Source organism: Labeo rohita, chromosome 16 (genome assembly GCF_022985175.1).
Source record: "Labeo rohita strain BAU-BD-2019 chromosome 16, IGBB_LRoh.1.0, whole genome shotgun sequence".
NCBI classification, from domain to species: Eukaryota; Metazoa; Chordata; class Actinopteri; order Cypriniformes; family Cyprinidae; genus Labeo; species Labeo rohita.
In genome coordinates this window covers 27,105,848-27,320,678 of record NC_066884.1, presented here as the reverse complement: position 1 = coordinate 27,320,678, position 214,831 = coordinate 27,105,848, and the positions used below count along the sequence as shown (strand labels likewise).

General features: G+C 35.8%; 15 protein-coding genes across 28 annotated transcripts in view; 8 read left to right on the top strand and 7 right to left on the bottom strand.

The window, feature by feature from the left end:
- Nucleotides 1–2,024: 2,024 nt before the first annotated feature.
- nppcl (natriuretic peptide C-like) lies at nucleotides 2,025–5,246 on the top strand. Of its 5 annotated transcripts, none has more exons than XM_051130432.1 (3): nucleotides 2,025–2,176; nucleotides 4,301–4,427; nucleotides 4,511–5,246. In XM_051130432.1, the coding sequence occupies exons 2-3, from the start codon at nucleotides 4,329–4,331 to the stop codon at nucleotides 4,808–4,810; spliced, it is 399 nt and encodes a 132-aa protein (XP_050986389.1). In that variant the 5' UTR covers nucleotides 2,025–2,176; nucleotides 4,301–4,328; the 3' UTR covers nucleotides 4,811–5,246. The 5 variants fall into 5 exon arrangements, with proteins under 5 accessions (XP_050986389.1, XP_050986388.1, XP_050986387.1 ...); XM_051130431.1 differs by having other exon boundaries at nucleotides 2,029–2,176; nucleotides 4,298–4,427; XM_051130430.1 differs by lacking the exon at nucleotides 2,025–2,176 and adding an exon at nucleotides 2,210–2,521.
- Nucleotides 5,247–10,752: 5,506 nt separating this feature from the next.
- LOC127178870 (tryptase) lies at nucleotides 10,753–14,198 on the top strand. Its single transcript, XM_051132034.1, has 7 exons — nucleotides 10,753–10,917; nucleotides 12,074–12,236; nucleotides 12,325–12,605; nucleotides 12,694–12,893; nucleotides 13,044–13,242; nucleotides 13,345–13,366; nucleotides 13,902–14,198. Exons 1-7 carry the CDS (start codon nucleotides 10,872–10,874, stop codon nucleotides 13,939–13,941), a joined length of 951 nt encoding a protein of 316 aa, XP_050987991.1. The 5' UTR covers nucleotides 10,753–10,871; the 3' UTR covers nucleotides 13,942–14,198.
- A 12,827-nt stretch (nucleotides 14,199–27,025) lies between these two features.
- Nucleotides 27,026–33,396, top strand: gapdh (glyceraldehyde-3-phosphate dehydrogenase). The gene is made up of 12 exons (XM_051131540.1): nucleotides 27,026–27,138; nucleotides 27,560–27,605; nucleotides 29,907–30,006; nucleotides 30,113–30,219; nucleotides 30,307–30,397; nucleotides 30,478–30,593; nucleotides 31,565–31,646; nucleotides 31,877–32,028; nucleotides 32,271–32,349; nucleotides 32,462–32,545; nucleotides 32,623–32,720; nucleotides 33,094–33,396. Exons 2-12 carry the CDS (start codon nucleotides 27,583–27,585, stop codon nucleotides 33,161–33,163), a joined length of 1,002 nt encoding a protein of 333 aa, XP_050987497.1. The 5' UTR covers nucleotides 27,026–27,138; nucleotides 27,560–27,582; the 3' UTR covers nucleotides 33,164–33,396.
- A 6,175-nt stretch (nucleotides 33,397–39,571) lies between these two features.
- opn9 (opsin 9) lies at nucleotides 39,572–50,000 on the top strand. Of its 2 annotated transcripts, none has more exons than XM_051132148.1 (9): nucleotides 39,572–39,686; nucleotides 40,101–40,233; nucleotides 41,251–41,401; nucleotides 42,558–42,697; nucleotides 44,058–44,196; nucleotides 44,413–44,527; nucleotides 45,072–45,152; nucleotides 45,979–46,510; nucleotides 49,364–49,999. In XM_051132148.1, the coding sequence occupies exons 2-9, from the start codon at nucleotides 40,107–40,109 to the stop codon at nucleotides 49,672–49,674; spliced, it is 1,596 nt and encodes a 531-aa protein (XP_050988105.1). In that variant the 5' UTR covers nucleotides 39,572–39,686; nucleotides 40,101–40,106; the 3' UTR covers nucleotides 49,675–49,999. The 2 variants fall into 2 exon arrangements, with proteins under 2 accessions (XP_050988105.1, XP_050988106.1); XM_051132149.1 differs by having other exon boundaries at nucleotides 39,601–39,686; nucleotides 40,104–40,233; nucleotides 49,364–50,000.
- Nucleotides 50,001–50,373: 373 nt separating this feature from the next.
- iffo1b (intermediate filament family orphan 1b) lies at nucleotides 50,374–78,719 on the top strand. Its single transcript, XM_051132147.1, has 10 exons — nucleotides 50,374–51,764; nucleotides 59,817–59,877; nucleotides 62,844–62,939; nucleotides 64,296–64,436; nucleotides 67,283–67,470; nucleotides 67,570–67,690; nucleotides 68,126–68,170; nucleotides 71,933–72,022; nucleotides 72,357–72,487; nucleotides 76,815–78,719. The coding sequence occupies exons 1-10, from the start codon at nucleotides 50,752–50,754 to the stop codon at nucleotides 76,897–76,899; spliced, it is 1,971 nt and encodes a 656-aa protein (XP_050988104.1). The 5' UTR covers nucleotides 50,374–50,751; the 3' UTR covers nucleotides 76,900–78,719.
- A 96-nt stretch (nucleotides 78,720–78,815) lies between these two features.
- On the top strand, nucleotides 78,816–101,516 carry si:dkey-260g12.1 (uncharacterized). The gene is made up of 10 exons (XM_051132153.1): nucleotides 78,816–79,085; nucleotides 83,374–83,539; nucleotides 83,996–84,064; nucleotides 84,220–84,268; nucleotides 91,129–91,236; nucleotides 91,364–91,594; nucleotides 94,147–94,266; nucleotides 94,367–94,398; nucleotides 94,484–94,643; nucleotides 100,424–101,516. Exons 3-10 carry the CDS (start codon nucleotides 83,996–83,998, stop codon nucleotides 100,669–100,671), a joined length of 1,017 nt encoding a protein of 338 aa, XP_050988110.1. The 5' UTR covers nucleotides 78,816–79,085; nucleotides 83,374–83,539; the 3' UTR covers nucleotides 100,672–101,516.
- Nucleotides 101,517–101,600: 84 nt separating this feature from the next.
- cd27 (CD27 molecule) lies at nucleotides 101,601–112,313 on the bottom strand. 3 transcript variants are annotated; one of them, XM_051132157.1, is made up of 6 exons: nucleotides 110,485–112,313; nucleotides 109,106–109,233; nucleotides 108,433–108,567; nucleotides 103,776–103,967; nucleotides 103,479–103,601; nucleotides 101,601–102,211 (listed from the first exon to the last, which is right to left on the bottom strand). In XM_051132157.1, exons 2-6 carry the CDS (start codon nucleotides 109,227–109,229, stop codon nucleotides 102,096–102,098), a joined length of 690 nt encoding a protein of 229 aa, XP_050988114.1. In that variant the 5' UTR covers nucleotides 109,230–109,233; nucleotides 110,485–112,313; the 3' UTR covers nucleotides 101,601–102,095. The 3 variants fall into 3 exon arrangements, with proteins under 3 accessions (XP_050988114.1, XP_050988112.1, XP_050988111.1); XM_051132155.1 differs by lacking the exon at nucleotides 110,485–112,313 and having other exon boundaries at nucleotides 103,479–103,519; nucleotides 109,106–109,810; XM_051132154.1 differs by lacking the exon at nucleotides 110,485–112,313 and having other exon boundaries at nucleotides 109,106–109,809.
- A 7,575-nt stretch (nucleotides 112,314–119,888) lies between these two features.
- On the bottom strand, nucleotides 119,889–123,597 carry LOC127178950 (uncharacterized). The gene is made up of 15 exons (XM_051132150.1): nucleotides 123,456–123,597; nucleotides 123,152–123,276; nucleotides 122,877–123,038; nucleotides 122,700–122,744; nucleotides 122,520–122,612; nucleotides 122,359–122,445; nucleotides 122,126–122,214; nucleotides 121,881–121,983; nucleotides 121,636–121,731; nucleotides 121,446–121,528; nucleotides 121,208–121,366; nucleotides 121,074–121,137; nucleotides 120,748–120,876; nucleotides 120,514–120,609; nucleotides 119,889–120,420 (listed from the first exon to the last, which is right to left on the bottom strand). The coding sequence occupies exons 1-15, from the start codon at nucleotides 123,481–123,483 to the stop codon at nucleotides 120,355–120,357; spliced, it is 1,425 nt and encodes a 474-aa protein (XP_050988107.1). The 5' UTR covers nucleotides 123,484–123,597; the 3' UTR covers nucleotides 119,889–120,354.
- On the bottom strand, nucleotides 123,597–126,915 carry LOC127178630 (uncharacterized; the record flags this gene model as incomplete). Its single annotated transcript, XM_051131607.1, has 5 exons — nucleotides 123,597–123,882; nucleotides 124,100–124,216; nucleotides 124,318–124,522; nucleotides 124,633–124,772; nucleotides 126,294–126,915. Coding segments are annotated over 5 exons (1,332 nt in total), but the record flags the coding sequence as incomplete, so codon positions are not given.
- A 9,789-nt stretch (nucleotides 126,916–136,704) lies between these two features.
- tnfrsf1a (tumor necrosis factor receptor superfamily, member 1a) lies at nucleotides 136,705–146,146 on the top strand. Its single transcript, XM_051132152.1, has 10 exons — nucleotides 136,705–136,950; nucleotides 137,368–137,452; nucleotides 139,750–139,861; nucleotides 140,075–140,203; nucleotides 140,528–140,677; nucleotides 140,769–140,847; nucleotides 142,712–142,794; nucleotides 143,756–143,904; nucleotides 144,543–144,660; nucleotides 144,760–146,146. Exons 2-10 carry the CDS (start codon nucleotides 137,417–137,419, stop codon nucleotides 145,062–145,064), a joined length of 1,161 nt encoding a protein of 386 aa, XP_050988109.1. The 5' UTR covers nucleotides 136,705–136,950; nucleotides 137,368–137,416; the 3' UTR covers nucleotides 145,065–146,146.
- Nucleotides 146,147–146,833: 687 nt separating this feature from the next.
- plekhg6 (pleckstrin homology domain containing, family G (with RhoGef domain) member 6) lies at nucleotides 146,834–170,965 on the top strand. The gene is made up of 15 exons (XM_051132335.1): nucleotides 146,834–147,048; nucleotides 150,855–151,044; nucleotides 152,064–152,195; nucleotides 152,334–152,480; nucleotides 153,118–153,213; nucleotides 153,452–153,502; nucleotides 153,862–154,011; nucleotides 154,107–154,217; nucleotides 157,660–157,809; nucleotides 159,284–159,418; nucleotides 159,514–159,633; nucleotides 159,720–159,849; nucleotides 161,230–161,345; nucleotides 166,235–167,655; nucleotides 170,530–170,965. Exons 1-15 carry the CDS (start codon nucleotides 147,029–147,031, stop codon nucleotides 170,699–170,701), a joined length of 3,141 nt encoding a protein of 1,046 aa, XP_050988292.1. The 5' UTR covers nucleotides 146,834–147,028; the 3' UTR covers nucleotides 170,702–170,965.
- A 25-nt stretch (nucleotides 170,966–170,990) lies between these two features.
- On the bottom strand, nucleotides 170,991–173,604 carry LOC127179072 (hemicentin-1). The gene is made up of 8 exons (XM_051132336.1): nucleotides 173,410–173,604; nucleotides 173,194–173,317; nucleotides 172,870–173,084; nucleotides 172,556–172,786; nucleotides 172,159–172,467; nucleotides 171,676–171,933; nucleotides 171,418–171,536; nucleotides 170,991–171,304 (listed from the first exon to the last, which is right to left on the bottom strand). Exons 1-8 carry the CDS (start codon nucleotides 173,459–173,461, stop codon nucleotides 171,170–171,172), a joined length of 1,443 nt encoding a protein of 480 aa, XP_050988293.1. The 5' UTR covers nucleotides 173,462–173,604; the 3' UTR covers nucleotides 170,991–171,169.
- A 9,218-nt stretch (nucleotides 173,605–182,822) lies between these two features.
- On the bottom strand, nucleotides 182,823–188,760 carry rpl18 (ribosomal protein L18). Its single transcript, XM_051132069.1, has 7 exons — nucleotides 188,619–188,760; nucleotides 187,873–187,959; nucleotides 187,622–187,729; nucleotides 187,392–187,490; nucleotides 183,272–183,395; nucleotides 183,070–183,139; nucleotides 182,823–182,961 (listed from the first exon to the last, which is right to left on the bottom strand). Exons 1-7 carry the CDS (start codon nucleotides 188,619–188,621, stop codon nucleotides 182,886–182,888), a joined length of 567 nt encoding a protein of 188 aa, XP_050988026.1. The 5' UTR covers nucleotides 188,622–188,760; the 3' UTR covers nucleotides 182,823–182,885.
- A 2,561-nt stretch (nucleotides 188,761–191,321) lies between these two features.
- Nucleotides 191,322–200,334, bottom strand: si:ch211-120k19.1 (uncharacterized protein LOC563199 homolog). 2 transcript variants are annotated; one of them, XM_051130674.1, is made up of 7 exons: nucleotides 200,320–200,334; nucleotides 195,511–195,563; nucleotides 195,173–195,313; nucleotides 192,630–193,109; nucleotides 192,420–192,490; nucleotides 192,309–192,338; nucleotides 191,322–192,226 (listed from the first exon to the last, which is right to left on the bottom strand). In XM_051130674.1, exons 4-7 carry the CDS (start codon nucleotides 193,099–193,101, stop codon nucleotides 192,107–192,109), a joined length of 693 nt encoding a protein of 230 aa, XP_050986631.1. In that variant the 5' UTR covers nucleotides 193,102–193,109; nucleotides 195,173–195,313; nucleotides 195,511–195,563; nucleotides 200,320–200,334; the 3' UTR covers nucleotides 191,322–192,106. The 2 variants fall into 2 exon arrangements, with proteins under 2 accessions (XP_050986631.1, XP_050986630.1); XM_051130673.1 differs by lacking the exon at nucleotides 200,320–200,334 and adding an exon at nucleotides 198,526–198,542.
- Nucleotides 200,335–203,123: 2,789 nt separating this feature from the next.
- myh14 (myosin, heavy chain 14, non-muscle) overlaps nucleotides 203,124–214,831 on the bottom strand; it is a 51,598-nt gene continuing 39,890 nt past the window's right edge. For 4 of the 6 annotated variants that reach the window (XM_051130764.1, XM_051130769.1, XM_051130765.1 and 1 more), the window contains 11 exons: nucleotides 213,851–214,063; nucleotides 213,506–213,718; nucleotides 213,218–213,379; nucleotides 212,925–213,053; nucleotides 212,752–212,840; nucleotides 212,541–212,664; nucleotides 212,253–212,461; nucleotides 210,601–210,709; nucleotides 209,963–210,135; nucleotides 209,303–209,329; nucleotides 203,124–208,227 (listed from right to left, as the gene is read on the bottom strand). In XM_051130764.1, the coding sequence (XP_050986721.1) occupies nucleotides 208,038–208,227; nucleotides 209,303–209,329; nucleotides 209,963–210,135; nucleotides 210,601–210,709; nucleotides 212,253–212,461; nucleotides 212,541–212,664; nucleotides 212,752–212,840; nucleotides 212,925–213,053; nucleotides 213,218–213,379; nucleotides 213,506–213,718; nucleotides 213,851–214,063 (1,638 nt within the window). In that variant the 3' untranslated portion in view covers nucleotides 203,124–208,037. The remainder of the gene's footprint in view (nucleotides 208,228–209,302; nucleotides 209,330–209,962; nucleotides 210,136–210,600; nucleotides 210,710–212,252; nucleotides 212,462–212,540; nucleotides 212,665–212,751; nucleotides 212,841–212,924; nucleotides 213,054–213,217; nucleotides 213,380–213,505; nucleotides 213,719–213,850; nucleotides 214,064–214,831) is intronic. The other 2 variants (XM_051130767.1, XM_051130770.1) reach the window with 1 other exon arrangement.

Below are 214,831 nucleotides of genomic sequence, written 5' to 3'. Positions count from 1 at the left end.
TGCTGAAAAACAACCCCACAGCATGAGGCTGATACCACCACACTTTACTTTAGGATGCTACTGTGCAGGTGATGAGCAGTGCTTGAATTCCTTCAAACATGAGGCTTGGAACTGAGGTTCATCAGACCAGAAAATATTGTTTTTCACAGTCTGAGGGTCCTTTAGGTGCTTTTTTGCAAATTCCAAGTGGGTTTTCATGTGTCTTCACTAAGGAGAAGATTGAGTTTGGCCACAACCAATGTCTTGTACCTTGTGACTGTGTTAAACGTGTTGTTACGTGGATGAAAATATGCATGGAAGTGATATGCAGATGAGGTTATGCATAGTAAAACTAGGCGCTGTAAGCTCCATATATGGTGATTTAGTGGAGGAGACAGGGTAGACATGCACGTGCGCACAATCTTCCTCTGGCCAGGATTTATGCGCAGGTTCTGGCATGCGCATTGGTTTTATAAATCTGAAAACTTTTGCATGTACGCAAAATCTAACTTTTGTGCGTACATACACTTTTAGGATGAAATCTATGGAGAGTTTTATAAATGAGACCCCAGATCAGTGGATTGTTGCAGTGATGTTTGTCCTTCTGTAAGTTTATTGCATCTGTATATATGATCATGGAGCTCAACTAGAGTAACCATCAGCTTCTTGGTCACCAGTATAACCAAGCCCCTTCTTCATCAATTGCTCAGTTTGGCCAAGAGGCCAGCTCTAGGAAGAGTCCTAGTTGTTCCAAGCGTCTTCCATTATGGATAATGGAGGCTACATGCTTCTGTGAACCTTCAGTGCAGCAGAGTTTTTTTCTGAACTCTTCTCCAAATCTGGGCCTTGACACAAGCCTGTTTCTGAGCTCTACAGGCAGTTCTTTTGACTTCAGGGCTTGGTTTTTGCTGTGATATGCATTTTCAGCTGTTAGACCTTTTCTGAGAAATGTGTGCCTTTCCAAATCATACTCATTCAAATGAATTTGCCACAGTTTAACTTCAGTCAAAGTTTAGTAACATCTACAAGCGATCTGAGTGCTCTTGAGCTAAATTTCAAGGGTTCCAGAAAAGGGTATGAATACTTATGCAATGGAATCATTTTAGTTTATTTCTAATAAATTTGCAAAGTTGTTACAAACCTGTTTAGTGCTTTGGTGTATGGAGTGTAGACTGGTGTGGAAAAAAAGTAATTTAAAGCAGCTTAACATAAGGCTGCAACATAAAACATGAAAAAAAAGAGAAGGGCCCTGCATTGAGAACTATTGAATTATTTAATTAAATATTTCACTAACATTGTAGATTAAATACATGTATGTGTCCCTATGATGTACTGGTGTCACGCTATTGAAATTGCAAAAAAAAAAGTCCAAATTTATTCAAAAACATTTCAGTCACATACTGTATTTTGTATATTTGTATTCATTCCTGCTAATCACTGCTAAACAGTTTTTCACTGATATTCTTGTGTATTAACACATTCAAGGTTGTGTGTGTGTGTTGGCTCTCGTATCGTGTTCTTGGGGCCGGGGGGAGCAGTAAGCAGATGGCACTGGCAGTCTGTGATGGCACTCACAGAGAGAGAAAAAAGAAAAGACACATAGACATTTCTCACAGCGACCCACAGAAGTGAATTAACGGTGGAAAAAAATCAAGGCTTCATATTTAATAAGTGACTTTAAGTGCAAATGCACTTTAAAAATTAGCTTTATTCAGACAACGGATATTGACCATGAGTTTAGGACTCAAGCATTTGCATTACGTGTGCGTATGACACAGGAACAGCAAGAAATGTCTTTTTCCTATTCAAACAGACACTGAAAGCTCTATATATCTCCTTGAGTTAAGTCCACTAAAAAAGTGTTGGCCTCCTTTCAACAGACACAATATTCTGCCAGCCGACAGTGCTTTTGGCAGCCAAAGTCGCACCTTGCAAACAGAAGGATGTGAGGAGACAAGGGATAGCTGGATGAGGAATGAAAAAAGGAAGGATGAGATCATTTCAAGCAGAGGGCGGAGAGAGACAACACCTGGTTGTGGTGCCCCGCATTTGTGTCACGACTTCTTTTTTTCGCCGTGTGCGTGCATATGATGTCATATTCCAGGCAGAAGGTGGCATCCCCTGCCTGATCACCTCGACAACATCAAACACCCCCTCCGTACCTCTGACATCATCCCAGAGATATCAAGATAATAAGGTGCGTTTGCGTATATGTGAAGCGTGTGTGAAGGAGAGAGAGAAAAGGGAGGGAAAAGAGGTGTGTGTTGTGGAAGGGGGGGACGGCTAAGGCATATATAGACACCTCATCCTTACTATTAACATACTCATCCAGCTCACGCAAACACACGCTGACATACAAACACCACTCACTCGCTTTAAATCGAATTCCTGCACACGGAGGAAGGAAGAGAGAGCGGAGAGGGAAAGACAGGGATGCTCTTAGCAGGTGCCAAAAACTGAGTCGAGAGAAAGAGAGAGAGACAGAGGGATGGAGGACTAAAGCATTCAGTCAGGTTTTTAAAAGCTCCTCGAACTATTATTGGTGAGTAAAACAACTGGAAAACTTTATCTTCTTATTTTCATGTGAAAATTATGGTGCCATGTTAAACAGTGTAGTTTGAGACTTTAAAAACTTAGTTTAACTATATTTGTTAACTAAGACTGCAAATATAAAATACTTGTGCCATTTTTGCATGAACTTTACTCATTTTGAATTTTTCTGCACAGCGTAAGGGTGAATTCCATGAAACCTGACAAAAACGTGTTTGAAATAAAAAATAAGAATAGTGAATAACAAATAGAAAGAAATAGAATATTTTTTATAATCATTAATGAACATTTTCATGACATTATTTTCATGACAATTTAGAACTGCTTAGAACTCGTTACTGTAAGAAAGAAATAAAGCATACAAATAAACGTAAAAACTAAATCGTTATTATTCCTGTAATGTGCTAACAAATATTAATGCTTTACATGTTGAGGTATTTATTTTTTATAGTAGTTTTATATTTTATATAATGCTGTCTTTATAGTGATTTAAATAGAAAAACATTGTCATTTTTTGTGTAATACAGTAAAAAAAAATGCATTAAAAATCTAAATCAATCAAGGGAAAAATTTGGACAGAATTTAAGGAGAAAATATATTGTCACATGAAAATAATGTCAGATTCCAAATAAATATAATTATCCTAAAATGGATTTATTTTCTACATTCTACATTTTATTTTGGTGTGCAGTGTGACCTGGTTTTATTATTTTATTTTATTTTATTTTATTTTATTTTATTTTATTTTATTTTATTTTATTTTATTTTATTTTATTTTATTTTATTTTATTTTTGTTTGCGGTGTGACCTTTATTTTATTTTAACTTAATTTAATTTTGTCTGTGAGATTAACCTATTTAAAAATATATTTACATGAAAATAATGTCAAATTCCAAATAAATATAATGATCCTTTGTTTTCTAAATATCCTTTTTTTTAATTTATTTTTATTTATTTATTTATTTATTTATTTATTTTTGGTGTGCAATGTGACCTCATTTTATTTTATTTTATTTGATAAAAAATGCATTAAACTAATTTAATGATAATCATTTTTGTAATAGAAATGACCTAAATTATAATTTTAAAAAAAGTAAAAAGTCTGGACAGAACTTAAGGGGAAAATGTATTTACATAAAATAATGTTAAATTCCAAATAAATATAATGATCCTAATGATCTTTTATTTTCTATATATATATATATATATATATATATATATATATTTGGTGTGCAGTGTGACCTCATTTTATTTTATTTTATTTTATTCTGTGAGATTAACCTATTTAAAATGTATTTACATAAAAAACAATGTAAAATTCCAAATAAATACAATGCTCCAGATGAATGAAACAGATTTATTTTCTATATGTAAATATCTTATTTTTATTTTGGTATCCAGTATGACCTGTTTTTATTTCATTATCTATTTTATTTTATTTATTGATTTTTTTTTAATCTATTTATTTACCCATTTACTGTTACACTTTTATAGTGTAGTCCAAAACGCCTTTGTTTCTTTTCCAAAATGATTTTGTTCTAATCTGAAAAGTATCTATGTAGCTGTATTTATTTAAAGCATTTTTTTTTTACATAATTTACATAACCTAACCTCTTTTTGTGTTTTATGTGTGTCTTTGTATGTACTGTGTATTGTTTTTTGCATATTTTTTCTGTTTTTTTTTCCGTGCTTCTCTCTGCTTTATCTGTGTTTAAGTGCGTTCATCTAAATCTGTTCATCTAAATCTATCCATACCGACTCGCATTAGCAGTGTGTTTGGAGCCATTATCAGTTGCACCATGCTGTGCTCCTCTGTATTTGTGGTGCTTCTTGTCCTTCTGGCCAATCCAGTGCCAGGCCACACCCGAACCCTGCACACCCCTGACAAAGCCATGCAGGTGGGTTTTCTACAAATATATTCTTAAGTAGTAAACAGAACATGACCTGTCATTACAAAAGATTTCCCGTCTCCACCACGCAGGTCATCGAGCAGTTCCTTGAGCGCTACAATGACCTTTTGACCCTTGACGATCTTGAGAACCTCACGAGCGACCAGTCGGAAGAGCCCATGCAGACCTTCAGCTCTGGGCTAAAGGTGGCAGAATATCCTAAGTGGATTGACATACCTGTGCAGAGCGAGAACGCCTGGCTCCGCCTCTTAAAGGGGGCGTTGGCCAATCAGAAGCGAGCTCCACCGGACCGCTTGCGGAGGGGTTGGAACCGAGGCTGTTTTGGCCTAAAACTGGACCGGATCGGCTCAATGAGCGGACTGGGCTGCTAATAATGAACTGAGAGGTGGACAAAGATGAGATGAGATGACTGTTGTGCCGCTTAGCTTTAGGTAGAGGTCATTACCAAACTCTGGTTTGGTCTGGGGCCCCGTGAAAAGAGTGGACAAGGTGAACTAGGTGGACAAATTCATTATATTGTGTATTTCAATATACTTATTTTTACATTGGATTTGAAGTGACATGTTGTTTAACAGTATTTGTATATTTATTTCTTAATGAAGGTAGCAAGAATTAAAAGTGTTTACTGGTTCTTTGAGATGTAGATGAGATAGAATAATTTTGATAATCTTATAGTATCTTACTAGTAAGTATGGATCTTAAAGTAATGTCTCAGTCTCAAAAAATGCATGGTTTATAAAACATAAACATATACTGCTCACCTTTCTGTACCTTTTGCATGAATAAAATTTCTCCCACGTCTGTTTCTTTTTGTTTTCTGCATGTGTCTTAATTGCGTTTCCTGACCCGACACTGTTAAGTGTTTTTATTATGCTTTTCTAAGCCAGGTTATCCTTCATGCGTTCTCCCACACACTGCAAATCAACAAGTTCAAGGGCTGCAAATATGCAAATGGAAGAATATGACAGGATTCTTAATCAGCTCCTATTGAACAAAGACATATAGGCTGGCACACATCCACATTATGTGATGAGGAGTGGGCAGTCAAGGGTTTAGTGGTGGATAATTGAGGTGTACGTGCAACATATTTCGTTTTTAAGGAAGAACAGTATATGATGTACTGTTAACAATTATTCTAAGTGAATTTAAACAGCATCTGTTGAAATTTTCCTGTTCTAAAGCTGAGAAGGAGCTGGTAGTCTTACATCCACAACCACTGAATCATTTGGGAAATGCATGAAAATTTTTTTCTTTTTTTATTTACCACCAAATCAGCCTGTGACGATGTTCATGTAGGCGTTAGGATTATAGCTTGTATAAATAAATCCTTTCTATGTTTAGGCACAAAATGGGAACTTGAACTACATATTTTATAGAATCCATATTTTCTCTTTGAGAACTGATGAGTGTTTAATGTTAAAATAATCTGGTAAATTAGTATGTTATGATCTCTATTATGGTAGAAAAATAATGACGAATGTCTTTGAAACAAAAAAGCATGCTGAACTGCGCTAATTAAAAATATTAATGTCTCTGATGAAGCCCATAGCAACAACCCAAAACCCTCTGTCACTGACAGATATTTTCAGAGAGAAAATTACAAATTTTGGCAAATAGATGTATGATGAACAGTTGCATATGCATCACCAACATTTTATCACACATGCTTTGTGGTCTTTCATATATATACCAGTTTATCCTACTATAGTTTTCTTCTCAGCTGTTTTGCATACAATGGTGGCCAAAATTATTGGAACACTAGTATTTTCAGCAGCTAAAAATGGTTTTAAGTCAGTTATTTCTATCTTTTGCTGTAGTGTGTCAATATGAAATATCAGTTTACATTTCCAAACATTCAGCCATTAATTGTAATAATCCAGTGAGATTTTTGGGTTACACTTTATTTAAAGGTGTCCTTGTTACAGTGTAACTGAGCACTGAGTATTATTCATTAACTACATGTACTTACTATATGGTTAGAGTTAGGATTAGGGTTTGTCTTAGGGTTACTTGCATGTAATTATGCATAATTAATTGATATTATATTATAATAGTAAGTGCATGTAACGTGTAACAAGGACACTTTTAAAGAAGTGTTACAGATTTTTGTTTGCACAACTAGTCTGACAACAGCCAGTGCTCCACACAGAGATCTGATCTCATCATCATTCAGATTGGGATGACATTAAGAAACAGAACAAACTGAGACTAATCCAGAAAAACTGTGGCAACGTCTCCAAGATGCTTCAAGAGATCTACCTGCAAAGCTACCTGAAAAACTATGCGCAAGTGCACCTAGGGCAAAAGCTGCTTTGAACGCAAAGGATGGTCACAGCAAATGTTGATTTAATTTAGTTAATAGAAGTTAACTGATAAAGAAAATCTATTTTTGACAGCATCCTTGTTTTACAGCATTTTTACACAAGTGCCTAAAACTGTTAACAGTACTGTAGTTTTGCAGGTAGGTTTCTTGAAGCATCTTGGAAATGTTGCCACAGTTCTTCTGGATTTAGTCTGTATCAGTTTGTTCTGTGTCTTCATGTCATTCCAGACAGACTGGATGATGGTGAGATCAGATGTCTGTGTGGAGCACTGGCTCTGTCAAACTCTTTGTGCAAACAAAAATCTCACTAGATTATTACAATTAATGGCAAAATGAATGTTTTGAAATGTAAACCGATATTTCCTACTGACACACTACAGCAAAATATAGAAACTGTCACGCTATGGTGGATAAACACAAAAAGAAGATGCAGATTAATGTAAACAGTCTTTAATTAATCCACACAAGGGCAAACACAAGACAGACAGGCAGGAATCACACATATGGACGTAGTAGACCAGACAACAAACCGTAAACTGAACACAACTTAAATAGGGTATCTAATGAGAGACAGACAGGTGAGGATGATTAACTGATAATTGACTAATGAACTAATGAGAACAGGAACAGAACCAAATATGGGCAAACAGGAACTAAACACAACAAACAGTCCTTGGGTCTGACAGTTCACCACCCTTCCGGAATACATGACCTCGCGCCACAGGAACAACAAAGGGAGGGACGGAGGGGGACTTAGAAGCCAGGAGGGAGCAGGAAGAGCCAGGCAGCACCCAGGGCACAGCCATGATGGCGACCCACGGTGAAGCCGATGGAGGCAGGATCCATAGTGGAGGAAGGGCTGCCGACTCCAGGGGGCCGACCGACGATGATGAGCCAGGGCGATGGGGAGGATCCGGAGGACCAAGGCGGACCAGATGTTAAGTACCCTAATGCTCAGTACTAGGACCATTGCTTTTCACCATGCTACCCTTGAGAGATATCATTAGGAAGCATGGCGATTGTTTTCACTGTTACAGTGATGATACTCAGCTCTGTATTTTTCACAAAATTCACTCTCAGAAAATGGAATTCATAAATACAAAAAAACTGATACAAAAAAATTGGGTGACTAAAAATTTCATTAGTAAAATGGCTCAGCTCCACAGTACTCCACAGTAGTTCACTTCCAGAACAAAAATTTACAGATAATTTACTCACCCTCTTGTCATCAAAGATGTCCATGTCTTTCTTTCTTCAGTTTTCTTGAGGAAAACATTGTAGGAATTATCTCCATATAGTGGATTTCTATCGTGCCCCCAAACAAACTGATAGTTTATATACTTTTAAACCTCAAACGCTTGTCTTGTCTAGGTCTGCGTGAACTCTTTTTTCTGGTTCAAGACAGTTAGGGTATGTCGAAAAACTTCCATCTCGTTTTCTTCCCTAACTTTAAAATCGTCTGACATCGCTGCAGAAGTACCGACCCAGTGTTTACAAAGTGAAAGTGATCAAATGCCCTTTACAAAAAACAGATAAAACAGTGATGTTGGATGATTTTGAAGTTGAAGAAGACAACGAGACGGGAGTTTTTCGACATACCCTAACTGCACTGACCCCGGATTACACAGACTGCACATGCGCATCGCAGAGACGAGACAAGATGAGCATTTGAGGTTAAAAAGTATATAAATTGTCAATTTGTTTCGAAAATGCCTGATTGTTTTGCTAGATAAGACCCTTCTTCCTCAACTGGGATCATTTAGAGCCATTTGAAGCTGCATTTTGGAAGCTCAAACTTGGGGGCACCATTGAAGTCCACTATATGGAGAACATTTTTGAAATTTTTGCCTCAAGAAACATAATTTCTTTATGACTGAAGAAAGAGAGACTTAAACGTCTTGATGACAAAGAGATGAGTACATTATTTGTACATTTTCATTCTGGAAGTGAACTAATCCTTTAAGTGAGCTCATATTAAGTGAGCTTATATTAATTCAAAGCAATTGCAATATCAAAATTCTGCACATCAAAATGAACTGCAGGCGGTAGATCATTTTCAGCACCTAAACTTTGGAACTTCCTAGCATCGTTTGGGAAGCAGACACACTCTGTCAGTTTAAATCTAGACAAAAAAAACTATCTATTTAAATTGGCATACACATAATATATTATCATTTATTTTAAAACATTAGTTAAATGATTGTTAGGCTGCATAAATTTGGTCAGCTGGAACTTGGAACACTTCCCATAACACCCAATGTACTACATCATAAGAAGAATGGCATCTATGCAAATATACTAGTCTATTCTATACTAGAATGCTGCAGCACATCTTGTCTTCAACAAGCCCACTTCTCTGTTTATCTCTGCACTGGCTACCAGTTGCAGCTCACATCAAGTTCAAGTCATTAATGCTTGCTTACAGATCTACCACAGGCTCAGCACCCGGCTGATACAAGCACTTGCTTACACAAATCCACATGCCCTCTAAAAGCCTACGATCGGTAAGCGAGCAATAGCTTGTAGTGCCACAGAGGCACAAAATCATTTTCAAGAACTTTGTCATTCACAGATCCTTGCTGGTGGAATGATCTTCCCACCTTCATCCAGAATACAGATTCCCTGACTATATTCAAAAGACAGAACCCTTCTCCCTCCCTATTGAAGCTAATGCATTGTCTGAAATTTTTTAATTATAAGCATTTCTTCTTTATTTGCCTCGACAAAACTCTTGCTGTATTCCTCATTTATAAGTTGCTTTGGATAAAAGTGTTTGCAAAATGAATGTAAATGTTAACATAACTTGTTTGTTCACAGTTCAAATTTAATTTAGAGCCCCATGAAATCTATTTTATTTTCCCCTAAATTCTGTTTTCCATTTATTTAGTCTGTTTTATGACTCAATACAAATTTATTATCAAAATAATAATCCTATTTTAACAACTTAATCCATCTTTAAAAATCAGTTTACAACAAAACAAATGTTTAAGATGCTGCACAACAGAACTGTATGTTTGATATTAAAACATGGATGAACATTTCTTTGGTTGTATGATATTCCATACAACTAATATATTATTATTACTTTGATCAGTATCGTAGTAATATATGTCTATTAAAATATCTTCTGAATTAAAGCAAACATTTATTTTGGTGGTTTGTGAATGATTTTAGCACGCAACATGTTTTACTGTTTAAAATCATGGGTGACTTTGTTTTGCTCACAATAAAAAAAAAAAAAGATATCTATATTGTATACATCTATACAATAATTGTCAGGCATTCACCACAGTCACCTACTCCAGTCGTGTCACCTGAAGCAAGCCACACCTGCTCTCACTCACCTGAGTTCTAATCATTATCACCTGGTTCCGATTAGCTCCACCCTTTATAAGCCTCACACCACCGTTGCTTCATTGTTTGGTCTACCGTTCACACTCGCATGATAGCTCCAGACCTCTCCTCGCTCCTTTGGATCCATAGACCGGCTGCTCACCTGGATAACCCGAACTATTCACCCAACGAACTCTCTTCATCCACTTCCATTGACAAAGACATTCAGATAAGCTTGCTCATTCCTCCATTTGACTATTCTCTTCCTTTGCTCCAACTGTTCAATAAACCCTGTTTGTTTGCATTCTACTACAGTCTCTGTTCTGCCCGCTACGTTATCGTGACAATAATTGCATATATATGACTTTGTGTTTGTGGAGGAAATCACACTGAGAGCAGGTGAATGGTCACTCAAGGTTTCTTTTTACTGGACTCTGGTACATCGACGTTGCTCAGAAGTCAACAGCAAGTCAGTGACGGAAATCGATACATTTACACCAGGTGATCATGACCACATACTCAAAATAAAGCATACATTGATTAATAAAAAAATTCAAAGTTTATCTTTAGACTTTTGAAAAGAGGAAATTGCTCCTCTCTTTAATCTCTCAGTTCCTACTGAAACACAATTTTTGTCTATGTCAACTGACATGCAAAATTAAACGCCTGGGCGGCTTTTTGATAAGAGATACTTGAGATATGAGACGTTATTTAAAGGAACTGTGAGAGCTACCATAGACATCCATCCTACCAGGGAAGACAGAGTCTGCGTAAAGATGTGGAAGACATGTGTGACTTTGGCACTCCTCATATGTATCCGAGGTAAGACCTTGCTTACTTTCAGGACAGTGGCATATATTATTTCTTTGCCACTCTTTTTCTGCTCTGTTCTATGGCAGGCTCTATTTTTAAGTTGGATAAAGAACCTCTCCGTCTTAAGATTTAAACAATTTTCCAATGGAATAACATGCAAAAATTTCCTAGCTACCTGACACATCACTAAAAAGGTGTTTTGAAATATCACACCTCTTACATGATTGGCATGTCTTTGGAGGGTGGATTTTTGTAGTCAGAGGGAGGTCCAGTTGAGTGGTTCAATCTGGCAGAAGATATCAAAACATTTAACATCTTATAGCAACTTTAATAAGACGACCCATGGTTTTCTAATAGGCAAGCTTATGTCATCTGGAGCCTTTGCAATAGACCAAACTATGTGCAGCTGCACTCGTATAGTGGTTGCAGAAAAACACTGGTGACAAGTGGAGGTAAACGGGTAAAATTCATGGAATAAGAGAGGAGAAAAAAAATTGTTTTTCTGCCTTTTGAAGTCAAAATCAGAATGCAAATCATTTTTATAGAATACTGTCGTCAAAGATGCCATTTGGAGCTAAACGCACAAGTTTAAACGTACATGCTATGAATGAAAACTGCTATGATCACTCTACTTTTAAAGCATAAATTTGATTTAAACAATAGGTCTACATAATATTCACATATGCTGTTCATAGAGGACGTATTGAATTATGCATGAACTATTATTTAAACCTATTACTATTAACATTTTTACATAACATTTATTGATTTTTCTCACAATTCTGACTTTTATTTTTTTTATTTATTTTTTTATTTTTTTTCACAAATTCAAGTTTATGTCTCCTAATTTGTACTTTATAACTCAATGTAACTCAAAAATAGTGAGTTTGGGGGGGAAAAAAAGCCAGAAGTGTGGAATATAAACTCCTATTCAGAGCAGAGAGGAAAAGATCAAATGATGAGTTGTTTTTCCTTATTAGAACTGTGAGATATAATCTTTCTCGTAATTGCAAGAATAAAGTCAGAGTTTTGAAATATAAAATCAAATGTACCTTTTTTTTTTTTTTAATTCTTGTATTCAATTAATTCTTGTGCTTCCCGAATGTTTACAAACTTATAATTGGTCTACATAACTGTCTCTAAGCAGTTTCTCTCTTTTTCACAGTTCATGCACATGGCCCTATGCATCCTCGTATTGGGGGTGGTGTTAATGCCCCCAGTAACGCGTGGCCGTGGATGGTCAGTTTGCACAACCTCACCTACCATTTTTGTGGAGGTTCCCTCATCAGCCGTAAATGGGTGCTGTCAGCAGCTCATTGCTTCTTTGGGTTAGAGCCATATCAATGCATGCAGTAAATATAGACTTAAGACCTGCCTTTTGTGATTGCTCTTGCACTATTTTTGCTCCTTTAATAGGCCTACTGTTACTGCGCACAACATACGTGTGTACTTGGGAAAGTGGACACAGCGTGAACGAAATAATAATGAAGTCATGACCACTGTAGAACAAATTTACATTCACAACTTGTACAGTACAACCACTGACGATAGAGACAATGACATTGCTCTGCTGCTCTTGTCTTCTCTGGTCACATATAATGCTTATATTCGTCCAGTGTGTCTGATTGCCAGTGGCAGTGATTTCCCTCCTGGCACCAACAGTTCGATCATAGGCTGGGGAAGAACTTTACTTGGAGGTACAAAGTTTCTGTCGGTAACTAGATTTGACAGATTTATTCCTATAAAAGCATCATGATAATGTGTGTTGTGTGTGTCTGTGTCCAGAACGCCTACCTTATCCTGGGACTCTGCAGCAGGCTGTAGTTCCTGTGGTGAACCATACTCAGTGCTATAACCAGCTGACCACACTAATTATTAAATATAACTCGAGGAGAATGCGCAATAATTTGCAACAAACATACAAACGAGTCACCAATAATATGATTTGTGCTGGCATTCCTTGTGGTGGCGTAGACACAAACATGGTAAAACAACAGGACGACTGTTACTCATAACTGCATACAGACCATGTCTGCCTGAATGCCTGTCAATATTTGCTGTATCTTTATACATCTAATATTTGATTTTTGCTTTTCTGTTTGACGAAAAAATCCCAATCTCTTTGCTGTCTGCAGGGGGACTCTGGAGGTCCACTGATGAGTTGGCATAATTCATCATGGGTTCAGCATGGTATCACCAGCTGGGGTTTCGGCTGTGGTCTACCCAATATACCCAGTGTGTATACCCGTGTCTCACAATATCAGCAATGGATTACAAACATTATAAGTAACCATCCAAGCAGGGAGCTTCCACAATTCATCAGCCTGCAACCAGGTAAAATTCTCTCACACATTTATACAGTTATACACATTTGTGCATCATTAACAACACACTTCTTTGACTGATGATTGATTGAATTATGTGTAATCGATATAGGGTATACGGGGGTGTCCGGCCTGTGAGTCACCACAGTAATACACACACAACACATGCAGCAATTTCACATGAACAAGAGTGTGTTGTGACTGTAAATCAGTATGTAATCATATACAACTATAACACACACACACACTTTTTTTTTTTTTTTTTTTTTTTTTTGTAGTAGTAGTAGTAGTAAAACCATTGTTAATTTTTGTAAGAGATGACAACTATAGTAGCTTTTCATTAGGACAATAACAAAGGACAATTTAACAAAAGAGCTTTACAATTAAATAAAAAGCTCTCTTCTATTTTACAGTTTAGTTTTAATTTTCATTTTAGTAAAATGGTCATTCAAAAACACAATTTACAACTTAAATCTGCATGTATCTGTTGCTGATAGCAGTAAAATTTACTTTACTGCATCCTCAAAATGTTTTACTCTAAAATGTGCATTTCCGTTTGACAAAGAATGCAGCATTTTATTCTAGATTGTAGAGTTTAGATTCTAGCCTTATCAAAAACCCACACTGTACATTCTCTCATTTCACTGTAGTTTGTTTTTCTCTCTGCAGTCTGAGGTGTATTGTAGCTCTGAAGATTCTTCAAAAATGACCTTACATGTCAGTCACACAATAAAGTCCCTTTAATTTCCAGTGAAGATTGCTTTTAAAGCTCATGTGATGCCAGTTTCACTGCAAACTTCTTATCACAGAGCTGCTCCAAACCGCAATGTTTAAGAGCACTTGTCTGTTTTTCTCTCATCTGTTCTGAACCTTGCCGCCTTTTTGCATATTTGCCAATATCCTCAATCATACTCTAGATCTTCCACATAAATGTTTGTCTATACTTAAAATGACTAATAGTTTGAAATGTAGTTTGTAGAGTTTTTTTTTTTTTTTTTTTTTTTTTTTTTTCTGGTAAATGAGACTATTTTAAATTTTACTTTCATTCAAATATTTTTATATTGACTAAATAAATTCTTTGAGCATCTATTATTATATTATAGCTGTTTATGTTGTTTATTTGTCTGTGGTGTTTTTAATATGCTTTTAGACAAACCATGTGCCCGTCCAATAATCAATACCATTGCTGAGCATTTTCTCTTAAAACTGTAGTTTCCCAAAGGCTGTCCCAGAAATGTGGTTTGAAACAGCCCTTTTTTTGCTACGTCGAGCCTTCAAGGCATTTTAAGGGCACAACTGTAGTTGTCCGCTAGTAAAAACATAGTTTTATCAGTCATTATCCGTGTTTCGCCATTATTTTGCGTTTACTACAGTTCAGTTAGTGAATAGTTAGTTAGTGATAACACAAAACTCATTTTGCTTTCATTGGAGTTGTAAATGTTTCCTTCCATCCCATCCCGGACCGGCGCATTATAACCAATCACACAAGACTCGAATGCAGTGGCCAATCAGAGGCGTTCAGAACAGTCATTGCTGAAACCTGGAGTTTTGCTCAGACTGAAACTCACGAATTCCCTCATCATAAATGACAAAGTTTTTTTTTTTTTTTTTTTTTTTTTTTTTTTCAAAAAATCACAAATGTGATGTTGATTTTATACAACAGTTCAATAAATTAGAAGTTAACATTAAGATACTTACATTTTAGACACCATATTGCCTATTTTTGCTCTATTTCGCCAACAAAAAATCATTCCAAACACAGCCACTGCACTGTTTTGAGTCTCTAAACAACATGACGGTATATTTCCAGTAATTTCCAATATCAGCATTCAACGTTTTAGGATTAAAATATTACAACATTATTCATGCATTTGTAACTGCAGGTTAAATGCATTTATGACACAGTGAAACAGTGGGTAAATGCATCTAAATGCCAGTTCAGTTGCAGCGTTTGTGTTTCCTCTATATTGAAAATATGAATTTTGTTGTTAATGATTTTATTTATGTGGTAACAGTCTAAAATGTCTTATATTATTCTAGGCTGACGCAAAACATAATGCACACTTTCAGAAAAAGAATGGCTTTATAAAGATTAAAAAAAATGCCCACAAAAGGAAAAAAAAAAACTTGTTTGAAAATATTAATTTCCTCAGCTAGATATGTAATTATTAAATAGATATGTATGCCTGTTGGGTCATTATATTGGGTTATTTTTTCAGTGTTGGGTAGTTTTTTGTGTAACCCAACTGCTGGATCTCACTGACCACTCAAACTATACACCCCTCCCCCTCCCACTGACGAAATAACCCAGCGTTGGCACTTTAAAGGCGAAGTCCACTTCCAGGGCAAAAATTAACAGATAATTTACTCACCCCCTTGTCATCCAAGATGTTCATGTCTTTCTTTCTTCAGTCGGTAAGAAACGGTTTCTTGAGGAAAACATTCTCTACTTTTTCTCCAATATAACTTAGTAGACTTAAATGGTGCCTCCAAGTTTGAACTTCCAAAATGCAGTTTAAATGCAGCTTCAAATGGCTGTAAACGATCCCAGCCAAGGAAAAAGGGTCTTATCTAGGGAAACGATCGGTCATTTTTGAAACACATTTACAATTTATTTACTTTTTAACCTCAAACATTCGTGTTGTCTCGTCTCTGTGATGCGCATGCGTAGTCTGTGTAATTCGGGTCAACGCAGTTAGGGTATGTCGAAAAACTCCTGTCTCGTTTTCTTCTTCAGTGTCAAAATCATCCTACATCACTGTTTCACCTTTTTTTTTTTTTTTTTTTTTTTTTTTTTTTTTTTTTTTTGTAAAGGGTGTTTGATCTTCTCTACATGTTCACTTTGTAAACACTGGGTCAGTATTTCTGCAGCGATGTAGGACGATTTTGAAGTTGGGAAAGAAAACGAGATGGTAGTTTTTCAACATACCCTAACTGTATTGACCGTATTGAACTGGGGTAAAAAAAAAAAAAAAGAGTTCACACAGACTTAGGCTGCGTTTACACTAGTGCGTTTTCATTTTAAAACGCATAACTTTTGCTAAGGTTACACCTGTCATTTACACTACTCTGGCGTTTCCGACTCTCGAAAACAGAGACTTTTGAAAACGCTGCAGACCCGGTTTTAGTTTGAAAACGATGGCATGGCTGCCCACGTTCTCTCTGCGTATCCTTGACGACCATGTAAACAATAACATCATGCTCATTGTTGTGTCTATAGATATGTATAGGTAGATGCATCATTCGACCACTCCAAGCATGTAGACGCATCTGCCATCTAAATAATAGGGAATCTACCTATACATATCTATTGTTGTACCTGCATGAATGGTCATGTGACATGTGTTTCCAGTTGTGTAATGTAGATCAAAACACAGTGACAACGCTAGTGTACAGGAAGATTGTTTTCATTTTGAAAAGAAAACGCACTAGTGTAAACATGGCCTTAGACAAGATGAGCATTTAAGATTAAAAAGTAAATAAATTGTCAATTTGTTTAAAAAATGACAGATCGTTTCACTAGATAAGACCCTTCTTCCTCGGCTGGGATCATTTAGAGCCACTTGAAGCTGCATTTAAACTGCATTTTGGAAGATCAAACTTGGGGGCACCATTGAAGTCCACTATATGGAGAAAAATTCGGGAATGTTTTCCTCAAGAAACATAATTTCTTATTGACTTAAGTAAGAAAGACATGAACATCTTGGATGACAAGGGGGTGAGTAAATATATGTACATTTTTGTTCTGGAAGTGGACTTCTCCTTTAAGCCAGCTGTTGGGTTACAGTTGGCGCACGGGCATTTTCATTCTTCTCAGCGCCGCCAATTTAGTGGACTTCTTCGTGAAATAAAGGTTTGTATACGTTTTATTCCATCTTAAAGTCTTTATTGTGCTGTAAATTATTTTTTTATAATAATTTATAAAAACATACGGACGAGATGTCAGTCAGTTAAATGTGTCAGTAACGGTCGTTTTGCATGGTGAAAACACCTTGCCTTGCATAACATAAACTGATTTTATTCGTTATGATACTGCTTCTAATTCATTCGGATGTTAAAATATGTTCTCAAACCTCTGTACTATGCTGGATAATTCACTTTGTCAAATTTTTGTCCATGGGTGTTTTCACTTGTTAATAAATATTCACGTTTTGATTATTACTGTTGCCCCTAGTAATTCTATGTCTGTGTCCAACCTATTTTTGGTTTATTTAAAGCCAGCAATAATAATTTTCATTTAATGTTTGAGTTAATTAAAACAACCCAGCACTTTTGGTCAAAGATTTAACCCAACTAGCTGGGTTAAAACAACCCAACACTGGGTTTATCCATATCTGACCCAGCATTGGGTTACAAAAAAACCCCTAATTAGGTTGTTTTAACCCAGCGTTTTTTAGTGTACTCTGGGTGTGTACGTGCTTGTTTGTTCACTATTCACTGCTTGTGTGTGTGCGCACTTGAATGGGTGAAATGCAGAGCACAAATTCCAAGAGTGGGACACTATACTTGGCCGCACGTCACGTCCTTTCAAAAAAAGCTGTTTCCCCTGACAAAAACACCATCTCAGTATGGATGGAAGGCCAAAACAGAGAGAAAATTGAAGAAAATATTACACTACCATAGAAACAGTAATTGAAACGGAAAAGTTCAAACGGAAAAATGATGCATTTAAGGGAGCTGTTCCTTATGTTGAATGTGCATATTTAACTCTCTTTAACATAGCATACACATTCATTCATAAAAACTGGTTTGCAGGAATGGGGCAAACGGTGAGTAAAAATTATGATTATCAGGGTCAGTATGTATAGAGGGTTTGCATCTACGTCACGTTTTGGTCAGTCACCTGATATGCACGGCCATATCAGCGATACTCGGATGTAAACAACAGCATGGATTGCATGGTTAACGAAGACATTGTTCTACTAATTTATGCTGTCTAAACCATGGAAAAATGTGTGGAAGATGCTAAATCATATAGAGAAGGACTTAGTAAGCAGGAAATGGCATTATATATTTTGACAAACTGAAGTTAACACAGGGCTCAACGCTAAGGATTTTCTTATACTACTTGCCCTGCCAATATATTCACTGGTCCTCCCACAAGAAAATAAAATAATGCCGTTATCATTGATTTTGACCCATCTTTTATTTTAATAAATCAGCTTATATGACACCAACATTTTAGATACCAATTAAATTGTACAGTTCTTATTTCGATACCACAGCAAAAACTTAGGGCCTAACAACTAAGTTCAAACATTATTAAAGACACTGAACAGTCAGTAAATAAGAACAAATGAACAAATTACAAGCAATAGCATAACTGAATATATAGAACAACGATACGAATAAAAAAAAAATGAAGCTGTTTTTTAAGGACAAACAGCAGATGGGCTGAATGAGATGCAAATTCATCAAGTGGCGCTTATGGAACAGTAGTGATAGTGTTTTCTTGGTTACTGCTGTAAACAAAGCTGCGCTATGCTTATTAACACTGCTTTATAATGCATTATAGAGAGGCAAGATGAAAAGAATACACTATGTAAACTTTTCTGAAAACAGACAGTTCCCTTTAGAGATCCATTAATATAAACTCCTACCCCCAATTAATTATTTAGAATTTTCTTCCAATATTTTGTGCATCATGAACAGTGAGATTGATCGGCCTGCTTCATTTTCTCCTCTTTACATCCATCTTCAGCGTTTCTGGTCTCTGTTAATGACCTGTTACAGACTAAATGTAATAATAACGTAATATTTCCAATCAGATGACATTTTGGAACAAGAATGCAGTGCATTGAATGTACCAGTAGCACCAGGCCATAGGGCAGTCCATATCGTCGAGCCCTGTGATATAGGTGGTAAATATCCATAAATATCCTTCGTCGTGAACTGACGACCCGAAAATAAAGTTGCCATATCGGCGATATTCAGATGTAAACAACAGCATGGATTGCACGGTTAATGTACTACTGAATATGTTATTCTGCTAATTTATGCTGTCTAAACCTCGGGAAAAAATGTGTGGAAGCTGCTAAATCATATAGAGAAAGGCTTATTAAGCAGGAAAGGGCACAATATTTTGACAAACTAAAGTTAATAGGTGGAAAAGATACGTACCAGCAGTTTTAATATTAGCATAATATTTCACCTACCTGACTGGAAATTATAAGAACAAACACGAATGTTGTCAAAATTCTTCCCCTGGAAATCCTGGTTCAGTTTGGCCAACCACAAACGCATTTTACTCCCCAGACAGTTTTTTGCGTTTTTCTCATTGATGTGTTATAACGTGTGGCAGTCTATACTTCAATTATAAAAGAAGGCTGCGATTTAGAGAATTTTTGTTTATGAATAAAACATTTCCCAAACAAGCAAACAAACAAACAAAAACTACGTAATTCACTGTCGTACTAGTTTTACCTTTATAGTAACAAATGATATCTTTTAACTGAAAGGAACTGGAAGAATCAAGGTGCTTACCTATATACAAATATAAACTAAATGAATTAGTGTTTCATCCTCAATCCCACAAAATGAGCTTAAACTGTCAACATCCATATATTTTGCCAAAATAGTGTTTACAGGATATATTTTATAAAGGATATTGAAATTAACTTCTTTTATTTTACTGGAAATGCAGTACTTGTGAGGTAACAACCAGGCTTCTTTCTAGTCTATTAACTCAACAAGAGATGCCCAGTAAAATTTGCCTTTAGGAACATTGTATTTTTTTTTTCTGCAGAATTTGTCAAATATGCATATTATCCTTTTTTTTTTTTTTGTCAAAAATACTAATTCCATATAAGGCCAAATCAGGTTCTTTGATGCCACTCCTATTAAAACTTGAATGGCATTTTATAAGTTGACTTAGAACGGAAGGAATTGCTTTTAGCACTGCATTATATTCTTTAAACGGTAAGGGAAAATTATAAGCAGACACAAATTGATCATAAGTCAAAAAGTTATCAGATTGATCAAAAATTGAAAGAATTCCAATTATATTCATGTTAAAGAACGAAGAGAGAAAAATAGATTTATTCCTAATCGTTATATCCGAGTTGTTCCATAAAAAGATTTTATGTGGTGAAAAATTGTGGAAAAACACAATTTCCAGGAGAGAAGAACCTGCTGATAAAACTGGTAACTGGTGCAACTGGTAGTCTATATTTTAATAAAAAAAGAAGGCCACCAATTTTTGTACAAATATGATTCTGAATAAAAAAAACATATAGAATTGGGGTTTATTAAACATCTTTTAATCCAATTTATTTTAAAGGTGTTCACTCTGTCTAGCACTTCAAGTCCATCTTCTCGACTATTTGCCATTAAGCCATTAAAATTAAGCTGTTGTCTCGCTGCTAAAGCCAAAGTCACATGATCTCAGTAAATGAGGCTTCATTACGTCATAACTGTTTCGAAACGTTTCCAAATTTCAATGGTTTGCCGTTGGGGCAATCTCTGTGAACGAGTAGGGGGCTCCCCGTATAGGGGACTGTGAACCCGTGAATCATGCCAATAGATTGCCCCCCAGCGGCGAACCACTGACCCAGCGTTTGCATTATGTCGAATCAGTTTTATCAATTTGAAGACATTTGTAACGAGACATTGTGTAATTACAAGGATGAATAGTAGTCTCTTACTGGCAATTTTAGACAAGTTTTCCATAAAACAATCAAAACAAGCCTTGCAAATTACAATATAATACAATATTTATTTATAAAGCACATTTATAAACAAATAAATTTTAATTTTTAAAACAATAATAGACCAAAGCAACAATATAACATAACAACAACAATAATAATAATAAAATAAAAAAACACACATATAGGCTACAGACACTTCACATTTAATGGTATTTTATTATTTTAATTACATTTAACATTAAAATTTCAAGAAAGCATTTGCATGGGGTTTGTAAATTTTTCTTTATTTATTTATTTTTTGCATGTTTTGGCATGAGTTTTTGTTGCATTTATACACATAGCGTGTTGTGTTTTGAGCACTTCAAAACAGTGAATCATTTTGCGAAGCAATTGGTTCAATTGATTCAAAGCTTTGAAAAGGTTATTTTCTCCCATCACTACTACTGTAAGACCTTTGTTCATCTTCAGAACACAAATTAAGATATGTTTGATGAAATCTGAGAGCAACGCAACTACCACGTTCAAAAGTTTTCTTGTAGCTTCATAAAATTACTCTTGGACCACTGGTCTCACATGGACTATTTTATCGATGTCCTTACTACCTTTCCGGGTCTTGAATGTGGTAGTTGTGTTGTTGTTTATGCAGGGTCAGAAAACTCTCAGATTTCATCAAAAGTATCTTAATTTATGTTGCCAAGATGAACGAAGGTCTTACGGGTTTGGAACGACATGAGGGTGAGTAAATAATGACAGAATTTTAATTTTTGGGTGAACTATTCCTTTAACCCTCATGTACTGTTCCGGGTCAATTTGACCCGTTTTGATTTTCAAGCTGTTGGAAATATCAGTTAACTTGTGTTTTTTTTTCTTGACGTTTTGTGACTTTTCCTCATTTAAAGTCATGAACATGCATGCAAAGTTTCAACACATGTCCAAAATTTTTTTTTTACGTTCGTACTGTTCCCGGGTCAATTTGACCCGCCTATTTTAATGTTCTGAGGCAACTCTACGGACCCAAAATAATAATATTTTTGGGTTATTTTTTGTTATTTTAGTTTTTTACTATCAAATTAAGTTATAAATATTAGTTTTCCCCCATTCATTTTAATACAGAACAATATTTTGTTAGCCAAAGATGGTAAAAACTTAGCAACCATATCTTTTTCAATCTATCTAAAATATTATTAAACCCATGTTGTTTTTCTTGAAATTTTGTCACTTTTTCTCATTTAGGGTCATGAACATGCATGCAAAGTTTCAACATGCTGATGTGTTTTGACATGAATAAAAAAAAAATAGTTACGTTCGTACTGTTCTCGGGTCAATTTGACCCGCCTATTTTAATGTTCTGAGGCAACTCTACAGACCCAAAATAATAAAATTTTTTGGTTATTTTTTTGTTATTTTAGTTTTTTACTATCAAATTAAGTTATAAATATTAGTTTTTCCCCATTCATTTTAATACAGAACAATATTTTGTCAGCCAAAGATGGTAAAAAATTAGCTACCATATCTTTTTCAATCTATCTAAAATACTATTAAACCCATGTTGTTTTTCTTGAAATTTTGTCACTTTTTCTCATTTAGGGTCATGAACATGCATGCAAAGTTTCAACATGCTGATGTGTTTTGACATGAATTAAAAAAGAATAGTTACGTTCGTACTGTTCTCGGGTCAATTTGACCCGCCTATTTTAATGTTCTGAGGCAACTCTACAGACCCAAAATAATAACATTTATTGGTTAGATTTTGTTACTTTAGTTTTTTTACTATTCTGTGAAGCTAAAAAATTCTTTCCCCCAATATATTTCAATGCAGAAAAATATTTTGTTAGCCACAGATGGTAAAAATTAGCTATCTTTTATTTTGTTCAATCTATCTGAAACACTATTTAACCCATTTTGTTTTTCTTGAAATTTTGTGACTTTTTCTCATTTAGGGTCATGAACATGCATGCAAAGTTTCAACACGCTGATGTGTTGTGAAATGTACATACAGAAATTTTTATACGTTTGTTATGTTCACGGGTCAATTTGACCCGCATAGGAAGCCATTCAAAAGCAACTGTACAGACGCAAAATAACAAATTCCTTTGCTGTATATCAGAGCTCCTTAACTCTAGTCATGAAGCGCCTTCGAGTGCCAGCATCTTGATGAGTTTAACAACTTTTTAATTTCAAAGTTTGTAAAAACAAAACTGTTTAGCCTTTTATAACTGTAAGTCCCACTTTTTGTTAATAGACATAAAAATGACTTTTCCAGCTAAAATTGTTATGAATCTTGAATACTTTGGAGCACAAACTTAAGATTGGTATCTTTTTAAAGGTGAAACATCACAGATTATTGTAGAAGCAAAAAAAGTCATAAAAGTAAATTTCTAAAAAGTTATAGAAGTTTAAATTTATAAAAATGTAAAATATAAAAATATATATTTTTTATATTTTATGTAAAATATACATTTTACAAAACATGTTTACCTCCAAATCTTCAAGTAAATCAAAGTCAGTCATCTGAACAAGTTTTGTGCCAAATTTTAGATTGATATCTCAAAAAATTAATGTTTAAGTAAGATTTTGTGGATGCAGTACCAAACTTTCCACTAGAGGGACTCTTGATTTCCATTTATTTTTTGAGTGTTCTGAACCATATATTTTCATAATTTTCTAAATATTTATGAAGTAGACATCCTATTCAGAAATAGTTTGGGCAGTAACTTTATTATCTGATTTGAATTCAATCTCCAAAAGAAGTATAAAATACATATAGAATAAGAGTATGTTTGGCACCATATCACAAACAGAGAATCTATCGCTATTTATCTATTGCGCTGTCATTTTTTTGAAAAACAGTCACCAAATATGAAAACTAGAGTCCGAAACCTTTCAAATGATGTATAGTTTGTCATAATTACTTTAGGTTTAGATCAAGATATTATCATTAAAATATGTGTAATCACAAACATCCCACAGGCGTAGGGGAGGGGCAGTCAAAAATAGTGGTTAAAAACATTTTTATGAATCGTAAATTCAGATATTCATTGTTTGTAATGTGTGAAAAGTATTGATATTGATTTTATTTGATTGTATGTTTTTTTTTCATATTGTAATTTTTGTGCCATTACATTGAATCCAATACGGGTAAATTTGACCCGGACCATACAGGAAGTCACCTGTTTTCGAACAGTACATGAGGGTTAAGATAGGTTATATCAAAATAAATTAATCTTAATCACTTTAAGTCATTCTGCGACCCACTTTGAAGTCAGCTCAAATGCATTTTTTTTTATTCTGACCACAAGATAGCACTATATCCTGAGACTCGTTTGGGCAGTCTGCACTCCAGACAGCGTAAGATCCTGGACTCTGAGCTCAACAGCTATGCCACTTTATAGTTAGTAGTTAATATATAACACCCTCACATACCAGCTAACAGAGCTAGTGAAGAATGATCCACACGGGAGAACAGAGATTAAACAAACAACTACATGTCAGCAAAGTTCAACAAATCACAAACCGATCTGCAAATCTTCCAGCTGAAGAATCTGAGCTATCTGGGGTGAACTTGGCAATGTGACGTGACAGACGTGCTGTTTGTGTCTGTCAGGGTTACGTTCAGAAGCTTGAGTCAGTCGTAACAGGGTGAAGTGGATTGTGCAGGTCACTCCACAGGAGCACAAGATAGCTGCAGTGGAAAGGGTGCGGGGTCAGCCTTCGAGTGTTTGAGTATTTTTAGCCTGACCCTGGCAGCAGTCCAACACATTCTCTCTGCTGGCTGGGGAGCGGATAGCAGGGATATACAGTACATACACTATTCTGAGGGGCAGTTGCTGAGCGGTTTCAACCTGTTTTAATGAGAAGAATGACTTAGAAGTTAATATCATATGCACATTGACAAATATGCATTACAAATTCTGCATTTCATAAGGATGTTCTGATGATTAAAGGGTGAGATGGCAGTTTTAAAACTCACGCCCTACTTCAATATCCTGTGACAAACTCACTTTGGCCTTCTCTTCATCTCGGTGACCTCGAAACTATCAAAAGAAGCCAAAAGGCCGGGATGGCAGCAGTCACGACAGTCCAAAATTGTCTGCAGTGCAAACTCAGATGATACTTAACACCACAGAAAAGATGAGACTAATTCAATGCGAAGAAAAACAGGACAAATCTGTTAAAAAGCAACTTGCAACAAAAGTGCAGAACATTGCACTATGACAGCTAATTGCTATAAAGCGCGAATGCAATTTTTTTACAATCTGTCCTTTTGCAATGATGGAGCACCTAATCTCCTGGATCATGTCAGTGTTAATTACTAGTATAGCACTGTGATTAATTGCAGACAAGAGACAAAGAGTCAACTACATTTAAGTAATTAACACCAACGCTAAATTTGATGGATAACAGAAATATTATAATGTGATTAATCAAATGTACTTTGGGATAAAATTCACGGCGGTAATTCAGGAACCAAACAATTAATCTACTCTGTCACTCTCTGAAGGATCGAGCTTGTTTTAAAGGCATGGTTCACCCAAAAGTGAAAACTTCATCATTTGTGCACCCTCAGGTTGTATCAAACCTGTATGAGTTTTTTTCTTCATTTAAACATAAAAGAAGAAAAAAGATATTTTAAAGCTTAACCCCATTTAAACATATGTGAAGAAAGACTTAACATAACATAATATGAAGAAAAATGCTAGGGGAGTCAACTGGGAACAGAACCTGGTTACCCACATTCTTCAGAATATCTTCTGCTCAAAAGAAAGTCAGTCATACAGGTTTGGAACAACTTTAAGGTGACTAAATGATTATAGAATTTTCATTTTTAAGAATTTACTATATGCTGACAAAGCCATATCTTTTGTTCAAAAATGATGTTAATATCACATACAACCCTGATATTCAGCTGTCTGATTTGGTAAAGTTGCTCATTCTACTCTGCATTTAAGCATGAAAGTAACCTCAAATATAAATTAATTTCATAGTTTTGCCTTCAATTAGATTAGGTTATCAAGACATTTTGGTATGCACTTCACAAATAATAACTGTTTAATGTGATATAACTTGTTTTATTTCTGTCCAAAAAAACATTGTCAGCTAAGTTACCCACTAGAAAACTCCCCATTAGAAAAGAAATGGTTTGTCCCATTCTTGCATAATTTGCACAGTATGATGATATTTCCTCTAGAAGCACATGGATGAAACTCTAGGAGTTATGTTCTCTCTCTTTCCCCTAATATTGGTTAAACTAGTAAACCTATGTCAAAAGTGGATTAATTGACTGTCAACAGTGTCAATGACTGTCAACAGTGGCAACATGTTGAGTAAAGGCCCAAGACACTAAAAATGTCAACTAAGTTACCTGTCAACTGTGTTACCCAGTAAAGGTAACATGATAACAGTAGCAAACATAGATGGTATGTTATGCACACATTCCTTTATTTATATAGCACTTCATACAATATAGATTGTTTAAAATCAGCTATGTAAGGTCATGTTTGGGTTTTTGGGAAAAGCAAACCTTTTTTCTTCACATTGTCAAATTCTAAATGTACCCCTAATTATAGAATGACCGACACGCAAAGATTCTGCAGATACAAAGGCATTGGATTTCCCACCGATGTGAGGGATTCTGGGATGCAGGAATGGCAGGGTGAAAGGGAAGGGTCATGGTCTTTCCTGTAAATGTCACACACTCACGATGAGGGCGATTTGATCCCCTGCTTCATCTCGCTCTCGGTCTGGGCCAGTTACTGTTAGAAGGTCAGGGTGGAGAGACATCAAGTTGTCTTTTAAGAGAATACCATTAGCAAGCATATTTTATCCAAAATGCCTTTTATGCAGAGTAAGAATACCTGCAAAAAATGTTGTCTTTCAAATGCACTATTTATTACTAAAAAGCTTACAGAACAAAGGCCTGGCCCTTTAATAAAAACATTAAACTTGATTCTGTTCACTGCTGCTTTCCAAAAGCTACAATGCAAAATTTTAAATATGTCAGTAGATATATAATATGTTTAATGCATCATCTAAAAAGTTTATTTTAGCATGGTTTCATTTGTTTTTATTTCAGTGATGCAGTTGTTTCATCCAACTTTACCCCAATACGACCTTGACATTCTAAGGGGGCGTGGCAATTGTGTCCTAAAGTCCAAAGGGGCGTGACCAACGCCGCCGCACCAGATATAAATTAACGTCGTGCTTGTGATCAGTCTACTCACACCAAGTGTCAGACGGACAGAGGCTTCTCACAAACGGTAAATTACTATTCACACATGATTTATAGTTTGTAATGATTTTTTTTTTTTAGTCATAGTTCATAATATACAGATAAAAGGCCCTTGGTGAAGTTATAAGTTAAATATTTAACTACGTATGCATGGAATGTACATTTGAAGCTGTGGGAGAGAATATTTTGACAACGTTGCATGAAAGCTGTTTGTTCAGGTCTATATCACGACTTTGCATAAAGTTTTAGGCCTATAACAGGGAAACGCTTGATAGTGAGTTGTAATACTATAAACCTAAGTTTAAAAGGACATGAAGTAACTTCACGCTCACTCTTCATCTGTAGATAACAGCGTTGCACGTTCACAACCTGTACTTTGTGCTGTGACTGACGCAATGTAACATTAGTCAAATAACTGAACAGTTTTTTTTTTCTTTTCTATTTCCCAGAGGACAAAACCAAATCAAGCATCATGGTTAAAGTTGGTATCAACGGGTAAGCACTCACAGATACAAATGCAACCTCAATAAATGTAAATAATTTATTTATAAAGACTAGTCTATTGCTGAGTAGTTTAAGTATCTAAAGAAAAAAAAAATCAAAACTATGTCAATACCCTTATTGGGCTGCTCATTGATTCTAATGAATGATTAGAGGGGGAGTGTGCTGCGTGAGCCAGTGGCGCCGCTGTGTTGGGATTGTGCCATCGCGGTGTATGCGTTGTGGCGTCATCACAACGTCAAATAGTACTACGTTTTATCTCTGTGTACTTGGCCTATTTGCCCCCTTTTTTTACTCTAGGGTCAGAGTTTGCTTTGAGTTTGACTTTCATAGCCTTTTAATACACTGGTCACAATGCAGTACCCAACAATCAGCTGGAGTCTCTGCTGGCTGGTCTGTCTCTGCAATGGGAGACCCTCAGCACCAGCTGTGACCTTTCTAAAGCTTATAGAGTTATGAAACTGGAAATGTGATCCTTTAAGAGACACGTACAAGGCACATGCATCGTTCACGCATGCACACGTAGACGTGAATATTTCACAATAACTTTAGTGCTTCATCTACTGTCCTGCAAAGTCTAGGTAAAGACAGTGTGACTGTTTCCAAAAATCAAATCCTATTAACGCATGCTAATGTGTAAAATGAGATGTTTGTACCTGAAGAACATCCAGAGTGAATAGATAATGTCAATGATGTGCTGTTTAAGTGCTCCACAGCTCCATGCTCCTTGTAGAAAAACATCCTTGATTGTGTTGATTGTGCACTTGTAGTATATTTATTTAAAAAAAAAAAAAAAGAATGCATTAGACAAAAGTGTAAAATAAAAAGCTACTTGTGTACTCCACTGTAAGGAATGATGAAAATGTTTTTTTTTTTTTTAAATATAATATTATATATATGTATATCTATATGTATATGTGTGTATATCTATATGTATGTATGTATGTATGTATGTGTGTTTTTTTTTTTTTTTTTTTTTTTTTTTTTTTATTATTATTATTATTATTATTATTATTATTATTTTTTTTTTTTTTTTTTTAACATTCACTTCATTTTATTTTTTAAATGTATAAGTCTTTAGGGCTTTTAAGTACATATAATACTGAAGCACATTCTAAAGATATGCATTTATTTATTTAATAATTATTAATATTTTTATTTATATATATGTATGTGTAAATGTGCTAAATTCACTAATTATTTGAATACATATTTTAAGAGTTGACTGAAAGACTTTCATTTACCTTAAATATTTGTCTGTATATTTCAACAGACCACTTTTACCATATTGTAAACTTGTCAAACTGTCAAATGACTTCAACAAATTTAGACTATAATACATGGCAACTTAATTGTAAATAGAACAATTTGGACTCTCCACATTCGAATCATTCCTTTATTTTACAGATGTGCAGAAATTTTTTCAAGGTCATTCCTCTCTATATACCAATTTTGCATGCCTCTCATGCTTTTTAATTATCATGAAGATTTAAAAGGTAACTCCACTGGTCAAACAGTCAACTGTATTTACTGGGCGCATTATACCTACAGGACTTTCTACCTTTGGCCTGTTTCTCAATCTTAACGGACTTCATGCGAATGTTTTGAAATTGTTGTAGCTTCACCATATCAGTACGTCTTATCAGTTTGAAGCAGTATGTACTGTGATCCCTGGCTTCCTTTGGCCTATTGATTTAAATGGGTAGCTGAAAGTGTTGCAATGGAAGAGGATTTCTTTCATGGAGTCGGTCATGCCTTTTATCTGTCTTGTGAGCAGCACTGGTGTTATAGCCACCAAAATAGCTCACAATGACAGCTGGAGGCCTCCAGAAATTCTTTATCGGAGTCTGGATGGCAGAGGGGAGGAATTATGGAGCTCTGGCAAACTGTCTCTAATGCTTTGGTACTATCATCTAACAAAACTCCACTAAACTAATCTCCAGGGTTTGGCTTTTATTGAAGGGTTCAAAGGTTAGAAAGGACACTTTCTGTATTTGGTAAGATGTAAAGCTGCTTGCTGGCAATCTTTTGACTGGTAGACACGAGTAGACCCAATCATGAGGTTCATGAGGACAGGAAGTGGTTTTGTACTTATTCAGAAATGGGACTTGTGTGCCATCTAGTGGTTGTGATGCAGGAATTACTGTAGGTATAAGTTGCTCTCCTTTGTTCTGGTTTTATTAAAAGCATTGGCCTCATTAAGAACCATTATTTCAGCCTTCCTTTAGAGATCTGCTGAACTATTGTGCTGCTTAATATTTGTGAAAACAACTCGTTTTTATTTTTTAAACTCAGATTTGGCCGCATTGGGCGTCTGGTGACCCGTGCTGCTTTCCAGTCCAAGAAAGTAGAGATTGTGGCCATCAACGACCCATTCATTGACCTTGATTACATGGTAAGTTCCTAATTCTGGTTTCTTTTCTGAGTGCTGAACTTCCTGCAACTCGCAGTTAAACTTTTTACATTATTTTCCTCTGAAATTTCCCTTTGCCTCGTCACAGGTTTACATGTTCAAGTATGACTCCACCCATGGAAAGTACAAGGGTGAGGTTAAGGCTGAAGGTGGCAAGCTGGTCATTGACGGTCACGCCATCACCGTCTTCAGCGAGTGAGTGCTGTTCCTACAAACGTTACATAATGTATTCAGTCTTGTACATTGAGATGTGCTCTGATCTCTCCATCTGTATCCATGCAGGAGGGATCCATCCAACATTAAATGGGGTGATGCTGGTGCTCAATATGTTGTGGAGTCTACTGGTGTCTTCACCACCATTGAGAAGGCTTCTGTATGTAGTCATAGTCATTATGTCAGTCATAAATGCTGATATGCATTTCCTGTGTCTGAACCGTTGTTCTCTCTTGCTAGGCTCACCTTAAAGGTGGTGCCAAGAGAGTCATCATCTCTGCACCCAGTGCTGATGCCCCCATGTTTGTCATGGGCGTCAACCATGAGAAATATGATAATTCTCTTAAAATTGTCAGGTAAGGATATACTTTTGTATGAAACAAACATTAAATTGACTTTGTTTTTGTTTATACAGTGGTCCACATTTGAAGTGGATCAAAACCTTTCATTAAAGTTGGCCTACCAAAAAAAAAAAAAAAAACACCATATATATATATATATATATATATATATATATATATATATATATATATATATATATATATATATATATATATATATATATATATATATATATATATAAAAATAAACATTCTTGTCTTTGTACAACTTTGAACTTTTTTTTTTTATCCCCTTCAAATGAATTTATTCCATCTTATTTTTATTTTTTGTTTATACACCATTTATAGTTTTTTGTACTTTTTATATTTATTTGTTTTTATGTACTTTTTTTATTTAATATATTTTTATGTTTTGTATGTATTTTTATGTACCTATTTATTTTATTTATTTATATTTATGTATTTTTCTATATTTACTTATTTATTTGGGTTATTTGTTTGTAATTTATTTATATTTATAGTTAACTATTTTATTTAATTTTATTTATTTTATTTTAGAATAATCTAAAATTTAAACCCTAAAATATAAAGTCATCATTCTTAATTCTCGTCAGGGTTCTTAATTTTAAATGTATTTGTTGCATTCAACTACTAATTTGTATTCAACTATAAATTTTACATTTTAATTATTTCTTTATATGTTTGAATGCTTTTATTGCTTTTGGCATTTTTAATAAGTTCTTTGGGATTATTTTTATTTTATTTTTTTTAAATATATAATTATGTATTTAATTCTGTTACATTATATAAAGATGCAGAGATGTGCAATCATGGAAATATCCTGTAGGGGGTGTACTAAAGCAAATAGTTGAACTCGAGCATGTTAAACCCAAACAGTTGTCTCTTCCACTTTAATAAAATCCCTGCTTTTCATTAAAATGATTCCCTTTTTTGTGACTGATTCCACCTGTTTATCTGTTTACTAGCAATGCCTCCTGCACCACCAACTGCTTGGCTCCCTTGGCCAAGGTCATCCATGATAACTTTGTCATCGTTGAAGGTCTTATGGTAAGATTAAACCGCCTTTCCAATCACGCCAAAAAGCCTTTTGACCCAAAGTGATTGAAACCTCACATGATGTGTCAAACAATTTATTCCGTTCCACTTCTCCTTATGAAGCCTAAACTTGATTCTTATTGGAAATGCATCAGCTGATATAAATAAACGAGATGCACGTTGAGCTTTGGTTTTATAATCCTTTTCAGAACATCAGCGGTCTCTCACTTCCTCTCTTTCAGAGCACTGTTCATGCTATCACAGCCACGCAGAAGACCGTGGACGGGCCCTCAGGGAAACTGTGGAGGGATGGCCGCGGTGCCAGCCAGAACATTATCCCAGCTTCCACTGGGGCTGCCAAGGCTGTGGGCAAAGTCATTCCTGAGCTCAATGGGTCAGTAACGCCCCTTTGAGATGTCTTATTCATTTCCCAAGTTTGTTTTAAACTTCACTTCCATGGAATTGCTCAGCGTGCTGTTTTAAAGGTCAGAGTTGACTGAATTACAGTCCACAGTGTGATTTGTGGTATTTGCTTAAAAGTGGAATGTTCTGCTTGGAGGAACTTAAGGACTTTCATTTTTGCTTCTCCTTTCTGCTGTCCAAATATACTCTGATGCGTGTTGCTTCTCATTTTAGCAAGCTTACTGGTATGGCCTTCCGTGTCCCAACCCCCAATGTGTCTGTGGTGGATCTGACTGTCCGTCTTGAGAAACCTGTGAGCTCATTTCCAGACCTGCAGAATTAAAGTGGTTTCAGATCTATTGTGCAATGCAACATAAGTGACTTGACTGATCGTTGGTGTTTTCATGTCCTTCTACTAACTGCAGGCCAAGTATGATGAGATCAAGAAAGTGGTCAAGGCTGCAGCTGATGGACCTATGAAAGGCATTCTGGGATACACCGAGGACCAGGTATGCACATCCAGTTATGTCAGTGTTGTGACCAGGGTTTTTCAGGATATTGTTTTATAACTTCCTGCTGTGTGCAGGTGGTATCCACTGACTTCAACGGGGATGTACGTTCATCCATCTTTGATGCCGGTGCTGGCATCGCTCTCAACGATCACTTCGTCAAGCTGGTCACATGGTAAGATGCTAACCTAAAATTGTACATCAGAGTCGGGTATAACTGCAATAACTACATCTAACACGTTTCCTCATTCGCTGCAGACCTTCCTCTCGCTGATGTCTGTGTATATTACAGGCCTATGTTATATGACTGATTGGTCAGTCACAAAATGGTTCAATGCAGCTTTGCGAATCAACATACTCCTTCCAATGTTAAAACTCCTGTTACTTCCGGATTTTAGCGTTTCCCACTTGTAAATAGTTTCACTTGGTTACTCACGTGTTTAGTGCAACACTTCAGTATTTCCAACTTGAAGGGCACAAGAAAGGTTTTGGACACTTACTTGTGTAGTTTTGAATGGCACTAATTCATTCTCTCTCTCTTTCCGTAGGTATGACAATGAGTTCGGTTACAGCAACCGTGTATGTGACCTGATGGCACACATGGCCTCCAAGGAGTAAATGTGACCGCTTTTTTTGTGGTTTTGATACACGACCCACCGTTCTCTCATCTGGTTGGATGTTTGCACCACATGCCTGGAAGGAAATTACATGCTTGAAGACCAATGTTATTTTTATATGAAAATACTCTGTTCTGTTTTTGTGAGGTATAAAATGGATGTTGACTTCAAAGGCTTTTCTGTCTGCTAACAACCTGTGACGGAATAAAGTCCTCTGTTTGTGAGAAATGAAAAGTATGTGTCCTCTGTGTTTTATCTAGATGTAGTGAGCATGCTTTCAAAAACTGGGTGTTCTTTTAAGCAGTCAGTGTTTTGATAATTTCCTTAAGACCAATTGTCTTTGAATTTGCATACTTGGGAAGTCACTATTATAGTGGTTCGTATAAGTTATTAATGGGGGAAATACAAATGGGGGAAACAACCGTTTAAAGGTTTAGTTCTCTGAAAAATAAATCTGTCATTAATCACCCTCATATTGCGCAAGTGATGTTCTCATGCTGAAAACCTGAGCACGCTAATCTGTTTTCTCGAGCATCACGATATAAACTGAAATGACACAGAGTTTATGTAAAAATTATTGCAAAACTAATGACGCACCAGTCAGAATCTCTGGATATTATAAACGGGAGCGCAGGTGATTATATGCGTCAGAAAATGAATCCAGGTGATGAGAGACAAAGAGGAAGATGAGAACGAAGGGATAGAGGGAAAGAAAAATCACAGCAACAGTCTGCGGGTTACCCACGGAATTGGGCTACACACTGTTGCCGTGGTTCTCTCATGTAAAGTACTGCTATGTACTGTAAGTAATGTAAAAACCCTGTAGATAAGCCTGTAGGCCAGCTTTCCTCATGCTCATTAAATGCACAAGAATATGGTCAACTATAGTGCTTTCTTTGTATTTTATCACGAACCAATGTCATTCGACCGTGTCCAAGGTTGTCAGGTTTTCACAACAAAACCTGTCCAGTTGCTGCTCTAGCCCAGTCGCGTTTCGAGGGGGGTCCACTGGTAAAATTAGCATTCCATGGGATAAATATCACGTTATTGGGGTCGCTTTAAGCCGCTGACAACAAAAACAACCTTTCACTGTACAGTTAAAACTGTAAACTCGTAGCCACTGAATTAATTTGCTGCCAAGTATACTTCCTTCATGTACTGTATTTTTGCAGAACCAAGAGACGACTGTCTAGGGGAGGTAGAGAAAGTCTTTTGTCAGAAGACAAAAAACTCCTCTAGTATGGCAGATAAAGTCATTATCAATACTGTAATGTGGCAGACGAAGCTGAATTCATTTATGTATGCTGTGTGTGTTCATATTCAGTCCTTATTTCTAGAGCTTTTTATCTTATGGAAAATCTCTGAAAGTAAACTTTTCTTCAAGCTTAATTGTATCTGCACCCCTCTCTTTACGTTGTACACTGGAAAAGACATTGGGCCTCATTCATGAAACTTGCGTAAATATATGAGTAAATTCTGAGTAATTTCCGCATAACACAGACCTTCCCGAAAACTCTCCACCGGATTCACAAACACTTCGTAAACGTCCGATTTGATAGTTAAACGTGTACGTCAATGAATTCCAATCTTGCGTAAATCCCAGCCTACGAATTATAGCTGCGCGCATTGCCTGTCCAGGAACGCAGTGGAATATTCTTGTCTACTTTCTCAGGTTTGACTAATAGGCCGTATGCCTAACAATAAATGAAGAGTGCAGATGCAAAACCAGCTAAATCCATCTGACATATTTCTTTAAAATGAGCATTTCTTTCTGGCTACTTTGTATAGGTTTCTATGTAAGTACTGGCACTCCTGATTGGGCTGAGGCTGGAATTTAGCGAGTTTTAAGTAAAAGTATTTGATGGATGTATAATATGTGTCAGGAGCAGTCACTCAGTAACATTATCTCATTTTTGACCGAGATGGCTTTTAGCTGGTTTTGCATCTGACCTCTTCAAATATGCAATAACGTGTGTCCACCAAAGAGTTTTTAGCCAGCTGAAAAAAATGTCAGGCGCTGTTCTGAAAATGACCAGCTGGTGACGCTTGAGAACGCATTGGTGATGGCCAGTGTTGGGAAGGTTACTTTGGAAATGCAATAGGTTACAGATTACAAGTTACTTGATTTAAAATGTAATAAGTAGTGTAACTTTTCAATTACTTTATACAAGTAATGTAACTTATTACTTTTAATTACTTTTTGATAACTTTTCTAAATGCCTAATATTTTCAACTGTTAATCATTTCGAAACATTTAAACCAGGCAGAGTTAACCTTACAGTAGCGCTCAACACTGATTACTGTCAGACTTTCAAAATCCTTTATCAAAGATTTTAATAAGTAAGGGATAACATACATCTTTATTTTGCGATAACAACTGGCTACATTATCAACAACATTATCCCACTTATTACACAGCTGCTTGATAGATTATTTAGATGTTTCGTGTCAAAATTATTAGACAGGAAACACTGATCTGAGTTGAAATATTTGAACGCAAAGCTTCCATGAAGAAATCAGTTGCTAGCAAACGGCAAGTTCAAACTAGACATTTTAGGGATACAGTGCAGTCATACCACTTTTCTTACACAACATTTCACCACATAAATAATTAAGGAAGTAGTACTAGTTTGTTAGTTATCTTATAATCCATTACAGTGTACAAAAAAAAATAAATTTCAGCAGCTGCGTTTGTATGAAACGAGCGAGTCTACGATACCAGGATGACAGAATTAAGAAATTGTCCACATAATATGGAATTAAGCTTTAATATTTTATTAGCTAACCAAACACAAAGCTTCCGCCAAGAAAAAAATTATCAAGCATATAGCACTAACTTAAGTTGCCCCGAATGAGTCTGAGTTATTAGCTTCTACCAGTTGTTATTGGGGAATAACCTACCTTGGAATGTCATGACTGACCAATCAGAATCAAGCATACCACAGAACCGTGTAGTAATTTAATTTAAAGCACAGCCACCACAAATTTAGACTTCATTTAGAGATCAGCAAAGGATCTCGAGACGGGAATCGAACTCACCGTGAGCGCAGTTGCTCTATATGTCATAAAAAGGTTTTAACATAAGTAACATCATGAGAAATAGTTTAATAGCTATGATACTGGGTTTGAAATCAAATGTTTGCATATTTATGACAGAAAATACTAGCATCTAACAATGCTTTGGAAAAAACAATCTTTAAGTTTATGCATAAACCCAAATAGGAAATAAAACAGTTATCAAATAAGCATGTGTCCTATTCTGTGTCCTAAACTCCTGAAACATTGCTGTCTCATTTTAGAGCAGTCAGTGCAATTTATGAAAAAAGTCAATTAAATCTGTAAGTGGGGGTGGGTGTGTGAATAAAAACAGATGTAATCCCCTTTGTCATCACTGGCATTTTTCAAAAGTAACTGTAATTTAATTACACATGTTTTCTCAGTAACTGTAACTAATTACAATTACATTTATTTTGTAATTAAATTACGTAATTCCGTTACATGTAACTAGTTACTCCCCAGCACTGGTGATGGCACAGCGTTTTTCCATATGAGATGCTTTAGTCGCTATGATTTGGAATATCCACGGCGGCAACGTATTACTAGTATCTTATTTTTAAGAACTGTGTTAAATATAAAAAAGCAGTAACCAGTAATATTGACTATAAGGCAGTAAGTTAGTTGTACAAGTGAGATGGTTGGGTTGGTCGTTATTTGTCCCTCCCCTCCTTACAGCTGGGTGAATAGTGACAGTGAAATTCAGTGTCATCAGTTTGCCAAAAAGAACACAGAACGTTTTACGCACCATTTACACGTGGCAGGGAGCAGGTGTACATTTCTTTCGTACCAACTAACATTTTGAAAATACGAACATATTCATAAATTATAAAGTTTATGAATATGAACGCTTTATAAACGATTTACACACAAATTTGTTTTGCTCGTGTTTCATGAATGAGGCCCATTGACTTGTAAAATGATTCCTAGTTGCTAAATAATAGTTTTTTGTAACAGTGTTTTGAATTGATCTCACTTGTGTTTATCAGGCAGAAATGTAATCTGTGTATTTTGGTTTGTGTGTCATTTAAGGCCAAAGTTTGATTCTAACAAAAGAGAACAGTTGAGGTCAAAAGTTTTCATACACCTTGCAGAATCTGCCAAATTTTAATTATGTTACCAAAATAAGAGGGATCATACAAAATGCATGTTATTTTTGATTCAGTACTGACCTGGATAAGATATTTCACATAAAAGACATTTCCATATAATGCATTAAAGGGATGGTTCACCCAAAAAAAGAAAATTCTGTGCTTAATTATTCACCCTCATGTCGTTCCAAACCTAAGACCTTCTTTATAATGGCACTAAGGTGACATGCAGGAGAAGAATTGTTGAACAAAGTTGTTATTTTTGCGTTCTTTGCACACTACGGTTGAACCACTGATGTCACATGGACCACTTTAATGATGGCCTTACTATGTTTCTGTGTCTTGACAGTGTTAGGACCCTTGCTGTCTATGGATGGTCAGAGAGCTCTCGAATTTCATCTAAAATATCTTCATTTGTGTTCCAAAGATGAACGAGGGTCTTACAGGTTTGGAATGACATGAGGGTGAGTAATTAATGACACAATTTTCATTTTTGGTTGAACTGCCCCTTTAAGAGCCGGGGGGTGAAAACTTTTGAACAGAATGAGGATGTGTACATTTTTTTTTTAATTTTGCCTAAATATCATATTTTTTTATTTAGCACTGCCCTTTAGAAGCTAAATTTACCCTGATCTTCAAAGTTTTCACCCCCTGGCTGTTAATGCATCGTTTTTCCTTCTGGAGCATCAGTGAGTGTTTAAACCTTCTGTAATAGTTGCATATGAGTCCCTCAGTTGTCCTCAGTGTGAAAAGATGAATCTCCAAATAGTACATCCATTGTTGGAAAGGGTTCAAAATACACAAAAATGCTAAAAAACCAAAGAATTTGTGGGACCTGAAGGATTTTTCTAAAGAACAACAGGCAGTTTAACTATTCAAGACAAACAAGAGACTCATGAACAATTATCACTAAATACAAAAAACACAGCTGTGGATCATTCAGGTAACAGAGTATTAAGAATTAAGTGTATGTAAACTTTTGAACGGGGTCATTTTTATAAATGTAACTATTATTTTTTTTCTTGTGGACTATATGTAAACATCTTTTATGTGAAATGTCTTATTCAGGTCAGTAGTAAATAAAATATCTGTCAAATTTTGACCTCAACTGTATGTTTTTGACTAAAAACATTTGATTTTGACCTGGAAGTTTGTACAAATTGGTGTGTAGTAGATTGTGTTTATTGCACTCTTCTATGACTCTAGTGACATTTGACATGTAGTTGCAAAGTTACTTATAGTTGGTTAAAATAAAGTGCAATTGAAAATTTTTAGGTTACCAAGAAAGTTACTGTTAGACCTTGTCTGCCAGTAATGGTTATAAAATATTCTACCCTCTCACTGTTTTCAATCAAATACAGTGTTCCTTTGAAACTGCTCTCATCTGAGCACTCTGTTGCATTCCCTTTTGCTCTCTGACACACTCTTGTAGTTCAATACTCTGTCCATTTGTGGATCGGGGGTAGTTTTCCATGAATAATGCACCCTGACATAGACATGCCATTATTTCACCTGATGGGCCTTTATGAAATATGTCTATCAATTTTATTGATGTGCGAGTCAGAGGACCAGTGGACATATTTCAGCATTAATGCACTGCATTACCAAGGCACAGATTTAGCTATGATGAACATTGTGCTTTAGGGAAAAAACTTCATAGACTTTATTATTAACCATGCATCATTCCTTCATTCATTTTCTAAAATAATGCAATCTGAAATTGTTGTTTTGCATCTGATTCATGATTTAGCCTTGGGAAATTTGGATTGTGGGATTTATAGCACGGCTTGTCCTTGTGCATTTACTGTATGTGTGTTTATGCATGCACTTTAAAGCTGTTCAATTCTGTTGATAAGAATGAGGACGGAGGATTAAGAGACTTTATTTGTTTAGTTCAGATGGCTGATATTCTTGCACATTTAGTCTTTCATATGCAACACTGACCCCCACCTCTCTCTCTCACCCACATTCACAGATGATGTCACTGTGCTTTATTAATCTTATCTGCCATAACGTTTGTTCATCTTGCTAAAACGTAATTAATGACTCTCTTTATCTATAAAATCTAACTTCCGAATGTCCTCTAATCACAGAGGTGAAGTGTTACGAGTGCAAAAAAGGGATGAGAGGAAGGTAGAGGTGTGCGGAAAGAGGGAGGTGGGTGTTCAAAAGGATGGGAGGGTTAGTGTGCATGAATCCTGATGGTCCTCTAGCAGATTGACCACAGCAGAATTGATTCGCTCCTCCTGTATAAACAGAGAGCAACAGGAACAAAAGAGGCTTAAGACTGAAAAGCAACCATTTCACTTTGAGATTAAGAGACAGTGGGCTGAAAAAGACGGAGTGATAAACACATAAGAGGTGGACTGACAAGGGAGGGTGAGTAATAAAACTTTTACTTTGTTCATATGTTCCTCTATTTGTTCCTCTATCATTTAAAGCTAAATCAGTGCTGTTAAATCGATTAATCGCGATTGATCGCATCCAAAATAAAAGTTATATACATATTTCCTAAATATATACGTATGTGTGTTTTTATAAATACGCACATATAAATATACACATTACAGACACAGAAATTATGTAAACTAACTTATTTTGGATGTGATTAATCACAATTAATTGATTTGACTAAGCAATACTCATGCAGCTGTATTTTTTATGTGTATGTTGGATTTTACTGTAAGTCCATCGTTTTAGTTCAATGGATCTCAACACCAGTTCTTTCTTTTAGGGCGTAGCAGGATCATGTTTCAGTCTTCTTCTTTTCTTTTCTGTCTGTCTTTCTGTTAGTAGTTAATGTCTAAGAGATTGAATGGCTCATGGATGGGGTCTATCTCGGTCCCGTCCTCCATCCCTCATGCCTTCCGCTCACAGCTCTCTTCATCCGCTGACCTCAGCATAGGCATCTTACTCATCATCACAGGTCAGTTATTAGTCCTTTATTAGATTATTACTGTTTAATATAGTGGAGTACAGTGGGGTCCAAAATGATAAAGATCACTCGAAATGCTTCTGATAGAGAGATGCATCAGTAAATGGTAAAACTCAGCATTTATCATGTTGTTTTTGGGGGTCTGATTGCGTGAGAGTCTACTCTACTTATCTAGTCAAGACTGATCTGCATTTAGAACCAAGGCAATCTAAAGATGTTTGTGTTCGACAATCAATAGACTTCTGTGCTGGTTTGCACAACAAATGCAACTGCCATTACAGAGTAAAGAAAGACGTTTTATTGAACATAGAGGGTAAATTGCTCCGCTAAAAAAAATGTTTCATTGGCTGACTATAAATGGCCCTACTATTACATGCATTTTCATTTTTAATGGGACTGTACATGTGATTTTACAGTTAGAGTTATAATATGTAGAGTTGTGGGGTCAAAATTTTACATACGGTTGCAGTATCTGCAAAATGTTGACTATTTTACCAGAATGACAGGGATCATACAAAATGTGGTTTTTATTTAGTACTGACCTAACAAATTTGATTTAATGACCCAATAAAAATGACCCCATTCAAAAGTTTACATGCGCTTGATTCTTAATTCTGTGTTGTTACCTGGATGATCCACAGCTATTTGTTTTGTTTAGCGATAATTGTTCACGAGTCCCTTTTTCGTCCTGAACAGATAAAATGCCCGCTGTTCTTCAGAAAAATCTTTCAGGTCCACCAGCTTCTTTAGTTTTTTCAGCATCTTTTGTGCATTTGAACCCTTTCCAACAATGACTATGATTTTGAAAGTCGCAATATTTGTAAGCTCACTGTGAAGAATGCAAAAATGCTACATTAAAAAAACTATTATTTGAATCTTAAAAAAATCCCAAATCGTAAAAATATATATACATTATATTTTTTAAAACCTTGCTGCAAAATGACATGTATTAAAATTAAAACTATACATTTCTATGTATGTATATATACATTTTGGGTTCTGTCCCAGGTGTGGTGTCGGTGGTTGGGAATGGGCTGGTGTTGTTGGTTTACGGTCAGCGGAGAAAGAAGCTCAGAGCACACGAACTGATGACCATCAATCTGGCCATTTGTGATTTCGGATACAGCCTGCTGGGGGCGCCATGTCTCATCATCTCAAGGTACCACCACCGCACTGACTGCGTTTACACATAGCGTGGTTCTTAACGTGTATTTTGAAGGGTTATACTAAGTTTGGCATGCCAGTGTACTTTACAAATTATAAAAGCTCTCTTAAAGCCAGCATTAGTCTGTGACATCGCATGCATCAGTCGCTCTTGTGATTATCCCTTCAGCAGTGTTCGAGTGCCATGCAGTGAAGATCAGAGTATTCTGCTGGATAAGAAAGAAGCCTGACAGTCTGAGAATAAGCCACTGATAATGATATTACATAATGTAGAACATAAACGCAGGGTATATTATTGATCTGATTTGACTTTAGAGAGGATTTAAAATTTAACAGGCATTTGGTCAGGGGAAAATACTTATAGATGTATATAGATGTGCAAAATCATTTTTGCTTTATTTAATTTGTGTGTTTATACTTCTCTGAATGCCAGAAACAGATTTCTGTGGAAAAGGTAAACAAAATTCTCAGAAATCTCAAGCTACTATACTTTTTGAGTGCATTCTCAAGGGGCCAAAAGGGTTTCACTTTTATGTAGTTGAAAGTGTTACTTTTTCCCACAAACCACCAAAACATGCCCTCAGGGTGAGTAAGATTTGTGAAGAAAAAGAAAATAAAATCCTGGGCCTCTAACATCTTGGGTCAGCAAATGTAAATCTATCTGAATAAAAAAAATCATCTTGCCTGGCTTTTTGGTTTGTGAACTTGTGTATACACAAGAAGAAATTGGTTCAGTCCGTAACGCTTTAGTATAGGTACCAGTTCTCACTATTAAGTAGTTGCTTATTAGCATGCTTACTGTTAATATATTGGCTGTTTTTAGTCCTTATAAAGCACATTCTGCATGACCATATTCTACATACCTAGTCCTACCTAATACCTAAACTTAACAACCACCTTACTAACTATTATTAAGCAGCTAATTAGACGTCTACTGAGGCAGAAGTCATAGTTATTGAGTTGTTAATGGTGAGAATTGGACCTTAAAATAAAGTGTGATCGCTCAGTCTTATAGAAAAAACCTTAGATCTGCAGAATCTGAGCATATTACATGTAGAGTTCTTATGGATATTTTTGGATTTGCTGTGCTCAGTATTTTGCTACTGCTTTAAACAGTTGGGCTTTTTTTCTTCCCCTTTTCTCTCTCTTAGTCTGTCACATGCATGGATTTTTGGGGAAACAGGATGTATGTGGTATGGGTTTCAGGGCTTCATTTTTGGCATTGGGTCTCTCATCACCACCTGCCTTATCTCCCTCGACCGCTGCTTCAAGATCTGTAGCTTTCAGTATGGTAATTCTCCCTTTTTATCCTCTGATTTTTTGTCTTTTTATATTATTATGTTAATGCTGAGACTTGCAAGTTAGGTCGAATATATGCCTACCCAATCATTCATGTCTACATCAGGCATCATTGATGGAAGTGCAGGATTTGGTTATTCTTGTTGGACTTTTTAATTTAATTTAATTTAATTTAATTTAATTTAAAATTCTATTCAATTTAATTAAAGCACATTTAAAAATCAGATTTATTTTTTTCAAATCTTAAAATCATTTAAAGGGGTCATCGGATGCCCATTTTCCACAAGTTGATATGATTCTTTAGGGTCTTAATGAAAAGTCTATAATATACTTTGGTTAAAAATTCTCAATGGTAGTGTAAAACAACACCCTTTTTACCTTGTCAAAATGAGCTCTGCAAAAATCAACCTATTCTGAGGGATTGTTCCTTTAATTGCAATTGAGCTCTGCTCGCCCCGCCCCTCTCTTCTCTCTGTGGAGTGACGAGCCTGTTTACTTTAGCGTGTTTAGCCACGAAACTAGCACATTATTAGGAAAGGTATTAGGAAAGGTGAATGCAGAGATTAATAAAAAAAAACCTTGTACTCACTTCTGCTGTAGATGAAGCTGGATCACGAATGATTTGCGTGAACATGTAGGAATTAATGTAGATCGGGAGGCGCATTCCCTTCACAAACAAACTTAATCCACTGCATCTTCAGCGGCTCAGATGTCGGGAATAAATGATGACCGCTATGTTCATTGTTACATTCAGCAACACAACACCTCAGTCGCTCAATCGGAGATATTCTTGTCTAACTTACATCCCTGCTCCGGCATCGAAACAATGGAGGTCGGACTGTTACAGCTGATGTAAGGCAGGTCTGAGGTAAGACGCTCATGTCAATCAACTATCGTGGGAGCGGCGTCACACCAACAGGCATCTGAGAATGGCTCGATTTGAAAAAGGGGATATTATTTTATTATTTATTTACAGATTAATTAAAAACCACTGCATGGATCTTTATCATTATAGGGTAGATGTGTACATACACTGCCAACACACATTAATGTTTAAACAACATGTAAAAGTGAACTTTGCATCCGATGACCCCTTTAATAGCACTTATTTTTTCTTAGGCAGGGAGAGAACAAGCATATACTGAGAAAATGTCATTTATGCATATCCGGTAACATAGATCCAACATAGATTTCTAATTCTAATAAACTGTGTATCTTTCTCTCATCTAACAGAATCAGGCTGTGACAATCGATAAAATAAAACCCGGCTAGTACACTTCAATGCTATCCAGCAACTATGCCATCAAGTAAGCTTTTAGATGTTTACTAATGTACTTGTTCCTTTGTCTTAGGTCAGTGGATTGAGAAAAAACACGCCTCTCTGTCTGTGGCTTTGGTGTGGATCTATACAATATTCTGGGCCTTACTTCCTGTGTTTGGCTTTGGTAGCTACGGCCCAGAACCGTTTGGAACCAGCTGCACCATAAACTGGTAACCATAACCATTATTACCACTTGTAAGTCAGTCACTAACTAACTCCACAATGATTATTTGGTGTTTTCGGAGTACGTTCTCAAGGGACAAATATATACTGTAGCTTTCACTTTCAAGCAGCTAAATGGTATTTTGCCCACAAACCACTGGAACATCTGCACATCACAGAAAATGTGTGTTAAAGTGTTCATGCACTGTTTACTGTGGTCACAGGTGGAGACTGAAGTCTTCACTTAATGATAGAGTCTACATTTTCCTGATCATGTCACTTTGTTTTGGAGTTCCCACCTTCATTATCATCACTTCATACCTCGCTATCCTCATCAAGGTGAGATAAACAGAGAGACTATTAGTAATAATAATGATTCTGAAACACTTGAAGCTAAAACACGTCATTTTGATGCTTAAGATCAATTGTTATTTGACTATTTTATCCTAATGTTGACTAATGAACTATCAAAGGGATAGTTCACCCAAAAATGAAAATTCTGTCATTAATTGCTCACCCTAATGTTGTTCTAAAACTACTTTTTGTGGGCAAGGAAAACAAACATAACAGCTTTATTTTAACAACTGCTTCTCTTTCACGTTAGACTTTAACATGTGTTCATGAGAAAACACGATGCATGAACCACTGATGTCACATGGACTATTTTAACAATGTCTGTACTATCTTTCTGGGCCTTGAACATGATTGTCTATGCAGGGTCAGAAAGCTCTCGGATTTCATCAGAAATATCTTAATTTGTGTTCCAAAGATGAAATAAGTCTTACAGATTTTGAACAACATGAGGTGATTAATTAATGATAGATTTTTTTTGGTGAACTATCTCTTTAAGTTGAATTGAAGTATTGCTACTGTGTGATTTCAGGTGTATCGGTCTGGTCGCACATTGGCTTCAATCCCTTCATCCAGTGTCACTCACAGCAGTAAAGATCTCCGGCTTACAAAGGTACCAGTTCTGACTGATCTCCCATTATTCCTTTAGAAAGCAGCCACTTTTCAGATACAATCACTTTATTACAAGTTGGCAATTTTGTATGAATTTGTATGATTTGATCCATAGGAAAATGTACCGTAGAAAAAAGTAAGCATGAAGAGCCACCCATAAACCTAAGCCTCAATGGGGTGTAAGTAGCTTGTGCAAACATTTATAAATGAAATTCTACGAATTCATATGATTTTGCCACCAATTTGACCAAATGTAAAATAGTTACAAAATGCCATAAGAGTATATTGGTTATTACTGGTCACAAATATTAAATTAAAAATTAAATTAATTCATAAATAAGTTGCACTAAAACAAATTGAACTAAAATATAAATACTAAATAATATATCATTCATTAAAATTAAAATACAATAATAAATAAAAATGAAAACAAATTTATTTTTTGATACATGTTATAACTTGACAACCTGCCTGCTTTAAAATTGCCGTGAAAAGAAGTTGCGATCATCTTTTCGAACGTGGTAGTTGCGTTGTTTTTTTACGCAGGGTCAGAAAGCTCTCAGATTTAATCAAAAATATCTTAATCTTAAATATCTTAGATATCTTAAATATCTAAAAAAGTGTTCTGAAGATGAACAAAGGTCTTACTGGTTTGAAACGACTTGAGAATGAGTAATTAATGACAAAATGGGTGAGCTATCCATTTAATTGGCACCATTTACACAGTGGTAGGACAATGGTTGCAACAGTTCTGACAAGCCCTGCTGTTACATACAATTTCTTATTTCCTTCTTGTATCACACTGTTCCTGAAATGTTTCGTTGCAGATAGCAGCAGTGGTGTGTTCCTCATTTCTGATTGCCTGGACTCCCTATGCGATTGTTTCGCTCTACTCTGCTTTGACTGCCAGAGAGGAGCACGCTGAAGAAGACGGAGGCGCTGCTCTCATGGGTGGAATGTCAACAGGAGTTGGCCATGGCGGAGGGATGTCTGATGTCTTTGGTTTTCCCTTTCTCATTAACTGGACCTCTTCAGAACACTTTGGAGATGCTTTGGTCTCCTGGAGGAATATGACTTCAGATCATTCCCATCATTCTGTAGGGCATCATGGATCCAGTTCAACTGCGGGTTCTGCACATGGAGGAATGAGTGGACATCAGTCTCATCTTGTGTCCACGTTGAAGCCAGAAGTCTCCCTCATCCCGGCTATTTTGGCCAAGTCACACTGCATGATAAACCCCTTCATCTACCAGATCATGAACCGCGACTTCAGGGAGGACGTCTGTGATCTCCTGTGCTTGAGAGGAAAAGATGGAGAGAGGAGGAGAACAAGGAGCACAGATGGCAGTGATTCTGATGGTCAGGACCTGTCTATCTATCTATCTATCTATCTATCTCTCTATCTATCTATCTATCTATCTGTCTGTCTGTCTGCCTGTCTATCTAGAACGATAGATAGATAGATACATAGATAGATAGAATGACAGAATGCTACATCTGTCTGTCATTCTACAGTGTTTCCCCGCCCCCCCTTAAAGGTCAAATAAACTTTATTTTCTATATAGCGACAGATCACAACAGAAGTCATTTCCTATAGAACAGATCTATACCTTGTTCTTTATTAAACAAACCAAATAGTATTATGTTATTCATCTTATTTACACAACGGCATTGACACAAATAGTGAAGCACACGTGACGCTCGCGGTGGTTTTCGGCCTCTGTGTCTCATTATATGACGACATAAACGTATAAACTTCATCTCCAGGGGCCGGCTGCACCAGCTAGACGTAAAAAAGCTGGGTGTAAGCCCTACGCTGGGCTTTGCAACGTCCAACTTTACGATAAATATTTACACCTGTTGCACCAGCTAAAACTACGACCAGGCGCAACTATGCCCGGCGTAGAGGATGCGCGTCCACGCAAACACATTAGTGATGGGTCGTTCTTGAACGATTCGTTCATTTTGAACGAATCTTTAATGTGACTCGGGACGAAAGAGTTGCCTCGGGGAGTGATTCGTTCAGTCGCGCAAGCGCAACATCCTATTAGGTTCTGTACTGCAATTAGTTCAACTGTTTTAGAGTCGTTCGTTCACCTTATGGGGCTGTCACGTGATGAGCGAACGACTCAAACCCGAAGACTCAAAAGATGAACTAATCAATTCTCTTTCCGGCTCAGGCTGCGTTGGTTAGCTAATTGGGCTGTCAGGTGATGAACGAACGACTCAAACCCGAAAACTTGTCAGATAAGAGGCGAGGTGAGCGAATCATAGACTAAAGACCCAGGTAAACAATATTATTTTCTGTTTCTTATAGCATTATAGTTTTGTTTTGTTTGTAGTGTGATCAACGTTTGTGTAAGCAGTAGATGTGTGAGGGAGGTAAAACGTAACATTTTAATTATATTTTGCTAAAATGAACAAAATGAACGAAATGACTCGAAAAAAGATTCGTTCATTTTGCTGAACGAGACTCAAAGGTCCGAGTCGGTAAAATGATCCGAACTTCCCATCACTAAAACACATTCTCTCGCAGTGATAGTTGAGACGACACCCACGCTGCAATGGCTACTATTAATATAAAACTGAATTGCTCAAGACATCATAACAAGTGAAGCCACCGCGAAATAATTTTATTCACTTAATATATTCTAATGTCCGCGTTTTTGTATCTGAGGTCTCCCTGCACATTCCCATGACATATTTTTTCAGACTAACACTAAAAATAAAGGCGACAGATTAAGTAAAATATAATTAATGTAATACAATGCTTCTTTCTATATCTTTTTTTCTTGCTATCGAGTTTATGTACAACGAATCTTTCCTGAGGTAAATGTGAATTTACGTGACAGTTGTGCATTTTAGCCTCTTGACATCTTTCTGTGGCTGAAAAACCACATTTATAAATTGTAGAGTTTGTGATTGAATTGACAGAATTTGAAAGCTGATGTGTTGCATGTGTTGCTTGACCCCTCCTTATAATAATTGTTTATAGGCCACATTATCCTACCCGAAAAGACCATAAACGTTACAGTTGGCATCTGCAATAGGTAATTAAAAACAAATCATGTCCGAGCAAATCGTGACTTTTCACTTTACGCCTACCGTTGACTAGGCGTAAAATTTAGTCTCAGACGTAGCACTACGCCGAGATGGTGCAACGGGTATAAATTCTACGCACGACTTAAAGCGCATTTTACGTCCAGCTTAGTCTTACAACCGGGCATACGCCCAGCTGGTGCAATCGGCCCCAGAGCTGCTGTGAGAGTCACTTCATCTGAATTTTACCGTTTCAAATTAGCTTCATATCATAGTGTATACACACAAAAACTAACCGGCAACCTGTCAAAATAAAAGTGGGGTTTAACATGTAACAAATGTATTAGTCTTGTATTAGTCAGTATAATGTAGGTGTTTATATATTCCTATTTCTGGCGAATTTTAATAAAACATTTAAATGCTAATATTACAACAAGATTAACCACCTAATTGTAGAAAACAATTCTACAATTATTATTATATTTATTTATTTATTTATTTATTTATTTTTACATTTAACAGAATGTTCGCAGAATTTTTCTTCCATGTATTTCAGCAGACAAACCTCTGTTTGTTTGGCAACAAATAAAAGGATATAATTTTAATTTCATTAAAAGTAAATAAATGTTTCATGCCTTTATTTAATTATCAGAAAAATTAAAACACAAGAATTTCTGACAAAAAGAAAAGAAAACGATTGTAGGGCTCTATTGTTCAAAATGTTGAAATTGAGATTTTTGGACTTATTTTTTCACTGAAATAAATGTACAGAGAGTAAAGAGTACAGTAACTGTTACCGAAAAAAGTAAAAAAAAAAAAAAAAAAAATACAGAATAGATAGATAGAATGACAGAACGCTACATCTATCTATCTATCTGTCTGTCTGTCTTTCTGTCTGTTTGTCTATCTATCTATCTGTCTATCTATCTAGAATGATAGATAGATGGATAGATAGAATGACAGAATGCTACATAGAATAACAGAACGTTCATAATGCAGTTAATTAGCTCAAAATATCATTCTATCTATTTATCTATCTATCTCTCTCTCTATCTATCTCTGTCTATCTGTCTGTCTAACATTTATCTATAATTACATATTTTTGTTGATTTGATTTCTTTGTCTATATTTCTCACATTCTTGTTTCTATCTCTGTATTTTCCACACACGCAGGGTTTCGAGGAAGCGTCACTCTCTCTTATATTCACAGCTGGAGAAGAAGAAGCACAGCTACCAGTCAGCTGTCTGGTGAGCATGTGAAGAAAGATTCCTCACGGAAGAGTAAAGGGAGTCGGGAGAGCCGAGGGAGTAGAGGACAGAGAAGGTCCTGCCAGGACAGTGCAGCAGTCGGGTGGGCAACACTGGATACTACAACCTTAGATACGCAGAGCAACTTAGAAAGAGAGAAAGGCAAGGAGGTGGAAAGAGAGATGAAAAAAGAATTTAAAGAATCCTCTAACACATTGCTGACGGGTGAGAAATAACACTCGAATCACCAGAACACCAGAAACACTATAGTTTATAATGCAGTTAATTAGCTCAAAATATACAGTGTTTCTTTTTTTTCCGTTAGTATCATCCCATCCAGTCTCACACTGGTGCTTTGACACATGATGCTCTAGTTCTGATTTTCATATACTGATTTTACCTTTTTATGTTTATTACTGGATCCCATGTATTTATTTATTTATTTAATCTCTTGTGTGTCTAAATATTTTATGTATTTATTTATTGTATTTATGTTTGTACATATTTAGAGAGCAATATCCATTCCAGAGTATTTCAAAGGACTATTTCCGAAATGTAAATAAAGTTTACAATAATGAAACGTCTTTGATGTTTACTTTATAGTTTCCAAATAGATTTTAAAAATCCTGAATCAGAAGTCCTGTAAGACACAATGAAGTACAATGGCCATTTGTTGCAGATGTGTGACGTCGTTGCTTTGTTATCATGATGCATGAGGTAATATCGTTTTACCGTAAGTACCATTCTTGGACACGAACACACGAAGGGAAAAGCACACGCAGAGCTGTTATTCGCTTTCGAACAGTGATAGATTACACACAACGATGGTTTGTCGCAATGTCATCAACCAAATATTATTTTCCGACTCTGGAATATTCAAGTAAACAAACACGAGCCGGGAGCTACTGCTGATATTACGGTAGTGTCCGCACTGAAGCGCTGCAGAGAGACTCGGGTGCTCAAGTGTATTCAGGTTTCCAGGCAGGGAAGCCGCAAGACGTTCATTTGGACCTACTTTAAATGTATTTCGCTGACGTTAGGTGTTACACTATTCTTTGCTTGTTTGTATTTTGCATGCTTTTATAATTAGTCCACATTTTGCGCTTTTATCGGTTGCTGCAGTGAGAGCCGCTTCATCTCCATCAACGTCTATTCATCATCCTTACTCAGCATTCACGCACAAGCCGTAAGACTCTTAACTCGTTACATAAGGCTTTAACGAGTTAAATGTGGACATCGCCGTATCGCTAAACACCACTGACCTTTGAAATCCAGCCGTTAATTATTTTAAAAGTCAGGCATATCTGGTGTTCATGCCCGATCTGCAGCGCTTCAGTTTTCCGTACCGTAGCATGAATTCTCCTCTCCATCATCATCATCATCATCATCAGCAGCAGCAGCAGCAGCAGCAGCACCATCAGTATCCAGAAGGACACAGTCATCCCGATTCTCCCTCCGGTTTACTCCCCGAGGCTGCAATCCTTGGAGCTCCCGATCCATCCTCGTTTTTCCTCGGAGAACAACCCGGCCCTGCTGGAGTCTCTCAAACCGCATTTGACCTTACTGCATCCTCTTATCTGCACTTCAGTCCGTCCCTCCACTGGTCTCAACCTCCTCCACCTACAGCTATGGCACTGAGGAACGACCTGGGATCCAATATAAGCGTCCTGAAGACCCTCAATCTGCGTTTCCGATGCTTTCTGGCTAAAGTGCATGAACTGGAAAGACGCAATAAGATATTGGAGTTACAGCTTCAGCAGGCTTTAGACAGCAATAACACGGGTGGATGCGTGGAGGACGGAAACACTAAAGAAATTGGTGTGCAGACTGGGTTCATTGGGCCTATCGCTGTCCGACCTGGGTCTTTGTCCTTTCAAAACACCAATAATTCTGCTAAACGACCCACTACGTTGTTTATGCCCTCGCTTACGACCGTCCTCAAGCTTGAGCCCAATAAAGCTGATGATGAGACCACAACTGACCCAAACACTAATAGGAACCCAATTATCACGGTTAGTCTCTCAACACCCACCGTTGAACCTGGCTCGGCCAACACCAACAACTCTAATAATGCTCCGCATATGAGCAGCGTTGGCACCGGGACGTCTCCCAACCCTCCTCCTCGCTTCCTCCCGGGCACCATCTGGTCCTACAATCACACCCGTAAACTGGGAAGCGGGTCTGAGACTCGGGTCACCAGTCCTGGAGTGTCGTGGGTCCACCCGGATGGCGTGGGAGTCCAGATAGACACCATCACCCCAGAGATCAGAGCGCTTTACAACGTCCTGGCCAAAATCAAAAGAGAGCGGGATGAGTACAAGCGAAGGTGAATATGGAGAATGTAAATGTTTTTTATGGATGAATGTTTGTTAATGAGAAAGTCGTTGCTGTTTTTGGGCCCTTATGGCAGGTCTCTGCTGCAAAGTGTTTAGAGAACGATGGGTGTTTTCTAATACTAGCTATACTGATAAGATGATAATTGTTTGATGTCATGGTAGAAAATTGATAATTGGACAATATTAAAATTCTGTTCTGTTTGGTCTAAATAAATAAAAAATATAACAATAAAAACTAAAACAGAATTGATAATTGGACAATATTAAAATTCTGTTGTGTTTGGTCTAAAATAATAATAATAATAATAATAATAATAATAATAATAATAACACTAAAAATGAAAATAAAATTGATAACTGGGCAATATTAAAATTCAGTTGTGTTTGGTCTAAAATAATAATAATAAAAAACACTAAAAACTAAAATAAAATTGATAATTGGACAATAAAAAAATTTTGTTCTGTTTGGTCTAAATGAATAAAAAAATAAAACACTAAAAACAAAAATAAAATGGATAATTGGGCAATATTAAAATTCTGTTCTGTTCAGTCTAAATAAATAAATAAATAAACACTAAAAACTAAAACAGAATTAATAATTGGACAATATTACAATTCTGTTCTCTTCGGTCTAAAATAATAATAAAAAAACACTAAAAATTACAATAAAACTGATAATTGGACGATATTTAAATTCTGTTCTGTTTGGTCTAAATAAAAAATATATATAATAATAATAAAAAAATAAAACACTAAAAACTACAATTAATTTGTTTAAACTGAATTTAGGCATCATACCATTATCAAGTACAAAATGAAAAGTGGATAATTTGCTAAAGATATCGTTTAATAGTGTTATTATTAAATTATTAGTATTTTTAAAGAGTAACATTTAGTCATTGGTAGAAAAGTTATCAAAAGGTTTTTCTTGAAAAATGATAAAACACACAAATATTTTATAATAGCAAGAATAGCATTTAATGATTATAATAAATAGCACATTAAGATTTAAGTTTTTCCCCAATATTTTTAGGTTACTAATAATTATGTAAAAATAGTAAGTAATAATATATTAATATAAGAATAATTATGAAAATTATTAAATTATGAAAAATTGTCTTTGCTTGATAAATTAATTTGTAATAAAAATGTATTAAATTAGAAAAAAAATCAAAATATTTTCACTATAGAGGACTCTTTTATATATATTTATATATATATAAATATATATATATATATATATTGCTGAAAACACATGCACACTAGGTTATTTTAGCATGTTCCAATGCTCTGTCTGCCTGTCTGCTTCTGAGGGGTCCCTGACTTGCAATGACCTCTGATAACCTGTGCATCAGTCACAAACATCCCTGCTTTGATGCAGAGCAGGCTGCAGTCACTGCCTCAGAAGTGGTTACGTTTTAAATCGATCTTTCAGTTGTTCAAGACAACAACCAAGCAATAGCTTTCGTGAGAGTGGAATCTGTTTAAAAAGAGAACGAGTTGTGGCTTGCAAGTTTTGTGGGATAAAATAGAGCATAAATCATTGACTCTGCTAGTAGTCACCTGCAGAGGCTTGAAGTATATTTCGCTCATTATTTCTAACAACTGCTTAAAGTCATAGTTCACCCAAAAATGAAAATTCTGTCATGAATTACTCATGCGTCGTGATACTCTTGTGAATGCATGTCGATTGACATGGAAGAGAAGAAATAGTCTAATAAAGTGGTTATTTTTGTTTTCTTTGCACACAGAAAGTATTCTCATAGATTCATAAAATTATAGTTGAGCCACTGATGTCAGATGGACTATTTTAACAATGTCTTTACTACCTTTCTGGGCCTTGAACATGTCAGTTGCGTTGCTGTCTATGCAGGCTCAGAAAGCTCTCAGATTGTACAGAAATATCTTAATTTGCATTCTGAAGATGAACGAAGGTCTTACAGGTTTGGAAAGACATGAGGGTGAGTAACAGTCTGAGGTTATTAAATGGAAAATTAAATGTACTCTTAGTAAAACTGTGAAGGTGATATGAGGTGTTTAGGATGGATGGAGACTCGAAGGCTTTGATTAATATCATCAAGCTAGAGTTGGACATGAGAAGCAAAGAATATCATATGTACAGTATACAGAAGATAAGAATCAGCTGGAGGGGAAATAATGGCTGTGTTTCTCATAAACGGTGCTGTTCAGTCAGTCTCACAGCTCTGTATGTCCAGACCTGCAGCAGATTCCATCTACTGTCAGTCACGTAGAGCAGCTTTATTTAGGGCTGAACGGACCATCAGTTCGCAAACTCATTACTGTCTGCTGACTCATCGGGACAGGTAAAAACACTGTTGAAAAGCAGAAAAGTCATTTGTGTTTTCTGTCTTGAATGCTTCTGCTTCATAACAGATGTTATCAAGTGTTGAGCGTCTCTCCATCTGACTTCTTCGACATTTGCTCTGGTTTCAGCTCTTCTCAGACTTTCTTTCCTATATGTATTTTCTGTTTTGGCTTTCTAATTTAGTAAGTCTTCTTTCGCTGTCTCATCCTCAAAAGAGTTGTTCTATCTATCTATGATATAGCTTAAAAAATATTATATTTACTTTCTGCTTAAGGAACCATCATTTCAACCAATCAGATTTAAAATTTAGTAAACTACCATAAAAATATTGTTAAAAATACTAAATTAACACAATAAAGAATATTTAATAATTTCTTTTTATTTCACACTACCATTCAAATGGGTGTTTTTTTTTAATAAGTCTTGCAAGGATGCATTTTATGATAAAAATACAGTAAATATTCTTACTGCAATATTGTGAAATAGTATTACAGTTTAAATAACTGTTGTCTATTTTAATATATTTTAAAATGTAAGTCGACGCTGTTCGCTTGCTAAGAACATTTTATCTTCGTGGACGATTTGCGTTTGGTTGGCTAATAAATTATTAAAACTCAAATCGATATTCTGTGTACAGTGAATTTTTTTTTGTTACCATAATATCGTGGACCTGCTTGTTTCATACAAACACAGCTGCCACTTTGCGATGATTATAATGGATTGTAAGATAAATAACAAACTGGTAAGATTTTTAAACAGTTTCATCTTAAAGGCACAATATATACGATTTTTTGATTAAAATATCCAAAAACCACTAGAACAGTATTATGTATTTTGCTAACTTATCCCAAATGTTTTCAAGAATGTTTAATCCAGAGAAATAAGCAATTTTAACTATTGTAACAGACATTGCGTCACTTGCCAGTGATGTCATACAAACTCGATTTTCCCGGTTTTATTTTGTACATATTAAAGACACTTTAATTTGTTATGCATTTTATTAGACAGGTGACAAATGCACAGAGTAGCATTATAACAGAACTTTCAACACACTCAAATGTATCTAGTGTGATAAAACAGCGCTGTTTTACCTCACATAAGCATGATCGGCAGAAGCGGAAGTGCTCGACTGTGGCATAATAACAGCTCCGCTGCTTCCGAGCTCTGTATCACACTCATCCTTCATTAGGAATCGCTCCAGCGTCCTCATTTCGCTTCCACGACATTCAGCCCCACCCTGCTTAAAGGAGAAGTTCACTTCCAGAACAAGTATTTACAGATAATGTACTCACCCCCTTGTCATCCAAGATTTTCATGTCTTTCTTTCTTCAGTTGTAAAGAAAATATGCTTTTTGAGGAAAACACTTCAGGATTTTTCTCTGTATAGTGGACTTCTATGGTGCCCCGAACTTCCAAAATGTTCATCTTGTCTTGCTCTGCCTGAACTCTGTGTATTCTGGTATGTCAGGGTATGTCGAAAAAATCAACGTTAGGGTACGTCGAAAAACTCAACTTTAAAAATCATTTTAAAATCATCCTACATCACTGCAGAAGTACCGACCCAGTCTTTGCAAAGAGAACATGCAAAGAAGATCAAACACCCTTAACAAAAAAAGGTAAAACAGAGATATAGGGCAATTTTGAAGTTGAGGGAGAACATGAGATGGGAATTTTTTTACACATCATAACTGTCATGAACTGAAGCTCAGGGAGAGAAAGACAAGATGGGTGTTTAAGATTAAAAAGTACTCCATACTCAATTATGGCGTCATCCATCTATGCCTTTGTTTCTTTCTTTGTTTTGAATATTTTTAGCCTTTATTATGACAGGACAGATCAGAATGGACAGGAAGCGAAGTGGGAGAGAGATAGGAGGCAGGATCGGGAAAGGTCCTCGAGTAGGGATTCGAACAGGAATAGCGTAACGCAACTTCCCACAAGGCTATCGCGCCAACACATATTGTGCCTTGAAATCAAGTCTTTTATCGACGTAATTTTTCATGTGGTGAATGGCCGTCTAGTTTGAACTTGCCACTTACTAGCAACTGCTTTCTTCACAGAAGCTTTGTGTTCAAATATATCAACTCAAATCAATATTTCTTGACTAATTATTTAGTTTTGTGGCAAGTAGCTGTGTAATAAGAGGGATAATGTACATCCAGCCAATTGTTATTGCAAAATAAAGCAGTTCTGTCTTCTGTCAACAGTCTTATACGACAGACAAATCTATCACGCTTTATTCTTATCCCTTGCTTAAAGCAGATGTGCTGATTTTTTGGACACTTGAACTTTTGGACACTAGTTTTTAGAACAGCACACCCCGTTCTAAGAATTGAATGCTACACTGAACTTAAGCTTTGTTGCAACGGATTTGTGAAGGTCTTTTTTGTTCTGAAACAACCTGTGCACAAAGCAGAGTTCATAATGAAATTTCTCATAGGTTTGTTTTGATTTAGTATCCTAATTGAATACCTTTGGTATTAACTGGAACCGCAAACCAGGTTTCATCACTCAACATCAGCGCCTGACCTCCCTGATGCTCTTTTGTCTTCTTAAACATTTTAATTTCAAAAGTGTGGCAAATGCATTAATCCCTCCCTTTGCTGCTATAACAGCTTCCTCTCTTCAGGGACAGATTTACAATAGGTGTTGAAACAGGGATGCAGGGATTTGCTTCTGTTCAGACCTGAGAGCATCAGGGACAGTAGGCAGTGATGTTGAGTAATGGGGCCTGGCTCACAGCCTATTCTCATTCATCCCAAACAGTTGAGAAAACATGGTTATAACTGCTAAATTTACCAGTGTTTGATGTAATGAAAATGCAAGATTTAACAGTAATAATAATAATAAATGTTTCACGAATTCAGCATATTAGATGATTTCTGAAGGATCATGTGACACTGAAGACATAGAGTAAGGATGCTGAAAATTCAGCTTTGTCATCACAGAAATAAATTATAAATAATTTAAAATAGTTATATTAAATTGTTTTAAAAAAAATAAATATTTTTATTGTATTTATAAATATTATTTTAAAATGATATGTCACAATATTACTGCATTTTTGACCAAATAAATGAGGCATTGGTGAGCAAAACATTTTAAAAATCATACTGAAAAAAAATTATAATAATAAATTGTGCTCTTTCAGAAACCTCAAATAAAAAGCACATTAAATAGAATACACTTGCTATTTGTATCATTTGTCTCATTTAGGCCGCTCCATTACAGCATCCAGCAGCAGTGATCTATGTTATATCTGCATTGCAGTGCATACACAAGGACTCTGCAGAGGAGCAATCTCTCTCTCTCTTGCTCACTTTCTATCTCTCTCTCTCTCTCTGTCTGTCTCTCCTCCGTTCGCTCCTGTTATGTTGTTATGTTATCTGTCACTCCCTTCTGTAATTGTATGTTTGCACCTTGAATTGGCTGTAATGCACGGCCTCATACCGACCTTGCATTCCAGTGAGGATGTTTAATAAATGTAGAGGCTGCTGCAATGCTCTGAATGTTAAGTAGCTTTACATAAGAACAGGGCTTGTTTGGTTCCACCCCACTGCACTATACTACTGCACTGGACAATATTACTGTTGAACAGCCACACAGTAAATTACTGTAGGGCTGACGGATCAGTTAAAAGGACTGAATGGATGCAGTCATTGCACTTAAATTGAGCTAGCATACTTAGAGAAACAAAAACACTTACACATGGAGATCACTATTTTCTTCTGTAACAGGAGCAATAGGTGTTTTGCAGTTGCTTGTTCCTGCTTCACAAGATCTCACAAAATTGATATTGATTTTATACAGCATGAATAGATTAGTTTGCGCGAAAAATAAACTTGTCATGTTTCTTATGAGTTTTTGTTTTCTTATGTGGAACATGAAAGAAGGGATTTTGAAGAATGTACTGGCTGCACTTTTCCATACAATTACAGTGAGGCAGGTTTTACAGTCAGAAATGATGTAAATTTACCCTAAAAGCATCAGAAAGGCGATCCATGTGACTTGTGAACTATATTTCAAGTCGTGTGTTGTGTGAGAAACATGCTGACTCAGATTGTAAATGAATCTTTCACTGAAATTTGATTTGATTTGATTTGATTTAGCGTCTTTTGAATGCACGAAAGACAGCTAGGATTGCAGTGTTTTCATTGAATAATGGCTTTAAATTTTAGTTGATTTCTCAGGTAACAGTAATCTGTGTCTTCTGAAAGCTTTAAATATCGCACAAGACGTTCTGACCACTTTTAAACAAATTTTTAGCTGGTTAAATTGATTACATTTGAGGCCTTGAGACGAAGAACCATACAAGTCCATATTTTCAAATTTTGAGTAATAAGATTTTTTTCATTTGGATTGTGAACATTATACTATATATTTTTATTTTACTTGAAAATAGACAACAAAAGCTTCTCAATTCTAAGGAGATAACATTTTTCAGTGTCAGTATTAAAAATCAAAAGTTATTGTGATTTATATTTCTGAAATGTGGAAGAACGGTATATGTCCAGTTAGTGTGGAATAACAGTATAACTCCAGTTCATCATATCACTTTAAACCACTAAAGATCTGATTCCTTTATCTTAGTTTTGATACAGTAACAGAAACTTCAGGTTAATATTAAGCATTTCTTTCTAGTTTATTATTATTATTATTATTATAATTATTTAAAAACAGAAAATACAGTATGAACAATGTATAATACATAGACATTCTTACAGTACAGGCAATAACAATGAATTATTAACAAAAAACAATAAATAAATAAATAAATAAATAAATAAATAAATACAATGCAGACATACATCATAGCTAAATATTATTCAACATATCATAAGGTATACAAGATATATCATAATTTTCTCAACTTTCATTTCGACCTATTCATGACTGATCTATAGTAGACGCCCAGTAGGCTAGGCTACACGCAAATATAACTGTAACAAGTTAGTCAGATAGGATATCTTTGATCACTTCTTGTGTTTAGATAGCTCCAATAGTGCACCTTGTCGTTTATTTAGAAAAGCTGGCGCAGCGCACCTGTGTATATACTACTTCAAACTGTTCTCGCGCTCCGCCATCTCACGATATAAATAAATATATAAACAAATAAACTCTGCTTGCCGTACTTTATACAGGACTGGCGGGAAATATGAAAGAATACAGCTTTATTATATATGGTATGTGGTTTATTTTGATAGGTTAACTGTTTATGCGGTGTTTAGCGCGTTCAGAGAGAGAGAGAGATCACATCACATATACGGTTCTTCCACTCAGCAGTTTGGGTGGATTTTTCCCTGGTTTTTGTTCTCCTCTTCGAGTCAAATATGGTTTTCCAGCATCCCTCAAAGCCTTCCTTACTCTGTCCTTCCATTTGGTCATGTCGGCTCTCTTTTTTTGCCGAGGTTTTGCCTTTTAATGTCCGAAGCGGACATGACAGCAAGCGGCATCTCCATTCTTCTTTGTGGACATAAACGGTTTTTTTCGCGTGACGCTATTTTAACGTTTAAAATGCGGACTCTTGGTCGCGCGAAAATGTCCCCAAACTGTTTCTGTATACAAAGTTCACACACACAATTAATGTCACATGGTTATCTCATTTTTTGTTTTTTTGGACTTATACGGTTGTTCGTCGCACACACTCATTTAAAGTTCCTGTTTTTGGGACACAAACTATACTGTTGGTTCTGATATTCTGGTTTTCTTTTCTCAGATGGGAAGAGGAATACACCATGAGGATGGACATGGAACAAAGAATGAATGATCTTCAGGAAGTAAGGAACACCTTTTTTAGAAAACCAGCTCTTTCCTTTTTACCCATGCACTGTTTATATTAATTGTGCCTACAACACAGCTTTTTAATTTAATTTCGGTTTTAATTTGACTAGAATCATGTTAAACAAAGTCATATTTGCCCATTTAAAAGTTTGGGGTTGGTAAGAATTTTATTTTTGTTTGAAATGAGTCTGTTATGCTCACAAAGACTATGTTTATTTCATGAAAACACATTAAAAAAGTAATACTGTAAAATATTTTTTACAGTTTAAAATAACTCTTTTCTATTTTAATTAAAACATATTTTATTCCTGTGACCAAGCTGAATTTTCAGCAGCCATGACTTATTTAGTATTTAGTGTCACATGATACTTCAGAAATCATACTAATATGCTGATTTGGTGATAAAAATATTTCATTCTTTTTAATTAAATTGTTAATTATTTAAATTAAAAATCAGTTTAATTTCTAAATTCCTTGCTGAATAAAAGTATACATTTCTTTTGATCAGTAGTGTAAAACACTGGGGACTGAGCCTGTGTAAACTAGGGATGGTAAGATTTACTGATTCACATTGGTGCATTGGCATAAAAGTTAACGATACAATACGATGCGATGCATCGGTTTAAAAAAGTGTGCATCGGATATTGGTGTGCATTGGATATCGGATTGGCATTTGTATTGCAATGCATCACTGTAACATATTTTTTGTAACATTGTTTATTTATATATAATTATTAGTACACTGTAAAAAAAAAAAAAAAAAACACAATTTGTTGAGTCAGCTTAAAATAATTTGTTACCCTGCTGCCTTAAAATGTTAAGTTCAGTCAACTCAAATAAGTTTGGTCAACTTGAAATGTTAAGTTGTACTAAGTAACAACTTAGATTTATTTGTTAAACTTAACAGATAGGTAAGTAACCTAGCTGCCTTAAAATTTTAAGTTGAATCAACCCAAATATCTAAGTTGTCACTTAGTATAATTTAATATTTCAAGCTGAATAAACTTTTTTTGAGTTGACTAAACTTAAAATTTTAAGGCAGCCAGGTAACAAATTATTTTAAGTTGACGCAGCAATTTGTTTTTTACAGTGTAGATGCTCTATACTTATTTAGAAAATGACCAATAATTTGTGACCAATATTTTATATTGATTTCTCCTGGTTTCTCAAGCACGTTTTCTCATCACCACTGCTGCTATGTGGATATGACGTTTCACAACACTACAGAGACCAAGGCTTGTCCTGAGAGTCACGTTCCATAGTGTCATATTAAATTGCATAGCATTATATTTTTTATTCCATTACATCATATTGCACTGAATCGAATCGAAATTGGATCGCACTACATCGTAATAAAGGTGAATGTATCACATCACATCGGCAGCTGCTTCATATGTATCTTTATTGCATCGCATCGGTGGCTGTGCATCAAGATGCATATTGCATCGGAGATACATTATGGAGATGCACATCGCTAGTGTAAACACAAGGAAATTATGTTGGCTGTTTTGGTTTAAGCTTTAGCTCATATAAGAAACTCTTTCTGAAACTGTTCAACCCTCAGGTCATTCATTTCAGCTTGAGACTTAAGGAATGTGTTTTTTCATCTGGGATCAAATGTCACTTGGATGAACTGGGATTCAGGGAAACCTTTGAGTATTCAAAGATTGAAACTGTCAGCATATAGACGTTTAATGGCAAAACTGCAGTAACAGTTTTGGTCCCACTTTATATTAGGTGGCCTTAACTACTATCTAATTACATTTAAATGAATCATATGGTACAGTGCACTTATTATATACATACATGTTTGTACATTGTACTTATATTTTTAAAAATACCTATATGTAATTACATCTGTAATCAATTAAATTAACCTATCACTTACACCTTAACCTACCCTTAAACCTACCCACACCACCAAACTTGTCCCTAACCTTACAAATATCCCACCGCAATAGAAGCAAAAGTGTTTTGCAATACATAATGACCTCAATAACTACATTGTACTTATTTTTTGATAGTAGTTAAGGCCACCTAATATAAATATATTATTGTTTAATTGAGAAGTTTTTTGTTTATCTCAGCGTTACTTTCAATATCTAAAATCTAATGTTAATCTTAGCTTCAAGTCAAAGATTAAACCAAGTCTTGGTCTCAATTAGAGCTGCATTGACAATTCTAATGCCAAGTTCTGTCATGAAACTGTAGATGGCGCATGCTGATAGGTTATTAATGGAAACTGATAACATTCATAGCATTAAACTATTTGGCACTAGCTGACTGGTTCATGTTGCATACATACATGAGTTTGCTGCTTTACATTTAAATGGCTGGATAGCATTCACCACAGCATTTTGCTGCATGCTTTCAGAGTTCCTCTGAAACCCTCCACCTCCCCAGCTCCACCTGTATAGATCTGCTACGGGTTATTATATATGCTACTTGCGCTGCACCAGTAAATACTCACAGCGGCACATCGGCATATGTATTTGCAGGAGCAAGTTCCTGTCTTTGCAGCAGCAGCAGCAATAATCCACAACAGCAATAACCAACAGTAGCAGCAATGCAGCAGCGTAGCAGATCTATTTCACCCAAGACCAAATACATTACCATTGTCATATCCATTACAATGCTAAAATCTTCAGAGAGTTGTCATGATAGAAATTCAGGTGCTTTCTCTTTGTTCAAAATGTTCTTCAAAAGTTTTTCTAAAGTAACTTCATTTTAAGTTTCAGTATGTAATTATGTATGTTTTTGCTTTATGTGCAGTAGGTTTGCTGACATACTAGTATGAAGGAAAGAGTTAGGTTGGGATTTTTAAGTATATGGGTTTTTAAGAACATGAAGTGTCATTTTCAAGAACAGTGAAGAGTGATTTTATCCATGAAAATGTGTTTGTACAGAAATATAATTGTTCATTTAATAATAATTATGACTATGCATTTGTGTATGTGTGTAGGACCTACAGGAGAGCGAAGTGTGTCAGGATGAGTTGGCCCTCAAGGTGCAACAGCTGAAAGCTGAACTTGTGCTCTTTAAAGGACTCATGAGCAATGTAAGTGTGAGAAGCAAAACATAATCTCAGTAAACACAAACACAGCCAGGGCTACAACACAGGACAATAAGTTATCATCCAAAATTAAAATATAATATATAATTTACTCACCATCATGTAATCATGAACCTCATGTTGTATTGAATATGTACTTGAAGTGCACTTCAAATCTATGTTTTTAAAAACCTGTACTTGCAGATAATTTAATATAAATTAAATAAAAGGCCACTTAAATGTACTTAAGGGTACACTTTCATCACTTTTCATATTTTTCAGTGGCTACCATCAACTGTTTGGTTACCAGCATAATTTTGGGAGGAACTATCTCTTTAATATATTATTAAGTGTATTAAATTTCAACTTTAGCATCACAAAAACGTAACTGCAAATATATTTAAATACATGACATAAAATTTTCAATAGAAGTGACATTGAAATATAGAAATGATTATGAAATTCTATTTAGAGTCCTATTTAGGTGAGTCAAAAAGCACTCGAAAGCTAATTGCATTTAACATTAATGTTAATTCATTTAAGTACATTTTCATTTAACTGCAATTAAAACTGCAATTACGTATTCATTATTTATGTAATAAATCTAGTCTGTGTACTAGGTAATGGCTGTCAAGATCACATTGGTTGACCAGCTCTAACCAGCGCAAACCAGCATGAAGTAGTTCAGGAATTCATGATGGTCTAAGCTGTTTTAATGGCAGCCATTTGATTTCATTGCATTGCTCATGTTAAAAGTTTAAATCAACAAATCACACACACTCAGGGGTTTGTTTCTGGTGAGCTCATGAACAATATGTGCTTTCATTGCAGCTGTACTCATAGCGCTCACATTTTTGAAAGCAGACACAGTTGTCACATTTTCTAGAGAAATGAATGAGTGTTCATTCTTTGTGTGTTTGTTCACATAAATGCTCACACGCAAATACATGTGCCGAGTACACTTAAACTTTCCCACCTCTATACTTTCCGCAGTTAGCACTTTATTTAAATCTTTTGAATGCGTTTCATGGAATTTATTATCTGAAAATGAGACATTACCCGTCTTTGTATCAAATACTTTTCCCAGAAGTGATTTATCACAGAGTTCAAAGAGATAAAAATAGCTTGTTTTGTGAGTTTAAAACACATGTTGTTCACTGCAAATCCAAGGAAGGGCACAGACATCACAGTTTGCCTCATTGTGTGCCACAATAGACGTGCCACTGCGGTTTCAGTTTCACATCATCTGAAACCTCAGTGCCGTGAATAGTAAACAGAATACTTAGAAATTAGTTATTAGTTATCTTATTACTCTTGCATCAAATGACACACATAAACCCACACAAATCTGCTCACGTACAGAACCTGTCAGAGCTGGACAGTAAGATCCAGGAGAAGGCCATGAAAGTGGACATGGACATCTGCAGACGCATTGACATCACGGCTCGCCTGTGTGATGTCGCCCAACAAAGAAACTGTGAAGATCCAATCAAGATCTTTAAGGTATTCATTCACATACTCACACATCTGCACTTCCTCTTTTTCTGAAATTCTAAAATTGTTATTGTTACGCTACATATTTAATCTCTGTTGCAGATCTTTGCCTGAACACTGATTTTTTTTGTTGGGTGTTTTCTTTTTTCTTTTCTATTTAAAAAAAAAAAGAAGATTAAGGAGCAAAATATCTTGATATATGAAAGACGAGGTTATGCTAGGCTTTGAGAATACAAAATGACTATTAAATTCAGAAACCACTATGAATAATACAAGGCTACATTTTTTTTTTTTTTGTAAATGGTCTCTTCTTTTTTGACAAACATTTTAATAACAATTTTATAAGAAGTACCTTTAATGCCAGATCCAATCCTCCATGTAAATCAAATTGGCTTAAACATTAAATGTTATAGCACAGCATTGGGACATTATCTTATAAATGTAATTTCTAACAAAATGACATAATTTACAAAATTATATATACTGGTTGGGATAAATTCTTTTTCATTGTGGACCAATTTTAAAATAGAAATTACATTTTTTTCAAACCCAAAATTTTGAACCTTTGATATTTTACATTCTTTTCAAAATCCAAAACGAAATACTATTTTAATTATTTTGGTACAGTTTTATATATTAACAAGAAAAGAATAACTCAGAAAAATAACCTTTTGTAATACTGAACTGTAATACTGTTTGTAATACTGAAAGATTTTCAAACTGATGATGTTTTTATTGATATTTTTACATTCAGTGTCTTGCGAAAGCATTCATACCCCATCATTTTTTTCACGTTTTGTTATGTTGCAGCCTTATGTTAAACTGCTTTAAATGACTTTGTTTCCCATCAATCTACACTCCATACACCAAAATGACAAAGCACAAAACAGGTTTATAACAACTTTGCAAATTTATTAGAAATAAAAAAAACTGAAATGATTCCATTGCATAAGTATTCATACCCTTTTTTGGGACACTTGAAATTTAGCTCAGGAGCATTCATATCATTTATAGATGTTACTACACTTTGAGTGAAGTTAAACTGTGGCAAATTCATTTGAATGAGTATGATTTGGAAATGCACACACCTCTCAGAAATGGTTTTATAGCTGATAATGCATATCCCTGAGGTCAAAAGAACTGCCTGTCGAGCTCTGGTCTTTATGGCGTTGTGGCCAAACTCAGTCCTCTCTTCAGCGAAGACACATGAAACCCACTTGGAATTTGCAAAAAAAGCACCTACAGGACCCTCAGACTGTGAGAAACAAGACTCTCTGGTCTGATGAACCTTAATTCCAAGCATCATGTTTGGAGGAAATTAGATACCGCTCATCACCTTCTGAGTAGCATCCCAAAAGTAAAGTGTGATGGTATCATCCTCATGCTGTGGGTCTGGGTCTTCATTCTGGTTCATATGTGGTTGCTATTTGTGGTTGAAATACTGCTCTTGTTATTTCTTGCTACTTTCTCTTTTAGTTAACATGTTTTTGTACACATGAAAAATTTTCCACGATTTAAAACTATTTTAAGAGTTGAAGTGTCCATATTGTAGAATTTGGGGACTGAGAATGGCAGAGACTGACATGTTCCTGGGGACCCTGGAACAACATTGTGATTAGCCAATCAGATTTGAAAAAACAGTTTAAGAAAAGCTTACAATCTCATGTACATGTCATTCAGCAAAATATTGAGATAATCTTAATGAAAACCCAACAACAGTGCCAACAACAGCCTGGGCTTGAACGCAATCAGATATGTCTGGAGAAACCTGAAAATGTCTGCAAGCTGACAGAGCTTGAGAGGTGAAAAGGTGAGGTGAAGAATGGCAGATAATTGCCAAATGCAGATGTGCAAAGCTTGTTGCATCATATCAAAAATGACTTGAGGGCTGTGATGATGCTTCAACTAAGTACTGAGTTAAGGGTATGAATACTTATGCAATGTACTTATTTCAGTGTTTTATGTTTAATACATTTGCAAAGTTTTTTGCTTTGTCATTATGGTGTATGGAGTTTAAATTGATGTGGGAAAAAAGTAATTTAAAGCAGTTTAACATAAAGCTGGAACATAATAAAACATGAAAAAAACAAATGGTATGAATACTTTCGCAAGGCACGTATTTTACATATTCTGAACTGTACAACAAAGCATTATATTCTTATATTCCTTCTCTGTGTTTGAAATAAATGCAAAAAACCTTAAGGACAGTTCATAAAATGTCTTAAATTAATTTTTTTTTACCCCATTTTCTTAGCAAATTGTTTTTTTAGCTCTGTAAATAAATTTGAATATATTAGTATGTTGAGAAATGTGAGTATATTATCACCCAACTCTAATTTGCTAAATATCTAAGACATGAAAATATCAAGATATTATAAACACTGATGTTATGTTCCATAAAGCTGCTTTAAACAATGTGTACTGTGAAAAGCACAGTAAAAACAAAAATTGACTTGTTTTCAGAACAATCTAATGAAATTTAAGGAGGTTCATACTTAATACAAGAACAATTTAATGCCTGATGCTTCTCAAGTAAATGTATAGTTTTCGGTTTCAATCCTTTTACTGGAAAGCAAACCAAAATAAATTTCTGCAGTAAATGTCATCTCTTGTGTAATCTTGCACCCTTGTAATTCATACGACACTCCAGCCCCCACTGACTCAGCTGCTGCAGTTTCTGCTGACGCCTGCTGTAGTGTCTGAGGCACAGAGAACTGATGTGTATTGCATTATGGGTGGAAGAGGGGAGCGGTCCAACCTATAAATCTTTTTGTATGTTTGTTTCAGTGCTACGTTAGGTCAAAAATGTTAAAGCTATGAAATGGCTTAACCCTCTCTTTCTCTTGCCATCTCAGGTTCCCAGCCCTCAGAATGCCATCACCTCTCGTGCCCGTAAACAAGCCTCACAACCTGCCAATGGCAGCGAGACAGATGAGCCAGTCAGCACGTCTGAGAGTGATGGAGGTGGTGCGCGAGAGGATGAAGTGTGCACCCCTTCAACCCTGCAAATCAATGAAGAGATGCAGAGAATGTTGACCCAACTGTGAGCAATTAAAAATACTTGTTCAGAGCTGTGGTTCCTAAATGTTCTTTTTGCAGCCTGTTAATAACTAATGTAATGATTTAACCGTGTCTTTGCCAGGCGTGAGTGTGAGTTTGAGGATGACTGTGACTCTCTGGCATGGGAAGAGACAGAGGAAACGCTCCTTCTGTGGGAGGATTTCCCAGGATGCACTTTAACAGCAGACACCAATCAGGGGGAGGTTAGTGCACTTCATTCTGGTTCATATGTGGTTGCTCTTTGTGGTTGAAATACTGCTCTTGTTATTTCTTAATACTTCCCCTTTTTTAGTTTACATGTTTCTGTACACATAAAACATCTCCCACGATTAAAAACCCTCTAAGAATTCAAGTGTCCATATTGTAGAATTAATTTTTTAAATAGGAACCTATTATGCAAAAATCACTAGGTGTTTGAACACAGTTGTGTGGCTGTGAGTGAGAAGCAGGAGTCCGCCATTACTGTTTTCTTAATGTAGCTGCTGGAGATATACAACGTCAGCATCAAAGAGGCATTACAACTGTTGTGTTTTGGGACACACCAACAAATATAGGAGTCTCCATAGGACACTTTGGTTAAATTTCATTATCGAAAGAAATGTCATGGACAAAATCGGTAAAGTCCCCTGTATCTTTAGGGATCAATATCAACGCTTCGTACGCAAACGTCAGCTCCAGACAAAGTAAGTATCACGTTTTTGTTTTCCAAATCGCCTTTCTGAAAGAACCTCTTGCACTCTGTAAGGCTAATCTTGCTAAAGCTACCATTGTCTCTGCTTGTTTTCACTGAATAGGTCACGTTTAATCTTTTTGTCCCACTCACAATGTTAGGCACTAAAATGTGACATAATTGAGCTTTTTTATGAACGTTTTCCAGTACTAAAAATTAAACATGCTGTTTTTGCTAAGCAACTTTAACACTTCTATGTAAAGTTGCTCTAATGAGCTCTATTATGATTGACTAATCTCGTTGAATGTGAAATAAAAGTGCTAACGGGTCCAATATTATTGGCACTGGCCCATTTTTCAATAACAGCCTTTAGTACAAAGTAGGGGTCGACTGATTATCGGCCTGGTGTACATTTCCCAAAAACAACTATGGTCACAAGTTTGTCGTTACCAATAGAGTTCAATGGAACTTATGATCATAGTTAACAATGCTTTTGGGAAACAAACCCCTGGCCGATTATTGGCACCAATATTAAAGGGGTCCTATTATCTTTTTCTAAGTCTTGATTTTGTTTTGGGGGTGTACTAGAACATGCTCTCATGTTTGGTGGTTCGAAAAACACATTATTTTTCACATAATTTACATTATTACAATACCTTTCTCCCCAGCCTGGCGGTGTTTCAGTACTGCCACGCCCCTTGTCAAAGCAGTTAGCGCAAGCTAGATTAATAGTGAATCTTACGTTTTAAATATAGATATTTTTCTTACAAAAATGCATCGATTCGCTACAGGAGACCCCCGGGAGCTGTTTGAGACACTTTTTATTATGGATGGATGCACTTTATTAGACTCCGATTGCATTCGTCTGAAAGTCATATACACCTAGGATGCACGGAGCGTGAGTAAATAACACGCTACAGTAATGTTGAGTCCCATCCTCAGCCTGTGAGATCGCAGATACTATTGATATTATTGTGCTAATTTATTTAATTATTTTACATACCTAGTTCCATCGCCCGAAACCAGCTCCAGCATAAGATATAACATAGCATAACATTATCAAAAAACATAATCACTGATCAGCCTAGCCTATTCTAGTGCAAGTTTATGCATTTTAAAAAACATTCGCGTTAAAAATGAAGCTATCTACACTGTATGATGAATAAATCTGTTACCACACACTGCACACGCCATGTTACGGCTCCGACGCAGCAACCGGAGTAGATCACGGCTTCGGCATGTGTTTCGACCCCTGTTCTGCACATGTCTGCGGCGTGTTACTGCTCTGAAGCGGCCACTGTAGTCAATGCTTGTGTTTATACCCGCCACGCTGCGGCTCACTGAAGCTGCATCACTAAAGTTTGTCTAATTCCCCACCTCGTCCCTACACTGTAGATTTGTAACTTTGTAGATCTTTTTTATGCCCAAAGATACACACCACACACTGACTAAAATTCAAAATGTGAAAAAGCATAATAGCACCCCTATAAGCACTTTTATGGTTATCGTATTGTTTTTTTTTTTTTTAAACTGATTTGCCGATGAAATAATTAAAAAGCATTTTAAAAAGTGTTTGCCAGAGCCCTTGCTATTCTTATTTTTGATATTAATTTTAATTGTTACACTAGACATATATATATATATCAGTTCAAAATATTGTTTATCGGTCTATTTAATCTGTAATAATCGGTATCAGCATATGCCCTGAAAAACACATATCAGTTGACTCCTAGTAGAATGGCATCATGACAAAAATACATAAATAAATAAATAAATAAATAAAATCATAAAATAAAAAAAAAAATAAATAAAAATACTAATGACTGAATTTTTGTATTTAAAGACAAAAGAGTTAGTGCATTGTTTTAAATATACAGTAAAAGTACAGTAGGTACAATAAAAAAATTCTGCTTTATATTTTTAAAAATGTGCAATCAAAATCATAGAAGAGCATACTTCATACAATGGATCTTCAATACTTTTGATTATAATCTGAGAATCTTATTGGTGAACCTACTAAATATTCTTGAATTTTGTTGATGTTTACTTTTTAATAATCATCTAATTAATCTAAATTCATTTATGCATGTCTTGTTTTTCAATATGAGTATCATATATATATAAATATAAATATATATATATATATATATATCACAAGTAAAATTGAGAAGCAAAATTAAATACGCCTTTTGACAGAAATCTAACCCAATTTTATGAAGTCTATAAAAACCTTTGTGAAAATAAAAAATAAACTTAATAGCTTATTAAGCTTTTTTATACAATGTTACATGTTTTTGTCACGGTTGTGTCGAGACAAACGAAGACAAAATATAATTAACAGTCTTTAATATAATCCACAACAAGGGTAAACAGGAACAGCAGGACAACACACACCAAACTTACAACAAGGTCCGACGACAAACACTGAATTGAATACATCTTATAAAGGGGTGCTAACGATACAAGGACAGGTGTGGGTGATTAACCAATAATGACTAAACAAGAAAAGGAACAGGAAAAACCATATATGGACACAAGGGAGAAACTAACATAATAGTCCAACGGGGGTGTGACAAGGGCAAAACCAACACAGAACGGTCCAAGGGGTCTGACACTTTTAAGCATTAACCTAACATTTTGTTGTATTCATATAAAAAGTTATATAGTGTAGTTTCTCTCTACTTTAAAAATAACTTGCATTTTGCTTTCCTTTTTCATCTTTCTCTCTGTTATGATTGGCTAACCCCTTTGAATGTGAAATAAAAATGGTAATGTGTCTAATATAATTGGCACTGGCCCATTGGCCCACAAAACCCATTTGCAGATAAAATTATTTAAAAGCATTTAAAGAAAGTTTTTGTCAGAGCCCTTGTTATTCTTAACATTAATTTTATTTTTACACCAGACATATATATCGGTTCAAAATATCGGTTATCGGTCTACTTGATCTGTAATAGTCAGCATCAGCCCTGAAAAACAATATATCGGTCGACCCCTAGAATAAAGCCTTCACAAAAGAAAGAAAAGAAAAGAAAATAATAAAATAAATTAATAATACTAATAATTAAATTATTGTATTTCGAAATAGCAACAAAAAAAAAAACTTTATGTAGCGTGTAGTTTCTTTCTATATTTTTTTTTCTATTCTCTGTTTAAAATTAAGCATCAGGGCTTTATACTGATGAAAATATATAAAAAATATATTTCACGGTCATGAGATGTACCCACAATTATAGAATGACCCTGTAACATTCACCACATCACATTTTTTTTTTCTCAAGCACTCTCTCCCTCTCTTCCTCTCTGTTCTTCTTTCTTTTTCATGAAAAAGCTCTAACAGAAGTCAGACAGTGGCAGCTTCATAAAATTTGACATAGGATGAAGCTCAGATTCACATGCTCGCTCAGAGTGTCCAGAGGAGAATAGGTTTCCACTGATCATCCAGTCATGGGGTTCACTCATAGGACGCATGCAAGCACACACACACACACACACTGCTCATATTTAGGTCAGGGTACTCAGTCCAGTTTGCTGGGGGGGCGGTTCAATACTAAACATTACTGACATTAGTTAATGCGATGTTGGCTGGAAATGTGTTGCGTTTCATGGAAAGCTCAAAGGATTCAAAGTGTTTAGAGTTTTCCATCAGCGGGGTCGTTAATCTAGTATTTTATTTTCCCTCTGGTAAAATCTCATCTGCTGGTGAGTGCTTATGCTTCAGCATGAGATAATGTGTTTGTGGCCTTTCTCTCTCTCTCTCTATCTGTCTGAGCAGGAGGAGTGCTTGGAAAAGGTGATTAAGGACACTGAATGTCTTTTTAAGTCCAGGGAGAAGGAATATCAGGAGACTATAGACCAGATAGAGGTGAGAGGTTTACATTTTACTTTACATTCATGCTTTATTCATCCTGTTGATTGCAATACTATATTTAAGCAAGATAATGTACAGTCAGCTGATCATTATCACAAAATAGTCCCTTCTGAGGTTTTGTAAAAACATCCTGTCAGGGATGATTTTGTGATAATGACTGACTATACAGTACTTTATCTCCTTCATACAGCCATAAGTCATATATTTTTATATGTAAAATGTTATTGTATTCCTCCTTTCTTGTAATTTATACTGGATGCAACGTGTATAAATGTACATGTAAATGTAAGCATACAAGCCCAGTCTTATGCAGTCTGTTTCCCTATAGCTTGAACTGGCCACAGCAAAGTCGGACATGAACCGTCATCTTCATGAGTACATGGAGATGTGCAGTATGAAGAGAGGACTTGATGTGCAGATGGAAACCTGCAGGAGACTCATCACTCAGAGCGGAAACAAGTATGCAAATATCCACAAACAGACATAGGGTTTTGACTCTTAAAGGGATAGTTTATCCAAAAATGAAAGTTACCACATGAATTATTCAGCGTCAAGCCATCATAGGTGTATGTGGCTTTCTTCTTTCAGACGAATACAGTCAGAATTATATTTAAACTGTTCTGGCTCTTCCAAGCTTTATAATGCCAGTGAATGGGTGTTGAGATTTTGAAGTCCAATAAAGTGCATCCATCCATCATAAAAAAGTCCACATGGCTCCAGGGGGTTAATAAAGGCCTTCTGAAGTGAATTGATGTGTTTGTATTATAAAAATTTCCACATTTAAAACTTTATTAACTTTAATCTTGTTCACGAGAGAGTGGCGTTCCAGCAGATGACGTAGGACATAGGCGTAGCATGTGAGGAGAGAGCAAAACAAAACACCAGTCTCGAATTATTAGTACAAAACAAGGATTTGTAAATAAATGTTGGAGGATTTTGATATAAGCAAAGAGGAGACTGGTTTTCCTTTGCTGTAAACAAAACTTCTCGTGAGACTAGCATCTTCTCACTCGAGCTTAGGCTGCGCCTACATCCTACGTCATCCACTGGAACACCACTCTCTCATGAACACGAGTACGACAGTTAGTGGAAGCTAGAGATTACAGTTTATAAAGTTTTTAAGCAGATAGAAATTTCATTTTTGGCTGAACTATCCCTTTAATTACTATGAAATGTATAGCACTCCAGTTAAAAATCTTTGAATGTTTCCACTTAAATGCTGAAACCAAACAACATCTGAAAGTTTGTTTGGACAAAACTCATGAATATTTATTCTAAAGGCCCATTCACACCATGGACAATAACTATAGCGATAACAATAAAAATACAGTATTATAATCAGGGCTCCAGACAAAAACATCGAGTAAGGAGCCATTGGCTCCTATAAGAAAAAAACTTAGGCGCCGAATAATTTTTGTAGGTGCCACAGAACAAACGTGTTTTTCACATTTTAACATTTCAGTCATACTGTCATGTGTTTATGTCTAACCTTTTCTTGATTTTCTTAGCATTTTAATCCATCTTGTAGGTGACCTGGGAAATAAGGTTTACTTTAAAGTGGAGATTAAATGTCTTTTCCAGCTTGAAATATACAGTTAGAAAGAATTGTTTATTACACAGAATCTGTATCAATATCACAGTAGTGTACACCTTTACACGTTTTCCACAGTTTGACAGAACGAGTGATTACATGAGACATTTCAGTAAGTTGTACTGTAGGCTTTCTTATAAAGTAGCCCAACTTTTGATGTTAATTCATTATCATTTCGTACTATGGTAGTAAAAAGAAAGATATATTGGGTTCACTTGCCACTTGAACGAAGGCACCAAAGCGATCGTGCCTGCCACATTAAAGAGCACCAAAACCGTATTTATTGTTTGATTTTGTTACGAATTTGCCATAATTTTAAAGCTGATACTTTGTTTATTAAAAAGTAACAAAGCACAAAGCTTTTTGCGATTATTATGGCAAGTGTGCAACAAATAGGCTAATATGAAGTTCACACATTAACAGAACACAGCATTTAGATTAAGATCTTGATTACAAGAAGCCATAGTATCATTTATAAACGAGAATTGTTAACATTATTGCCAGTATCCACACAGCTGACAGCTTTACCTCTTTTAGTTTGTCTAAGTTGTGCACAAGATGGACACTACTTTGCGTGCCTCTGTCATTTTCTCTCTCATGCTGCACAACTGGAGTCTTTTTCCACTAAAACTTGATGCACATCATGTCAGTTTAATACATGAACATACAAAAGATGTGACTGCAAAACAATCAGGAAAAAGGCATTACTTGAACATTTTTAAGTGTAAATATATATTGTCATCAGTGGCGACCTCAGCAAAAAAAAAACTCGCAAATTAATATTTTTGGTCGCAAATGCGACCGTTTTAGTTGCAGTCTGGAGCCCTGATAATCATTCTAAATATAAAAGAATAGCAAAGTTCACACCATAACTGTAACACTAATGCTACAAATGAACAATATTGAAATTCCTTTCAGCTGATAAACAATTAAAACACTGACAGCCAATCAGAATCCATCCTGCTTTAAAGACCTTGGACATTTAAAGCAGCAAATGACATAGACATAAACATAAACAGAATATGATCATCCGTAGGTGTGGATGGGAATATAAATATCTTTAGTTATCTTTACAGTTACTGTTCTTGGTGTGAATAGGCCTTAAAGGTATAGCTCACCCAAAAATGAAAATTCTGTCAGTAATTACTGTTGTAATATTAATGTTGTTCCAAACCCGTAAGACCTTCCTTCTTTTTCAGAACACAAATTAAGATATTTTTGATGAAATCTAAGAGTTTTCTGGACCTGCATAGACAGCAACACAACTACCACTTTCAAAGCCCAGAAAGGTAGTAAGAACATTATTAAAATAGTCTATGTGACATCAGTGGTTTAACCGTGATGTTATGACGCTACAAGAGTACAAAGAAAAAAAAAACAAATTTATTCAACAATTTCTTCTCTTCTGTGTCAGTCTTTGACGTCCATACTCCATACAGTTAGTCCACGGTTTAATACATACCTCGGTTTTTAACCACAGTTTGCGGTTTGGTTTGGTTCTGATAGCTTGCCACATCAGAGTGTTTTTTTTTTTTTTTTTTTTTTGCATTAATTACCAACTAAATACTCCTGTAAACCTCTGTACACAAAAGCGTGGATTATTATATGTCTGCTTAATATTTCTTTTGAGAGAGGTATTATTTTTCAGATTTTTATACAAAATAGGATGGGTTTCATTCATACTGGATGCCAGAGGGCGCCCTCATGCAGAAAATCCACAAAGAGATAACACTGATGATGTTCCAGCCAGGAAATCTCTAATATGGACAAAGGCATCACTATTGCTGTAACTGAATAAAAACAAGATATAACGTTAAACGTTTTGAATGATGAAATGTAAGGACAATAAACACTCGTCTGCAATAATATGTTTGTAAGTATATTTGTAGGCCATTGCTAATCGACATACAGTATAGAATATATTGTCTGCATCATTCTATGATTAGAAGCCACATTAGATCACAAAAGGAAGTTATTTCAAACATCCGACTGATGCTGTGAAGTAAAAATAAGTTTTAATGTTCTCTTTTGTTGGGAAACAGGTTTAGAAAGGCTTATCATAGCATTTCATTAGAAGGGAAGATGCTCTGGAAGTGTTGCTTTTTTTTTCACATATAAAGTGGGAGGTGTTTCCTCATCTCATCTTAAATTTCGCAATAAAATAAAACAAGGAAATTATTTAAATGCAAAACCGAAAAACCGCAATTCACAAGCACGTATTGAACCGTGGATGTCGTACCGAACGGTTCAATATTATATTGAGTATTGTGACATCCCTACTCCATACTACGTTTCAGATTCATTCTTTATTGTCCTCAGAAAGAGAAAATTTGTTTTCACAGACTGTACCCGAGCTGTAGTACACATAATACACACATTTCCCCTCAAATACAAATGATACACACATATTTCCAACAAATTCAAATATACACACATTTACACCACAAAAACAGAGTCACTGCACATGAGACACATTCTGCACCTAATGTACATCAGCAGGCCTACACGTATATTACCTATGAGGTAGTAGCACCAACGAAACAATATAACTTTTAAATTACACACTCAACGGTTTCTGTAAAATTAGCTTTCTAATGGCAGAGGGTAAAAAACTTTTTTATGGGGTAACTGTTTGTATCTACGGCCTGATGGAAGAAGAGTAAAACACAAATTGAGAAGATGGCTATGGTTTCTTATTATAGTATTTGCCCTGCGGATGTTATAATAAAAAGCCCTAGCCATCCTTCACTTTCAGTAGCATTGCTGTCTGTGCAAGGTCAGAAAGCTCTGGGATTCATCAAAAACTTTTTCATTTGTGTTCTGAAGATGAACGAAGGCCGTCCAGGTTTGAAACGACATGAGGGGGAGTAATTAATGGCAGAATTTTCTGTTTCTGTACGGCATTTTGTGATTGACGTTCTGTCACTAAATAACTCTAATTGTTTGATTCTAGCATTGTATTGTTTCGCACTCAATACCTCTGGCGCCCTGTTTGGTCTCAGCACCACTGAAACTGAGCAGGGTTTCATAACCAAGGGATAAAACCCCCCTTTTTTTCCAAAATGAAAAGTGTGAAAGGTTTGAGTCAGAGTTAAACTGCCCTGAAGTTTAAAAATACAACATTTATTCTATTTCCCACAGCATTAAAGTATACTTTGTCGATTTGTCTCTTTGTCACTTTTCACACATGTGCAGTAAGTCCACTTCTACTGTACCTGGAGGGGGTATAGATGCAAACGGAGAAACGGAGAGGGATAAAACCGAGGAAGGAGGAAGATAATGACGTCATCAGATATGAAGAAGGTGTTCGCAAGAGGAAGAAAAAGCGCCCCTCATCTCTTCATCAGCCCCTCTCATGTTTTGTCTGTCCAGTCACTGCCTCTAGTGGTGGTAAATGGAATTACATTGTGTGTGTTCATTGCCCAAAAGTGAGCATATACTGTGACATTTTTCCCCTGTGGTTGCACAGAGCAGATTAACTGTTTTCACACCTACATAATTATCTTAAAAGATGAGAGTCCTGACAACATTGTTTGCTTTTATTTCATTTCAACGAGCCCATCCACCGGCGCGGGTATCGATCATGTTTTCCGATCCGATGCGCAAATGTCTGAGTCATCATATTTTCAGCACTGAATACAATCACTTTTGTTTTCGTATGTCTGGCAGAGAATCACTGACAATGTTTTCGCAAAGTTTCCATTTCCTAGAGACTCCGAGGGGACATTTGCTCACTTAGCATTGCCGCATGTACCGTTACGTGCCACTGTAAGCCTTGGGTCAGTAGGTGTGTTGTGCTTCCTGTCTGAGCTGTTGTAAATACTGGGCTGTTATTGCTAGTGAAGGGTGGAGGTAACTTTAGCCTGCACGTCCCCCATCTTTGTGCTGAAATTCACATGAAATATATGACATTTCATTCTAACGGTATTGTGCTGATGCCAGGCTGCTTCGGAGTCTCGGTTGTATGCGCTCTTTGAATAATGAACTCTCTGACTTCCTCTTGCGGGTGGAAAACATGAGTGATGGGTGAGGTCAGATGAGTGAGATTTGAGGATGTTATGGCTCGATGTAGATGTCAGAGCGTTACGCATGTCTACTTCTGTGTAATTTCCTTCTACCTTTCCCCCTCATTTTTCGTCTTTGAGATCAGTGATATTGATTCTTCTTCTCTGCTGGTGGAGATACATTTCATGAAAATGCTGTATATGTAATGCTGCTGTCGATGTGAGACCTGCTTCAGTCCATAAAATATCTAGGATTTTAAAGGTCTTTTGGATAGTAAAATCCTGCAGTGTAGTTCACCTTTGGCATTTTTCTGTTTCGTATCCTCTTAGCTAAGACCTTGCTGGTGCCTCAGACGGCTGAGGTTGATGCAAAGATCTGTCTGTTTGTCTGAACAGTTGTTTTCATTGGGAACAGTCTTGTAGTCCAGGCTAATGTGATAAGGTGAAAGGAGAGAAGTCTATTAGAGCAGATCATTTTCATGAGTTTTTAAGAGCATCTTATATCATGAAAATAGATTTTGATAGATTAAACTCACTAATGAATGATCTTACTAAAGACCCCATGAAATAAATTTTCCTTAGTATGCACTTTTAACAAGAGATCTTAAGTCCTTTTCTGCCTCAGAGTTTCTCGTAATTACAACTTGATGTCTCAAAGTTGTGACTTTATTTTACATGATTGCGACTTTATATTTTACATTTGCAGCTTTATGTCTTACAGCTGCAACTTCTTTTTTCATAACTGCAAATTTATGTCTCACAATTGGGACTTTGTTTCTCACAATGGATACGTTTCGGAATTGTGACTTCACCAAAACTGAAAATTCTCTCATTAATTACTCAAAATAAACGTTCAAAAAGGGTGTTTTTGCAGTGATGCCATAGAAGAACCATTTTGGTTCCCCAAAGAACCTTTCAGTGAACAGTTCCTAAAAGAACCATTTTAAAGAACCTTTTCTGAATTTGAAAGGTTCCATGGATGTTCAAGGTTCTTCATGGAACCATCAATGCCAATAAAGAGCCTGTATTTTTAGGAGTGTAAGACCTTCGTTCATCTTCTGAACGCAAATCAAGATATTTTTGATGAAATTTAAGAGCTTTCTGACCCTGCATAGACAGCAACGCAACTGACACATTCAAGGCCCAGAAAGGTAGTAAGGACATTGATAAAATAGACTATGAGACATCAGTGGTTCAGCTGTCATAGAGAAGTAGTTGACCAAAGTTGTTATTTTTTGTTTTTGTTGCACGCAACAAGTGTTCTCATAGTATAACATTACGGTTGTACCACTGATGTCACCTGAACTATTTTAAACATGTTGTTACTTCCTTTTTGGATCCTGAATTTGGTAGCTGCGTTGCTGTCTATGCAGGGTCAGAAAGTTCTCGGATTTCATAAAACACATCTTAGTTTGTGTTTTGAAGATGAATGAAGGTCTTATAGGTTTGGAATGACATGAGGGTGAGTAATTAATGACAGATTTTTCATTTCTGAGTGAACTAGCCCTTTAATGTCTCACAATTACGTCACTGTTTCGATTTCAATATCTCACGGTTTTTACTTTGTTTCTTGTAATTGCGACTTTCTGTCTCTCAATTGCAAATTTGTTTCTGGTCATTTTCTGGTAACTATCTCATTTGACTTTGTTTTCTGTGACTTTGACTTAATATCTCACAATTGTGACTCAAAATCGTGATTTCATGTCTCATAATTGCAACTTCGATTGCAACCCTATATTTAATGACATTGTTTCTTGTAATTTTGACTTCATATCTCACATTTGCAACTTAATTTCAAGTAATTGTGACGTTATATGTCACAACCACAGCACTGTTTCTCAGTTTGTGACTATATCTCACAATTGTAATAACTTGAAGTCTCAGAGTTGTGACTGCAACTTTAAATCTAACTTTCTTTTTTATAAAAATGACCCTGTTCAAAAGTTTACATACACCTGATTCTTAATACTGTGTTGTTACCTGAATGATCCCCAGTGATGTTTTTTTGTTTAGTGATAGTTGTTCATGAGTCCCTTGTTTGTCCTGAACAGTTAAACTGCCCGCTGTTCTTCAGAAAAATCCTTCATGTACCACAAATTGACTGTATGATTTTGAGGGACTCATATGCAACTATTACAGAAGGTTCAAATGCTCACTGATGCTCCAGAAGAAAAAAAAAACATGCATTAAGAGCTGGGGGTGATAACTTTGAATTTGAAGATCAGGGTAAATTTAACTCATTTTGTCTTCTGGGAGACATGTAAGTATCTTCTGTAGCTTATGAAGGGTAGCACTAAATGAAAAAAACATGATATTTAGCTAAATAAGAAATTCCATTCTGTCAGAAGTTTTCACCCCTTGGCTCTTAATGCATTGTTTTTCCTTCTGGAGCATCAGTGAGCATTTGAACCTTCTGTAATAGTTGCATATGAGTCCTTCAGTTGTGCTCAGTGTGGAATGATGGATCTCAAAATCATACAGTCATTGTTGGAAAGAGTTCAAATATACAAAAATGCTGGAAAACCAAAGAATTTGTGGGACCTGAAGAATTTTTCTGAAGAACAGCAGGCAGTTTAACTATTCATGACAAACAAGGCATGCAGCTGTGAATCATTCAGGTAACAACACAGTAATAAAAATCAAACTTTTGAACTGGGTCAACTTTTATTTTCTCTTGTGGACTATATGTAAACATCTTCTATGTGAGAAGTATCTTATTCAGGTCAGTACTAAATAAACAATAAAATGCATTTTGCATGATCCCTCTTATTTTGGGAAAATAATTAACATTTTGCAGATTCTGAAAGGGGGATGTAAACTTTTGACCTCAAACTGTAATTGCGACTTTATGTCACAACTGCGGTATTGTTTCTCATAATTGTGACTTTGTTTCTCGTAGTTACAACTCTCACACTTTAATACATATAACTACAACTTTATATCTTACGTTTGCAGCTTTGTCTCAAAATTGCAACTTTCTTTTTCATAACTGTGAGTTTATATCTCACAATTATGATATTTTGTCTTTCAGTTTTAACATCTCACAGTTTTGACTTTGTTTCTTGTAATTGCGACTTCCTGTCTCACAATTGTGACTCTGTTGCTTAAAATCGCAATTTCGTGTCTTAAAATTGCAACTTTGATTGCAACTTTATATTTAATGACATTGTTTGTTGTAATTTTAACTTTAAATCTCACAAGTGCAATTTTATTTCAAATAATTGTGACTTTATGTCTTAGAACTTTACGAATTTTACAACTGCAACTTCTCATAATTGCGGATTTCTTTTTTTTTTACTCTGAGGTGGAAATGGGGAATATTTGGAGGTTGGTTTTTGGAAGAATCCCTGCAAATTAAGATTTGTTGATCTACTGGATAATGACAGCTATAAGTATGAGATCCTGATGGAAAGACTCCAACAAATGAACTTTTTTATCCACCTAACAGAGTGAGATTATAATGAATTCGATTCACTGGAGAATGATCTTCAGTGATTTTCTTGAGTAGTACGTCATGCAAATTAATGTGCGATCTGATTCAAGACTAAGGTTCTCAAGAACCTCACATGATTTGCAATAATCAGCTCTTGTTTTGGTAGAGCACTCTCTAATTCTAATCAAACGCCCACGGGGACTAATACAGTAGTTCCAGAAGAAACCGACAAACCGACTTTTGGTTGGCTTTGTTGGTCATTCATATCTGTAGTCAAATAAGTAGTCTGCGTGTAAACCACAGCTTGAATTCAAGAATAGAGACTAAAACTCTTTGACAGAGACATTTCGAGTGCCAAATGTGAAATAAAACATTCAGGAAAGATACTTCACACAGTGAAAATGAAAACCTCATGCTTTTGAAAACACGGTGCTGTAGATCCAGCATGTAAATTTCCGCTGTAGAAAAACAAAGAGTGAAAGCTTTAATAAACATATTACAGTACATATCACTTTCTATGATGAGCCAGAACAGAATTTAATCTTTTGAACAATATGTTATGCACCATCCTCAGGTTGTTTTTCTTTTTATCTCGTTCTATTTTTTGCATATCGACTGATGAACGACGCTGTGTGTCTGCCTTAGGTTTTTCCCTCTGACCACTGTAAAGTTCTGTCGGGGTTTCGCAGATTCATTGTGATTTTATTTCTGTCAACAAGTTATTCAATGGGTACCAATTAAACAGTGTGTAAAATCTCTGTTTGACTGGGAAAAAATAAAAGGGTGAGCCTGTTGATTAATTAAAATGTCACAATTTGATTTCGAGGAAAATACGTTGTTTGCTTATCATATTTTTTCTGGCATTTCTGCCACTGTAAACAACTGAGCCATTGTTCACTCACTGAATTATTGAGTGTTTTTTTTGTTTTTTTTTAATTATATTGTTTCGCAGCACTGAGCTGAACTACTGTATGTGTGTAAGACTATGTATGCATGTGTATATGTATGGAGTGACCACTCCAGGTTTCTGCAATGAGTAACTGGTTATTTTCTACAGCAATTTACTTGTTGTTTGTTGCTTTATGACCTTAAAACAAAAGTCTTTTATGAGAATTCTTAACAATTCAACAACCACAAATCCGGTGAATGACAATAGTAGAAGACAGTCAGGAAAATGACTCATTGGAACTGACTGAATTTTTCTTAAAGGGCTTTTGGATATTTGCAGTGGCTACAAACAATGAGTAAATTCCACACAATATCTTCACCGAAATAATAAAAAAGAAAAAGTGCTTAGAAAGAATGCTTTTAGCAATAACCGTATGAATGCAATGATGCTGTAACCAAGAAGAGACGAAGGGAGAGTCGTGTACGCTCAAACGCTGGCTATGCAAGCAAGTCCTGAACCTTAACAAGAGAATTACATTTGAAATGAATGATTTCAGAGTCATTCGTATCATCTCCGTGTCATTCTGTAACACCTCACAGGAATGAATCTTGTTCCTACTATGGAATTGTATGGATGTTTCTATTTTAGGGACCTCCAAGGGTTCTCTTTAAATTTTTGCACATGTGCCACTATGGTTGTGGGTATCAGATGGTGTCAAGTGAATGTCCATGGAGAGGAAAATGACCCTGACCGCAGCAACGGCACATGCGTATTTGAATTTAAAGAGAAACAGGACTATATGTATATATAAATATGTATGTATGTAACCCAAAGCAGAACATGAATTGCTCGCTTCACTGCAAGTGTACAGAAAGACTGGAGCTTTAAAAAGATTTCAGAATAAAGGTTACTGCTGAACACACACAACTGCGAGGAGTGGAGTTTTTGTGTCATAGAGTATGTTTTTTTTTTTTCTTTTTCATTCTATAGGTCATTTTTTCCTCTTAAGATTCTGTTTTTCTGTCAGACTGTTACGCACTTTGCTGCTTAATAAGGTAGTACTGGAAAAAAAATGGCAAAGAAATGGCGTAAATTGAAAAGACATTTAAGATCAAAGCCGCAGAGTTGACCTTTTGTCTTTATCTCCTTCATGACGCTGGTTTTAGGCCTACGAACGTAACACTACAGAAGTTTTAAGTGTTTTTGTACGCAGCTCCATGCAATCAAGTATGGAAGCATATGAATGTGTTCACAAGTGTATGTTTTTATGAGGCATCCTCAAACTACTCCAATTAGAAATGCAATCACATTCTGAATGTGTCTTAGCTTAAATCAAACCAGTAATAATGAAACATCAATGAAACCGTGACAGCTGCACAGTTGAAGCTATTGCTTTTTTCTCTCTCTCTCTCTCTCTCTCCACAACAGTAAGCAGGTGAAGGGCAGTGTGAGAAAGAGAGGGAGGGGAATGACAGGAAGACACAGCAGGTGAGGAAACAATGAGATGAAATGATCAGAACAGAACACAGACTGGCAGAAGACAGAAATAGAGTTTGAAAGCATTTGGTGACATTTGGATTCGACTAATTGTGAGGTACTGATTATTTTCACTTATACTGCTGCTGTCGTTAGGTTCTTTTTTTCACTTGCTTTAAAAAATGCAGGCCTTTTAAGATGTTGACTAAAAACGCAAAAGTAAAACTAAACGTAGCCATGATTTTTAGCGATCATGCATCACATCTACAAATCTACTTCCCCGTTTTTTGTGGCAAATTCAGCTGTTGCATAATGCAATATATATATATATATATATATATATATATATATATATTTTTTTAGTCATGAGCATATGAGCATCGAAGTGAAACTTTAATCTGTGATAAATCACGATTTTTTATTCGTAAAATGTGTGTGTGTGTGTGTGTGTGTGTGTGTGTGTGTGTGCGTGTGTGTGTGTGCGCGTGTGTTCTTGTCTTCCACTGACTGACGAAGGGTGTGGATGTTGTCTGTGTGGATCACTTTTTGTCTAATATGGTTGTATCGTTTACAGATGCTCGTGACAGTGTTATCTGTAGCCATGGTGATGCTGACAGGTCACCTGATTTATGGGCTGCCTATGGTAAATAATGTTATAATATGTACGGTATATATTGTTAACGTCCTACAGTCGCTAAGATGCTTTGTTGTCAAAACCGTGCATTTTAAAGACGCAGTGTCCCTGGACACATCCATTACATTGAAATGTTTTTGTTTGTTGTCGTTTGTTTTGAGCAGGACGGAAAAATGAGAAATCCCAGAGCCCTTTCACAAATGTGTGATGCAGGTGAGAAAGCATTTCTCAAAGTCTCTTGTATCTGGCATCACTTTCTCTGAATTCTGTCCTTGTTTTTGCGGAGTGCGTGAGCGTACCTTTCTGTCACAACACTTCCCAGTATTACATATGTGGTCTGAGCAAGAAATCGCTCAGGACATCAATGATTATTTATTAGGTTTTTCTTCGTCGTTCTTTCTTCTTTCTTTCTTTCCCTCTCTTTCTCTCTCTCTCGTGATGGGAAATGGTATGTTCTGACACAGAAGCGTAAACCACTTCCTTCATTAGAATGCCACTGCCTGTTTGAGCTACTTTGTAACGTCCTGTTTTTGATGCTATTTCTCATCTCTCCCCTTAAGAGACCTCAGTCAGCAAGTCTGAGTCTGTGCATAAAAGTGTGTGTGCACGTACGTGAGTGTGTCTGTGTGCTAGCACCCACATCCGCCTTTAAAAATTCATTTTGTGCCCTTTGAGATGAGCGTCTGTGCACAGTCAAATGTAAATTAGGTTTTTAACCATTTAAATATGTTATACGACGATAGTCGTTTTAGTATCAATGCTGTGCATTGAGTTAATCACCTTTTTTCGAAGATACTTCTAAAAGGTCATGATGAAGGTAAAAAAAGATTGTCTCAAAACTTTTGCACTCCACCGAGAAACCTTTTGCGTTCACTTGCAAAACTTTGGTTGTGGAAATTATTTGAGGTGGGAGGGAAAACTATTGCAGTGCTTTTGCACTGAACACACTACAGCAAATGTTCCCTGCTGAAAAAAAAAAATAAATAAAAAATAAAATCAGTAGTCACATCACAAAATTTGTAATGGTTTTACTGATTTTTACTAGGATTTTTATTGGTTTTAAATTAAACAGTACCCAGATAGCACATGTATGTCTGCAAGATGTCTGAAAGGCATTTGATGTGTACAAACATCTGACAGATGTCTGTAAGATGTCAGTTTTACATACATTCTAAATCATAAACATCTTAAAGACATCTAATAGACGTCTATTTGACATCTGATATGAAATATCCTATAGACGTATTGCAGATGAGCAAACACTAAAAATATGTCTGTGATGTACATGTGCTATAAGGGTAATGAACCCTGTGGGTGTCTACTGGTAATTGGTCACCTTTGGTGTTAAAACCACTAAATCTTAATAGAATATGTCCCGAAATACAGTGGAAACCATTTGAATTTCTGTGATGGTTTCTTTTGTTTGTTTTGTTTTTTTCGGCAGGTTTGGTAGAGGGCTATTTCAGTATGTTCAGTTAGTGCAATTTTGGTAGAGGAGTGCAATTATTGTATTTTTTATTTTTATTTTTTATTAAAAAAAGTCAATGAAACAAATTACAGCAGCAAGTAAAACAATCCACCTCACCTATCCACCTTATTTTTCAACAAAGAAGCTATTTCCTGTGAATGCACAAGACGATTCATTAGTCACCATAGGTAACTAGAAGAATAACGAAATGCCGTAAACTGTAAAACTGTTTGTTCTACAAGTGTGTGTGTTTATGATTATGATCATAAAATATGCAAGCAGGAAAAAAAGGCCAAAGCACAAAAGAGGTAAAATTAAGGAGCTAAATTTCAAGGGAGGAAGCATCAGACCAACTGCAAAAGTAAATAAAGACATTTGGAGATTATATTAAAGCTGCAACTCTTTTTTTTTTGATTAAAAATTATCCAAAATCAATTTTTGACCAAGTACATGACCAGACAGTGTTTAAAACTGTGTTCTCCTCACCTTAGCCCGACAACGGCAAGTTTATAGTAATTTAATCTAATAATTTAATTTATCATTTTGATGGCAGATTGTAATCCAGAGAGGATTCTGTGTTAATGAAACACATGTTAGTGACTGAAATTAGATTATATTCCAGTTTTAAATGTTTATCTATATTTGCTTTTTGGGTTAAAAGAACAATTTCTTCACATGAAACTCAGATGGTATGACAATTAGAGATTATACCGTACAGAAATTGAAATCTACAGGTAATGCATTACACACTTAATAACCATAGTCACACAATGCTGATGTTGTTAACATTAACAATTTTAAAAAGCAAAGTATAACAATAATTTCCACGGTTTGACTTGATCTGAGCAAACGTTGCGAACATTAGATTTAATCACGATTGGTAGCGCGATTTATTGCAATTCTTTTTTTTCTCAGTTGGTCAGAAAAAAAAGTGGTAGACATGTTACTTGTTCAGATGACAGTATCCAGTGAGAATACATATTTGGGTCATACTTCCAAGACGTACAGTCTGATTCCAAAGTACAGTATCCACGCCGGTGCGGTGACTGACAGCCACACGTACATCTCAAAAAATTAGATTAATTTGCAGCTGTACGCGCATAGTGGTGTCAGAAAATCAAAGTTAAAAAGTGGAGGGAAATGGGTAAAATCCATGGAATAAGAGAAAAAAAAAGCCTTTTTGATGCCAGAATCAGAATGCAAATCATTTTCTAGACAATACTGCCGTCAAAGATGCCATTTGAAGTTTAACACAGACGTTTAAATGGACAGACTATGGATGAAAACTGCTATGATTATTCTATTTTTAAAGCATAAATTTGATTTATACAATATGTCTACATAATATTCACATATGCTGTTCGTAGGGGATGCGTTGTATTAGCCAGTGTTGGGGAAAGTTACTTTTAAAAGTAATGCATTACAATATTGAGTTACTCCCTAAAAAAGTAACTAATTTTCTTTACTTGGTTACTTTTTATGGAAAGTAATGCGTTACTTTTTAAATCTGGGCAGGGCTTGCTTATTTGTTTTTAATATAAAAAGTTATATTTTTGGCAAATGTAAAAGCCTTTTTTACACCAAAAGCCTCAGGCTTTGAGAAAAGTAAATTCACGTCTGTACAGTAGACCGCAGAACGAAAAATGTCAACTTTTCAGCAATAAAAAAAGGAAAAAAAATTTAGATTATCTTGAGTAATTTTTGCGTATTAGTATGGTTGAATTGGATCATCGAAGGTTAGCAGCAAAGACATTGGTTAATAAAATGGGATTAAATGCATAAAGGATATTTGTATTATTTAACACATTTAATTATTGCAGGTTTGCGTCATATTCTGAGTTGAATTTCACTGTTTTTATTCATTTTGAGGAATACTGAATCTGTTTTCTGTGAGTGAGGTGAATTAATGCATGTTCACATTATTCTAGAACTAACATCTTACTCCAGATTTCTCTCAGCATGGGGACAGGAGAGCTTTTAATCAATAAATGGGAGGAAAAGTAACTGGCATTAATTATTTGAAAAAAGTAACTCAGATATTTTCTTGTCAATTAAAAAGTAATGTGTTACTTTAGTAGTTACTTGGAAAAAGTAATAATATTACGTAACTTGCGTTACTTGTAATGCATTACCCCCAACACTAGTATTAGCCCTACTGTTACAGCCTGACATAATATTTAAACCTATTACTATTAACATTTTACATAACATTTCTTTATTTTATCTCACAATTCTGACTTTTTTCTTGCAAATGCAAGTTTATATCTTCTAGTTCAGACTTTATAACTCGATTTAACTCAATAATAGTGAGTTTGTCAGTTCTCAGGGGAAAAAAGCCAGAGCTGAGGGGTTATTTCATTAGTTATTATGCAATAACTTCCATAAGGCAGTTTAAATGCAGCTTCAAACGATCCCAAATGTGGTTGTAAACAATCCCAGCTGAGGAAGAAGGGTCTTATCTAGTGAAATGATAGGTTATTTTCATTTTAAAAAATACAATGTAAATACTTTTTAATCTCAAACGCTCATCTTGTCTTGCTCTCCCTGAACTCTGTGTATTCTGACTCAAGACAGTTAGGGTATGTCGAAAAAATCTCCCTCAACTTCAAAAATCATTTCAAAATCATCCTACATCACTGCAGAAGTACCGACCCAGTCTTTGCAAAGTGAACATGCAAAGAAGATCAAACACCCTTAACAAAAAAGGTAAAACAGCGATATAGGACGATTTCAAAGTTGAGGGAGAACATGAGATGGGAGTTTTCCGACATACCCTAACCGTCAAGTCCATTATATGGAGAAAAATGCTGAAACGTTTCCCTCAAAAGACATAATTTCTTTACGACTAAAGAAAGAAAAACATGAACATCTTAGCTGACAAAGGGTGATTCAGTTATTTGTAAATTGTTGTTCTGGAAGTGGACTTCTCCTTTAACAGACATATCAACCATACGGCCACGCATGATTTTTGGATAATTATGGTAAATAGACATTTCTGCATTCCTTATACATTTATGTTCCTTACCCTCTACCCTATTCACAACAATGCTTTGGTTTCATCTGTACTTCCTTAATTGCTTGTTTGACCCTATTATCTGATGACTGATCAGCACCAATTTTGCTTCTTTGTCACTGACTGAAGTTTGTAAACTGCTGCTGTTACTTCAAAACTGAAAAATTCCCATCCCTCCATGCCAACAGCAGACAAAGAGAGAGGACAGTACGGCTACCCTTACCAAAATGAAGTATTCTTCAAGTTTATTTTTATGTAGTATACTTAAGTAAAGTTCAAGTCTATTTTTAAGTATACTTTATGTAGTAAGTATACAGATATCAGCGTACTAGTAGTATACTTTTAAGTGTACTATTTTAATACTCCTTGGGACTAAATTGGCCCACTTTCTAGTATATGATAGTATACTTTTAAGTATACTTTAAGTATAACAGTAGTAAACCTTGAGTACACAACTAGTTCACATCTATGTTTTTAGTTTGTACTGCAAGTATAATAAAAGTGAACTTATAGGTATACTAATAGTTTACTAATTAAATATTTTTTTAAATGCATTTTTAGTACACTTTGAAGTATAGTCTCAGTAAACTACTAGTTCAGTAGTTTTATACTGCAAGTATACTCAAGTTTTTTTAGTTTTTTTTTATAAGTGAACTTCAAATCATACTTCAAGTATACTACAACCCTTTTTAGATTTTAATTTGCATATGTTCTGTTATATGAATATCTGAAAATAGAAAACATTATGAATAATTTACTCTAATATGTAGACAACTTTGTCTTTGTTTGTAAAGCATTTTACAAGATTAAGATATTCAAGGAATGGAAGTAAGTAGTCAAAAGTATCTAGGCCTCAAAACTAGATACACAACCCTCAAGAACGGTGACAATCAGCAAATATTAAAAAGATGAGATCTTTACATGACAGTACAACAAATAACTAACAATAATGACAAAACAACAACAAAAAAGTTTAAATGAAGTCAGCAAACAGCAAAACAATAATCTTATAACAGTAACTGGATAATTTATTCATGCTGCAATGCATGCTGGGAACTTACAAAGCCTTGAAATTTCAACAATATGAAATTCTTTGTTCAGACAACTGTGTTTGACTAATTGGGACAACATTTGTAGTAATTTTGTTGGTCTGACAAGGGTTTTATATAGTTGCAAGAAAATAGCTTTTTTAGTATTTGAGACTCAAAATGTTTCGTAAATTGGAAAATATGTATTTGCATTTTTTAAAATGTGGAAGCAAGTTTTGATTTCTTCACTTGTGTTTTGGAAATTCTGTACGGAAGATGTGTAATAGCATCTCTCATGTATAACAATGAAAACACAGATACTCGTAGCACAAGTATAGCTCAAATATATTTAGACTTTTTCTAAGTATAAGTCAAGTATACTTAAATTTTATTTTATATAAATAAGTATATAAAGCACATTTCTGAGAAGTACATAAAAAGTAGACTGAAAGTATACTTTCATATTTTTAGTTTAAAAGAAGTATACTAATAGCACACTTGAATTATCTTCTTTTTCGTAAGGGTATGGAAAGATTGCTCTCTCATCTCTTTCTTTTGATAGATTTATTCCCTATCAAACCCAGTCACTGGGTTTGTCCATATTTCACCCAGCACTGGGTTGTTTTTAACCCAGCATTTTTTAGAGTGTAGAAGGATTGAGTTAAAGACTCCAAATTGGCTGTGATTAATGTTCAGACTGTTGTCTATCAATGTACCAAATTTAATTTCAGTGTTCCCACAAGAGCAGAAACACCAGTTTAAAATATCAAGCAGGTTAACAGACTGCTTTTTTACGACATAACTAGCAGCTGACACCCGAAGCTTTACACATACGTGTTTAAAATAGCTGCACCCACTTTAATGTTAAAAATAAAACAGGTAAGAAAAGCACATCTCACCAAACCACAATAACAAGTGGCGGAAGTTCACACAAATGGTCTAAAGTTTTCAAATGCCTGGTATACACTACATGATTTTAGGCACGATTTCTGGAGATTGTGGAGAAAACCCCAAAATCTGAGGCAATTCGGTGCTCATTCATGTAAGCGACCATCGCATAGTGTGAATTATCAAAGACGCGATCTGAGAGAAGTGCTGATGCCCAAGAACTAAAGAACCGAAAACCTGCCTGCGACTGCGAGTTTTACAGCGTGAAATGTGTTTTCATCAACACATTCATCAACAGCAACCTACAGCTAATTAGAGAACAAGATAGACGGCGAGGGAAATTGGGGGAGGAGTCATAGTCTTACATCATTCCCTGTATTCCCTGTATCCCTTGTGTTTTGTTGTCGGGATTCCTAGTGAAATATTGTGTAATGTGTGGCCCCCAGTCGCCATTCCATCGTGTAATGTGCACACCACAGCAACTTCATGATACCCAAAACACTCGTGCAGTATGAAAGAAAAAATCGAAAAGACATCCATCTGACTTACATTACACTTACATTAGACCAACAAGTGAATGGCGTTTCTCTACCTTTGACAAACATGACTGATTGTAAAATTTCAACCATCGTCTTTGTCCTCTGCATTTCCACTAACTGTTCTCATCATGTCTTAGGATATTTCAAGTCAGGCTCTGAATGTAGGCCATGCAGTCCTGGTTTCTTCACCAATCAGGAAAACAGAGAATCCAGTTGCCACCGCTGCTTCCAGAACTGCATACCTGGTATGATGCTCGTTATACCTAATTAACCCATGATAGTATAAACAAGATGAAGTGAGAATAGAAACAGGAAGTATGGCAAAACATGCTTCATTTTGAAAACAAATGTGTGTATGTGTGTGTGTGTTAGAATTCAACATGATGGTGGTGAAAAACTGCACAACCACATCAGATGTAGAGTGTCGATGTCGAGAGGGTTACTTTTGTTCCTTGATCGATCAATTCACGGGCCAATGTGACAGCTGTGTTCGCATCACCACCACAGTCTCATCCTCCACCTCTGCTGACGTCCCTTCATCCACTACTGCATCCAGCACTTCATTCATCACTTCTTCATCCATAGAGAGAATTGAGACGAAACGTAAGCATTATTGTTTAAATGTGCATTTCTAAGAAACCAAAAAAAGTAATGTTATTAATATTGCAGCCTGCACTGCAAACTGTGCTGAAGATACACGCCATCAAAGTCAGGCAACACAAACCTGTTATTAGAACATGCAGAAAGGACAAAATCATTTTTTGATCATTTTTAAATGACTGGAAAAGCATAAAGAATTCAAACATGAAGTGTTATGTTCTGACCATAAAGACTAGATTAAAACCGCATTATTGGCCTGGTTTCTACAACTTATACTTAGGAGCAAAAATCTGCCTTTAAACCTGAAATGAAGATTTGAAATTGTGATAATTATTTTCGTGTATCATCTAAGTAGTGTGTTTTCGCCATGTCTGCGTTATGCTAATAGGGCGTGACATTTCCAGAATATGCTTTAATAACATGCACTGGTCAGTCACAACCCATTGGTCCAGCTGACCAATTGGAGCACATTTCATATTTTGGAAGGAGGGATTTCTTCTAAACAGGAACTAAACAGTACATTTGAGACAGATCGGGAGAAGAGGTGCTGCAATAATGTAAAATATGTAACAAATAATGCATTTTTGGAACAACCAAGCATAAAATAGATTCTAGTACACCCTCAAAAACCAAATGAAGGCTTTATAAAAAGGTATAGAATGACCCCTTTGAAGTAGGCAGGGTAAGTGGTCTTCCACTAGGGGGAGCAGGAGGTGGGGTTGAATAATTTATTCAAAAGAGAAATCTTTTCTAAGGATACAAGTATTTATTTTGATCATTTTTTTATTAATTTAACATATACATTTGATTTTTTTTTTTTTTTTTTTCAAAGACAGAAATGAAGAAAAAATATACTGGCCACAAACTTTGAACGGTAGTGTATATTGTTACAAAAGATTTCTATTTTAAATAAATGCTCTCCTTTTTTATTCATTTTATTCATCCAAGAATCCCGAAAAAGTATTACAGGTTCCAAAAAAATATTAAGCAGCATAACTGTTTCCAACATTGATAATAAATTAGCATATTAGAATGATTTCTGAAAATTCAGCTTTGCATCACAGAAATAAATTCTATTTTAGAGTACATTAAAATAGAAAACCACTCTTTTAAATTGAAATAATATTGCACAATATTACTGTTTTTTTCTGTATTTTTAATCAAATAAAAGCAGCCTTGATGAGCAGATATGACTTTTTTTTATTTTTTTTTATTGAAAACATATGCAACCCTGCACCACAAAACCAGTCATAAAGGTCAATTTATTGATGTATGGTTTGTTATGCACAATATTTGGTCGAGATGCAACTATTTGAAAATCTGGAATCTGAGGGTGCAAAAAAAAAAAATCAAAATATTGAGAAAATTGCCTTTAAAGTTGTCCAAATTAAGTTCTTAGCAATGCATGTAACTAATCGAAAGTTTATTTTGATATATTTACGGTATAAAATTTAGTAAATCTATTCGTGGAACATGATCTTTACTTAATATCCTAAGGATATACACTGCCCTCCAGAAGTTTGGAAATGCCCCTGGTTTTAGACGATATCAGCATAAATCCTTATCATTTTTTGGTGCATATACATTAAAGTAACTTGACATTATCATTGAAGAGCAGCAATAATAATTTTCATTTTGATTACATAATGATGGCAATTTATACATGTCAAAGTCAGACATGCCCCTTTGCCAGCTGTGATGCCTGGTTACTGGTTTCAACTTGGCCCAGGTTTTTAAAAGATTTTTGGGTCAGCACACCTTAATAGCTTCAACAATTGATTACCAATTAAATTCAGAATACAATGAATTTAGGCCCAGATTATGCAGAGCTGTAATAGCTGCTAATGGTGGATATTTAAACATTTTTTCAATGTATAAACTGTTTATGTAATAAAATATGTTTTCATAGTTTGCGTTGTCCTTTATCAGTGCAAAATTACCAATTAAGTTCAGAATACAATGAATTTAGGCCCAGATTATGCAGAGCTGTAATAGCTGCTAATGGTGGATATTTAAACGTTTTTCAATGTATAAACTGTTTATGTAATAAAATATGTTTTTGTAGTTTGCGTTGTCCTTTATCAGTGCAAAATTATCACAAATAAAAAAGGTTTCATGCCAATATTGTCCACTTTTCCAGAGCGTTTCCAAACTTTTGAAGGGCAGTGTATATAACATTTTATTCAAAAAACATGACATCTAACATGACAGAAGTGTTTTGAGCTTGTGTTAACCACAAACATTATTTAAGGACCAACAACAACAATGCATTCAAACTCATTTCCGGTTTTAGGAGTCTTTCGTGCAGCATTCTGTATTAATAGAAAGTCAAAATAAGGCACTTCAGTCTTGATATTCATTAGATATTTATTTGCAGGCTTTCATGTTTGCTTGTTTTAGTTCTTAGATTACTCTTGCTATTACTTTATATAACTCTCTAGAGCACTGTTTCCTGAAGAGCTTTTTCCCACATAGGAACTTCTCCATTTCCCCTATTCAGCTATTCATCTCAACATAAATAGTTATGCTAACATACATCCCTGTTTATTTTACAGGTGACAATAGTGTTGTGGTGTGGGTTTTATGTGGATTAAGTTTTATATTGTTATCCGCCATCATCCTTATGCTGTTCTTCCGGCTCTGCAGAAAGAAAGAGAAGGAATGTTTTAAGCATTGTGAGTCACAATACACACACATGTGAACACACACATTTCCTCTCAAATGTTTTGTGGGTTAATCAATGTCTGACCTCGCATTGTCTCTTCTCTTCATTAGTTGTCAGGCAGTGCTCGTTGGGTAATATGGAGGTAAGTAATGAGCAATTGCATATTTTTGTAGTATGTGAATGTGATGAGTTATCACAACCTGCTCACAGTCCTTCATTTGCTTCAGGCGGACAGTGAAACTACAGCTCCTCCCAGTCTACCAGATGAGCAGCCTCATGCCCAGGAGATGCTGTCAAGTGGCAGCACACCCACAAGTCACAACACAGAATGCTCCTTTCATCAGCCAATCAGCTCAGAGCAGGCTGTGCCTCCAGCTGGCAATTTAGGTACTATAAAAAGTAGCTTTTTGTAATTTTCTTCTTTATTAAAAAGATTGTGATGCTCATTTATCCAGGTTTATTAATTTGTTCAAAAATATGACCTAAGTGAGTGGCGTAAGCTAAAAGAAATGTGCATGATACCATAAAATAAATAAACATTAAAATAATGAAATTCTTGAAAAGTAAACCTTATCAAGTAGCTTGGCATAATCTTTTATTGGTATTTATTAACAAAACGTGCTTCACGGCTTATTAATATTTTTTGACTGTGAAATCATGTCATGTGGCCAAACCAATATACAACATGCAGTAAAAAAAAACAGGAAATGATACCATAGAGGGAATTATTTGTGTATTCATCTATATATGAAACTAAATGTTTAACATGACTTGATGGTTACGCAGTTACACCAAATGACATATTTAATATATATATATATATATATATAACCCCTCTAGAATCTGTTTCCACAACTGACTAAAACATTAAAATAGAAGGTAATTGCAACTTTTTGTAACTGTGAGTTTATATCACACAATTCTAAGAAAAAAGTCAGAAATGCGAGTTGTGACCTAGCAGTGAATTGCGAATTTATCATGCATTTCTGAGAAAAGAAGTCTGAATTGCGAGAACTTTTAAAGAGTTTATTTCACACAAGTCTGACTTTATAACTTGACTAGGCAACTGTGAGTTTATGTGTTGCGTATGAGCTTGACAGTTCATGTCAGCTTTGCAATATCACCCATAAAGTACATTTATGCATAACCACAGAATCTAAACCAACAGAACGGCAGTAGGATACTGATGTTGATTGCATGAGGAATCGATACCAAAGGCTTTCAGGTCTTATCATGGTTGAATGACTCTCAGGAACAATGATTGAAAGTGCAATTGCGAGTTTAGATCTCACAATTCTGAGAAAAGAATTCAGAAATGTCTGAATTGTGAAATATAAACTCATTCAGACAAAAGACTGAATTGTGGGTTTATATCACACAATTCTGACTTTATAGCTTGCAACTGCGAGTGTATATCACACGATTCTGAAAAAAAGTAAAAAACGTGAGTTGTGAACACACAATTACAAGAAAAAAGTCTGAATTGCGAATTTACATCACACAGTTCTGAGAAAATAATTCAGAAATGTGAGAAAAAACGTCTGAATTGCAAAATACAAGCTTGCACACAATTCTGACTTCTTTTCTCAGAATTGTATGATATAAACTCACAACTCACAAAAAAAAGTGTGAGTTTATATTTCGCAAGAAAAATATGTCATGCAATTCTGAGAAAAAAGTCAGAAATGTGAGTTTATATCATGCAATTCTGAGAATTGTGAGGAGACAGTCAGAAATGTGATGAAAAAAACGTTTGAATTGCGCTTGCGAGAAAAAAACAACTGAATTGCGAGTTTGTGTGACGTAATTCTGATTTTATAATTATAATTTTTATATTACACAATTCTGAGAAAAAAAGTCAGAAATGAAAGTTGTAAACTCTCAATTTTGCAAAAAAAGTCTAAATTGCGAAATACAAGCTTTCACACAATTCTGACTTCTTTTCTCAGAATTGCATGAAATAAACTCGCAATTCAGAATTTTTTTCAGTTTATATTTTGCAAGAAAAATATATAATGCAATTCTGAGAAAAAAGGCAGAATGCGAGTTTACATCATGCAATTCTGAGAAGTCAGAAATGTGAGAAAAAAAATTTGAATTGCGAAATATAAACTGAATTGCGAGTTTATATCATGTAATTCTGACTTTATAATTTGCAACTGAGTTTATATTGCAATTCTGAGAAAAAAAGTCTGAATTGTGAATTTACATTATGCAGTTATGAGAAAAGAACTCAGAACTGCGAGAATTCAGAAATGTGCGAAAAAGTCTGAATTGTGAATTTAAATCACACAATTCTGACTTTATAACTTGCAACTGTAAGTTTAAGTGTTGCGTATGATCTTGACAGTTCATATCAGCTTTGCAATATCACCTATTAAGTATATTTATATTTAAAGTATATTTAAAAAAAGTCAGAAATGCGAGTTATGAACTCGCAATTGCAAGAAAAAAGTCTGAACCTCTTGAGAGGCTACCCTTACCAAAATGAAGTATTCTTCAAGTTTATTTCATTACGTATACATAAGTAAGGTTCAAGTATAGTATTAAGTATACTTTATGTAGTAAGTATACAAATGTCAGTGTACTAGTAGTATACTTGTAAGTGTACTATTTCAATACTCCTTGGGACTAAATTGTACGGTGGCCGAGAGAGCTCAACGGGCTGCAACTTTAGAAAACACATGCAAATAGAAAAAAATGACACCAATCAAGAAAACATCTTCATCAGTTTGACAACACAGGCGCTGCAAATTCTTACAACACAACCAAACACAGAAACGCGTTGCAAACACACAAACACGCTGCAAATAGCACGGACCACAACGGAAATGTTTCAGGGGGACCTCAAAAAGTGACGAACCCAGCTGGGACCTGAATTTTGAACAGTTTACAGTTTACATTAATGAAACATTGCAGAATTTTTTCATGAACTTTGAACGTTATATCTATTTGCATATATTTACTTATTTATATATTTATTTGCAATTAAGTTAATAACGTTTCACAGTTAAGTGTGTAATTCATCAGATTAGTCTAATAATATCCAAAAGAACAATGAATCGTATGATCAGGATGTTAAAATAAACAAAAAACTCCCCTTTTAGTTCACCGACAACACCTCTACTCTGACCAAAAGCCACTTTTTGAGGTCCCCCTGAAACATTTACGTTGTGGTCCGTGCTATTTGCAGCGCGTTTCTGTGTTTGGTTGTGTTGTGAGAATTTGCAGTGCGTTTCCGTATTTGTGTTTGCGTTGCGAGGATTTGCAGCGCCTGTGTTGTCAAACTGATGAAGATGTTTTCTTAATTTGTTGTCGTTTTTTCTATTTGCATGTGTTTTCTTAAGTTGCAGCGCGTTGAGCTCTCTCGGCCACCGTAAAATTGGCCCACTTTCTAGTATATAAAAGTATACATTTAAGTATAACAGTAGTAAACAACTAGTTTTTATCTATGTTTTAGTTTGTACTGTAACTATACTAAACGTGAACTTATAGATATACTGATACAGTTTACTAATTAAATACTTGTTTTAGTACACTTTGAAGTATGGTCTTAGTAAACTACTAGTTTTGTAGTTTTATCATGCAAGTATACTCGTAAGTTTTCTAAGTGAACTTTACATCATACTTTAAGTATACTACTGTGTCCCTATTAGATATTAATATGTATATATTTTGTTATGTGAGTATAAGAACATACAAAATATCAAAAGAAAGAGCAGGCTTGTAAACAAAAACAGATTATTCTAGCTTCATGCATTCTTTTTTATTATAAAAACTTGAATGTGGGTAAGTTTCATAAATAATATTAAAAAATAAATAACATTTTGAACAAAACGATGAAAAAAGACAATGAATTGGATTCAGAGTGATAACCAAAACATAGATGGAGTCAATCAACACCCCAAAGCTTGACAGTCATTATTACCTCCTCATGGGTCACATTTTATTCCATATCGTTACACTTTTATAACTGATGATCATGTTAAAATCGTGTGGAAGCATCTGTTGTTTCAGTTTCTTCTTCGCCTCCTACTGTATAACAGTGAAAACATGGATTCTCGGAGGACAATATTGCTCAAATATATTTAGACTTTTTCTAAGTACAAGTCAAGTATACTTAAAAGTCATTTTTAACAACATTTCTGAGAAGTACATAAAAAGTAGACAAAGCATACTTTCCTATTTTTTAGTTTAAAAGAAGTATACTAATAGCATATTTGAATAAACTTCTTTTTCGTAAGGGACATAATACAATTCTGAGAAAAGAAGTCCGAAATTTGAGAAAAAATTCAGAAATTTGAGAAAAAAAGTCTGAATTGTGAAATATAAACTCGCACTTGCAATAAAAACGTTTGAATTGTGAATTTATATCACACTATTCTGACTGTTCAACTGCGAGTACATATCATGCAATTCTGAGACAAAAGTCAGAAATGTGTGTTGTGAACTCGCAATTGCGAAAAAATAAAGTCTGAGTTGTGTTTGTCATGCAATTCTGAGAAAAGACGTCAGAATTGTGAGAAAAAAGCCAAATGTGAAAAAAAAAGTCTGAATTGCAAGTTTATATCACACAATTCTGACTTTATAACTTGCAGCTGCAAGTATATATCATGCAATAAAAAAATCAGAAATCAGAAACAAACTCACAATTGCAAGTGTATTACGAGTTTACATTATGCAATTCTAAGAAGTCAGAATTTCAAGAAAAAATAAATGTGAGAAAAGTCTGAATTGGAATATATAAAGTTGTACTATGCAAGAAAAAAAGTCGAGTTGTGAGTTTATAATATGCAGTTCGGAGAAAAAAAAAAGCCAGTAAGGTGAATTATGAACTCGCAATTGCAAGAAAAAAGTGAATTGCGAGTTTACATCATGCAGTTCTGAGAAAAGAAATCAGAATTGTGAGAAAAAAGCCAAATGTGAGAAAAAAGTACAAATTGTGAATTTATATCACACTATTCTGACTTTATAATTTGCAACTGCGAGTATATATCGCATTACAAGTATAACGCATTACAAGTAACGCGAGTTACATAATATTATTACTTTTTCCAAGTAACTAGTAAAGTAACGCATTACTTTTTAATTGACAAGAAAGTATCTGAGTTACTTTTCCCCCCCATATATTGATTAAAAGCTCTCCTGTCCTCATGAGAGAAATCGGGAGTAACATGTTAGTTCTAGAATAAATGTGAACATGCATTAATTCATCTCACTCACAAAAAACAGATTCAGTATTCCTAAAAATGAGTAAAAACAGTGAAATTTAACTCAGAATATATGTTAAATAATACAAATATCCTTTATGCATTTAATCCCATTTTATTAACTGATGTCTTTGCTGCCAACCTTCGATGATCCAATTCAACCATTCTAATAAGCAAAACTACTCAAAATAATCTAACATTTATCTTTTTTTTTTTAATTGCTGAAGAGTTGACATTTTTTCTTTTGCAGTCTACTGTACAGACGTGAATTTACTTTTCTCAAAGCCTGAGGCTTTTGGTGTGAAAAGGCTTTTATATTTGCCAAAAATAGAACTTTTTTATATTGAAAACAAACAAGCAAGCCCTGCCCAGATTTAAAAAGTAACGCAAAAGTAAAGTAATGTGTTACTTTTTTAGGGAGTAATTCAATATTGTAATGCTTTACTTTTAAAAGTAATTTTCCCCAACACTGTTTATATCACACAATTCTGACTATATAAAAATCAGAAATGAACTCACAATTCCAGGAAAAACTCTGAATTGCGAGTTTACATCATGCAATTCTACGAAGTCCGAATTTTGGGAGAAAATAAATGCGAGAAAAGTCTGAATTGCGATATATAAACTTGTACTTGCAAGAAAAAAAGTGGAGTTGTGAGTTTATAACATGCAGTTCGGAGAAAAAAAAGCCAGTAAAGTGAACTGTGAACTTGCAATTGCGAAAAAAAAGTGAATTGCGAGTTTACATCATGCAGTTCTGAGAAAAGAAGTCCGAATTGCAAAATATAAACTCAAGACTTGCAAGAAACGAAGTTTTAATTGTGAGTTTCATCACATAAAAAAAATCACATTACGTATTTTATTAAAAATATATCACATCACATATTATATCATATATATCACATCAAAAACCATGTGCAAATTGTATGAAAACTCAACATTCTGTCTTTCGCGTAGGCCCTCTTCACATCTACGGTCCCCAGACGGTCTTTGTTAGTTTGCTCAATCAGTTTGGATGGGATGGCGGCGAGAAAAAAACACAAGAACTCCAAGAAGAATCGCTAAACAACACCAACATGTCCTACCCTCAATCTCCCCCCGTCCATCTGTCCGAGGAGGAAAGGAGCAGAGAGAACGATTTCATCTTCTTCCCATCTCAGGAGCAAGGGAAAGAGTGCCACATATCTAAAGAAGAGGTGCTGTGAGGGATATCGGAATGATTGTGTCCGTTCTTCTTCAATACTCTTCAACTGCTGTGTGGTTTGATATAGCTGACGCTTCACGAGTACTTCACCAGTATTAAAACTCTAACCCTGGCAGGGGATTTCATCTAAAGAGCAACAGGCTGCGTTAGGGGAAGACCTGGCTGTGTGACTAACAGTACGGACAACATAAGTGTTGCATACGAGCTTCATGTCAGCTTCGCAATAGCACACATAAAGTACATTTATGGGTAACCACCGACTCTAAACCATCAGAACGGCAGTGGGATGCTGATGTTGACTGCATGAGGAATCGATACCAAAGGCTTTCAGGTCTTATGATGGTTGGGTGACTCTCAGGAAAGTGTTTGAAAGCAAAGAGCAGCTCTAAGACACTCTAAGACACATATGTTGACATATTTATTTTATGTAAAGTTTATTAAAGTCACTGGAACTTCAGTGTGTCTTATCATTTCTTTTAATACGATCTATCTATCTATCTATGTATGACTTATGGGACATTTATATCCTTGACATTCTTGAATATTTGTATTTATTTACTGTTAAAATTGTTAAAAACACAAAAACAGTTTTTTGTTCTCACGCAGTTTATCGGTGTTCAATCACGTTAAGTCCCTGGTTAATGTTGTCAGTGTTCTTCCTCTTTTCTTTGGTTTTTATGCGACAGACATGATGGATTGTGCCATCGAAAAGCCCTGACATTTTGATGGTGGTCTGGAAATGTCAACATTGTTTCTTCATTCAGAGACAATAAGCACATGCAATGGCAGTTGTTTCATCATATATTATGTTTTATATTCGCTGTAATACACATTTTTAAACTTGATAGTGCAATAAATTCAATAAAGTTTTATTTTTGGTATGATACTCTCCGAGTACTTAATTCATCTCACTGCAAGATAGCAAATACAATTCTGGTTTCTGTATTATGCAACTGGGTAGCTGACTTCTCGGAAGCGACATGCTATATTCCCAACAAAATTTGCTTTTTGAAAATATCTGAAACAATATTTTGAGACGTGTTTTTACAGTTAAAATAAAAATAGTGGAAAAACCTTATACATTCCTATACATTTTAACATAAAATCTTGAGTTTACAAAGAGTCCATGGGCGTGTTATGCAAAAACTACCCAGGTATAAATACAAACAAGCGTGCAGAGAATAAAACCTTAATTTGTTGAAAAAGATTAGCCCTATGTTGTATGTCGAGTGTGTCCTTATGTGCAGCGGCGACTCAAATCTCTCTCAATCTCAGCGTTTCTCAGGATGGACAGTCATTGTCACAGAACCTTCAGATAGGCCGCCTGAGTGCAGAGTTTCTCTTGCGTAAATGGCAGCAGCAGGTTTGCATTAGAGTAAGTACTCAATCCACAGACGCATCAGTGGTCTTCTCCCTGCTCTTTTCTCAGACATCCTCCAGTTTTTCATCCGTTCCACACATCTCCTGCACTGGCATTGGAACCTCCTCTTCTTCTGTGCACTGACTGGATCCAGAGTTGCTCTTGTCGGAGCGGCAGAAACCTGATGACCCAGTACAATGCGTGTTAGTTAAACTTAGTCCTGTTATGCAGCACATTTTTTGAATGCCGTTTTTAATATTTTGGTGGAATGTTAAACTCACAATTTAAAAATATGGAAATTGCATAAATTAGTTTTCTTCTAATCATAGTACTGTAATAAAGTGACTATAGAGGATAATTCAATTTATTTCACTAATAAATATTATATTATTGAATATACAGGCTGGGAAACACTCAAAACAGATGGTCATAGGTATTATTTTATATTATACTATATTATTTCAGTCCATCTTAGATTTTATTTTATTGTATTTTATTGGGAAAATTAATAAGGTTAAATAATCATAATTTAAAAGTGAAACATTTTATTTCATTTTATTTAAACAGATAGTCAAAACAGATGGTCAGTCCATCATAGGTTATATTATATTTTATTATATTATATTATATTATATTACATTATATTAAACATTATATTATATTACTAGATATACAAACTGGGAAACGCTAAAAACAGATGGTCAGTCCATCATATATTTATTTTATTTTATTTTTATTTTATTGGGAAAATTAATAAGGTTAAATAATTTTATTAGATTTACAAGTGAAAAATTTTATTTACAAAGATGGCCAAAACAGATGGTCAGTCCATCAAATATTATATTATATTATATTATATTATATTATATCATATCATATTATTATATTATATTATATTATATTATATTATACTGTATTATATTATATTATATTATATTATATTATATTATATTATATTATATTATATTATATTATATCATTGGGAAAAGTAATACAGTTTATAGGGTTAAATAATCATAATAAATCATCATTAAATAATCATAATTAAGTAATCATTTATTTAAACAGATGGTCCAAACAGATGGTCAGTCCATCATATATTATATTATATTATATTATATTATATTATATTATATTACATTACATTGTATTATTGTATTTATTAGATTAGATTAGATCAGATTAGATTATTTAAAATTTAGTTGAGTTAAAAACTATCTGAACTTGACCAGCGAAGATGACTTTTTTTTTTTTTTTTTTTTTGAAAAATAGTTCAAAAAGTACTGCAAAACAGGAATGACTGAAACACAGCTCACTAGTACTAACATACTAGATTGTAAAACTACTCATGCAATGGAGTGTCAGTATCAAGCACTCATGCAAGTGCATAAAGAGCAGGTTTTCTTTGTGAATTAAAGCACTGATGTGTTGTTTATAGTAGCACTGACCGGTTGATGCTGACATGATCCATCCACATGGTCGTGCATGTCTGCTGATGAGAATGAAACAGGTGAGCAGAACGCACACACACACACACGCATAACACAGACTCACCGAGATCCACACATTATCTGGAAGAGGTTGAGAGAAAAGAAGCAAATGGATGGAGAGAAAAGGAGAGAGAAAGAGTAAACAGGTCAATAGAGAATACACCTGATATACTCTGTGTGTGTGATAGTCTGTTTGCCTTGAGCAGCAACTATATTAACAAATTGAACACGGCGGCTCAGGGTTCAGACACTCACCATTGATTGGCTGTACTGTTTTAGTAAAATTGTTTTGTTTTAGTGGAGTCGAATGTGGGGGAGTAGTTGAAAGAGTAGTTGAAACAGGGATTTTTTCACACGCTTGGCATATGCTGTCGCTGCATCTGTAGCCTTTATCACAATCACACACTGTATCCCTTGTCGCTGTACAGACCTCCTTTGTCCTCATATCTGCAAAATCAAAACAGTGAAAGAGGTTATATAGAACAGTACGTATATATCAGTGTTTCCCCTTAAAGGATTAGTTCACTTCCAGAACCAAAATTTACAGATCCAAGATGTTCATGTCTTTCTTTCTTCAGTCGTAAAGAAATTATGTTTTTTGAGGAAAACATTCCAGGAATTATCTCCATATTTTAGACTTCCAAAATCTAGTTTAAATGCAGCTTCAGCGGGCTCTAAATGATCCCAGCTGAGGAAGAATGGTCTTATCTAGTGAAACGATTGGTTATCTAAAAAAAAAAAAAAAAATACAATTTATACACTTTTTAACCACAAGTTCTCATCTTGATGGCTCTGCGATGAGCATGCGTACTCTGTGCCCTCCAGTTGAATACAGTTAGGGTATGTTTTCTTCTCCGACTTCAAAATCATTCTACTTCGCTGTTTTACCTTTTTATAAAAGGCGTTTGACCGTCATTGCACATTTACTTTGTAAACGCCGGGTCGATACTTCTGCAGCGACGTAGAATAATTTTGAAGTTGGAGTTTCCTCAAAAAACATAATTTCTTTACGACTGAAGAAAGAAAGTCGTGAACTTCTAGGATGACAAAGGGGTGAGTACATTATCTGTAAATATTTGTTCTGTAAGTGAACTAATCAAACTCACTTCATTTAATTTTTAATTTAATTTAATTTTTGAATTGTTGTTTTGGAATAAAATGGCCAACTCCTTTGTTTTGCTAATGCTTTTCATAGCTTTTATGTGTACTAAATACACAGAATTTCATGCTAAAGTCTGTACAAATTTGACAGAATAAAAAAAAAACACACACAAAAAAAACAGAATTAACCAGTGTTCGAATTGTGTCAAAGTTCTTGGGGGGTCCCCCTAACCAGACCACCCCCCCCCCCCTTCAAAAAATAAATAAATTAATTAAAAACCTCATACAAATATGATTCATATTTTTGTCTTGTCCTTGTTATTATTGAGAAAACCCAATACTAAGATAAAAGCTTATTTTACGATGATCAGTGAATTGCAACGCCATCAAGTTTAAAGTGATTTTTACCTTTTGGGGGCATTTTTTAACCTTTATTCTTTTTTTCTGAAAGTGTGCATTATCTTTTATTATCTTTTGCCTTAAGTTCTTATATTTAATTAATAAAGTCACTTAGAATAATAAGACATTTTAGGCTGTTATCACACAAATAAAATCATTATCAACAAAATTCATCTTTTCAATATACACTGTAAAAAAACAACTTGTTGAGTCAACTTAAAATAATTTGTAACCTGGCTGCCTTACAATTGTAAGTTCAGTCAACTCAAAAAAAGTTTATTCAACTTTGAATGTTGAATTATACTAAGTGACAACTTAGATATTTGAGCTGAATCAACTTAAAATTTTAAGGCAGCTGGGTTACTTACCCATCTGTTAAGTTTAGCAAACACAAATATCTAAATTGTTACTTAGTACAACTTAACATTTCAAGTTGTCTAAACTTATTTTAGTTGACTGAACTTAACATTTTAAGGCAGCAGGGTAACAAATTATTTTAAGCTGACTCAACAAATTGTGTTTTATTTTTTACAGTGTAGAGGAAACACAAACACTGCATCTGAATTGGCATTTAGATGTATTTACCCACTGTTTAATGCAGGACATGAATGCATTTAACCTGCAGTTACAAATGCATGAAAACTGTTTTAATACTTTAATCCTAAAACGCTGAATGCTGATATTTCAAAATTATTTAAAAAAAAATGAAAAGGTCATTTATATGTGGAATTGCAACTGCCAGTAGGCATCAGTTAGTCATAGTTAATAAGTGAGACATTGCGATTGAACCGAATCATTTAAACGGTTGATTCATTCAGGAACAAAACACCGTTATGTTGTTTAGACATGCAAGACAGTGCAGTGGCTGTGTTTGGAATGATTTTTGTTGGCAAAATATTCTGCAAAAAGAAAAGAACTCTGCCCCCATATCCTGAATTTTGGAAAAATGCATTTTATTAGACTGAATTACGCAGTGAAAGAACGCACTCTAAATGAACACAGTCAGTCTAGCTAGTGTTTAAGCACTCATAACTCCTCTTATAATCAGTGAAGCTGTCCATACACTATATGATAAATTAATCTCTTACTTAAATAGTTCATAGTACATAGTACATCTGCACTTTGTTGCTTATAATGAAGGAATCTGAACAAAACTCCAGGTTTTAGCAATAATTATTCTGAACTGCATTCTGAACTCAATAGAGTCGTGTGTGATTGGTTAGAATGTGCAACGCTGTAAAAACGCGTAAAAACGCGTAAAAATAAAATATGATTTAACGTGAGCAGGTCTAAATTTAATACAGGAATCAAATCTTTTCATTTCGTTTTCATTTTCACTAGTTTTATGTTTGAAGTATTATCTTTTTATTGAAAAACCAGGGGACCCCTCAAGTATATATATATTTTTTTTTGGGTGTTATGGGGGGTCCCTTAATGCTTATGGGAGGACCGGGACCCCCCACCCCAGCACCCCTCAATTCAACTGGAATTAACCACAACATTACATTTCATCACATTTCAATTCAAAGATGCTTTGTTCAAATGTTTGAAAAAAGTCTAAAACTATTTTTAAATAGTATAAAACTATAAAAATGTATTTTTATAAGCACCGGTGATTATTATTGAGCACTGAATCAGCATATTAAAGTGATTTCTGAAGAATCTTATGGCACTGAAGAAAAAATGTATGCAAAAACAATTTTAACCCTTGAATGCAAAAGTCATTCACTATCCCCTTTAAAGTTTGGCATCACCTTTCTTAGTATTCCTCAATTATTATAAATAATTATAAACAATTATATTCATCATAAACAATATAAGAAGAAAAAATAATAAAATATAAAAGAATATGCATGTTCTGATTCATTTTTTGTAAACAGTGTATAGGGTCGCTAGAGACCTGAGGTGTGTAACAGTGTAAGTATATTTTTCGTGCCAAAAATATTAAAATATCTAATGACTCAATATGTGCAATTCACCTTTATTCCTCGAGGTGGCACTGTTTGATAGACTATAATGATGTGACGTTTCACAGGTGTAAAACAAAAGAATATCATCAGCAAAAATTTAACTTGTTTGAATGGCTTTTCTACAGAGCAATTATTGTGAAAAAAATAAATAAATAAATAAATAATCACTGTTATTTGATGGTGATAAGCTGCCAAGGATCAAAATTTTGACTTTGAAGTCACTAAACAATAGTTTTGGGAATATGGTTGAGATGGCAAATATGAGCCAGATGCTGAATGTACTGTGGATGTGTGCTCTGACAATAACGGCGATGGTACAATCATCTGCTCAAATTGAACCCTTCCAAGTTTCAAAAGGTAACAAAATAGGCTTTATTTTATTCTTCTTTAATTGTTCTTAAAATATCAAGAGAGTTTTTTGCTATTGCAGATCCATCCATGCTTGATATATAGGTCCGGGCCGCTACCCGAATATGTAATAATGATAGGCGAAACATTTATGCATTTAAGGATTAATATGAGCATCTTAAGAAAAGGCTGACGTCTATTCATTTCAGTACAAACCAATCCTCTAGAACATAAAAGTGCCTGCACTCATATGTAAGCACAGTCATTTCAACAAGACACAAGTGTCAAAGTAAAACAACAAGCTCAAACACAGGTTATTTTTTTCTGCTGACTCACAAATGCCACCTCAGGATATTCACTTTTCATTTCTGCTCATCTTTTTTTTTTTAATCACGAGACTCCTTAGTTTGGTTATTTGACCATAGGCATCTACAATCTGAGCTATAATTTGGCACGTTTTAGAATACATTTCTGACAAACATTCTGCGTAATTTGCAAGTTTTTTTTTCTTGTTTAACCAGCAAGTCTATCTTTGGTACATTTAAATTTATGTTGGGCTTTTCAGTGAGTCCCAGAAATGTTTGCAGCGCTAAATACTTGTTTGTTGAGTTACTTCAAAAATTAGCTTCTCTTGTATTCCTTGGTTGAGCTCCTTTTCTTCCCAAACTGACTTTTCACAAGTATTTTGTTTCTACTTGTTGTCTAATCATCAAATTCAGTCTTTAGCAGGACATCTGCATATCAAAACATCTCGGTGTGTCTCAGTAGGCAGTTATTTCCGTTTCAGAGAATAGATTCCGCCACTCAGGTGCCTTTTTTTCCAGTGCAACACATGTATTTTCAAGATTCGCTGTCCCTTGTCATGTTTGTTACCAGAGACTCAGACGTTTTTCAGACCCCCACCTACCTCCGTACTAAAAACCCACCAAGATCGGCTGAAGGGGAAGCCCCTGCTTTGTATTACTGTCATGTTTGGTATTTCTAGTTTGTGACTTTTCATACTGATTCATCTAAAGATTCAGAACATTGCAAAACAAATCATTCTAAGAACATACAACCTGTCGAGTGATCATAAAGAAATTGAGTGGACGTACGGTCTTTGGTGCACTTTGTGCAATGCTTGCAAAAGTTGTAACTGCCATTATAGTCGTCCATATAGTAGCCATCTTTACAAGTCTCACACACTGTTTTAGACTGCTTTGCTGTGCATTTCTGTGTGACATACTGCCCTGTATAAAGACACACAAAGACAGGGAAACATGCATGTAATGAGAGACGTTAGTTTGGAAGAATCATGCTGCTGTACAGACAAAATGATGACATTCATGAACATGGTATTCAACACTGACTGGTTTGAGAGTTTACCAGGTTGAGTTCGGAGAACAAGTCATTCTTATACGAGAAACTTGATGTGTCATTCTAAGACCTTAGGTAAATGTCATCAAACCAGACAATAGCTGAACCCTGAAATATTCTTATATAATGCAACTGGTTCTGACTACATCCTGACATTTTCAATCAAAATATGCCAAAGAATTTGATTTAGCCTTTGATCAATTCTATAATAATTCGTCTGTAAAGTCAGATTTCACGTTTTAGATTTTAAACGTTGAATGTAATTCAGCTTCTTTTGCTTCAGTGCACTTGTATGTTGTCTAATCTTAACTGAAGAACAGCTTAGTTCTTTTAACTCATCTTAAGTTCAGCTCTGACTCAACTCATGTCTACGATTCCTTTCACAGTGATGAGGCAGCTGATTTCATTTACCTGGTTGACATTTATCGCAGCACCGATTGTCATTAGAGTACTGTGTTCTTTCATTGCACGTTTGTGATTGGACAAGAGGAAGGACATGTGATGTGAGCAGGAGCACACTGAGCAGGGCGAGCATCTTACTGGAAGAGAAAAATGAAGCATGTGAAGATTCAGAATGACACATGACACCTGGAATGACTTTAAATGTGTTAGCAAAGAGTCATACAAATCATGAATATATGACTTGGCTGTAACTGGCCTTGCTTCCTGTTATATAACTAATGTAGTAATTATTGATAAATAACTTGTAAGATTTTTTATTTATATAGGTTCCTTTCCTAATATTTGACACAAATTATGATCATATTGCATATGTAATATATAATATAAATGCAAGATAGATAGATTATTTATAGATAGATAGATGATATAGATAAATAACGTGTTACTTTTTTCATTTATATTAGGTTCCTTTCCTAATATTATATATTTCTATATACATACCTTTTTACTTTTTTTTATTTATATTAGGTTCCTTTCCTAATATTATATATTTATATATGCATAACTTTTTACTTTTTTTCCATTTATATTAGGTTCCTTTCCTAATGTTTGACACAAATTGTGATCATATCACATATGTAATATATAATATAAATGCAAGATAGATAGATATAGATAAATAACTTTTTACTTTTTTTCCCTTTAAATAAGGTTCATCTCCTAATATGATATTTTTATATATATATATATATATATATATATATATATATATATATATATATACACACACACACACACACACACATACATAACTTTTAACTTTTTTCATTTATATTAGGTTCCTTACCTAATATTCTACACAAATTATGATCATGTGACATCACATATCACATATGTAATATATAACAGATATTTATAATATGAATATTTCTAATTTAACATAAGAAACATGCATACTTTTTATATTTGCTTATACTTGTGTCTTTGCTTTTGATAACTTATATATTTATAATCAAGACAAATACAGTTGTTCAAACAATGAGTTAATAATGTCATTTTTTTCTATTTCTATACTCTGTATGAAATATGACATAGTGTCAATGATTCTACAGTGATCTTTTGAGCAGAGTTACACAAACACCAGACAGTTCCGGCCCCTCACTCACTAAATTGAGCGTGACCTAGTTACATGCGTTTTTGAGGCTGTCTGTGCTCTTCATTTTAACTTTTAATTAACATTGATAAAAAGTTTTGCATCCTTACAATAAGATCATAATAGCTGCAGCATCACATGGTACATCTCAAGCAGTTTGCTGTTAAAACACACATGCTTTAAATACGCACTAAGATGTAGTAGAAGTCTTCAGAAGATGAGAGTGAAGTCTTACCTTGAAAGTGTGTACAAGATAGGAGACGGTGAGAAGAAGACGAGAGATGTGAGTTAGTCAGGCCCCTCTGAAACTTTGAAGATGAGGGGACAACTCTTCAGCATTAAATCTTTATCAGAAATGTCAGATGAGTCATATATAAACCAACGTTATGGATGACTGTGCCTTAGGACCCCCAATAGCAGCAGCAGCAGGATGTCTTTCTGTTGATATCTCTCCTGCGCCTCTTTTTCCTCTACCCCAAATGTTCCATTTAAGTCTTTCTGTCTTGTTTTAACTTTTAACTAGTTCCAAAACAAACTCTCTCTTTCTCTTCGTCTCTCTTTGAAACGAGTACATGCGCACACAAACACCCTAGATGAAAAGGGTCGTGTGTCTCATTCTGAGTAAAAGCATGAGTAAAAAAGACTAGCTCTTCAACAAGCAACTCATTCTGAGATGTGAGATTAGTAGCGAGGCCAGTGGTTGAATAACGTCCAATGGCACAGAATCCGTGAAGCTCATCATTTTATCCTGAGTTTAGATGAGCAAAGTTTGATTAGCAAAAAGACATTATGTTTGAGAGCTGCCATGCTGGTTTCTATTTTGGGTTTATTTTTCCAAAACATGCCTTGACTTTATCTAGTCTTAATCTGTGAACTCTTTCTCCCTAACTGTTACTCACACCTATGAGCTGTCAACTCATTGGTTTTGTTCAGTGGAACTGATACCACTATGACAGCAGAGTCATGTCCTTGTAGTTTGTAGATCAGACATGCCACCGCAACACACGTGCACACACACAAGTGCACTTAGTGTTTACAGTAAAAGGAGGGCTCACCACAACATCACTACAACCGCTAAGATATAAGAAATGTGACATCAGCATCTGCAGATAACATCATCTGCTGACAAGCAGGCAGCTTTACTGAACCTAAGGCTTCAGGTAAAAGAGTTTTCTCTTTATGAGCGAGATCTCTCTTCAAAGCGGTCGTATTAGGTCAACCTGAATTTCTATTCCGTCACGTACTTGTTGCTGGCGTGCTTTGCATTTTTGTTTTCTTCCAAATATTTTCACACTTTCCTATATAAGTGACAGCTGAAATTGTGAACTGATGGTCTTTTGAGGGTTGCAGATGAAAAGACTGACTGATAATGAAATTTCTTGTAACATTTATAGTGTCATTTTAGTCAAATTTAGTCATCTCTTGCAGAGAAACTGTGTTCAGCAATATGTTCAGTAGCCAGATTCACCAAAATATTCTTAAGAAAGGAGTTATGAAAGTACTTAAGAGAAATTACAAGAAGTGCAATTCTTGAATATTTTTGACGGCTGAAAATGACGGAGCTTGTTTGAATTTGAAGTCGCACTCTGTGCAATGTGCCTGAAATTTGAGCTGTCACTAACAATTATTTTGGTAATCAAATAATCGGTCGATTATTCTAATGATTAATCAAGTAATCAGATTAATTGGTGGAAATAAAAATTTACCTAAGCAAGCAATTATTACAATTATTTGAAATGCATATATAATTGCGACGATTAGTTAAAAAATTAAGTAATCATATAGAGCTAATGTACAATATGCATTATAACAAGGCACCAACAGCCTGATGGTTGTTTTTACACTTTACAGTGCAATCTAATCCGTGTTTAATATTGACTAAACAACATTTAATGCAAATGTCCACTTAACAGTTAATATCAGGCCATTTCTTTACGACGGAAGTGCTGCAGGCACTGTAATTTCTTGACATAAAAACATATGGAAGCCCGTTTCCGCCACTAAATAAAAAACATCTCAAAATTCAGATTTTTTTCTCAGAACTGTGATATATAAACTTGCAATTCTGACTTTTTTTTTAATCAGAATTGCAGAATATAAACTCGCAATTGCAAGTTATAAAGTCAGAACTGCAAGATAAAAATTAAATTCTCAAAAATCTCTCAATTGCGAGTTTTAAAGTCAAAATAGGAGATATAAACTTGCAATTCTGACTTTTTTATAAGAATTGCGTGATATAAACTTGCATTTCTGACTATGCTATTTTGCATCTCGCAATTCTGACTTAATAACTCGCAACTGCGACTTTATTTCTTAGAATTGCGAGTTTACATCATTGACTTTATAACTTGCATTTGCAAGTTTTTATCATGCGATTCTGCGAATTCTGAAAATTTAGAGATGTAAACTTGTAGTTATGAGGAAAAAAAGTCAGAATTCTAAGGAAAAGTTGCAATTAACTATTTAAAAAAAAAATTTGTTCAGTGGCAGAAAGGGGATTCCATAACATGTAAACTCGGAGTGAGGGTTTGAGCTTTTATTTTGAAATTGCGATGAACAGTTAGCATATTAAGAAAGATACTGATGTGTTTGTGTTGGTTTATAAATGATTTGCCTTACAAATCTGATGACATAGCGTTCCCAGATGAACGTTATAATAAATCCAAACTCAGAGCAATATGCAGAGATGGAATCCGAGATGCTCCACACATGTAAATGATAACAGTGCGTGTGGAGCAGCATTTACTGTGAACGGAGCCGCTCTGAGACGCACGTACGCAACCTACACACATGTAAATTATTAAAGTGCATATATTAAACCTGCACTGCATATATTTATTTTTTGAATCGTAGCGTTTATGAGTTCTGCTGCTTGATATTGCAAATTGTGTGTCTTACCATATTATTTTAATGCATTATCTTAGTTACGAACACACTGGTTTGTAAGGCAAACATTTTTACCATGTACAGCATGTTGTTATTCTTCTGGTTATTTCTCTAAAGCGACTAATGAACCGAACCCATATATTTCACGGATTCTTATCCGTTGAATGTAGCATGTCCAGTATTTTGCCAGTTACTCAACACGGGCAAATTGCAGCCGAGGATTTTTTTAAATCAAGTACTCATACTGAATCAAGCAATCATGACAGTATTTCAAATAGCTTTTTTCTTAAAGAGCCTGTCTCAAGATCGAGTCTGTTTTATCGAAGAGCTCCTGAAAGATATCTATTAGTATTTGAAGTCTCTTTTTGGCTCGTTTTTGTCACTGAATTTCGAATTCAGCAAAAAGTCATACATAATCATGACTTATCATTACTGATCATAATAGTCATGAGTTAGGGAAGTTACAAAAAGTAGATTATGGTCAAGCCAGTGATGCCGAAGAGAGAGCCAATGGAGCAGGAAGAAGAGGAAGACTCAGAGGAGCTTAAAGTCTAGACGGAACCAGAGAATGAATAACGCCTCAGCAGTAGGTAGTCGAGATCTTGAGCATAACCAGGAAGTCCACAACAGTGGGTGGAATCAGCAGAAGATGAACAATGGCCCTGGGCATAAGTCCATTGCACTGTATGGAACCAACAGAGGATAAGGAGAAAAAAGCTTGGGAACTGGCTCTGGGTGAACTTTCCAATGGGAGCTGGCTCTGAGATGGATGAGGCTTCCAAATGAAAGTGAAAGAAGCTTATGCGTTGACAAGCTGGTATGGATTGGCAATAGGCAATGGTAAAACAGTGTTGTCTGGGTGCTTACTCTTGGCTAAATCTGTGGCAAGCTGACGTAGTATCTGCAAAGCCATGTCCATGGCCTTATTTACTATAGCTGGGCAAACATATAATGCTCCAAGACGTTATCATTTTAAATCAAATATACCGTTAAAAAAATCAATGGGATTTTTACTTCTGGAACCTGACTGTTGAACTCTATTGTGTCAGCCAAAGTGATTTACTTTCAGCCATCTGCCCTGTGTAACAAATATCTTGCTTGAGCATGTAATTTAGATCTGACTGGTTGTGAAATCTGGAGGCATGTTGGTGCAATAGCGGCCCTGCTGGTCAAGCTAATAAAGCAGTAGCATCTTACTGGTTGAGCTAGTAAAGTGTCTGAGGTTTATCAACCTTTTAAGGCCGGCAGTTATGCTATTTATGTGGTTAAGGGCAGAGGTGAGAACTTGCCTTTCACAGCCACGCTATTCACCAGGCTTTTGGTCTAGACAATTAAATATATTTCCATTCAGTTTAAAGATGGAAGCATAAGCATGGGAAGTGGGGGTGCTGTTTTTTTCTTTGGGCCTAGCTTATCAGAATTCTCAGCCTGAGCTCGTCTTTTTTTCCCCTTCTCCCAAAACAGCTTATACTACTGTTTTATGTAATGGCAAAGTGATTATATTTTGTTTCTTTTTTTTTTTAAATTAAGTTATTTTAGAAAAACGTTTGGAGCCTTTTTTGTTTTTAAAATATACGTTTTTTTTTTTTTTTTTTTTTTTTTTTTTTAAGTAACGACCAAGCGACCAGCTGCAGACAGTGAGTTGATCATAGTCTGTTTAATCAATTCTGCCTTCTCAATTCACCACCTGCCAAAAGTAAAAACTATAGATATAAAACAGTTAAAGCATATAACAATGTTAAACGTTTAACCTATATAAATGTGTGCTATTAGGCGCATATCCAATGGTTTGTGTGAGAGTGGAGGCTAAAACGTGCTTTTTAGGACATGGAGGCACCAGTGCAATCACTTACATTTTTTTCAGTGGAAACAATTTCAAAATATGTCTGTAAAGGGTCTACTTTTATTTGTGTGCACTCACAATGTCAATAAAACATTGTGCTTTTATAAAATAAAGAAAACAAACATGATGCACTTTCTGCTGTCTCAAAAATGAACAGAAACTCGAATACTTGCATCACAGACATGATAAATATATATGTAGAAAGCTTTAAATGACTACTTAACGAAATAAGACAAATCGAAAACAAAAACGCTTTCAATATGTAGCTAATCCGTAAAGATGCATTTATCTCTAAAGGCTCGTCCAATGAAGGAGATGGCCAGTAAGGATCCTTAACTTCATTCTTAAAACACTGACTCAGAAAACACTAGTTTATTAATAAATAAGTAAAAAATCTCCTTACTATTTCCCCAACATATTCACGTTAATTACTTTTGCCAATGCTTTGTGGTAAGCTTTAGCCAATTGCATGTACTTGAACGCGAATCTCTATCAGCCGTGCTGAAGGCACTTGCAATCACTGCTTCTACTGATGGGACACTAAACACCATCCAAGCCGCTCTTGACAGTCGCAGTAACCTGGTCTCGTGTTGTTTCCACCCATTTCTTTTTTAAACACCACTGATATATGTCTAAAATATAAAAATAAAGAGAAGCCTAAAACAGACCAGATGCCCGGCGCGCGTCTGAACTATGACGAAAATTGGCCCGAAGCCAGAGAGGGAGTAAAATCTTTCCGTGCCACGGGCATAAGCCACTCTACATGTCACTGCTACGTGCGCATGGCAGCTGCCACTCCACATGTCACCGCTACATGACCATGGCACTTGATCTTTCACCGTTATATGCGCATGGCAGTCGACCCGGCACGGCCATGCGCGGATTTCACGGGACCTGGCACGGCCATGGGAACCTGTCACTCGACCTGGTGTCTTTACATATCGGCTGTCATTTGACCTGTCACCGCTACGTGTGACTGTCACCACTTAAAGCTTGGTTTATACTCGCAGAGGTGCGAGCGACGAAAATGACTGTGTGGTGGGTCATTTTGCGTGGTGGTGGGCACGGTATTTTTTTGTAACTTCAGAGGTAAGCAGAGGATTAGCAGGAATGCGCTTTTCAGAGCACTTGTAAGTTACCTAGTATTGCAAAAAAACATACATTTCTATGTATTTTTGTTGAGATGTGAATTCACACGCATGTTATCTTTGACATTTGTTTATGTCCTTGAGTATTGTTTGTTTTTGGTCACATTTCAATACATTGTTTTATGTAGTTACACCAACTATTTCCAAATCTGCATAAAGTGACAAGAAACACAATATATATAAATAATCACACCAATCACTTCCTTTAATAAGACCTCTACAATGTTCCCTATTTGCTTTTCTATGATCAAAAATAAATTACATTTACTTTAATTATGTATAAACATGCAAATAAATAAATACTTCAATAACAATTTTTACATACATTCTTGAATGTCAGTGAAATTATTTAACTTAAACCACTAGAAATGTGAAAAGAAGTTGGGGACAGGGCCTAGATTTTTTTTTTTTTTTTTTTTTTTTTTTTTTTAGCAATGGGCCTCCTCTTGCCTTGGTCCAAAATGTAGACTGTACTGAATACAGTTGTTGCGTGCCTCCATTATCACATTTACATTTTACATTTACATTTACATTTATTCATTTAGCAGACGCTTTTATCCAAAGCGACTTACAGGTGGGGAATACATCAAGCGATTTGTCCTAAAGAAGCAAAACGACCTACGAGGTGCTCAAAATACCATATAACAGGCATTGTTCAATTAAGTACAAGCTAGAAAGGGAAAAGAGTAGAAAAGGGAATTTTTTTTTTTTTTTTTTTTTTTTTTTTTTTAAGTCAAGTAGTGTCGAAAGAGATGGGTTTTCAGCAGTTGCTTGAAAGTTGTTATGGAGTTGGCATTCCGGATAGCGGTGGGAAGATCATTCCACCAGCCAGGAACGGTGTAAGAGAATGTTCTGGAAAGTGATTTTGTGCCTCTTTGTGATGGTACAATGAGGCGTCGCTCACTGGCGGATCTCAGAGTTCTGGAGGGAGTGTAGATTGGTAGCAGTGAGTGGAGGTAGGCGGGCGCCGAGCCTGTGGTTGTTCTATAAGCAAGCATCAGTGTCTTGAATTTGATGCGAGCTGCAATTGGGAGCCAGTGCAGGGTGATGAAGAGAGGTGTGACATGGGCCCTTTTGGGCTCGTTGAAGACCAGTCGTGCTGCTGCATTCTGAATCATTTGTAAAGGTTTGATTGTGCATGAGAGAAGACCGGCTAGAAGAGCATTGCAGTAGTCCAGCCTGGAGATGACCAGGGCCTGGACAAGAAGTTGTGTGGCCTGCTCTGTTAGAAAGGGCCTGATCTTTCTGATGTTGTGTAGGGCAAACCTGCATGATCGAGCAGTTTTAGCAATGTGGTCTTTGAAAGTCAGCTGGTCATCAAAGATAACACCAAGATTTCTGGCAGAACTTGATGGGGTAATTGTTAAAGTACCTAAGTTGATGGTAAAATCATGTTGTAGAGTCGGAGTGGCAGGGAAAATAAGGAGCTCAGTCTTTGCCAAGTTGAGCTGTAGATGATGTTCTTTCATCCACTCCGAGATGTCCGCCAAGCAGCCTGAGATCCGTGCAGCTACTGTTGGATCATCTGGTTGAAATGAAAGAAAGAGCTGCGTGTCATCAGCATAGCAGTGGTAAGAGAAGCCATGTGCCTGTATGATGGGCCCCAGTGATGTAGTGTAAATGGAGAAGAGGAGGGGTCCAAGAACTGATCCCTGAGGAACCCCAGTGGCCAGATGATGTGCTTTGGATACCTCCCCTCCCCAGGCCACCCTGAAAGACCTACCTGTGAGATAGGATTCAAACCAGTGAAGTGGAATCCCTGTGATACCCAGTGATGAGAGGGTGGACAGGAGGATCTGATGATTGACTGTGTCAAAAGCAGCAGAAAGATCCAGCAAAATGAGTACCGATGATCTGGAATCAGCTTTTGCAATCCGCAAGGCTTCAGTGACTGACAGTAGTGCAGTTTCAGTTGAGTGGCCGCTCCTGAACCCTGACTGGTTAGCATCCAATGAACTGTTCTGCGCGAGAAACAGCGATACCTGGTTAAAAACGACTCGTTCAAGTGTTTTTGCTATGAATGGAAGGAGAGAGATTGGTCTATAGTTATCTATAAGTGAAGTGTTTAATGTAGGTTTTTTGAGCAGTGGGGTTACCTGAGCCTGCTTGAATGCAGTGGGGAAAGTGCCTGTGAGGAGAGATGTGTTGATGATGTGTGTAAGTGCTGGTAAGAGTGTAGGAGAGATTGCTTGGAGAAGATGAGAGGGGATAGGATCTAGTGGGCATGTTGTAGGATGGCTGGAGAGGAGAAGTTTGGATACTTCTGCCTCAGAGAGGGGACAGAAGGAGAAGAGTGGGGTGTTAGCTGTGGATGTTGTCGGTATTAGTTCCTGTATGTGTGGAGCCAAGAACTGGCTGCTGATAGTTGTAGTTTTGTTAGTAAAGAATGTGGCGAAATCGTCAGCTGTTATGGAAGTGGTGGGAGGTGGTGGGGGAGGGCAGAGGAGCGAATTGAATGTTTTGAAGAGGTTACGTGTGTCTGGAGCATTGTTGATCTTGATGTGGAAGTATGAGGATTTGGCAGCATGGACTTGAGCAGAGAAGGATGAAAGCAAAGACTGATACATACTCAAGTCAGAAGGATCTTTAGATTTGCACCATTTTCTCTCTGCTGCCCTAAGTTTGGAGCGATGTTCGCGGAGAACATCGGATAGCCAGGGGTTAGGAGGGGTGGCCCGTGCTGGCCTGGAAGAGAGAGGACATATAGCGTCTAGGCAAGAGGTTAAAGTAGAGCATAAGGTGTCAGTGGCTGTATTAACTTCTAGAGATGAGAAAAGGGTTGTAGAGGGAAGAGAGGAGGACACTACAGAGGAAAGATGGGAGGGTGAAAGGGAGCGTAGGTTTCGTCTGAAAGTAACAGGTAGAGGGGTTGGAGGTGTACTGGCAGTAATATGTAAGTTACAAGTAATGAAGAAATGGTCAGAGATGTGTAGGGGTTTAACCAAAGTGTTGTCTGCAACGCAATTGCGTGTGTAAATTAGGTCTAGGTGGTTGCCCGATTTGTGAGTGCTTGTAGTAATAAGACGTTTGAAATCAAATGAAGCTAGGAGTGACTGAAAGTCAGCAGCATAAGGCTTGTCCAGATGAATGTTAAAATCACCAAACACTAGAAGTGGAGTGCCATCCTCTTGGAATGAGGATAGCAGCCCATCTAGCTCATCTAGGTATGTGCCCAGTTGACCAGGAGGGCGGTAAATGACCACAATGTGGAATTTAATTGGAGCTGTTACTGTGATCGCATGAGATTCGAAAGAGTTAAAGTTGCAAAGCAGAGAGTGGTTAAAGAATTTCCATTTATTAGAAATAAGTATTCCAGTACCCCCACCCCTTCCAGTGTGACGAGGGGTGTGAGAGAATGAGAAAGTATTGGAGAGAGCAGCGGGGGTTGCTGAGTCTTCTGGACGAATCCAGGTCTCAGTCAAGCCTAGGATACTAAGTGTCGAATGTGTGGAAAAAGCGGTAATGAAATCTGCTTTGTTAAAAGCTGACTGGCAGTTCCAGAGGCCGACAGTAAATGAGAAAGTATCAGTGGAGGAGGTGACGATAGGACGAAGGTTAGTGAGATTGCGTTGACGTCTGCGTGTGATGTTAGAGTGTTGTGTGGTGATAACCGGAATGTATTGAAAGCACATGATAGCGGTGGAAAGAGGGTGCAAGCAGCGAGTGTATGAAGGGAAAGTTAGTAGAGTACCTAAGTTGCGTTGCGTCAGCTCACAGATAAAGATTATATACACAAGCGAATGGAAGTGGAGTGATAACAGCTGGACACGCCTCCTGACTTAAGCCCAAAGTCTATATCTATGCAAATGCCTCGAATCGAAACTAAGAGCGAGATGCTTCGCACTTAAGTGCCTGCAGGATTTCAGCAATACTAATTTCAATAAGTGCAATCGAAAGTGCTAATTAAAACGAAACAGCAACACTACAAATAGGCAGAGAACGAAAAAAGACTTTCTAGCACTACTTAATAATTTAAACAATACCTATGGCAATAGTGTATTAAGCAAACGCTTACGCGCAGTCGCTGTTGCTATCTCCGTGGACAACAGTGCTTCTCCCATCACACAGGACAACATTCCTGGTGATGAACTGCTATTAAACTATTTTGGGTTTGACCATTTTACCCTTTAAAAGAGAAATAGGACACATGAATGAGCTTTTCAGATATGTTTAAAGCAGGACAACAAGAAGTCAGCAAAAGTAAGACCTACTCCAGAACAGTGTTTGACTATAAAGCCATTTCTGCCTGGAATCTGTGAAATCCCTCCGTCTTGTGCAGAATTATGAATGTAAGCTTTAAAAGAAAGAGAATACAGTTATGAGCAGTATGCACAGTGCATTTATTGATATTGTCTCATGTACTGTATCGAAGTGTCTGTATATCTACCTCCGGGGTCAAAACTTCAAGAATGTAGGTCGTGCTTTCCAGGGAAACTCTAGGCAATTGTGTAACCGTGTATATCCTTTTAATGATCCTGTCTGTCTGTAGCAGCGTATGTATATATATATATATATATATATATATATAACATTTATATTCAACAAATTAAACAAACACAAACTTATTTAAAGTATATACATTTTTAGACAAGGCAAATAGTATGAATGAATATGAATCTACCTGTTCTTCGTCAAAAAAACAAAACTTTTGACTGAGTTTCATTTTCAACTTTGGAAAAAATGTGGGATTTTTGAATAAAAACATCCTGTTGGATCTTACTGTGCCATTTTCCAAGCCTTTGTGTAAGTTCTGAAATGTTATATAGTTACAAACGTGAGAAAAACATAGGATCAACGTATGAAGTGGTGGCTTATTTCTTAAAGTTACTGTTTATATATATATATATATATATATATATATATGTATATGTATGTATGTATGTATATATGTGTGTGTGTGTTTGTGTGTGTGTAGCTTAATTTGCCTAGTGATTTTATAACATTTACCAAGATCTCTTGATCCTCTATTAAAAGTTCAACCAACCAGCCCTGCTTCAAGAGTGCCAGTGTTCTGTAAAAAAAAAGTGACATTAACACAGGTATTGCTTTTATTTTGTTAAAAATATATGTATAACACATACTTCTCGAAGGTGTGCACATGTTTAGTGTCACATCCACAGCAGAATGTTGTATCCTCTGTGACTATGTCAAGGCTGATGCCAGCACAGTCTGCATGCAGCCATTTTTTGCAAAGATCACACTGAATCCAGTCCAGTGACTTGACATCTGGGTGCATTACTCTGCAAACAGATAAAGTTAATAAAAAAAACTCAACTGCAAAATTATAGATAATGTGGAAATTCAATAGCCATTACATACTTTGAATGATATTTTTGGTAAATGCAAACTCCAGCATCTTGGGCCATACATGTGTTTTGTTTTGCACTCTGCACTGTTTTAACCTTGAGTAGAAAATCATAGGAAAAAATGTTCATGTCAAGCTTTGCATATCCTGTAAACCTACAATGTTTTTAAACCCTAGCATTCCCTGTCGTTGCAGTTTTCTCACCATGCATGAGGCATGGTAGAGCCGAAGGTGACACATCTGTTCATTGTGCAGCACTTCATGGCACATTTGAACATTTCTAGCTTCCATCTCTGCCATCTGTACAAATAAGGATTTAACAGAATCAGGTATATGCACCAAACATTTTTAATTGAATTATATAAATTCACCATGAACATGAAAATATATAAATACACCATCAACATGAAAATATATAATATATATATATATAAAAATGGTAAACTCACTGTGCATACAAAAACACCACAGTTCCTTCTGTCATCTCTCTGCCATTGACGTGGACTGGACACAGTCCAACTGTTCAAGGAGGCAATATTTCTAAAAGCATCCCTGAATAAAAACAAGTATTTTAGTATAGAACATAAATGTTTCAGTAATTTATTATTTATACATCATATGTATTGGACACCATTTGTGATTATGGGAATTGGTGTGTAACAATAAAAATTACAATAAAAATTTAAAGTCTTACTTCAGAACTTCCATGTCCAGGATTGAAATTGTCACATACTGATCAGTGTTGTCATAAACTCTGATGGTTTTTGTAGTCATATCAAAAACCTGTAAAATATAAATAGTAATGCCCTCTTTCAAATATAAAAAAGCAGTGGCTACAGCATTATGAAATTGTGGTCCAGTTTGAAGCAGCCTCAAGCACTTTTGAGAAATTTGAGAAAAAACAATTATAACATAATTTCTTGTTACCCAAAGAATGAAGTGGTTTCCCTTCTCTGGGTTATCCCCAGGTCCAACAATCCTTGGTAAAAGTATTTTCAGGAATTCTGAGGTTTTCTGAAATTAAGCAAACGGGAAACTTCTGAGACATGATAAAAGATGGACATTTTCTAGTATGCATTTTAATATACCTCAAGCTCTTTCAAATGCTCATCTGACACTTTTGCATCTCTCTGCCAATCCCTGTGCCACAAAATGAATTTGTCAGTGTTCAAGGCCACAACCTGAAACCCAAATTCACATGTTTTAGTCTTTACATAACAAACTAAAAAAGTCATAGGTCAGTTATGAATTGTGTGTGAATAACTTACATCATTAGTGCCTTCGGCAATCTGAGCAATGCGACAATTTACAGCCTTTAAACCAAAATAAGCAGATGTTTGTAAATACTCATAAATAACCATAACTGAGGTGATTCTACTTATGTATATATTAAATGTATAAATAAGACAACTTTTTTAAGACTGCTTTACAGCATTCAAACTTACATTATCAGTTAGCCAAGGCATTGCTGTACTGCTCGTGTCACTCAACAGATGTGGAGGGAGAACAGATTTCAGGTCCCGCAGATACAAAAGGGCATAGTGAGAAATTCTGGCAATGACATTATCATCGTTTCTCTTCTCAGCGTACAGTCTGGAGATTGTCTCCTAATGTTGCAAAAGTACATTTAATTAAAATTGACAGTAAATGCTGACATTACTGTTTTATTTCTTATTGTAATTGAAGGTTGTCTGTGGTGTAAAAATTCCATAATGTTTACCTTGTGTGTCTGCTCAATTGGGAACATTGACACCGAAAACTTCTTCCCTTCCTCTGGCATGCTATCCAGTTTCGCTGAGACATCTGGATCTTTGCTCTGTACTTCTCTAGGCTGTGTGTTTGTTTCTGCAATTATTTATGAATATGAGCAGATATTACAGAATAGCTATCATAAAAAACACATACTGTGCATCCCATGTGTAAGACTCCACCTGTGTTAGAACAAATATGATTGTAATGAAATTAAATCTAATTAAATTCCAATTATTGATTCAGTACTGTAAGTAATATACATGCCATCTTACCTCCAGCTTTTTGGAGTTTCACAAACATCTTAGGATAAACATTCTTATACAGGAGAAGCTCCTCAAGCCTGTTTATAATGTCAGAAATGGATCCACTGGCAGACACTCCCAGAATATTGCAGGCTTTAGTCAGGTCTTCTTTTTTAGGCTGATGAAAAGATGATTAACATTCAAAATATTTAGGAAAAAAATTTTATACTACTATGTTGCATAGTAAAATGAATGTAAGAAAGCACGTGCAAAATCTGGTCCTCGTCAATGTCCTTTCCATTTGTCCTTTCTTTACTGGTGCTGGCCCTGTCACTTTGGGATAGCCCTTTGAAAATCCCTGTTTTGGGCAGGGTTTCACTCCTCCTCGTATGTTGCCCCATCCATGGAGCAAAGCCAGAGTATGATAACGTGCTTCTAAATGGATTGCTGGATGCATCTAAAATATGAAATTTGTAAGGTTAAAATTGTTTCATTAATGTATTTAAAGTACTGTAAATGCATGGCTGACTGCAATTAATACATTTACTACATTAATACAATTAATATTAAGATTACTGAATTACTGATTACTGAATTAGAATACTAATGTTGCTAAATATCAACAAAAATTTCCCCAATATCATTTGTCAGTTTTTACAGTATATTATGCTTACCATCACAGAATCCAGTGGCTATAATTTCCTTCTCCAGATTCTCCCACCTTGCTGCCACGCTGATCTCTGTTTCCTGGGATGTGTCGTTATGTTTTTCTGGACGTTTCAAAAGATGAACTGATAGTTGTGTGGCAAAAAAGGGGAAATGACATTATAGCATGTTAATGCTGGATAAATTATGCTAGAACTCTTGAAATACATTTTATGTCAATTCTCACCTGGCAATTCAAATGCAACCTTCCAGTTTGTATCAGCAATGACAACAGATGGGTGGTGTCCACAGCGGTAACAGAAGTAGCTGTAGGAATACCTCCTGAGAGCAGAAAAGTGATAAAATGCTTTTGTGAGTTGTGAGTTGTGTGGCACTGTAGTTGCAGAATGGGACTCAATTGTGTGCAGCATCCGTCCAACAGCAATGTGATTCTGCAAAAAATAAAAAGGAGGATGTTTTCAAACATGTTTTTCAAGTTTTTGTATGTGCTTTAGTAATTTAGTACAAACAAACATCCCAGTTGTAACAATCAGCTACTCACCGAAAGGCCGGTTGTCAGAAACGAACATAAGGGTATGGAAAGAAAGATCCTGTTGTTATAATTATGAAATCCTGAATTGTAGTCCTGAAAACAAACTAGAATTCGGCACACTGGGCACTCCTTTCCATAAACTGTAATGCCTACATGAAAAAACACACATTAAACACACTTTTTTGAATGAACACATAAACACATTGCTCAGTTCAGGAGGACATGGCCCTGGACAGTAAGGACAGTTTACTTCTGTGGGCTCAAAGTTGTGTGGAACGGGCTTTTCTGTTTTAGTTAAATCCAGTGGAAGGTTCTCTGGGATACTTTTGGAAGTCCACAAGTAGTTGGTCATTGCAATCACACTACTATTCGTGTATCCTTGATGATTATGCATACCCAGATTTCCACTGAAATTCTCCTCTATGTCCTCAATGTCTTCGTTTGCTGTATCCACAGCATTTTTGGCCAAATGAGGATGCTCTTGAAATAGCCACCACATAGACATGTATCTATGTACACAACAGTGGCGGCTACTGGTCTGTCAAATAGGGGGAAGCTCATTTTCGGCCTACATCGTAAAATTGTCTGTTTATTTATTCACAAGAATGTGCCTTATTGTCATAAGTCACAATGCAAACAATCGTAAAAAAAAAAAGCTTTAGTTTTATTATGCAAAATGTGATGTATTTTTTCTTTTAGTCAGATGCTACTATATAGTATAAATATTTTGCAATTTAAATAAGGTTATTATGGAGATTTATTTATTTATTTATTTCTAAAGTATTTTAATAGAAATATAAGGTTTCATTATGTTATGTTAAAATTTTTCAAGATTACTATATATATATATATATTTATATTAATTTATAGTCATCCTCCATGTTAATATTTAATGTAGTAATCTATATATATATATTGATTACTACATTAAATATTAACATGAATGAATGAATGAATGAACGATCTAAAAAAAATATTAAACTCTGTAAAAGTGAAACAAGGAATGTGGTGTATAATTGTGTGAAATGTATGATGAAAATCAAGCAATTTCGCCAAGCAAATATAAAGAAATAGGTTGCAGCAGTTTTATTTCGACTGAACTTGAGAAATCCACGATGGGACTGAGCGCGAATAGCTTCAGCGATTCCTTATAGTACAAAATCGCTGTCAGTCAAAAGGAGATGCAATCTTTCGACAGACCCTCCAATCATCATGCAGAAGCTCGGAGTCCAGGCCAGCCCACTCCTCATTTGCTCCTCATTCACCCCCAGAGACGCTGAGCGTCCGTGGGCGGGACATAATCGCAGCGTTTATCCAATGACCGTCTAGTTTCAAAGCACTGAAAAAAAACGTTCAAAGCAGCCCCATTGAAGTCAATGGACGCTGGGCTTCAACGGGGAAATGCACTGTGACGCTACGGGAATGTATGAGAAGAAAATCAAGTCAGCCGACCTGCTATATCTAACTGATTCTGAACGAACTCGTCTTTGAGATGAACGTTTTCTAACGCATTTTTAGTCAATAAAATGTTAATACAATAGTACATAATTTGACCATTAATTTTGTGACATTATAGGGGAAGCTGAGCTTCCCTTGCAGTCTTAAAGAAATCGCCACTGGTACACAACTGATCCTGTTTCTTGAGCCTATACACTGGCAGTGCCATTTACCTGATTTTGTGTCAAATGTTGAAATGGTCCTCCCAAACTTACACCAGTTGTCCTTCTCACCAGTGTACACGGAGAAGAATATGTATCTGTCAGAGAGACTGTGTTCCCCCCAGAAAACTGGAAACACACTGTCAGCTTCATCTGCGTTAGCGCGTTGGTATAGTGCCATACATTCTTCTTGTCTAGATGTTGACATTATTCCTTTTTTTACCGTGTCATTCAAAGACTCAGTGTTCAGTGCTGGAGGTGGAATATACACATGGGCTTTTCTGGTCCTCTCTAGGTGGTAGCATTCTTTCCCAGGGTTTCCACTTTGAGCAGCTATGCTCATGAAGTCTCTACATTCATCTACTTCACAATCATACAGCCGTGCTGGCAAACACTTTTGTACATGTATAGGAAGTCTCACTCCATGAGAATGATTTGTTGTCACATAGAGTCCATTTTTGGTGTCAATGCACATCATTGGTTCTTCTCCATCATGCTGCTCCTTTTCATGCCTTCTCAAGTTTGAGGTGGTGGTGAAATTAATCCCACAAATACGACAAACACTGGTTCCTTGTTGGACTTGCTCAGTTGCAACAGTCGACAGAGAAGGTTGTTCCCCATCTGATAATAAAAAGATTCATTCAATTTTAGATATGACTATTTCATTAATAAACCATTATTGAATATTTGAAGAGTTCAATGTAATTGAAGAATATGTTATTTTCTTTGGAATTTAAATAAAATTGCTGAGCGTAAACATAGGTGTCACAGTTCTGTCTGTTTGTATTCTTTGGTTTCTCCCATTGTCTCCCCCCGTCGATCTGTCTGCTTTGGTTTACCCTCGTTAGCGTCATCCCCTTCACCTGTCTGCAATTATTAGTTTCCCTTTATAAGCCTGTTTGTATCCTGAGTTCTCTGTCGGTCTTTATTGTTGATTTGTGTTTCTACGTGTGTGGATTATCGCTCTGTGTTCCTGCCAGTTCCTCTTGGAAGTGATTAAAATAAGATTTGTGTCGTACGTTGTATCCTGTCTTCCATCCAGCACCAGCAACTACGTAACAGAAAGACCGACCACACTATGGATCGGGCTGAGGAAAGACTGTGGAGACTGCGGCAGGGCGACCGGGAGTTGGAGCGGTATGTGGAGGATTTCATTGAGCTATCCGATCAGGTGGGTTGGCCCGATGCCTCTCTCGGCGCTGTGTTTCTGATGGGGCTGAGTGACGAGACTATTCGTTGTGATGCTCCCTCCTGTAATTACTCCTTAAGTGAACTTCTCAATCTTATTCTTTATTTAAATGGCTCAGATTTTGAAATAGAGGAAGTAAAGAATATTGGTGGGTCTCGTCATTCAGTCCCCTCTGAGACACAGTATATCGAGCCAGCTCATCCTGAGCCAAGAGCCCCCACATACCGTACCAACGACTCAAGACGCCTGCCCAGTCCCAAATCTCCTATCCTCCTCCGAAGTTCCGCCGCTGTCCTCAGCCCGATGCGGCCGGCCTCATCCCCGCGCTCTAATCCGCCGGCCACCGCCCAGAGCCCTGTCCCTCGGGCCGCCACGCCAGCGTCTGCTCGCAAGATGGCCGCCACGCCAGCGTCTGCTCGCAAGATGGCCGCCACGCCAGCGTCTGCTCGCAAGATGGCCGCCACGCCAGCGTCTGCTCGCAAGATGGCCGCCACGCCAGCGTCTGCTCGCAAGATGGCCGCCACGCCAGCGCCTGCTCGCAAGATGGCCGCCACGCCAGAGTCTGCTCGCAATATGGCCGCCACGCCAGAGTTTGCACGTAAGATGGCAGCCGCCACGCCAGAGCCTGCTCGCAAGATGGCCGCCACGCCAGAGCCTGCTCGCAAGATGGCCGCCACGCCAGAGCCTGCTCGCAAGATGGCCGCCACGCCAGCGTCTGCTCGCAAGATGGCCGCCACGCCAGCGTCTGCTCGCAAGATGGCCGCCACGCCAGCGTCTGCTCGCAAGATGGCCGCCACGCCAGCGTCTGCTCGCAAGATGGCCGCCACGCCAGCGTCTGCACGCAAGATGGCCTCCGTTCCTGAGCCCCCGGCCAAGATGGCCTCCGTTCCTGAGCCCCCGGCCAAGATGGCCTCCATTCCTGAGCCCCCGGCCAAGATGGCCGCCAAGCCTGAGTCCCCAATCATGATTGCTGGAATGAACATTATGGACAGGGCAATCCCACTGGAGTTCACTGCTCCTATTATCTCCCCTAATTCTCCTGAGCCTCCGCTGGTTCCGTCCAGCCTTCCTGAGCCTCCGCTGGTTCCGTCCAGCCTTCCTGAGCCTCCGCTGGTTCCGTCCAGCCTTCCTGAGCCTCCGCTGGTTCCGTCCAGCCTTCCTGAGCCTCCGCTGGTTCCGTCCAGCCTTCCTGAGCCTCCGCTGGTTCCGTCCAGCCTTCCTGAGCCTCCGCTGGTTCTGCCCAGCCTTCTTAACCCTCCGCTGGTTCCGCCCAGCCTTCCTGAGTCAAGTCAAGTTGTAGCTGTGTTCCCCGAGTCAAGTCAAGTTGCAGCTACTGAATCAAGTCAAATTGCAGCTGCGTTTCCTGAGGCAAGTCAAGTTTCTGAGTCACGTCAAGTTGCAGCTGCAGCTACTGAGCCAAGTCAAGCCACGGCTGTGGTTCCTGAGTCAAGTCACGTCACGGCTGAGTCAAGTCACGTCACGGCTGAGAGTCACGGCTGAGTCAAGTCACGTCACGGCTGAGTCAAGTCACGTCACGGCTGAGTCAAGTCACGGCTGAGTCAAGTCACGTCACGGCTGAGTCAAGTCACGTCACGGCTGAGTCAAGTCACGTCACGGCTGAGTCAAGTCACGTCACGGCTGAGTCAAGTCACGTCACGGCTGAGTCAAGTCACGTCACGGCTGAGTCAAGTCACGTCACGGCTGAGTCAAGTCACGTCACGGCTGAGTCAAGTCACGGCTCACGGCTGAGTCAAGTCACGTCACGGCTGAGTCAAGTCACGTCACGGCTGAGTCAAGTCACGTCACGGCTGAGTCAAGTCACGTCACGGCTGAGTCAAGTCACGTCACGGCTGAGTCAAGTCACGTCACGGCTGAGTCAAGTCACGGCTGAGTCAAGTCACGTCACGGCTGAGAGTCAAGTCACGTCACGGCTGAGTCAAGTCACGTCACGGCTGAGTCAAGTCACGTCACGGCTGAGTCAAGTCACGTCACGGCTGAGTCAAGTCACGTCACGGCTGAGTCAAGTCACGTCACGGCTGAGTCAAGTCACGTCACGGCTGAGTCAAGTCACGTCACGGCTGAGTCAAGTCACGTCACGGCTGAGTCAAGTCACGTCACGGCTGAGTCAAGTCACGGCTGAGTCAGTCACGTCACGGCTGAGTCAAGTCACGTCACGGCTGAGTCAAGTCACGTCACGGCTGAGTCAAGTCACGTCACGGCTGAGTCAAGTCACGTCACGGCTGAGTCAAGTCACGTCACGGCTGAGTCAAGTCACGTCACGGCTGAGTCGGCTGAGTCAAGTCACGTCACGGCTGAGTCAAGTCACGTCACGGCTGAGTCAAGTCACGTCACGGCTACATCTCCTGAGTCAAATCAAGTTCCTGGTGCTTCTCATAAGCCAAGACAAAGTCCAGCTCGCCCTCCAGAGCCGGAGCTCTGCCCAGCTCGCCCTCCAGAGCCGGAGCTCTGCCCAGCTCGCCCTCCAGAGCCGGAGCTCTGCCCAGCTCGCCCTCCAGAGCCGGAGCTCTGCCCAGCTCGCCCTCCAGAGCCGGAGCTCTGCCCAGCTCGCCCTCCAGAGCCGGAGCTCTGCCCAGCTCGCCCTCCAGAGCCGGGCTCCCCCCAGCGCGCCCTCCTGAGCCGGCTCCCCCTTCAGCGCGCCCTCCTGAGCCGGCTCCCCCTTCAGCGCGCCCTCCTGAGCCGGCTCCCCCTTCAGCGCGCCCTCCTGAGCCAGCACCTCATCCAGCGCTCCCTACGGCTGGCAGTACTGTAAATTCCCCCAAGAAAATTTTGGGGGGGGGCTACCCGCCATGGCCACCTGAACTGTTTACCCGGCCATGGCCTCCTGAGCCCCCAGATCCGCCATGGCCACCTGAACTGTTTACCCGGCCATGGCCTCCTGAGCCCCCAGATCCGCCATGGCCACCTGAACTGTTTACCCGGCCATGGCCTCCTGAGCCCCCAGACCCGCCATGGCCACCTGAACTGTTTACCCGGCCATGGCCTCCTGAGCCCCCAGATCCGCCATGGCCACCTGAACTGTTTACCCGGCCATGGCCTCCTGAGCCCCCAGATCCACCATGGCCTCCTGAACTCCTGATCCGCCCTGGAGGTACGCCCCTAAGTACCCGGTGTCTGTCCAGCACGGACCTCCAGGGCGCCCACCCCCCCACCCCAGTGTATGTGTTACGGCGCGAGTCGCGCCTTGTGAGGGGGGGGGTAATGTCACAGTTCTGTCTGTTTGTATTCTTTGGTTTCTCCCATTGTCTCCCCCCGTCGATCTGTCTGCTTTGGTTTACCCTCGTTAGCGTCATCCCCTTCACCTGTCTGCAATTATTAGTTTCCCTTTATAAGCCTGTTTGTATCCTGAGTTCTCTGTCGGTCTTTATTGTTGCATATTGTTGATTTGTGTTTCTACGTGTGTGGATTATCGCTCTGTGTTCCTGCCAGTTCCTCTTGGAAGTGATTAAAATAAGATTTGTGTCGTACGTTGTATCCTGTCTTCCATCCAGCACCAGCAACTACGTAACAATAGGAGCTTGAGGTTTTTTTTTTTTTTTTTTTTTTTTTAATGTATATAAAAATATATAATATTTCAGATGGCAGTTTACTCCCATTTGGTTTAAATTTGTCAGTGTACTCACCAGAAGGGCTTGCTGTCACCATCAGACCTGTTGTGGCAAAAAAAAAAAGAACAATAAATTACATTAATTATACAATACTTACAAATTGGTCAAAGATACAAATTATATAACTTAAAATGTGCCTACCATGATTTAAGTGGGATTTGAAATTCTCTGATCTGTTTATTATTTTGGCACATTTAGGGCAATGCCAATGGCTCCTTCTACCACATTTCCGATCTGGACAGTAGCATGGTATGGAGAACTTGTCTACAAATACAACAGAATGTTTTGTCAACAGTTTGTTATTAATATCTTCTTTATTTACATTTAATAGATTTCTAGGATTTGCAAGACTCCGTGTTCATGATATTACTTACTTGTGACACCCTCTTTAAAGTGTATGGCAAATCTCAGATGCTTTATTGAATAATGATTTTTCGAGGCTGTAACTGAAGAAGAGCAGTAACAACAATCATGATCACCTCCTAGATCCAAAAAATCCTCTTTGCTGAGAAACTCAAAAAATCTTCCTGTAAAATAATAACAGAAGATGAATTGATTGGCACATTGCAATCAAGTAATGACATTAAGTCAGTATGCCATATATTTGAAATATCGTTTCGAAACGATTTATACCTTTTAGTACGTTTATGGCCGGCAGATGCGATCTCCGGTGGACGCTGCTAAACTACTGCATTACAACGTGTAGGCCAAAAATGTCTTCAGAAAGCACCGAGCAAAACATTTAAGTCTTTAACAAATAAGGATCTGCGGATACACTGTGAAATAAGTTTCAGAATAAAATATTCATCAAATAATAATGGTGTATATCTTACCTTCCATTGTTGAGTCAAACAAGTGTCACCTATTACAAAAAAAAAAAAAAAGATGAAACGAAAGACATCGGCATGAGCTACTTGTTATATCCATTAATCATTGCACGTATCAAACTTTATTCTACATATTAAAGTGTCAAATCCTGAAAATATACGATTACATCAGATAAAAAAGGGTAATGTACTTACACTGACAATGTACTCCTGATATGATCTCTGAAGTTCATCATCTCAGCCTCCAACGTTGTTGGTGTCAGTGTTAGACCAAAAAATTATTGTAAGGCCGACTTTTTAACACAAGACTATGTTTAAGTATTTACAGTACTTAGATAAGGGGGAATCAAAAACTGCCCCCAAGAATGTGTTTGACTGCAAGTTTGAAAAACCCACTGTCACACCACGTAAAGCACACAAAAATGCTTGGCAAACCACACCCCATGATCCCCCCCCCACACCCCTCCAGCCCGCCAAAATCTTTCCACCTCATTCACGATGACAAAGGCATTTCTGTTTGAACAGGGCTCTTGAACTTAAAGCAACTGTGTACTGTACTATGACCAAAGCAGTGGACATAGCATCTGTATCCTCCATTAACCAAAGACCACCATCACATTACGCCCTAGGGGAGTAAAAACTCTGGGCCCGTCGGCCCGGGCTGAAATGCAGGGCTCTAATACGTCTTAAAAGTGGAACATGGAAATATCATGGATGTGCTAAAAACTTTTATATACTCTGTATTGTTTCCTAATGGTTTCTTAATAAAATCACCACCCCACCCCCCAACCCTCCCGTCCGTACAGCACCCCCAACCTTTTAGGCTCTTAAAGATTAGCTTATTTCAATATGAACAAATTGTGTCATTTGAACAGCTGGGGCAGTTAACTGCAGTCCCAGCAAGGAATTTTGCATTTAAAAGACGTCTGTTAGCCGTTCAAACATAGCCCTGACGTCTAGGCTAAAACAAGGCAAAATTTGGGCTGTCAGTGAAAATTTAATAGACGTCTAAACATAACCCAAGAATAGACTAGACATCAGTTAGACCACTATTAAACGACTACATGTATACGTCTAATAGACAGTGAATGTGGGTCTAGGCCAAAACAAGACTGAATTTGGGCTGTCAGTGAAAATTTAATAGACCTCTAACCATAGCCCAATAATAGACTAGTCATCAAACAGACAGTTAATGAACACCTACAAATATACATCTAAAACACAACAAAATGGCAATCCATCCAAACAAACTACATATACAGCTTTTATTAAGAAAAATAACATTAACAACTTTAGACGATACAAAATTATAAAAATGCAAAAGAATTAATGACAAAATATAAATACATTACAAATATATTATAAATATTATTATACAAATATGGAATTTGACAACTTAAGATAATAAAAAATATAAAAATGAAAAATATATGTTTTAAATACCTAAGATATTTAAAAGAAATAAATTATACAAATCAAGAGCATGTTATCACTTAACATTAAAACACTGCGGATAAATGACGACGTAAGATTTTGTGGTTTACTTATTTTAACAAATAAAGCGACCAACAGTGAATTCAAAGGAAATGATTCATTGCCCCTTTTCTCATATAAAATGCTTTCCTGCATTCCTCAAGTGGAACTCTGTTCCTCCAGTGAATTTGGTCATCACTGCATCTGCCAAATAAGGAAAAAAAAAAAAATAAAATAGCATAAGAAAAGCTTTTTTGACACATTTGTTTACTTTAATTTCACTAATTGTGACAGAGAGTCATTCTTTTTTCCTTGGATGCACAATAAAAACAAAAACTAGGTATATATTGTGTACCACCTTTCAGTGTGTAAAAAAAGAGAGAAGCTCTCTGTTAAATGTTGTGTGTTGTATATACATACCACTAATGACTGAGAACAATGCAGTCTTTTCAAATGCCTCCTTTTGCAGCAGACCACCCCCTTAATGTTGAATTTGGACATAGGGAATTTGAAAAACCCTAAAATATAATACAGATTGAGGTGGTTAACAATTGCGGACAAAGTTTGACATTTTAAAATGACCAGTAAAGGAATTCTTTTTTGATTTGCGCTGTAACTTATTAAGTATTGACACCACAATGTTTGAGTGTTTGATGTGGCACATTTTGAAGACTTTACCTTTCCAGCATCGTTCTGGCACTGTCTTTGAGGTTTCTTCCTTCAGTTCTGCACAACTTTGACACCTGAATAACACATGCCAATGTCAGGCAGATAGTATTATATGTGTAAAAGTGTCAAAAATTGTCTGGCACAACTGATTGCATAAGAACACAGTGATAGCTGCTGTTACTAAAACGTAGCCCAGTACACACATTAACCTCAAATGTACATGTATTAATAAATTCACCCCTTGTTTGAATTACATTATGTTTTCTGATTGTACCAGTTAGGTTTTAATGCTGCTGCAAATGTTTTACAATTGAAAATTTTATACTGCCATATTAAATTATTTGTATTTTTGAGCTTTAGTATCAATTTGGAAGTTTTAAACTAAATCTTATTGTACTTGTACAATAACAAAGATATTCTATTCAATTAGCTCATGCTTTCTCTTTATGTAACAAGCCACTGTTCAGTCATTATGTTACATTTAACAGCTTGTGGAATGCATGACATCATATTATTAAACGCAATTCAACTTTTGAAACCTTTAAATTAGCATTATTTTGGCATAATTAATAATGATATATTTAATAATGCTATAAAATAAGGAAATAAAATATAAAATAAAGTTAATTTAAATGTTTCAAAAGTTTACTTGCATTTTATAATCAGCTGCGTGGGAAAAAATGGCATGTAAACAATTTTAAGACTATTTTGGCCATGCTCATCGCTGGTCTGATACTGGGATAGCCAAGCTGTTAAAATTAGACCACTGAATTAGGCCTCGATTTCGCCAGTTGGGCTAAAAGCAGACTACACGTAGCCCATCCAACTCAGAAATCTAAATCGTGGCTACATATATACCATGTCATATTAGATATTATTGACACTGCAAACATGATGGTATATCATACGCATAGAACATGTCGAAGAAATGCAACCAAACACATTGTAAACGCTGTTCACTTTGCTTACGTGATGGAATATCATACATCTCTCAAGTTATTTTGCCAAAAAAATGACATGTATCCAAATTTAAGGTTTTTAGGCTAGAAGGGGGTTACACATAGCCAGACTATATTGGGTCTAAAGTTAACCGAGATGGTGAAATGACAATTATTGCTTGCTGGGGTGTTTGATTCACTATTCAGTTCATAGCAACACAAACACCAATTAATCTGCTATTTATTCTTTTCCTCCCTCTCTGTTAAACACACACAAGCTTTTAACAAGGCACTCTTAGAAGGTTAATAACTGACCACAGGAATACAACCACATACAGTTGTGGTTCACAGTAGTAACTGGACTTCATTACATTTTACCCATAATTATTAATTAAATCAATTGTATATATATAAAGAAATGCATCTTAATTAATGCATGTATTAAAAATGTATTAAGAAATCAAGATTGTTAGCTTTCTGTGTTAGTGTTTTTTTAACTACCATCAGTTAAAATAAAAAATAAAAATAAAAAAAAATCTAAATTAAAAAAAAAAAAAACTGCTTGGCATACAATGTGAATTAAATATCAGAACATTAAGAAGATCTTTAATACCCAATACAGCATAATACGTTTTTTGTTTTTGTTTTGAAAAGGTTTTGGCACCATGCTAAAGAACAATCCGTGGGCATTCTGTCAAATCTCCATGGTTACATTGCAGGTCACAGGGGAAATGGAGACAGGATGTGGTTTTAGAGGTGAGGAAGTCATTTCTTCGCCTCAGTGTGCAGCTAAGTGCGTACATTCTGTCTGCAATAACCAGAAGTCTTTAACGTTTTCCTCAAACCAGTTACAAGTTTATCTTACTGGGTCATACTGTACCGGAGAAAAATAAAGATTGAAAGCCTGTTGTAACAGGGAGGAGGAGCCTTTTTTATTTCCTTAGTTCTTATGCAATGCAAATAAATAAATAAATCAATCAGTTACATATATGAAGCATGGCCTTACTTAAATTGATAGTTCACTCATAAATGATAATTCTGTCACTCACCCTCAGGTGAACTCTTATGATGAAGAACTACTCCTCTTTTCCATGCACTGCATTACTTGTATTCATTTCATGCATTAATAAATGGTGACAAGATGTCAAGCCTCAAAGGGGGGGAAAATATCACCACAGCATGATAAAAGCAGTTCGTGTGACCAGTTTTCTGAAGTCATATTGCTTTGTGTGACAAACAGAATGAAATTTTAAATGCATACTCGCTGTGACTTCAGGGAAAGGAAGTCAAGGGCAAAAGTCATGTAAGTAGAGATGTCTGATTTGTGAAGACCGATTTGAGTCGGATCTTTTCAAAGAATCTGATGATTCTATTCACAAAACTGCTCTTAATGATTCAATCTGATTCATATCCTACATTAAGAGATGCAGATGCAAGTTCCAACCATTAACATGCATATTCTTAAAATGTCGTTTGACCAAATAAGAAAGTCATGAACGTGATTTTATTTTTATATATTTTTTTGAATTATGGCTTTTTTATGTAGTTTGGCATTCTGATATATAAAAGCCTATAAAAGTGTGTTCTCCATTCAGCGTAAGACATTCAACAACAGTAACGCCTACACTGTCCAAAGGCGTTTTGTGTCCCTCAGTGTGTAAATGCTTTTCAAAGATATAACAGAAGCTTTAGAGTACTTTCGTTTTCATCCAGGCTCTCGAATTCCTTTATGAGAACTGGCACGCGAGGAGGAGCGTGATGTGACGCATAGCATTTCCAGTTAAAGACTGCCCTTCTCCTCCGAGGAAATGGACGGTAGCGATTCTTCACCAATCTCACATTTGTAAAAAGCGTTTTTCTATATATATATATTTCAGCTCAACTGGGGATGCTAAAAAAAGTTCTGGGAGAGTAAGGAAGGACGGTGTTGGATCGCCATGAGTGGAGGTAAGGTCACGCTGAAAATTCTCCGTAGGAACTCGATCGTTATCTCTAATGTGGCACTTTTAAGTGTGGGTGTTGAGATTGTGAGCAAGGTTTGAAACGGATGGAAAAGTTGAAGCGTCACCCCGTTTGCCGTCTTTCCTAATGTCTGGGGGGGTCTCAACTTACATTAGCTATAGACGTATATTTTATATGTTACTGTGTGTGGTTTAGGTCTGATTAGGTTAGTTTCTCTTGTAGACGCTATTTCGCAACAGGTTGCTGTAAGAACAGTATGCTTGATATATTGAGCTCATGAAAACTATTGCTGTTTCTTGTCTTGTTAATGCTGAGAAATTATTCACTTGTAAATATTTAACTTTTAATTACACTTCCCCCCCTCTCCTGTCCTCCACCGATCCTGCCGCCCCGTCCGGACAGTGTGTTTCATGAATTGAGAAGTACTGCTTTAGCGCCCCCTACAGCGGCCATGAGGAAATGTCAACTGTGCGTTTATGTTTTGCTGGTAAGTTAGCATTTGCAGAGCACTCAGCCATGAGCCATTTTCAACTTCCTTAACCCTTTACCTGTCACCCCCCATTTTTTAAAATAGGCATGAAAGTGCACTATCCAAACTTAAATTGTTGTAATTCATGAACACTTTGGAATACAGATCTAAGGTTGGTCTTTTTTAAAGAAGACGGTCAGCAGATTATGGCAGAAGTGGAGTTTTTTCAAAAAAATAAATTATTAATAAGTTATAGAAGTTTAAATTTAGTAAAAAGAAAATGCACTGTACCATTTTTATTTTATTTTATTTTATATAAAATACATATTTTACATAACAGGTTTTACCCTAAATTTGATATCAAATTGAAGCCTTCCGTCTAAATAAGTTATGTTCCGAATTTGAAGTTGATATGAAAAAAACTGAGGTTCCTGGGAAAGCTTGTTTAGGGCGTTATACCACAAACAGCCACCGGGTGCCATACAAACTCTATAAATGCAGTTTTCTGTGACAAAAGTCTAAATTTCTTTTATCACAAAATAAATAAATAAACAAACAAACATAGTTCCAAGGAACCACACATTTCAAAAATAAAAATATATATTTTTACCTGGTGATTTAAAGTTAAAAAAACAAACAGAAAAAGCAGCGCCTAAATTAACCGAATCAATCGACATTTATTTACACCGAAGTAATTTCATGGGTTAAACCAGGTGAAAATTCCCCTTTAAGGTAACAACTTCCGGTAACCACTCTTTACAGTGCTCATTAAAGGATTGAGAAATTTAATTACATAGCGAAAAAATACGACAAATAAAAACTGATAAACTGTTAAACGGTGATAAAACAAATGTTAGATTCCGATATGAGTGTGCTTGTTTTGATATATTAAAATGTAATTTTTCAGTCTAAGTTTTACATTTTTGCAGTTAACATGTATTGTATTTTAATACACATTAATTTTCTTCATCTGCATAAATAATTTTATTAAAACAATGCTAAAGCAAAAGTCTAAATTTCTCTGTCAATTTTACTTTTATCACAAAATAACCACCAAATATGAAATCCTGAGGCTCAGACCATTCCAATGACATGTTTTTTGTCAAGATTATAAAAAGTTTGGATTCTAAAAGACCGTAATGCATTTTGTAATATGACACTTGATACCACCGCTAAGGGGGAGGAGACCACCAAAAGATTTTACAGTACCATTTCCATGGTAAAACAATGTCCGATTTCAAAATGGTTTTCATAGGATGATTCTTGGGCTTCTAAGCTTTCAAATGATATATAATTTATGATGATTACTAAAATATTTGATAGAGAAAAAGGACAACGAAAAAAAGAGCGCCAAGCGTCCCACAGGTGGCACGGTGACAGTTGAAGGGTTAAAAGATTGTGTTGATATGCTTTAATATTATTGACTTTACCTATACATAGAATGGATAGTTGGATTTCATAATTTAAACAAAAACATATAAACTTTTTAGGACAGACATACACTGAGTTTTTCTAAGTGTAAGCCATGAGTAAGTGCAATTTCTAAAAAAAAAGTTTAATAATAAAGGACTACATTACCCATAATTCTGAAGAAATATCCACCAATCACAGAAGTTGCTCTTTTATATGTGACCCTGGACTACAAAACCAGGGTCATTTTTTAAAAAAAACTGAGATTTATACATTATCTGAAAGCTGAATAAATAAGCTTTCCACTAATCAAAAATTACGTTTTGGCATATTTACGGTAAGAAATTCACAAAATATCTTCATGAAACATGATCTTTACTTAATAACCTAATGGTTTTTAGCTCGATAATTTCAAAATCGATAATTTTGATCCATACGATGTGTTTTTGTCTCTTGCTGCAAATATACCCGTGCTACTTCAGATGGGTTGTTATGGTTCATTCCTCCAAAGAATTTATGAGACACATTCCTTTCATGACTCATTATGTGATTGGACGTAAACTGGATTAAAAAACAAACAAACAAACAAACAAAAAACATAGCATAATAATATTCGAATCATTGATCATGTAGTAATGCTTGCTGTTGGTAATTTAAAAAATGTAGGTGGTAGGCAATCTGAACATTCATTCGTTCAGTCATTCATTTAGTTTTCATTTTCATAATAATGTCTGACACAGTCTGACCACATAATGAGTGAAAAAGGAAAATTGTGTGAGGTATTACTTCTGGTTTATTCAAATAAATGGCAGAATAAAGCACTTTTCATTGTGGAATACAGTATTGCACTGTGCACTCACACATAATATTTTTTTTTAACCTAAATGATCCTTTGTTCCTCACAGATTCTAATCAGCCAGTCATATACAATATCAGATGCTGCAGTTCGTGGGAAAAAATGTCCTGATAATGAATACTGGAATGAGAAGGGTTTCTGCTGTGATAAATGTCATCTAGGTAAGGCAAATTTACATACAGGCTTTAAATAGAGTGTACGTTCTTTCAATAAATGGTTTTACTGCTGTGTTTTTTGGTTAGAAGAGCATTTATCATATAATGGAGCAAAGCTGTTAACATTTAAAACAGTTACCTATGTATAATGGGTAGCAACAGGGTGTGTGTTTTGTTCAGCCTTCATAGATGGTTTTGTCCTTGTGTTTTCTATTTTAGGGTACAAATTGAAAGAGAAATGCACTGGACCAAATACAAGGTCCCAATGTATGCAATGTGAGAATGGGACCTACATGGATAACGCAAACTATCATGAAAACTGCTTCAGTTGCAGGAAGTGCAACAAACGTAATGCCATTTTATGACTTTGATTTTCATATTTCCAGTTATTAAAATTAAAATTGTCATCATTTGCATAACTGTTGCATCAAATCTATTTGACTTTCTTTCTTCTGCGGAACACTTGTCTTAACAGTTTTTGTCCAAACAATGAAAGTCAGTGGGGTCAGAAACAACACTGGTCTCCAGTGACTTTAATTGTTTTGAAAAAGAGACACTCAGACGTTTTTTAAAATATCTTTTGTGTAAATGATGACAGTTTTCATTTTTGGATGATAGTATGCCTTTAATACGTGGATAATTGATCATTTGTCTTTCATCTTTTAATCACAGCTAATTCCATAGAGATAAAACCATGTACAAGCAAAAGGAACACCGAGTGTGGGTGTAAGCCTACATTCTACTATAAGAAATTAGCTGACTTGGATTGGGCATGTTACAAATGTAAGGAGTGTGAAAAAGGGCAGCGGAAAACTGGGGAATGTAAGTTTCTAAAGCTTATTAAAGCTTTGTTTTATAAATAATAAAGTTCTATGTTAATTTTGTATTTACATTATTTTTTCACTTTTGTCAGGTATTGGGGAAGAGAATACAAAGTGCGAATGCGAAGAAAACTATTACAAAAATGGCAAACAGTGTACGCTGTGTGATACGTAAGTCATACTTCGGTACTCTTCAATACCCTCCTGGCACTTGTTATGGTGTAGCACTTGTTCAGAGGTTAAGATGATGAATGCACTTATTCAGCTTTTTCATTCTTCCTTCCTTGCACTCATCCCTGCTGTCCTGAAAATTGGACGTTAAAGGAGAAGTCCACTTCCAGAACAAATATTTACAGATTATGTACTTACCCCCTTGTCATCCAAGATGTTCATGACTTTCTTTCTTCAGTCGTAAAGAAATTATGTTTTTTGAGGAAAACATTTTTCGTTTTTTCGAGTTTGAACTTCCAAAATACAGTTTAAATGCGGCTTCAAACGATCCCAAATGTGGTTGTAAATGATCCCAGCCAAGGTAGAAGGGTCTTATCCAGTGAAACCATCGGTTATTTTCATAAAAATAACAGAATTGATATACTTTTTTAATCTCAAACACTTGTCTCATCTTACTCTGCCTGGACTGTTTTTTTTTTCTCCAGTTCGTGACAGTTAGGGTATGTTGAAAAACTCCATCTCATGTTCTCCCTCAACTTCAAAATCGCCCTAAATCGCTGTTTTTCCTTTTTTTGTTAAGGGTGTTTGATCTTTTTTTGCATGTTCACTTTGCAAAGACTGGGTCGGTACTTCTGCAGCGATGTAGGATTTTGAAATGGTTTTTGAAGTTGAGGGAGAAAATATGGAGTTTTTCGACATACCCTAACTGTCTTGAGTCACAATACACAGAGTTCAGGGAGAGTAAGACAAGACGAGTGTTTGAGATGAAAAAGTATTTGAATTGTTTTCCTTGGCTGGGATCGTTTACAACCGCATTTGGGATCGTTTGAACTGCATTTTGGAAGTACAAACTCAGGGCACCATATCAGTCCATTATATGGAGAAAAATGTTGAAAATGTTTTGGACATCAGTGGTGTCCCCAGGTTTGAACTTCAAAAATGCAGTTTAAATGCAGCTTCAAAGGGCTTTAAATGATCTCAACCAGGGAAGAAGGGTTCAAGACAGTTAGGGTACGTCAAAAAACTCCCATCTCATTTTCTCCTCCAACATCAAAATTGCCCTACATCGCTGCAGAAGTACCGACCCAGTGTTTACAAAGTGAATATACAAAGAACGTCCTTTACAAAAAAAGGTAAAACAGCAGTGTAGGATGATTTTGAAGTTGAAGTTGAAGTTGAAAATGAGATAGGAGTTTTTCGACCTACTCTTACTGTCATGAACTGGAATACACAAGCATTTAAAGTTAAAAAGTATATAAGTTGTAATTTTTTTTTTTTTTGAAAATAACTGATCAATTTGCTAGATAAGACCCTTCTTCCTTGGCTGGGATCATTTAGAGCCCTTTAAAGCTGTATTTAAACTGCATTTTGGAAGTTCAAACTCGGGGGCACCACAGAACTCCACTATATGGAGAGAAATCCATATAGTGCAGAGAAATAGTATTAAACCAAATTTTGGATATTGTAGTCATTTTAAAACTTATTCTAAATAATTTTATTTTAAATTTGTCTCATCAGTTTTACTTTTCACTCTGTTGTATTTTTATTTCTTCCAAGTTTTTTCAAATTTTAGTATTTTAGAATTTTTTGTTTTTTATTATGATTATTATTAGTTTGTATTTTAGGTCTACGACAATGAAGGTATTAATTGGTATCATTAAAAAAAAAGTTTAACACCATTTGCCAGGACAGTTTTTAGTTTAGTTTCAGCTTCAACCACTGAATCGACCACTGAAGTGTACTGAATTAGCTCATGAACATAGTTTAAGGCTAAAAATGGCTAAATAACATACAGTTACAGATCTGTATAACTTTGGACATGTCAGACAAAATGATCAAAATGTGTGTTCTTTATGATTTATAGATGTAGGCCGGAGTGTAAACACTTGTGCATATCCAGCACAACTCCTTACTCTATAAAGTCCGTCAGCCCGACTAAACCTCCAGGTAAGTACTTATCTGATAAGAAAACAATTCAAATATTACAAAATATGACATTTTTAAAGTAACACTACATTGCCTCCCCTGAGCCCACTGAGTTTGAACAGACCCTTAAAGTGTGTGGTGGTAGGGGGTAATTGAGAATGAATAGGGGAAAGTCACATGAGAGGAGGCGATGCCTCCATTGCGATATGATTGGATATGACTGGTTCATGCAGTTAATCCCGCCTCTTGATTTCGTATTACGCATTCGCTAATCAGCCTGAATGAACAAAATTATGGCATTAATGGGAAGCCTAATTAAAATGTAAGCAAACAACTTAGTGAGATATTATCAATTTGTCACGTCAAAATAAAACTTGAAATGGCCTGAGAACATAATTAGTGGGGTTTTTTTTTAGTGAGCAATTAGTTGGGTGACATTTCTTGTTTACTAAGCTTTGATGACTAGTGATCCAAAAATAAGTTGACTATTAATAAGAACAGGTGATTAGTTATCATTACTGATAGTTGTTATTTTGAAATGAACATGTGAAAATGCTTAAAACACTAGCTGATGCAATTCCTTCTTGGTTTTAATAAACGGCACGTTACATTTCGGTAAGTGCAAACTGTGTAAGTAATGTTTAGTTAACCAGTAAAAAAGTGAGGATTTTGCTTCCTTATTTCAAAACACCACTGCATACCACTGGTACTGATGATCACCCATCCAAAAATGTGTCCTGTCAGACATTTATTTATATCTGATCTACCAGACAGGCAACTGCTGGCAAACTGTTTGGCTTTAGAGTGTAGTTCGATAAAGAGAACTATTCCTAAATGAGTGAGTAATCTTTGGGAAGTCCCCCATCTTGCCGTGACTAAGCAAAATGTCTCAGTATGGCCCAAAAACAACACGTGTCTTCAAACAAGAATTTAATATTGAGAGGTTTTAATTTGTGTGTTTCTCGTTCTATTGCTGTTTCAGCCACGTTACCTCAAGTACTGCTCCCCGTTTGTGCATGTATCATGGTTCTAGCGCTGGGAGTGTTCATGTTATACGAGGGCATCAGACTATGGAAGAAAAGGAGGCATGCCTTGTCATTGCAGATACCATCACCTGCTTCTGAAGATAAGGTAAAATGCTTGACTGACCAATGACAAACAATAGACACTACAACTATTATTCTTCACAATGAGAATGATTCATTTGTGATGCTAAATGCATAATAACTGTAGCTCTGTCTTCACAGAAGATGATTCAGCTTTTATCGTAAATACTAATACTAATATTTCTATCACATGGACTCTGTTTGCATTAATGACAAATAGTAATAACATAATAGCAAATAAATGCTAAACTGGTGCTGTATTAACAGTTTTCTATTTTAATATATTTTAAAATATAATTTATTTCTGTGATGCATTGCTGAATTTTCAGCAGCCATTACTTCAGTCTTCAGTGCCACATGATCCTTCAGAAATGATGTAATATGCTGATCATTGTTGAAACACTTGTGCTGATTAATATATTTGTGGAAACCATGATACTTTTCACTATTCTTTAACGAATAGAAAGTAAAAAACAGCATTTATTTTCTTTGTTGAAGACCCCTGATATATATATATATATATATATATTATTATTATTATTTTATTTTTATTTTTTTTAAATGTGATGTGTCATATCCTATTTGACTGGTGATATTTTGGTTATTGCTTTGTTTTCTGCATGTTTTTAAGTAATTAATATATATGTTTTTTGTTCTTCACAGACATTTATTATCACAGTGCCACCAGAAGCAAGAAATGATGCCATTCCCTTCACAGACCAGCCGTGTGAGACAGAACAGAGCAGAAAACTCCCTGACTGCGTCCCAAGAGAGATCAAAAGTATGTCCATGTTTATTTGCTTCTGAACGCGAATCCCTGGAGGCTCAAGTAATGATGCTTAATGATGTCCCTTTCTTCCTCTAACTTCCCCTTTTGTAGTTCACGAGTTCTTCTATTTTGTGCTGGAAGAGGTGCCTATCGGACGTTTCAAAGAGCTTGTACGTCGTCTTGGCGTTTCTGAGCAGAACATTGGCAGGGCGGAACAAGACCACCGGAACTGCAAAGATGCCCACTACCAGATGCTGAAGGTTTGGAGTGACAGTGGCAGCGGAGGAGGGAGCAATGTTTTGCCATGTCACCGCATCCAGATGTTCGTAGACACTTTGAAGGACATGAATTTGGTTAGCTGTGCAGACGACATCGAGAACAGGTTCCTTTCACAGGACACGAGCACTCCACACTGAGGCCGTTGGAAGAGAATGGAGTAAAGGGCATTAATAGAGAACTTAACCTTTGACCAGTTTCTATTCCTTTAAGAATGGAAGTGGATGACACCATGTCATATTTCCGGGTGTCTGAGGATTTCACACTAAATTTTTTTATGAACATGCATGTTCTGTGTTTGTATGTCATCCGGGCTTTTGTTAGTGCTGTCAAAGTGAATGAATGAGGGTACTTGGGTGGTTTGGTGGTTGTAATTTTTCAAATATGAAATGGTGAAGACATAATCACACATATTCTCTCCTAGTTCTCCTTACTATAGCACACATCTCACAACATGTCCAGGTCTCTCTCACACACACACTGGGACACTGGGGTCATTCCATAGGCGTAATGGTTTTTGTGCTGTACAAACTGTATTTTCTATCCCATCACACAAAACTTTCTGCGACTTTAGATTTTCAAAAAACTACGTTCTGTTTGATTCCTCATGTGGACCAAAAATGTCAAAATGTACTGGTATTATTATCCTTGTGGGGACATTTGGTCCCCATAATATAGGCAATACCAGGAACATATATATATATATATATATAGTTTTTTGTTGTTGTTGTTTTGTTTTTGTTTTTTGAAAGAAGATTATGTTCACCAAGACAGCACTTATTTGATTAATGCTGATAGCAAAACAAAAACAGTCTATAATTGCAGTTGCATTTGAACCCTTCAGATGCAACTTTTGTATAACTTGTGGTGTTGTATAAGTGCATTATTCCACGGGCTAATATGGTGCTTCAGCTGGAACAAGCATTAAATTTCAATTCTTGAATAAATAACCCATATACATTGAAAAAATGGTGTAGAAACAGAAAATTCATTGCAAATACCACATGGAATTAAACATTACATTTTTAAGCAGAGAGACTGAAATGGTCTTCTTGTAAAATGTACTTCAATGATTTTTATTCACAACTTTTTTTTACAGTGTGTAATATGGAAAAGAAAAAACATTTATATATTTTGGGGAAAAAAACATTTTTATATTCTGTTTTTACATGTAAATGCAAAAAAGATTGCCATTCTACAAATAAACTGCTTATATTTTTAATTCATGTGTAATTTGCTTTTCGTTCAAAATCATTCCTATTTTAGATGAAACCAGGAAGTACATGCTTTGATGAAAGGCCTTACCAGTACTTAATCTACAAGTGTTTTGTTAGCAGACCCTTAACCACTAGAAAAGCACCACCCAGCCGTGTCTCCTTTGATGAAGGTGCTTGTGTAATTATGATCTTGCACAGTGTTGCTTTTCTGCATTCCTATCCCACTGAATTTATTCCTGATTATATATTTCTCAGGCCCTCTGTTTCTTCCTTTAAATCAGCTGAGCTGCGCACTTTTTTTGATAGCACCACATGATTTGCGCTATAAATGATTTTGAAAGATGATAAAATGCTCAAAATCATACTGATTTACATTACAAGGAAGAACCTTTAAATCTAAATCCAAATCTAGGTACCTAATATTACCACACCATCATGCTGTTGGGTTTTTCTTGGGTAAGCACCTATCAAAACTTGACAGCATTTGAATTTCCTGATTGGAGACCAAAAACATCTTTCTTCCTTATTTTGCATGTTTGTGTGTGTGTGTGTGTGTGTGCACGCATGCTTGTCTTTGTAGGACTAAACCACAAACCTATCATGCCTGTCTAAACAATTATAACTTGCATGTTGTTATGTACCTGTGATCAACGCCTGGTTAGTTGTCAGTCAAATCAGAAAGCACTAATGGCCCAGTCAGGTTTATCTTCTCAGGGTGCAGCCATGCCTGAGATCTAAGTCTTAAGAATCTGGTCTCGCTTGCTCAACCTGTTACTGAAGGAAGGGTTAAAGAAAAACGATATAGAAAGACACAGAGGACTCCGAAAGTCATATTCAGAAAGACAAGAGTGAGAGAAAGAGACCTTAAAGATGTCTGTCTGAGGGAAATGGACACAGTTAAATCCAGGTATCTATTGCGGATGACTTGTATGAGAGTTAGTGGGGGGGGGTGTAAAGGAGATTTTCTATAACTTGAATCACATCTAACTAACTAAAGAACTGAGGTTGTACTGATAATCTACTTTCGTTTCAGACTTTGTGTGACTTACTGATGCCATTTAAATCTACTTTTAAGTTACATGCTAAATTTGTTTTCCACTGACGCTGTGTTTATGTATTTTCCATGTTATGCCTGTATGTGTAAGTACAAATGTGCATTTGCAAACAGTATATGTGCATGTACCCTATATGGCTGTGTGTGTGCGCTTGTTCATTCTGGGTATTTTTACTCTGAATTGATGGCTGATGATAATGTTGACAAGGTGAGTCTGAGCGGAACTGGTGTATTGCCAAAAAGTGATGTCAAGCGTGGGCGGATATTCAGATCTTTCTCAGAACATGTGTGCGCCAGTCTCTTGAATTACACACGCCAGTGTTTTTTCTTGTCTGTGAGATTCACACGACTGGGTAACAGTGTCTCACCTGAATTACAGTGAATTCTATGAATCAGAGTTAGCGAGTAAGGATATGTGTGTTTATAAGCTTCAGCTTGTGTGTCCATGTCCATGTCTCTTGTTCGTGGAATCCTGGCATGTAATGTGATATGCGTGTCTGTAGATTTTGGGGACAAATTTGCCCTTTAAAGTAGGCTAAACCTTTCTTTGGGGTCAAAAAAATGTGTTAAATATACAGTACAAATAAAATCTTATAATTTACAATGAAAAAGTTTCAATTCTCAGAATTCCTTGATGGTTTTTCATTAAAATAATTCAAGCGATTATGCAAATTACGCAGAAAATGACAACTGGATGCAGTTTTAAACTGCATATATATTAAATATACAGTAAGCACAAATAATAAATATCTAAAAAAAGCAATCATTCAAATATTATTTGTGTATTTAGATTTTTAGATCAAATTTTGTCTACATTGGGGTCCAGAAGGATTGCTTACAGGGGAGCAGTTGACAGTTTCCACAGAGAAAACAGCTTAATAATACGTAAATAATGTCTTAAAGGAATAGTTAACTCAAAAATTAAAATTAATGATTTACTCACTTTCAAGCCATCGTAGAATTTCTTCTCTCAGACGTAAACGTGCGTAGGACAGATTAGCCTATGGTTTATAAAGTTGTAAATTTGCTCGTTTTATTATACAAACACATTGATTCGCTTCAAGGAGCCATTATTATCCCCCTGGAGCTGTGTAGGCTACTTTTTATGATGTATGGACACAGCTTATTTTGCTTTAAATTTGGATCACTACCAACTAAAGCTTGAAAGAGCCATGACATGTTTTAATATACAGTACAGGGCTCTCAAGTTTTAGAAAAAGTTTGGAGTGAGATTATATCTCCCCTCTGCCCCACGCAATTCTCTCCAGTTGCTGCTAGAAGATACATTTTATCTATTGTTCATAATTCACCAGCACAAAACAGAAACTATAACAACTTGTAAGTTTGATTAAAGTCAAATCATAAAAAATATTTCATAAAAAATAAAATAAAATGTCTTGTATGTTTCAAAAATACAAATGTATAAAAAATCTAAAGAAATCTGGCCCCAAATGAGCCAATGAACAGCAGTGCTCAAAGTACATACTGTAGGCCTACACATACAGTATTGCAGAACTTGCCCTGAGCATGTCAAGCTGTGTGTGTGTGTGTGTGTGTGTGTGTGTGTGTGTGAGAGAGAGAGAGAGAGAGAGAAAGTACATAGTTCAGGTTATGAATGGCATTTTGTATTGCAAGTGTTTGTTACAAATATTGATGCTTTAATGACAGTGGTAGGAGCTCAAACTTAACTAGTAACTAGTTACACGTAATGGAATTAATTTAATTTAATTGCAAAATAATTGTAACTAATCGATTACAGCTGCTGAGAAACAATGTATAGATAATGAAAATTACAAAGGGGTTACATCTGAATATTTTCACACAGATCTGATTAATTTCTTTCCCAAATTGCATTGACTTTTCTAAAATGTTTCAGAAGTTTAGGACACAAAATAGGACACATGCTTATTCAATAACTGATTTGTTTCCACATTTGGGTTTATTTTTTTCCCCCCCAAGGCATTGTTAGATGCCAGTGTTTCCAGTCATAGCTATGCAAGGATTTGATTATAAAAATGGTATCATAGCTACTAAACTATATCTTCTGATTTTAAATCTGTATTTAACCTGACCTAGGACCTAAAGTCTGATTTTGTTGTGGCTGTGCTTTAAAATAAAATTATTATAATCTTAATTCAAGTGATGAAGGATTTTGTAAGTCTGACAGTAATTAGTGTTGAGTGCTACTGTTAAGGTCCACCCTGCATGCTTTAAAAGTTTCAAAAGGATTAACAGTTGAAAACATTAGTTAGAAATTTAGAAAAGTAATCAATTCGGATACATTTGTCCTTTTTTTATCAGATTTACCAATTATCTAGTCCTTTCCTTAGTTTCCGGTAGCCAAAACTTAAAGCTGTTGGAGAGCTAATAATTTTGCATTAAAAAACGCCATTATTTTATTTGAAAAATTTAATCATTTTAAATTATTGACAAAATATTTTACTTTGTCGTGTATATTTATTTCATTCGATCAGATAACATTTTAAGTTATCTGTCATATGGTCATGATACAACGTGCCCCTCACATGTTACAATGTACCCCACCTACGGGGAATGTTGTCACTTTTCACTTCCTTCCTTTTGAGGTAAACAACAAAAAACGCACACGCTGTAATAATGAAACAAAGCTACATATTTGTACTAGACAACCCTGGTGAAAAAACCAGCATATGCTGGTAGGTATGTTTTGATGCTGGTTTAAGCTGGTTTATGCTGGTCATGTTGCTGGTCAAGAACCAGCTTAAACCAGCAATAGACCAGCTTAAACCAGCATCAAAACATACCTAACCAGCATCCCAGCATCAAATCATACCTACCAGCATATGCTGTTTTTTTCACCAGGGAAGAGTGAAAATAACGTGGGTAAAACATTAGACTCTGAACCTCACGTGGATTAACACAAACTAAGATATTCTAAAAGTGTTCGGTTGTGCCCCGCTCTCCCCTATATAGCGGGACAAGTTATCCCTTACTTTTTAGCGCGAGAAATACAAGAAGTGGCGTGAGAGCGTCTGAACTGGTTGTAATGCGTGTGTGTCACACGGCGAATGCGTGAGGCTTGAGAGCCCTGTATACATCTTATTGTATTCGTCTGAAAGAAAAAAATCATATACACCTAGGATGGCTTGAGGGTGAGTAAATCATGGGGTAATTTTTATTTTTGGGGTAACTATCCCTTGACAATATGACATTGTTTATACCATGTAAAATATAAAATAAAATATAAAAAGATTATAAATAAGGTTTGCATAAGGGTTCAGACTGAGGGGGATAGAAGACGTCGCTAACGTCATAAAAACAAGATACGTCAGTGGAAAATGATAATAAACCCACCACGACAGAAAAACAAGCATATGAGTGTGACGCGCTGGGTCAGGTCATGAGATCTGAAATGTTTTGAAATTTAAAGGTCACACCAGTGGGCTTTGTAAGTATGGTATCAGTTCCTTCCAGTTGTGGTTTACAGTTTTTTGTGGGTTAAAAATGTTATACATTATGCCCAGCACAGTGATAAATGAAGCATAGCAACTTTTTATTTATAATTAATCAATGCTGCTACTATTTACTCTTCTTCTTTCCCTGTTTACTGTTTTCCTGTATTTGATCTTATTCATGTGTTCGACTAATAATCCTCTTGTAATCTTATCTGTGTCTGTTAGTAATCCATCAAAAGGACCAGAACTGAGCAATGTCATGGCCCCAGAGGAAAGTGCCCTCGATGACAAGAATGACAGACAGCGGGAGGAAGAGAAAGAGGCAGACACAGACACTCCTGATGGATCTGCACTACCATCCGTCGCTCAGAAGAGGGCACAAGAGAAACACAGATACAACACTGTAGGCTACCAGGTACTGAATATATTCAAGATTATCATTCAGCACTGCAGATGATTTAATCTAAACTGACTTTTAATGCATTTTAGATCAATAACATGACCAAATGCCAAAAATGTCAGGGAGTACTGCTGTTCTCATATCATAATGAAGAAAAAAGGCCTTGAAAGGAAAACCTGACGTAGTTAAGCATAATGTTTTATTGGCAAAAAATCTTCTGTCAAGTGGTGCGACCAAAGAGCTGAAGAAAAAAGGAAACAATGTGTGGTCAATAAGTCTCATTAAATAGTCTTTTTACAACGCGATAAAGTTACGTAAATTATTGTGTGGTACAACCTTCCAATATTGATTCCATGAATCAAATTACTCAAAATTAAATATTAAAAAAAGTTATATATTTAAATAAATTATTCTGTTTGATATATAATCATTATTATTAGTTAATAAAACACAAAAATCATTCAGTTCATTTTTAAATCACTACACAAATAAATGAATGACTGTAATTTGGCCTTCCATATCCCAAAATCTCATATTTATGATTTGTTTTACTTTGCTGAAGTTGTATGGTTATGTAAGTTTTTTTATATGCATCTTTGCTGTGTGAATCAAAATCAGGACTTTGGAGCTACAGGAACCCCTCACACACAGATTCAGCCCTATTTTTAATTAAACACCAATTTCCACTGCTTTCATTCTGCAACTTAGTGGTGCTCGCATGTTCAGAAGTCCAGAGAAACAGGCGCATATGTGTCCTCAAGTCATTTAAACAAGCAGAACATGGAACAATGTCCTTTCCCTGTCCTGGAATAACATTTGTATCAATCACTCAATATCCTCTGGGTATTCAAGGTTATGTTTTTAGGACCAACTAAGGATGTTTTCAAAGGAGCATGTTCTAGTTGGGTAAATCTTGTTGTGTTTTATATGCAGTCATGGATGTTGACTACAAAACTAAAAAAACATTGGTTAATCAAGCTTTAACTGATTTCTGTCAATTCAGCTCGTCACATTTTACAATTTTGCATTGCCAGAAAAAGAAGCAGAGGGCAGCTGTGGACTTTTCTACAGTGGGCAAGGGAACATCTGTCGTGGTGAAGAGCAGAGGTGCATTAAAGCAGGCACTTTTTAGCCAGGGAGTGTCTGACAAAAATGGCACATTAGAGGTAATTCTTTTTTTTTTTTTTTTCTTTTTTTTTTTTCTTTTTTTGTTGCCTGAATCGGGTTGCTAGCTCATAGGTACAAAGCTGGATACATAGACAACTGATTGATGATCACATTTCTCTTATTCTAAACTCTCTCAGGAGCGATCAGTTGGTGGGCAGTTGGACGCGCTAAAACAGGTTCTGGATGCTTTCAACATACCTGCAGACCTGAGGTGGGCATGGGGGGAGGGAGGTGCTGAAATAACACTGGAAAAGAGCTGGACGGACATAGTGGACTCTCATGAGGTAACAGAGAACAATAGAAGCGGCAAAACAGACATAAATGTATGCAGCTTCTCAAGGGGACGATGCTTTTTTGTGTTCTCATCGATACATCCACACGTAATTTGTTACTTGCTTACATTTTGGCCAATTTGGCTAATTTGTAAGATTGTTATAGCCTACTTTTTTATATGGTCTGCTTATGCCCTAGTGACTGTTTGGCTTGATATCTTCTGTACAAAAAATTATAACATTAATAAAAAACATTTTATAATATTTATAAAATAACATAATATGAATTCATATAAAATCATCACCATAGTTACATTTTACATTCTGTAATGGCTGCAAAGCAGGTTGGGTGATTACCTATGGTTGTGTTATAATAAAATTGTAGTAACCATGTTTTTGTGACTACCATTTGTATAACCACAGTTTTACTATTTTACTACAAATACCATGGTTAAACTGTGGTTAGTGTAGCAAAACCATGGTTAATTTTCGTAAGGGTAGTGACATCTGCCGAAAGAATAACACAGAATCATGCACAATAACATCAAGAATTTGTAGTAATTGATTTAGAAATTAAAATAAATTAGAACAAAAGATAGCAGAAGTATGTTGGCGTTCTCCATTTCTCTCTGTCTCTGTCTCTGTCTAGTCTATGTCAAAAACCCAACGGCACCAGCAGGAGGCGCTGTGGGAGCTTATTAATACTGAGCTTACCTACATCAACAAACTCACTATTGCCAAAGACGTATGTATAACATTACAGTTTATTGATTTATTATAGTTTTCATAATCAGACATATACAGTCACTTCACAGTAACAACAAAAATGATAATTAAAATACATGTATTCTGTGCAGATAAACTTTATCACCAGTTATTTGCATTTTTATTCATGCTTTTTAAATTCATGTATTATTTAATAAATGATGCATGTAACAGTGTTACTAATGCTTTGGCTAATGCACATCCTCATTTCTGCACAGCTCGTGATGGCAGCACTGTCGCACTGTCACAGAAATGGATTCCTTCTGGACGTATGTGCACCTTGTCTCATCTTTCAGTTGTTTACATGGAACCTTTTTCTTCTGAATTGACCTTCTAGTGTTACATACTCAGCATATCTAAATGGCAGGCAGACGGACGGCACAGCTGCATGTGACGGCAGAATTGCGGTCAAAATAATGTGCCGTTCACTGAGAGCTCGTTTTGTTCATTCTGTAATGTAGAGCATTACCGGTGATGTCACAGATGGAAACGTTTTGCGCGGACAAAATGGAAAATAATTTTGTTCTGGTGTAGAGTGTGTGGGCGACACCACCTGTATCAATTAATCTTTTTCCATTACTGTCTGTTCTTTCTTTCTTTCTTTCTTTCTTTCTTTCTTTCTTTTCAGGTAAGCCCCACAATACTCTTTTCCAATCTTCCTTCTATCCTTGATGCACATCGACTCTTTTGGCAAGAGGTGATGTATCCAATGTTAAAAGAGGTCCGTCTCACTGGAAGACCTTTTGACCCTCTCAGACTTGAGCCAGGATGTTTGCAAGTATGATACAATGACTGTACATTAAAGCTAAAAATAGATCTACGTTTGCCATTGCTTAATACCCCCCCTCCATATTTTTTAATCTCATTTTTCAGTTTCCTGAACGTTTTCCTGCATACTTTGAATACTGTTTGGAAGAGGAGAGAAATGTGGAGTTTACTCGCAGACAGCTCGACACAAACCCACAGTTTCACACGTATCTTACGGTATTGCAAGATCAGATTTATATGTTCTATGGAAAAAAAAAATGTTCCAGTTAAGAAAGAGTATTAAATAAACAAGAGAGCTGATGTTCTGAATTTTAGCATGATTCAGCTTTAGACAAGAGGCTGCAGGTAATCACAGTCATATTGATTATTGACTAACTCATTTCAGAAACAAAAGCTGAGTGAATTATTCAATGACTCACACATTAAAACAGCCACTTAGTTCATTTCCGAATAAGTCAGCGTTTTTTAACAAATTGGTTGAATGGATGATTCAGATGACTAATTCATGTACAACTTCTTGCAAGCTACAGTGTTACAGAAAAATGCTTAAAACATTCAAAAATATAGAGCTGCAAAAAGTTAAACATTACACTTCTGCTTTAGTCCAAAAATTCGAGTTGTGTTTAATGTTAAAATTTGCAATGTTGTCTTTTTCAGTTCTTTTTTTATCTCTGAGGTATTTTAGTGAGTTAAAAGATTTAATTCTTGTGCTGTGTCAAAAATGACGAGCCTTTTAAAAACTGCTTGTAAATTTACAATTATTACCAATTCTTGGATTCAGTTGTTTTGTCAACTTGTTTTCATTTAGTTATTTTTGAAACATGTTTAGCCAGTCAAGCATAAACACATTTTTGCGAATTAAAGATTTTTTTTTTTTAATTTTGGTGTTTCCATCACTCGTTTCTGATGCGATACTTTAAAATGTACGTAAAAAAGGGTGATGGAAATATAGCTACTGACAGAGCTTATGCAGCTTTTGAGTGAAAAAATATTTTTTGGGGCAATGTTCACTCAAGAACTGAGGTGCATAAGCTCAGATCAGTGGGTCCTAAGGCCAGTCAATGTCAAATTTAAAAAGAATTAAAGCTGCAAGCAGCGTTGACAGGGCCCTCGCACTCGGGCTCACCACGAATGGTGGGCAGTATGCATTTAAATTGGTAAATATAGAAGGAATATGTCAAAGTCATTTATATGTGCCAAACTTCCTGCTACCAGGTGGTGGTGCTATGACTATAACTGGATGTTGGCATGTAGATTGGCATGTAGTCTTCAGGCCCGGCACTTTTATAAAACATATGAAGTTTGGTGCAGATTGACCATGGTATGTTTGAGTTAGTGCAAAGCATGACGTATCCTGTTGCCAGCAGGTGGCGCAATGATTGTAACTGAATATTGGCCTTTAGATGTGTTCAGCCCAGGACTCTATCGAATATATGAAGTTTGAGGCAGATCAGACATTGTATGGCTGAATTACAACTCCTTCTATTCCCATGGTAAAACATTGAACTTTGTCAGGCCGCCACTGACATGCCCTTTTTTACGAAAACAAAAGCAATTTAACATTGCAAAGGCCTTTAAAATAAACTGACCAAATATAATGGTGATCTCTATAAGGAGTTTGTTAAAGGGGTCATCGGATGCAAAGTTTACTTTTTCGTGTTGTTTGAACATTAATGTGTGTTGGCAGAGTGTGTACAAATCTACCCTATAATGATAAAAATCCATGCAATGGTTTTTAATTAATCTGTAAAAATAATATCCCCTTTTTCAAATCGAGCCGTTCTCAGATGCCTGTCAGTGTGGCGTCGATGCTGGAGCAGGGATGTAAGTTAGACAAGAATATTTCCGTTTGAGGTGTTGTGTTGCTGGATGTAATAATGAACATAGTGGTCGTCATTTACTCCCGACATCTGAGCTGCTGAAGATGCAGTGGATTACGTTTGTTTGTGAAGGGGATGCGCCTCCCGATCTACATATATCTGTCTATGTTCGCGCAAAGTGATTATAAGGATTTTTTAAATTAATCTTTGAGATCGCCTTTACTAATAATGTGTTAGCAAGTAAACAGGTTCGTCACTCCACAGAGAGAAGAGAGGGGCGGGGCAAGCAGAGCTCATTTGCATTGAAAGGAACAATCCCTCAGAATGGGATGATTTTTGGGTGTTTTTTACACAACCATTGAGAATTTTTAACCAAAGTATATTATAGACTTTTCATTAAGACCCTAAAGAATCATGTCAACCTGTGGAAAATGGGCATCCGATGACCTCTTTAAAGCATAAAACATGGCATTTCCTGTTGCCAGCAGGTGGCGTTATAATTATAACCGAATATGGGCATGGGCATGTGTTCAGGACAGGACTCTTATCAAACATGTGAAGTTTGGGGCAGATCGGATATTGTATGCCTGAATTATAACAACCCCCTGTTTCATAGTAAAACACTGAATTTTGTCAGGCCGCCACAGAACTTTTTTTTTTTTTTTTACGTCACAAAGGGCTTTAGATTGGACTGAACAAATTTGGCGTCAATCTGTTAAAATCTCTAGGAGGAGTTTGTTTAAACTTGCAGAGAAAATTCAAAATAACTGACTTCCTGTTGGGTTTCGGACTTTGTACCAGTGGACTTTTTTGTAGGTGTTGGTGTGTTACATGTGTCTCCTGAATTTCGTACATGTATGTGAAACACTTTGTTGAAATTTTATAGGTGGCACCATTAAGCCATTTTGCCACACCCACTTCTGAAACCCACATCAGATGTAAATTTTCACCACTTTTGGCGTGTGTGCAAAGTTTCATAAGTTTTCAAGCATGTTTAGGCCCTCAAAAATGCCATTCATGGAGAAGAAGAATCTGAGCAATTCTAATAGGGTCCTCGCACCACCGGTGCTCAGGCCCTAAATACAAAACCTGTGACAATTGAAAGAAAAGAAACTGATGAAAGATTGAACCCTATATTTGGCAATTCTAAAATGTAATGAGAAATTTACAATCTTCTTTTTTTTAGGCTGGTCGTTTTTGACCAGGAACTCCACAAGTGTAACAAAGTGTTGGAAAAAAACTTTTGAAAGTGTTAAAAGGAATCTTGTTAGTTTATGCAAAAAAACAAAAACAAATCTAAAGCTAAATTAAGGCTGGAAAAAAGGTCAAATATAGATGATGGGTAGCGAGTTGTGAATTTGTTTTCCACATTTCAGATGAAGTGTTTACCACACCAAGTTCCCCTGTCAGTGTTTTTGTACAAGTGGACAGTATGCAAAGTAAGCAGGGTAGATATGACTGTGAAACTGCCTGCCTTTGTGGTGGTTTGACTGTAGTGGTAGTTATGGGGGTGAGCTATTTCCTGAAGGGTACATAGTAGAAATAACAGCATGTTAAGCCCTGAAATTGCTTAATTCAATTTATATATAATTGACTAGCTCTATCGTAAAATATTCAGGACAATCAATGTTGAAATCAGTGTGCAAATGTGTGATCTTTTAATAATTTAATTTGATCATTTAAGCAAAAAAAAAAAAAAAAAAAAAAAAAGCTTCATCAATAAATGAATTCAAATGCACCACAGATGAGCATGAGCTATAGATTACAATCGAACATGTTGCATGAAGATACATGCATGCGTGATTTTCCTAATTATCTTGATGCAATCTGTTCTGCAGTGGGTGGAGAATCATCCACAGTGTGGGCGAATGAGACTGGGCGATATGCAGGCCAAACCACACCAGAGAATTACCAAGTACCCTCTTTTGCTGAAAGCTGTGCAGAAGACCACAGAAGACCTCCCCACTAAAAATGCACTTGAAAGAATGGTAAGACTGTGGCATAATGCTGATGAATCACATCATACACTGTAAATTCAACAAATACCAAGCACATTATAAAATCAACAATAGTTACTAAATAAAAAAGAAATCATTGGCATTTATGTTGTCACTTTACTAAAGCAAAAAATGTATTATATATAGATATATATAGGGAAATATGATAATTTACTTAAATATTTAATAATAAATAAACATTACATATAAAGGAAAATCTAATTTAATTAGATTCAGTTTCAGGATTTGGAGCATAATCATACAATGAAATGAACAAGAAAAGTGTATCACTGTAAAAAACAATTTGTTGAGTCAACTTAAAATAATCTGTAACCTGGCTGCCTTAAAATTTTAAGTTCAGTCAACTAAAAAAAAAAAATTATTCAGCTTGAAATGTTAAATTATACTAAGTGACAGCTTAGATATTTGAGTTGAATCAACTTAAAATTTGAAGGCAGCTGGGTTACTTACCCATCTGTTAAGTTTAGCAAACACAGATATCTAAGTTGTTACTTAGTACAACTTAACATTTCAAGTTGACTAAACTTATTTTAGTTGACTGAACTTAAAATGTTAAGGCAGCAGGGTAACAAATTATTTTAAGCTGACTCAACAAATTGTGTTTTTAATTTTTTACAGTGTATGCTTTGCAAACACTTGTTAATGCAGTTCATGCACAAAACATTTGTGCTGCTGTCATTAAAGCAAAAAGTGGGACAAATAAAATACGTTTTTAAATACTTTGTTCCTAATGAAATTCTGACAGTGTTGAATTAAGTGCTTCACTTAAATTGTTATGAACAGAATAGAAGAAATATGTGACCCTGGACTACAAAACCAGTCTTAAGTAGCACGGGTATATTTTGTAGCAATAGCCAGCAATACATTGTATGGGTCAAAATTATCTTTATTTTCTTTTATGCTAAAATTCATCAGGATATTAAGTAAAGATCATGTTCCAGGAAGAATTTCCTACCGTAAATATATATCAAAACTTGATTTTTGATTAGTAATATGCAATGCTAAGTGCTTTATTTGGACAACTTTAAAAGTGATTTTCTCAATACTTAATTTTTTTGCACCCTCAATATCCAGATTTTCAGTTGTATCTCAGCCAAATATTGTTATCCTAACAAATACATCGTACATCAGTGGAAAGCTTATTTATTCAGCTTTAAAAAGTTTAAAGAACTGACCCTTATGACTGGTTTTGTGGTCCATGGTCACATAAAGAGGCACTTTCACTACTTAAAATATCACCTCATGATTGTGGCAGACTAAAAAATATGAGAAAAGTCAAACTGTTGAGCTGCGTTGCCTTTGTTTTCGTCTTTGTAATCTCTATCTCTCTGTACATCTCACTCATTCTCTCTCTCAAATATGAGCTGCTTGCACAGTCTTCATTCTGTCATTGAAGTTAAAGACCTGCTGTCTTTCTCACTCTTTTTCTCTTTTTCTCCTGCAGTTGAACAGTGTCAATAATTTTCTAGAATCTATCAATGGCTATTTGCAATTTAAAGAAGATACTCTGGCTCTTTCTGCTGCCGCTCAAAGGATAGAGGGATACAAGATAGAAGGTCTGAGTGAAGAACTAGACAAGGTAAAAAAAAAAAAACACCAAAAATCTTTGAATAACTATAAATTGTACATGCGTTGCTTATAAAAAGAAGGCTAACGGGAAGATTTCAACAACAGTACATTTGTGAGTACTGCTGCTTTGATTTGATGAGCCCGGTAAGAGGGGTGGGAGCAACTGTCATACGAAAGCAATTAATGGAAGAAGCTTTGAAGGTCAGATTACGAAAGGAAACCAAGGCAAGTGAAAAGACATACCAGGTAAATTTATTGTATTAATGATTTTTGTATTGACCACAGAATTGTAACATTTTTGGTTATGTTAGGAGCTTGTGGTCCTGCTCTTCACGGATGTGTTGTTGATGACTAAAACGCAGAAGAAATCAGAAAAGCTGAAGGTAGTGCGCCCCCCTCTGCCTCTGGAGAGAATACACTGCATTGAGCTCAGAGATGGATGTGAGTGTGACCACTAACTCATACATTTAACAGTCTCAGCTGCATGAAAGAATGTTTTTAAGCCATGCTCACATCAGTATGAAAGGGCAGTTATACCTTATGGCATATTTAATGCATATGGGGCATATTTTCATGCTCTGGTCACAATTAGTTTTTTTAGTATGCCAAAATAAAACATTAAACATATTCTAAAATCTTTCTACATGTTATATACTTTAAAGAGTATACATACTTTAAACAGTATCGTATGCACCACACCGTGAGAAAAAAAAATCTGCGGATTTTCTACCAGGACCTTATCAGTTAAGTTTACAAACATTTTGTAACTCTAAAACACAACATAATACAATGTGTAATTTAAAATACTATCACTAAAATCAATTCTTTTATATTAACACAGTATGGGTCTTATTTTAATGTCCTTTCTTAGAGTACAATGTAATCCAAAAGTTTGAGACCTGAAAATCTAGGATTTAAATTTTTATTTAAACCAGGAAATAAGTTTTAGAATTATCAATAATTTTAAACACTCAATATTTTGGAATTTCCCCCTTTTTTTTAGGTCACTAAACAAATAAGCAAATCTGTGACATTGATCATTCAAACTCCTACAAAAGGTCATGTTCTTCTTGAACATTGTTAAATTATGCTGGTTTTACCAAAACTTTATGCAGCTCAAGTGCTGCTGTCACTATTAACCAAATAATAAGAAAGTATTGCATTCATATTAAATTTTTTAATTATTTTTCACTCAAATTGTTGTACTAATACAGTAATGTGTAATAAATAGGCTGGTGCCCTATACTATATAATATCATGTATTGATACACCATTTATATTAGTAAAGTCAGTGGGGTTTATATGCATAGTATGTTATTTGTGTGCTTGTAGAAATGTGTTAATCAGTTTGTTTTAATCTCTATATACGGTAAGGGAGTCTCATTGAGCAAGGGTAGGATTCAACTGCAGTGCTTTTAATAAAGTGATAAGCATGAATGTATAATAAACCATGGCACAAGACAGAACTACACCCTAAAAGTACAAAACACTGTAGCAAAAGCTTGAAGATGCAGAATGCATTACATATAATTAGTCAGTTTCAAAATGCACATTGATTTTCCACATGGGAAAAGTTTTAAAATAGTTCTGTTTTATGCAATCTAGCGTACTATTCTTAGCATGACAAGGCACAGCATGGCATATTACTTGATAGGCTGGTTTCTGATTGGGCTTTTTTGGGAATGGCTCCACCTAAGGTGTGTCAAAAACCTGCATATTCAAGTCTTGGTACATTGTCACAAAAGATTCAGTTGTGCAATGAAACATGAAAATTATCTGAATACTATGTCTATTTCCCCCCCTTTTTGCTCTGTCTGGTAGATTCGTTTGTGTTAGTGGAGGTTGGTGATTTAGGTTGTGCTGTCAGTGTGAACTTCCTGTCCACACCCAGTCCAGACAGCTGTGCGTCATGGGTGTCTGCTCTGCGTGAGACTCAGGTACTTGCATTCTTCCTGCAGCAAACACACCCGACACCAGTGCGACAGGATGTACAAGCCCAACCCTGAAGAAATGTCAATGAATAGTGTACAAAACAGGGTCTGAAACGCTTAAAATATTAAGTCATTTTTTTCCATTATGACCCATCTAGGAAAATGTTGACTGTTAATTACAGGAGCTGCTCAAACTCAGTTATACCCACTTACTAAACAACAACAAAAAAAGTTTGATAATTTATTCTTAATTAAGTAACAGAGTTGAAGATGTCTTGCAACAGGGTTGCAAATTTACCAACAAATTTACTCAGTAGGGGGTAGATACACATATTGAGTATAGTTATTGTTAAACGTACATTTACTAAACTAAAAAAAAAAAATTCTATATTTGTTTGATAATTTATTTTTAATTAAGTAACAGAGTTGAAAGTAATAGGGTTGCAGATTTACTCACACTTAAGCCGCAACTCAGTAGGGGTTAGTTACACTTATTGATTTTAGTTCTTGTTAAATGTGCATTTACTAAACTAAAAAAAATATATGTATTTGTTTGATAGTTTATTCTTAATTAAGTAACAGAGTTGAAAATAACAAGGTTTCAAAATGATCCAATTCAAATTATCCAAATTATCCAATCCAGCAATTAAACCACCACTCAGTAGTTGCTAGTTACATTTAGTGTTTATAGTTATTGTTAAACATCCATTTACTAAACTAAAAAGAAAAAGAAAAATAATAATTTGATAGTTTATTCATAATTAAGTAACAGAGTTGAAAGTGAAAGGGTTGCAAATTTACCCAACATTTAAGCCGCCACACAGTATGGCTAGTTACACTTATTGTTAAACTTACATTTACTAAACTAAAGAAAACATTTTTGTTTGATAGTTTATTCTTAAGTAACAGTGTTGGAACTTTGCAAATTTACCCAACAATAGCCGACACTCAGTGAGGCTAGTTACACGTATTGATTATAGTTATTGTTAAACGTACATTCACTAAACTAAAAAAAAAAGTTTGATAGTTTATTCTTAATTAAGTAACAGAGTTGAAAGTAGGGGCTAGTTATACTTATATATTGATATATATATATATATATATATATATATACTGATTATAGTTATTGTTAAATGTATATTCACTAAAATAAAATAAAAAAAAATGTTTGATAGTTTAGTCTTAATTAAGTAACTGTCACGAATCTGGCCGGTGACCTTCTGTCCGCTCACCACCAGATGTCGCCCTCTCACGCTATTGACATTCACATTACCAGACCCTATATAAGCCTTGGACTTCCTCTCACGATTTGCAGAGTATTGTATTGTATTAATATTCATACGAAGCCTTGCCCTAGTTACCAGTGTTCTTGTCTAGTTATCTGAGTTTTGAATTCTCACCTTGGTTATCTCGTTTTGTCTGTCTCGCTGCCTGCCCTTTGAATTTCTAGCCTGTCTGTTCGGATTAACCTTTTGCCTAGCCCCTTGTTACGTTCGCCGTTGATCGACCTTCGCCTGCTCCGGATTGCTCTCTTGTTTTGTCCATATATAACTGTTTGCCGTTGACGACCCTGCCTATGTTTGACCATGTCTCTGTCTAAATTCAATAAAGCTCTGCAGATGGATCCGCCCGCTTCACATCCCCCTCAGTACGTAACAGTAACAGAGTTGAAAGTAACAGGGCTGCAAATTTACACAACAATTAAGCTGACACTCAGTAGGGGCTAGTTATACTTATTGATTATAGTTACTGTTAAATGTACATTCAATAAAAAAAAAAAAAAAAACAGTTTTATAGTTTATTCTTAATTAAATAACAGAGTTGAAAGTAACAGGGTTGCAAATTTACCCAGTAATTAAGCTGCCACTCAGTAGAGGCTAGTTACATTTATTGATTATAGATATTGTTAAACCTACATTTACAAAATTAAAAAAAAAAAAAAAAAAAAAATAGTTTTTTCTTAATTAAGTAACAGAAAAAAAAAAAAAACAATTAAGCTGACAAGTAGGGGCTAGTTATACTTATTGATTAATAGTTTTTTCAATTAATTAAGTAACAGAGTAATTTATTCTTAATTAAACAGAGTTGAAAGTAACAGGGCAGAGTTGAAAGTAACAGGGCTGCAAATTTACACAACAATTAAGCTGACACTCAGTAGGGGCTAGTTATACTTATTGATTATAGTTACTGTTAAATGTACATTCAATAAAGTAAAAAAAAAAAAAAAAAAAAACAGTTTTATAGTTTATTCTTAATTAAATAACAGAGTTGAAAGTAACAGGGTTGCAAATTTACCCAGTAATTAAGCTGCCACTCAGTAGAGGCTAGTTACATTTATTGATTATAGATATTGTTAAACCTACATTTACAAAATTAAAAAAAAAAAAAAAAAAAAAAAATAAAAAAAAAAAATTGTTTAATAGACACTCAGTTTTTCTTATTGATTTAGTTACTGTAACAGAGTTTTATGAAAATAACAGGGCTGCAAATTTGCAAACAACAATTAAGCTGACACTCAGTAGGGGCTAGTTATATTTATTGATTATAGTTACTGTTAAATGTTTTTCTTAATTAAGTAACAGAGCTGAAAGTACATTCACTGTTAAATGTACATTCAATAAAGTAAAAAAAAAAAAAACAGTTTTATAGTTTATTCTTAATTAAATAACAGAGTTGAAAGTAACAGGGTTGCAAATTTACCCAGTAATTAAGCTGCCACTCAGTAGAGGCTAGTTACATTTATTGATTATAGATATTGTTAAACCTACATTTACAAAAAAAAAAAAAAAAAAAAAAATTGTTTAATAGTTTTTTCTTAATTAAGTAACAGAGTTGAAAGTAACAGGGCTGCAAATTTACACAACAATTAAGCTGCCACTCAGCAGGGGCTAGTTACGCTTATTGATTATAGTTATTGTTAAATGTACATTCATTAAAGTAAAAAAAACAACAAAAAAACAGTCTGATACCTTATTCTTAATTAAATAACGGAGCTGAAAGTAACAGGGTTGTAAATTTACCCAACAGTTAAGCCGCCACTTAGTAGGGGCTAGTTACATTTATTGATTATAGATATTGTTAAACCTACATTTACAAATATAAAAAAAAAATAAAATAAATTATTTAATAGTTTTTTCTTAATTAAGTAACAGAGTTGAAAATAACAGGGCTTCAAATTTCCTCAACAATTAAGCTGCCACTCAGTAGGGGCTAGTTACACTTATTGATTATAGTTATTGTTAAATGTACATGTACTTTTTGCATTACAAAAAATATTTGTTTAATAGTTTGTTCTTAAAGTGCCCATATTATGGATTATAAAAGGTTCATATTTTGGTTTTAGGAGTCCCCAACAACAAGATGACATGCATGCAAGGTCAAAAAACACTTTTATTGTCTTATAATATGCATTTATTTTTACCTTATTTGCTATTGTTCGTTAAAATGAATCATTTGTCCAAACCACTCCTTTGCGTGACACTAATCTGCGGTGATTGGTCCGATGACCCAGTCTTTTGTGATTGGTTTAACGTTACTGCGTGCAGCAAATTTCAAACACGGAACACCCATCACATGTGCAAATGTGTTACGTAATAGGAGCACTTTAATTAAGTAACGGTAAGTAATAGGTTTGCAGGAAGTTAAATAAAGAATGGTAGATGACAGAGGAGTAAGAAGATCGGATGGAGCTTGAGCATCAAGAACTTTAAAAACAAACAACAACATTTTAAAATGAATTCTAAAATGGACCAGGAGCCAATGAAGCAAAGCTAAAATTGAGTGGCATGGTCATATTTCTTCATCCTTCATCCTTGCATTTTGTACCATCTGGTGGCGATAATTGAGGAATACCCAAAAACAATGAATTACAATAATGTAAACGTGAGGTAATAAAAGCATGAATAACCTTCTCCAAGTCTTGAAAAGACAAAAACGGTTTAAGTTTGGAAATAATCTGCAACTGGTAAAAACTGTTCTTAATAACAGAATTGATTTGTTTGGATAAGCATAATTCTGAGCATAATTCAGCCCCTAACCTGGGAGGAAATTGAGGAGAAATGATTGTCCATCTCCTTAATGAGACAACTCATGAGGACTCAGAAACAATTATTTGTCCTCATTAAGTTGGGGAACGTTTATGAATGTCCCAGATACATTCCAACAATGGTTGAATGGAATCGGCAGCTTTTAATGACAGGTACAGCTGGGTATTGTCAGAATATAAATGAAATGTGACATTGTGCTTCCTAATAATATCCTCCAGTAGAAGCATATATATGCTAAAAAGAAGGACCCAGAATAGAGCCCTGAGGTACTCCACTAACAACAGGAGTAGAATATCAAGAAAACTCTACAGAAAAAAATCTGTCTTTAAGATATGAGTTGAACCATCATAAGGCAGTGTTCCTGGTACCAGTTTGGCTCTAAATGCCAAATAAGAACATTATGCTGTTAGATCAAGTAGCATCAATACAGCATTTTTACTGCCATCAACCACAGTCAACATTACAATTTAAATTTTAAATTTGAAAAAATTGAATAATATCATTTACTTTTCTTCACTTCGTGCTTTAAAAAGGAACTAATGATGTTAAATATTTTTGTACTTGTGGAAAATCATGCATTAATAGAGGTGTATGTATAATGTGGTAATGCCATATTTTGCTGTGTTTACATTCTATTTATGTTTTTGGCAATTAAAATGAGTTAATCATCTCTGAGCAGAAAAACATGAGTGCTTGTATTTGAAGTACTTGAAGTGGCCACTAAATATATCATGGAAAGTGACTTTTATATACCATTATAGAGTTTCTGTGTAGCAGAATACTGAATCAGAATGTCTAATACAGTTGAGTAGTTTGTAACTATAAACTGGTTCTTGTTGATGATCACAGGCAGCCTTAGAGACTTTGAGGAAAAATGAAACAAACAAAACCCTGGAGACAGTAAGTACGACAGACTTTGGTGGATCAGAGAGACCCATTCAGGATGAACTGTCTGACAAAGTCATGGGGGATCCTGATGGCCAATCAGTATCTGATAGATCTGATAGTGATATTGACACAGCTGAGCATGTGAGGCTACATCCTTTCCATACGCGCAAGTCTGAGACAGAAATGTTGATGGATGTAGAGCAAAGTAAAGTTCAGCAGCTGGACAGGAACTCTTCACTGATTGGTCAACAGAACGATCAGAGCCAATCAGCTCATGAAGAAGTTGTGGGAAAGACTGATACAACTGCATTAAAAACTGAAGAAGGGAGAAACAAGAATTATAGTAAGCAGTTGGATGAGGAAGAGGGACTATCTAAAATATCAGAAAGGCGAGTGACATGGAAACATGGACAACGATCATCTTCAAACTCTAAAGATGTTGCACAACAGGACTTACCTGTGAGAAACCAGTCGAATGGTTCATTCTCATCGTTGCCTGGTGGAGATATGAAGAAAAATGGCACTTCTAGCCAATCCTTGCCAAGCACTTCTGCACCAAACAAACTTCCAATACCTGCATCAGCATATGGGGCACATGGGGAACCAATGCATCCGAATCAAGAAGATGACTCTCAAGAAATCAGGAGAAACTCTTTGTACAGCCAGTCAGGAGATGATGATCAGTTCCTCACAGAATCAGGAAGGTTCTCCAGGAAACTGAAGTCTCCTCGCATTCGGAGGAGACGTCCGAATAATGTGCAACCATCTCTCCCTTCTGATAGTTCCAGGACAACTGTGAACGGCTTAGAACTTACCTCCAATGCAAAGTCCAATACAAAGAACCAGAGAAGAGAATCCGACCCTTCCATTAAATCCCAAGATTCCCACCGAGTGCTAAAGCTGGGATCTCTAAAAAACAACCATGGGACTTTATGGAATGTTCCTGAAAAAAAATTGTCACCGGTCCCTCAGACGCACTCTGAACCTGAGCAGACACATGATGGGAAGGTTCAAAAGAAACCAATCAAACTGAAGAAACAGAGGAGCGCCTCCATCCCGGAGATCAGATCTCTCCCGCCTTCTCATAGACACAGCCCCTCGCCTCCACCAGGCCTTGATCCCCAGCTTCACCCTTCTCCGCTCCAGGATCTGCTGCAGAGGGCGAAGGAACGGGAAAAGGAACGTGGACTGGGAAAAAGAAAGGGGAAGAAAAAAACTGTATCTCTACAAAATTCTCCAACTATCTCTGCCTCTCCATCACCGTCAGTCAGTGAAGGAGAGAGAGAAGCAGAAAGAGAGGAATCAGCAGTACCCAGAATGATATCTGCACATGGATGGAGAGAGGGCAACGTGGATGGAAGTGAGGATGAGATGAAAGAGAGGTGAGTCTACGTGTTGTCACCTCTGCTAAATGAGTCATTGCCAAATGTGATCTGAAAGCACGATCTGAACACACATTTTTTCTTGATCTTCTTAGATAAAAGAGTATTTTGTACTTTGAAAACATCAGATGGCGTCATGCAACCATTTTTTGGGGAACTGGTTTCTGTTCTGGCTACTTATTCTAAAATGCAAAAAAATTCCATTTAAATCACAACCTAACATACTATTAACTCATCAAGGCTGCATTTATTTGATAAAAAACAAATACAGAAAAACACAGTAATATTGCAAAATGTTATTACAATATAAAGTATTGGTTGCTATTTTTATATACTTTAAAATATAATTAATTTCTGTGATCAAAGATTCTGGTTTATTACTTTTATTATCAATGTTGGAAACAGCTTAGCTACCAAATATTGTAGCACAATATTCGGATCCTGTGATACCTTTTTTAGATAAACAAAAAGTTATAAAGATATGCATTTATTCAAATATTAATCTTTTCTAACAATATATGTCTTTGCTATCACTTTTTATCAATTTAACACATACTTACTGAATAAAAGTATTAATTTCTTTCAAAAAAAGAAAGAATAAAAATTTACTGACCACACACTTTTGAACAGTAGTGTATTTTGTTACAAAATATTTCTATTTGAATTAAATGCTGTTCTTTTAAATGTGTTATTCATCAAAGAATCCTGAAAATAAAAGTATCACAGGTTCCAAAAATATATGAAGCAGTTATAAAACAACGGTTTCCAGAACTGATAATAAATCAGAATATCAGAATGAGAATGAATCATGTGACACTGAAGACTAAAGTAATGATGCTGAAAATTCAGGTTTGATCACAGGAATAGAATGATTTTATGTAAATTTAAATGTAAATTAAAATGAATATTTTTTATCAAATAAATGCAGCCTTAACAAGCACAAGAAACTTCTTTGAAAACATTCAAAATCGTACTGATCCCAAACTTCTGAACAGTAGACGAGAGTGAAAATGAGAAGAAAAATTAAATATATTTGTATTTTGGTTAAAAAAAAATAAAATCATAATTTTATAGATTAATCTCAATTAATAAATAATATGCAACAAATGTTTGCATAAATATATTATGTGACAGTTAAAAATTTTACAGCATCTGTCGAGTTTATCTGTCGAAATGATTGTCCATCTCCTTAATGAGACAATGAGAAAATTAAAGTATCACAGGTTCCAAAAATATATGAAGCAGTTATAAAACAACGGTTTCCAGAACTGATAATAAATCAGAATATCAGAATGAGAATGAATCATGTGACACTGAAGACTAAAGTAATGATGCTGAAAATTCAGGTTTGATCACAGGAATAGAATGATTTTATGTAAATTTAAATGTAAATTAAAATGAATATTTTTTATCAAGTAAATGCAGCCTTAACAAGCACAAGAAACTTCTTTGAAAACATTCAAAATCGTACTGATCCCAAACTTCTGAACAGTAGACAAGAGTGAAAATGAGAAGAAAAATTAAATATATTTGTATTTTGGTTAAAAAAAAATAAAATCATAATTTTATAGATTATTCTCAATTAAGAAATAATATGCAACAAATGTTTGCATAAATATATTATGTGACAGTTAAAAATCTTACAGCATCTGTCGAGTTTAAAACGGCGCTTTGAATGTGTATTTGTGTGTGTAATTTTTTTTTTTATTTTTATTTAAGATATAAATATTCTTTCCCTTAAAATTAACCCCAAAAATAACCTTAACTGCCCAGTGGAAAATCAATCATTTTCATTTTAAGTATATTTGTTCCATTCGTGAGATATGACTGTAGAGAGGCCTCACTGTGCTGCGAAACTTGACAGTTTCATGTGCGTTATTTCTTCTCTCTGCCCACACGCACAATTCATCTGTGTACTGTTACATAAAATTATTACATTCGAGCCTTCCCTGGAAATTGTATAAAAGCGTACTTGTAAAATTGTATATACGCATTTGTTACATCTGTGGTTTTGCATTATAGACAAAGTTAGTTCTTCATTAGGACCATTAGGAGTCAGGCTTTCCCCCAAAAAAATAATTGCATGCAATGATATTGCACTTAATAGTTAATTTTTTAAATAACTCATTAAAAGCTATGCAATGCTCAGAACAAATGAGAAGATAATGTACATTCAAACTAATTAGAAATTACAATTTTCATAACATTTCTGACTATTTGAATGTAGCTAAAGCTTAATATTCATGGTTTTCAATTAGGGGTCTGTGAACCCCTGAGGGTCTTTCAAGGGTGTCTGCGAAAAAAATCTAAATTTGAACAAACACTCATCAATACTTGTAAAGTGTAAAAATGTTTTTCTTTTTTGCTAAAAATGGCATTTTACAGCACTGAAAATTTAGTGTAGGATTTACTTTGATGCAGTTTTCACTCACATGTAATTACATAGAAACACCAAGTAACAGAATTGAACATGAGATTTTTAAGGAGAAAGACTGAAATAGCCTTTCGGTAACAGTTTAGTATAGGGAACAATTCCAGCATGCCTTTGCTGTTTATTAGTACTTAAAACGCACCTATTCTGCATGACCATATTCTACATCCCTAATCCTACCCAATGCCTAAATTGAACAACTACTGTACCTTGTTAACTATTAATAAGCAGCAAATTATGAGTTTATTGAGGAAAAAGATGTAGTCAATGGTTTGTTATTAGTGAGAATTGGACCTTAAAATAAAGTGTGACTATATTCTTGTAAATCTTGGTTTTATTTACAACTTCAAAATCACATTTTTTTATAGTGTATGGAAAGTGAGACATTGACCTTTACTGTTTTGAAGACATTTACCCGTAAACCTCTATTCTCTACCTTACAGCAATAATGTCCTAGAGGGCATCAGCGTGGACTGGCCAGGCTGGTGTTTTGACGACGAGGAGGTTTTTGACTTTCAGTACTTTGATGATGAAAACTGGTTTGGCAAGAATCAGACCACAAATGAGCCCCGGATGTCAGAGACGAAAGATGAAACAGAATGTAGTGAGGTATAGTCTTAGAAATGTGTGAAAAGTGTTTGGAGAAATGTAATATATGTTAAGTTCTGTGGTGTTGTTTAATAATTATGTAGCATGACTATTATAGTCATATTATATATTTGAGTGATATATACAGCCTGCACACAGTTGTTTTTTAAATGAAAGATTAACATAGTGTCTATTGTTATTATTATATGTATTTGTGTACAGAATGTTTTCTCTGTATAGCAATAAAAATGTTTTTAACTATGCACAAGAAACAAAAAAAGATTAAATTAAACCAAGAGAAATTGTTTAAGTATGTTTTATGCTTTATTTACATAGGTTTTACATTCATGTTTGAAAATATATTTGCACCAAAAGAAGTTTATACAAAGTGTATACATTTATATATCAGTGATATATTTACAGTTTAAATGGACTGCTACATTTGTCTGCTTTTAAAACATACACACACACACACACACACACACACACACACGTTTACACACACACTGTTTTCGGTTCTCCAACACAAGCTTCAGCCATTTTTCCCCTGCACCTCTCTCTCTGCTCTCGTTCAGTGGCGGCCTGATGGACGATGGTTTCCATCGCTGGGTAAAGAAGGATCTTCCTCTTCTGCAAGGAGAAACAAATGGAATGAATATGAGAGATGAGATACTATACTCAGGCTAAATGTATATTAGAAATCTGTCTTCTGCAGTACTGAAAACAGCTCAAGTGATACATACCCGGCGATAGTTTCTGTACATCTGGAACAAAATCAGGAATATCACCAAGAACATGAACCCTAATCCCATCACCAAAGCAGTTTTGTTGCCAGAACTTGAATTTTCACTCTTTACAGCACCTGCAGAAATGAACAAACCAGAATCAGTGACAATGTAATGCTTATAATTTCAACTCCTGATTCTACACATGTATTTTTCCCTTTTTTATGGATTCACAGCATTATACTTTCATTTACTGGCATGTAAGTATCTACCTACCCATCACAAGAAGGTGATAAGTCGCGTTCCCCAGAAGTTCTTCGTTCCTGTAGTACCGACAAACCCACTCGCCAGCATTTTTCTCAGTCGATTCTTGAATCCTGAAGCTCTTTGTCTTTTGAACAGAGGTCACCGTTTGAGTATCGTTTGGTCCGTAAGTCACACGGAGCCATTCATAGGAAGTGATCTGGTCGGAGTTGCTGAGATTGCAGGTCAGCGTCACGGGTCCGTTACCGCTGGATGAGGAGGATCTCAAAACTAAACAGAATTCAGAGAAAAATTCAGATTCAGCAAATACAGAATACCACAAAACTTGTTACTTGGAGATGAACATCATTTAGATTATTTGAATGCTAGGGTATATCAACATTTTAGGGTTTATGTCTTTATGTGAAAACAGGCCTTATGTGTTAATAAGATTCAGCTGATGAAAATATAAACTACTTTACCCACTTCACCCAGAGTTCTGCTGATTCCACTCACCTCGAGATACGACCAGTTCCATCTTTCTTTGTACTTTAATTCTCTCTCCATTCAATCCGCTCATCATTCCAGAGCATGTATACATTCCTTCATCTCCATCCTCCACTCTCTGTATAGCAGCTGATGCTGAGGGTCCAGCAGATGCTTCGAAAGATGCAGGAAGAGGAACATGAGCATTTGAGGTTGTGGAGGTTCTGTTCCAAATCACAGTGTTTGGGATTAGACCATCAGTAAAGACACAGGGCAAGGAGACCGAAGAACCGACATCGGCGTAGACCACTGAAAACTCATCTTGAGGGATGATGATTCCTGGAAAATGAATGCATGAGGTGTGTAAGCAACTCTTGCAGCCGTTGTTTTAAAGAAGCTGTTTTTTAATATAAAATTGAACACTCACCTTTGACCTCTAGGGATGTGGTCGCCTCTACTACTCGACCGTTGTATGAAACTTGACAGGTCCAGGTTCCTGCATCTCTCTGAGACACACTGGAGATGCTGGCTCTGCTCATTCTGCTTGCTGAACTGCCATTTCGTTTCCAGTTAAATTTTATAGACTGCGTCCCAGGACTGACATGGCACGTTGCCTCTATCCTTGAGCCCTCAACCACAACAGCAGGAGAAAGGGACGCTGCGAAGAAAGAGGAGATATTACAGATAAAGCTTCTAGAAGATAGCCAATGGCTTAACTCTTGGTTGTTTTATGTCTTTTACCTTTTACGACTCTGAGATTGATTAACTTTGTCATCCGAGTCTTTCCCTCAACTTCACAGATGTACTTTCCTCCATCTTCAAATGTTATTTCAGCAATGTGAAGGCTGTAGTCAGCCTTTCCGAAATTCGGGACGGGGCAGTTAGCACGAGGTGGGTTTCTAACCGGACGAAACTCTAACCCGCTCTTCTCTCGCCGCCAAACTGTCTTCAGTGCACTAGGATATTGAGAAAGAGAGTGAGATATTAAAAGGCTGATTCTTTTTGTGTTGATATGTTTGTCAGGTTTTGGATAGCTGTGTTTATGGATGGATGAAATGTTCTTACTTTCCAACTATCCTGCTCCAGTAGACTGCAGTAGGATGTGAGACCGCAGAAGTCTCGTCCACACATGGTAGCACTGCTACAGAACCAAGAGCTACAAACACTTCACGTTCCTGACACTGAGCACCTGAAGAACACAGAAAGATTGCACATTTAAGTCTACAAGAAGATATAATAAAAAAAAAACTCTAAAACAGTGCTCTAAAATGACATGCTCACCTTCAAAAACAAGCGCTAACCCAAGAACAATCAGAAACGGTTTCTTGTTCATGTTTAGCTCTTCCTGGCAGGTGTTTCTTTTTCTTTTATCTTCTTGACGCTTTCCCCAAAAAACCCTTGTGCGTTTAATCCTGTCTCTCAGTTGTTGTGTGCCGTCTCCGGTTTTTGTTCTTGAATATATATTGCTGTGGGTGGTTGCGTGGGTTGATGTGTGGTCGGGAGGAGTTGCTCGCTGTAGGTAGTTCCTCTTGTTCTCTGCTTCTCAACATCACATGACTTCTGAAGATGCATGTAGTGAAACTGTTGATGTGCGGTCTGACTGACGTACTTTGGAAAAAGTTAGAGAGAAAGAGAGACACTGAGAGAGTAACAGAGCGAGGGAGAGGCAACACTTGAGGTTTTTTCTCCCACGGATTCACCAGGTCGATCTTGAATTTTCTCTCACCACGTGAAAAAGTCTGAAAGTATGTCAGACTTCAAAGAATGGAAACAAATGTGTTGATATAAAACACAGTAATATGGAAAACTTACACAGGGGAGAATGTCTGTTTACAAATAATTAGGGTGCCACACTTTTTTTGCATATACGCATTGTTATTGAATTTATCTGCATAGCGCTTTACAGAATACATATTGCATATGCAGTATATACTTTTTTCTTGCATGCAAAGACAGCATAACTAGATAGATAACGTGTAGTCAACATATGAATCATTTATATGTTTGCAAGATGTCAGGCTGCGACAGAAATTTCGTTGACTAATAATTTTCGTCATCATTTTTGTCTACATTCACTGACAAAAACAAGACAATAACAAAACAAAAACTCGTTTTAAATGACAAAAACTATGACAAAAATCTATTGACATTTGTGACCCTGGACCACAAAACCAGTCTTAAGTAGCATGGCTTTATTTGTAGCAATGGCCAAAATACATTGTATGGGTCAAAATCACCAATTTTTCTTTTATGCCAAAAATCATTAGGATATTAAGTAAAGATCATGTTCCATGAAGATGTTTTGTAAATTTCCTACCTTAAATATATGCAATCACTAAGAACTTAATTTGGACAACTTTAAAGGCAATTTTCTCAATATTTTCTTTTTTTGTACCCTCAGATTACAGATTTTCAAATAGTTGTAGCCCAGCCAAATATTGTCCTATTCTAACAAACCATACATTAATGGAAATCTTATTTATTCAGCTTTTAGTTGGTGTCTAAATCTCAATTTCAAGTCTAGGGTCACATTTTTGTCATCGAAAAAAAACGAGACAAAAATGTTAGAGAGGGACGATTTGGGAAGAGATTCATTCAGAACGTTTGGAGGTTAGATGTGTACATTTGAACTATATCATCCAGTGGCACACAAGCTAGCATACACTTGCTGCACGTCTCATAAAACGTTAAAAAAATGTTAATATCTGGGAGTAAGAGAAGAGCAGATATATGGATAAACTTGACAATGCAAAAGCGAACTCAATTTGGTCCGGTTTTTTGAGCGCAGACACCAAAGCAGCGCCTCTCACACAGTAAATTAGTACTCTTTCGGGTCTCATGAATGGAGGAATACACATAAAAATGATGTTGAATTGTCCGTTTTGACGAGTATTCATGTAAACACACTCGGTTACGTGTTAGGTGAACGTAAACAGTTGGGAGAATATCGGACGCGTATCAGTACATTGCATCTATGCGTTTGGTTTTAAAGGGACAGCAGCCTAATTTAGTTGCTATTGTCTGTGGTACTAATGTTAAGCAAGCAACAAAAGAAAGACAGAAAATCACTCGCTCTTGACTGGGGGAACATGAAACTCTCCAAAACGGTTCACCAAGCTTACGATTAAATATCATATTTGAAATCATCAATGAAATCTGATAACTGCCTCATAATTGTTTTCTATGCTTCAATATTGTTAAAAAAAAGACTACTTTTTCAGGCTAGAGCAGCCAAAGCGCAGTTACATCTGTGTTTATCATGATAAAACTTTAATATCAAAACTATACAATAAGTTTGGTAATTTTAGAGAAATGCTTAATAACTGCATTACACTGTAACTAAACCCATTAGATTTTAGATGACTAAATCTACTGTAGATTTAGTCGACTAAAATCTGTTGATATTTATTCGGCTAAAACAAGACAATAACTAACAATAACAATTCAGATGACCAAAATATGACTAAATCTAAATGGCATTTTAGTCTAAAGACTATGACTAAGACTAAAAATTTGCTGTCAAAATTAACACTGGTCTGATGGGACACATTTTGTTTGGCATCAAGCTGAGGAAAGGCTGAAGCCCAAGTGCATAAAAGAAGTGAAAGATGGAAGAGGAAGTGTCATGGTTTGGGGGATGTTTTCTGCAGCAGGAGTTACACGGCAGGGTGAAGGTTTAACATGCAGTTCCTTCTCTGTGTTCATCGTCCAATCAACCTGCAATTTTCATGCAAGACAATGTCCACGTCACACTGAAAAATGGGTGAAGCTGTTCCTTGAAGCTAGGAATATTAAAATAATAAAACGGCTGGGCCAGAGTCCTGATTCAAACACGATTGAAAATCTCCGGAAAATCTTTGGCGACAAAGTTATGGCTAAGAAATCCACTATGGTTATCGAACTATGGAAGAGAGTGGTAGAAGAGTGGACCAAGATCACACCAGCGCAGTCCTGCGGCCGCAGTCATTCAAAGCAAGGGTCACTACCCTTCCGACAAATTTCTGACAGCCGTAACCCTCCAAAATTTTAGTTGTAAACACATATTGACGCTTGGTCAGGACCCTTTGACGCACAGGGTTTTATGCGTTTAGTGTCAGTTTTCGATGTGCAGGATCCTTCAAGAAACCCTTGGCGTCATAATGCTGATGCAAAAGGCACTGGGAATTTTATTGTCATGATTAAATTATATATTAGGTAATAATATTGCCTAACAGTTTTATTTACATTACATTATTTACACATTTAAGAGCATGTAACCCAACCCCTGCCCCTAAACTTACCATTTGTCAATAAAACACAAAAAATAACAGGCAGATACAGCTACAGTCATAATTCGTTGATTCGTTAAAAAGTATTATATTCTTTTTTTATTCTTATTTTAGTCTTCCAAAGCAAAACGATTGATTTGAGAGAGGAACAGACGCGATCACTGTCCGCCATAGAGCTCAGTCTGTTTGTGCGTAAATTCAAAAAATTCCGCCAGAAGAAGCGTTACGTCAGTCTTGGTTGTGAAATGCCATTGGTTCTTGTGTGTCTTGTGACTGATTGCGTCATGCAAATGTTCAGGAGTATCACAGAATGCAACACGACTTGTTTGTAATGCTTTTATACTGCTTGTTTATGGTCAGTTTCCGCAATAAATACCTGTGACTGTACGTAAGTGTTTTATATTGTTCAGAAGTAAGTTGGGGTGGGGTTAGCCCAGGTGAAAAAGACGTAGTATTAAATGTATTAAAAATGTATTTGAAATTCAAATAGTGTGTTTTTAATACATTTGTATTACCAACGTGCTTATTTGAAGTGCATTAAAAATATACTAAATCGCATTTAAGCATATTTACAGAAAGTATAGTTGAAGTACTTTGGTAATAAATATATGCTTAATTACACTTTTAATAAATGTGCTAAAATGAAGTACAATTCAAATACATTTCTAATAAGTATAATAAAAGTACATTGGTAATAAATATATGATTAATTACACTTGTAAGAAATGTGCTAAACACAAATATATTGTAAATATATTTCTAAAAAGTATATTAGAAGTACTTTGATAATAAATATATGCTTAATTACACTTTTAAGAAACGTGCTAAACACAAAGATATTGTGAATATATTTATCGAAAGTATACTAGAAGTACTTTTGTAACAAATACATGCTTAATTACACTTTTACGAAATATGCAGAAATAAATGCACATTAAATATATTTACAAAAAGTATACTAAAAATACTTTGGTAGTAAATATATGCTTAATTACACTTTTTAAAATTATGCTAAAACAACAGCATACTTTTGTTAAACTTTTGGTGCACTTACAGAAAACATACTTAATGTACTCTTATTTAATGTATATATTATGTGTATTGTGTTGGCAGTATATGTAACTTGCAGGGCCTACTGCAATTTATATTAAATATTTATGTAATGAACATTAGACTGCTTTTCAAAGATTTTTTTGATAAACATTTGTAACATTTTTATATATTTTATAAAAACAGTAATACATACATTATATGAATATGCAATTGCATTCTTATGTGTAGTTTTTGGAATCGTATTATCTTGTAAGTGCAGGTAAGATTTGTATGTCTTCATTACTTCGTCACTTCAGTGCCACATTTCATCCGAAGGTCAGGCGCCAGAAATAATAATGATTGTATCATCAGTACTTAAATATATATATAGTGAAGGTGGCCAGCACCGATATCATTTTAAGAGAACAGAGTACCAGGTCTCTCAAAGATGTCCTAGAGTCCATGAAAAGAGGCCCATACAGCTCAAAATCAAGTTCCAGTGAGCTGTCTCTTGCTGAATCCTCAGAAATGGTTAGGAAAAAAGTTATGATAATAAATTCATGACTGTAATAATTATTTTGTGTTTTTGTATATGCTTAACCATTTAGAAAATCCATTAGCATAGTCATTGCTTTATATTTGAATTAAAAAGTAAACAGTTTATAATAGTTACTGTTTCTTGTTTTACCCAGATTTCTCTTGCTGATTCAAATGTCACAGTGTCCTTATTCAGTGACTGAATAAGTCACGAGTTTCTCTTTTTACGCAAGAACTAGCCACTCTAATTTTTGGAAAAGAGAAACTTACAGGAAAATCGGTCCCTCACAAGGTCACTGTTCTCATAGGTACAGTATGTATACTACTTTTTTGTCTTTACAGGTCAATGGGGGCAATAGCAAATATTAATACCATAAATATTTGTTATGTATTATATAGTAATAGTTCGCAGTGTAATTTTTCATTTGCAGTTAAACTTTATTTTTTTTTTTTTTTTTTTTTTTTTTTGCTGAAGTACTGTGAAACACAGTCAGGTCCACATATAAGAGTTAAGAATGTCAATAATGCTTTACTGGCAGTGATGAAATCTGGACCCCTGAACATTACCAAAGTCTGGCTTTCGTCCTTTTTGATGCTTTGCCAGGCTTTAACTACAGTGGTCTTCAGTTGTTGTTTGTTCGTGGGTTATATTTACTGCAGTGCAGAACACTGGAGTAACAGTGTTATTTGCAGTTGCTGTTGTTTTTATGTGAGAATGATGGAGATTCGCTACTTTCCAGCATAGACCAAGCCTATCAAGTAAGGGTACTGTTGCCAGTGAAAACACAAGCCGGATCAGGCTTTACAGTCCTGAATTGTACTGTACTTTAACCAGACCACTAGGCATTAGAAAATGTGAAAAAGTGACTTTGAGCATCAAAGGTCCTGGGGTCCTGGGGTCAAGGGTCCTGACCAAGCAAAAATAAAGTTTTTTGTTGAAATGCCTTGGATATTTTGTCAAACATGTTAGTAGAACAGTGGCATACCTACAGCTGATATTCCCCTAGATTTTGAGCATTTTTAATTTCAGAATGACATAACATTAAACTAATGTATAACGAAACCTTACCCACCCTCAACCAGTGGGTAAAAAACACAAATGCCATGTGTAATTTTAGCCTGCACCGTGGCATCATTGTTTGTTTATGTGGTTGTGTATATGCTGCTTTCTGTTCTGTCAGCCTAGTATCAGACGTGAGCATCGGAATGCATTTGATTCAGCCGTTGATATGCGGATGTGCGATCAGCATATTCTTAAACAGCATCACTTCCAGTAAAGGCAGAGAGACTGAGTGCGAGTGACATGAATATGGGGGCTGGAGTTGTTTTGATGAAGAAAAGAGTTTGTGGCTGACTCAATCGCTCCCCTCCCATTTTTACTTTGTTTTTCACTTCTCTTCTCTCTTTTGTAGTTTTTAGTCTGCGGTGTGCGACTCTCATAATCCGAAGCATCAAAATTCCTTCCTTTTTGTAACGTGACTTTTGGATAGTGAAAAAAACGTTTATGTTTAGGCTCAAAATTTAATTACGTTTTATTAGGCTTCATACGAAAAATTATGATTTTCCCAGAGCTAACTTCTGTTTCAGCCAAATGAATGTGTTTATTGATGGATTTGTGAAGTTCCCACTGGTGTTCTATTAGACTAACAGTTGTTAAAAAGATTTGGCAACCAGAAAGTGTCCAAATACAATTTCAAAATTCTTACATTTTTAATTTCTTAACATCTATCTATAGTTTAATGTAGCTTATAATTTTTAAAATGTGGATTGCTGAGGCCGCTGTACACCAGCTCAGTGGAAACAGTAAGTTGGCTACTTGAATATGCAAATATGTAAATCCATGGAAAAAGCAGCAGGTAGGTATGCCTTCATGAGGTAAAGTATGGGAGGATAACCACAGATCTTCAGACTCTTTCATTTCTTAGATTCTCATCATTTCCTTCCTTTGTGTATCTCGTGAGTTCTCATGCCCATTAGGCCCCCATTTCGCACGGAAAAACATCCAAATATCAACCTTCGGTCGACACGAGCCACACTGGTATGTATCTGGGGCATGTTGTGGTTACGTACAGCACGCGGACATCAGCGTTCACTTTCTTGTGTTCCTTCTCTTCAGATCAGAGGGGGTGATATGAAAGCGTGATGGGGTCTTTCCTATTCACTGTATGTGGCTGATACAGCTGATTTGAATAACAGGAGAGCTGGGGAAGACCTTTGTGGCCCCCGATGTGGAAAAAAGAGACTGTCACGAGTGGGAATATTATATGCATGAAGATAATAGTGAGAATGGAACGTATTAACACTGATTATGGTTGATAGAGGGATTATGAGAGAGATATTCAATATTCCATCCCCACTGACCCCACCAGCTGTTTTCTCAGAAGAACAGACACCAACGTCTCTAGATTAATCTGCCTTATTTTCTTAAAAATTGATAACCTGAATGAAATGATTTTGAATTAATATATATATATATATATATATATATATGTGTGTATATATATATATATATATATATATATATATATATATATATATATATATATATATGTATATATATATATATATATATATATGTATATATGTATATATATATATATATATATTTAGTGGCAATTTAGTGACCATAACTGACAAATAAGTTCATACTAAACAAGCCTCTTAGTATTTCGTAATTTTTCATTTTAAAACCATGAAGTAAATCATATACACGTTGCCTAAATGAAAAAAAGGGATACATTGGTAACACTTTACAATAAGGTTCATTAGTTAATATTAGTTAACTCCTTTTATTAACATGAACTACGAATGAACAATACTTTCTACAGCATTTATTAATCTTATTTCAATATATACTAATGCATTATTCAAAAAAAGTGCTTGTTAACATTAGTTAATGCACTGTGAATTAACATGAACTAACAAAGAATGACTGATTGTAGAAATGCAAAAAAAAAAAAAAAAGTAAAAAAAAATTTCAACCCTAAAAAATGTAATGCAATATGTAATTAACATAAAATGTTATACTGGTAAAACAAATGAAATTGTAAAATTTCTTTATATTAACACAGTACATGTTTATGGGATGATTCTTATGTCAGTTAAAAAAAACAAAAACAAAGTTGTAATTGTTAATTATAAAAAAAACTGTATAAAACTAGTTTGATCATTACATTAAAGATGTTCAATATCTGGGAATTTGTAAGTATATGTATCACTTCCAAATGTAATACTTTAAAAAGTGCATTCAGATTCAAAAGAGTATTTGTGAGAGGCTTTATATATGTATTCATAAAAACCCACTGATTTTTTTTTCCTGAATGCCAAGTGTGCTTCATAAGAATTTGAGTTATCTAGTGTATTACCACCTCTTTTTAGTGGCTAAAGTTCCATCAAAGCCAACAGTGGGTCAAATGAGCTCCTAGTATTATTCAATGCTTTGAATCACACAGATAATTTCTCTATAGAACTTAGTCAAGACGGGGGTTTATGGAATAGATAATACATCATGACATACAACGCAGTCTCTGAGCGTCTGTCTGTCAGTAGATCTCTCTGCCACTTACCGTTTCTTACATCATGGCGTCGATCTGTTTCATCTAGAAAGTTTTGTCCTTATATAGCAAAACCCGAGATGTGTTTTTGAATTCAGTGGACTTCAGTGTTAGGGGTTACTCTAAAGAGTGAGAGAACCTGCTATTTACAAGGGATTTAAAGTACATCATCTTTAACCATTTAGAGAGGTTTGAAATTATCAGGTGGAAATTCAGATATTAATATTCATTGTTATTTATCATGATACCATCACATGTGGCTGAAACTGCTCACAACTGCCTATTGAGTTGTTTAATTTGTCCTCCATGTACTGGAAATAACAACCACAGATTTGCAGATCAAAGGCAGTCAGTTTCTGAAAAGTGTTTACTCACCAACAGCAAAACTCCTTTGAATACTGGCCAAGCACTTCACATCATTTTGTTTCCACATACTTCTGCTGTCATGTCACTCATTTAAATTGCGTGGTGTTTCTTCTGTTTGCATGGTTATCCTACAGCTGTTTTGCCATGTTTGCACTTTAAATGAGGACATTACACTTTGTGCCGTTTTCTTAAAGTTATCTGCATTGATTGAACTAGTTCTGTACTCAAAACAGCAATTCATTTAAACTACAATGGTCATTTTTGAACAATCCTGAACTTTATTACTTGCATTTATTTTTTAGATGGCAAGTTGACATGCCATTGCAAATAGTGGCAGTACTGGCCATACAGTACTAACTTCACCTAAATCCAATTGTAAACATTCTTGTTGAACAAGAAATTAATTGTCTTACAGAAAAAAAGAGTTTGGAACATTTTTACTTTTAAAAACATGACAGAATACCTAAATAAACTGCAAAATATTAGGTGATTAAAATCAAACTTGTCTGTTAAGGTTATTTAAAATAAACTTTTTCCTCATGAATGTATACAATTTAAGCTAAATTAGATATTTGTGCAAATGTATGTCTCACCCATAATTTTTGAACACAAATGGTTTAAAAGTTTGTTTTGCACAAACGTGCGTGCAAAATAAAATGGAAAATTCAAGGTTCATTCAAGGTCTGTGACGTTAATTTCTTTTAACTTGGCAATTACAATTCTTAGCGATCTTTGAGTTAGATTAATTCTGAAACTGTATTGGAAAACGTGCATACGCACATGTACCTGCAGCTGTCAACAAAACATTTCATCATAAGGTTTGCTTTTTCCACCTGATGTGGTTAAGTCACAGTCATTTCGGTGCATGTCAATTTCACATCTGCAAAATACTTGAACCATTTTTTGAAGCATAAAATCAGATGAAGCAACAAAAGCCTGTATTTGGATTATTACCCAATCTTTATTTGCATTACAATACTGAATACAAAAAGACAGATGTTTAGTTTTTGTATCCTCGGCTGGCTCTGCGACCACGGGCACGCTCGAACTTCCTGCCTTTGGAGCGCACATAGGGCCTAGAGGACAGAGAAACATACTTTGAGTTAAAAGGTTCATCAAAATGATCAACATATCAAACTCAAGTTTATGAAGGCTTAAAATTAAAATGCATAAGGTTTCCTTACTTGGTGTGGCTGTGGGGGGTTCCAGGAGCTTTACCAAAATGCCTGTACACCTCTCTGGCCTTACGGGGTCCTGCAGACAAACAAGACAATTGCATTAACAATCCTGGGCTTATCTGAAAACATTTAATAAGCAATTCATTCAGGACATAAGCACTTCAAAAATAATTTGTACTGAACTTGTATCCTTGCTTTACACACATACCTGACAACAGAACGGTGCCCTTTCCTCTAGGTGCAGTAAGAGCCAGCTGGTCAAAGGTCATGATCTCTCCACCGGCTTTCAAGATCCTGGTGCGAGCACGGTCGGTCAACTTCAGGGCACACACCTGTGAGAAGACACAGGAAAGAGAAAGGTTCATTTACACATTCACACAACCTCAGACTGTTGAAATGTCAAGACACCCAACAGAGAGACTTCAGGAATGTTTATATATCAAAAAGCATCATCTACAGTAAACAAGACCAAGATTTGATGACTAAAAGTACCTGGTAATCCAAAGTAACTCATCTGTGAACTTTTGAATCAGTGTACTCGCATTTAAAGAGGAAAAAAATAATGCATATACACATTGCATTTTCCATAGTTGCATTCTTAGCTCAATTTATACTATATATAGCAACTGTACATGCATTCAATACTATTAAGCATTTAGAGCAAATATTACAAAAAACTTGAGAACTATTTCATTAATATACGTACAATGTACTTAAATTATACACAGGTAATCACATAATTACTATTATTTATTCATTTTATTTAAAACTGAAGCAAAACGTGTCTTTATTCCCTAAAAAACAATTTAGTAAGGGAAAGAAAAAGAGCTTTTTCATGTGCTGAAAATAGGGCTGCACAATATAAGGGAATAATCTAATTATGATTTTTGTAATTAAAAGAAACGATAATGCAATTTAAAATAAATAAAGGCTTGCTGTGCTTGTTTGTAGGGCTGCATAATTTGGCCTAAACTTTGTAATTATGTAACTTTTAAATTATATAAAAATAAAATAAAACAAACAAAATATATATATTATTATTAATAAAAATATAAATATAAATAAATATAAATATAAATATAAATATAAATATAAATATAAATATATATATATATATATATATATATATATATATATATATATATATATATATATATATATATATATATATATATGATTAATCGTTTGACAGCCCATATATATATGGGCTGTCAAACGATTAATCACGATTAATCGCATACAAAATAAAAGCTTGAGTTTGCCTAATATATGTGTGTGTACTGTGTGTAATTATTATGTTTATATAAATACAAGCACATTCGTGTATATATTTAAGAAATATTTACAAGTATGTGTATTTATTATAAATTTTATATCATTTATATTATATATAAATAAAAATATTTTGTACATAAATGATATTTCTGTTAAATATATACATTAATTTGTGTGCATTTATATATACATAATTACACAGTACACACACGTTTGTTAGGCAAACTCAGACCTTTTTTTTTGTATGCGATTAATTTTTGGACAGCCCTAATAAACAAACAAATATATAAATATACAAATATATATACAAATATATATATATATATATATATATATATATATATATATATATATATATATATATATATATATATATATATATATATATATATATATATAAAATTTTTTACCAATGACAGATCTTAATATGCTGCAAAACATTAGACGTGCTATTGTAATCACCTGTTAAGATTTAAAAAACAGTTTTTCCTCATGATTGTATAACGTTTTTAGCTAACTTGGATATTTGTATAAATTTCTCTCTCACTCAAAAGCTAAAAACATCCCCTTATTTTAAACTGAAGCAAAACATACTCAAATCATTTAGCCATAAAAAAAAAAAGTTTAGAAAAATAAAAAGTACTTGTAATGTACTGAAATTAGGGCTGTACTATTGTGCAGGGAAGTATCTAATTATGATTTTTTGTTTTCTAATAAAACTTTACAAAAATGAAAAAAACATATATATATATATATATATATATATATAAAACATTTGTTGGGCTTGTACGTAGGGCTACATAATTTTGCCAAACGTAAAAATGATAATATATTATTGCTGACGCTATTACTATTATTCAAAAACACAAAGAACTTAAGAAAAACATGATCATTTTAGTTCCTACATTTTCAATCGTTCAGTTATTTTAACCATTTGTTGGATTGCCTATCATTGGTGTATGTTGCGTTACCAAATGTGCGTTAAACACTTGGAACAAAAACAGTGTCATTGTGCACATAAGATGAGACACCGCTGCACCAAATGCATGAGATTGGACAAAACATGATTGAACGTGCACTGAGTCATGTTTGCATAAACTACGGCAAGCTAAACTATGAAACTATTGACCTCAAACTTAAAACCAGAGCGGTTTTCTTCTGACAGTTAAATTCTCCAGAGACTTCCATCAACTCAGTTTCTCAACCGGCAGGCTGGATCACACTAGGAAGGTTCAGCGAACTTCTAGGAGGGCTGCAAGATGACTTGAGCAATATCTGTACAATTATTCTTTTTTTCTATGGGAACGACAGCAAAAATAAATCTGCAAGGCTCCTCATTGATAAAACTCATGCATTTGGCTGAAGAGAAATGCATGATGGAGGTGTTAGCTTCTCACACGGTCAGTCCCACGTTCAGTCACTCTGCGATGGCTGTGCTTTGTTTAATTTTATATATTTCTGTATTATTCATTTAAATATCTTATTTAATAATAGGAAAATGGACACCCTATTAGTTTAAATGTTTTTCTGCATTGCATTTTTTGTCAAAGCGTGCAAGTGCAAGTTTGCAGAAATAGGTTAATGCATTCTCTTATTTGCATAAGGTAAAATTTTGCCAAAGCTACTTGTGTTTTTTTGTTTTGTTTAATGTATATAGTACGGCTTTTCAAAATGTATTGCACCTGTTGCAGTAACCATCCACTTCAAAATGCTCACATGCTCTTTTTGTTCTTAACAGGTCCCGCTCACAGTAGTGGAGCAGTGATGAAATATTGTGTTTGTGTTCATCTTTAAAATGCATGTAAATTACCACAAAGTGCAAATGTTGCCTTAAAGTGCTTGACAGTGGTAAAAAGCATTTTAAAAATTACTTCTGAACTTATTCCCTCTTGTAATCTCAGAGATGTGGATTCAGATGGCAATTAAATTAACACAGGAACTTGGTGTTTGCCAAGAAAACATCAAGAAATTTAGCATCAACGTTCTACATTCAAATATCAATAAAATTATGGACTAGCCCCCGCAAATGCTGAAAATACTTTACGTCCCCATAAGAAACGTCCAAATAGAACTTTACGATTTAAACTACCAGTCAAAAGATTTGTAATGCTTTTAAAAGAAGTCTCTTCTGCTTACCAAGTCGTCATTTATTTGATCCAAAATACAGCAATAGCAGTAGTATTGAGAAATATTTTTACTATTTAAAATAACTGCTTTCTATTTGAATGCATTTTAAAATGCATTTTATTCCTGTGATCAAAGCTCAATTTTAAGCATCATTACTCCAGTCTTCAGTGTCACATGATCCTTCAGAAATCATTAAAATATGCTGATTTGCTGTTCAAGAAACATTTATTATAATTATCAATATTTAAAACAGTTTAAAGATGCTTGAATTGAAAGATCAGCATTTATCTGAAATTAAAAGCTTTTGTAACATTATACCACTCAAAATTTTAGGGAAAAAAATGATAGAAATGAACACTTATTTAGCAAGGACACTTTATATTGATCAAGTGATGATCAAGACATTTGTTACAAAAGATATCCATTTCAGATAAATGCTGTTCTTCTGAACATTCTATTCATCAAAGAAACCTGCTTCAACTTTACTCAACTGTTTCCAACAATAATAAACGCTTTTTGAGCAGCAAATCAGAATATTAGAATGATCTGAAAGATCATGTGACTTGAGTGATGATGATAAAATTTCAGCTTTGAAATCACCGGAATAAATGACATTTTAAAATATATTCAAATAGAAAGTTATTTTAAATATTAAAAATCTCTTACTATAATACCATTTTTGCTGTACTTTGGATCAAATAAATGCAGGCTTAATGAGATTTCTTTAAAACAAATTAAACATCTTACCGTTCAAAAACTTTTGGCTGGTAGCGTAAATATTAAAATAATAAACGTGCATTTCATCATCTCTTAAGAGCAAATTTTGCTTGAACGCATGGGCAAAATCAGAAGACAGACAGATGTGTGAACAGACGGATCTTGAACAGAGTTTATGACATCATTACACTTCCAATGTCTGGTCTTACCTTCAGTTTAGGGATTTTCTGAATCCTGACATCATCAGTAATAGTTCCCACAACAACAGCAGTCAGGTTTTCACGGCCTGGAAGCTTCATCTTACGGACCTAGAGGCAAAAAACGTTCAGTCAGTGAAAAGACCAACAAAACCTAAATTGTATACTCGCCTTCTAAAATGACAAGGCCTAACGCATATGAGATCTGCACATACAGAAGTAAAACTGGGCTTCAAACTCACCAGTCGGGACAAGGCCATAGGAGGACGGTTGGTCTTGCTCATGAAGAGCCTCCTCAGAATGACCTTGTTGAAGGGAGCATTACAACGGCGAGACAGAAATCTGTACAACTACAATACAAAAAAAAAAAAAAATTAAACATGTATTGGTATAATATGAAAACAACAAACGGACAAGTAATGCAACCAGCCATAGATGTAGCGGTACATTCTCAAACTCATTTTTCTGTTTTGAGTTTCATTGTGGTTCTTACCTTGACCAAGAGCCTCAGGTAAATATCCTGACTTTTGGGCTCCTTCCTGTGAACCTTACGGTCCTTGTTGTGTCTGATGTCAATTCCCTATTAGAACAAACAAAATAATCAATTACACACCAATAAAAAAAAATCGTTATTTAAAAACTGAAGCAGGATATCAGAATTAGCACGTTTTCTATAAATTACACTAGCAAAAACGTACACATAGTCACTGGACACAATGATACATATTTGAGCAACAATGAATGTAATAACTACAAAACCAACGTCAAATATAAATTACATTGACTACACAACACTAGCACATTTGTCTCAAATATGCTGTAACTCATGTGGCTCAGAAAATCGCATACCGCTAGCACTAACAGAGTTAGCTTAGCCAACACGAGTTTGCTCTAGCACTCTTCCTTCTGTCTAAGCAACTAAATGAAATACCAGCAAATGTTTTATGAATATTTGGGCATACAAAGTCTTAAAAACACAAGGGCACGTTGTCGTTAGACACCCGAGAGAAGTTTGACACGACACATGAACGGCAATCTCAGCTCTGCGGCCCGGTGTGCACAAACCGACATTTACTTATTAAATTCACATACAATCCACAACAATACACATATTTTTTCACTTGTAGCTCTATGTACTGCTTCTAAACATCATCTGCGGCGAAGTTAGAAAAGATATAGCCGAGGATGGAGGTTGATTTTTGGACACGGGTACATTCCATAAGAAATCAAGCTACCTACCATCTTGGACTCAGAGCGAAAAGGGAAAAGGAAAGCTCGCGAGAGAACGTATGGCGAGATTACGGAGCGCGATGAGTCATGTGACTGCAAACGCGAGTCCGGATTGGTTCACGCTTTCTGTCAGTGAAAAATCTTGTGCTGCTGGGGTCGCTGATATAAACGGATACAGGAAGAGAACCGTGAGGTTACAGATGTTACACTTCAGGCGTCTTTAAGATGTTCTGCTACCAGCGAAACTGAAAGCAGAGACGTTAAGTTGGACACTTTCTGCTCCCGGTAGTGACGCTCACGCGGTGTTGGCATACTATTTGACAGATTAAGTGAATTAAATGCAGTATTCGTCAAATACACAGACGTTTTCATGAGCAACAGAAACACTTTTTATATACTGCTTAATACCGCGCCATCTGTTAAAGAATAAAGTTTAACATAAACATACAGGCTACTATATAAACACCAATAAAGTGGGGAATATATATGCTTTTATTCTATAAGTACAGTAAAAAATCATTTAGTGTTATAAAAACTTATGCTGCGTCCCAATTCGCATAGCATCCGTCCTAAAAGTATTCGAAAATAGAATTAGGATGTAATATGGGCTGCGTCCGAAAGCTCTAAAATGCTGCCTTCGGAGGCAGCATTCCAAGGCAGGAAGGCATCAAGGCACGTCTGAATTCTAATTCTGCTTCACTTCCTGTCTCCGGAGGTTCCTTCTTCTGAATTTTGAAGGCAGCGTAGATGTATCCTTCGCTGCCTTCGATTTCCCACAATCCTGTGCGTGTGCGTCATATAGGTTATATAAATAAAGATATTCTGGTGAAATTAGACTTGTTACTTTATATAATAGATGAGATCTTGACCATGATATTCTTTATGAATCGTAATAGTGTAAAAAGCATAATAAATAATATTGTTTGTAATAACAGTATTTAATAAAATGTTAAAAGGGTTCGAATGAGTAGTGAATAAGAATAATATTTACAGTATGCTACCAATAATAACGAAACAGCCACTAATAACAATGACCTGTTCTGCAATATTACTTGCATCAGTGCTTTTATTTTTTTAAGCAAAAAGTAGCTGTCATTCTCAGTCGTCTTCTCCGACGCACAGACCTTTGGTCTGACATTGAGGTTTTTATGTATTATTAAAGCATTTATATATAACTGTATAAGATCGTTTTTCTACAAATTCTACAACTTAACCGTTAGGTAACCTAGCAACGCCATCACGTTCTGCTGCCTCTGAAGTCTGTCTGAAACTGTTTCTAGAGTTGCCTTCGCAGCCTTCGAAGTCACTGCCTGATAAGGCAGCGAGGCAGCAAGGCAGCTGACTAGGCTTTCGGACGCAGCCATGTTTAAAAAAGTATGCCAAAGATTCCCGGATGGTCTACTCCTTCCGGTTAGAATTCGAAGCACGGTTCGATGCACCATAGACATAATAAATACTTATGCATTAGAAATACTTATATTTATTGTATATGTCTATCAATGCAATGCACACTGTAACGGCTAATAGTGTTCACAACGCATTGCACGGTGGATGAGGATACGATTCGAAATACAAACGCATAAAAAGTGTTAAAAAACTACAAACATGGTGGATATGGTCCTCATTGCAGTACACAAGATTTAGGGGCTGAGGTTGGATCCAGGCCCAACTCCTCCCACCTTACATATACCTAAACCTACCCGTCTCCACCCCCTGATCCTTAAAGCCACCCATCTCCACCCCTAAACCTACCATCCCCACCCCCTGGATTTTGTGTATTGCAGTGAGGCGCTGCTGGGACACATGAGCAGAGTTCTCTGCATTAAAAAGACCCATTGCTTTTGTCAGCATTCCTTTTGTCAGGTGGCAGCCGATCTTTGCTGCACTGCATGAAGTCGAACGAGCAAAAAAAAAACATTTAAATTATAGTAAAAATAATGTCTGCTGTCCCTTATAAATAAATAAATTGAATATATGCAATAATAATAATTACATTTTTGTAGTTCCTCATTATATATGTGACCCTGGGACACAAAACGAGTCATTGGGGTCATTTTTTTAAATTGAGATTTATACATAATCTAAAGCTTTCTATTGATGTGCTTTATTATAATAGGAGGATTTTTTTACCGAGATGCAACTATTTGAAAATCTGGAATCTAAAAAATAAATAAATAAAAAATCTAAATATTGAGAAAATCACATTTAAAGTTGTCCAATTGAAGTTCTTAGTAATGCAATCACTAATGAAAAATTACATTTTAATATATTTACAGTAGGAAATTTACAAAATATCTTCATGAAACATGATCTTTAATATTCAAATGATTTTTAGCATAAAAGAAAAATAGATAATTTTGACCCATGCATTGTATTTTTGGCTATTACTGCAAATATACCCATGCTACTTAAGACTAGTTTTGTGGTCCAGGATCAAAGTCTATATCTATAAAACCTCTCTCTAAAAAATCAGCATGAAATGAAAATTCACCCAATCTATTTTCTAAACTCTTGTTTTAGATCTGAATGATTCATCTTTGTACTGCCCACATATCAAAATCCAATCAAAAACCCATGCATTGAACCAAGTCCACACCAATAATCTGTTTTACTCAAATTTTTGTCACAGTGTGAAAGTAAATATACATATCTTTTTGTCACCATTTCATCACAAATGTAATGCTTCTAAAAGAATAAGTATTAAAGCTGAGGTAAGCAATAATGTATGTTTATTATGTAGTAATTGGAATAATTTAAAAGATTTATTCATTTGTGGTGGAATGAAGTCAACCAAAATTATTTGTTCAAATCACATGTTTTTAAAACTTCCGCCAGTTTTAATGCATCAATTGTCCACCTTATTTTTCCCGTAAGAGTATGCATGGCCATTTGTAAATTGAATGTGTCTGGCTTTCGGTCTCATCTGCTTCCAGCTGTTTTAAACAGCTCATTTTGCTGCTTGATATTGCAAACTGGTGTGTCTTACCATATTATTTTAATGTATTATCTTAATTATGAATACAATGGTTTGTAGTGCAAAAAGTTTTATCGTTTACTGCACATAATTCTCTACAGTGGCTTATGAACTGGAAATCTAACACATTACCAGAAAACAGCTTTGAAAAATAAGGTGGCTATTGTGTTATAGTGTTAGGGTATAGTGTTAGACTGTAGCGTTAGGGAGTAAGGAAAGGAAAAAGAAAGGACATGACATGTGGCCAAGTATGGTGACCCATACTCGGAATTTGTGCTCTGCATTTAACCCATCCAAGTGCACACACACAGTGGTGAGTAGTGAAACGCGCCCAAACACGCCGTTACATTTTAAATAGGGTAACTTGTAATCTGCAGCTTATTACATTTCTAAAGTAACCTTCCCAACATTGATTATATTTAATATGCACATAGTAACATATATGCATTGTATGTTGCATATGTTGATTTAAGAAAGTCCATGTTTTGGCTAAATTTTAGGCCAATGAGCTCCAGAATAAAGCCTAGCTCAAGAAGTCACTCTTCTGTTGCTTGAAATGACACAAGAAGACAGTCCAGCCAAGAGCGACTCCTCCAACAAAAACAGTACGAGCCACCGGCGGGATCAGTGAGAAGTTCACAGCCTGATAAATGAAGAACATAATTAGGGAGAAAATGAGGAACCTCCTAGAAACAGATGAACAGATTGATGGGCTAATATAGTACCTGCATTGTTGACCAATACACTACTCCAGTCTACCAGAGAGAGAGAGAAAAAGAACAAATTAATGTGTCCAAACTGATCTTTTAATATCTCTTTTGGTCTTCAGGTGGTACCTTATAAGAGGTCCAGAATTTATTTCTCCAATCTTCAAGGGGATCCTCTGCACCCTCCAGTGTGCTCAACCCTTCAGAAGTGTAATAAACACTTGATTAAAAAGTTTTCATTATGAATTCATTCATATGCACAGATTTACATTTATGTATTGATTTTGTTCAGTTATATAACTGGAAGTGGAAGTATGATGAAAAACCCCTGGTTCTCACCAATGTAGAAAGCACTTATTGTCATTGGAGCTGCAAACAACTGGTCCAGAAACACTTTAATCGACACTCTTCTGGTTCCTCCTCCTGGAAACATCCTCTCCAGTGCCCGCAACCAATGGTAATTGAAGTTGGCATGGAAACAGAACCCAACCATTGCTACTCGAGCGGTCTGGGCCCAGTCGATGCTGTGAAGCTGTGAAGCATGTTGTACAGGAAAAGCTTTTATATTTCCTTCTGAGTCACTTTTTTTGCTATCATCATCTGTCTTTGCTTCCTCAGCCATAGTAAATCCCTCAGTGGATGTGTTGGAGGTGTCTTGTCCCACTTGATCCAGTTTATATGTTGTCCCTTTGTCCTGAGCTTTTCCCATCGTGCTTTGCTGAATGAGGTCTGCTGTGGCGAAAAGCGTTGTGTATCCCACCACATTGGAGATGTATGGATGGGATTTGAACAAAGCCCATGCTCTGTTCATGATGACCACTACAAGGATAATAAAGCAAATATTTAAATATAGCTGGGTTTTTTAACGTTTAAGACTCCTTAAAACTTTGCATTCTTGTTTAGAATTACCTGTCGCATTTCTTCACTAGGTTACATGAAGTTTTGAGTTTTCCTTTAGGCTTTGTGAGATTTTGGGTACATTTGAACAGGACGTTTTCTAAACAACCCCGTTATAGCTTCCCAAAGGGAAAACTTAAAATTTTTTTGATAGTTATTAACCTAGAGAGGCCTTGTATGGTTACGATCGAGTGAAAAATCTAGGATTAGTTCGCAAAAGTAGGTTTTTGACATCTTCTCAATCATTTAACAAATGATTTGATTGACAGCAGTGGTTCTAGAGGCAAAGTTGTCTGGAACGAGGAGTTCTATTGTATGATATGAATATAAAAACGTGCAACGTACAATTGCTTACACCAGGGCTAGTCGACCCTGTTCCTGGAGATCTACCTTCCTGCAGAGTTCAGCTCCAACCCTGATCAAACACACCTGAACCAACTAGTTAGGATCTGAAGAAGCACTTGATAATTACAGACAGGTGTGTTTGGTCAGGGTTGGCACTAAAATCAGCAGGAAGGTAGATCTCCAGGAACAGGGTTGGGCACCCCTAGCTTACACCCCTAATAAATGTGAAATTGACCCCCAGTGGTCGATTTCTTTCAAATTCCTCTTAGACGTTTGGAGCCGAGAGTAAAACAGGCCCACCGAGTTTCATTCCGATCGACCGCAGTGTCCTTACAGACTTGTGGCTCTTTGGACCAAGACCGTGCACACCGATTTTCATGTTGACAGGACAAATGGTTGTGCAGTTACAGCCATTTTTAAGTTTTTTTTTTCCCTCTAATAGCGCCACCAAGTGGCCAAGTTCCGTGATTTTTTTCGTGTGACCTCACAAAGGTGACTCTTAAGCCATCTACACAGTGCACGATTTTAGCAATCCTATAAGATCATTGCTGATCACACTGTGCGACATGGATCTAAAAAACTTGGTTACGACATGTATGTAAACTGTGCGATGATGACACCTATTATATAGAATAGTAAAACAAATGCGCTAGTGATGAACAAAAAGAGCATAATGAATCACGCTTTGGCAGCTGTAGCTATAATGTGTGCTTAAAAAAAGTGGAAGCGTCAAAAGAAGAAGGATTTGGAGATTGAGGTAAGCAGTTTCAAGTTTTAGTGCCATGTCGCACTGATTTCATGTTGCATTTTTATTGGTTGGTCAGTAAACTGTGATGATCAGGCTGAATTTCTGACACTGCCTGAAAATTATCGTAGGCTATCTTTGAAACTTTTTCACTGTATGACATAGGACCACAGATTAGGAGCCACGATCACAAAAATTGTGCAGTGTGTTTCGGGCTTTACATAAGTGTTCTGAGTTTGGCAAAGGTATCTTATTCTGTTCAGGAGTTATAGGCATTTTACCACAAGCGTCCCTACCCTTTTCAATGTTTCAAATGAGTCCCTTTGCGACGAGTCGACAGTTTAACTTTTTATTTTTGATAATTAATGATATTTACTCTCCAGAGAATCTTTCTGCACTGGTTTGGTTCTGATCGGGCGAAAAAATGTGAAACACTCAGAAATTTTGTGCATTTTGTCCGCCATGATCCAAGGATTCCAACGACATAAGACATTTGAGTCTGCGACTGACAGTTCTTACGAGTTATGAGCGATTTCATACTTTTGATCGCTGTAGCGCCCCCATCAGGCCTATTGGGGAGAGCCTTGGTCACGTTGTAGTTGGTGTAAGTACTACCATCCCTCCAAGTTTCAAGTGTCTACAACTTATGGTTTGGTCTGCATGATCAGTTTTATATGGAGATCACTGATTGTGACCATTCAAACAATTACAACAGGTTTTCAGCACTATGCCATTGAACCCTAATTAACTGAAGTATGCACATTGTTTTGGCCTGATCTACCGTAAAAGTAATTTCATCCTAATGTGAGTTTTTTTCTTACAAATGACAATAGATAGATAAATAGATAGACAGATAGATAGATACATATTTTCATAGTGATTTACAGTGACTCACCATGTAGTTGTCCTGTTCCAGAATGAATGACAAATCACAAGGTTCACTTTGTTGGATCCCTCTGACTGATTCTTGTAAACAAAGCAAGCTGATTGGTCAAACATAGACCAATCAGACCTGTTTGTTTTGTGGTACAAAGTTCTAGTAACAAGAATGAGTGTTCATGATAACGGTTATCAGTCAGTGAAAGAATGTGAGAAAAGAACACATGGTGAGAGCAGGGAATGTAAACATTTAGCTAATAATCAGTATACGATTTTCTGCTAATAGTGAATGCGTGATAATTATATTAAATTAAATGCAGAGATCAGATGCACAATATAAAGTATGAGTCTCACCGATGTTAAACTTGAGAGGAGAACTTTGTAACACCAGGCTGAAAGCTGAGGATCTTCAAAAGCAAAAGAGAACATGAGCTGCAGTGACAGCAGGCACATGTGTGTGTGTGTGTGTGTGTGTGTGGTAGTTGAACTAAATATAGTGAAGACTCTTCTGTCCACACCCACTGCTTATTTAGTTTACTGAACGATAACGGACCAAAAGTAATTTATATAACTAAAAATTTGAAAATTTGAAATCCAACTAACCAAGATAAGTTTAAACTGAAGTACTAAAATTACTATAAATAAAAATAAATGAAAGCTATTTAGAAATATTAAACAATTAGTTCTTTCCCAGAACAAAAGAAATTGTTTTTTGAGAAAAACATTTCAGAAATTTTCTCCATATAGTCGACATTTTTAAACCAAAATGCAGTTTAAAAGCAGCTTCAAAAGGCTCTAAACAATCCCAGCCAAGGAAGGAATGTCGTACCTAGGGAACTTTCTAAAAACTGTACAATTTATATACTTTTTAACCTTAAATGCTCATCTTGTCTAGCTCTGTGATGCGCAGGCGTACTCTGTGCGCTCCTGTTCAAAACAATTAGGGTATGTCGAAAAACTCCCATCTCATTTTCTCCTCCAACTTTACAATCATCCATTGCTGCAGAAGTACCAACCCAGAGTTTCGACAGAGTTCAGGCAGACAAGACAAGCATTTGTGGGTAAAAAGTGTATAAATTGTACTTATATATATATGTATATATATATGAAGAGTTCAGATGCAAAACCAGCTAAAAGCCATCTCAGTCAAAAATGAGATAATGATACTGAGTGAATGCTCCTGACACATATTTTATGTCCATCAAATACTTTTACTTCAAACTCGCTAAATTCCAGCCTCAGCCCAATCAGAAGTACATAGAAACCTATACAAAGTAGCCAGAACGAAATGCTCATTTTAAAGAAATGCGTCAGATGGATTTAGGGGCTTTTTTTAGGGGCCCAATCGTTTTGCTGGATAAGACCTTTCTTCCTCGGCTGGGATCGTGTAGACACCTTTGAAGCTGCATTTGGAAGTAAAAACTCGCAGGCACCATAGAAGTCCACTATATACACTATATTTCTTTACGACTCGAAAGAAAGACATGAACATCTTGGATGACAAGGGGGTGAGTAAATTATCTGTAAAAATCTGTAAAGTGAACTAATCTTTTAAGAACATGACAAAATGACAAAAACACAACAAAATGACTAAAATTTGAAGTTAAATCAAATTTAAACTGAAAATAATAATGATAAAAAAAAGCAAACTTTAAATATGAATAAATATAACAGTGTATAAATTATACTAAAATAATACTGATCTTGGTTTTTCTTACATTTTATGTCCTGGTGTTCACACTGCATGAAAACACTAATTTCCGGGATAAATCAGACAATGGAAATTCCAGTGAAACGTACGACCTGTGTATGTGTATCCCGTACACATCCATACACTCGAGATGCACTAAGATTTTCGGATACAGGATATTTCTGATTGCACACACTCAACGTGTTCAGAGATTTCCAGTATAACAGCCGTATTTGTATAACCACAGTTTTACAACAATAATAATAATAATAATAACCATGTTTTTGAATGTACCATGGTTAATTGTCATAAGGAGCGAGCACTGTCTTGTTTTTTGGGGTGTTTATTTGTTAAAAATTAATCGACCAGTCATTTTTAAATCTGTAGGCAAGTTTAAATGAATCCGAATTAAATGAATCTAAATGAGTCTTTTGATTAACAGAATTGCAAAATTTGATGATCATCTTTATTAAAATTAACAGAATTACCTTTGTGAACTTTTTTTTTCCAATCTTTTTTTCTCATTATGTGAAGGTATTTTGTGTGAAGGAAACAGGAAAATTAAGGTAATGAATATATTAGTAATATATGCTATTATTATGCTTCTAAGCTGTAAAAAGCTGCAATTTTGTCAAATTATGCAGATGTCAAAATATTGTGGATGGATGGATGCATGGATGTATAGATAGACAGACAGATAGACAGTTCACCACAGATATATTTGACACTAGTTTAATTTGTCTATTAACAATTGTCCAACAGTGGACATACATACATTACAGCAGAATTCTGTCATTTTTGAGTGAACTGTCCTATTAAAACCTAATTAAAAATGTCAAATATACATGCTCTATGTGAGTATAGAATATATTCTATGTTCTTCGGAGTCAAGAATTAAGCATACAGTTAAAATTAATATGTCCCTGCTGTGAATTTTGTCATGTTTCCTGTCCTTTGGACTCCATTCCATTATGTTGAACGCCCCCATAGATATGTAAAAATAAAATTTTGTCTGAGGGCTGAAAAGTGAAGGCAATTTGTCTGTGGCAACCAGTCGAGATCTCAGACAGGAGAATGTGTTAATGAGGATCAGCGATTAAAGAGATCAATTAAAGGGCCGTTAAGCGCTCAACCGTGTTTTTGTTGCGCTGTGTTTGCGAACACTTAACAAGCGCTGTTTTTGACAATGCTTAAAGAGACCACACGGCCTGAACCAGTTGACTTCTAGGTAATTGATTTTCCTTTCATTTCACTGCACTTCTCTGTCCTCTTTAATGGTGCCGTCTTGCCGTCCTTTATCTAGGCAGACAAAGAATCGCTCAGTCTGTGGCATCATCAATGAAGCAATGCCACCCTCGCCTCAGTCATTCGCTCACTCTCTCTCTGTCTCTCATGTGTTTTTTGGTCAGTCAAGTCAGAGTACATGACCTGTGTAAAGTCGTTTGCTCCTCTGTGTGCATCATTTCAAAGCGAATTCATCCTGAGTAATAGAAGGTAAGTGAGGCTTTCATATAGTAAGATTTAATTTGATTACTATTATGTTTTTTGAGATCTAAATCTTATTTTTAATACAATACTGAATGTAGTAGTAGTACTGAGCTTATAGCTCAACAGTCAGTTTAGGAACAGTTACTGAATCTGATGTGATATTACTATTTTTTTCTCTCACATGCTCTTACATTGTATCTCTAAAGCAATGCGTCCATCCAGTATTTTGACCTTTGAACCGGGGTTGGAGTCTGGAGTGCCGTGGGGCCGTGATCTTTTTACTTTTGTGACTTCAGCAGCCGGTCACATGATGAGGACTTTGCAAAGACCACGAAAAAACAAGCCATCAAAACGACAGGTCAACCATCGCCGGTTTCTGCACAACATGATACAGAGGTATGTTATGCTTACTGTATATATTCATACACTACCATTCAAATGTTTGGGATCAGTACTTTTTTTTATGTTTTAAGTTTATGCTCACCAAGGCTGCTTTTATTTGTTCAAAAATTTGAAAAACTGTAATATTGTAAGATATTTTTTCAACTTTTCATATTTTAATATATTTTAAAATGTAATTATTCCTGTGATGGCAAAACCTTTTCAGCATCATTATTCCAGTCTTCAGTGTGACATGATTATTCAGATACTATTATAATATGCTAATTTGGCGCTCAAGAAATGTTTCTTATTGTTATCAATGTTGAATACAGATACTTAATTTTTTTCAGGATTTTTTGATAAACATAAAGTTAAAAGGAACAGCCTTTATTATTATAAAATATTTTTAAAGAGCTTTACTGTAATTTTTTGATCCATTGAATGTGGCCTTATAAAAATTATTCATTTAAAAATATTAAAATTATTAATTTCTTTAAAAAGAAATATTGACCCTAAACTTTTGATTCTCTTTTCTCTCTCTCTCTCTATATATAATAATTACATAATTATAAATAAATATACTACCAGTAAAACAATTTTTTAAAGTTTTTTTAAGTCTCTTCTGCTCACCAAGCCTACATTTATTTAATCCAAAATACAGCAAAAGCAGTAATATTGTGAAATATTTTTACTATTCAAAATAACTGGTTTCTATTTGAATATATTTTAAATTGTAATTTATTCCTGTGATCAAAGCTACATTTTCACCATCATTACCCCAGTCTTCAGTGTCACATGATCTTTCAGAAATCATTATAATATGCTGATTTGCTGTTCAAGAAACATTTTTATTATGATCAATATTTAAAATAGTTGAGAACACTTTTTTCAGGATTCCTTGATAAATAGAAAGATCCAAAGATCAGCATTTATCTGAAATAAAAGCTTTTGTAACATTATATACCATTCAAAAGCTTGAAGGCAGTATATTTTTAAAAAGAAATTAGAAATCATTACTTCTATTTAGCAAGGATTCTTTAAATTTATCAAAACTGATGATAAAGACATTTATAATGTTACAAAAGATTTCTATTTCAGATAAATGCTGTTCTTCTGAACTTTTTATTCATCAAGAAACCTGAAAAAAATAGACTCAGCTGTTTTCAACAGTAAAAAATGTTCTTATAGCAGCAAATCAGAATATTAGAATCAATTCTGAATGATCATGTGACACTGGAGACTGGAATAATGATGTTAAAAATTCAGCTTTGAAATCACAGGAATAAATTGCAATATTTCAAAATGTTACTGTTTTTGCTGTACTTTGGAATAAATGCAGGCTTGATGAGCAGAAGAGACTTCTTTAAAAACATTAGAAATCTTTTTTTTTTTTTTTAAACCTATTGACTGGTAGTGTATATTAAATAATTACAATTAATATTCCATCTGCACACAGAAAATTTGCTGAAATAGAGGCAGCGAACCATCAGCTGGCGTCTGCTTTATTTTCAACTGACAAACCCCCTGATCATCTAACACCCAGACTTGTAACAGAAGTCACAGACCAGTCACCCAAACCTGCAAAAAAAGGTAAAAGGCCTTACCTTATTTTTATTTGCATAACCAGTTTGGTAAAAGATTGATGACACCTTGTTCTGTCTGTTTTCTTCAGGTATTGAAACTTTTATAAATGCTGACAAAACCGAAGCGCTTCCTGAACAACAAGAGGATGTGTGTGACCTCTGGACATTGGACAGTTTTTTGGACACCCATGTTGCTGATAAACGTTTCTCACAGTGCAAGTTCTCCAACAGTAGAGAAACAAATCAAAGAATTGAGAGAAACCCTGTAAGCTCAGTAGAGAAGGACACTGACTTTAGCTTCGAAAGACAGCAAGCATCTACCGATTTAGAAAGCTTGACACAAATGACCAGCAGTCTTCTAGAGGACAGCATGTCCTCCTGGTTTGGGTCCATTGAAAGAACAAAAACATATTCAAAACCACATCCTACCAAGTACTCTGACATGAAATCGCTCCCCACAGAAGTTGAAGTTCCAGACCTGTCACCGCCTTCTCCGGTGATTTCACTGTTGTCTCTGGATTCATGCGATTTGGAGGTTCAGATGCTTGTAGATGCCGAGCACAGTGTCCAAACGCAAGACGGCACCATTGTAGAGAGTCTCCAAATGGATACTGTGGACGACCTTGACCTTCTGGATTGTTCTGGTAATTATGAAGATCTGCTTCTCCACAATAATGATCCTAAATGTAAAATGGCTGAGTGGATGGATCACAGTGAAGAGGATGGACGATGTTTACAGGAAACCTGTGCGTTTCCAAACTCTCTGGATTCAGATGTAGAGAACCTAACAGGTTCAGCTGACAGAACCAATTTGGGCCAAACCAATTATGAATTTGTTGCTGATGTTCTCTGCAGTCAAGAACCACATAGACGTAGTTTCCATCATGATCAAATGAACTATGCTATGAACATTCACGGTAACATTGTAGAAGATTGTTTTGGTCAGGTTGAGCCTTGTATGAAGAAGAACGGTACAGATTTTTCTGTCATAAATGGAAATGTTTCAAGCCACCACATGTTCCCAGCATTTGAGAGTCAGTTGGATCACTCCAAAAGGATTCTTTATGACAACTGGGAGCAGCAACCTCTACAAAGCTCACACACGAACTATACAAGTCTAGGAACAGATCAGATTATGATACAAGGCACTGACATTAGAAATGAGAATCTCAACCAGACTGTATCAGACTCCCAGTGCCCAATTATGTGCTGCCTCGAAGGCTTTTGTTATCATCAAGAGTCGTGTTTATACACCAAATTTAGAGCCAATCAGAATAGTCACAACTTTGAGGGCGTGGCTAGATCTTTCCCTGTGTCCTTACATAAGCTCCACCCCACTCCAATTCCAACTCCGCCTCTAGATGATGATTGGTTGTTCAGTAATATTGTGGCAGAGGAAGAGGTAAGTAACATGAATAATACATTTGGAAAGTACTGATTAGTCATTGGACAGTAATCGTATGAAGTGTATTCATGAGTTTTATTGTATCTGGGGTTGTTTGATTAGTACACTTTTGTGATTTTATGATCATTTCTGTGAAATGTTCTCGTCTGTGGTGTGAAAAATTATTTTTTTTCCGTAATAAAAACTATATGAGTATTGTAACATAATTAGGGCTGTCAAACGATTAATCATGATTGTGTCCGAAATAAAAGTTTGTGTTTACATAATATATGTGCGTGTGTATTAGTAAGAATAAATATTTCATATATAAATATAATATACTTTTCTTAAATACATATATGCATATGTATTTATATATACATAATAAATTACAGTATAAATAAAATAAAAATAAACAGTATACACATATATATTATGTAAACAAACTTTTATTTTGGATGCAATTAGTTGTGATTAATCGTTTGACAGCCCTAAACATAATTAAATATATATATATATATATATATATATATATATATATTTTTTTTTTTTTTTGTATTCAAAGAGCCCTGTGATGGTCTGAACATCAGTCCCAAGATTTTGCTTTAATAATTTAATAGTTATTAAGTTTTTTTTTTTTTTTTTTTTTTTTTTTTTTATGTTGTTTTTGCATTTAAGTGCAATGAACATGCAATTAATTCATGTGCAATTAACATGAATTAAACTTTTACATTTTACATGTCTGTTTATTTATCTAGCAATTTAAAGGGATTTATTAATTTATTGTTTTATTGTTATAATTAACCATGCTTTTAATTGTAAAATAAAATTGTAATATCCATTTAAATATTGAAACAATAATTTTAAATATCTATTTATTAATCCATTTGAAAAGTGATTTATCTATTTATTTATGAATGTGATTAGTTGCAATTAATCGTTTGACAGCCCTAAACATAATACAAAAAAAAAAAATAAAGAATTATTTAAATGAATTAATGGATTTTGATTTCAGTTTTTTTGTTTTGTTTTGTTTTTTGGTTTTTGTTTTTGCATTTAAGTTACATTATGAACATGAATTAAACTTTTACATTTTATCTGTCCATATTTATCAAAGTGATTTATTAATTTATTATTTTATTGTTGTAATTAACCATGCTTTTAATTGTAAAATAAAATTTTAAATATCTATTTATTAATCAAATTTAAAAGTGTTTAATTAATTTATGACTTAATTTACTAGTTATTTTATTGTTAAATATAAAGTTTTTAAACTTTTAAATGTCTAACAATTTGTCAAATTCAACTGTGATTTCTATTTTTGGTTAATAAACTGATAATTCACTCTATTTTTAAGTTCCTTCGTTGTATTTTTAAGTGGCACATAGTACTATGCTGATGGTGAAACATTGTGTGTTAGTGTGCAAATAAACCACACTGATTTCAAAACCAATGGTATATTAAAATTCACCCCAGTCTCATTTTATCATTATAGCAAAATAAAGCAAAAGATCAAATAAACAACATGGTTAAAAATTCAAGTTCCACAAATGCAAAAAAGCACACAGTCCTCTTCAGAAACACTTCAGATACATACATGTATCTCTCCGCTGGAGTTTTAATTTCCTTTTCATACATATTCTCTGCTACTGTCCACTCATCTCACACCGATTCAAAGCTGCGTCATAAAGCACAGGTTCAGTATAACAAGGCTCATTTATTAAACTAAAATTTAGGATTCAGAGAAATACGACTGGTTTTTCAATCTTAATGCTTTTCAAATTGACTTTTTGAGTTTGAACAGTTCTGCAAATCTGCTAAATGTACAAATCAATTAAAATGACTCAGTGACAAACCACATCTTTTAGCAGCAATGTTGAGTTGCTTGAAAGGCAAACAGTCATGTAATAGGCAGATGTAATTTATGTTCTAACATGGATAAATAAGCAGAATAAAAACAACCTGTTGTACAAAGCTTGAGTCTTTTGGCTATCCTTTTGTCTCCCTTTCAGTCAACGTTTTACAACCGAATACAATTCAATCTTGATTCTAGAAATCAGAATTTAAAAATGAAACATTTTAGGGGCAAACAAAACAAATAAGTATCAAAATGTGATCTATATACCACACGACAGACATTTTACGTTCAGTGATGATCTAATACGAAAACCCTGCTTTCCGATTTACAGGACAGATACTGTAGCTGAACACACAGGTAGTAATAACTGTGGTAGTAACAGTGTAATAAACTCTTCAGTTCATCAATCTCAAACATGTTCTAATACTTAATGGTGACCAACACTGTTAAACATAATCGCTTGAAAAACTAGCTTGTAAGCCAGGAGAAGTGTATTAAAATACTCATCACCATACAATATCTACTGTACGAATTAAGACTTACATACAGTGAAAGCTAAGGAAACTTTCATTTGTCATGGATTCGTCAATTAAAATAAACATTTCCGAAACAATTGAAATCTAAAAAGTATCTGTGAGAGTCAGCTGTTCGGGGAGACCTAATATTGCAATTTATTTATCGAATTCCAGACCTCGTTCTTTGATTTTCAATGGATACTACAGGCACTGTTGACATGCATACAGCGAGAATAACGTCCCTTTAGTCATCCATATGCCTCAGATTGTGTGTAACAAACGCTTTGATCCATAAATATTTACCACATTCAAAAACGAACAAACAAACAAAAATACAATATGTCCTTTTGATAAAAAAAGAAGTTACATTGATATAATGAGATTAATAACTAGCAGCCTTCAACTCCTGGGAAAAACAGGCAAGATATTATACATGTTCATATCTTCCAGGTTCACACCTTGAAATCCTGATAACGGACTTCTCACTCATTGTCAGAATGATCTCAAACGCATTCACGGATGTGTTATTTGTGTCTGATGTGTTATGAGGTCCACTGCAGCTTATTTAGTGAACATGAATTATTTTTTCTGTCCTGCGTTACTGATACCCTGCTAAGTGTAAACCTTACCCTCAAAATCTCTTTCTTTTCGCCTTGTTTTCCCTTAAAATTGCAAACTATACAACAACCATGTCTATGTGCAGACACCAAAATCAATACAAAACAAAATAAATAGACTGCATACTGGAATTCTCTTACTTGATAAAAATTACAACAAGTCAGTAGTCTGAAACTGGAGTTGATGTGTTAAGACATAAATTAAGAAATCCTAACTACCTATCTATGTCACTACCAACAAAAGCGTCCCTAACTACCTACGCACAGTATCTAAAAGGGTTCGATCTGCAGCACAGAAACCCTGAACTTAATAGGGAGTTGAACTGAGTACTAAAGTTTGAATGAGATCATCACAGCAGGAATATTTTATTCAAATATCTAAGAATTGTTACTGTTAAAACTACATGGAGGTGAAATCTGTCAGCTTTGGCTGCTTCTCTTTTATTTTCTGCTATAACTCCGGTATCTGTATGACCTTGTATTTTTTTATTTTCTGTATCGTCATTCTTTTCTCATGGTGAGGTTATGGAGATGTAAAAGCTATAATGGACGTCTCAAATTTGTAGCATATTAATTTAATATGAAAGCATTTTTCTCTTTCTCACTTTTCTGTCTTTGCTTAATATTAATCAATCATAGCTTTGTGCATGTAAATGGTCATCTATGGAAGCCCCTTTTTACCTCAGAGTAAAAAATAAAAAAGATAACCGCGGGATAAAGTTTAAAATAAATAAAGTCACGCTGTGAAATTATGAGATATAAAGTGATACTGCATGATAGAAAGACATAAGATCAAATTGTGAACTACAAAGTCACAATTAGTGGAAACAAACCCAATTGTGAGCTACAAAGTCACACTGTGAAATATAGTCACGTTTTGAGATATAAGACCACAATGTGAGTTATAAAACCACAATTGTGAAAAACAATCTTGTTTGCGAGATGTAAAGTCACTATATTTAAAAAGAAAGTTGAATTTGCAAGATATGTTAGAAATCGTATAAAGTCACAATTAGGAGAAACATACTCGCAGTTGCAAGATATAAAGTCACACTGTGAGATATAAGGTCATATTGTGACTTATAAAGTCACAATTGAGAGAAACAAACTTGCAATTGCGAGATATACAGTCACAATATTGAGAAAGAAAATCGCAATTGTAAGCTACAGTCAAATTGAGATATAAAGTCACAATTATGAGATAAAGTCTTACTGCACGATAGAAAGACATAAGGTAAAACTGTGAGTTACAAGGTCAAATTAGTGGAAAAAAAACACAACTGCGAGATGTAAAGTCGCAATTGTGAATTATAAAGTCACACCGTAAGATATAAAGTAACAATTACAAGAAACAAACTTGCAATTGTGAGCTATAAAGTCACACTGTGAGATATAAAGTCACAATTAGCAGAAACAACCTTGCAATTGCGAAATATAAAGTCACACTGTGAGATATAAAGTCACAATTAGAAACAAACTTGCAATTGTGAGCTATAAAGTCACACTGTGAAATATAAATTCATATTTAGCAGAAACGAACTTGTAGTTGCGAGATATAAAGTCACACTGAGATATAAAGTCACAATTAGCAGAAACAAACTTGTAATTGTGAGATATAGGGCACTATCATGCACCTGGTGCAATGCGGTGTTTGTACATTGCTAGTTTCAGCCTGACGCAGTTATCATTTTTATATCCTGCGCCACGTTGCTTAAATAGCAAATGCATTTGCGCCCATTTGTGCTCCCATGGGTGTGTTCAGGCGCATGGTTGACGTGTTGCTATTTTAAGGCAGCTGAAATAGACTGCGGCATTGACCAACTGAAACCTGGACTAAAGTCAATGATGCAATTTTTGTTATTTAAAGATTGTGTTAGTAATATGCGCCTATAGGCAGGTGCACAATGCACATACATTCTGTTTATTACACACGCAGGGATGCGCAGCAGCACACAAACATGCCAAATATTAAAAATGAAAGGATTACAATGTAAAAGATTATTATTGTGTACATAAATATAAAAATGGCTATATGTCATAATGGAGAGTCAATCGCTTTCTTATGCGAGCTGTTTTTTTGGTTTCACTTTCGCTTTCGAAAACGATCACGTTCAGCAAGGAGGGGAAGGATGGAAAGGGCGTGCACAGTAACTCATTTGAGGGGGGTCCGCCTGTGAATGCCCCCCTCTTGGTGCCGGCCCTGCTCTCTGGAGAAGTGTTCAGTCTTTGTTCTCACAAATTCCGCCGTGTAAATAGCGAATCCGACATGGTGTGAGCGCAAATGGCTCTTAAAGGGAATGGGACATGTGACTCTGATTGGTTTAATGCATGTTATGCCCAAAAACACACCTATGACTCATTAACAACCGTTTTGGACCATGCGCACCGTTTTTTTCGGTGGAATTGGACACACCCTAGGTGCAACTGCGCCGTGCGCTTCAGACCATGCGTTTAGATAGTTAAAATAGGGCCCATAAAGTTACACTGTGAGGTATAAAGTCACAATTAGCAGAAATAGATTTTGAGATATAAAGCCACATTGTGAGTTATAAAGTTGCAATTGAAAGAAACAAACTTCCAATTGCGAGGTATACTCACAATACTGAGAAAGAAAATCGCAACTGCGAGAGAATCAGAATTGCAGTTACCTTTTTTTTTTCTTTACTGGGGTGGAAATGGGCTTCCATAATTATCATCTCTGCCTAATTATGTTTAAAAAAAGCATCACTGTCTATTTATCTGAAGTAGAGCTATTACTTTTAAAATTTTAACACAGATAATCTAAAATACCAAAGAGACATCCTTGTACCTGTTCAATTCCCAATTTCGTAAAACATTACATTATTTTAGGAGTGAGAGAGAGAAAGTTTCTCAGTGCTTTGAGGGTTTGATGGCTTGTGCAAGCACAGATGATACATTTTAGCCTGATCGTGGATCATCTGTGCGATACCCGATGGCCTTCGATTGCCATCAACATGCAAATTTCTCCTAAACACATGGCTTTTGTTTGATTGAGAGAGAGAGCTTGAGATGGCCATCATAATTTTGCCACAACAAGCCTGATATACTGCACCAAAATACAGTATTTGTATTTCCCAAGGAATGCTGGGAAATATAGTTTTCATTTCTCCCCATCTTAAAAAATGCAGTCTTTACTCACTGCTTGCTTGCTTGGTTTAAATAGTACTATAAGAGTACTGCATCCAACTTTCTTCATCTTGCATGCTAATCTGTTCATTTAAAATCAATAAATCACATTAACTAGTTTCAAGTTATGTGTGACTGCACGGATGTTCTGTTATGTGTACGATTGCAAAAGCCATGGGAGTTAAACCAGTAAAACTGTCCATTTATCACACCCCTTCTTATTCAGCATCAGTAAGGCTGTAGGGAGGAGGGGGGCCCAGGGCGTTGTCTGAGGGTGTGGGGGTACCCGGTGGGCCGCTGGACGGGGTGGGAGAAGCACCTGGATCCTCAGAATCAGAGTTCTCCTGAGATAGGTCATCCACCAGAGCCCTGCGACCAGCACGCATGGAGATAGGGAGCGGAGCTCGCCTGAAACAGAGACACAGAAATAGAGAATAAACAGCAATCCATGCACAAAATGTAAAATACATATACAGTGTCCCCAAAATATTTTAAATGTATTAGACCCAAAATATCAGTGTGTAGAGTGTAATAAATTTTTGGCCAAATGGTTTGCTTTAGAATGTTTTGTCCAGTAAACAAAGCACAAGCCAAAATACAGTGCTTTTTTGTCAAATGTTTTGCTTTAAAACACTGTCCTATAAGCAAGACAAAAAAATACAAGCCAAAGATTTTGCCTTATAAACAAAACAAAACAAAATAACACAAGCCAAATATTTTGCCCTATAAATAAAACAACAAAGCAAAAAAAAAAAAAAAAAAAAAAAACACAAGCCAAATATTTTGCCCAATAAACAAAACAAAACAAAACAAAAAACAGAAGTCAAATATTTTGCCCTATAAACAAAAACAAAATAAAACAAAAAAACACAAGCCAAAGATTTTTACTATCAGAGTTGACCCTATAAACAAAACAAAAAACACAAACAAAAAAAAACACATGCAAAGATTTTGCCCTATAAACAAAAAAAAAAAAAAAAAAAACAAGCCAAAGATTTTGCCTTATAAACAAAACAAAACAAACAAACAACATAAAAAAACACCAGCCAAACATTTTGCCCAATAAACAAAACAAAACAAAACACCATGTTTTGATATTTTGTTGCCCAATACAAAGATATACATGTGTTCACTTATATACATAAGTGTTCAAATACTTTTTGGGGTCACTGTTTATGAACTGGAAGAAAGAAAAAAAAAAAAAAAGAGGAAGCTGAAAGAGTGAAATTGAGTCCATGATTAGTGTAAGACAGAACCTTTAATTCATCACCAACTATAAACAGGAAGTGACCCACAATTCATTGTAGACTACAGCATCTTTATACGCTTCTGCATAAATCAGTTACCAAGGATTAAAAAAAAGCACCTCTAAACCACTCTACAATTTCAACAGCACACCTCTACAGACCACCAGAATCAAGAGGGGAAAGGATAATTGCTCAGAGAGGAACATAAAACACAGTGTTCACACATGAAAACCTACTGTTCTGACTTCTGCCGTTCTGGGAGGCTGAGTGGGTGTAGGAGACAAACACACAAATATGGATGGACACACAATCAGACACATTAGATGAGTCAATGAGTGAATGAAACATACACATACAGTAAATAAATGGTTTGATGACATGCAAATATATTTATATATGAACAACTGAATTACTGGATCTTTTACTTTCCTAACCACGAAATGTGGCAAGTTTCCAGTGAAGTCATTTTTCTGTTCACACTGAATGCAAACTGTTGCAAATTGTGACAGTCACTGCCAATTAGATGCTAGGAGATATTTGATACAAAAATAAACTATAAAAAGTGGATTTATGTACATTGTTACCTTCAGGGTTATTTCACCCAATATAAGCCTTAAAAATGTCAAAAACAGTCATATTAAAATAACACTTTTGACTTAAATTAAAAGTATTTATTTAGAAGTTACTACATGCAGATTATTTTTTAGAATACCAAACAAGATGCAGGAACGTGGAACAGGATTTTGGATTAAGCATTCTCAAAACCCAGTGACTGACAAAATGTCTTGTGTCTTGTCATGGTCAGGGCTGATTTTTGCTGTCTGGTTAGAACATGGTATTGCTCTTTTTGAAATTTCTGCACAAAATAGCACTGTCATAATCATCCTCATCTTTACCTGAGTTGGGAGCGGAGAGTGTTGAGCTCGCGGTTCATGCTCTGCATGCTGTCGCCCATTTCCTCCAGCTCTCGCTGTAGTTTCCTGCGCTGAGCGTTGGAGCGAGAGTTCTCTTCCTCCACCTCCTCTAACTGCCTCTTCAGCTGACGGAGACGCCCCATAGACTTATCCAACTACAAAAAGAGTGATTTTTGAAACATACATTTCCAGGTGTACTTCACTACCCATAACCCTATGCATCTTGCAAATCATATGATCATATGTGTTTTTGTAGATATATAAAGGCTGGCATTAGCTACCTATGTTATGTAATATAAACTGTTGTAAGGAAGAAAAAAGACCGAGTCAATCATTAGAAATGCTTTGTGGGATGAGTTCATTCTCTCTGGTTGAAAGTTTAGATGTCTTTATTGAAATGTTTTAGAGGGAGCTGCTATTCTATCAGTCTAGATAGTCTATCAAGAAAATTAAGAGAAAAATAGAAACGTTATGGACTTTACCAATGCGATTTTGTTTTAATACATAAAATATATATTTATTTGATGGATTTGATTGAGTCAGCCAATTAAGCAGACAAAACATGAAATCCTTCACAGTTCTCCAGTCTGAGAAGCACCGATGATGTGTTTGAGGAGTACCTGTTCTCTATACTGATCTGCATGTCTCCTTTCATCTTCCACCTGTATCAGAACTTCTTTCAGTTTCTTCTCTGTTTTCCTCACCAGCTTATTGGCTACGGCTCGCTCCCTAGGAAGGGAGAAAAGGGAGAGAGGACACACAAAACAGTCACATTGCTGGTTCAAGCTTCACAGAAAATTAAGATCCTTAAATGAATAATTCGCTTTAAAAAAATCTATCATAATTTTCTTGCTTTTTCATAAACGTATGAAAATCTAATGTTAACAATGGCAATAAGGCCTGATTTTTAAAGAGTAATTTTAATTTGTCACACAAAGTGGCTTTTGAGTATGTGGAATATCACGTGTAAGTCATATAGGCCACTTTTGAAAAACACATAATGCGTTTAATGATACTTTTTGTCCTTTTTAGATCTTGGCGGTCCCTAGTCTCCATCCAACTGAACTGTAAGTAATGGCCTGTTTCCACCGAGAGGTACGGTTCAGTACAGTACGGTACGCAATTATGTCCGTTTCCATTGTCAAAAGTTGTGAATGGTACCAAAATAGCGAACCGTACCATACCACTTTTTTGGTACCCTTCCGTTGGGGTACCTAGCACAGCAAACGGTACAAAAACGGTGGAGCTAAACTCACTGCAGAACGTTGATTGGTTGACTAGAATTGTCACTTGTGTGTGGTACAAGGGGATAAAGCGTCTCCTATACTCGTTCATCCATGCTGTTCATGCGTGCTGGGGTTATTTACATCAGAGTCCGCAAACACCAAAAAATATAACAGTGTTTCATAATTTTATATCAGTGGTTCTCACTCCTGGTCCTGGGGGTCCACTGCTCTGCACATTTTGCATGTCTCCCTTATTTAACCCACCTGATTGAGATCATCAGCTCATTGACTTGATGATCTCAATCAGGTGGGCTAAATAAGGGAGACATGCAAAATGTGCAGAACAGTAGACCCCCGGGACCAGGATTGAGAACCACTGTATTATATTTTCACACAGACAACAGCCGTTTCTCAATATGCGTTCTGTTCTTGTGGACTTATGAAGCGTCATTGCCCAAAAACCTACATAATTTCAAAATATTACTATTATTGTGTCAGGAAAAGTCGTTTTACTCAAATATGCGGTTTATTTATAAAGACAGCGGGTATTTGAAAATTTGCTATGCCGATTTCGGGAGATTCGAGCTCCAGCCGATCACCGGCACATATATATCCTTTATAAGCGTCTTATACTTTGTACTTATACTTTTATATGGCTATTATTGTTCATTAATACTGACATTTAACACAAAGAGGCAGAGCTGTGCCTATTGTCGCTGTTTATCGTTGACCGCTACGTTACGGCATACACCACGCCTATCACGTAAGGTTACTGTTGGTGGTGCAAGCTGGATCAATGTGTTCAGTCCCGAATCGTACCGTACTGTACTGACCCGTACCACTCGGTGGAAACAAGCCATAAAAGAGCAGTTCTGACATTCTGCAGAGAGTTGAAAACGCTGGAGTAGTGCAAACGACAGGCGTAACCAGAGCGAAACAAAAACGCACTAGTGTAAACGTAGTCTAAGAAACTATACATGTTTGAAAAGACATCTAATTTCCATTTAACTTCCACATTTTTCTTTAGCACCCCACTGTTTTCTTACTGTCTCTCCTGCTCCAGTTGTTCCTCCATAGATTCTATCTTGGCTTCCAGGGCGGCGACACTGAGGCGATGTTTCCCCTTCACGGTCCCCTCCATCTCACTGAGACGAGTCTTCAACTCTTTATTCTGCCTCTCCAGAGTCTCTCGTGCACTCTCGCTCTTCTGCGCCAGCGTCCTCTCTCCAGATAACTGGACTGTAAGTGTCTCAACCTAACAGAAACAGATGGAGAGAGGTGCTCAGTCTCTGTTTGTTTAATAGTATAATGCATGTTTGTGTTTCTTTGTGTACCTGTAAGGTGCTCTTCCTCTGCCTTTCGGCTAATAGTTCAGCATTACTTTGCTCCTCCTCTAACTCTTCCTCCAGCTGAGTGATTCTGGCCTCAAGACGCCGCTTTTCTTCCAACAGTGCAGATCTGCAGGGGTAACGCAACAAAGTTTCACAACATAAGTCCTATTTACTTTAATTTCATCATCACTGGACCACAAGCACAGATACTGACTTTCCAGTTGTACTGCTGACGACTTCATCTGCCAGTTCATCTCTCTCCTGTTGGGCCTGTCTCCGCTGCCTCTCAGAAACAGACAACTCCTAAGAATTTCAAAATAAGAAAAAAAGAATTAGAGATGCACACAGTTAAAAGATCTTCTGGGTTATACAGGGAGAGTAACATACCTCTGTCAGCTGTAATAGCTCTGCTTCCAACGTCTGTAGCCGTTTCTCGCTGTCCTTTGATTGGGCGACAATCTCATCTCGAGCTAACTTGGTCTCATCAAGCTCACGAATAAGCTCCTTCATCTGAGTCTAAAAAACACACAGGAACACACTGAATATTCACATCAGGGCTCTTCGTCAGCCCGCAGGTCAAATCAGATTCAGTCAATTTTATTTGACTAATTTGATTTATTTTAATGAAATCTGGAGTTTTGGTTTTCATTGTGGTTTATTTAGCAATTGAACTGACAAACCTGGAGACGTTTCATCTGTCTGAGTGCTTCCTCTCTGCCCCGATTGGCTGCTTCCACCTGAGCCTCTGCTTCCTGCAGCTCAGTTTCCAGTTGTTTCTTAACAGTCAAAGCCTGAGCTCTTTGAGTCTTCTCTTCCTCAAGCATTGTTTCAAGTTCTCGCACCTGAACAAGTGATAGAACAAACAAATAGTGAGCAGGAGAGAAAAGAAGGTCAATTCTTTTTAGCCCTGGATATCTTCAAATATTTCTTCATCTCTTCACCTTTTCATTCTGCTAAAAGGCAGTTACCTGTTTGTTGAGTGCTCTCCTCTTTTCTTCTCCTTTCTCCTCCTTAGTGCTGATCTCTCTCTCAAACTGAGCTCTAAGAGCCTGAAGGGTGACCTCAAGTCTGAGGCGAGCATTTTCCGCTTCTGCCAGCTCATCCTCCAGCTCCTGGGTCTGCTCTTTCAGAGACTGGGCTTCTGTTTCCAAAGCCCGTCGAGATCGCTCTAGCTCATGAACCTGAGGAGGCATGACAAAAAGAACAAAAGAAAATAACTTTTTAGTCATTGAACAGAATGCGCTTTTGTTATTACTATGCTATTACATGCTTATAAATATTATATAAATGCACTGGTAAAAAGCAAGCCGTACATTTTTGCCCACGTCATCTTGGGCATTCACAAGCTGCTCCATCTCCAGGCGGAGCTGCTTATTGGTTCTCTCCAGTTCATCTCTCTGCTCTGTTGCTTCCTGCAGTGCTCTAGAGAGAGACAGGAAGCGCGTCTCCTTCTCTCGACTCTCTGCTTCTGCGCGATCCCGTTCCTCTAGCAGCCGAGCACTAACTGCTTTCTCTTCTGCCAAACACTGAAGGTTAAAGGTCAAAGGGTGAGAAATATATAGAGTTGCACCTTACATTTTCAATTCTTTTTACTTTTTACGACAGTCAATCCATCCATTAATTCAACCAGTCAATCTGTCCATTCATGCATTCATCTATTCATCCTTCCATCCATCAGTCAATCTATCCTTTATTTCATCCATCCAATCCAACCCTCCATAATCCCATCAGTCAATCCATCCCTGCATCTATCATCCATCCATCCATCTTTCCATCTATCCCATCTGTCAATCCACCCTCCCATCATCCATCAATCTATCCATCCCTCCCTCCCTCTATCATCCTATCAGTCAATCCATCCTTCCATCCAGAAGTCAATAAATCTATCATTCCATACATCCACCAGTCAATCCATCTATCTCTCCATAATCCCATTTGTCAATCCATCCCTCCATCCGTCCATCATCCCATCAGTCAATCCATTCCTCCCTCCCTCCATCCATCCATCCATCCATTCATCTACCAGTCAATGAATCATCCCTCTATCTATCCATTCAATTAACCCATCCATCCACCCCTCCGTAAATCCACCAGTCAATCCATTCATTTATATAATCAATTCAATATTCATCCTTCCATTCAATCCATCCTTCCATCATCCCATCAGTCAATCCATCCCTCTATCCATCCATCATCAATCCAATCCATCCACCATCCATTCCTCCATAATCCCATCAGTCAATTTATCGATCCATCAGTCAATCCACCCATCCATCCATCAATCCAGTCCATCC

What these genes read in the sequence shown, in the direction of transcription:
- nppcl (XM_051130432.1), top strand. Translation starts at nt 4,329, where the DNA reads ATGCTGTGCTCCTCTGTATTTGTGGTGCTTCTTGTCCTTCTGGCCAAT. An exon ending in CCCCTGACAAAGCCATGCAG is followed by an intron (nt 4,428 to 4,510) that starts GTGGGTTTTCTA and finishes TCCACCACGCAG; the next exon opens with GTCATCGAGCAGTTCCTTGA.
- LOC127178870 (XM_051132034.1), top strand. Translation starts at nt 10,872, where the DNA reads ATGTGGAAGACATGTGTGACTTTGGCACTCCTCATATGTATCCGAG. An exon ending in ACTCCTCATATGTATCCGAG is followed by an intron (nt 10,918 to 12,073) that starts GTAAGACCTTGC and finishes TCTTTTTCACAG; the next exon opens with TTCATGCACATGGCCCTATG. An exon ending in ATTCATCAGCCTGCAACCAG is followed by an intron (nt 13,243 to 13,344) that starts GTAAAATTCTCT and finishes TAATCGATATAG; the next exon opens with GGTATACGGGGGTGTCCGGC.
- gapdh (XM_051131540.1), top strand. Translation starts at nt 27,583, where the DNA reads ATGGTTAAAGTTGGTATCAACGG. An exon ending in AATTCTCTTAAAATTGTCAG is followed by an intron (nt 30,594 to 31,564) that starts GTAAGGATATAC and finishes TCTGTTTACTAG; the next exon opens with CAATGCCTCCTGCACCACCA. An exon ending in CTGTCCGTCTTGAGAAACCT is followed by an intron (nt 32,350 to 32,461) that starts GTGAGCTCATTT and finishes TACTAACTGCAG; the next exon opens with GCCAAGTATGATGAGATCAA.
- opn9 (XM_051132149.1), top strand. Translation starts at nt 40,107, where the DNA reads ATGTCTAAGAGATTGAATGGCTCATGGATGGGGTCTATCTCGGTCCCG. An exon ending in ACCAGCTGCACCATAAACTG is followed by an intron (nt 44,197 to 44,412) that starts GTAACCATAACC and finishes CTGTGGTCACAG; the next exon opens with GTGGAGACTGAAGTCTTCAC. An exon ending in ACCTCGCTATCCTCATCAAG is followed by an intron (nt 44,528 to 45,071) that starts GTGAGATAAACA and finishes GTGTGATTTCAG; the next exon opens with GTGTATCGGTCTGGTCGCAC.
- iffo1b (XM_051132147.1), top strand. Translation starts at nt 50,752, where the DNA reads ATGCCCGATCTGCAGCGCTTCAGTTTTCCGTACCGTAGCATGAATTCT. An exon ending in CAGACACCAATCAGGGGGAG is followed by an intron (nt 67,691 to 68,125) that starts GTTAGTGCACTT and finishes CTGTATCTTTAG; the next exon opens with GGATCAATATCAACGCTTCG. An exon ending in AAACGTCAGCTCCAGACAAA is followed by an intron (nt 68,171 to 71,932) that starts GTAAGTATCACG and finishes CTGTCTGAGCAG; the next exon opens with GAGGAGTGCTTGGAAAAGGT.
- si:dkey-260g12.1 (XM_051132153.1), top strand. Translation starts at nt 83,996, where the DNA reads ATGCTCGTGACAGTGTTATCTGTAGCCATGGTGATGCTGACAGGTCAC. An exon ending in TTCACAAATGTGTGATGCAG is followed by an intron (nt 84,269 to 91,128) that starts GTGAGAAAGCAT and finishes ATCATGTCTTAG; the next exon opens with GATATTTCAAGTCAGGCTCT. An exon ending in GCCTCCAGCTGGCAATTTAG is followed by an intron (nt 94,644 to 100,423) that starts GTACTATAAAAA and finishes TCTTTCGCGTAG; the next exon opens with GCCCTCTTCACATCTACGGT.
- cd27 (XM_051132154.1), bottom strand. Translation starts at nt 109,277, where the DNA reads ATGTGTCATTCTGAATCTTCACATGCTTCATTTTTCTCTTCCAGTAAG. An exon ending in CTGCGATAAATGTCAACCAG is followed by an intron (nt 108,568 to 109,105) that starts GTAAATGAAATC and finishes GTCTTTATACAG; the next exon opens with GGCAGTATGTCACACAGAAA. An exon ending in AACAGTACAGCCAATCAATG is followed by an intron (nt 103,602 to 103,775) that starts GTGAGTGTCTGA and finishes AACCTCTTCCAG; the next exon opens with ATAATGTGTGGATCTCGGTG.
- LOC127178950 (XM_051132150.1), bottom strand. Translation starts at nt 123,483, where the DNA reads ATGTTTGTGAAACTCCAAAAAGCTGGAG. An exon ending in TCTACCATGCCTCATGCATG is followed by an intron (nt 121,529 to 121,635) that starts GTGAGAAAACTG and finishes TTTCTACTCAAG; the next exon opens with GTTAAAACAGTGCAGAGTGC. An exon ending in CATGTGCACACCTTCGAGAA is followed by an intron (nt 121,138 to 121,207) that starts GTATGTGTTATA and finishes TTTTTTTTACAG; the next exon opens with AACACTGGCACTCTTGAAGC.
- tnfrsf1a (XM_051132152.1), top strand. Translation starts at nt 137,417, where the DNA reads ATGAGGAAATGTCAACTGTGCGTTTATGTTTTGCTG. An exon ending in GCAGCGGAAAACTGGGGAAT is followed by an intron (nt 140,678 to 140,768) that starts GTAAGTTTCTAA and finishes CACTTTTGTCAG; the next exon opens with GTATTGGGGAAGAGAATACA. An exon ending in CACCTGCTTCTGAAGATAAG is followed by an intron (nt 143,905 to 144,542) that starts GTAAAATGCTTG and finishes TGTTCTTCACAG; the next exon opens with ACATTTATTATCACAGTGCC.
- plekhg6 (XM_051132335.1), top strand. Translation starts at nt 147,029, where the DNA reads ATGGACACAGTTAAATCCAG. An exon ending in ATGGACACAGTTAAATCCAG is followed by an intron (nt 147,049 to 150,854) that starts GTATCTATTGCG and finishes TGTGTCTGTTAG; the next exon opens with TAATCCATCAAAAGGACCAG. An exon ending in GATTACGAAAGGAAACCAAG is followed by an intron (nt 159,634 to 159,719) that starts GCAAGTGAAAAG and finishes TGGTTATGTTAG; the next exon opens with GAGCTTGTGGTCCTGCTCTT.
- LOC127179072 (XM_051132336.1), bottom strand. Translation starts at nt 173,461, where the DNA reads ATGAACAAGAAACCGTTTCTGATTGTTCTTGGGTTAGCGCTTGTTTTT. An exon ending in GTTAGCGCTTGTTTTTGAAG is followed by an intron (nt 173,318 to 173,409) that starts GTGAGCATGTCA and finishes TGTGTTCTTCAG; the next exon opens with GTGCTCAGTGTCAGGAACGT. An exon ending in TGGAGCAGGATAGTTGGAAA is followed by an intron (nt 173,085 to 173,193) that starts GTAAGAACATTT and finishes TCAATATCCTAG; the next exon opens with TGCACTGAAGACAGTTTGGC.
- rpl18 (XM_051132069.1), bottom strand. An exon ending in CTATGGCCTTGTCCCGACTG is followed by an intron (nt 187,491 to 187,621) that starts GTGAGTTTGAAG and finishes TTTTGCCTCTAG; the next exon opens with GTCCGTAAGATGAAGCTTCC. An exon ending in AGAAAATCCCTAAACTGAAG is followed by an intron (nt 183,396 to 187,391) that starts GTAAGACCAGAC and finishes GTCTTCTCACAG; the next exon opens with GTGTGTGCCCTGAAGTTGAC.
- si:ch211-120k19.1 (XM_051130674.1), bottom strand. Translation starts at nt 193,101, where the DNA reads ATGAACAGAGCATGGGCTTTGTTCAAATCCCATCCATACATCTCCAAT. An exon ending in AATAAGTGCTTTCTACATTG is followed by an intron (nt 192,491 to 192,629) that starts GTGAGAACCAGG and finishes ACACTTCTGAAG; the next exon opens with GGTTGAGCACACTGGAGGGT. An exon ending in AATTCTGGACCTCTTATAAG is followed by an intron (nt 192,339 to 192,419) that starts GTACCACCTGAA and finishes TCTCTCTGGTAG; the next exon opens with ACTGGAGTAGTGTATTGGTC.